Here is a 224,384-nt window from a genome sequence, read left to right on the forward strand (position 1 = left end):
CTCAATTGAAGCATAAATATTACTTAGATTCACAGAGAGAATGTTAATGAGCCTACAATAACTTTAATCGATGATACAAGGAGGAGTCTCACAGGGAGTAATTTTGGGACCACTTGTGGGTGGAACACTATTCAATAGAACCTTAATTGTACCGATGAATGATCGCTTTATGAATTGTGGTTTGCGTTTAACTTTCGTAGATAATGTCTGAAAATAATTCAATTAATTAGGTGAGCTGATTAGATAAAGCGCTTATATCATCAAGATTATCAAATAAACGACAATTTGCGAACCATTTTTCGATATGATACCAGTTACAGCTCGTCTTCAGTCTGCTTACATCAAAATTCCTAAACATTTCGCATTACAATTTACATAGAAAATTAAACGTTAAGAGATGCAGTTATTTTCCACTGCTATTTTTTAACAACTCCTACTTTTAAACTAAGCCATACTAAACCTAGGTAGTTCCACTAATGTAAAAGCCTACCTATGTTTAGCACCTCCCCCGAATAGTCTGCAAAGGTCTGAGACGCATCTGTACCTCCACGTGTAGAGAAACTTCGAGAAGGTCGCACATATTTACTGAATACATCGTGATGGATTACTTGTATATTGCCTAAACTTATCCTCTCGTCATATCGCTGTAGTGAAGCGAAACTTAGGCTGTCATAACTATTACACGTACAGGTTAGTATCATAATCAGATAGTTGGAACAAGAAGGTAACTTTTTGTCTGAAGCTAAATTATGATACTAGAGGTATTATGGCAAAATCTGAGAGTTGGGTGATAAGTAATTAACTGGTAAAATTGTTTTATAATTAAACAATTACTGCATGGGGAGTATCCTAATCTTACAGTGTGACCTATATGACAATACCACTAACCAAATAGACTATTGAACCGTGTCAAAATATCCAACAAACACAATGTGATTAGGTGCAATGTCATACAAGCTTATATTTAGCATAGTAACAGTAACTACAACAAAAGATACTATTACATTTTTTTTCGTACTACAGCGTCTTTCATCGGAGCAGCCTTTCAATGTGTCCATTGGTACAGTCCATTGAGTATTATACTATCAGAAATCTGATCCATACGTAACTAGATTTGTATGATAATAATAACATAACACATGATTCCTTTTCCTTCACTTGTCGCATTGAAACCTTTCACTATTATCACCACTCAAGGAATATCGTGAGATGTATTACATTCGGGTAACACTAGCAAAAGGTCACGTTGACATTTCATCCGGTACAACCTTATTTGCTTTGTACAGCCTACGCGTAAGTATTTTGTTTCACATCTCACACAAAACCTTAATTATCAATTATTTTGTTATATCGGATTTAAGGCTAATAAACTCTTAATTAAAAGTATGTGTGGATTTTTGTGAGGAGGAAAATATTACAAATGAAGAAATTAAAATTTTAGGCGATCATGATAACGTCCAAAAGAATTGTATTGTTTGAATATTTTAGTTCGGCTTTAAACGTTTTGTTTGAAAATAGTCGAACATAGGGGTGAGCTATTTGATACTTTTCTATATGACTTCTTCTGCTCTAAAACTATTCGCTATTCACTAATAAAACCCAGATTAATGAAGATATAACTTAACCTCACACATTTTCCTTACTTAAAACTACTTGGTTCTCATTACTTTCACTTGGCTTTAACAGAATAAGATTTTCATTTTTCATCATAATTCCAGATATTTGTCTCACAGTCTTGCAACTATTTGTACAGGTTTTCATTGTGAGGGTCTCTTTTCTCAGATACCGGGCACGTTCAGCAATGCGTGCTTTGTTTATTTGTGTTGATAGTTAGCCTCCTTTGTAGCCTCAGGCCTCGTGTAGTGTTCTCAGACTCTCTAAAGGAAATTGGAAATCTATTGTTTGTCTTTACTCTGAAGAATACTATGGATTTGTTACAGTCTCAAGCTAAAAGATCACAGATTTTTAATTAACGTTCTGTAGTATTTTTATTCTTTAGTCCCAACTTAAATAAATATTGTCAACTTTTTCTCTTATTGCTTGAATTAGTCCGTAACATACTTAAAAGTTATTGGTTCATATCGTAAAAATAAATCTAATCAGACAGATGGATGATATTTTCTAATCAAAACCCAGAACATCGTGATTGGCTGTGTAAACTTCGCTCTGCAATTCAGGACGCGATGACGTCATACCTGTACGCGAGCGTGCGTATGTGTGTGTAAAAGAATTGGTTTGTTACACTTGCGAAGAACAGTTAGATACGAAGCTAGATCGGTTGTTACTTAGTGCCAATAACCTAAGTTTAATGAACGAAGTAAGTTTCGTTATCACAGTTTACGAGCTGTTTTACCACGACACGTGTTCACCATCTGTTCTATATTGGTTTTAGTGAATCTTTCACGTTATTTTCTTAGTTGAGTTCAGTTTATAGCTACGTTTACATTGTGACAATTAATATTTCGTCCCGGGGCTTGTTACAGGCATGACCTACAAATACGAAGCATTTTATAATCATATACCAAAAAGTATATGCGTGAATATCAAACCACCACGTAGCAACATCGATACATTAACCACCTTAACCACTGTGCAAATGACGACACAAAGAGTCGTAATTATAGTAGAGGTTTTATCTTTAAACAGCACAAAGAGCTCAAAATGTCTGATAAAGAATGTCTAATCAACATTAGCGTCGCAAGTAACATGGGTGATGATTGTGTCGCTCGTAGCGGTTCGTAGCACTATGTAGACGTTGCTACGTCTTATACGCTGCGTGAAATGCTACACTATAAAGTTCATGGATGTTTTCTCACCGAATCTAATCTCAAGCGTTATATGACGAGTTCTAAAATGAAAAGTAATTTAAGTTTATAAAATATAACAGATTTTTATAATATAAGAAGTAATATTTCTAATAGCTCAGTCTTAATATCCTAAAATATTAGTTTTAGACATAATTATCTTCCGAAAATTAATAGGTAGCCAAACCCGATTTACTAAATTACTTTTAGGTAAGTCTAGAAGTTTCGTAATAAAATTATATTTATATCTAAAGTGATACTCAATTTAATATTATACTACTCAAATAATTCTACTAAGGATCTCTGAAACCGTTAAAGTCTAAGACAGTTTATTGAAACAGTAATAAAGGAATCTATGCTCAATAATAAAGTCCCTTTAATAGTATTCAGTTGAACACTGCGTTTTAGTACCGTAGGTAATTAACATTTATTACTGGCCAAAGGTTCTGGTATTAAAGATATTTATAGTTTAATTTCATGTCCAGTAGATTTACCCTCTTAATCATAAACACACTATAAACCTATTTTAGTTAAAAAGCTGCTATAATAAGTTTTCTCTTTTTCATTTTCCTAAGGACAGAAAGAAACAAAACACTTAATAAGCCTTTCATAACGTCATATATTTTTATGAATAACAGGGTTAACGTATAAATTATTTTACTTACCAGCAACTTAGGTTCCAACAACTTTACAGAATGGGATTACGAAAAAAAAAACTTTGTATACTAGTTTCTGCATTGGGATTAAGTGAGTAGTTGAATAATTATACTGACATTTATTTTGATTAACTTTACTTGATTCTGAATATTGGTCAGACCTTACGAGCGAGAGCACACGGTTTTTTATCATAAACAATAAGTAAATGTTACATTACGTGCGTCTTACTCATTTTACATAAACTAATTCTAAAACAAACCAATCCTTAATTTGTCTTAATGACAATTTGTAACCTACATATGAAAATACAGAATTTGTATGGGATATATTATTTTGTCTACCTCCCATATAAACCTTTTATCTGCCACTCAAGTATCCAGTTCATTAAAGTTAAATCAAGGCAATAAAGAGTAAAATCTCGTTTCGATTGATACGCGTTACAAGGACGATTAATCGCATGTCGGGCTTCAAGCTAATAATTAGCACTCGATACCTCTGTTGTTATTGATAGGTCACGGCCGATGTGACTCGTGACGTCATTATTCTACATACGGAAACGTAGTACTGACGATTTATTTGTAGCGTGATTTTATACTGATGGTACTTACACGGGGGCATTTTTGCTAATTTTGGCTGTGTAAGCCTTAATTGGGCATATCAGCGCCAGCCTGATTAGAAGCTGAAGTGGTCGTCACAGACAAGACACAGGCATGACTGTATTGAATTGATTGTGATGATGATTTAATGCACTTACTACTACCGAGTAGTGAGCGTTTGTCAAGTACCTCCTTTGTAAAAAAAAATTATACTTAGAACACGCTGAAGGATGATCAAAGATTTCTACACAAAGTCACTGAAAGAGTTACTTGCAAACAGATTTATTAAATAACGGGCGGTTTAACATCAGTAAATTGGGTTGCACCCCAAAAATGCCCATGCCCCATATTTAAGACTTATAGTAATATAAGTATCATTTTAAATTGTATTGTTTATTGTTAGAGATCCATTATCATTAACAGATTTCAAAATGTTCTACTTTCTTCCAAAGAGAAAATAATGGATAGATATTGAAGTTTTCAACTTGCTCGAGGGAGTAAGTACACTAATAGTATCCCTGAAGAAACTAAAGTGCTCCGGCGAAGTAAGCAATAATTAAATATTTTTGAAAAACAATACTTTGAAAACTAGTTTTTTGTTTTTGCACAATGGGAAACCTTATTGCATACATACACACATACACATAAAATCACGCCTTTTCCCATAGGGGTAGGCAGAGACCAAATAATCTTAATATTATGACAAGCTCAAATGCATTGACAGTCTTAGTTTTCTTCTCAACGCGATGATAGAGATTGGATTGAAAACTATATTTTTACAATTACAAAAGGATAATAAAGGATTTCCAAATTATGTTTTGTTTTACCTTTAATTGTGTAGCTCTACACCATTATCTACAATAAACACTCATAAAATAAATAAAAACGAATTTTCGAAACCCCAAGGATCTACGCCCGAGGGTAAGAACTGTTCAAATAAGCGAGAAAATTCTAAATAACAATACATTATACTAAAACATTTTCCAGTCTAGATTTACTAGTACCGCTTTCTTCAAAGTTTATTCATGTTTCACGTACAAGAAAGAGTTTCAAAGGCTCAAGCTTACTTTTCCAGTAAACGCTTGGGATTCAAACGATGTTCTGTATGGTTTTATGTTTCATATTTTATTTGCGGATATAAAGCTCTGAGTTATTTTATTATTAGCTATGATATGGTTTGAAAGAGAGTGCATTCTGATATAACAGCTAATAGGGAATAGGAAAAGATAAAATACTGTGTACTATGGCTGTGTAAAGGCCAATGATTAGATATTTACGTATTAGCATCTAAAATGAGTACTTAAAGCTCTTTCTAAAAATCCTAGTAATTGCTAATTTGGTGCAGCCTTCAGCCAGAAATCTGTAGAATTGTTAGCAATCGACAACCATATTTATACACTACGGTAGTTTTGAAAAACTTTGAAACTTCATAGTTTAGTAATCCATATCTTTTATCTACCATAAGTGAATCGTGCTATATTTACTTTGATTTGCCTGACTTTTCGATCACATTGCATGTTATTAGTTATTACCAACCAAACTACTTATTCAATCGATACTAAAGTTCAATCAAAATAGAACACTAGTGCATATTAGTTCAGATCTTCAAGTATGTATTAATTATGCACATAACGTCTATATGAAGGACTTGTAGGCAGTAGTACGATGTACGTTCGTGTATTACTCCGTACCAAATTACATTCCTAGATAGTTTCCGACATCTCAACTTCACTGACACGGACGTTGCTCCGTAATACACTCTGTTCCTTGATTATTATACGTTAATAATAGACTAATAGACAGTACATGATTTGAGTATCTACATATTAGGTTTGGTATCAATGACTTTCATAAACAGAAATCTATTTTGATTAGACGTAGAATATGTCACATCATTAGATTTCTTTTTTATCTATTTACTAGGTTTTTTATAAATTCTCAGAAATTGAAACAAATACTAGGAATATCAAATAGTATTTTACTAGAGGAAACAAAATGGTTTGATATTTTATAAATCACAGTCCGAAATAAACTCGTATCAAAAAAAATGGTACGCGCGGTGAAATACTCTACATTTTTCTTCCATTTGTGGTAAGCGCGAAATTTTTAATTAAAGTTTTCACATAACCGCACGTAGAGCAACTTTTATACCGTGCCAATTCAATTTCGTAATATTTCGCATGTTTCCTGCGATAGAAACGACAGTGAGCCAACTGTTATCAGAGCCTAGTTTAATTCGGCACGTCACCATTCGTTACAGTTCAACTAAAAATGTTTCACGCCTCAACTAGTTCTAGCCTCGCTTTTGAATGAAACTTTTTGATGCATTAACAGCTAACAAGCAGAGTTGGCTGAACGGGGTTTACGCTTTTCAATTTTGTCATTCCACGGATGTTTGGATGTTATGTATATTGGGTAAGGCTGAACCTATGACAACATTTTCGGATTAAACCTTAACCGGAATAGGAGTTACGAAGCTCGACTTATGTTGCATTATTTGCGGTCCACTTTACGGTGTACCTAATAAGTTTTCTAGAAATAATTTTGCTTTTGCGTCCCACAAACAAATACCGGCAATCAAAAATATACATAAAATTATTTATAAATGTATTATATCCGAAACAATGATTCGAATTTGGGCTAATACGCGTCGCTGAACGGTACACTTTCCCAATTTGCATATCATTCTCATTTCGGCAACAGTAATTTGAATAATTGTTTAATACCGACCCGTTGTGGCGATGCATTCATTCGGCTATATTCTGATTTATTTGTTACGGTAACTACGGGGACCGTTTTTAAGCTTCGCTGTTAATCGCTGTTGAAAAGCCCTCGTGATATATTCTTGCCAACAAACTGCGTATTAGTTCAGCGAAATGGAAAAACTGCAATCTCGAGTACGCGAGAGGTGTGAGAATTAATGATAGAAGTTTTACGAACATATTAAACATGATAAAATAATAAAATGTGGTTTTAACTTTTAGGGAAATATACTCTTTTTTCTTTGAAAAGTTAAGTACAGGTAAATCTATATAAATACCAATTGTAACTCTACGTATATATATAATAACAACAATAGATTATTTGGCCCGTAAATCAGGTTTAGGTACTACCGAAGTCTAATCACAATTCAAAATATTTAATGTAGATGATGTAATCTTTGCTCACTGCTCATACAAGTTCATTGAAACATCTCAAGCACGGACAAACTAATATCACGTTTCTCAATGAGCCAACTTGTCTCGTCGAGTGCGTTTGCAACAAGTTTGAGAACCCATATCGAACTTATTGAATACTAGCTGACCCGCGCAACTTCGCTTGCGTCACATAAAGGAGAATGCGTCATAATTTTCCCCGTTTTTGTAACATTTCTCGTTGCTACTCCGCTCCTATTCGTCGTAGCGTGATGATATATAGCCTATAGCCTTCCTCGATAAATGGGCTATCTAATTCTGAAAGAATTTTTCAAATCGGACCAGTAGTTCCTGAAATTAGCGCGTTCAAACAAACAAACAAACAAACAAACTCTTCAGCTTTATAATATTAGTATAGATGTGAAGCAACGAACAGATGTTGCTGTCTTAACTTCTTAAGCTTATTTCATATCTAACACGAATTTACGACTTGAAGCTCAACATGGACAGTTTTCGTTGTAAGAACTTGGCTTGTATACAATCCGTGAAAGAGAAAACTTTGATTTATACATATTATTATGATCGTTTCTATTAAACTGTTAAAGCTTCCGAGTATTTTTAGTTCCAAGTGCTCAACCAATTGATAAATATCAACATAAAACATTATTGTTTTCAAAATGGGTTGTTAATGTACTACTAATGTTTAAAATATAATTCATCTGTCGAGTAAAATTGATCTGATATTTTATAAATTACAAATCACTATAGTAAAACTAACTTTCACAATACAATTTATATAATTAATAGGTATATAGCTACTAATAAATATCGAATAAGTGTAGAGTATTTAATACATTACAATACAAAATATCTCTATTTGCAACAACGGACCTTGCAAAAGACTCCGTGTATGAGAAAATTACATTAAGATGAAACTTGATAATTTGATTTAATCCACACCCGTTGTGTACGTTGAGATTTATGAGATAACATACAGTATTACAATTAACTTGAGCTTAATTAATATGGCTTCTGTCCACGACTTCGTATAAAACTTAAAATATTTTCATGGTTTTCTGCCTGAAGGCAAAAGTTAAGTTGAAGATAAATTTAATTTACAGTAACGGAAATTAGTTAGTAGATGTACAGATTTATTTTTTTTCAGCACAGAAGAAATCTTTTTTTAATAAAAATATGTGCACGTGAACATAGTTGACACAAATCATAACTCGAAATAGAGTAACTAAAAAATTGTAAGCGCTGTGATTCAATTTATTTATCGACGAACTATAAAATGATTTTTAATTACGTGAGACATTAAGAAAACTATTTAAAGCTACTAATTAACTACTACTACTAAGATATATTTGTGTCATGATATTCCACAACATTCTTCTAAGTTCTACAATCCGGACTCCAGACTAACATCATTCAATTCCCCAAGATGGCGGCACTATAAATCACGAAGCAATAACAATATTAATGATTGGTGTGATATTGCACGAACATTGATCAACAATACGATATCGATTCAAGACGGGACATTTATTAGTGACGCTACGATTAACTATCAATATTAATAACATTCTAGAAGGGTGTGTGTGTGTGTCTTTACAATAGATACGTAACGTACGAAACAAATGTTTCAGATATGTACTAGTCAATTCTGATTTTAAGCAGTAAAATGTGTTGCCTACTCATCTGAAAACCTAACTTTGTATAATAATGTAACCTAAAATATGGTTTGAAAAAAATATTTTATCAACTGCTTAGAATTTCATTTATAATCGTTCATACTAGATTAGCATCATTTCTTAGTAGCAAGCTCCATTATTAAATGGAAATTTCATTTTCTGTCAACAGTTCAGGCCATTAGGTCTATCGGTATAAATAAATATACAAGGGTCTACGTACATATGTATATACACTCTGTTAGATGATACAGCGAGAGGTTCTTTGTGTAGACGACAAGTCTGATAGGATTGTAAAGTTCAGACATTCGGCTGATTTCAATCAGGTGCAAGTCACGCAAATATAGCGACTTAGATCGAGATATCACTGCGTCAGTAGCAATTTTGTTATACTGAATCACTCTCCTACTCAATATATATAAATGTATATATGCCTTATATTTTTGTTAAATGGTCTATTTTTTAATGTTATTATATTGAAATATACACTTAAAAACACTGAAATCTACGCCATTCGATTCGTTCACATTTCAGCTTACATTCTACTCGTATTTCAGCGAATCCTTTACTGATCGTATATCAATGTACCGCTACAACAAACTATCAATTTCCTCCCCGCTTGAGTCTATCTATTAGACCAAGTCCACCGTATGCACAGAGTCGCCGTGAGCAAGTCTGGCTTAATTAAACTCGGCTCCGGCTAAGGTAATACAAGTGTAATTAGGCCTGGCTACTTAACATTTCAATTATACTGCTATTACTATCATGATTTTATATCAATATTGAACTTTGCATTGGCTGGACCGTTTTACTAATTGAAGAAGGATTTAAGATATGACTTTGTTCGATTGTGTGGTTTACATTGCTTTTTTCATGAAAGTATAGAGTCTGTTGATAAATACGTTCGTGACAGTGGTTACGCCTTATAATGCATAATTTACAACTAAAAAATTAACCCAATATCTAAAAACAACCCCTCTACTTCCATTTTAATTAAAATGTACTTTAGTTTTCAATATGTCAGGCCAACAAATGTTGATATGGTTTAATTATAACTAACAAACAAACTGGTGTAATTGTTTCCGCAACAGAGTATTATGTTAACTAGTTGAGAGTTCACCTGCTATGGAATATTGCCAAATTATTAATGAACTGTTTAATTTTGTTGGTTATTCAGGAATTCAATTATGCAGCTTATTAACTTGTGCCCTTTTGTTGAAGGTGTATCTTACTTTTTATATAAATATATACCACTATACTTATACATTAGTATTTCAAAATACATAGCAGTACTAGCTGACCCAGCGAACTTCGTACTGCCCAACAGTCGATCGCTTTTGCAATTTTATTTTTTTTCTCTCCGTAAGAACCATGCCTCTTTATTCTAAAAAGAATATACAAGTTCGTTGATCGGTCTTAACCCTAGAAAACGAAATGTGGCTGAAGTCGTAAACAAACAAAGTGCATGAGTATGATACACACCACGTTTTCAAGTTACATAAGTAGGTAAAAAACCAACTAATTACTTCAACTTTCAGACTTCTTTGTAACGTCCTCACGTTCAAAGGATTCCGGAAAAAAGTTTAATACCACAAACTTTAGGCCCCCAACACCTCTTTGGTAACAACTACGAACGTAGTTTGAATTAAATGAGACCAAACAGGAAGGTACATATATCCATCCAAACAAAAAAAAACAATTTTGAAAAATAACCTACAAAAATCCTATTAATGATAGTTAAATAATAAACGTGCAACGTGAATATTTTTTGGAAAACTGACTGATGTTTTGCAGTTACTTTATCTATCAGATAGACTATCTAACTCTTTTCCAGAAGTTGTGATATTTTCTTTCAAGTTATGAAACCAATAAAATTTTAAATTGTCTCTTATTTTAAAAGTTATGAAACCGATTAACCTCGTCCTTCTTTATCAAATCAGTTCACAAACTCAAAACAATAATTACCTACTGAACTACGAGTATAACTTGCCCTATAATTTGAGAGTTTAAAGTTCAAGTCTCGATAAACCCTAGGCTAAAGGAACAAAGGACCTGTTTTATCTCCCCTTTGTATGAACTATCTAGATGTAACGAAGCAAATTTTGAGAATCAGACTCTATGATATTATCTACAAAAGATATGGCACTTGAGATGAGTGCGAATATCTTGACATTAGAGGAGAGGTCAATTTTAATAACGTTTTGAATCCAAATGTGTAATATTTTTTTTAAATATTTGCGGTTGATTTTATAAGCATAATAATGGGACAATTAGGTATTAGGATTAACGCTCGATTTTTTTTCATTGCATTTGTCGGATAATTTCTACTATAGCATGCGCTAGCATATTATCGACCCAAAATTCATAATAATATCATTTTTTTGAAGGTGATGAAACCGAATTAAAACGTGCTCTTTACACTAAAATAATAAAAAAAAAAATATCTCAAAAAAATCTTAAAGTATTATCTACTTTCAATAAAAAATATTCATACATTTCTTTTCAAACTTTTGTAAACTTTAATAGTACAGTAACGATTAGAGAGTGTTATTCTCAATTCAAATATTTTATTTAAGCTATAACTTGAAAATTAATTATAAGCAATAACAAGTTGAACATAAATACAAGTCAAGTAAATAAAATTAGAACACTTCATTAAGTGCACTGAGATGCGTTCCAGTTTTAATTAAACTGAAGCATTCGCTTAATGTATTCACGTCTCAAACACAGCGTCTCGTTTTTCTGTAAATAGTTAACCATATTTTCTGTATTTATTTTACATTCTAAACAGAACTTAATTTATTTTGTAACCGTTTAATTTTATAAAATATTAATATGTAATAAATCATTTGTAAATTACATGTGTCAAATAAATGATTTCGTATAACATAACTTGGATTTCATTAAATATTAACAAGTTTACCAAGCATCGAAATCACTGCGATAGTAAAAATAGAAACTCGTTTGGGATTATTAGGTACTAACGCTAAATCGGGCAAGAATAGCGATATCATTATATAATGAAAAGCATGTATCTACTTATTTTGACAAAAGTTAGGGTATCTAAAAACGATGTCGAAAATGCCGCAAAAAGTAGAGAGAAAATATTAGGAAGGTCAACATCAATACCATCTGAAAGGAAAAATAAGTAATAGTTAAAGCTCACGGCGGAGGTAGCAAAGAAAGCTTAAACTCTTTGTCACTCTTTCATAAATAACCGACACATTTTCTCCAAACTGCCAAAAACACATTCTTCACAAGTTAACAAACCAGTATTACAATAATTAAAATTATGCAATTTCCGACCGCACTCCAATATCAATTAACAGAGTGGATCTCGTTGCAGTGTACAATAAAAGCCTTCTCTCCGGAGGGTAGCCCATTTAATGAGTTCTCTTAAATATAGGCATTTGTAATAAGCCGGGATAAGCCCCCGATGTTATTGGTAGTTAGGAAGATGGTTATGACTTAGGTTATAAAACTAACTTGCACGTACGGCTAGATGTAAATAAGTTTAGTGCTTTAGCGTAGTTAGGCGTTTATTGAAAATGTTATAACAGCTGTTTGGTAAATTGTGCGATAGTTTTTTCGTGTTATTTATTTATACTGTAGTGGTGTGTTTTGTTCATTGTTATGTTTTTAAATAGCGTTATATTTGTTTCTAGCACGCATTCAATGTTTGGTTTAGAAAAGTGGGGGTAAATGAGGAGGCCTAATACTTTAAGTTTTAGTTCATGTATCCTCATTTAAATATTGATTTGTTTTGTACCTTAATTATTACAAAGAGAACTAAAGTTTTTAAAATGATAGAAAAATTAAAAAAGTAACCATTTCGGTTGAATATTACTAATCATTTAACCTTTGAATAAAATAAATATAAGTAAAGTTTATTTGTCTTTTCTCTCAATAATATTATAATTCTTCGGTCAACCTTTCCGATACATTGAAATCCTTAGGTACAAACGTGTACCGAAATTACAAGGTTGTGAGGTCAATTGAAGCTGACCGAAACGTTTGACCTTTGGATGCTTACTTAGGGATCTCTTTATCAACAGTTTATAAATCATGTAGGTTACTAGTTATATGATAATATAAAGAAATTAATGATATTCTAATATTAAATGATAGAAAAGAAGAGTGTAATACAAGCCTTACTATCTAAAACTATAGCGGCAAAAAAACTTGATGATGAATGGATTCGAACTTAGCATCGTGGTCATAATAACTGGGTAAAACGATTCTCATTAATTTAATAGATGTAATAAAGGAGAAAAGATAATCACGATATATTACTTTCATCATAAAAATCTATCTAACGATCATCAATTACTATTTCATATATTATACGTCGCGTTTAAGAAAAACGTTATGTAACTTTTCAATTTAAAAAGGACTCTCAAAACCACTCAACAAAATTATATTTTCATAATCTTTTTTTCTTTCATAATCCTCAAGAATATATTAAAAAGTGGAAATATTTTTCGAAATAACCTCTCCCTTGGGACGGCTGCTGAATTGTAGTTTTCCGTCACGTCTCTTAGTCTCGTTTACGAACCAAAGTAACTGTACGTGCCCCTCAAATCCCTAAGTTAGGGTTTCTAACACATCTGGTCTTAGTACCTAATAAATAATGTATGATGTGATCCTTGATTTGTGTTTTGTGTAATTGCTGGTTCTAAGAGACACACTGAGTTGGGTGTATCTTGATATATGGACATAAATGGGTAGTCTTTGACAGACGACGTAAATAGCGGGTTTCCACTAGCGTTTAACCAGGTGGCATTTTTATAATATTTTTATTTTATTTAAAACAATTGCTTAAAAACATTCAAAGCTAATAAAGATATCTTCCATGTGTTTGCAGTAGAATAAACTGTGTTTCAGGATAAGGACTGATTTTAGAAAAAAGGGTTGAAATGATAAACAGTTCCTTTTTTATTTCGGTTAAAAATAAATGATTACGTTTCACACAGGTCTTCATAGGTATTTGCGTAGGTGTCAATGTAAATGTATTCGACTATTGAATAACTATAGTAGAAATTATAACATCAGACAGCAATCACTCCGGCTTATATTAATTGCTTGTTGACATTTAATAAAGTAATCTGTGGCATTTTCAATCTGGCGTTTGTAATAATTTTAATTGATCATTTTAATCTAGTTGTCGTTCGTTATTATAGCGTATGTGTTCGTTTCGCGTTTTATCGAAATTACTATAACTCGCAATACCATTTAAAACAATAGAAGGTGCCAAATACAGAAAGTATTTCGCATATTATAACTAAGACAAAGTCCGTGTCGCGATTTGCTTCTACTCTAAGTTCTACCGACTATCTAATGTTTGACATTTAGACCATGTCCAGTAGCTCAATTCTCTACTACTATCGACTACCGACAACCGACCTGTCATCGAGAAATTTTGTATGAAAATCTGATCAGCGCCTCTGACGGGTGTCGTAGAAAACATTTTGGCAGTACATTCTAAACGTCAACATTTCGATAGCAAGCCGGTTGTCGGTAGTCGATAGTGATAGAGAATCGAGGTACAGAAGGGGCGAATTTGCGATTCGCGCGTTATCGATATACTAGACGCCCATACATGGCGTCCACAAGCTTCGCGCGAGATCAAAATACGTGCGAAGCTCACGCTCCTTGAGGACGGAACGTTTACGCGAAAAAGGCGCGAAAGGATCGCGGTCAAATCGCCTCTTCTAGACAAGATCTTAAGGTTTAATTTTGCTCCTACGACATTCGCTAGAGGCGCTGATCTTGTTGTCGCAAACAATTTTCCGTAGCTACTCAAGCCTTTCTTGTACTAAACGTGCGATATGTAGTATGGGTACTCTAAGCAAGTCTCTTACCGAAACCAAAGGCTGATTTACGGTTGAATTGTTAACCCAAGTTAGACGTAGTTAGTACTTAGCGGTGTGATTTATGTACTGAGGCCTGGAGTCATCACGGCTGTTTAAACTTGTCTCCTAATTGAATTATTGTTTGAATTTACAGTACGCTAATAGATTAAGGCGTTTAGTTAAATTATTGAGCATTTGATGTTGAATTTTGATTAGTATGCTGTAATTGTGTGCTGGTATATCGTGATGTCGTTATACTGGAGGCTTCAAATAAATTAGGAGCATCAAATTTTCGGCTTAGAATAAACCTTAAAATGTGTATGTTTTTAGGGGAAAAAAATCTTTCTAATATTTGTAAAATCATCACTGAAAACACTTAAATAAAATGTAGCACAGAGTGCAGTTGATGCGTTCCAAAGTACGCGTGTTTTTTTATTTTATTTATAATAATATTATTATATTTATTAGCAAGAAAGCCAGTGAATAATTGCAATGATGGTTATGTATTCCATTATAAAGTTTTATGTTTATTTTATCACTTGTATCAAAATTATAAAGGTAAATTTACATATTGACTATTACCATTTACAGTTTACAGGTTTTATCAGACTTAAAGATCAAAATGCACATTGTCGTTTTACCAGACACCGATGAAATCCGACCACGATCTCCCCTGAGTATTACAACAACTGTTGAGTAAACTAGCTATGAGTATTGAAGTAATACTCGTAGATGCAAGAATAACTTGAACATCTTTGCATACTAGATAATTTTCTTGTTGAGACTAAACTGTTGAAACCTGTGAATATGTTCCAACGATTTTTAAACTTCTAATATAAAAAATTAAAAGTTGTTTCTTTAACAAAACAAAATGTTAAAATCGAACATTTTATTTATACTATAAAATATAATTAAACTTTACATCGCCATGATATCAGAGTTAATTTGCGTAGTGTGAATAATCAAACGTGAAGGTACGATAAAGACTCAGTCTTTGTAGGTATAGAATCAAGAAACATGTAAAATGTAATTTGCTTGTTATGTCATCTAGAATTACAGCTGCCCTCTTTGTAAAAAAGGGACAAATAAAAAATAGCTTTTGCAAATATACAGTTTAATTTCAGGCACCTAGCAACATATTCCAAAAATATATTGCAAAATGCATTTCAATTTAACTAAAACTAATTGCACATACTAAACCACGCTAAATTGTTTTAAATGTAGTACAATAAAGCCGACCATTGGTGGCTGTCTAAATACACGAACTAGTTAGCAATGGAAATTAATGGCAATATTAAAATTAGACAACAAATTGTTTCTGTTTTATTCATGTTTCGCGCTAAAGTCGATTTGTTATTTTTTGTTGTACCGCGTGAAAAAATGAGTACAATTTGAATACTGTGCGGTGAAATCACGCGACACGATTTTTAGACATCTTAAGTTCTAGTTGAGTTCTTGTTACGACAAAGTAAAAGCAGTATTTATTTATAGTCAAATTCTAAGTACCTTACCTACAACCTGTAAATAATAAACGTTTGTTAAATTTGCTACTTACCCTATAGTCTGTGTCGAACATATTATAACACAGTACCTACTCAAAAGTCACTAATAAATATTTTTTGTTGAATTTTAGTAAGCACTACGGTAAAACATATAACTGCCTATTAAAAAATGTATGCTAGGTATGGTTTTCAAACGCATTGAAACAGTGTATTTCAAGACTAAAAATTTTCTTCTCATTTTGTAGACCTCATCGATCTAGCTTACCCCATTTATTCTCTTTCCTCAAACAATAGTAGCAATCAGCCGCATCAGCTTAGGCTTCAAGCCGACCCAAAACGATTGGGAAAATGCAAGGGAAAATCTTAACCCTTGAAGAACCGTCCCATTATTACGCTTCGATGAAATCATTCGACAACGTATGCGATATTTTATTCTCGTCCAACCTTCGACGACGAAATGAAAATGGATTTTGTAAAACGAAATATGACAAAATACTTGGCAATATTTAGCGGGTTTGCCATATTATGGGTTAAGTTTTGGTGTTTAGAAAAAAAAAACATTTTGATTACATCACTTTAAATTTGGCCCAAGGTTACACTATCAGTATAACATACTATAAGTGCATGCACTTAACTCATTGTAGTTTAAAACTACAACACTACTCGCCAAACAAAAAAGGCCTTTGGCAAATGCATGGACACATTATTGATTATTATCGTATGCCATGTCTACACAAAGACAACATTTATTCTCTAAACATCACAGTGGAACATCATTGTATAATACAAGCAAAATCTGCAAATTTTATACTGTTACTGTAATAAAGGGTTGCCCACACAACTGGCTTACACCACAGTTTCACTACACATGTATACCATGTCATGTATTGGAATTCAAAGCACGCGCTTGGTTCAGGTCGGTCACTTCACTAGTCTGGCATTTGCCACTCCGTGCGGCTGCGGCTTCCACCGACTGACAATCGGCTAGTGCGGGGACTAATGCCTTGCGTTACCAAGTGCCTGTTGTGTTGATGTGGGGAATGGACGGGAAATCAAAGAGCTGAGAATGTTAGGTAACATTTTGTGCTAATGTTGTTTAAGACTAAACTCGCAAATGTAATAAAATGTTACGTTCTGTAATCAAAAGGTAGTCTGATCTACAATGTTTATAAAAACGTTTTGATAAACACTTATGTTATTCTTTTCTCTAATCTAAGCTAATAAGTAAACAATTTTTCTAAACGCAACATCAGATTGCAGTATTGAAAGGAATAAACAGCTTTGTGTTTAAGTTTTTTTCTGTATTTTATTTATTCTTATTTAGTATTAGGATTCCCAGAATTGCAATCATAAAAAGAAGTAAAATCTATATACATAAAACCGAAAAGGGATGTATCTATTGAATTTTCTTTTCCTATACAAATCCTTCCCTCACGTATGGTGAGGTATATTTTTCATTCTTACAACACACAATATTATAACAAAACAATTTCCTTGTTACGTAACAGGAAATATTGACGTTATCTTGTATACAAAACTAACGTATTTTATCGCATACACTTCGCACGTGACGAGTAAATTATAGTAATTGTTTTTCTTCTGTATTGCGTACAGAGTGGAATGTCGTGTTGCCACTGTTGCAAACAAACACACACATATGTAGGCATATGTGTACACTTGAACATGTACAGTCAGCTCCAAAAGTCGCTCAACAACTTCATATTTTCAAAACCTCTGTGTTACGTAAATTTAATAAATAACTGATCAAAATCAGTAGAATGAGTTAGAATCAAACATTTCAATCAATGGCAAATGTTTTTTCCATGGAATAATGTGCACACTTTAGTATAAAGGGTTTTAAAAGATTGAGTATGATCAGCTACTTTTACAGCTGACTGTACAAAGTATGTACAACATATTTGTGATACGATGAAACGTTGACCCAGTTTTTGTTAAAGTTTACACGTGTTAACTTTCGTAGCGAATATATGAATATTTTATGGACTCTTATTAAAATACATACAAATAATCTTTGGGTACAACGTGCATAAGTAGGGACTCGATCAAGGTAGTGGTTCTAGAATAAATTGGAATTTTCTACTGTATTTTCTTTGTAGAGAAACCTTTGTAATGAAGGTTAGAGTATGAATAGTAAGTAGCAAAATGAACAGAAATTACTGATTTGTATAATAATATAATAGTATATTTAAACGTTGATACTCCATGAACATTATTCTGCAAAGTTAAAGCATAACTATTTGCTAAATATTTTATTTTCTACTTACGTTTACTATATTAGAAATACAACAGCATCCTTTAGATATACAAAATACCCCATTACGTGTGTCAATTAAACATTATAATCTAGACCGAAATGCTACTGAACATTCCTTTTCCAATGTTCACTATCTATACTAATCTACAGTGAGTATTCTTGCTCTTCCTTTACTTCACATTGCATACGCTAGCAGTGAATAATCCTAATAAGACATGTCCATACCACATCAAACGTAAACACTTAGACTAATCTAGACAAACATACGACTACACATTAGTCCTTTGTGGGCAAATCACACGAATCAACCTATAAACGACCATGGTTAAATCACAAGCTTGACAAATGACTGTCGCTTAACTGACCTAGTTCCTTGTGTCCAATATTGTCATTAGTTAAATGACGTCAAGGCGATCACGAGGTGAAACAGTAATCAGATGCACTACTTTGACGGTTACAAGCGAATAACATGCACGCTTTGTGCCGAGGTTCAAGAAGATTTGGGACTTGCGTCGCTATGTTAGGTTAAGTACCGGATAGTGATAGCAGATATGGTGATAAAAAGTGTTTATTCATACTGCGGAATTAAGTATTGTATCTTGATGTCGCAAAACTTTATGATATACGCCACAGTCCAAAGTTTTGTACAAATTAGGTAATGAGATTTATTTCATTTTAATTATGGTCAAAATCAATCTTGCCAGCTAAATTATTTGCAACTTATTTGCAATTAAAATGACTCCGCGCCTTGCTCGTTCCTGTAAGGATACAAGAATGTATCACTCTCCGAATTTCTATTAGTTTTAGGAGGGGCTACACCATGAATACTTATTAACTAAAGTATGGAGTTAACTCTTAACTAACATAGTTAATTAACCGCACCAACTTCGGGGCAATCCTTAGATAACTTTGAAACGGAAAACAAGAACAAGGAAATTTCCCTTGAATCACTACTCCGAAATTCAATTTTGAAATTACAATTTAAACTAGCACAACGACCCTTTATTAACGTACCAAAAACAAAGCCTCTGCAATATAATTCGATACTAAAAGTCTGTTTAATTTCTATTCGTATTTCGTCCTGAAATTCTGTAACGAATTCCAGCAAACAATTAGCGAAACCTTCCTCTAAAATACAACAAGCGTAACCAACATAATTAAAAAAAGAAAACACAGCGACCTCTAGTGACGCAATAGCTATTACACAAATAGCCAGCACCAGTGGATGATCCACTAACTATATGGAAAATTAGCGGCGGCGTCTCGCCCGCGGGGAATACAACATGCTCCGGTTACATTGCAGCTTTAATTAGTGTCTCACTTGTGCCCCACATAAATACGCCAGCAGTGTACCCGGAAATTAGATAATACCGCAATTTTACTGTAGATGTAGGCGGCTTATCTAAATAAAATATTGTGTGGGAGGATAATGCCGCTGTCTCGTATGTTTGGACTATTTGACAGAGTTGTAAATAATAAATATCTAATATTGATTCTGCGGCCTAAATACTGATTCAGGCTCTGATTGTATCAGATCAGCAATAATTTATTTGTGAAATACGGCAGCGACCCAATAACCGGATCTATTTCTGCAAAATCAATAAAAAAATACTTTCCGCTGACTTTAACTGGCCTCGCATACAGCTTGATAATGTAGACCAAACAAAATAATTTCGTATTTTAATAACACCGGACAATAAGTGGGTTTATCACTACTTAGTCTAGCTTTCAATAATTCACAGCGTTAAAATTGTGATGCATTTTATTAGATCGTACTAAAATTCAAAAAATATATTTCACTAAAACTTGTAAAGTCAAAAAGACACGATATTAAATTTTCCAGTAGAAACCGGCCATATAACGCATTCGTAGCATTACCACGTACAGTCAGCAAGAGAAAATAATTGGGCGCACTTCTGAGACAGCCCACCCTTAATGGGTTGGCGGTACCGTCGGTTAACTACGCTCATTATTGCTCGGAGCAGTACGGTCAGCAACGAAATTAAATTACTACTGGCTATGGAAGCCACGTTGAATATTGGCTGTTCGTGAGCTAGTAAGTTGGCAGCTTCTCAGCCTTTTAATTTTGTCACTGTAGGAAGAAAACATTTCTTACTTAGTAGACTACGAGGTAAAAATATTTTCAAGTTTTTATAAGGTATACGATTTGTAAAGGTGAAAGGTAAAGCATATGCTATTATTATGGATGTTTAAACAGAATGGAACTAAAGAAATCACATTAAAACCACAAAACACTATTTAATTCAGACATAGGAAAAAACTAAATTAAGTTCTTTGATAAATGAGATCATTTATCAAAGAGCTTTCAGCTACAGCAAATCTTGATCAAGAACAGTTAAATTGATATCGAAAACACAATCATTATCAGGATTAAAATTTTATTCTAACGAAAGTTGTACCTTTATTAGAATTGAATTCCTACAATATTTTCTTTTACTACGTTCAAGCAAAAATCATTCTTCAAAATAATATTTAATTACTTTCAATTAAAACAGACTATGCAAAGAACATTTTATTTTAATCCGTTAAATTGAAATACGTTGCCAACGGTATTATGATATGGTTTTATAAAAATATACGTGTATGTGGAACCAGGCTCTCTATTATTCAGTTTCATTATTTGTTTTAAGTCCACTCTTGCACTCTTCGTGTTTTACTTTTGTGGTATAAATGCGTATTATTAATTAAAATTACTGAGTGCGTTTTGATTTTTGAATATAGTTTGCGTTTTGACTATAGTATACTTGTTTACTACGATGATTACTTCTATGATCTAAGCGTTAGTTAAAACCACTTCGTATCATGAAATCCTGAGTTTAATTAACTAGTGAGAGAAAGTTATAATAAGCTTGCCTCCTATGATATGAGACTAGCAATATTAGGATGAGACGTATTTAAAATGTTTGCCATCCCCGCATATATGTACATAATTATGTCGACAAACTTAAGAAAGTCATCACCAGCCATCACCCATGTCTTGGTACAAATCTTGGAAACTCATGTAATAAGAAAAAATATAAATAAAATAATGCTTCCTAAAAATGGGCACGTAATGCGGGTTTCAAAACGAACATATTATAATCGTTGGAAAACTTAGTGCTTTAAGTTTAGTGCTTGTACTAATACAAGCACTAAAGGTTTCACCTAATTGAGTCATAAAATATCCAGTGTGACTCCAGAATTCTCTGGAAAAAGGATGAAAGCATTCTCGGGAGCACTTTTTCTTCTTAAGACTAACATATATGGCTTTAAAGATGTCTTTCCTTAAACGAACTCGGATATCAGTTCGGAAAATCTTGTTTTAAATTGCAACTAGCCAGTGTAAGGCAGTATATTACTAGTTTCCTAGAAAGTGACTCGGTTTCTCTTTTGATTAAAGTAGAACAATATTCAATTTTATGGGAGATAATATGGTGTCATGATTACAGGTCGATACTACACTGTTGCACCTGAAAATCACATAAAACAAATGTGATAGGTTCATGATTTTATGAGTAGCCAATGTAATGTTATAAAGTTTCTCGGAACACAATTCATCCATTTTAAGAACTCAAGCTAAGAATAAACTATTCCTAAAAAACATAAACTCTTCTATTATATTTTCGTCTAGAATCTAAAGGAATAGGAATGTCTATTTTATTCTAGAAAATCAATGGTTTTCTGCGTGATAACTACATGCAACAACGTAATATTCTTTCAGGAAACATTTGCACAAAAAATCCATTACTATTTTAATCCTTAGCACCATTCGCACCCGAATTCACATAGTACTATTAACTCCATATTGTTAACACTTGATTTTGTAGGTCCTCGGAACGACACTGCCAATTGTATTTCACGGCCAATTACTTGCAGAGCTTCCTGTCTTTCCTTATGTACAAGAATAAGTACCACCATTTACTAACACCCTTTGTAGTCTGAGGCAATTTGCGAAATAATAATGTGTTAGCTGAAAAAACTGTGTTTGTTACACAGCCTTGCGAATTATCTGAATGTCTGTGTATAATTTGTGCATTATGCTTCTTAATAGAAATTATGACTATAGCCTAGTTATCCAAATAATCTTTTTGTTAAATGAGAAAGCAATTTACTATTGACTAGAGTCTATTTGAATGCATTTCATTCAGTACCCATTTGCTCAATATTTTCAAAGTACATTATTATTGAATTCGAAGTTTATTCGCTGAAATTAATAAGAGTAATGTACAAGCAAAAGTATTATTAACAACAATCATTGCTTTTCGAATACTCTCAACTAGTTATTACCATTTCTAAACCAAACCAAAAATCCATGAATAATTTATACGAGACCTTTTCCCACTAAACTATTACACAATAAATCACGAGCTCTACGAAGCAAAAATCGTGTAACAAGGCTTTTAATACCAAAAAATATCCTTAAAACCCCATGTCGCACGGTCTCATTCCTGATTTACGAAAAGCTGTGTGTAGCCCGCACTGAGTAGTTAAATTAAAAAAATGCATGTAACAGCACGTACGGGGTTTGCAAATTTATAAGCCTAATTAACTAGCGGTTTTACTACCTAGTGATGATAAAATATTAGTAGTACAGAAAATTCATATTATCTATCCAAAATGGTTTAATAAAATAAGGTTTGCATACACCTTTAATCGCTATAGTACGCAGTTGTCACGAATATTAAGTTTTGCTGCAATTGAAAATTTAAATCGATAGTCTAATACAATCTAAGATTCATTTTCTAGCGTAATCTTTCTATTGCGTAAGTCAACAAAAAACGTTTGCCAATATTCGCAGATAGAAGCTAGACGCTGACATATTTTCTACAAGTACGAAACAACAGTTCTACTAAACATTGTGTACTTAGGTTTTAGTCCTTTGCAGGCCGCAAATTTCCTTTAAAAGACCGCCGGCTTACACATCCTTCGACCGACTTTTATGGCCCAGGCATTCCAATATCCTGGAATTTTTCTAATGGAGAGAGCATCCCAAGGATTTTACGACGTAGTGTAGGGTCGGTTCAATGCCGCGTATCGTTGTGGAGTAAACTGCCTTTTGGCTGTGGATAAGCAGCCTTAAATCCGATGTTAGGCGGGATTCGCGGTTAGCCGAGTACCAGCAACATGATCCTTTGGCACCGTGCCACTAGGCTACGATTTTCACACGTTTCATGTTACATTTCGTATTTGGTTTCTTCGTATTAGGTTTAACGAGCTTGCATTTGCTCGACATGCCGTATTTTGAAGTTCAACATGTACCCAATTTAACTCTGTATATTTTTGTACTTGATACAATATTTATGGCAGAATCTTTAATGTTTTTCAGAACAATGAAAGCCACAATAGGCGTTGCCTATATCGTGGTATCAATGAAATGATGTGATGTCAAGGACTTGAATGCTTCTCTGAGCCATACTATATAAAATCTACAATAGCATTTTGCCCGACCCGGGAATCGAACCCGAGACTTAATGATGACCAACCAACAGACGATTACACATCCGCGCCACAGTCTTTAATTAACATAAAATAATGGAAAAGTTTTTAAAATTCCACGGTTTGTATACATAATGCTAAATTGCTAAACTGGCCTAACTAACAATGTGTTGCACAAAAAAAACTAGCAAATCAAGTAACCAGAATCTCAATAATACTACTAGATTATCAAAGCAAGAGATACAAAGCCATAACTTGTGTACGAGTAGAGCAGCAACAAGGAAGCAACACATTTGTTTATAAATCACAGCGAAGACTGGAACGTAAACCTTCGTAGTTCGCTATAATTTGTTGTTGCACACTATGCGGAAGATTTACGCTCTATCCCGCAGTTTATTTTGTACGATATAATAGCTAAGCACGCCGCAAAACAAGCTTACACTTGTTTACACCTATGAGAAGTAATGGTGGACTTTTCAATGAAAAATAGACCAATTGTTATGAAAAAATGGCCTAAAAATGAATTAAATAAAAATGACATAAAAGTGATAATTATATTATTAAAGTCCGTTAACTAAGTAAAGAGCTTATATTTGGATTAATCAAAATTATAATTAACAATTATGGGTATTTAAAATAAAATTCTGTAATAAACTGGTTGCCGTAAGCTGTATTAGCCTCCAGTTCACTGATGTTCTCAATTTCTGACTTTTGTATACCTCACCCAGCCGCGTACCTTGCCTCCAAGGCTCTCTACTAAGTTGTTGAACTAAAGTATTTTTTTTATTTGAAGTAAATTCTTTAATATCAATTTTTTCTAGGCGTGTTGTTGTAAAAGTGCTTTTTTAAAAGCAAATGTATTGAAATGTTATCGAAACTATTTGGAAGATTTATTCACGTAATCTCGACGTTTTGAACATTTTTCTACGTTGATGGTCGTTGAGGGACCTTTACATTAAATAACACTACTAAGCTTTAAAAATATATACCATTTTTATCTACAAAATTCGCGTAAGCATTATAAAAAACACTAAAAGGCACTAAATCTATGTTTAAAAAACACTCAAATGTTTTTTCAAGAAAAAAATGCCTTACCCATCTATTGTATTATTTTTTATGAAACGTTGCGCTCTAGCCTCCAACTCAAAGTTTACTAGCAGAAACTCTACAAATATTGAGTATATACGCATAAAAATTTGGATGCAAAAAATTACTTAAATAATATATACCACGTTTTCTAAGTCATTAACATTGAAAATGTCTCTCCTAGCAATGAGAAACATTTTGCTCCGTCTCATTGCGAAAAACATCAAAAACGCTTTTTATCTCGCCATACGGATATCAAACATAACAAAATTCAGCACGGCCATTACACGTTGACATAATTATTGAAAACTACGCTCGACGGTAATCAGTAACTGCATAATTACAGTTTCATTAACTAACAGCACTGCCATTAACGAAAGTAATGTGACTAATCTTCTGTTCGCAGGTAATTGCTATTCACAGAGGGATATTGTTACATCATGCTGATTCGTTTAGGGTAAGTGTTATTAAACATTAAATATTTACGCTTCGAAGTCGAGGTAAATGTATGTTATAGCGTATTCATAAATTGCTGATCTTTAGTTGAAACCATGTATTTTGCGTTTTGGGGAATTCATGCTAATTTTTAACTGGCAGTTAAATAAACAGTTTTTGGCGAAATTCTAGAAATTAAAAAAAATAGACTTCGCATATTTTATATGCGTTTTTAATTAGTTTTCTGACGTAAAACAAAAGTATGATTTTTGGCTCACAACATGGCAGTTAACACGTTTTATAAAAATACACATAGTGTTACTAAAAATACTTAAAATGTATTTATTCACTAAAAATAGCTCTACTTCTATATTTTTCATGTGAGTTATCATTTCGTTCGCACCTACCCAACTAACATACTACCTACACACCTACTTCCCACTCGGTTATTACTTCCACAAACCATCACAAAGAATATACGAGGAGTGTTCTTTTACCCTCTTTGCTTCGTCACTATGTATTGTTGAACACCCAGAATAGAAGCAAAGGAAAGTGCAAATTATTTCAATAAGGAAGGAAGTCACTTAATTTACGTATAATGAAGGTTTCAGTTATTAATTTAGGGAAGTGTTTAATTGATACGTTGAATTATTTCAAAGAAACCTTTTGAATATAAAAAGTATAATTAAAGCACCTACTATCCAAATTTACATTTAGTTTGTGTCTCCGGTTTCGCCTGTATAACCATTACATAGAAACTTGAACGGATATATGGCAAATGCCACTGACTGACTTTCAAACTGTTTTCATCACACTAAAGCTAGTCTATCTAAGAGACTTAACTTCTTGTGAAAAAAATTATGTTACCTAATTGAATACTTTTGGCGATTATTAACAAGCCATAATTATCGTCATTCTAAGGAACTGCGTGCTAAGAACGTATAGTGGATAAAGTTTATCGAGGGCATTCGTCCATACAGAGAATTGCTGACCGCTTCTCACAACGTCTGCGTAGAATTTGCTAATGTAATTTATTAGGGTGCCAATAAAACTGTCTCCATTACAATTTATAACCATTGTCTCTAACCCGAAGTGAAGCGTTTACTTACTTTATATAGCTTTGTTCGGCCCGTGAAAACATTTATTAACTGCCACGATTATCTTCCAATTGAATTAGACATAACAAATGTATGGGTCGCAACTTTCCAGTTTATCAAAAAAAGGTCCCACGATAAACTTCAAAATGAAAAAATATATTCCTCAAACATTGATAAAGGTAATTAATATAGATTCGGCAAACATCAACTTTATTAAAGCGGTAAACATCAAACTTTGAACGAAAAAGGTTCGTCTGATATTTTAAGGCTCATCGCCCGGCCTAACGGACTTAGGAACAAGAAATTTTATAACCCACTTATACTGAAACAAGGTCTATAAAAACATATTTCTGCAAAAAATATTGGTGAAAATTTGTGAGAAATCTGAAGGGACTACGTATCCTTGGCGGATCTGAAGAGAGTTGATAAAATAAAAAAGTAGGTGCTAATTCGACTCGACGCCGGAATAGCTCTTAATAAGCTTATCTGCGTTTGCAGCGTAGCATTTCGACACCTCGAATAAGTGGATTTTCGGGACCACCGCCTCGCGTTCAGCGCTGCGTCGTTACTGCTTAAACAAAAGCGAGCAACTTAGTTAATGGGGACGTTTTAAAGCCATTTACTATAAATTCAGTAACTATTTATTTCAGTAAGATGTATTAAAGTACAAAATATATTCTTGTTAGTTGTAATTATTATAGTTAAAAAGTTAATTAAAGTTATTTCTATCTGCACTGATTTTATTTCCTAAAATGATTCCTCTATTTTACATTATACAGCTTACTTAGTTGAATTGCGTACGAAAATAATAAATGCATAACAAACTTCCAACGGATTTCATTATAAGATACGTATTTCAGTAATAAAACAAAACACATTTTAATTTGCAGTTACATAGCAAAGTTAATTTTACTCTTTAAGTAGGCATTTCGACCAACCTTTAGGGAGAGGCAAATGAATTGATGAAGCGAACCCTGAATTCATATGGGTGAGACCTAAAACGATTTGTCTTATCGAGAATTTACTATAGAAAAAGTTCTTCTAACAAACGATACCTAGGTCCCAGTAATAGTTAACGGTTAGGTCTCAACCTTTCATTTCAGATGAAAGCACATTACGTTACATAAAAGTTGTTTGAACGTATAAGTATGTATTTTCATATTACTTTTCTCGAAATAACGTCATCAAGTCTTTAGTCTTTTTTTTTTCTTTTTACATACATAAAACGCATTTTCCCCATAGGGGCAGGCAGAGACTATAGAACACCGCTTGGCACCATCCTTAAAAATTACCTTTACTTCATTCACAGCCATAGGTATATCTTGAAATAAGTTGTCAAAAAATTAAATGGTCAATGAAATGCCAACCAAACAAATTCATGTGCGTAAAATAATCAAGTTAAACAAAGCTATTACTGTTAAGCCTACGTATTTCTATTTTTACAATATTTCACAGATCACCATTGTACTAAAAACAAAACATCAACCGACAAACAAAACTCACAAATTGTACACAGGATGCAATCAATAACTCCGATACAGTATGACATACAAGCTACCTGTTCGGAAAAGGGAAGGGAAAAACATTTTGCCATTGAAGCGCGATATTGTATGCGCGAAACGTGGAACTCCATCGTACCAAATGTCCTTCATCACACGACATGGGTCCTCCGATAAGACTTGACTTTTGCTTCGAACTTTCAAATAAATCTTTTACGGTTCTAGAGAGCAGAGGCTCGCACGATTGGCCGATATTAAATGATTGCCTACAACATAAATTGTAGGTCGTTCAGGTCCCTAGCAAAATTATATTCATAGAATAAATGATCACGTCTGAACAGTCTGTCGGATAAGAATTGATCGTCCCTAGAGTTGATAGAGCCTTCATTTCTGAAGAAAGTAAAGGTAAAAAGTCCCTCAACGTTCATAATCCTTGAATATATTTAAAATATAGCCGAGTGTACTTTATTACAAGGTCGCTTGGTCCATAATATTTGAAATGTGATACATCTCAAAGGACGGAAATCTATTTTCGTGTTATCGGTTCCTGTAACTCCTTTACAATGTTGAAATTGCATTATGTCAAAGTAAAGCCAGCTTTGAGTATCGTAACAGTATTAATTTCGAAGGACAAAGCGAGGAAGCTAAGTTACGTCACATTTTGGGTATTACTAAAAGGAAGTAAGTATTTATTGTGTAGAATAATGAAGTTAAATTTAATAATATTTAATGGATTTAGTCTAAAATACGATGTAGATAATGAAGATTAATATCTACTGGGATCATTATTATTGCTATGGATTACTATTGGCAATATTATCAGAGCTCAATATTATTTATGGCCGTCTGATAATGGTAGTTGAAGCAAATAAGTTATCTATCAAAATCGTCACCAACCCAAAACAATCTGCTTTAAAACAGTTGAAATCTTAAGTACGTAAATTTTGCCTACTGTCTTCAAGTTTCCGTGGTGTAGCGGTTATCACATCTGCCTAACACGCAGAAGGCCCCCGGTTCGATCCCGGGTGGAAACATATCTTTTTGTGATTTCTTTTTTCGCTTCGTTACCCACTTTCGACAAAAATAACCATTTACATATGTGGGCCCATATACATGGTTTGCATTTTTGATATCGTATTATTTCTAAACAAAGTATAACGTATCAATTAAAAACCTATTTTTTGCAACATCATGTATTATACAGAAGAGGGTCATTTTCTATTTTTTCTTAAAAAAATCTATCACTACAATTTTTATAACTACTTATAAGTAAGTTGTTATAAAAATTGTAGTACAAAGCAATAATGCTTTATATGCTTATAGAAAAATACATATTATTATCTCTGGGTAAAGAAATAAAAAAACACTGTTTTTACATAATCCTCAAACGATAGACTTTGTCTTTGGATATAATAAATTAAACAGTTATTTATATACCATTTTAGCTACCAAAATATCATTGTCAGAAGTTCACAAATCTATTACACACAAAAGTATCACATAAGAAAGTTGTTTATTTAAGTGGTAAAGTTTTAATGTGCTTACTGAGAGCCTTTCAATCTTTTTACAAAGTTTACACACTACATACCTATGTAAAGTATCCTCGAGTTGGAATCAAGTAACTGTCTCTTGGGACGCTCATGTAGAACCTGTGCTTATGTAAAAGTTAAGTTTTTGTATTTATGAACTGTACGTTTCATGTTTGAATACATTTTAAAGGAAAATTAATATATGAAGGTATATAATCAAGACCACTATGCATGCCTAAAATTTGTTTAAAACATATATTAAGGGCATGGAAAGTCCCCCATCCGCACTTGGCCAGCGTGCAGCGTGCAGGGTAAGGATCTCCTTCTAAACTAGGAAGGGGTTAGGTCTTGAGTCTGCCACGCTGACACTCAAGACTTAACCCCTTCCTAGTTTAGAAGGAGATCCTTACCCGGCAGTGTGATAGCAATGGGTTAAAAAAAAATCAAGATCTCTTAGACCTAGTTTTAGCTGATAACCCGTGCACAGCAATAGGGCATTAAATATGTAAAACTTTAATTTTTTTATAATTGTAGAAAAGTGTAAACTCCATATAAAAAAAATACTTAAAATAATATAATATTTAAATTTAATGTAAAAGTCTTTGCTAACAAAACAAAGTTAACCAATTTTGCAATTCCACAGATAATCTGGTTTAGCTCACCAAATTACAGAATGGACGGAATACGAAATACAAACAAACCTAAGTAAAATACTATCCAAAATGTTAGTAAGTCGTGGCCAATCCAATACCTATATAAACAAACCGCAAGCGCCGTAACGGATTACGTTTTCAACAAATTTACATTCAGCCTCGAGGAGGCGAGTGTTAGAAAAAATACCGTTTACATAATCTAAAGGGGAATTCTGTTTGATGTTAGATTTTAGGGTGAAAATGGCCGAAAGTGTAAATGGGAGATACGGAAAGGTTTTCTGATTTAAAGACTTCGATGTTTAAATAATAGATCCCGGGGTTTGAGTGATTATAAGCATCCATTGGAGGCGATATTTGTTAAGGTAAATGTAACTTCGGTATTTTCAACTCAAATATACGAACAGAGGAACATAAAAAATATTATTTTTTTGGTCTCTGCCTTTCTCTATAGGTAAAAGGCGTGATTAAGGCTACTTAGCCTTCATATGGCCGAGCGAAGCCGCGCGGTACAAGATCGGAGTAAACAGCTAGTATTGTCTACATCAATCAATACAATTGTATGTATGTACTCGTATGTACATAATATAAACATAAAAAGTAACGTTTACCTACTACCTCGACATAGTCAAGTCTCAATATCCATCAGATTACCTTCTCAATAATAACTTTGACTATTTGACATCATATCGTCCGGAAAATATCATCATTATCACTCATTTTAACCGTTAAGGAAAATATCGCAAGAAAATTATTTGTGTAACATTATTCAATCGACACACGACTATATCCTTAATACACATTCGTTATTTCATCGTTTGTAAGCATAATAAATAGTCTTGACCGAGAATTTGTAAACTGGACATTATGATCAATATACATACATATTATATGGCAGGCGAATGGTGAAGATAATTATTTAATTGAACAATTAATACAATTCTACAGCTTTACGTGCTCCTAAAGTTAAACAGATCTGAGATCTTGACTTCCAAGCCCTAGATCAATTTCCAAGATCTTGACTGACAGAAAAACTAAAGAGCAACTCTTTAGTCCGACCCAGCATTCGAACTGGAGACCTCTGCAATAAAGTAACATTCTATACCTATACACCAGATGAACGTTTAGACCTAATATGCGCTTATCGATCTAAATTAAATAGATTCGAAAGTTAGTGTACCAGTAAGTAGGTATAATACAATCAAAATAATCACGAAAAATACACCCCTTTACAATTCAGTAAAATCTCGATAATACATAAATATTAAGTGCTTAATTAAAGCAGGCTTTCATCAACTGACCCGAAACTGATATAAAAGTCTTGTATTATTGTATGAGGAACACAATAGCACGGAATTAACTCCTACATTCATATTAACAGCGTGACCTCGATACCATGTGAATGACTCGTAAATATGATGTATGCATGTGTTTGTGACATGGGTTTGTATGTATGAGTATGTGTTCTTGTAGGGTTGAAATTATGATGAGTATAGGCCGGGATTCTTTGTATTATCAGGAATATAATGAAAAGTTTCATGAAATATATCATCCTCTCGTAGCAGATAAACAGTAAGCTGTAGCGCGATTCTATACAGTCGGTACTGCCATGTATCGAAAGTTTGACATTTAAAATGTACCGCTAAAATAGTTTCTACGACGCCCGTTAGAGGCGCTGATCAGATTTGCTTAGCTAGTTGGTTGTCGATAGTCGATAGTAGTAGAGAATCGAACGACCGATATACCTTTTAACATTAAACACCATATTATTCACGTTTCCTTTCCACATTAATCTTCTCATATTTTTAAATATGATACGAAGATATTAATTTTCTATCATCTCAAATGAACCTATTTTAGACAGAACGGTAGTCATACTTTTTTATTATTCATAGTTTAAGCTCAATACGTATCGTAAAAGCTGAAAAGTGTTGAAACGTCGTCGGATAATATAAAAGGTATAATAAACTGCGATGAAGGCTATAAAACTAGTTTTATTTCACTAATAACTCTAAGTTATTACCGCTCCTACTATCATGAACGTATAAAATAAAGATAGACATAGGATAGCGGGATAGACTACGTCCAATGCAAATTACTTATCTCGTATTCACAGCACTATTAAAAAACTTTAATACATGAAGTTTGAAGAAAAATAATAGCACTTGTATTGCATCCTACAAAAGTGGTCGAAGGTTCGAAAGCAAAACGATCATACTTTTCGAAGCTATGTGTGTATTACAATAATTATCACTTGGACTAACGGTGAAGGAAAAACATCGGGATTTAAACTTATTATAATATATCTGTATTACCTATACCTATGCCTCAGGGTGTTTCACATAGATCTTAAAGAAATGCAAAGCCTTCATCCCGTACTTACCCAGTGCAGAAGACTCATCGCTAACCCTTTCCTTATTCCGTAAAAGACCCTCGCAATAGAGCAGAAATGGGTTAAGTATATCTAAGATGTTTCTAGATGTATATTTTACATTAAAGATGCAAAGTAAAACTTATATATGAACTTCACAAATTTCACAATTTATACAGGAAATCAGAATAAGGATATTTCCTGCCCTATTTACAATTAACACGTCCAACAAAAACTTGTCAAAGACAACTATTTGTTGAAGCAACTAACAGAAACACTCAATTAAACAGCGATGAGGAAAACGAGTTCAAAAAACGACCTGTAATGGGCTTTTCTGGTTGCTCTTTGGTAACAATGACCTGACACAAAGTGCTACAACGAATGAACAGGGAACACTAATTGCTCGTTTCATGATGATTCTATAAACATAGCCGTACTCGCTGCTGAGCAAAGGCCAGCGATGTAGAACAAAACTATTGTTTTACGTTCGTATTGACTGAATCTTATTTTAAAGAATATTTATAACAGAATAGATGCTATTACATAGAGTGTCGTCTAAAGTTTATCGTCTCCAAAACATCGAATACTAATCGTATTACATTATTTTACAATACATAATTTTGAGCGTAGTAAGAAAAAATGTATGTGATCCTTACTAATTTGATACATAACTGTATTTATATCAAACAGCCAGCTACCGTGACGAGATTAAGATAATGTAAACTTAAAAATACTTTGATCACAACGATTTAATTAATGAATTTTCGAGTTGGTATAGCATCCAGGTTCGCATAAATGTCACACAAAAAGTCAAAACTGTCTCAAAATAAGGGAAACCACTTAAATTAATATAAAGGAGCTAATTTTTTACCTTTTAAATGAACCAAGCACGAGCACAATTAGGAAGTTTTAACGAATTTCGTGATCCTTTATGCAACAACAAGAGTGATTAGTGCAGAGTGCAGTATTAAAGTAGTTACAATGAAAGCTGAACAAAATGACGGATAATGTGATGAACAACTTTGGCGGCACTGTTCTTCATACATATTCTTCTATGTAAAATGCTAATGAGATACTTCAAAAGTTATTTGTGCATCACTATATGAAGTTTAAAAAGAAACAGTGATCATTGTTTAGTAAAAATGTTTTTTACTAAAGCCTTAATAATTATTGATTAATAAATAATTATAGTAAAATATTTGCCAAAGTTGACACACGTGGAAACAGTAGACTCACAGATATTTTTAAATCCATACATATATGTGATTGCATTAAAAACATACAAGGAACTTCTCAAAATTTCGATACACTTACGTTACAAAAGATCTCTTGACAATATTATCAAAGCATTATAAAACAGAATATAAGTTTACAAAGTTTTCCATATCCCATGTCTAACGTGAACTAACGCACACAATCGTTAAAACTTTCCATACATCGAGGCCCAACTTCCCTCAACTTTACCTATGTAATTCACTCTAGTAGGTACTACTTATAAAATGAATCGCAACTTTTTCTTCTCCGCACAAGTTTTAGAATTAGTTTCACAACTATTACTTTCGAGTTAGATAGCCTTCTTAATAGACTTGTAATGGAGCCTAGCTATAAAAAGACAGTATAATATTCTAAACGGTTTTTAAAAGGATTAAGAAAGGTACTAAGTTGCTGAGAACTATTCTCGGTTCGGAATGTGAAGATAGTCTTGATAATTGGATTGCGAGTAGTTCATGTTGAATAAAAGTATTACTGAATAAGTTTTATTTTAACGCTTGTATACTTTTACGGTCAAAATTGCTCGATTGTTTTTTTAAATATTCATCCGTTTTCTCCAAAATTGACACGATAATGTTCCTATATTTACTTACGTTATTAATTGCAGCTACTTTGAAAGTAATTGCCATATACAATAAATCGATGTAAACTACATAGGTTTTTCACAATAGAATTGTAGCAACACTTCAGAAAACTGCGACCAATTCCGGTTGGCAAAATGTACACAGTTTTCGTTTTGAAATACCTCGCCACAAAATAGTAAGGTGAAGATTTCCCAGGACAAATATTAAAACGTAGCACTAACAAAACCTTAAATAGAACTTGCTTATTACAAATTTTGCCAGACAACAAACTGCTACGGCGCTACGACGGTCCTACGAAGCGAATATTATTCGTAGCAGTACTACGAGAGCTACGGTGTTGACTTTTAATAACGTCTCCCACGCCGTGACCTATCGCTAAGGTCAATATCTTACTAATTTATTGCGAATTCATTTTGTAATCACTTTGGAATATTATTGAAGATTAATAAGAAACCTGTATTTCTTGGCTTTTTATCAGTCTAACCTGTCGTATACCAGCTTTGAACAATAACAAATATTTTTAAAAATGATCACGTATTTTTAAGTATAAAATGATCTCAAATTATATTTATATTTGAGCTCGTTCAAAAAGTAATTACGGTTATTAAGTAAACAAAAATTATAAATCATGTTTGGCGAGCTATTATTTCTAAGTCTGACTAAGTCCTTTAAAAATTTACTTGTACTTTTACAGACTACCAACTTAACTGGTATATCTTATAAAGTTTGTTGATAAATAAACGCTGACAGCTATCATTGGTTAAGTACCAAGTACTTGCCAACTTTACCTCTCCCAAGTAAAACATGTAACACGTGTGACCTCTAGACAAATTGAACCATTCAATTTTATATTATTATAATTTCACGCCTCCAATTACTCTACCGCCACGTTTAATAATAACCCATTAAAACAAAAACGAAACATTATTTCGATTACACGCTCGTGATTTCGTGACAAAGTAATCCATATTGATATTAATGATGTGAAAGTCTGTCTGCCTGACAGCCTGCCTTCCTGTCAGTCTATCTGCCTGTCAGTCTGTCTGCCGGTCAGTCTGTTTGCCTGTCAGTCTGTCTGCCGGTCAGTGTGTCTATCTGTCTATCTGACTATCTGACTAATTGTCTGACTGTTGAATACACAAACATAGATTTTTTTTAGTTCTAATTTCAGCGTTTTTAAGGCTGTATTGGGAGATGAAAGTTAGTTCATTGGCAGAGCCACAGGCATAAGCTTCTCATATAATAATTTATTCTATACGGCTCTAGTTTCAATGGTAGACGGTCACAAATCTGACTTATTAAGTTTGTATTAAATTGAGGCGCTCGGGAAAAGCAAGAGGCTTGCGTTGAAGAAATATAAACTTCCAAGTAACTTATTAAGAAGGCTCACTTCCTAAAGGCTGTGTTTGCTTAATTAGTTTTCAGTTGCTTCATGAATATATCACTGGAGTAAAGTTTCACAGATAAAAAGGAAGATCCTTTAAAAAAGGCAAATGAATATAAATTCTTACAGTTTGTTTATCTAGAAATATATATAGATACTAGGAGTGATTTACAATTTCAGTAAATAATACTTTGTATGAGGCCGAACTACCATGAAAACAATTTGTTCACTTTTGCAGTAGTATAGGATAACAGAAACGATGTATCGAAGGTAGTTATCATAGACTGTTTAACATATTAGCGGACTACTTTATACCAAGTATTTTGCTTACAATTTTCTTCATCATAAAAAATGTAATCCACATATTGCTTAGTCATAAAAAGTACATTACCTCACCTCTTCACAACTTAGTTTTACTAAAGTCATCGACTCAACATAAGCAGACTAAGTTTCATATTCAAACAATAAAAATAACTTTCGAAGCTATAAAATTTGCATACGTATTGACGATATCGGTATTATACTACTGTTTGATGTGCCATGAAAATAAAAATATATGTTGCTATAAAATTGCGAGGGTGGATCTTACAGTTTGTATGGATAAACGTGGTTTAAGGTGCTTTCAGTTCAATTGCATAATAACTTGGTGAGACATTAAGAGGTGTATTATTCTTAACTAGCTGACCCGCGCAACTTCGCTTGCGTCACATAAGAGAGAATGAATGAAATTTATCCCCGTTTTTGTAACATTTCGTACTCGTACTCTATATCCTTCCTCGCTCCTCCTTCCTCCTGGCCTATAGCCTTCCTCGATAAATGGGCTATCTAACACTGAAATAATTTTTAAAATCAGACCAGTAGTTCCCGAGATTAGCGCGTTCAAACAAACAAACAAACTCTTCAGCTTTATAATATTAGTATAGATATTAGTATAGATTAGTATAGATTTATAATTGATGATGTTCTCTTAAAGAAATCTTTTTGTCATAGAGTGCTATAAAATAAATAAAACTATCCTGAATTACTCTTTTTATTCGTTCTTCAAATCTGAGAAAATTAAGAACAAAGAAAATTAACCTGTTTTGCTATTTTATTCGACAAATCATTAATCATGTTGTACATATTGACATCGTTACATTATTAACTCGATAAAACTACTACAAAGTATAACCAATAATGGATTCCTAGAACTACAATTTTACCATTAAGGGAACAAAAGGCGAATCATATCAAAAACAAATTCCAGTACTAATACAAGTCCTTTACAATGCAGAACATATTTCAGCGAAACTGACAATCGTTTTCAAAACCGCTTGTCATTGTGGACAATAGTAAATTGAGGTGCGCAAATGACCTGACAAAAGTTTGAAGTGACACACGCCCAGTACTGACATTCAATATAGTTGTTGCATGTATTTACTTTAATAATATACTCGTATTAGACTTGATGTGTTTGATACGTCACCAGTATCGTACGACGTATAGAATTATCCAACCGATTTAATCATTAGATCTAACTTGTGACTCAATCCTATAAGATTTGTGTCTTCCATATATTTTGTGTGGAAATTGTATCCGATGTTAGAGAACTAACTTGAGGTTAAAAATAAATATATGACTGACATTTAGAAGACATAATGACATATTTTTTTAGTCAGAGGCTACATGTACCTAACCTCACTTTGTAAGGTTTGTCTACTTTTATTATCATTTTATAAATCAAGTTCCATCCAATCTATTCTCAGTTGTAGGTCACTGACCTTGTTAGTGTTATTAAAGGCACGATGATGCTTTGTCAATGAATGGTGTTTAAAGTCCCATAGGTTTGCATGTTTGCAAAATATAGGATATAGCACATAATAAACTTATTAGTTTCGCTTTACTTACCTTTATTGAAAAATAACGACGTGTAGAGTTTTGTAAGTAGGTATATATCTACTTATAGGTAAAAAAATATTTTTAGTAACTATCTGAAATATTGATACCATATGTGGTATATTATGTATGTCTAATGGTGAGTACAGAATAGTGTCAAGCTTGACATGTTACACAACTATATTTAAAAGCATGTTATCATACAAAGAAATGTTAATTATTATGGTGTATAGGAGACAAGGATAGTCAATTAGTAACCAAACTCCTTTACAAGTTAATATAAATAGCGTGACTATATCAAATAACTTCTGGTGTAAAGGTATTTTCTTTCAAAACAAAGCACGCGACAATTCTACAACATGACATATCACTCAACGCCTCATTAGTCAAAACAAACAGTATTTTTAACCAAAAGATTAAGTATTGTACGCCAGTTTACAAACTGGATTGTGTGAAAATAAATGGTATGAAAGTCACGCATGCCGATGTCGGTAGCACCGACATGTTTACGCAATGCGTAAGGGGCATAAAATATCTTAGTATTCTAAACAAATGACAATGATATTTGTATAATAATAGGTTAAACAAAGTTGGAAAACAGTCTAAAGGTGTTGGAGTAATCGATGAATATAAATAAAAAAAAACAACGACCATGACACCTTCTTGGTTCTCCTTTTTGAAGTTGGTAAAAAGTAAATAATACTATGTGTATAAAGTTACATCCCAGATTTTATTTATACTACAGAACTCCTCCGCATTGAGAATCTTAAGGGAAAAAAATATACAGATAACTAGACCAGTTACAAACACACACGAAAAACAGGAACAAATATAATATTTTGTTTCGTTTGAAAATTGATCCCAAGACACCGGTTGCATTGCTGATTGCGGTGACTGTAATCCTCACATACGTGTAGTTTTTGATAGTAAACTGTAACCTTATAAACCCGTCAGCTCAGAGTTTATAGTTTATTATTTTCATTCCATAACTTGTACAAATCTGACAAATGGGGTGCTAAGTTATTTGTCATGTTGTTCCCCGTATTTTATATTGTTGCGTGCTTAGTTTTATAAATACTAAGATTTATTTGTACAGCAAACTTATTCTTACTCAACCATGCACTGTAAAGGCATAACATATGCTGATACTAAAAATATTTCCTTTATCTTTATAGCAGACTGCTAATAACCGATAAGGGTTACACGGATTTCGGACAAAGGCGGTCAGACTTCAACAATATAGTCTAGCCTGGCGACTGACATCAGAGATATTTATTCCATCCATGCCTTTTGTTACTGCCCTACCTTTATAAGCGGGCGTGGCGTTATTTAATACAGGCTTAAATGAAAGTTCCATCACTCGGCTGTCGCCTATTGAATTTCAAAGGGACATAAAAGGCGAATTACACTGACCGCTACCATGACTCGTGAGGGGTGGCAGTTTGACAAGATAGTGAACGATAAAGTGAGTAGGCGTGTTGACTTGATCGATGTCAAACTACTAAAAAAATGCCTATTATACAGCTATAAGCTCGCACTTAGTCGCCCTACTTTTGTATATGTAACAAAATAGCGTTCCGTTTATAAAGATTGGATATACGGCTATGGTAGTAAGGTAATGAACTATTGCTGTCTTGAAACTATTAACAGCTGCTCATCACCTAATTAGTTTATTGCTTAGATATAATGGAATAAAAATTCAATAAATGTTGTCCTCGAAATTACACAAATTACGAAACGTGCCCAAATGATATGAATTATCGTATGTAAACATAATTTGAGCACTAGACCTGAATAATACATTTATACCAGTAAAGACAAAAATAAACATGAATTTTCAAAAACTGCTACAAAAACCCTCTATGGTTGTTGTTGGACTTGTTACAAACCGCTACGAGTTACTATCGATAATAAAATTTTCGATAGAAATATGCTCAACTCTTAATATTTTAGACCGTCTGCTTGTAGACATTTTTAGTGCGAGCGACGCCTTCATATTTGATGACAGCTAATGTAATAACTAAATTGTAGGCTTCATACAAATGTTACGCAAAAGGTCAAGTAGAAAACTCACTCGACCTTTACGTAAGAAAGTTATAATAAAATATAATATTTATTGCATTTTTTTCTGGAGTGCATATATTTATTTCTATAACTGCTTTTTATTGCGAGGGTTATATGACCAGTTACAATGGAATATGTATAAGTGTAATTAAATTAGAAACTAGTGGACATTTGCTATCTTAAATAAAATCTATTAAAAAACCCCTATTACATAACACATACAAAATTAAATCATGTTTTACATATGGGTATGCCTTGTTTATTAAATCAAGTATTCGTTTCTTGCCAGGTCGTATTATAAAACATGCTACGGTAACATTAAAAAAGGAACAAACAAATTGCATAAACGTGTTAACATTTAATTTGTTTTAAACTTGAAAAACAACAGCCTCTATATCGGTAAGCAGTCTCTACATATAATTAGCGTACCGTGACCGTGTAGGATTTAATATACAATTTCTCATGCAACATGCAAAACTGAAGCCTTACTACTGTGAACCTATTATGCTAAGTCGAGGACATTGACATAAATAGAAACATATTATTATTTTTATTTCCTACTAAGTGCTCTCTTTAATAAGTGAGGTAAAGTAATCCTATAGCGATATAACTTTTTTCTTATTTCTTATCAAGAGCGCCTGTTAACGCTAAGTAAAAGTTTAAAATAATTCCATCTAAGTATTATAAATAAGTTTTGCTTAATTGCTGTCATAATTTGATTATTTTTTCTCCTCTGCCTTTCATTTCGTATCTAACATATAAAGCACAAACAAGGTAACATAACAAGGTACATAACAAGGGCGGTGTTACTAAGTTAAATATTGTCGCATTTACCTTTAAGAATGTTAAAAATCTTTTATCTATATATAATTACGTTTATATTTTCTACTTACAAACCTTAAGTCAAGAAACTTATTTGAATAAACCGCGCGCAGACTTTGTAACTTCGAGACGTTATCTAGTTTTCGTAGAACAAAGCGAGCGATACGTCCCAACAAAGTTATTCAGGGACGCATAAATTAAAACTCTTTATTACTCTATACAGGCTTGGTACAAATTAACGAATGAAATAAACCTTTCCGCAGTCCTTTTTAAGGCATACATGCGTAGTAAGTCATCTCCATGAACACGATTGCCTTCTATTTAATTTTTTACAACTTCCCCATTTTATGTGAAATTTTACGTTCTAACCCTTTAAATTAGGTTAATTACAGCAAGCTAGGGTTAAATGATAAATGTTGCTCTTTAGAAAATACGTCGTGCGAAAGGAATTAAAGGCCGTTAGTGTCACACGGAAGGAAAAAATGTCGTGTCTACGAGATAGGGCCGGGAGTAGCGGGGAACGAACGACGAGCGAAAATGAGTAATGGAATGTTCATACGCTCAAATAAGTTTATTTAAATTCCGAGAAAAATGCAAATAAAAATGTATTGTTATTGGAAGCGAGTATGGGTTCTTTATAATACCTTCTCTGTTGAAATAATATTTTATTCTCGGAAAGATGTATGAAACGTAAATATATATTTTTCGTGATTCATATTGAATACATTCTGAATTCATATTTAATTTTATGTTTCTGATTATTAATTACATTTACTTAAGCTGCACTTGTGCAAGTAAAATAAAAATATATGTATGTTCTGCAATCGCTTTTCATACCAGTTGATGCCTCTTTATAAAACAATTTTATTGAGTTAATTAGCCAGTTTTCTCAATCAGACTAAAACAATACTAAACATATTTTATACCTATGTGCGTCATTGTGACGAGATGAAATATTGACGCGGCGCGATGTCGTCGAATATTTCATTAGCGCTCGTTACAGCGAGATCTGCTTGTATTAGTGAATGTGTGCATAGGTATGGCAAACAATTGATTTTAAACTGTTTTTATATGTTTAGTTGTATGACGTATGTGGCGAAGAACAATAGTATTTATTTGTGTATCTTATTGTCATCTTAATCATCTGCAAAATATGTAAGCCAATGAATTATAATGATTCGATCATATATATGTGATAAATTCGGAATGGCAGCAACCTTTACGTATCATATCTTTACAGCATGAAAGGTCAATGACCTTTACCCAAAGTGTGTTCAATTAAGGCATTCCCAAAATATCTGCTAGAATAATTGACGTTATCAATTCCAAGAGTGATTCAGCCCAATAAAAGCCAGTAATTTAATTTCCTGAAAACTGCTAGCAATTTGCAACCAACCCGACCGTGAATAATGACACCACCAATTTGAAACTAATGCACATAAAACAAAGGCTTTATTCGAACGTTCAAAGTACATAAACAATAATTCCGAGTGAAAATAAAATTAACAACCAGTCACTGGCAACTTCAAGTCCAAATGACCAAACGAGCCTACATAGAACCTTACTTAACATTTGGCCGACCACAAAAGAAACCATAAAATTTAAGACTGCAGTAAAAAGCGACTTTATAAGTACTTATTCACCCCTACTACTGTTCTATAAAAACAAATTTGGGGTAAGGGTAATAAAAACAGATAAAAGGATACTAACGAATATATTGAAAAAGTTAGTTTGGGGCGGTTCGTTTTGATCGAGATTCACATCACGTGCCGCCGTAGATTCTCTTAGATGGCAAATGAAGGCAGCACCTTAGTAATCTTCAATCGATGCCGATGGTGTGAAATGACTGCGAGTTTGGTATCCATTGAAAACGTAATCTCGACTTGAGCAAATTTCAATTTCGTTTGAACTGCTTATGGTGTTTTTGATGTCGGTTACTGAAAAAGAAAATTTCTGAACCAATTTTAAATTGTAATATTTTGTACAATCAAACTACAAGAACATTTACTGATAAATATAATTAAAATGTTATAATTCTTATAGTTGCAGAAATACATAAATATAGAATTGATAGCATGTTCAGAAGAAACATTTAATTTTTATTTAGGTATTCATAATACGGATACGAATGCGTCAGCTGTTTGGTACTTTGAAACTTTTTATGTATAAAAACTTGAAGGCACTCAAAAACATTTCCAAACTTTTTTATAATGATCATCACAGGACGATAAACGTTTAATATTATCGTCCAACAAAAGTTTGTACCATGATAACGGAAAATGGTGAGTAAATAATAATTGAAGGCATTTTTTATTTTGCAGTAGGTATGTATTTGTGTTTTTTCATAGATGGATGTCCGTACAAAATTGGCACATAAATGAAAGGTAAAGGTAAAATGCGTGTTCACGTTAATTTCCGTATTCTATTATACATTAAACATGCAACGCGAGAGTTTAAAAGTTATGATAAATGAATACTTCTAAAAGGACGTATATCTAATACGTGAAATGTGAGATATGCCCTTTTCGATATTGGATATTCAATTACATCGGTGTACTGGTGTGTATCGCAACGTTCTATTTCCAGCCCATCGAGGTGGTCTTATCCATACGCGAATGATAAATAGATTACGTATCGAGATGATTGCTCAGTGCGCACTAATTGGTCGGCTACAGACAATGAACTAATGAATTTAATCGATCTTGTTTATGAATTATACGATACAGAATAATTATATGTGTTTCGATATTCCCCTCATCTAATAAATAATGCTTGTAATGTCATACGTGTTTTGTAATTCACAATCACAAAACACGTACGACGCAGTGGTTAACATCGTCACCTCGTATCACCGCCTGTGGTTGGTTCGAATCCCACCAAATAATAGTGTGATGTGCACGAGTATTTGTTCTGAGCCCGGTTGTGACTTATCTATGTATCTATCTATTCAGAAGTATATAATCATGTTTATTAATTATTTGGTTACCATTGCACAATTTCTGCTTAATTTGAAATCAAATATCCATGTGTGAGTTCTCCAATTGTATCTATTTCTTTTATAAAAATTCTCACAGATTCACAATATATTTGATGTTGTAAACAAAATAGTTGTTTTAGTTACCTACTAAAGTCATACATGGATAAGCTTAATACAATGTTTCATCATTAAAAACCAATTAACATACCAATTGATACGCAGCAAAACTATCATCATTGCAATATTGGCATTCATATTTATGACCAACATTAATTACAGGTTTAAAATTTTCACTTGTATCCGAATATCACAAATTCGTACAAAATGTGCTTATTTAAAATACCTCGGGAACAAAGGATATAATAAATCCGCTTGGAGCGTGTTTTTAAAAGCGACCCCAATGTAAATCGGACTTAATTAAGAACAGACATGGCTTCGTTTCGTAAACACAAGACATTAAAAATACTGAAAAAAGCGTGTGACAACCTTGTCCACAGGGCTGTCACACAAATATTTTTTTTGATATAAAAGACAGTATAGACAAATACGAAAATATACGAAAATGATTCTTGCAATATTTCCGATTAGATTAGTCAGTACCAAATTTATGGCTATAGTAAGTTCAAGTTAGTTAGAACATGTAATTTATGCAAGCTTTGTTAATGGTGACAACCCTGTTATTTAATTAAGGTTGTCACTTAGCAATCACGGACTCGATACGGAATTTATAGGCGATTTTATTGATGTTTTATTAAATGCTTACACAGTCATGGAAGGCAGCCAAAATCTTGACTAAACATCAATCAGGGTGACGAATGTTTGTCGATCAGTGCCAGTTAGAGCGATGTATCAGATAACACAAAGTAACGCCTGTCGCAAAATTCACATTTAATTTAACACGTGGAAATCTCTAAAGCTCTTTATAAAATTAGATGTTTCTTTTGGTAGTAACTGTTTTTCTTTCATTATTTTCCTATATTATTTGCTTTATCGATAACCTGCTCTCTACTATCTACTTTTCGGATTTATTGATTGAAAATGAAAGCGATAAGAATGGATTTAGGAATAATTATTTTATTATTTCTTATACGCAATTTTCAAGTATTAGTAAGTTTAGTTTCCAATACTAGCAAATGAAACGAATTAGGTACATATACATTAAGTCAAGTAGTTAATAGTAGTACAAGACACGTAGTTATTATAAATATTGGTTTACACATGTAGAAATAAATAAAATCGAATTGAAAAAAGCAATCACTGATTGCAAGTAAACACGGGAGCCGCCTATAAATACAACAGTTTATACCTCTATATTGTATGATTGCTGTTTTACTAATACCTTCAACGCAGTGATTGTCACGTTAGACTTAAAGCTCCCGTTCGTGCAATTATTGAATGCAATTTAAAATGTCGATGTTTGATGGAAAGTAATGTGTTTCAATTTGTATTGCGATTTTCCGATTATGGAAGAGATAGGATACTTTTTACTGCGTTGAGAATGTTTATACAGAGTCATTATTATCATTATACTGTGACGTTACCAAACCCCAGGCTACGATTGAAAATGTTCTCATATACATATATTATAAACTAACAATAGCACTTTGCCCGACTAAGGAATCAGACCCAAGGTGTCATGAACAACAGTCGATTACAACTCCGACCGCGCCTAAGAGACAGTCATATGATTAAACTAGCTGACCCGCGCAACTTCGTTTGCGTCACATAAGAGAGATGTCAAAATTTTCCCCGTTTCTGTAACATTTTTCACTCGTACTCTGCTCCTATTGGTAGTAGCGTAATGATATATAGCCTATAACCTTCCTCGATAAATGGACTATCTAACACTGAAAGAATTTTTTAAATCGGTACCAGTAGTTCCTGAGATTAGCGCGTTCAAACAAACAAACAAACTCTTCAGCTTTATAATATTAGTATAGATAGTATAGATAATAAAATCTTTACGATTTTGTTCTATAAGACGTTCCATCTTTTCATTCATTTTCTAAATACGAAAATAAGTTGTCCTAAAAAATTGCCGACATAAGTTTTGCTCCGAAAAATAACCTTAAAGATTATGAAATGAGGAAAGATTCACTTAGCTCAGTGAAATGAATCGGCTGATTAATTTAAATTTTGTTAGTCTAATTAACTTTCGGAAGCGTCCTAATTGGCGCCTCAAACTGAAAGTATTCAAGTGTCTTTCAAGTTAATTTTTCAACTTAAGAAATAAAGTTCTTTAATTTGAATAACTTATTAACGACAGTTCAACATTCTTTGCAAATGAAATCTTTTTATTCCGATTTCATCAAAAAATATATTTTTTTGCCACAAAAAATTTTTAGATGTATCCAGTAAATAAAATATCCAAGAAATCGATTCAACGTAACAAATCAGTAATGATTTTAATTTACTTATAAAACAGTGAAACGTTTTACCATACAAAAGGTTTTCAGGAATTTCTGTACATAAAATATGTAATGCACAATGAAAACATAATTTACCCTATTCATCGGATAAATATACGTCCAAATTATAGTATCCGAATACAGCACGTAATACCTGGAACCCGTAATAATATAGTACCTGTATTACCTACCTATAGTGCTGTGCTGTGGTTCACCATTACAATGAAACACAAAGGCCAAATATTAATTACGAAATGAAAATTCACGTGTAATTTTAACCACTTAAGTGAATGCTTTTACCAAATAAAATTGTGTATAATTTTGTAAAGGCACTTTTAATTAAAATATTATTATAATCAATCGGTTAAAGTGACCACAGCTGTACAGTGTTAATAAATTTAATGGACTCTCGCAATATAATAACGTATTTTACTGATTTTGTGCATTGGATATGTGGTTACACAAAAATCATGTTAGGTGCGAAAATGGTGTCAAAAGTTTGTTAAATATTCAGACCGGTAATTGAGGTCACATGATGTATTCTAGCGAAATAAAATAAATTCCAATTGCACAATTAGTCACAGTCTATACTCGCATTATCTAGTCGTTTAATTTTTTATGGAGTTATTGCCTTCGTTAACCATTATAACAATTCCTTCAGCCTCTAAATTCAGTTATCCTTAAAAAAGAAACTGTAAAAACTGTACCTCTTTTTCAAAGCATTTTTCTGTATGCGTAACTTTCAATTCAGGGTTGTAGTAAAACTTATGCAATTCAGTATGTGTCATACGCATGGTATTATTATCTAGGACGTATTCAAATTCTATTCTTTTGAATTTAAAATTCTATAGTTGGTTTTCCTGTACCGGAGGTTCAACTTCAAACTTTTAGTTCTGCTAAAGCTTCGACCTAAATAGAAAATCAAAAGAAAACAGAGCAGAAAATAAAATTGGTTTAAATGCTTGACTTATCTAGTAATAAATAGATAAAAAACTTTTCTCCATTTAACTACAATTAAATTTTAATATTCCATTTATTTATTTTTTCAGTTATTTGGTTGTATTAACAAGCTCTGCTTAGTTTGGAATCCAATGACCGTGCGTGAGTTGTCCAGTGATATTTATTTATTTATTTTGCAATCTTTATGAATAGGCACTATGTTATACAATATTATACTTGTGACAGTACTAGAGAAGTCAATAAATTACGTCTGAGTTCGTATGCACTGCAAGCAATCAAACATACATCAATGATCCGTCTTCTTGACAAACACACGCCAAAGCACACACGTCAAATATAGATTCAGTTCTAGATCTTTACCTAGACTGGCGACTTACAAACAAAATTGTGTATGGCTTAAAACGCGATCTGTAGCACGATTCTCTATCACTTTCAACTACCGGCAACCCCGGCAAGCTATCGAAAAATGTTGTATGACAATCAGTTCAGCGCCACTAGCGGGCGACGTAGACATTATTTTTGCAGGACATTTTAATGTCAAACTATCAATACTCGAAAGTACCGACTGTACAGAATTGCGCTACTGATACCTAACAAAAATATAAAAACTAATACTGTTTGCAAACAGCATTACAAGTTCAAGAACTGTTCAACCGTTTCAAAGTCTCGCCTTTTAATATATTGGTCTGCTTTTCACCCGCGAATAAACAAAATCATTCAAACATTTTTCAAATCTACATTTAACATAACTCTATACTATTTTCCTCGAATTCCTCGTCAGTTTTTCTTTGTCTTCCAAACCAAATAAATAATTCATAACACGACGTAAAGAAAATTCACCGCTAAAGCCTCAAAGAGACAATTGGTAGTTGTACATTTAGTTGGGAACTCGGCTAATCCTTTAATACAAAGTTCGATATCGCTTGATCCGCGGTACGCTGTGCCGATAAGTCACGGATTACAATTCTTTGTTCCATTTGAGCTGATATTAATTTATTGCTACTAGACTATTGGTGTAAGCTTTTCAATTTCTAAAGAAATATGAAGAGGATACAATGTGACTAGGTTTTTTATAAACTGATGGGTGATTTTCTACTTCCTTTTTAGCTCAGTTTCCTTGAATTGTTCATTTAATAAGAATCCGTTATTAATGAATTTCCGATATTTCATATGAAATACTATGTAGCTTTAAAGATAAATGAAAATATGATTTATTGTCTAGTCTATACAGAAACAAATAAAACAATCTCATAAAACGATCGGAACACTGTAGTTTCAAAGCAACAAAACACCAGAAACGTTATTTTATGATTAAACTGTGTGTGTATCACTTTTAGAACAACCGCAGCGAATGTCATAGCTCACACACACATGTAAAACGTATACGCACACATTCACAATATTTACTACTAGCCGCAGTTCCAAACGTAATAAACAAACGGAAGCGATATATCTCGATACATCTCGATTTTTATTCCGATTCTTCGTCCGTCGCGCTCATCAGTTCAAACAGTATCGATCTTCTATTCGGTTCAGCATTAAGAACATTTTGTTTGACAATCGAGTTGTAGTGTTTGCGTGTTTTATCGATTTCGGTATGTATGAGTTAATATTAAGTGCCCTTAAAAGTGTGTTGAAAATAGATTTGAGTGTTGAGTAGAATTTAAGCGATCAGCTGTTCTCGGAAACAAAGGGAATTGTTGCCATTTATATTTTCATAGAACGATATTGTTGAACATATTTTATATCGATACAGTTATCTTTAGTGTATACCAAGTGAATACAAGAATGAGAATATAAGCTGAGTTTTCCAAATATTATCATTTCACTCGTCTCAAAACTTTTTTCAATATATAATGGCGTATTTTTTGTAAACAATTTGTTGCCTTTCAGTTCAATAGTTCGCTATCAATAATGTTGTCAATATTTGTTAGACGATAAAATACAAAAGCGCCGTAAAAGTTGTTATACAGTTTACTTTCGATTTATTCAAAATAGCTGTGTACCAATCCATTTCTTAGACGCGATGGGTTGGAACTCGTAAATATAAAATATCTTCGTAATACTGCAGTTTTATAGACTTCGGAACAATGCATGTAATGTTGAGAATCGTGTTCAACGAATTCATTTAATGTTTTGTTAAATGTTACTTAGGCATGAAGGAATTCAGTTATCCAGATAGATATTTACTGTCTTACCCATAAACGTCGTGTGAACTCTGATCACTTATAATGTTTTTTGTCTTTTTCACTCATATGCAATCATATAGTTGATAAAAAGTGGCAAAACACTGTGTGATTGATCAGAACTTACACAAGGTTTATTAGTAAGACAGTTACTGTTTGTGCAAAATGAAATGTCCCGTATCATAAAGTCTTTAAAAAAAACGGTTAAGCCACCAATACAGAGCGAAATAAAGCGTTTTTATCCCACAATACGTTACTAGAAAAGCTTTTTTCTTTCAAAACTTAAATACTAAAAGACTAGGTAGAGTTTCAATACGGCTAAGACCTCTCATTTAATGAAAGTTCGATAGCCTTACTCAGAAAAACGTAGCAATAAATTCCCATCAGTCGATAGTAGCAGCTGCAGCGGCTTAGACTAGAAAAGTAATCCAATACGAATGCTATCGGGGTCGGCTCCCATTCAATAGGAGGTAGAAACCTAAGATGATAGGCAAAAGGAGTAAAGCAATCTCTAAGTAATCCTCGAGATGTTCTCAACGTATTACATTTTACCAAGTTAACGTGATCTGAGCAATTATATTGTATGGCTTATGCTAATGTTGAGAGCGCTGTATTGGATGTGTAATTTGACTGTCTGATTTAATAGGATATTGCAATTGATTTAATAGTGAGGTAGACTAGTTATGGTAGTATAATTACTACTAGGATTTCGTGCCGAAACATCAAATATTCTTAGAAATAGAGCGGTTATGACCATTCAATACCTACTTTTTTTATTTTGAGACTTGCGGGATGGAATAAAATTATATATTATACTGGTCGTTTATAATATCAACTCGATTTGCAACTTCATTCCATATGAAAATAAATGCTGTTGTTTATACCTCTCAAAAAGTCTTGTTTTTGAGGATTGCACACCTTTTTAAAGCATATATGTAGCAATACATTTTACTGATAAAATACGTAATACGTTCTTTCTATTAAAATTATCATTAAATACTTTACAAAATGAAAGCATGTTTCATCGACGTCATCTGTTGTCCGCCATTGTTTGTGTCGTCGAGAAAAGAAGGAGATGAGAGGACTTATCTCGGAAAGGGTTTCGTGTGAAGATTGATCGCGTTTCGTGTAAGCGATGTCCGTACGGTCAAGTATTGAATGAGTGCCCACTGTTTACTCAACGACCACAAACAGATGCTTTAAAAGATATTTTACCATTATTTAGGGCGTTTTCGTGACGTATTAACTAGTAGTAACTGATTTCTCACTAAATATTTTGACTTCGCTTCTCATGACATATAAAATATACTTATGACTTTTAGCGTTATACCTACGTTAATACGTGATAAGGTGGCTTAAAACTTAAACAAAAGTTGACAATGCTGCACATTAATTTCTGCGATGTCAAATAACAATTATATCACGCTATGACATGGATTCTTATTTTAGTTTATTGTTATGTTTAGTGACCTTTAAATATATCTGCAGAGAAATGCTATCGACTTTCATATCTAGCTTACCTACTTTTCGAAATAAATGTTAGAGTAACCAAGAAAGAATTCAAAGAATAATGTTTTAGATTTCCCTACACTCCGAGTAGTTTCCGATGCTCATATTCACGAAGGCCAAGGTCTTAATCTTCTAAAAGTATAATATATTTTACCTTCACATTGTACAAAAATACAAGACTTTTCCGCGTGTCAAAAATATCCACGGAACTTCATTATGAAGATAATTTGAGAATATTTTTGTTCAGCAAACGATAAAAACGTCACTTCTAACGAATCCAAATAGTTCACTCGTTCAAATACTGGTTAAATCGATCGGTTTCTCATTGTAAATACAATGTAATGTAATCAAAATTATACTGTGAGGATGGCTCAATTTACATGCATACAGCTGGTTAGATTGACAGATCATAAATTAACCCTGTTCAGGCTATGATCATTCCATTGTGTTATAAAATACCTCTCGAAATTTCAATAAAATTGTGTCACCCACCAAAATCCGTTCATTAAAAAATCAAAAACAAATAAATTCCAGAGTTAAAACGCGTAAAATTCTCTTAAAAAACGATCTCAACAAATTTTTATTCGACAATTTTTTATGTATTCAACATCAATCTAACCCTGTCAAAGCGGGTGTCCTTTAAAATGAACCCCTGGTGTTTTATGTGTAAAATTTTGTCACACAAGTTTCGTTTTGAAAGCTTTTCATATTTCGTGTGACAAGTGACAGTTAATTTGAGCCCAAGGTTATGCAGCGACATCAATCAACCGGCGGTGCGATGCGGTCCAGATTACCGCTTTGTAACTTTACTCGAAATACTCTAGTGTGTTATTTTGTGGCTTAAATTTAGGCATGTGTGTGACTAACATCATAGTTCGTACTATTTCACGGATTTAGTCCATTTTTTGCATTTTCCTTAGGTTACAAACGAATATTCTTTATCATATTTATGCATTGATATATTCAACATGCCATTAGCATACAGTAAAATTAATCTCCTAGCCGCATTAAATCAATACGAAAAATATTTACACTGTAAAGAACAATTGAAGCGCAATTTCAATCAACCCTTCACCAAATCCACATTGGTAAGGAAATATTTGTCTATATCTACAGTAGGGCACCGCAAAGCACTTAACATTATTATAGGATCGATACGAAGCGGGTGTTGTATCGACAATGGGCATGCGGTCGCATCTTGGCTTGACATTCCGGTCCATTGTACCGTCCCATATCAACTGCTGATGATAATTTATCCGCAATAATGAAGGGGTAATCAGGACCCCTCGATCAGATTTCATATTAACTGTATTGAGGTTACGCATTGATCGGGTTGGGATTCAAATTGCCTGTATATTTGCTAATGGTATTAGGGCGATCGTCGAAATGGAAATTATCCAATAACTTTATATTTGTTACTGTTTCGAAGGGCCTGTTTTTTGTTTCGTTCAGTAAAACACTTTTTGTATCAGCATAACGTTGAGACATTTATTTGTATAATTTTTTGCTTTGCCCTAAAACTTTTAACCTAAAAATAACCTCCAGACGGAGACAGCCTTGGCAGTAAATTAATCGTCAAGTCGGACATTCAAGGGTTAATAAACGATAAGTAATTACGGTCAGGTTATCATTAGAGCTCGCGATAAATTCCCGGTTGAGATTTGACCCACATAAAGAAGGTTGGGCGAGGCCGCGAAAATATTACGGGTATCTTTTATAGACCTAAGTTATGGAACCGTATGAGGTGATTCGTATCTCTTGATAAATTAATGGAAAATTTTGGTTAATTTATTAAAGGGAGAATAAGGTTATTTTAAGATTACATTAAACGATATGATTCCCAAAATTTGTAATTATTCATATCTATTTTGTAAATGGTTTACAAGAAAGAGAACGGCTTATAATTTTATTTCCTTAGTTGAAACATTAATAAAATATGAATTGAACATTGAACATACATAATTTGTAAAAAGTTGTTTCATAAAACGTATGAAAGCCTTTATATGACATTTCCACTATTTATACACATGCATTTCCTCTATCAAAATCGTAATCCGTAAACCGGTATTTTTCACATTTTTCAACGGGATTTATCGGTCGTCAGTCAATACGAAGCTTGGCACTCTATATTTACGTCGACCACATTTAATGTCCAACGTTATAAGTTACCCTAGCTAGTGGAAAATTCACTAGAAGCTTATTTTTCCACTTTTTAATCGGCAAAGTAGTGGCATGTTCGTGATATTTTATATGAGAAAAGCGGTATCGGTTCTATTGAAAATCGGTTTCTATCAGAATATTATTTTATATATTGATACTTTGAGAGCTTATTAATTAGAGTAAAGCAATTTACGTTATTGAAGTTAAAGTTTATAGTCTCACATTCCATACTTATGGTTAAAATTAGTTGAGTAGGTACAACATTATACAGCTTATAAAAGTGATAGGATAAAATTACATTACGAGGTCATTTTGGTAATTCGTAAGCTTTATGAGAAAAGTCTTATGTGTATAAGCTGAAGTAGGTACAATACCTAATAATATAAAGGGCGTATACCTACACAATGTGCACGTGCAAAGCAGTACACAACAAAACAAAACTATAACCAATTTCAAAAACAAGTCCAAACTACTCGCCTTATATTTCGATATTCCGAACCATACCGTAAACATATACCCATCAAGCCTACCTTAATTGAGCCTTTGCAACTGACGTACATTTCGTGAAAGCGGTCATTTGCAGCCAGTTACACGTTTCTATTAGATAGCGCAGTTCAACCGACTCCTTTCATTCGCTTTGTGTGATCAACTCGGTTGCACCAACCTTACACAAAGGCTGTCGAGTGGAAGCTATAAATAAACCTTAATTAAAACTATTGTTATAGTGAAAGGAAACTTCTGGAGATTTTGTTGGGAGTTAAGTAGACGGGTATTATCGCGGTGTAATGTTAAATAGGAAGCAGAATTTCAAGTTGAGCTACACGCTAAAATCTAGCAGTTCATTCCTTTAATGTTAATAAAACAATGTAACTAGAAATTGTATGAATATCTTATTAAAATTTTACATAAAGACTTGTTGCTATTTCAAAACCATAGCGTTAATGCAACAATGCACCTTAACTTCATAGTCATAAAGTTGCAAATGACTTGTAGCTACCTTAATACTTAAGCTCTATAGATACTAAACGTGTTTTACCATGATGACAATATGTTGTAGTGATTATGTACATGTAGTGAAGTGCACGGGCACATTGTGTCGTTGTCTGCAATCGCGAGTGATAACTGCGCCCATTGTGTTAGGTCAATTCGCTATTGTTAGCCGGCCTCTATCTCCACGGCTAACGAACCTATGGAACTGTTGTGTGAAACTGAACTCGTAACTTGGTTGTTGGAACAATGTTTTAGTAAACGATGTGAGTGATGATGATTATTATATAGTTTATAGAACTAGCTTAGGTCTAATTAAGCTTTAATATAACTTAAGGCGAGATTTAAAATAGTAACAAATAATTTTAAACTAGTCTTCAACATTACAGGGTATTTTTGCTCTACCATAAAACTTGGAAAATCCTTCTTTTTTGTCCATGTATTGAGTTATGTCGGAACTCGTATATCAAAAATTGTTGTTTATGATGTTAGTGATACAGCTCTGCGAGGTTTATGGTGTTTTAGAAATAACCCTTAACCCGCGAGCACACGCGCTATGAGCATTTCCCTCACGGTGAATTTAAAATTTCCGCAATTTATTGATTTATTTATCTACGGTTGTCATTTGCCCAATAGCTGAGTTTTATACTTCCCCTGTCCCGTACATAACGGTTTTTTTATGTTAGTGTGCATCAATCGCTTAGTAGAGGTGGTTTGTTTCGGCGAGTCTCGTCGCGCGGCATTTTGCTCATCGCGCGACTAACAGCGTAAGTATTATTTTTTATTGCTATTTTTTTTTCTTACAGTATTATACCTTATTTAAAGTCTTTATTTTTATTTTATAGTAGATTACTGGTGCAATATGAGTTTATTAAGCAGTTTACATACAAATATAATAGTTTTTTTACAGATGGATAGACAAAAACAACAAATTTATTGAAAATGATGGAGAGAGTGAGCTCAGCGACCACAACACTTATACTGAGCAGTCATCTTTCTCATCCTCTTCAACAAATTATCAAAAGATTCACAAATGAACCTGGCTTTTCAGAGGATGTGAAACCTGACGGTGTGCGATCTGCGCGATCTGTCCAAGGCGTAAAAATAGCAAGACGAAAAAGACATGTATTACATGAAAAAAAAAATTATGCACTGAACATGCTTTTACTTTGTGTGACATATGTAAAGCTCGTGCATTTGATGAAGATTAATGATTTGTTGTTAACTCCTTAATTTTTTTGATAAAAGTTATTTTTTTTAGTTTATACCAAAAGTGCATTTAAGAAATGCCAATTTAGTTCCTGTTTTTGTAATTCAAATATTATAGCATAACGAATGTTAAATATAAAAAATAAATATTTGATTTGATTTATCACTTACTTTTTATTATAATTAAGCAGTAAAATATATAAAAATACTATAAATTGTGTACTTTTTGGTTATTTGTAAAACGTGAGCAAAATGCTCTATACGCGAGTGGTCGTGTAAGTTTTAAAGGCGCGTGTGCTCCCGGGTTAATACAGCAAGAAAACCACAGCAAAAAAATCGACAACAAGTCTCAAAAAAGCTGTAAATAAAAAAAAAACATCAAGGCAATACATTAGACTTACAAAGTAAAAACTTCTCTTAAAAGTAATTATGTAATATTTAAGCATCATACTTTGTCTATAATAATCTTTTATTCTCTCTACAACATTTCAACAACGCTACCTAATAATTCATGATTTCTGGAAACCATTTAGGAACTTTCACGAACGCGCCAAAAGTTATTATGTATTAGGCTTATAAGATCGCGAAGTCTAAAACAAATTTGAAACAAACATGATACTTTAAGATAGGTATTAGGAACCGCATAAATATGCGTAACGAAAAAACTGGCGTAGTACCAGCGGGACTCGCGCAAAAAGAGTTCCGTACTATAATTTTAAAAAATGACAAAAATATCAGATTTGTTGTATGGGAGCCCCCTTAAATATGTATTTTGTTCTATTTAGTAGTTGTTTTTGTTGATATAGCGGCAACATAAATGTATAATCTGTAAAAATGTCTACTGTCTAACTCTCATGGTTCGTGAGTGTACAGCCTGGTGACAGTCAATCAGCGAAATCTCAGTAAAAGGGTCCCGTTTTGACCCCCTGAGTAAGGAACCCTAAAAACCACGAAATATAAGAAAAAAGTTTTTCTGAATAATAAAATTTATTTTCTTTTTATACTGGCCAGTTTTATAACAACAACACCTGGCGTTTTTATTCGTTCAGGAATTATAATCGTGACCTAAGTACCGTTCGGAAAAGTTCGGTACCTCGAAGGTTTTATAACTTATTCACAAGTTTTATGGTTTCACGTTACTTGTCTATTCTCGCCTTAATTTTATTTCATGCAAATTGCTGTATAATATAAAATGATTACGTAAATTATCTTTGAAACAAGATATTTAGGAATTTGAGACCTTAATCCTTAATAGAAATATAAATAGAATTGGTATGAAAATACGAAAATCTGTGATTCTTATAGCCACAATCTTGTTCTGTAAACATTATTATAGATAGGTAAGGTACGTCTGTTACTCTTTTACATATATACTACTAAATGGTTTTGAGAATAATTAGGCATATTTTTTGACGCGAGCGTCTAGGCTGTTGTAGGCTGACACTAATTTATTTAGGCAAATGTTGCACTAATTGGTCTTGAATGTCAAACTATTTATCTTCTGAAATTATTTTTATTATTGCAGAAGAGTCCCAGAGGTATCATAATTCTCCTCCAAATAAGAGGAAATTACTTAGAACATCGCAAAAACATAATTAAGTTAGTAACAATTTCCTCTTGCAACACAAGCTGCGTGAGGGACTCTGAGCTTCCCACACTTCATAATGTCTGACATCTTCATTAAATTGGGATCATATCTACTTTCAATTAGCCCTGTAAGAAATACGAAGCCGCGAGATGAAAAGGGAAAATATCATAACATTTTTTGGATATAATTATTTTTTGCGTAATTATTATTTATAGCTACGGTTTTACCACTTTATGCCCCAAATGTAGGCTGAGCTGTTTAAAAATACTTTTCGCTATTCGTAATTTTGATTTTATATATTTCAAAATTTTCCTGTAAAAGTTAATTATTATTATGAAGTTAGAATACACTTATTTTCAAATCATGCTTTATGAAACAGACGTATATAATATGGCACATTTTACGCTCCATATACCAGCAAAAAAAGTAAAAAACACCCACATTTTACCAGCACATTTTTGGTACACTCAACGCAATTAAAATCCTATAAAAATATCCGTCTTTTTCGGGTACACTCGCGTTCCCCACTTACAATATTCACATGCGACCTTCGTCTCGTGTTAAGCATCAGGGTGACCGTAAGAGCCTCCCAAAGGTCCTGCGAGTGTGAAACGGTGAATATTTTATTCATGAACACCTGAAATTCTTCAAACAACGCCGACAAAGAAGAAGGGCTTACGCTGATCTCGGTATGAACTTTTGTTGATACAAAACTTTTATCCTCGAAGTGGGTTACAGTCAATCTTTTGTATAAGGCTATGTATAAGATATTACTACTTTGAATTTTATTCACACCTAATATGGCCTTTTGCCACACAAAAAGGCAGGTTAGCAAACTAAGGCTGCTGGAAATATTCTAGCGAAAATTGAACACGAAATCATAAAATCGGGATCGAAGCTGAAACTTTTTTTTTATCAATCTACAATCTACAGTTCCCAACACAAAATCAGTGACCACACTAATTGACCTTTACAATTATTACATAAATATTTTGACTAACTGCCTCTGTGGCGCGGTCGGTAGTATATGCGACTGCGGTGCGAGAGGTCTCGGGTTCGAATCCTGGGTCGGGCCAAAAAGTCTTTTCTGAGATTTTCTGTTAAGAATTTCTTAGAGATTGCCCGGAGCTAGGAAGTTGAGGTCGAAGACCTCCGTGCCTCGGAGAGCACGTAAAGCCGTCGGTCCTGCGCCTGACCTCTCACTGGTCGTGTCGGTTATCCGTCCCACCAAACTATGAGAGTGATGGAATAGAGAGTGTACCTGTGTATTGTGCACACACTTGGACACTATAAACAAAGTCCTGCACAGATGGCCAGGTTCAATGAAACTGACCGTCGTAGCCGTATATCGGCTAGGAGGACATTATTATTTTTAACTTTGAATATATCATGCTACGTTGTTGCTTGTTAGTTGTTTAACAAAATAATAATGAAAATCATTTTAGAATAAAATATTTATTGCGCTCGCCGTCAAAGAGAAACACACGTGCAAAGTTTAATTCCAATTAAAACTACTGCTACAGTGGACTTTACCTATATGTGAACTACAGGATAAATTGAAAAACTCCGTGTACAATAAGTCAAAGGACTGGAGCAATTAGCTCGCATGAAAGAATAATATATTGAAATGAAGCTTGAAACATGCAGATATTATTTATTGAACAATACGTGTAATTCCTTATTATTTGTAAGAGAGCTAATTAGAGTTAAAAGTGACGCAATGGTGAATTAAAAAACTGAATATTATTTGCATTGTAACTTGAAATACAGACGACTGTAACATCGTCTTTTGTCATAGGTAGCTTATATAGTATTAGATAAAATATCCGACAGTAAAAATAAATTATAATAATTACCCCTTTTTCTAACATCCATCAATCGATAGTTGTGATAATACCTTAAGATACACGATACACTACAAAATAAAACCGGTAAAATCATTTTAGTTTAGTTTCGACATTCGTTAAAAATTGTTAGGGATTTTTATCCGCAAACGTACATTTAAAACTTTGTTTGTTTACATTTGTCGTTTGGGTTTTATGTGCGCGGTGGAACATTTACTTTCGGTGACGTGTGTACCAATGCTGCACGCAGTTGATCGACCGTGACGAGCAATTTTTGAGTGGGAAATGTAAATTTTGAATTTATCCATTCAATTTGTGAATGGGATCCTTGGCTCCATAGCCAAGCAGATTTCCATGGAATCAAGATCATAATTTTTCAAAGCTGTCATAGATAACTCCTGCATCTCTACGTTCATTTTATTGTTACCTTTATTCTATAAAGTTGCGCCCTCATTATCTTCACAGTTTTATCCCAAACTACTTCATCTCAATCTATGTATTTTAGCTGTAACCTCAGTTATCAAGAAGTTGCTTTTAACTGCAACACATAATTTTCTCATGCACTAAGGCAGCGGTAACGATACGATCACGCAATTTTAGTCTAGAAAGAAGTACTTGGATTTCCATAGATATTCTTCACCTACAAAATTTTACCTGAAGTCCGAACCATGTATGAGTAGGTCACACACTTTCCTTTTCTATAGGGGTGTTCTTCTATTGAATAGAAAATTATTCGGGCCAGGTGAGGTGTGATGCCTGGGGCCAGCACTCGCCATATTCTGGGAACATAAAAACCTCTTTATATCGCCTTATATCTTTCGGGCATACTTATAAGATGTATTCATGCGGCAATGTTTACATAAAATGCGTAACACGCTTCCTTGATATTAATTGTTATTTTTATTGAGACTGACGTACCTACGTACTTAAGTGATTAATTGCTTGAATGATTGTACCAAGAATACACGCTGCAATTCTTGACAAAAAAAAACAATCTGTCGTTTACTATAATTAAAATTTACTATACCTTTGAATACAAGCCATTACTTGATATTTGGTAGTACTAATGTTGTACCACACAAGTTGCAACAAAGAATCATAAGGAAACCATGATTGCTTGTTTAAAAAGTTTGTATTAAATTAGCATACTACAAGAACCTTTCGGTTGTTACTACTCCAAAACCTCTAATAAAATATATTTATAAACAAAGACGTCACGTCATTCGATTACTACATAAAAACATAATCGATGGCAAATAGATAGAACGATTGATAACTGAAAACAACTCCATATAGCGGTAATTTGTTCGAAAATCGAGTAAGGTTCAATCGATATCTAATTACTGACACACGCGACTCACTGGCTGACTATAGACTATAGTGTAGTCGTTATTCCTGTTCATAGAGGCGGAAACTCTTCGTGGTAATGGTGGGATTTTATTCAATACAACGTGTAAAGGCACTGTAAAGCCGTCTTCGGTTTATGGTACATAAAACCTTTCTAGGCACAGATAGTGCTTATCTAGCAAGAACATCCTTCAATGTGAGATTTTATTGTTCTTGTTTTTTTGTATGTGTTTATTTCTGGCTGATATGCTTGTCTGTTTATTAGTATTGTTATTTTATGTACGATTCATGCATATATTCTCTGTATCTAAATTCATACGACGAGTAACATCGACATAAACTGTCTTAAATGAAACTTTGTTGAGAAAAGGATATATTCGGGATTCACTATCTCACACTCATAACAAATTAAGTTGACTGGTGCACTAACTATACTAGTAATAATAATATGATCTATCTGTACTCTCCAAAATGCACCACTCAATAAAGATCACTGTCATAAGAAGCCATGAACAATTGAATATGAAGGTATAGTTTTTCGAAAATGTGTATTCTTAACTAACGTACTAAGAATATGTACAGAGCAATACCAATAATTTCTATCATGCAATATCAAAAAGTTCATCTGTTTATTTGTACAATACTCTTCGTATCTCTATTTCAAAGATATTTGAGAGATTTATTATTCATTAACTCTATGAGAGTAACGGCGCGATCATAATAAGCTTAATCTCATGCATTTTCATCCGGCATTTAATCTGTGCATCTGGTCTATTACCTGTTTACAAGATTAGGTATTAACGGATAATTGTCGGCAGAAAATGTCTTAGCATTTATAGCTTTACAAATTAGTATGGATTTGGACACTTACGGATAAATTATCCGATGGATAACATGACTGAACATGTATTAAAACCTTTGTTATAATCTTAAGCAAGTAAAGTAATACTTATTGCTTTGATTGAGGTTAGCCGCAAATGTTTTTTTTTTTTCTGTAGAGCAATTCTCTTCCTCTATCGATTATGGACACCCGGCTAGCTATCCAGTAATTTCGTATAAAAATCTCATGAGTGCCTGCGGCGGGCGCCACATTATTAACAGTAACATAGTACAGTGAAAGTGCCGATTTTAAATGTCGAAGTCTCGATACTAGCCATACTTTGGATTAGTTCATGTTGATAATTTAATAAAACATCAAAATAAACTTAAATTGAGTACTCTTTCACAATAACCAGAACAAATTACTCCCCTTAAGGTGAGCTTAAGGTGACACGAAATTTAATAAAAAAACATTTTCCTTATACCTTTTTCTAATATTTTACCTCGTACTCCTAATTTCAAAACCTCACAATATATATCATTTTTGTCCACGTGGAAAGCCAGATAAGTGTTATTGACGCACTTAACCTTGTCCCGTTTCGAACGCACTTAATGTCGAAATCACTCGAACTCCCTCACACTTAAAAGAAAACGTGAGAGAAAACCAATAAAAACAATCTTTGTTTTTAACAATTTCACTATCTGGAAACCATTTAGGAAGAGAAATACGTATACATCCTGACAGCAATAAAGTACCAACAACTTTGGAATCTGTTCTAGATTTAAGCGTGCGTGAATATTTCGTTATATATTTGCCAGAACGGTGTAAAGACTGAAAAGTGTTTATATAAGACAACGATATATAATTTCAAACGATATACAATTTCAATTTTTAGTAGCTTCTAAATTTTACTTAGTTCCTACTTAACAGTGACCTTATTCTGATTAATTACTTTCTTTAAAACACGTATACATTTATGAATTCACAAATCCTGAATTTTTAGTTCGTTGCCATTAACGAGCATTTCATTTTATTTTTTACAATTTAAACCTGCCTTCATATAATTGGTACGGACATTTTCATTACCAGGAACCCGAGCGTGGATACAAAAATTGTGATTGAATTCTGAAAATACGATACAAACATACATACATAATAACAACGTGATTATTTCATATATGTAACACTCGTCACGCAAGCTTTGACGGCCAGCCAACCGGAATCGTTGCCAATGAGTCCTTTGTCGCTCCTCAATGTATTCAAAAAACAATTTTTACGATACGGTACAACACGTACGGTTATTTTCTTTTGTAAAAAATCTGGCAGGCTTCGGTAGCAGGCGGATCGGTTATTGGAACTTCATAATAATGTAGGATTCAGTACCGATTTTACCATTATGGAAATAAACTTTTTTCACTTAACAAAGAAGCATTAAATCACAATCTATCAGTACCGCGATTCATTACTACTATCGACTATCGTCAACCAGCAAGCTATCGATAAATTTTGTATGATATCGGGCTACATGTTCGAATTTTCTTTGTTAAGTGATAAGTCATAGGAAACCCAATTTTATAAATAAAATAAACCAAACAATTGTTTGTCTGAACGATCTTAAGTCTATAAACAATAACTATAACTATAACTATTCTACAACATTGCATTCAGCAACATGCCTTTTCTCCTTACTCAAACATTATCAAAGCTCGTAGCTTCACTAGAATACGCCTCAACAGTATTTTCAACCCGATATAATGTTCAGTTCAGAGTGCTGTAATAGACTGCAAGAGAGCACTCATGTGCTTATGCGAGTGTGTTTCCCTTTACGTTAAACGTTAGGACCGCTTAAAGTAAAGCACTGCGAGCACTTCTACTTCAGTATCTTATTTCTATGGTAATCAGCTACGAAATTGACTCGAGCGTATCTTGACTGTCAAAGATGTAGTAATAAATAGTTATGTGCTCCGTGATTTATTTAATGTTAGGTAATCGTTGTCGTTTACCGGGAATTTCTGATTAGAAGACGATATTTCGTTTTGTCACGAGTTTATTGTCGAAATATCTCATTTGTACTTACGCAATTACGTATCACGTTTATTATAATGTGAAATTGTATATTTGACTTCCTTATTTGTTTTCATATTGCACGTTTCCTAAAGCCGTTTTTCACTCCAAGGAAAGTGGCGTATCAGAAGTATTTCCCGTGTAAAATGTTTTGTTCATAAAATATCGTACGAGTTTTCTTAGCAACTTTTATTTATCTAAAGGCTCATTCTTCATAGTAGTGTAGACGTACGTTCCCGGACAGTTAGTTAAGGACGAACACATCCATTTTAGTTTCATTGAAATACCAACACCTGAGACAAAAGAATATCGCTATTTTCCAAAACAAAAACAAAAGTGTCAGTTCCTATTCACAGTTTCCTCAGCGAAACAATGAATAATAGTACAAAGGAAACGTTTCAAGGCAGTTATCTCTAAAAGCTCGTCAAATACTCTTAAAATATATCTATTGTGACGGGTTGAGTGTAATTTTTCAGGGGATACTGAACTCTAAGCCTTAAATAATAAGATACATAATGGATTGGTTAACAGACACTTGCATTCAGATGATGGGGACAGCAAAGCACTAGCTAGAAGCATAATGTTATTACATCTAGTAAATATAGTTTTGCTTTGCGTCTACGTTGGATATAATTCATTTTAAGACCGCAAACTTTCTAGATTGCTTTGAAACAGGAAATTTCAAATTACTTTAGAAGAATGAGTCCGACTTCGTTTGTGAAGGCGGAGTTAAATACTTGAGAAGACATGACCCGTTAATGGCGCTATTATTCTACGAGTCTGCGCTCTAATAGAAGCTAAGAAATGTTACAATTTGAAACGCAACAGTTAGGTGAATGGTGGAAAGTATTAATTAATTGCTTAATAAAAGCGAATAGGTTTACTATTACAATCGATAGTTATAAATCATACACACAAAAGTAATGGTCATATATGAACTAAATTAAGAAAAAATACGCTTTAAGATAATTTCTATAGTCTCTTAGTTTACATCTTCAAACATGGCTTCGTCAAAGGAATACACCGCTGACCACTGAACTACATCTGTTATGTTCAGTTGAATGCACACTGAACGGACCAACCATTCGAGTAATAACGTCTTTATTTGTATATACAATCATACATACACAATATCACGCTTGTTATACTGGAGTAGTATATGAAATATACCCACGTTTAGCCATCAAAAATCTTAGTCCCATATATAGAGAAATATCTCAGAAATATTCTAATATATCTAAGAAAATACTAATACTACTTAACTCGATCAGGGAATCGAACCCGAGACCTCACGACCAGCAGCTGGATATACTACTGACCGGCAGAGGCAAAAAATCTATGTTTTTACATATTTTATGTTTTTACCTACTATTTCTATACTAGTTACAAAACTCTAAAGAGCAAGTGGGGCTTGATCTTTACTATTCTTTATTCAGTAGTTAAGAAGGTGACCATTTTTCCTAGCGCAACCTTAAAATTAATGAGAAATTAAATAAAAAGAGCTTATTACAAAAAAGTGTCACTTTGACCTTTTTATTACCTAAATTAACATGGTTCCAATAAATGTTTAAACAATATGTTTTGGCTTTGATATAGGCATATTATATTTCAATCCTTAATTACCATAACTCCGTATCTAATTTCATTAAAAACGCTGAGCCAAAAAATATAATTATGTCACAGAATAACAAAAAGACAAACAGCACATACTCAACAAAAATTATGACTGCCATTACTAAAATGAATGAGTCGCGTATATTTTTGCAATTTTGCTATCATTGTCACGTAAAAAATATAAATTATCACTATAGTATGTGAAATTTATTACTCCCGCGTGGAGTTATTTGAGCTCTATACAATAAACTTGATGTATATCTAATTTATTGCGATTGAAAAAAGTAATTTTCGAACGTCAGAATAAGTAACTAAAGCTATTGTTTACTGGTACTAAGTTTTTTTAATAAAGTTTGAGGCAAAGGCAGCTTAAAATTAGAAAAAGAATATTGATGATTGCTTCTGCTTAATGAATAAAAAAAACACGAAATAGTTATTGAGTGATCGTGTTCGTAATTAAATCGTAATTCAAAATAATAAATGGAATGAAATACAAAATGCTATAGTTTTATTTAAAGTCCTCCTGACCGATATTCCACGACGGCCAGTTTTACTGAAACTAGAGACTTGTGCAAGACTTTGTGTAGGCGATAAGGGCATGCACAATACACAGGTACAGTGTCTAATCCCTGACTCTCATAGCCCGGTGTGGCAGCTAGAATGACATGACCAGTGAAAGCTCAGGCGCAGGACTGACAGCTTTACGTGCTCTCCGATGCACAGAGATCTACAATCTCAACTTTATAACTCCGAGGAAACTCTGAGAAATTCTTAACAGAAAAACTCGAAACGTCTATTGGCCAGACCCAAAAAATAAAACATAAACAAAAATTATATAAACGACTAAATAATCCTTGCACTCGACTATTAAGAGAGGGAAAATCCACAACATTTTATTTACATACGAAGATGTTCATTACAACCCGCATATGAAATGTACGGATATATTTTACCGTATTAAAATGCTAAAAGGGTCGTAACCACTGAGAGTTCAATTTTCCATGCGTATGACGTCATCAACATTACGAACCGAAATTATTTTTGAGAATGTTTTTTTGCTAATGTCTATAAAATATATTTTTTATAATATTATCTTTGTGACCAAATTTTTTGCGCAACAGATTTTTTGGTTTCAAATCGTGAAAACATCATGCAGAAATTAATGTGATATATTTTTCTTAAAAAATATTTGCACATTATCTGTTTTTTTTTCAGAAGCATTTATAGTGATGCTATGGTAAATCTACGACATTCCATACATACGTACATATACACAGTTATTTTCTAGCTAGCTTATAAACATGACCCACGCGTAACCTCCCTAAAAAACCACCATGACATAAATAAACCACTAAAACGCAACCCAAGAAAAGCCTTATAATATACGAAACAATAAATTATCTTCCTTCATAATAAGTATTCATACTCCAAGCACGTTTCCTCTGCAACTAACCGAGTTGCTTTTCCCGTTGCATTACCATCGTTTGATTGACGATGTTTTAAGCACCATGAGATCGTTACCGTCTTGAGACAGTCACGCTTGTAATTTGTTCAGACAATATAAGGGGAAAGGTAATTTAATTTTCATACGACAAAGATGATGATTTAATTTCGAGTCCGTGATGGAATGAGACGTTGATTTTCGGTTAAATGTATTTGACTTAACTTTTAATTCACTCCTAAAGTCAGGTTGTTTTGTGATGATTTTTTATTACAATGATATTTATGCTTTCTTTCTTTATTATTTTCTTATTGCATCTCTAGCCATGTTAGATAATGACGCGATTTTTCAGTTCTTTCCAAAATTTAATTAAATTATAATAAGTCCCTGAACTTCTATAATTCTTTTAATATTAAAATATACAAATTGGAATACACAAATTGATTTCTATAAAAAAAAAAAACAATTTACTCACATGTTAAACTGTGCCATTGTGCCAAGTCTATTGGACTCATATTAAACTTTTTTAATATAACTGTGATGGCAAACAGTTTAACCTATAAGTTCCACGTCTACTAAACTAAATAACAAACTAGTCGAAAATTCATTGTCAACAAAGTAGATCACTTCGAGCTCCCCACATATTCAAATCTCCTCGAACGAAACTCACTCGAAGTGAATTTGCCAAGTTAAATTGATAGTGAGCGTTCGAACCGGCCGATTGATGAGTGGGCTACTCCAGTTTTCACTACTCACTTCTACACGTCCGCGTTGCCTCTTTAGCTTAGTTACGACCCTATTGGCACATATTTCGGATAGAGATTTTCTCGATTTAGGTTAGCGGTGAAATGATTGCGGATTTTCGGAGTTGGATTATATTATGTCAGTTTGAATTTCGATTTGTTTTCTTCTTTTGTGGAGGTATAGTATATAGACTGATAAGATGAAGGGAGAAGAATTTCTGGACAATCATATGAAATTTTCTCATTTATTGTGGATAAAGAAAAACTTATAATCATTTCGTAGAAACGTTTTTTGAAATATTGTACTTAGAAAGTTTTAAAGAAAATACTAGACCCAAAGTCAAATAATTTATAAATTTAACCCATTAATGTCCCGTAATGAGGGGTTAGGCCTTGAGTCCACCACGCTTGCCAATCGCGGGTTGACTAGGTGTTATTCCTGAATATTTTTTTTTCTTAATAATACTAGCAGAAAACAAGTAGAAACATTTTATCAAACTTCAAATAACACTCTACATAATTCACTTCAAACCTTATCAAAACAACGTTAGCCTTCCGTACTTCACACGACACTAAGATACACAAAATGCGACGAATTTTAATGAAAATATATGTATGCGCTACGAAGCCTCATTTTGCATATAAATTACGTTTGTTGGTGAATATAAATTTTTATGCAACTAAAGCTGCGGACTAACTGCTCGGATAAGATAAAATTTTCCTTTACATGTATTTATTGTTTACAAATTGCTATGTACTAAGAAAATAACACCTACTAATGAGTTTTAAAGGTTTAAAATAAATTTTATTTACGTAAATTATATTGATTATTCTTTTTTTATTTTTATTGAGTATCGTATTATAACCCAGGTAACTGGGTTTGGAGGTCCAATAAGCAGTCGCTCCATGTAAAATACTGATATTCAGCTGCATCCGGTGAGACTGGAAGCCGACTCTAACATAGTTGAGAAGAAAGGCTAGGCTCAAATATTGCTATTAAGCCTTTAAAAACATGGTAAGGGTTATTTTACTGAATGTACATAAATTAATAACAGATGAAAAACGGGGCTATAAAGCTCAGCTATTTTCTATAAGTAAATTTTCTATAAGTAATATAAATCGTTAATAAATTGCGGTTGTTTCTGCCTGCGTTTATATCTCCTTATTTGTTCTCAGTAGCTAGTTATTCTTAGCTATTTTTCACACAAGCCTTGAAGGTTTTTAAACCAATTTTAAGTTTCTATCTTATTTTACTTTTAGAACTCCGTAAATTTAGTTTACCAGTTTTAAATGTATTTACAAGTTGAATAAAGTTGAACTTTCTTTTATAATTTAATGATGAAATATAGCAGAGGACTTGGTAAAACTTTTACTGTACGAATACAAATTATAATTTGCTAGCAGACGCTACGCTTGATTTTATTTGCGAGAAGAGATTTTCCGTAAATAGAACTACTTTGGTGATCTCAATACCTTATATCGATTTAAATCTTTATGTTAAACATTTGACTGTATCAATCGATTTATTTACTCAGTGATAAAGCAAAAAAAATCGATCGATATTGATTTATACTACCTATTTGTACCGTCGATCGATGATCGGTTGATTAGCTTAACACACAAAGGCTAATTAGAAAAAAAATCGTTTAGAAATAACTTGAATGAGGCAAATTACTAGCCTTTATAAAATCTTTATTAAAAATCTTGATTCAGATTTTCTTGAAGACTCGCAACAAACATTTGTAGAGTGTACGTAAATATTTGTTCAGAGCGCGGTTCGTACGAGGAACAAAAGACAGGTGCTCTGTCATTGCCTTTAGAATAAAACCTTCGCAAGATCCAATATGTTGGAGATTTCATGTTTTTCTTGAATGCTATGCGTGTTTGTTGACTTTATCTCGGTCGAAGAAGATATTTGTGGATCTGTCTGGACAGATTTGGAGCTTTCATGTAGCAAGTCTTTTTAAGTCTTTATACATGATAGTTACCTGAAAAATTTAATAAATAAGTTTAATACAGATTTAATTGTTAACTTAGTTGGAAAAAATATGTCAATTATAAAAATATAAGTCTATAGACTAGTTTAAGGAAATTATTACATTTCTTAAATAGCAAATTTAAAACTCAGGCATACCATTACTGACGAATCTAATCAAGGGTTAATAGGTGTACAATATCTACACTTATCTGGTTGAAAAAAAATAGCCAAATAGATGTAAAAAAGTAGCTATATTATTCGAAATTAAACAACAGAACCACCATTATTAAAAACACAAATTTAAAAACACTTGATAAAATCAATCTATCCCACGATCTCAACAAAATTCAATTTCACATCGCGTTTCAAGCAGGCTTTCAAGACAGTAACTATTGTGAAGTGAAGAGAGATTTTAATGAAGCTATCTGGTATTTTGGTGGAGTGTTGTAAGCGAGTCGCGCTAACAAGACGTCGAGTTGCACCGTCACTCCGCTGTTTGAAGTTTCTTTGTGCGACATCTGTCTACCTACAACTATGTAGAATAACGACATATTGTACACTTTAGAGTGTATATTTTATTTAGTATATGGGAGAACTGCATAAAATATGAGAAAAAAATACTGGTTTATATACAAATATGATGAAAACTGATTGGAAGAACGACGCGTATATTGCAATGATACTCAGGACGCTGATAATATTTCATTTCAGTTTTCGTAGGTATATTGAATTACTCATAAAATTAAATTGAAGAATCAATTATTATGTTCAGTACACAAATGCTAATCCAGTGTTTTCTCCTTAGTAACGTTTTAAACTAAGTTTAGTGTAAAATACCTTATGTCTTCAGCTATTAATAAGAGAACGCTTTGCAAACAAATTTTATTTGTACTACTATTTTATCTTTTAACTTCGATACTTTTATACTAAAATACGCTAATTTTCCTTCAAATATCCTCGCAATAACTTCATAAACCAGACTTCATAATAACAAAACATTCCCTAATTCCCAATCGCGTCACAAACATAACTCGCGCAAGTAATTACGTCGAACAAATACGCAGTACTAACTAACATGAAGTCATGGCTTCATTACCAATCTGAATTTATGCAACAACAGCCTATCAGTTGACCCGCTCTCGTACATCTCAGCCGGTAATGAGCATTAGAAAATTAATCAATTTGGAATGCCTACTAGTGAATCTGTTTAAATGAAGGCGTGAAATAGCGTATATACCTTTACTTACTTTAAGAAATACAACTTAAGCAAATACATGATTTGTTGATGGCAAAGTATTAGTCTCTTCTCAGGAAATTGTGTCTGGATTACTTTTCTCTTAAATATTTTTGTCGGCACTTTAAGTCATAGTTAATACTTAATCAATAATATAAACTACTGTAAATTGTCTAAAACCACGGTTTCAGGAAAACCAAAATTCGTCGAACCGATAAACTAGATGCGTTCTACTTTTTAAGTCATCGTCAAAACTTAATTCATGATGTTATTCTTTCTATTGTTATTTATGTAATTATAATTGTAATACGACTGTATTCAACCTTTGTCACAGTCAATTAAAATGTACAAGTAACCCCAAAGTCTTTAGCCTAATGACTGCTGGACTAATGGTACTGACCTTTTTAAGGGCGACATTTTCATGCTTTTGGTAGCAAAATGTCAAGTCTAGTTTTCATATACCAAACTCTAATTTATCATCAAACAAATTTGGATAATACCTACCTTAAACAGCAAAAGATTTTATAAATTTTTGAAAATATTAATTATTTTCTAAACGAACATTCCGACGACTTTATTTTTTCTTTAACTCTAACCCTTCACACCTTTTTAAATCTCCTTCCTTTCTTGACAAACAGTAATTTCAATAAGAATACTACAATTTCCTGCACTTTTAGATCTCTCTTTCTTTATAAACACTTACTCCAATTAGAATACTACAATTTTCAACGGTACATTTAACCAATCAAAATGATAACTAAGATCAAAATAGCCTCTTCATTACATCTCCAGTAATTCAGTTCATCTCAGCACAGGTAGAATACGTTGAATAACAAAGCATCTCTAATTTCAGTCCGGGATACCAATTAGCCGTTAATAAATGGGCTCACGAGTGCTCTGCCTGGAATTAGCCTCCATCGGACGGAGTAATTATAATGCATGGAATCTTGATGCCTTGTATACTGTACATCGATACTACCTACTGCGAAGATTCTTGTGATAAATATGCTATCTACTTCTTTGGTTAGAATATTTTACTGTATATAATACACAGTAAAATGTTAGGTTTGTGATATATTGTATATATTATATCTTTAACTTGTAATACTTGCACATATACAAAGTTTCTATTTTGTAACGGTTTTCGAAGAATCTGAATTTGAATGAAAAATATTGTGACGAGAAAAGAAATTCGCTGTTACACTATTTCAGTACCGGTACCAGTACCAGCGTGTAGATGTTATAAGGCATATTTTTCTGTTTTCCTAAAATACATTTTTCTATCGACGCAACTAAGCCCGGCGTAATTTTCCAGGCTTCAATTTTAAAATGAATATCGAGCCGGAATATTTCAACCCGTTACAGTAACTATGATGGAGTATTTTGCATTATAGCGACAGGTTGCGCGGCTCACTACATCCATCATTGCTTACAAAATAATATCTTAAAATATTTTGTTGGTAGTTGCCATTTTGCTAAAGTTCCATTTTAAATTCGCCCGGGAAGTTTTTAACGCGATCCCGGAATAAGTCGAAGCTGAAAGAACAAAAGATTGTCTTCCTCTACATTGTCTTCAAGTTCGGCGTTCTTCTTTTGTTCAAAGAAAGATTGTTTACGCTGTAATTTTTGCTGTTCTACAACAAATGTAATATCCATTTAACCATTTATGATTAGTTGATATCATTTGTTTCTCGTCGTCAAGTATTTTTTAGTTTTATTTGGCCGGTTATATTTACTGCCTTGGTTATTTTTGTATACTGTTGTTTCATTTTATATTATTAGTTATAGCATTACTCCGAGTAAACTCATATTTATAATTAATCTAAGCTTTTTTATTCCACTTAAGTACATTTGAAAATATCGAAAAGAAACGCGACAGCTGCATAAAAATCACAAAATTCTGAAAAAAGGAAAATATTTTTATTTGTCACGTATTTCAGCAACACTCGTTGCAAGTTAAAATTGAACACAAAACTTTCACATATATTGAAATATTGTCCTGAAAACTATGAGGTGAGAATTTTGTATCACTTTAAAATTGAAATAGTTTTCAGTCAACATCTGACCTGCATCTTCAAGTTCAATATCTTGAAAGAATCTGAAAATGATAGATGCGAAATATTTTTCCAATCTAGTTTTTATTGTATTAAACATGACGTGTGTTTTATTTTATTATGCAGGCTTAAATTCGATGGTTTCTTTTTTATTTAATATGTAATTTTGCGTAACTAAGTAACTAGCTAACTCTCAAAAATAAAATGAATATAGAATAAATAATTAAGCTTACGTCTCAAACAACAGGTTAATACTTCTGTAAAAAATCTATTATCGTCATATGCACAAAACATCGAGTTTAAATATCTTCATTGTAAAATTCTTTATTCATACAGTCGGCAAATAAATTGTAAAGTCCAATTATACCTTACAAAACGTGCAGACGACTGTTCACTGCTAACAAAGTTGGAACATAAGCTGTTCTAAAGTTCTCATACGCGTTGCATATGACACGCAATTTAAACGTCGTCGCGTAATATTCTTCAAATAAATAAAATGGAGAATATGAGATTTTCATTTTGCTTTTGTCATACATACGGTGTAATATGAGCTTTGTTGCAAAGAGCTCAGAGACTTAAAACGAAGCTATAAAAAATAAAATCATACGGCGGTTTCTCTTTGTGCTTTCTATCTTAGTATTGCTTTTTAATATTTATAATTGATATTGGGTTTATTTGATTGGGATAATGGAATAGAGTTATTATTGTTGATGTTGTTCGTTGTACCTACAATGTTGCATCATGCATCATTTGTATATTAATGAAATAGAAAATTACAGTAAATTAATGTTGAAGCACGACAATGTTAAACATGTATTACTATAATTAATATTAAATTTAATGAATATTAATATTCTTATTATTCCTCTGTCTGACAATGCAATAGATGGACACAGGCCAATGACTTTACTTGAATGTAATTTATAACAAAACATTACGTATGAAATAAAGTCACTGATTTTAGGTCCAATTCCTATACAAACAAATCCAGCTATTAGAACCGTCCATCAATCACCAAAACACTCCCGTTCAAGAGTCTCATGTGAGAATAAATAGCGAGTATTTTGCATACATACTCGCAAGAGACGGGATGAAGTTTAAAGGCGATTTGATCGAGTTCCCTCCATTCTAGCCATTTTGTACCGTGTCAACGGCTGAAATCGCTTTGCCAATTTTAAATTGTAAAAGCTTTACTTTCGAGAGATTGTCGCCGCTCGGAGTTTCCTTTGAGGAAATGTGTAGTGAAATACTCCGTTTCAAAGTGTTAGATTGTGTTCGTGATGTTTAATACCTTAACGTTTGACAGTTTCAAGTTATTCGATAAATATTCAGTTGGAATATTAAGAAATACTTTTGCAGGTAAAATATTGAAGAGAGGACTGATACAAAATAGTAGCCTATTAGTTGGCAAATGAGGTCAAGTATTTTCGAAAGGAACGATCTTAGATATTAAAGCTGCCTTCTGTGTCGCAGGTCAGTTACGATCTGTGCGATTTTTAGATACGAATTCATTATTTCATGTGAATGTGTTCTTCCTATTATTTCTGCAAAGGACTTACAAACTTGTTATGAAGATAAAATAAAGAAAAAACACCTGTATCTCGAAGAGAAAATGTTAGGCAAAGTATATCAGAATACAAATAATTATATTATCAAAAAATCGTCATTGGACGCAGTTGCTGTAAAATTATTAAAAAATAAATGTCGAGTCATGTTCTTATTAGCTGCCAGTTTCTTGTCTTATACGTTTAATGCATTAGATATGATATTTATTTTCAGTTACAAAGCGACCAAAGACATTCATACAGTATCTAGGACACTAAGTGCATTGCTAGTACGAACTATGAATAATACATAGACGCTGAGAGATTGCGAGCTCATCGGACAAACACCGCGGTGACCGACGGTTAACTTCTACTGAATAGAATATATACGATAGTGTAATCTGTGTTAGATTTACGTCGAGATTTTGATGATTGAATGCGTTTCGATTGATAAAGCAATAGGTTTGTTTTGTAAGCGCTGTATAACAATGTCAGGACTTAATGAGGACCTTTGTAGACAATCTGACAGAAGAACCATATTTTTAAATCATATCATATTTTTATCGGTCGTCTTTAGAAATAATGTGACTTGTGAGAATTACTTATGTGTACATTTTGCTATCACATTGTAAACATGAATTATAGTAGGTAGTTATAATGAACAGTGGTAAAGGAAAAGGTTGGCTTGATCTTATACAATGTTTGCAATCGACGTTCATAGCAGTAAACTTTTTTATCATAAAACATAAATAAACTTATATTTTTACCTTCAAAAATACCCAGACGCCATTATCTCATACATTTGAGGTAAGAATGTAGCGAGATCTGTGTCAAGCAACTCCAAGCTCTCAAGCGGTGGGCCGGCCAATTACACAGACACAGGGAGAGTTCGCGAATCGACGCGAAAACTCCCTACTTTTAGTCAAACAACACCGTAACTTTTAATAATATGATTAAACAAGTTTTATGGGATGATATGTTTGGATCTGTTTCGAGTTTGTTTGGTTAGTGGTGTTTTGTAAAGAAAGACGTAAAGTATGGTTTATCTTCTTCAAACTTTGTGGGCCAGTGGAGAACCTTTTTCTTTCAAGGGGTGACAAGTGGTTAACCTTCTGTCGAAGTCGTTCAAACATCTTGCTAGTTCCCTGCATCCTTACTGGATGTCAAGTATATACAATATTTAACTTGCTTCACTCATTTTGCACAAGCGTTTGATTGGAAAAGTTAAAGTTTCTGTTCATTCATTCTATGGTATTTAAAGTCAAAGATTGATGTCTTTACTCAACAGAAACCAAAACTGCTTTTTTTTGTATTTTTTAAAAAGACAACTCCCGCACTAAAAATTGCTCTTGTGTCGCGGGGAGTTTTTCAAACATACAAACAACGGGCACAAAGTACAACCAGACCCGAAACATTTATATACAAATAATTGTTCTGTGTGATTCGAACCCACGACCTCCCGACGCAATGATAGCGGCGTCAGAAATGTGACTTTACTTTATTTAGATACCTAAACAACCAAACCAATAACTAAATCCATATGAAGAATTGAAAATCCTTCAACTATTATCATCCAAATAACATTACAAAAGTTCTCTACAAGAAAATCCTATATCATCTATACACTTTATTCATACCAAAATAGGCCTCTTAATCTTCGTCAGTACAAAGGTACAATCACCAACAATAAACGATGGCTGAATACGCAAAATAAAAGTCCGCGATAAAGGACCTCTTACTTATCTCCGATTTGCGGAAGATGCTTTTATACGCATTATATTTTTAGACTTGTGGTCAATGTATTTCTTGTGGAGATATTATTTGGGTATGAAAGGGAATTCGTCAACTAAGAATATCTTTACAAACCATAGTTTGTTTAGGTTTTGATGATGTTTACAATATAGGGACGAACTACTATGTGTTTCGAGATTTGCATTTCAAGTATGTAAGCGGTATTTAGTTAGTAGTTTTATATAAATCACCAAAATTACAGTTATGGAGCGTGATAGAAGTATTTTCATATAAAAATAAACATCTTTTTTTCTTTTTTTTCTACTTTAAATATTATTTATCAAAAATATATAAAATAATGAGCCAAAAGATATGTCTGTTTACTTTTATCAAGATAAAAAGCTCTCATGATCTCCCCTCACTACATTACTCGTACCGCAACTAAAACCCGCATCAACAAAGGAGTGACGTCACAAAAGGAAAAACTCGTAAATCCACATTTATATTAACGTGTTCCCGTAATTAAAATCACAACGTTACTCTCATCGGCACGTGACGACCATACTGTTTAATGGCGGCAACACACGGATGTTTATGTCGATCTTTTATTATTTTTACTAAAATTAAAACAACAATGGACAGGAATTTCGAATTTATTGAGGTTTCTGATGTAATGGGTTACGTGTTGCCAATTTATAATAAAGCAGAGTTAGATCAGATCGCTTGTTTTATGGTTGTGATGCTTTACGCAACGTTCTGTAATTGCAAATACTTAACTCGCTACACTGAGATGAAATTATCATGTGAGTGTTTGCATAGAGGAATTTACATAGAAGCAAGTACTAACAACAATCGTAGAATGACAATTCAGTTACGAAAATAGAGATTTTATAGGAGACATTAATTTTCAATTAGATTCTGGTTGCAATTGAGTCATTAGAGGTTTTCTATCATTGATTTCCACAAACACTCCTTCATTTAGATTTCCAAATGACTCTATTAAATTCAACACAAACATAATTGAAGCAAAAAAGCAATAAACGTGCACAAATCTATTTATAAACACTTCACCTGTCAAATAACACGACAAAAGGCTTTATTGCAATTTCGTTCCCTATAGCTGCGAAAAAAATCGTTTATTTTTTAACAAGCCCCGCATGCGATACAAACATTACTTTCACCATTTCCATGAAGACTACAAGCTATATTAGAATAAACTGCTTTAAAATAGTCGGGAAATAATGACTTTATTAAGTTAAAAACGACATACAAAACTTGATTATATTAAACGTTGAAATGTTGTAATCTAATTTGCAACAATTAACTAGTCGAGTCGTGAGTGCTTGGACACTCAACTGCGCATGTTGAAGTGCTGGTTATGTATTTGATATAAATTGTCACTTGCTTTGTGTATACGAGTACGAAGTCATAGCTTGGTTAGTTACAGAGGTAAGTGCGGTCATAGTAAAGCTTACTAGCAGCACGGAAACCAAACAAACGAAAGTTTGAGTAGTCACAGTCACACATGCATCGTAACGAACTTGCACCTGTCAGCATTTGAGATAACTCTTGGAAATGCGTGTATAAAATACTTTAGAATAGTCTTAGTGTATAATATGATTTATGTATGTATATGCAATCTTATTTAGCAGTGTAGAAGTGACGTTCAATTTCGTTATTGCGTTTTTATCATTTATTCATATAATATACAATATACAAACCACAGACAATATTATTGCATACAACGTCTTATAGTCTGACTAGGAGTGGCTTATAAGTTGCCAGGATAATAGTGAGACAAAATCTTGGAAGTACAATTTAATAGGACTTCAACAGTAAAGAAGTAAATACTATTTTCGATGACTGTACAAACTGATTTAAGGAATACTGCAATCACTACCATGGTATATAATACTGGTAATGTGCATCTACTTATGTATTTTATTAAGGAATTTAAAATCCATTATATTTTATATGGAAACGATTTCAAATACGCCAAGCTTCATAGAAAGATTATAATTTGTAGGATCTCCGACATATTTTCAACACCTCGTTGATATAATCTGCATGAATCTGAAGTGTGCCCAAGGGTGCCGTTAACTTTCGCAGGGCCTAATGTTACGTGAGGTCATTAAAATCAAATATGACGGACGATAACGGCATATCAAATAAGTTGTTATTAATATTTGCATAGTTTCAGTTTCAAAATATTTTACTAAGTACAAATCAGTACCTTCTAAAAGTTTATATTTAATGTTTTTAACTTTAGTTAGTATTACAAAGAAAAAAGTAGTTTTATGCTGATATGCCTATACGACCATACGACACGACACGGTTTAACCAATGAAAATTAAATCAGGCATACATACTAGTTACGAATATTTTCATGACTTATAACTCAAAAAGTATTAAATTCAAAGATCAAAAGATCTTAACAAAAATAAAGGCAAGGAAGCTAAGGACCTTCAATCTCCTTGAACGGTGACCTATCAAAAGATTCACTGATCCCGAAATAGCTGAACATAAGTTCCACGTCGTTGGATCACACTGAACAGAGAGCAATAAGGCAATAACCGCAAAGGTTATATGCAATAACGAGCGTTGAATCGACCGCCGAGAATTGCCGAAGTGGCCCGAATCCGCTTGACACCGATACCGGTTTCATCTGGTTTCAACTGCTTTCGAAGTAAAAACGTCTGTATTGATGAGTTTGCAGGGTTTTGTTTGAAAGAGGTTAATTTTCCGTAAAGCTTTCTTGACACAAAGTCTCTTAAGTCTTTTTAACATACAATAAATAATAATAATAATAAATATTATGGGACAACTCACACACGGTCATTTGATTCCAAACTAAGCAGAGCTTGTACTATGGTAACCAAATAACTGATAAACATACTTATATACTTCTAAATACATACTTATATAGATACATTAACATCCAGGCTCAGAACAAATACTCGTGCTCATCACACAAAGATTTGTCCCGGGTGGGATTCGAACCCACCACACGCGGCGCTACGGTTGTTGCGGCGAGGTGACCGCTTAAACCACTGCGCCAAACGTGCAGTAAAAAAAATCTGAATGTGGTTGACTCTGCAGTAATAAAAAACATCTTAGCCTCGTCTCTAAATGTACTGTAATTACTATTTTCCACTAGAACCATAATTTTTAAAATGTTTTTTTTTCTATTTCAGGCATAAGAAGCACAAATGAGTCACTGCTACCTAGATTGTGAGTACAAAAACTTTTTCATTTTCTTTCAGTAGTTAGACAAATAGTTCCTTTGAACGACAGAAAAAAACTTTAAATACTTCTTCCTTAGAAGTTTGTCGCACTGGTCTGAGAAGTTGTGACAAGTTCGCCATTCCGTTTTATGTTGTTCTAAATTTAAATTGAACGTTTTTTTAAATTGAATTCTTTGTTCAAACGACTTGCTGACTTTCAAATGACAGTTCAAATAGCTCGCCAGTTACTTATTTAAAATATTATAATCTATTCTGAAAAAGTCTAACTTGTGTCATTCTACAGAGCATTAAATAAAAAATGTTTTTAATATTTTTTTAGTATTTATTAGGTGTATTACTATTTTATAATTAAATATTTTTAAGAACGAAAAATAATATATTTTCATGGTGGCAAACTAAACATTTAAATAAACTTGAAGTGTGATGCCATCTGCTCATCTCATACATAATGTATAGAGAATATTTAAATAGTTTTATTCATGATGCTGAAACTTTAATAAAGAATAAAATAACGTAAAAGCTTCTGTTCGAACTTTAACTGACAGCTTTAAGTTGAAATATTCAATGAAGCTTTTATTAAAAAATCAATATTTATATCAATGTTAATAAATTATCAATTTTATTAATGGTCTGATACCTCTCTTTATTTAAAGGCCTACATCATCACACGGCATTCGACACATTAAAAATGCACTTTCAAAAACTAAAACTGCTTATCCTATCTTGGTCATTTAAAACTTTAAATAGGTTTAGTTGATTATGCTAATGTATAATTTCCATACTATAGGTACAATAGCTAAAAAAGTGTATGTTGTTAAATCTTTTCAGAGCAGTTTTTGCATAAATAAATAACTTTACGACTGCACTATTTTTTGGTTACAATGGGGTTCTTTATTTATGTGAAGAGCCTTCTTGCTATTCATGTATCATAAATAGGCCATTCTTAGAAAAAGTGAAAATATACGCAGATAATGTTATACCTTATTCTCAAAGAAGTCTTGTAAGAATATAAAAAGGTGCACCCAATTTAAACGCTGTGATGTGGAACTATTAACATACCCTCGATAGAATCGCTCCAATGACACTTTGCCCTATATTCTAGCGAAGACTCTATAAAGGTAAACAAAGGAAACTTAGTAACACTTTACACTTTTTTAATCTGCACCTTATAAAGGACGTTAACCATAAATTGAGCGGTAACAAGGGTTTACACTGTGTACCAAACCATTGTGCTACAGATCGTAATTAAGCCAGTAACATTTGGTGTGCTCGTACCTTATATTAATTTTAATTAAAAGTCCTAAAACGTTTTGTCTTCGAGTAAAGAATGGGATTGGGACATTACTAGGGTACTACGCAGGATTATATTTTTAGAAAGTCAATTAGTAAGCGTATTTACCTCGTTCTAAAAAGAATCACGAACAAACTTCGGGTATTCATTACGAAGGAAATTTTGTAGAATTATGTTCCAAGAATGGCTTTCGCTAACTTTTTGCATGTAATTAAAAGCAATCGTTACCCTTGAGCGGTGAACGGAAAGTGGGCTTTGTCAAAGACTTTCTGAAGAATAAGTGTAACTATATTTAGTGACTTTTGTTGCAGCATGGTTGCTTAGCAGTCGAAATAATGCGAATTCGAACGAAGTCGAAATGAAATTATTTTTAGCTTTTTGGCAGAATCCGGCGTAAAGCAAGGATCGCTATCATACTAAACAAGTAAATAATTTAACTGTGGATAGAAAAAGCTGTGAACTGGTTTGATGAACATTTAATGACATCAGGCCAAAGTAAAATAATATAGACTTATTATTCTGGATTGCTCAGTCTACCATAACGCATGTTTGTTTTTAAAATACCTACCTCTAAAAAGTACTTCAAGACTTGTTTGAAATTCGTTCAGAATCGAAACAAACTTTTCCATAACAGTCTGGAACATTTTACAGTCAAACATATTTATACCGAACCAAACTTCAACGTTGTGAAAATCACTTCTAATACCTGAATAATTGAATTGAAATTCTCTTTATACCAGAAGGTTGAGATAGGTAATGAAATCAAATAACTTTAGTTGGATCTTTCGGTCCCAAGAGCAACCTTTATCTTTACATAGTGGACTATTTTCCATAATTTCTACAATTCACTATCTTTTGCAAAAGATTTATGGCGTTCTATTTTTTTCCATCCTTATCTTTGAGGGAATAAAAATGGTGGCTGTCTGTACGTCTGTAAATGTCTGTATAATATAAAGCAGGTATCATTCTTCAGTGTTGCATAATGCAGACAATACGAGTGTTTCTTTATTTTCTTGTTGAGCTGGGAATTCAAGAATGGCGTGCGTGAGCTTTATGTGATCCTCGGGGCTACTGTAATGCAAAATTGGCGCGCGTATTGAAGTGCCACAAAGCCTAGTCACTAACCTTGGGAGAAAGAGCGCTTTTTCATTTCTTTGGCACAACCATGAGGTGTCACTATACGGCATTGTGTATAAGCGAGAAAAAAAGTATTTTGAATTGTGCATAAAATATTAATCATCTTTATTTGTTATGGCAGTCTTTTTTGTATACATTGTAGTAGTCATAAACTATTGTATAAATAATACAATAAGGTAACCTCCTCACTCAGACTCGTAACGTCTGAAATCAATCCTACAATGTTGTACATTCCACAATAATACTGCATTAACCACTTATCGGCCATACAGATGCAAGTAGTCAATTTGTATCAAAGTTATCGAATTATTCAGAAATTCATACACGAAAACCGGAGCATTTAAAACAATTTTATATATTTTGCATTTCAAAAGAGTTAAGCTCTGTCACGATGAAGCGAACGCAATTTATCTCATGTTGTATAAAAATATTAATTAAACCTTTGTTAAAGCATTTCCCTTTGTTACTTCACATTTTTGTACTGAAAATGTTTTATTTAATTAACAGTATAAGATCTCACTATTATGAAATACAAGGCCTTTTTTCAGAGACTAATAATCACAAAGGATAAACAGTTTTTGCTTCAAATCCTACCTGTCGTCATCAATCAAGTCTGATCTATTATTAGTGTTATTATAAAGCTTTAGTGTTATAGTTAGGTTGTTATAAAATTATGTACTTTAAGTCTTTGTATCTTTATTTAAGACAACCAGGCGGCTGTAAAAATTTGGTAGTATAAAAGTAAAACAGCTAGTTTTAAATTGGTTTTATTTTAAGTACTTACATTTCATTATGATCCGTAGCAGTCCAGCCGAAAACCTATCCACAGATTTTTCTTCAATAAATTTGACAAACCCAAACAACCAAGTAACAGCTTGCATTAGTTACTTACTTGGTACTAACGACTTGAAACATTGTAGACGGCAGTAGATACATACTGCCTGTAGCCAAATTTTCAACTAAAGCCGTCTGTGTATGTTCTTCCTACATAAAACCCTAAAGCATATTCCTAGGTATACAATCCTTGATGTGTCTTATGTCTCAGTTTATGTAGGTCGTAATTCTCAGACGCCAATTGTTTCTCGCGTCGAATTGTCACATTAACATACAAAGCAGCAAAGTTTCCTACACCGAGGTACACCCACGACTTCTTATTTACGTTCTCATTCAAACTCTAGAATAAACTTGTGAAGATGGAGAATTGCAATAGAAATGGGTGGAGTTTTATAACATTCGTACTACAATTGCTGAATAACACAACTCCAAACTCTTTCGTAGTTCATTTTTGCATGTGCGTTAAGTATAACGCAATCGCCGTCGCCGTCTACAATGTTTAGGTTACGAGTACGTAACCTCGTCCTGTATGACAATATGTATGTATGTGAAGGATGCAAAAGAAGTTTCTAGGGATTGTACCAAGTGACATGAATGCGTCTCTAGTCTCTGCGTACCCCTATGAGCGTGATGTGTGTAGCCTACGTTTGATCCCGAGGTTTCAACTATCTTCTTACTTATTTTCATAAACGACGGTTCAAAGTTTTAGCCGTGAAGACGTAAACAGACAGATTTTACATATCTAATATTAGTGTAGTTATACATTAATTCTAAGACGGAGGTTCCCGAGGCGGAGTGGCTTAACTTGCGTCCCTAACACGATAATTGTGTTAGGTCCCATGTAAACTTGTTAGACACACGCCATCGCTCTAAGGTCAGCGAGAGTTACCTATGTGTACTGTATACTTTATCTATAAACGTAGCGTATGTTTGTAATAGACACATAGAACAATGATTCACAAGGCGTTTGTAGCTAGTTGCACTCACCGGTCGGTAAAAAAACAGTGGGTTAAGCTGGTTTACCACTGCTTTTGCTATTGCGGACATTCTGTGAAAGTATCGCTGCTTAGTACTCCTATACGCATAGAACACTTAAAAAGTATGTCCCATATCTTAATAATCCATATCTTAACTCTTCTTTGCTTTTTCAAACAATAGGTTGAGAACTAACGATACGATGAACGAAAAATTAACTATATTTTTATTTTAAATTAAACTTTCAACTCTACCCGAGTCAGTGCAATGTCTGTAGGTAAAACAAACTTCTTCGAAACTCTCATTTACCGAAGCCAGCATCTTTTACAAAAACATAACCATTCCATTAATCCGACACTAAGAACATGTTGAAGTGATTAAACAAAATTATAACGCGTTTAAATGATCAGAGAAACACGCAGTTATCTTACAATACATTTGTTTTACGAGCACTTTCATTTAATTTTATTACAGAACAAATACAAAGTACTTAGGCGGTTATATCGCAAGACTTTCAGTTTATTGTCCCTTTGATTCTGAGAACAAACGCTTTGCTTTAATACAGTTTTATTGAGTCTGTTTTGAGTTTGGTCGCGGTTATGAACAAAGAAAACAGATGAAATTGACACAAAACCACTCTCGTAAATAATTATTTTGTTTTGAAATCGAAAATTGATGTCGTTACTTGCCAACGAACGAACTTTCTTGATTACAATAATGTATTAATGAAATTTATATAAACGGCACAAAAACCAATAATAATGAATTTGCAAGATAATTTAAAAGAAAAGTTTAATTCAGTAGAAGTAATTTCAGAACAGACTTTTCTTACGAAGAATATAAATAAACCTAGGACAAGAACAACAACTCAATTATTCCCAAGTTTCCAAACACAATGAACCCTATGCATTAATCAAGCAAGTTTAATTACAAACGATTTGGCAAAGCACGCAATTATTCGGGCGACTTAGAGCCTCCATAGTCTGCCGGCAAGTGGTCATCAAATGTTCATTTCACAGGTTATTACGAGCCATCCTTTCGTTTGCCGCCGCTCCTTGACAGTGACGCATGGTCTAATTTATACACTAACAACATTTATTTTGCACTTCAAAACAACCTTGTGTAGTGAGAATAGAGTCGGAAATTGCCTGCTGTGATAGGTGGAAATGAAACACTGAAGTTTGTATGGAGCTCTCGCCGAGCCCATTGTCCCTGTAGATATAAAAGTGCGACAGCCTGCTAGTCGAGTGAGTTCTTCACACCGTGATTTATATTAAGCCACACGTGTGGATAATTTCATTTTTTGGCCACTGGTCGCATAAAACGCACGCTCATACATATATCTTCCACGTGGACAAAAAACATAGTTTGGAAAATGCAAATTTTTCGACAAAATATTAACTATTATATCAACAATGAATTTGATGTTATTCATATTTGGCTATTGAAATAGTATAATTCTGTAAATTGTTAAAAGCTATCCAAAAATTGAAACGTAAGCAATGTCAAGTATTCTACGGCGTAGACGATTTGTAGCAGGATTTCGTAGCAGCGTAGCAGTTTATATAATTTCTGCGATTTGTCAAATTTCAAATCTGAATAATTGACTTCTGTATTGCTATTAACCATAAAATGATTTACAAAATGTATTAATTTCTATTTCTAAAGTATCCATGATATGGCCATGTGGCAAAAAAAAAACAATTACGTAGTAAGCCAACTTTGGCGTTGTGCCAGAAATCTGATAAAAGCTCTTTATGATGGAGACGTTGTAACGTATTCATACACCTGCAGCCTTTTATAGCCAAATTGTATTAAGGTCTTTCACCAAACAAGGCTTAATCAACTAGTTTAGTCTCAACATAATCTATATAAATAAAAATGAAACACCGAAATGTATGTACGCGCATAACGTTAGAATAACTAAACTAAATAGGTTAATTATTTTATTTTTATATGTTTTTAACTGCCGGGACAAGGTTTGTATAGGATCGATGGGATCAATATCCCATGGGAATAGAATCAATGGGATAAAATGTACTATAGCCGGACGAAGACGGGCCAGTCAGCTAGTTTAGAATAAAACCTACGTGTGCTATCGATCATCTAAATTGAGAAATTAGGTTGAAAGCTTATTTAGCGGCTACTTAAATTATTAATTTAGGTCAAAAGGTAACTTCTGTCGGAATTATTCGGGTGCCTGCACAATTTTCGTAATTGGTATATTTTCATCAAGTCGACACTGCAGTGGGGCATTTTACGCGGCTTTTATTTTACGACTGTCAATCTGATGATACTTAGCCCTGCTCCAGTCGTTATTTTTTATTATTTTGGTGCTCAATGCTCGGGATTTTTACAATTTTACCTCGTGAATAGTCAATATCGTTTTTCTGGTTCGCCACGTAGCTGACAGAATGGTAATCACAAATTGTTTTTAAAAAAATCCGGAATAACAATACCAAAATAGTCTAAAAGGAGTAAAACATTTCACTATTTATATTCACTTTGATGTCAAAAATGGATTATATTTTTCTATCCATAAAAACTCAGAAAAATTACATGTAATTTTCACTCTGTTGACATTAGAACTAAGACAAATAAATTGCTTACACTAATACATATCCAAAGTAAATACGCAACATACACGTGCCTTCATTCCCTACAAGTAACTACAGCCAAATTAAACTCCCTCAAGTTTGTATACAAGTTTTCACTTCACCCTTTGTGTAGGATTAAAGTTTCAAGTAGCTAGCAAGTCAGACCCCTAATAAGGATCGTGGTATGACATCGCACGAAATTGATTCAGACACTAAACTCTTAGATATTAGTGAGTGATAAAGTATATTATATAAAGCCTTGTAGATTAAAAGGATCATGTCAAATAGTTATTGAAGTAAATCGAGACTTGTCTCCGAGATTCTAATGATTGAGATCTAGTTGTCTCGTGTGGGTGTCGCGCGTTGTCATCCAAATAAATGTTCAACGATTTTGTACGTGATGAAGTTCAGAATGAGTTTTTGTTTATTTTACTATAGTACCAATACTAAGAGTCTTGTCTAGGGTTGTTTTTATTATATTTGCATGTGCTACATTAACTTTAGGGCATACGAATCAGAATCTAAATCAAAGGTCGGCAATACAACACCACGTAAGTGGATCTCATTTTAGTTTTGCAAAACATCATGAGTGTTATAAAAGCTGTTCGAACGAGACGAATGGATTAGGGGTAACACAAAGAGATTCCATAGAATCGATACATAAGCCTTACACCATACAAAAAGCCGACCCAAGAAAACCGATACGATAAATGTAAATAGAAAAGGTCGATCCTGAGATTCACGATTTTTCCCCGATTTCTTTATTGGAGCGAAATGTTGCTAAAGCCCGTAAATAATGAAACAGCGACAGCACTGAGCTCTCCTAACAAGAACTAATTTGCACGTCACCGCCCACTAACAGGACTAACAATTGTTGTTTCTTTGTTCACAGATTGCCTGCTGCTTCCTTCTTAACGCTACAACTGAACTAACAAATAGACAATAACTACATTGAAAACTGCTACTAATTGCTCTTGATTCTCTTCATAGTGAGTTCTGTGCTTAATAGTCGATGAAATTCCAAAGTTCTAACTCTAAAGATTAACGTAAACAGTCTCTGAAGTCGAGTTTGCTAGACACTTAACATTCGACCGCTCGTTACGGATGCCCTCTGAATTATTAAAACAGTCGAAATATCCAGTGGAATAGCCCTCCGTCACCGCCGCCGACGGAATAACATTAGTGCTCGTCATTTCGTACTAACCTTAGGTTTCACTTAATGGAGTTTTTTTGACCGTTTAAATAAATAATAATAAGAAAGTGAAATAGCACGACAGTGCATCAAGTGTTTGTGTTGTGTGCAATGCATGTGTGTGTACGGATTTTGTGCGTGGTAAGGGTGCGGTTTCACTAGCGGAGCGCGAGCGTTTCGTGTAAAGCTGGGTGCGAAGCGCAACGGCGTCGTCGGTGGAGGGTCGAGGGGGTGCGGGCGGGGTGGCAGAGCCCGCGCCCTCGCCCGCGCCCGACGCGGAGGCGCCTGTTCGCCGCCGCCGCCATCGCCCACTCTACCGTCGCCTCTTCCACTATGTGCGCACCGCGTGGACTGGCGTCAAGTTTGCACTAGGTAACTTTCGCAAATTTAATACATTACTTACTTAAACTTTCTTTACATAGGCACTAAGTTACTAATAACTCAGCATCTAGGTTGCTTCACTCAATAATATTATGAAAACTTCATGCAATTTCTTCACCACACCGTACTTCATACTCTCAACTTACATGAAAACTCATTCATTTCCGTGAAAAGTTTCTTGTAAAACTATATTAATGAATATATTTTAAAAGTTAGCGCTCTTTATAAGAGTCGGGCGTTGAGTCGTCTGCTCATAATTACAAACTCCGAACAAACACAAGGCATACGTTAAGTTCAACGTGAAATTAAGGCTGTCGTACTTTAGAGTTATTTGAAACATAATTTAATAAAATATTGTATGAGTAAGTATGTCATCTAGATGTGAGCAAAATAATATTTTTTAATAAACATCTATAAAATATCTTACTAACTACGATGTTTAGTAATGTTCAATATGAGAAAGAGAAGACCTTATGTTAGACAACTAGTCATTCTTTTTTGTTCAATCACTTTGTTAGTCAGTCATCAATTTGTACCGGACAAAGGCGTACACTTTTTTATATTTTACATATAAGCATAGCTCTACAGCTGTCGAACAAAACTTATTCAAGCCTTCACAGAAACAAAGCTGAGTATTTTCCCGAATTTCTCCAAATGAATTTTCAAATTTACACTCGGATGGATATTACTCGTATTTTGTAAGGTCGAGGCGAACATAAACGAAAGGAAGGCTTGGAGCCTTTGATGTGCCGCACGTTTTCTCTGCACTACCTTGAAAAACATGTTAAAAACGACTTTGGCAACAAATAACTGAATAATTTTTGTCTTAAGTTTAATCATGCAAAACGTGCAGTTTATTAATATAATATGGAAGTAATTTATATTTTCGATAGCCCGTATCATTCCTTAATAGGCACAGGACTCTGATCGGCTTTTCAGTTTAACTTTTATCAGTGGTTCCCAACCAGTGATCCGCGGACCACCAGTGGTCCGTGGAAGACAAAATATGGTCCACGTGTGACATTAAAATTTAAAATTTTCATTATGATTGTCACATTTTATTTTTAGTATACCTACTTACATAGTGGTAACAAGAATAAAATAAAAGTGGTCCCAGACTAAGAAAAGGTTGGCAACCCCTGATCTAGATAAATAAAACTACTAACTATTAAGAATTAGATTCAAAAATGTACTCTGTTTATTACAAGCAAATGTTTTTACAAAAAAATAAAACAGGATAACATAATACTTTACTGAATGTTCAGAATGTATATCACGTACTAACACATTGCTTAATGCTCTAGAACAGAGATAGTGCTCTCAAATATCACGAGAGAACTGACTGTGAATACATTTCCAATACTTGACAATGTTATTACTATGTTATTTCTACTTCGGAAATCCGATTTTCTATGCTATGAAGATTAAGATTTAGTGTTATATATCTCAATATGGAAGTCTCGGTAGAATATTAAATTTGGTGATCGTAAATAATTGAAGAAGTGTCAATACTGTAAACTTGGTTTATAAGGTGTTTATTACAAGATTTGTCTTTGAACTTGATATTATATGTTTATGATAAACAAGTGAACAAGTAAACCAAACTTAATTTATATTTAACACACTAAAATAGAAATGAAAACCAACGGTAGTTGAAATACGATACTTTCATGAGAGTACGGGGATTACGTTCATACCAATATCAAAGTTAAAATAAAACAAAGTAATATCAGATTCTATTGTAAGATGTCAATAACATAAACCTCATAAAATCACATCAGGCATACATAAGAAATTAAAGGAGCCGACTCGACTTCCCGATACACATTTATGCGTTTGATAAAACTAAGATATTGCTCTCTGTTACTTACGATTGGGTCCCTTGTTATCGGGACCAGACCCTTTATTATACACAGACACAATAAGAAGGGTACAGATACGTTTTTGCAAGAAATAAAGCCGCTAAAATATGGGCTCGTATAAAAATGTAAGACCGCAAATGTATAAAGAATATAAACATTTTTCCTGGTTATGAAGTGTAGTGTATTGCGTAGGTGCGTGCGGTATTAGGAACGACGGTATCGCCACCTGTTACGTGGCACGTGAACTATGGACGTTAGGGCGTAGCCACATCGAATGCCAAGCGTTTAGCCTGGTAACTGTTATTGCCAAACCTAGTCGTAACGCGTTATTGGTGTACGTGGTCTCGTATAAGGTCCTTCGTCTTAGCTCGTGTAGTTCGGTTATATTATATACATTTCGGGGCTAAGTAAACGGAAAATCATTTACTGTGAATGTTTGAGAGTTTGTTCGCTTTCGATATTAAATAACGTTTATGAAAATTACTGACAAAGTTTTAAGTCGCTTCGATCCGTTTTGAAATACCTTTTCGTAAGGATTAGCTTGATGTTGGTTAAATTAATGCAGAGTACGAAGTTGTACCGTTTCGCAGGCTCTAAAAATACTTCAACATTTTAGATTAGGGACTAAGATATTTTGCCTATCGAGACCTTCATTACTATAAATAACTTTACAGAAATGTTCGACGAAAATTATACTACAAAAATAAAATACGAAAATTTACTTCAAATATTCGCGCAAATGAAAACATAGCACACGTCGAATATTTCACGCAAGCGATTTTCTTTATGCGTACTTACTAGTGTTCACATAAAAGGAATAGACGGCTTACTGAGTATCGGCGTAAAGTGAAGTATTAAAATAACCCTATATATTCGGGCACCGTAGGACGCTTTCATCATTGTTACATTAGCCCGTCATAATCGTAAAAAGTCGAGGTGCCGAGAAATAGTAAACTCTGTAGGCTTACTAGCTCGTAATTTTCAATGTTATTGGCTATTATATTAATAATAATATACTTTGTAACCCTGAAGTTAATCAAGCCAGGATTTTCGACGTGAATTAAGGTTCGTGTTATGAAAAGACTGTACTTACTTTACACGTGATATGCAGTACTTATTAGGCCCGTAGATTCGCCCACATTGTTTTATTTTTATAATCATGATAGTAATTTATGTTTTTCCCCAGGATATAATCATTCACAATTACAAATTATATCCGAATTAATTAAGCTATTTTGATGTTTAATAAGGAGTAGGGGTAGGAAGTAGATAGGAACGAAAAAAGTACATAGTATTTTTCATTTTAATCTTTCCCGTATAATGGACAGTCTGCTATATCCAATCACAAATTTCCCTACAGCGTAATAAATAAAATGTGTGAGCGATAAATTGATACAATAGAGTAATAAAAGTCAATAATTGGCTTACTTTACAATCAAATTCAAAATAAAATATGGCTACAATCGTAATTACACGTTGACCTTCCAATCTTCAATAATAAATAATTTTGTAATACAAATTAAAAAACTTTTTTGTAAGCATTAAATTTTAATATTAATACCATACTTGTTTGTTCTAAGCCGTATTTTGTAGCTAGATTAATGTAAAACAATTTGTGTATTGAATTTCTGTCCTTCCTGTGTCTGATATTAGGCTAAACGTTTGTTTATTTAAGCTTTTAATAACAAAACAGATGTAAAAAACAGAAAATTCTTATGGAATAGGTTCAAAACTTGTGGTTACTACACTAGTTGTCAACTGAAATGCGTCATAGCACTCCCGCTGCCCGATTCAACTAAAAAATGTAAACCAAAAAAATGCCCATAATTTTCCGTAAATAGTAAAAATACTAAATAGAAATGTGATAAACAAGTGGTATACTAATTAAAATAAGTGATATATAAATCGAAAACGAACTACCTATATATAACCACTACAAAATCAAATAAGTATGATAAACGGCAAAAATATGGAAACGGTTCCACATACAAGTTTAAGTGTTCGATAAAATGTTGAGCTATAAATTTTTGCCCGGTATTCGTATGACAAATGCCGATGACGCTGTTACGAACATTACAAAGTGGTGCACGATTGCAAAACGATACACTATGTCACAGTTTTGCTGTGTAATTTGTTTCTGTACGATGCATTGGGAAAAAAAATATTATAGTCACAGGAATTTTGTAAAAAATTACGCGTTTGGTGAAATGTAATGTGGTACTCGATTAATTGCATGTTAATTCTTATTTTTAGTAAGTTTGCTTCGAATTATATTCTTGAAAAGGTTATTGGGAATTTTTCACACCACCGTTATAATAAAAAAAACTTGTCTCATTAAGATACATTACACATACATACATATAATCACAATATTTTAGTCGTATTTGCATAAATTCTATGAACTTGTAGAATACCTACAGTTCAAATATTTATGCAAAAGTCGTGCAGACAGTAATGTTGCTAAACAACTTATTAACTATCTATATACGTTTTCTGAATGAAAATACGAAATTAGATACTCAAAAGATCACGAAATCTCGATAAAAAGATAAAACGTTATTTGCCATCTGTTCTCGCTACTTGCCAAGTATAGTCTTAATTTACCAACTTTATTACACAGAGCGTCTTTGAAAACTTTCCCTCAAGTTTCGGTCAGTGATAAATTACTTTCATATAGTACCAATATTGTCATTGTCCCGTAATTTACATTCAAAGTGTCTACATAGTTACTAAATTGAATAAGGATTCTTGCTAAGCTGTGACACTAAAATCATACCCTACACTGGCACAACTTTAATTGAATTACGCTCAATCTTCTACATAAAAGTATACACTGAAATGGAGGAAAATTTTGTTATTCAGACTCATAGGCCCACCGAAGCATTCAGTTATAAAATAAAAAATAATTATTTTCTTCTCTTTCTTGGTCTTAGCACTAGCTTTAAAAGCCACAGCCTCGTTAAGAAAGTTGAAAAAACTGTCTGGCCTTTGTACAATTTAACAATATCTGCCTGAAACACTTTTATTCACTATTATAAAAGTTATTTTCCTTTGAGTAATAATTTCAGCCATTAACTTGAAAATGCTAAAACATTTCATCCTGTAGTTAGTGGATCCAGAAACGTCGACGGATCGTTAGGAATCAGTTAATTTTACGAAGAGAGCTTCCTAGAATGTTCGGCGGTAGCTACGTAAAATTGTTCATTTGCGAATTCCGTGTCGTTCCCTTTCAATTGGTAAAAGATTTCCTTGAAAAAGTGCCTTTATCGCAACTGTGAATCTTCCGAGAAACGAAAGTTATTAACACCGCATTTTTTTACCGATTCTGTCAATTTGTCGAATTTCTCTCTCGACCATTCGTTCGCGCTTAATTGGTTTTTTTATCACGACAACTCATTAGGTTTCCATTAATATTTTTTCATTAGTCATCGTATGAATAATCAATGAGCCGTTACATATCGAAAGCAATCGAAACGGTGCGTAATGTAAATCGTTCGCAAACATGACGGTGTCCCTTTGAGTTCATAACAAACGCGCTTCTATTATGTTTGTACATTCACAAATGTTTGAGTGTTTACCAAATATTGTATTGCATTGTACGCTTGTCCATTGAACACGCTTTAATTATGTATTTATGCACGCTATTCATGCATATAGAATGCGAATAGTATGCCACCATTATCTACATCATGAAGCAAAATTTTAACAAAGGCTTAGTTGCTACATTTTTAAATGTTTTTATAATATGCATAATTGCATAAAAAATGATAAAAATACTAAATCAATTTTGAAATAAGTAAAATAACATATAATTACGTACATAAATACTTTATTTAAATCAAACTATTCGACAAAGCCACGTAACACTTCCGTTGTAAGTGCGACGGAAATGTTGATAATAATAGAACATCGTTGATATAATGTCAATCTATTTCACACAATAATCAAATTCGCTTAAATTAGTATAGACAGCTGGAAGTTAATTATCGTCACTAATTTAGAACTGTCATTATAACAAAGATGACAGATGCCAATCTTGCTTTATATGCGCTATATCTATTTCTATAGACATAATTAAATACGTTGCATGTCAATTCAGTCTGGGTATAATTGGATCGCATCTGAATTGTCTGTTAATAAAAGCTGGCATTTAACCAAAACTACATTAGTCTCACCTGATTCTTATATCTGTCGATAGGATCGTCAAAAATACGTGACAAATTGTAGGAACTATAAGTCATTTAACTTATAATTCATTTATCACGTTCCAGAATGATATGCCTCAAGTATTACGTGCATACGGGATATTCTAATGGTTTCATAGTCGCAAATTGAAACAAAGCCAAGTGTCGCATAGACGCGTCGTTTGAAATCATTCGCGTCATAACTATAAGTACCCTCAGTAGCACATTGTGTGTCGCGTAAACAATACTCACATAGTAGGTATTCGTCGCGCTTAATAAAACACAAATACGGAGTTGAAAGAGTGGCACAGGAGGAGCGATGTGAGCGCGCGACCGCTGAACATCGAACCTCAGATAGTTAAAAATGTAGCCGGCAGCGATCTAGATAAACACACGAGCGCGGGTGTCAGTGTTGTGGTCCCAAATGAAGTGAAAATTATGAAACCGAGCTTAGTGAAAAATAAAAGGTCGGGGAGATCGAGGAAGTGCGGCAAGAAAAGGGTTAGGTTTACAGACAGCGACCCGTCTCCGGAGGGAGGGCTCACCCTGTGTGAGCGTTTTGTACGATTTTTTCATTTCCTTTGGAAGTACACGAGGAGTTCAGTGAGAAATGTTCTAAGTAAGTTTCGCTTTATTGTTTAACGCCCTACCTTTTATGATATTCTGTTTTTTGCGGCTCTTTCTTTCGTTTGTTTTTCTTTGTAAACAACTGTTTTGTTTCGTTGTTTTCTGTTTATACTTGATGTTAATGGGTAATTGTACTAAGAAGTCGAAATATATATTTTGAAATTATTTTTGCCAGAATTGCGAAGTAATTATAAAAATAGACATTTGTGCGCTATGAATTGCTCATCCATTACTTACATTGTAAAACAACGTGAGCTGATAGTTCGTATAAATATGTTGTAATCCGTGGCTTATGACAACACGAGCCCATACAAATAAGGTTTCATAATGCAATACATTGAATGTCTTCAGCGGATTTCAATTGACGCAAAATGTTGACTCTTCTTATATATTTACTAGCTGACCCGCGCCACTTCGCTTGCGTCACATAAGAGAGAATGGTGAAATTTTTCCCCGTTTTTGTAACATTTTTTACTCGTACTATGCTCCTATTGGTCGTAGCGTGATGATATATAGCCTATAACCTTCCTCGATAAATGGGCTATCTAACACTGAAAGAATTTTTCAAATCTGATCAGTAGTTCCTGAGATTAGCGCGTTCAAACAAACAAACAATCAAACAAACTCTTCAGCTTTATAATATTAGTATAGATGAAATAAGATATAAAATAAAATCTATCTTTATTTAAATTGAGGGTCCTAAAACATTTAGTCTAGATGTAAGTTAGTAAACTTTACTTCGAAGTTTCATATTTGTGTCACCTGATTTGTTTCAAAATATTGCAAATATTCGCAGTTAATTGATACACAAAGATCTGCAATCAACGCAATTCTATCTACAACGGATACTACAATACGAATTTAATTTGAACGGAACATCCGTGCTATTGGTCTAACATATACCGGTATCGAGTTGATCAACAATTTGGTTCTGGGAACTCATGCCTACGACCAAGTTCGGGAGCAAGTTTCACTCTTCGCGCATTAATGAAATTCCCGATGCGAATCCATGACGTCAGTTTTCAAGTAATAAATATTACTATCAACTCGATTTTGCCTTGAAGATGCCTTGAGTTATTTAGTAATGAACCAGTATTTTATTTAATGGGCCAATGCCGAAACGACAAGCAAAACAAGGTAAATATAAAAGAGCGCGGTAATCCCCGAGTAATAAAAGATAATGTATAATATTTCTTTACTAACAAAATCCTTGGTCATAGAATCAATTCTACTATTTGGCGTTAGGTTGATACACATTATTATGTAACAAAGCATTGTTATTAGCTAAAATTATAACAAATTGATTATGTACGCTAATACTTTTTAATGTATAGTTAAGTAGAATTACGCTATGGCCGCTAAAAATGGTTGATGTTAAAACTAAAATTCAAGCACCACATCTTAATACAGTTACCAACAATAACTACAGCTAAAGAGTTACTCAATACGTTTCATATCTGAACTATTACAGATACTCGATACGGCTAAAGTTCAAGGTAGATAAATATATGAGCTCATATTTATTTGTCCAATATTCATGCGAGCGAATATGATACCCCGTACGTCTGCTAATACAATCAATTCTTGTCGTCTGTTCCATAACGTTATTGTAATACCTATACTTTAGATGTCTTTATTCATATCTTTGTGGATTACATATATTTATACGTGGCATTTTGTATTGGATATTTTGTTACTAGAGTTTCTGAGCAGTTATGCTTGTGTTTTCGGCTTATGACACTGTGAAAAATTGAGAGATTGAAACTGCTTGTTTAATATCAGACGACTGTGTGATAAGAAAGTAAAAAATATTGTTTTAATAGACCAATGCCAACGAATGGATCAGTTTGTCGCAACTAAATTAAAACAGTAAAACAACAATTCAAAGTATGTTAAGAGAACCAATTTCATGTTTCTAGGAGCGAGATATCTAGAATAACAAAATAAGACTGTAAGAAATAAGAATAAGAAATATTAAGAACGATTGAAATGAGAGAACTGCAAACTTCACTATGGTAACTTATAATAAAATTATCATACATCGGTATAAAGATTACCCCAATAAAAATTTTATATACTGATTTTGATGACGATGATCTTAGAAATTCAGCACTGAAATTAAAATTGTATGGCTTGGATATGAACCACAACAAATAAATGAATACTTTCTCATCCTGTCCATCACATTTCTTTCAAGCGTAATTATATTTTACGAAAAGCATATCATAATATTTTTAGCTAATTACGAAGAGATGAATGTGGAGGGAACGGAATGAGTTTGTAAAACATTTCTGTTTCTTTTTCAACCTTATTAAAACAGAGCAATGGTTTTGCAATTTTAAAAGCGGTGGGAAGGAAACTCGAGTTTTGAAATGGCCCTACGACTTAATGATCATTTGCATTGATGTTATTAAAAGATTAATCTCTAGGGAAATTACAATTTTAGAACACTTTTAACGTATATTTTTATAATAATATACGTATCGGTTTTATAATATCGATAGACTAACTAATTATTCTTCTACATATTGCTCTGTAACTAGTCACCGCAAAATAGAACAACAATATATTAAACATACATGTAACATAATGAATAACCTAGTAGGTACTTAATTCTTTGTAGATCTGAAATGTTAAGTTTCGGGTTAATTTAAAAAACCTTCTTCTTAACTTTGTATTCACATAACTACGAGACTAAGACTAAAACTGTTCATATAGCTGATTTATCTTTTTACAATTTTTCGCATAAACTTCCGTGCCCTCCATATCTTCAATGAAGTTGAACATCACCCTAAAAGAGGGCTCTACACCTTTCTTATGTGCGTACATAATTTATTACATACGTATCCGAATTTCAGCAGTTCGCATTATACGACTACCCGTCTCATTTTTCACGTTCAAATTGAGTCGTTTCAATTCCCCAAGGTCGTGTTTTCTAAGTAAATTACCATCGACTTCATCGGTTTTCTTCTATACATATATTAAGAAGGTCAAAATGTTATGTATGCGCTAAGGAGGTAAGCAGTTTGGTGGTCATACATTTCTTCGTTTAAAAGCCATTAACGAAGTTAACTGCTATCTTAAACGTTGGGGAAACACATTATTTAGTTTTGTTCTGTTAGTTACTTTAATATGTTAAACGGGGGATATCTACCAAGCACATGACTCACCCCCAGTTTCTGAGGACATTTAGTGGTAGTTTATCTATTCAATGGCCATTTTTTTGTATGAGTTTTAACGCTATTGAATAGATAAACTACCGTTAAATGTACCTCAGAAACCGGAGGTTAGACCATTTCTGTCTCTCTGTTGGATGATGGTCTTTAGCTGTCATATTGTAAAAGTATTTGTAATTATCGAGCTCCACGCCTCCACTTTGATATCATAGGAAATTGACCACTTTATTATACACATAATTTTCATCTGACACCAAATAACTCATCGATTCGAGGTTCCAAAACCAACTACCAAAGTATTTTACGGTAGAAAATGTCCTTAACTTATATATTATCAAAGCGAAAAAGTAATATAGAGAGCAGGTTAAAATAATTTAGTACGATTCTGGTCAAATCGACGCCATTGTCAAGAAGTCACGTGTGAATGACCGGTCAACGTAATCTTTGGCTCCGGTGACCGTAAACGTCTCTCTAGAAAGGTTACGACTGTATTGAATGTTATATGGCAAGTTACCGGACGCTTGTGCCGATTTACTACATAAATTCTTATACCAAACATTAGTATGTTTCATTGAATTTCTTAGAAGATGAAGAATATTTTCTCTTTTTGTGATTGGTTAGTAATGGTTGCGTATAGCGTGAATTATAAATGTACGAGTCACTTGCGGAGATATAGTGCGGTAGTTAAGACAGTCCACACTAATGTACCTCGATTCTCTACCACTATCGACTACCGACGACAACCGGCTAGCTATCGAAATTTTGACATTTAGAATGTACTGCCAAAATGTTTCCTACGACACCCGTCAGAGGCGCTGATCACATTTTCATACAAAATTTCTCGATGACAGTTCGGTTGTCGGTAGTCGATAGTAGTAGAGAATCAAGGCACTGGTGGTGTTATTGCGCAAGGAGGTCTTATGTTTGGTTCCTATAAAACTAAATTGGTTTAAACCACTATGAGTGTAATAAAAAAGTACTAATTAGGTTCTAATTTATGTTGTAACACAGGACAAAGAATAGTACTAGGCACTTTATGTTTGCTCTACAGTAAAATTACAATGTCGTTTTTCGCCTAAGGCTCCCTTTAGTACCATTACCGTAATCTGTAAAACTTAGAAAACGTTAAAAGTAAGTAATATTGTATACATACTTAAAAGTTATCACGTACACGAAAGCTCCCTTGACAACTTAAAAAGTGTAGACAGCCGCTTTTCATGTTTTTATCGTTATGTGACAGTTAAGAAACGTACATCGACAAGCTTGAAGACCGTATTTTAAAACGACGTTAACGATACTATAAACCGTAAAAAAATGAATAAAATGAATCGTTAAGACGGCGATAAATGCGTAGTGGCTACAGGTGTTAACCCTTGCACTTAATTCGCCGAAGTCATGATCAGTAGCGCGATTCTGTACAATCGGTACTGTCGAGTATCGAAATTTTGACATTTAGAATATATTGCCAAAACATTTTCTACGACACCCGTCAGAGGCGCTGATCAGATTTTCATACAAAATTTCTAGATGACAGGTCGGTTGTCGTTACTCGTTAGCAGTAGAGAATCGACCTACAGCAGTTGCGTACACTACCGCTTAATTATTAATTACTGAAAAAGGGTAATAGAAACTGTGTATTACTCTTACAAACAATGGTGTTAGACAGTAGGTAACACAAAGGTCCGGTACCTGTTATAACAAATACAACAGCGACTATTGCTCTAACATTAAAACTGCACCTACAATTACAAAGTCCCTTTATAAGCTTACAAAATGAAGTCTTCCAATGTAACAGGCACGTAACACGTAACTACTGACGGACGTACACATAATACGGAGGAAATTGCCTGGCTACAAATTGTTCACTGCGCCAATGTTACCAGCCTTCACAAAGCTCAAATGCACATAGTGTTTCTTTATGAAGTTAGGTGAAATGTCAAGCTGTTTTTGATAAGAAGATGTCACTTGCTTTTATAAATATTTTATTTCAAAATTATACAGATTAGCAACCTTATAGAAACAGTGCACTTTTATACTACCTCTTAAAAACCTGTATAAAAAGATCAATTTGTCCGTATTTAATAACGTTGGAATCTAGAAAAATCTTTTTTAATAACATAAACACAAAAGCAGAAAGTAGATGTACCTACGAAAGAAAGCAATTCTCAGAAATATACCTAAATACTTTGTAAAAATGCTTGCCTAAATAAAGGATATTATAAGACTACGTCCTAAACAAAACTTCATTTATCATAATAATATTTACCCCTTCACTAATTCTTATTACCGTCAGAACTCCTTCACTTCACCAAAGTCAAGGCTACAATTCTTCAAACTTGAACCCTAAAAACAAACAAATTAATAAATTACCCGTAAATTACACCCCGACTATACAATTTCCTAATATTTTCCCAACAAACTCGACGGCGCAGGCGAGGTGTTAATTTATCGTACAATACTTCTAAATTAGCGGAGCATAATGTTCGTATTAAATCATTTTTACATCGCTTTGCGAATTAAACATAATTTATTGTTACGAGTGTCTGCTTCTACCGTTAGAATTAAGGGAAATTATAACTGCTACGTAATTATTGTTTAATGTGTTGGAAAAGAAATAGTGTAGTTACAGCTTTACATTATTATTTCTCGTTCCTCGTGGTTTTAACATGTGATACCTAAGTTGAGTTAGGTATTGGAATAGGCTGGAAAACCGCGCATTTTTTATTGGAGTAATTGTTATAAGAGTGCTAAATCGTTGCAAATCATTCACGCGATCATGGATTCATGGCTTCCGTATTAGATTCTGAAGTTAAAGACCTGAATATCATTGTACCATTTACGGGAGTCATGTTTAGGCCTTTGACTAGTTTTACTTCTCCAAGAAAGTCATTAAAGATCACAAATTATACCGAAATAACATGAAAAACGTTACTCATAAGCAAATTAGATATTTACAACCATTGAATTCACAGACATCTCTAATCATTGCACCCGAGTTGAGCTTACTAAATTGCAATCAGGAATACAAGGTACTCCCGATCTACACGCATCGTCGATTCATACAATCCACGTACACAAACCAATGCAAATGTAATTGCCGTGGCGTCCACTTTCGTTATGCAAATCTGAAGCTCAATATACCGCAATATTGTAATCAAAACAGTGTACAATTTCTTTACTTCCCTTTGCGAAATTTGCTCTCGTAATTTGTGTGAAATAAAACCACCTCTTTTGAAAATGTAGCTTTAATACACTTTGAATCTTTATCTATGTATGTCCATACTTACTTTCTTGAAATCGGTTCAGCGGTTTTGATGAAAATTTAACAGCAGGCAGACAGAATTTTCATTTATAATATGGGTTTTGACAACCCGTCAATGCGTGAAGGTACCTACTGTTCGTAAAGTGCTGACAAATGGCATACGCTTGTGTAATATGCCTATATTATTTGATTTGGGGCAATAGCAAGGTCACTCATAATTTTAACGCTTATAGAATCCGGAAAAGAGTTGAATTCGATATGAAAATGAAATGCGCATAAATGGACAACCTAAGTCATAATTGAGTACTGTCCACAACCTGTACTTATATGCCTGAGTTATCAAACGATATTTTTTCCTCATTCTTATATTTTTGTACTGACAAACTTTTCTCGTTTAATTCCTCATGAAACTAATCCGTTGTAACGCCGCTATCAGATATCACAAACACTAATTTGCTATGTACACATCAGTAATCAAAGTCTAGTGCTCCATACATCACGGCCTCAAGTACACTGTCAGATCGCGCGGGATTATTCGCATCGTGTGTAATTACACTAAGCCTAATCACTGCTTGATACGTACTGATGGTTGTTTCGATTCAATATTGTAATTTGAACGCATCTTGAACTAACAGCGGCTCTCCGAAAAACATAAAAAAATTTGAGAGTTCATGATTTTGGGAGAGTCTCACTTTTTTGAATGTGGCAGATAATATATCTGCTTATTAAAGTAGCAGGAAACATACTGTGGTATCCATAAAATCTCTGATATCTAATGGATTTTTGGAAGTGGTAAACACTAACATTGGACGTAGACATTATTGTCAATTTTTTTTCATACAATACAATGAGCAAGTAGATGCTATGAAAGTATTTTATAAGGTCAAGAGTCTTTTACTTAAAACTTAGCGAGCTCAAGAATAAATAAATAATGATTATTACGTTTATACATACAAAACTAAGCTCGGGACTTAATGGACTATTAATAACGAGATTTCTTTATTAAAAACTTATCAGTAGATTTAAGGTAAGTAAGCTAAAGAATATCTTATTAATAAATGCCCAACTAACAAAAGTATTTATAAATAGTTACGGAGACCTACAAAAACAATATAGAGCTTAAATTTAGATGTACATATTTCTGGTTCATGTTATATCTCTTGGGTCCTAATGTTAATTTGCATAGGGACCACAGACTCGGGTGTTATCACAGACCCACGTTAATCGGATAAGAACATTTCATATTTACTGCTCACATATTCGATGTGAGACTTTATTCCTCGTATCAAATTAGAACCTTTATCTGAAACAGGTACAAAATCCCTTTTTGTTTGAAAATTATGAATCTTAAATGTTAATGGACTGTCGTAACAAGTAATTTAACAAGTATGAAGAAACTGGTTTTATACTTTACTTAACTTTAAAAATGCTTTTATAACGTTTAATATTTGAAAATCAAATATCCTTTAGTTAAACTTTTTAATTAAAACAAGGCACACGTTACATCATTTTCATAACATACTCTACATCAAAATACATAATCGAAACGTGTAAAAAAAAACATACAGTCGAATTGAAAACCTCCTCCTTTTTTTAAAGTCGGTTATAAAAAACTTTCTTTTTACCGGATCATACAATAACTACGTATAACCATGAGGCGTCATCTTTCATTAAAGAAGGGTATAACCTCATAATTACAGTTATTTTTATAACGCGGAAGCACTTAATTTTCACGTAGCAACCCGAAATTGTAAATACCTATTATAATCACGTTACGGAAGGCAAATCGAGCCTCCCAATTTCCCCTCTTTGATATCATAGGAAATCGAAATACCGACGTTTTATGATTGCGCTTCCATTTACACTGTTCGTGCGAAAATCAAGACAGACAATGGTGATTGCAATGTTTGACAAAACAATGTAAAAGATAATGATATTATCTTATAAACAAATTTTCAATTTAGACAACTTATACATATATGCTTCTCAACAGGACGTAGGACAATGGATAAACAGCTAGGCTCATTAAATTTAGTACATCAAAACATACAAGGTTTATCCAGCAAGGAATTAGAAGTAGAATTGTTTTTACAAAAACATAATGTAGGTATTTTCTGTGTGACTGAGCATTGGCTACACACTGAACAAATAGCAATAAACAATGAGTTTTATACAATTATTAGTGCGTATATTAGGAACAAAGCTAGACATGGTGGTTCACTGATTATGGTAGCTAACAGTATTAAATGTAAAGAACGTAGGGACATAGTTAATTTGTCCATAGAACGCACAGCTGAGGTTTCCTGTGTCGAGTTAGAGCGACACATAGTAGTTTGTATATATAGACCACCAAATAGTGAGTTTACTTTATTTGAGTCGATAATGGAGGACATATTAAAGCGTTTAAGTATAAGCAACAAGTATGTAGTAGTGTGTGGTGATTTTAATGTAAATTTACTTGAGCAATCTTCGACTAGTACGAGACTTAAGTCATTATTTAAATCATTTAATTTAGTTTTTTTATTTAATGAGCCCACTAGAATCACTGCACATTCTGCTACATGCTTGGACAATATATTCTGCAACTGCGAATGCTTAGGTAGGGAAATCTTAAGTGAATTAACATCGGACCATTGTGGACAGAAGGCTATATTTCCTGTTAGGGTAGATAATAGGTTAAAGAAAATTACTTGTAGGCCTATTACTAGGGATCGTTTAGTATTATTTAATAGTGAGATAGCTAGTGCTATGACGAAGTTAGACGACACCGAAGAACACCCGGATAACCTTTACACATCGTTATTCAACGTTATTGAATCCAAGTTCAAAACTATCTTCAAAGAGAAAACCATACTAGATAACAATAGAAAACTCAAATTTTGCGATTGGGCGACAGCAGGTATTTATAAAAGTAGAGCTAGGTTGTATGAGCTTTATTCCATGAAACAGTTCAATTTTAATCCTAAATTTCTTGAATACGTTAGGAACTATTCAAAAATTTTTAAGAGAACTTGTGTTGCTGCTAAATCCTTACACTTAAGCAACAAAATTAAAAGCTCAGACAATACGATCAAAACCACATGGAATATCATTAACAACGAAACAGGTCGTGCTATCCAGCGCGAAAATAATTTTGAACTGAAAGTAAATGACACGGTTATCACCAACAACTTAGAGGTTGCTCAGACGTTCAATACTTTCTTCGCTGATATTCCCACAGCTACAACTAGCTCCTTGAATTCCTGTCCTGCCAAGGCAGAATGTTTACTTCGAAATAGTGTAGAAGAGTGTGGTAGTGTTTTTTTCTTCAAACATATCAACTCTAATGATGTAGTTAAGGCTTTTAGGTCGCTCAACTCCAAAAAAACACCTGACCTCTGGGGCATCTCTGTTAAATTAGTAGAAAGTATCATCCTGGAAATAGCCCCCCATTTGGCTTTAATATTTAATAGGTGCGTAGATGCTGGTGTGTTTCCGGACTTAATGAAACACAGTAAAGTAGTACCACTCTTTAAGAAGGGATCTAAGAGTGAGCCCAGCAATTTCAGGCCCATTTCCATCTTGCCTGCGGTTAGCAAAATCTTCGAAAAGGTCATATTAGAGCAGCTCGAAAGTCACTTTAACTCGAATCAGCTATTTCATGGTAAACAGTATGGTTTCACAAAGGGTAGGTCAACGATCGATGCAGGTATTTCGCTCGTCAAGCTTATCTATGATGCTTGGGAGACATCCCAGGATGCCATTGGGGTGTTCTGCGATCTCTCCAAAGCATTTGACTGTGTCCAACATAATACGCTCCTTAGGAAACTAAACCACTACGGAATTAGGGATACAGCGCTCGATTTACTTGCGTCATATTTGAGTAATAGGATTCAACGAGTAGATATCAATGGTGTAAGGTCTTCAGGTTCAGCAGTTTCTCTCGGCGTGCCTCAGGGTTCGATACTCGGTCCGTTTCTTTTTCTCGTATATATAAACGATCTCCCCTTTCAGGTGCAGGACTTATGTGATATTATATTATTTGCAGATGACACTTCACTCATTTTTAAAGTAGATCGTTCGAAGTCTTGTTTTATTGATATCAATAGTATTCTTGAACAGGTCCACAACTGGTTCACTTGTAATAATCTGTTATTAAATTCTAACAAAACTAAGTGCATTAGGTTCACTATGCCCAACGCGAGGAATTTAGGTACTAACATAGTCGTAAATGGGCAAACTATCGATTTGGTAGATTCGGCAACTTTTTTAGGTATCAGTCTGGATAGCAAGCTCCAATGGGGCACTCAAATAGCGCATCTCTCGGGGAGACTCAGCTCCGCCGCGTACGCAATCAGAAAAGTAAGACAGTTTGCTGGTGTGGATGCGGCAAGACTGGTTTACTTTAGTTATTTTCACAGCGTCATGTCCTACGGTATATTACTGTGGGGTGGGGTAGGCTGCTGATATAGATGTTATTTTTGTCCTTCAAAAAAGAGCTATCCGTGCAATTTATAGTTTAGGAGCGCGAGACTCCTTGAGAGAGCTTTTTGGGCAGATAGGGATACTGACGGTGTCATCACAGTATGTGCTTGCAAACTTGTTGTATATAAAACAAAATTTAGGGACTTTCGCAACAAATAGCGATAGACACAATTACAACACTAGAAACAGACACAAATTAGTAGGTCCCCATCATCGTTTACACAAGGTGCACAATTCGTTTGTAGGTCTCGGCATTCGTTTCTTCAACAAGCTTCCAAAGCACATCATGGATTTACCCCTGCCAAAATTCAAAGTTGCTGTTAAGGAACATCTCGTTAGGAAAGCTTATTACAGAATTGATGAGTATCTAAACGACAATAGCTCTTGGGATTAGTCGCTCGCTTGATTAGGATTCTTTGAAATTAGGGAACTTTGCCATAAATTGTATAAACTCAGTAGCAGTAGGTCTAAATATTGTAAAATATGGGCAATTAATGATGCAAATAGGTGATGTTACGTACAATTTGATGTTATTCATAAAACTGTCACTTTCTTCTTTTATAATGTTCACAACCAGTGTGCTCACTTGCTGCCCATATTCTTATTATCACATGCTAGTAGGTGCTCCCAACATACGGTATGATCAGAGACTAATAAATAACCTAGCTATGTTCATTTAACTTAATTGACGTTTAGTCTATATCGCTGATTGTTGGCAGCTCCTCGCATGATCAATTATTGTATCAACCACATTGTAAAACTTTTGGCGATTGAAAAGAGTGGCCGTGAGTTTCTCGCTAGCTCTTCTCATAAGGCTCTACCCCCTTTCCGAGCTAGTGGTAGATTCAGTAATTGTAACGACTATCATAAGTGTCAATATTTGACCTAAATGAATAAATGATTTGATTTTGATTTTGATTTTGAACATTACGACACTATATTATATACTATACGAAGATCAAAACTAAGTAACTACAACAATAACTGTTGTCTTACTACTGGCTTACTACTGGAGCGTGGTCACTATCAGCTATCGAAAACAGCCTAGCTATCAGGAAATTATGTAAAAAAATCTAATCAACGAATGTAGGAGGCGCCATAGAAACAATTTTTGCTCAACATTTTAAATCTAAAATCTCGACACTTGATAGTACCGACTGTAGAATCGCGCTTCTAGTAAAAGTAACTTGATATGAACGCATCTTATACATGCTGGAATATATCGATAATACTGACATTTAAGCGTACTTAGTTTCTGATCTACGACCCCGCCAGGCCAAAGTTAAGACGAAGTGATAGATACGAGTATACGCCGTTTGTTGTTACAGAATAACGGAATATGAACTGGCTTAGTAGAGCAGAACACTAAAGACGGCTCTTGATTAAAACAATAGAACGTCTAATAAGATAAGAACAAATAGGCGCCATTTTGAAAATGGGATTTTTGACAACACTCTACATGACTGCAATTCAATATTGGGGTCAGGTGGTCGATTGGCTACACTTTTATAAGCGTAGTAATATATGTACCGATCAATGGATATAAAAAAAACACCTTTCGATCTCAGAAATAAAACTTAATATTTTTCATCATATTTATGGAATCACACAAGACAACGTTAATACGCATTAGTACAGCTAGATTTATTATATCAAATAACACTTTAAAACACAAACAAAATGCTATTTCAATACAATTACAACCCGACCTTTCCCCACACGTTATTACCAAAGCGAACATTAGCCATTAACAAAACAGCCGGTCTCGAAATAGAAACAAACCATTAAACCCTAAATCTGTCCATTATGCCTACATTGGATTCCCATCGAAAATTCGGTTAGAATTAGCCGGAGCCAGTTAAAACCCGCGTAGAGTATTTGACAACGTTAAGCCGACATTATGGATGCTATTGGTGATGAAGGTTTGGGTTCCATTTGTTAGGAGGAGAGAGGATTAGTTGATTATAATAAGTAAGTTTTGTTTCCGGGTATGTACGGTTTAACAAAATTTACTTTTGTAAATTAGCAAAATTCTACCTTTATGCGCATTAAAATAGTGTATTTTAAATCAATACATAATAAAACATAATACATGCTCATAGACGATATTCTCGAGTTGTCTATTTAAAACTGAACGCTCGATCAGTATTATGAGGAATAATCCTACTCACATCTTCTTTGTGTCCAAATTTTCAACAGCTACTTTTTCTGTTCAAGAGACTGGTAAATCCATATTTTATGATTGACTGTAATAATATGTCTAAATTAAGAGTAAATTTCGTGAGGAGATTTAATGCCGCCGTATACGTAATCAAGGAAGTACAGTTTGCTAATTTGGATCCGACAAGACTGGATACAAAAATCAATTATAACATTTCACCCGTACAAAGTTCGTTGAACCATTCCGAGCATCCCCTAGCAACGGCGACGTACCATTTAATTTCACCAAAATGTTCAATTTAAATGCAAGCTAATATACGATCGCTAAAACATTCTCGCTTTGAAACATGTGCTGAAAGCAGACATGAACGGAAATCCGCCATGACAATGATATTATGTGCGTATTTCACTAACGTACGATCAACACTTTAGTTCATTTCATCTGTAACATGATTGAGGGAATGATAGGTAAGTAAATTAGTTTTGTTTCTTGACTAAGACATACATAAATTAATTGTAAATCCAACTCGATTGAATCAAAAAAATATTCAGAGACTAAAGAATAAAACCTATAGTTTAGATTTATTATACTTTAGTTCGGAAACTCAACTCTACTAACACAAACACACACTTCTATTTAATCAAAAAAATGTTCGTTATAAAAGATACAACACATATGAAAAATGAAGGCAAAAGTAAAAAGTCAGAAAGCCGGAGTGCATAAGCTTCGGTGGCGATTCATCATATTCCGTAATACACTTTTGACAAATGCGATTCTGTTCGATTTATTCCAGAATATTTCAGTACCGACATAAAGTTGTTTTGTTTGAAAACGTACTGAATTTGCGAAATGGAATTGTTTGTGAATGTAAAGATTGAAAAATATTGAAAACCAATATTTTTACTAGAACTAGGAGTAATATAACTGTTAAGATTTCATAGTATCTAATTGATGCATAACATTTTGTAATTGCAAAAAAAATGCAGCGAGCAGTATATTTTCTTCACACGTATTTTTTCTAAAAAATCGCAATGTTAACTTTAATTTGGATGAAAAAATGTATCTTGTTTAAGCTTTATACTTTGTTGGTATCGTAAATACCAAAAAACAGACAACTGAATATCAAAATTTCACTCCAGCGAATAATGAATCAAAAAGTTAATACGCAAATAGATTTACAGCCCATTAACATACAGTTTAATTTATACTTCACTACATACAGAACCACTCATCAATCATTTTTGTAATTGCACAATCAAAATTGAACCTAAACATTAAGAAGATAAAACAGCATTTCAAAATTTTGAAGCGTTTACGTCTAAACATCATGCAATCCGCGCAAATTTCGTATTAGCTCATTGTGACACAAAATACTCATTATTCATGCAGATTTGGGACCAAGGTAGACGTTTAAGCGATTCTGCTAATGTTTTATAGCGTAAATAAAATATATTTAGATTTAAGTACATAGTAATCCACGCTTTTAAGTAAATATTATTAGTTTATGAGGCCACACAGCGAATAGCTACCGTAGAAATAATCAAAATACGTGGAAAACGTGTTATAAATTCCTGTACGACCTGCAGAATATTTTATTATAGGTCTTAAAATAGATTTAAAAACACAAAACAGTTAACAAATAAAGAATAAACATGGCAAAAGACTGAGATGTTTGACATAATTGTATTAATATATTTTTTGAGCTTTAGCATAAATTGAAACTTGTAATGTATAGGTATTTTCAAGCAGCCATTATCAAAACTTCTATTGATTCTAAATAATTATCTTCTCAAAACAAAATACAGACTTCTATAACATTTAAATGTTAAGTACACACTTTAGTTTTAAGAGGCAACAAAATTCTAAAGAAGCATTTGATTGTATCATTAAAGATGATGATCAAGAGAATAACAGTGGACACGTAGCAGAAAAGTAAATTGAACAAAGCAAAATCGGCGACAATTACAACGGATATAAAACATTTGAAAAGAAAATAAAGAAAGCCAAACAATGGCTTGATGAAATGAACGAAATGAAAAACAGAAATCTTAGATATAATGCAAACATTTGGCAAGGGCAGAACAGTTTTTTGCTACATACTGACGGTATATATACGCACATGACAGAATAGATTTATATGGCAAATCTATATACATACAATCTCATAATATATTCTCGTCTAATAAATTATGTAATAATAATACAAGTCTTCTCACAACTGATTTAAGCTAAGATTTAATAAGACTACGAATCTCCGATAATGGGATTTTTGGCTCTAATGAAACGATTTACATAAGATTTATAGCGCATGAATTTAAATTCCACGATATTTCAAAACGGAAAGGTATTATCACAAATACTAGTGTTATCTAAACAAGAATCGTATAATGCGTTAAATCATAAAACCTCATTCGCATTGTTCACGTCGATGCGGGTCTCGTAAAGTCGTCGTTTGTTAATGAACCTGATGTATACCGGCTGTCTGCTACAAGAATAGAACATGTTTACCGCACGCTCGATACTGTATACAATCTGCATCACACTCATCCCGCGGGAAATTGGTCTTAAATTTATCAGGTGCTAATATGCTTATGAATCGGGAAGGTCTGGAGCAGAATATTGTTGATTATAAAGCTTGTACGTTGAAAAATTGTATTAGAAGCAATAAAATGAATGGCGTAGTGGTTCGACTGTTTGAAGGAAGTAATGTTTGGATGTAAGTTATTGTATTAGTAGTCGTAGTTAGAAGATATTTTGTTTTGCCTTACTTTAATAGCCATTGGAAGCACTGAATTTATTTAGCTCTTATGCTAAAATTAACATTTTGATTATATAAAAATCTTATCTACTACAGATAAGGGTTCTTGTTCTACATCCACAGTATTAAGTTCATTTGTAGCACTTTTATACTCGCAGAAATACCGCGTTCTAGTAAAAGGTGTGTGTTCTTATTAACAATTCCGAATATGACATCATCAAGACACGTACTAAGTTTAACGACAATAAACAATACGGCGCGACTTTGGCATGGGAACGACATAATCTTAATTATAGTACCGATTATTGCCTCCGCCATTATTTCCTCTCCATACATTGCGCTGTTCGTTATAAAGTCTTCAGAATCCGCGGCTCGACTGACTGTTACTGATATGCATTTACGCGCAGTATATTCCGAGCTTCCGAAACAAAAGGTGTTCAGTGTGTGCTGTGTACTGTGTAAATGTAAAATAGTATCTATTTAGAAGTGAATAAAGTATAAATCAAAATGTCAGTGAATATCGATATGGAGAACTTCTCGAGGAAGAAGAATCTGCGACGAAGAACACTGAACACTATCAAATCTGCTGTGACAGCGTTGAAACAAATTGCTAGTAAGTGTTTTCCGATTGTTTTATCTGAAAACGATCGTCTTTGCTCATTTAAGCGATCTTTATATTGCTTTAGATAGGTCAGTTACATTTATATTGTTTTGAATCAGGCATTAAATTATTCTTTACCAGTTAAAATCGATTGTAACTGCCAAATAAAATAGATAACCGTCGCAAGTTTTAAGTGTCTTGAGAAAATCGAGTTTAATACATGTATTTTACAAAAAATAATCAGTGGAAATGTGTTTATACAGTAACACTGTAACTCTCTCAAGCTTCACATCAAACGCACAGCTGTTTCGTGAATGCCAAAGATTAATTATTCAATACTCCCATAAGTATTTACTTTATTCAGAGCAACTGGATACGGAACCCATAAATTTTTCCTTAACATTATATTCTTACTCGAATTCCAATAACGTAAACTCAATATTTACATATCTCTGGTAACCTTGGTTTTGTCGAGGGTGAAAACAAACTGCGGAGACCATTAGGCTTACTTTTCATAACACTCGAGAAGTGGGCGCGGTAACAATTCGTCGAGTATTTGAGAAACGTCAGCGTCTATAATGAAGGTGTCATTCAGGGGCTTAGAAAAGCCATTGTGTTCGTCACCTCGAGTCCAAACAGGCTCGTCACTCTCCCGAGAAACTCTCCAGCACGTTGTTTGTCACTAGCAGCGATCGTTTGTGCAGAGCTAAGGGAAACACTTCACAAATTCGTTACGTTTTATCTCTCAATCTTTTGTTACACCTGCGTTTTGGTAACTAGGCCAAATCTCGACGTTAATAAATGAACACTGACGGCTCACCATTGTCTCTTCACAATCATTTGACGTTACAACAGTCCGTTGCCAGATGAATTATTGAATGAATTTGCATAAATAAACCTTGTTTGCTAAAAGCTTCCAGCAAATGCTGTTGCATAATTAAAACAGGGACCTTATCCTTATTGATATAGCCATTTCTCCGTGTCATTCAAATTTTACATAAAGGAAATTGGACGGTATGAATGGTTCGACAAAAAACCAATAATGTAGGGACTTGTGAATTGAGTTTTAAGTAATCACAAGAATGTAAACCGAGTTGTGATTTAGCTACCCGCAAACTTCGGTCGACAAATACTGGCACCCACCGTGGGACTGCAAGCGATTGAATTATAAACACGCTTACGAGTTGAAATTACATAAATATTCATGTGTTTCCGTGACTTTGCTTCATATGTTTCACGTAAGACCGAACAATACGTTTCTAATTTTAGAGTCATTAAAATTATCCAGTACGAGTTTGTACACAACATAGCCCAATTACAGAAACATACAAACCAATGAACAGTTACTCTGAAATAATTTCAAAACCATTAATTACTGTTAATATCGTCATTCATCGCAATATATTGCTTTTATATATCGAATTAAACTTATCGGAAATGTAATTCACTCAGCTGTCAATACCTGAAATAACGTAACCGTAAATACGCCAGAATTAATGTATTTAAACGCTTCTGATGTATTTTGCGTGAAATTCTAGGTTTGATACAGAATAGTTTCATTCATTTTCAGAATTCAAACAAAGTTTATTATATTTTAAACATACTACGTATTGATTACTTTTTTATCATAGATATGTTGCAAAATGTTTACAAAGTTTTCAAACGGCTGCTGGCCTTTACTTTCCTAGATTGAAATGAAATGATTGAAAAAAATAATCAATTAATGACATTGGAACAATATTTTGTGAATAATATCACAAAACCAAGATTTTCTTGTTAATTAAAAGTGCGCAGAAAGAGCCTGGCATAGAAAACACAAAACTTAAATATTTACAGCAAAAATTCTAAAAAGATTTCTTACAACGTCAACTTAACCTCAAACCTCTTAAAACTAACACGCTTTTTCAACTCAATATAATCGTTGGGGGTCATAAATAGGCGAAGTTTCCCCCATTTCCCGCCAATACGGGCCCAAGGAGGCCGTTATTTGGGCACGTTTCCTGACCGCGATCTTTTCAATGTGGAGGTCAAATACCTCGATCGATCACTCTATAGTCTATTATACTCTGTGATTTACGATTCAAACTGAGTCAAAAGTTAAATGAAGAATAAACTTCGATTCCACGGAATGGAAGAAAAGAGTTTTTAAATGATATTAATGGCTTATTTTTTCTTTGATCTTTGTAGTTTTTTATATAAATGCGTATTTTGTTCGACAGTGGGTGGGGTTTTCCTGTTTACGTATAGGTAAATAGTGTTCGCGGGATTCTTTATGACGTATTTTGTAATTGTTAAACAATTATAGCTTTGGCTAACTATAAATTTTTCTATACTTTACTATGAAGACAACAATGATACATTATTTACAAACATTCGTCATCCTACCAAAAGTCTTACATCTCACACTTTTTCTCCAAAGAAACCAGCAACATTCCACCGCTAATCATCTTAAAAATAATTTGGTAAGAATTAATTTAAATCATCCCAAATCTTTTTACTTAACCTAATTCTCTCTTCACAAACACTTCCAGCTTTAAAATAATAAGTGTCGCTGCCTCAATACATCCAATTTGTAAGCAACGCAAAAATCCGCCAGAATACCTACCGAATTTAAATGACAGACGGCGCGCTTCAACGGATTACAGTACTCTATAAAAGGAACAACTTTTGTACTGCAAGCTCCGGCTTCGCGAAAAGTATTCGACTTTCACAATCCTTAATGCGATCCTAAAATATTTTCATTTACACTGAATAACGTTTTATTTCCATACTTTGTTTATTCCGTTTTTCTTGTGGAATAGTGATTACATTGTTTAAGCTTAAGTCCGACTTAGTGCTCTATAAACCCCGTTAGGAAAAGTTGCAGTAGTATTTTCACTAGTATTTTTTTAAGAAATCTGCAGCTTGTTTTCATAATAATAATACCTACACTGACTAAATTAGATTGCCAGATGTCGCTTACCTCGTTATTCATCAAAACGTGTGTATATGAATTATGAAATTAAATAACTTTATGTTCTATGAAGAATTACAGTACAGTAGAGTATAAAGCAAGGCTAGGTCTGACTAAGGTCAACCTTGTTGGAATAATTGACTCAGTTTATTGCTTCGTGTAAACGACTCTGTCAGCGGTGTACTGTCTAGCATGAAAGTTGTTTCACGACTTGCAATGTCTTACCATTCTATTGTTTTTATGTGTCCCTGAGATGTCGAGATACTAATACTCGTACATCTTTCCCCACAAACCTTCAGGGAATATAAAAGTTGAATTACTTGTTTTTTGCGGAGTACGTTGCCTCCCAGTAATTGGGTGTCGTATATAATTGGACATGTGGTTTATTTTATGTCATATTTTACGAATTCCTTAGTGTATTGCCCCTTTACTATATTGGTGCTTAACCTTTCTTTCTTCTGCGCTTATACAGAATTAAAAACATCTTAATAAAAACGTACCAAAAAATCTTCTACTCATAACCCGCTACGTTTACTTTGAGCCAACAAAAAGTGTTAAAAATAAAGGCTTCTTTCTTTTTATCGCACTAACGAGCGACTAAAATCGTAACCTTCGCTGACTGCATCGTGTAAACCTCTTTTTGCTGAAAATATATTTGTTAAGCCGTAACTTTGGGCGTGCACGAGCAAAATTAAAATTCACAAAAGCTCGCTTACATTCTCGGTGGTGTCTTCGTTTTTTCCTAGTTTTTTAATCTAACATCGAGTTTGCAACACGAGTGAAAAACTGGGAAACTCGTCATGGGTTTTATCAGCGAACTTGTAGCAAACCAATTAAAAACCAGGCGAGCCCCACGAAGGACACTCGGGGCCAATTTTCGGACGCCTCGCACTTATTTTTCGCTTTACACGCTAGCATGGACAGCCATTTCAATTACGGATGAGTGAAACTTGACGTTAGGAATTTTAAGCTATTTTCGGCTTGACCGCTTTAAAAAACCTTTAACGAGCCACTGACGCGGTATATTAAGTGCGGCGCGCCCTAGACAGATCGATTTTGATTTGAACAGTTTCTATTGAACCAAAAACGAGGGGACGGCTAAGTAAATAATTCTATTACTTGTTTCATGTCTCATTGGGTTCAAATCGAAGCAATCTAATCTTTCAAAATTAGTTTAAGCGTAAACTTAACAGAGACCAGTTAGATATTTATATATTTAACAGAAGAATACTTACAATTTCAATCAAATAGTATTTACGAATCCTTTCAAAACTAGTTTACAAATTCTTAAATAGAAACATAACCTAACAATGCATGGATTATTTAATTATAAAGATCCAGTAGATTAATTCGTTTGCCTTTATTTACGTTGAAGGATTAGTATTTATCGCGTGTTAAGAAATAACAAATCAGACGCACCTTTACACCTTACGAATACGGGAGGGAAGAAGGGCTTCCATTAATTTTCATCCGCTTTACTTAAATCACCCTGAATTAGGGATTATTTAGGCGTGTATTGCGCGGAACGTATCTCGTGTGAAAATTCTTCCCGTGTTTCTTATTTGCTGAATTTTCCCGACTTTAGCTGTGTATATTTTATTTAAGGATGAACGCAAATAATTTTACTATTAAAATTTGGTTTATTTTAGAATCTTTATATAATGTTCTTTGAAGAACAAGTGCCATATCAAATAGTTTCATTATGTTTTTTGAAAATATACTATTTTTTCCATAAACTGATTGATAGCGAATTATTAAGAAAAGTGAATTCAAAAATTTTACAACACATGAAATAGTTACCAGTCCCTATCAAACTGATGAAATTGACTTGTGACCTGATTGATCAACCGTTATTACCTATTACGGCAAGCCGATGAAAAGGTTAAGGGAATAAAGAATTCTTTTTACAGTGCACGGCCGAAAAAACTCTTTTGATCTAACGTTCTGCATGTTATAACAAATGGAACTCCAAAGAGGGATCACTGAACCGAGGGGACTTTTATTTTCCTCAAAATCTACGTCAAAATTTCTCCTTTTGTCGTTTGCCGTTGTTTTAAGGAAAACGTTTCTAATTTATTTGTCACAGATTCGTCATTTTGGTTGACTGCGGATTCTTAGACTGTGGTATTTGGGTTAATTCTCCAAATCTTCTTTGTGAGAGTTCGCGTGGATGATAACTGACGCGAAATGTAATCTGTCGACAATCGTAATGAGTATGAGTGGAATATACGAAAACAGGATATTGTCACGAATTCATTTTTTATATAATGTATGTACTTTGTTCCAAATCCCAATTTTAACATTTTGATTTTATGATGATGATTTGTTACCAAATATACATATAAAATCTGCAACATGTAAAATGGAACACAATATCCTCAACGCCAATATTAACTACAGCCGAAAAAAATATTGAGGTTTTCACACAAATTTAAATGGGAAAACCACAGTCATCGACCGCGAACAGTCAATAACAATCAAACAGCACAATATCGGCTGAATTCCATTGTGCATAACCAAAGGAGATAGGAATGTACGATGGAATATATCAGAGCCGATGACATTGCATTTTACGAGTGCCGACATAGATGACGTCAGTGTGGATAAAATACGAGCCTGTTGAATTTATTATATTAAGAACTGGAGAACAAGTAATAACGGTTCAAATAAAGGATATATTTTATTAGGGTTTTTAATTATAATTTTCATGATATGTTTTCAATCTAGCCAGTCTAGGCATTGGTTGATTCTATCCTAAATCATTTACATTACGGTAGGGAAAACTGGAAAAACAAGAAAAAAGAGTATTTTTCTTTAGTACTATTAACGTAATTACAACGTAAATTGTTTATTTAGTTGTGAAAAAACATTATTTAATTTCCAAGCAGAAATCAAACAACAGATTCAGTATTCCATAACATATCGATATAACAGTAGTTAACTCAAATAGAATTCAATACTGCGACAACTTCAAACTAGTGAACAGAATTTGGCACATAATCATTTGTAATCGGATAGCAGACGTAGTTTACAAAACAGTGCATTGGAAATCTGTCGGTCATCCAATTATACCGATCCCAGTATAAAGACATGTTGACAGGTAGCAGCCGTGCTGCGTATCATACAACTAGCTGACCCGCGCAACTTCGCTTGCGTCACATAAAAGAGAATGGGTCAAAATTTTCCCCGTTTTTGTAACATTTTTTATTGCTACTCTGCTCCTTTTGGTCGTAGCGTGATGATACATAGCCTATAGCCTTGACTAGCAATGAGCTATCTAACACTAACTAGACTAGACTAGAATTTTTCAAATCGGACCAGAAGTTCCTGAGATTAGCGCGTTCAAACAAACAAACAAACTCTTCAGCTTTATAATATTAGTATAGATATGGACACAGACAAGCCCCGCGGCGTTGTTTGTTTCTCTCTATCCGTAATCTCTTATAGTATTGAACGGGTTTCATTTCGGTTTCCACGTGTAAAGTTTTAAGGTTCGCGTTCGTTTACGGATTTAAAATGGAAGGGCTCCGGTGCTAGCCATTGGTAGGTATAGTCAGTGTTAGTAAAAGTATAAATACATTATGTCATACTTTTATCGTATTTTTGATGAAAATTTCAATTATTGCTGTTGCTCAGCAAACAACATGCAGTGTTTGCAAAATGACTTAAAACTCAATATATACACTAGTAAATTCACTATTTTCGCTGATAAAAACGATTAAGAAAATGTGACAATGTATACTTGAGGCTAACCGTATTGATAAAAGCATATTGTACACTCTACATAATAAATAGAAAAGAAATACTTATTAATTTCACAGCACCTTAATATATTACTCGCAATAAAAATAAATACGCTTATTTTTTTATCACCAGTATTATTTTAGCAGTATTATTCATTCTATCTTATTACTCCCAAAAGCAAAACATACCAGTTTGATAGGAATTTTCTTTCATTTTCTTTTTTACCCCGTTTTTCATGGGTAATTACCCCCGTGAGCGCAATGACGTCACAAGTGATTGATAACGTCCCCTGATTAATATTTCATGTAATCTAATAAAAAGTAATCTTATACATGGTGTACCTTTTACGTCACGCTTTTATAGAACCATCAAGGCTTTCAGGAAATTGATTCTATTTTTGTGAGAAGATCCTTAATAAAGAAGCTAAGTTATTTGACTAAAAGACTTTATGATCTTTTATTTAATATCTTCTCACGGTTAAATCAGGCAGCTATTTAATTTTTTATCGAAGGTCATTCAGTATTTCCTAATTTTACCACGGATAACAGATCTTTTAATAGGCGTCTGTTTTACTAGAGTTCCTTCTTGTGCAACAAAGGTCTGCTTTCTAACGTCCACTAATACTTTGTATAAAAGGTTTACGAGCAAAATTATATTACGTACTGCTGATAATATGATAGTACCTTTACGTAATATACAAAGTAATACCCCTGAATATAATCATCTACCGTTAAAGTACCTACAAACAAAGCTATCAAACTAGGGCATCAAAAGGATCAACTCTCCCACTATCGACGAACTACAAACAATGTTAAAACTATGTTATCGAAGCGTCTAAAATTGAACCTCCGAGAGACAGCGCCATATGCATACTGTGACGTCATAATTTACATTGTTATTAATTGAATATTCCTTTTCGAAAAGAGCACAAGTTTTACTTCAGGATAATGAACGATATGCCTTTTTGGAATTGAATAAATTGAATATTTTATACAACTGTAACGCTTTTGTTTTGTTGCCGATCATTAGTCTTGTTGTTAATTTTAAATAGAACCCAAACTATATCGTTTCGAAGGATTTAGCAGAGTTTAAGAACTTCATAAAAATTTCATCGAATGGTATATAGTTGTATCTTAAAAAACTGACGAAGTAAAAGGTTACGGTGCGTTAAATATCACGCATTGTCTGTATCCGGTCATAATATTAATCCTACCCAGATTCCGTAAATCAGTACAACGTTTAGTATTATAAAATCGTTAACCATTACCTCTTATATTAAGATGCAAGAATCTAATACATTAACGATCAGTAATGTACGATGTTCCAATATACTAAGCGAGATCAAAGCGTCTTCGGGAAGCAGTATGAGACGATCGAGTGCGGTAGATTGATGAATAAATTATTTCATCGGCCCAATTCCCCTTTTGAAATTAAACGGTGTTCATGCAAAGTGAATGTATTTTTAAATGAAGCGTTTTGAGTTGAATTAATTTGATGCACCGGGTGAAATAACAGTTTCGGTTTACATTCAATGTATTATGTTTTCGCGAAATGATATTTTATGAACAAGTTTTGTTTCGTAATATTCGATAGCGAGCTTTGCTTTTTTATGTTGAACGAGAAGGTTTACTGTTTTTATATTTCAGTTTTTTTGTAATAAAATCTTGGTACTCTATAGATTTTTATAAATATATTTTTCTGTAATAATATTTATTCATATGAAGAAAAGAGTGATCTATAACTTTGATAATTTTTATAGCCTTGTTACAATCTGCAACGTGAAACCCATTTTGCAAATGGTATCTAATGCTTCAACATCTTGTATCTTCGCCTTAATCCAAAACAGCGCTGGGCTCATTTTCAAAATACTCCAAAATAGGTTAGTATAAATAACTTCTGATTAAAATAAAGTATTAAATGTGTAAGTATCTCATAGGTTAATTATCAAGGTAACTACATATTTTAGGACGATCGTTGTCGGTTACATAAAAGAGGACTTGCAGTTTCGTTGTTCTAATGGCAACACTCGTACGGTTACGATGGGGTCGTAGTAAAGTTAATGTTAAGGTTTGACGAATGGAGGTTAAGAAATCACTATAAACTGACAAGTAGGTGTTAGCTCGATCGATATCTATTAGATGAAGATAGTAATTAAATGAAGTAACGAAATTGTCATGAACCTCCATACATATGTTCATTACATCACGCCTGTTATACACGTAGGCGCAGGCAGAGGAGTTTGTCAAAACAAACACCCACGTTTCGGCCTTTACATTATTAGTTCCATGCTATATGCGTGCCATATACTGGGCATGGTACCATACATGTAAGAGACGTCGCCATTAAGATACGTTACAAGCTTGAGAAGGTGCAAACTGCGACCGCAAGCCACGCTGCGCTCAGAATCAATTCATAAAAACCATGCAATGATGCCGTATGTAATTTGAGGTTTACAGGACATCTCAGACTTGTAGTTTTAACCTTCTCGTATAAATCTCAACATCGGAGTCCAAGTCCCTAAATCAATAGTTCCAGTGCCATATACATATAAGTACAAGATACATGCGTAACAAACAGTAGCCTAACGTAGGCAAGTTAGTGTTTCATTAGAGTCCGTAGTGGGCTCATATTGCCTGCAAGTGCAGTAGTGTTAATAGAGCAAAACGTTGTCGCAGCTTTGTAATTACCACGTTCAGTGTGTGCTCAGTGGCACAAGCCCCAAGGAATTAGTGGTAGCCGTAATTCCTTTGGACAGGCTAGTATGTTTCCTGTCCAAAGACTGGTGATGGCTATAGAGGTAAATTTTACTGTTGCTATTACACTGCAGCCATAACTGTTGTCCATTGATTCACGACGCCTGAAAGTCATATATTAGTACTTGGATAAAATTCCCACGCGCTTGTTAGTTTTGTTGTATTTGATTTCCATGTGTCTTTCATAAGTCCACAGAAAAGATGATATTTCTTATACCGCGATCTTAGTCGAATAATATGCATACAATCGATATAGATAAGAGGATTATTAACAATCAATTAAAAGCTTTAAAAATATTTTTTAATACTTTTTAAGTTTTTATAAGTCTAGAGAATCTCGTTTCTTTGCTCCAATGGGTCAAGTTGCACGTATTTAATACCAAAAACATTTCATCCGAAAAACAATGCAGACACTTATGCAACTCACAAAGTAATGGAATACCAAGCATGCAACCAAACGCTTTAAATAAAATAACAATAACCGTGTACTTCATTTAATTAATGTTCATTTTAATTAGTTCTCCAGCGTACGTAATAACTAACTGGCTTTATAAACTAACGATGAAATAATATACGAAGGCAATACAAGTACGTTATGAAACATGAACATTGTGCTAATATACTGGGAATACCTGACTCCGCGGTTCTAAGTCACATAGGAATAGAAATATAGAGTAACATTTTGCAGTATACCGAACTGTTGACAGTGTGTAATATTAGTAAAAGCTTATGCTATGTTAGAAGGAGACTTATGAGAAATTTTAGTTTATGTTTTTAACCTTGTCGAAGATCTCTTACACGAAACCTAAGTGCTTGGAACAATTCCTAAAAGCATTACCTTTCGTAAAACAAATCTAGCCAGTTACTATAATAGTAATTGAAATTCAACTAACATTACCATAAGCATACATTCGTCGTCTAACGGTTGATTTTACTCTATATTCTAGCTTAAACATACAACCCATAGGCTTGTGTGTTTTAGGCGATACTTAATTATACATGCAAATACATTACTGGCGCTAAGCAAATATCTACATTACATACTGAGGCAATAACGCAATGGAACGAACATTTCGTATTTTGGTTTTGTAGAGCAGATTACGAATACTAGATTCAAATATGGAAAACCTGTCGAACACTAGCATTTGAATATTTAAAAATGTAAAACCTTAGGGATTTGTGGAATCTTCAGCTGTTGTATAAGATAAGTTGTTCTGTAGCGCGATTCTTTACAAATGGTACTGTCGAGTATCGAAAGTTTGACATTTAAAATGAACTGCCAAAATAGTTCCTATGACGCCCGTTAGAGGCGCTGATCGGTTGGCGATAGTCGATGGTGGTAAAAAATTGAGCTGTTCTCGTGTAAGGTTTACCATAAACACAATTGTTTATCAATTCGTCAACTAAATTATTTACAAGTGCTTATGCTTAATATCTTATTTACACGTAGTTTTATATATTCTTTAGTTTATTTGGTACTAGCTTCTGTCCGCGACTTTATCTGCTTGAAATGGTTTCATAGGGTAAAAACTAAATTTCATCAAAATCTGATGAGTAATTTTCACGTGATAGAGTAAAAAAATCCATTCACACATCAAATTCTCAAATTTATTTTATAATAACAGTAGATAGGTATATAACTATGCGGAACGTTTAATATTTGGAGTTAACACCTAAAAGATTCACTATGACGATAATAATTCTTACAAAATAACCGGCAGTAATCTTCCTATATTTTCTAATACGTGAATCTAAGTAAAAGCTATTGTTATCGATAGTGCAGTATGCTCAAGTAAATGCTGGGATGCACCGGGACCGGCTTACAGGCGCTTTGCAGAGGCAATACAGAGAGCGCCTTAAATGTATTGCCTGCCCACAACCATGTATTCAATTAAGCTTTGTTGTATTGAATATTATATCTATATGTTAATATCGTTTGATATTATTTTGTGGAATCAAAAATATTTGTTTCGTGCTTCCGACATACGTGATAGCGTGTTATGTCTTCTTATTATACTTGTTCAACTTCTAGGGTAATGAGGTACTATTTAAAAGAACAAAACCTGTCCAAATAAGAACAAACACTGTCCTGTCTAATCGTGATACTTCAACATTTATATAATATGTTGAAACGAATGTGATTTAAAGCTATCTCCACGTTGTCTGTCGATAAAAATTACTCTAATCTATGAAATAGAAAAATGGACGTCTCGACTTAACTCGAGCATAAACGTAGCAGTTCAAATTTTCTCAAATACGCGTAATAAAGCGAAACACTCCTAGCGAAGCAAGAATATTGCCACGTCAACAAAAATACCTGGCGGAAATATTTTATAATTTTCTCCTCCCATGCTGCTTTCTCGAGTAAATTCAAAGAAGGAATAGAGTTTTTTTTTATATATTCCTTTTCTTTCTGCAAAATAGCGTTTAAAACATATTCTTAAAGAAAAGAAAATAGCTAGAAACGAAACAAAACATTTCGAATTAAAAATAAATTTGTCTAAACTAAAACCGACTCAGTACTTTCAAATTTTATTACTGTTCATTAGAACCACGTCATTAATTCCACGGATAAAGGGATAAAATAAATTAAAGTAAAAATAAAGTTTATGGACTTAAAAGTTTACGAAGCATCGTCTAGAAAACGTCCTTTGGGAAACTTGGTAAGTCTATAACTTCTTAGTGCTCTTACCAATCCAATTAAGTAAATTTAAATAAAAAACTTTATTTCTTACAGCCTCAAAAGATAATAAATTAATGACAGCGGCACAAAATTATGAAAATGTTACATAAAACTGATATTTTTCTTTATTTTATTATTCAAACTCGCAAATATTGAGTGTGAAAAACATAAATTGAAAAATTGTTCGATTATCATCAAAACATGTGTTTTCATTTTAAAAAGTGGTTGAAAAACCATCGCATTTACCACATCGTTTTTTAATCTCCATCCATCTCATGTCGATGGTTAGTTTTTTTTTATTTGGCCACTGAGTTATTGGCACAGGCAATAAAGTTGGCAGACAGGCAGGTGAAAGATTGTCCCAACCCTCGGCAACGCCATCCTGAATATTTTAAAGTAAATTTACCAGCGGAAAATAAAATAACTAATTTATTTTTCAATTTGCAATACTGCAATGCATGTGAATCTATTACACTGCATCATCAATTAAATTATTGAAACAATTAGATCGCCCAACAAACTAGGCGCGCCACACTAGTAATAATGAAATATGCAATCGAAACCACGCTAATTGTTTAGCAAATACATTTATTATTTGGTAATATTTGGATAATCAAGGCACAAATTTCTGGCTCAAAAAAAGATAGATAGAAAATCGATGTAGGCTTACTATTACCAAGAAAATTTCCTTTGAACTCACAAAAATCTCACGAAAGATACAATCGGGTACGAACTGTGGTTATCCCCGAACATTATACAAAAGCTTGAGAGATTCTCATCCCATTCGCGACATTTAAATGAACCCCCGATGGCTCTATCAGCTTTTTACACGTCATCAGTTTTAGAGTGGAGCACCCTTCATTTTCCCTTGAATGGAGATTTTTCCAAAGCGCACATTGGCTCCTCCCCCCAGTCTATATCTGTCGACAAAGCGTTTCGTTTCACTAAAATTGTGCTGCGATTTAAAATGGCGTTGACGTTTCGGTAATGAACTAATTAAAATCACGTCGAGTGTTTTGGAAAGTGTAAAATGGAATTTAGTATTAGGATAAGGTAATTGGGAATTATAGCTGTGAAATTTAGCTTTGAAGTAGTTGCCGTTTGCACGCAACAACAAATATTGTTTCGGAAATTAAAAGCTGTTCTTTTATGTTAAAGTAACACTTATTTTCCGTTTACGATCTAAAAGATTGCTTATTGTTATAATCAATTTCTTATATGAAAAAACAACAGAGAACAAAAGTTTACTACTTCGTTATATTACAATCAGTACTGTTCGCAGTAATGTAGGTTAATATAATATAAATGAAAGCTCAAACAGCACACACGAATATACACATACAACTCTCTCATACTTCTCCCAATGTTTCCACGCCAAGCTCGGTGAAATTTATTCAAACTTCCCGCGAATTCAATATTGCTCCTTTAAGCCTAATGAGTAACTGTGGGAGTTTGCAAATTGTACGGTTTTATTTGCTTCACGTAAGTTTAATTAAACTACTGTAATACCGTTCATCAGTGCGTTCGATAGCTCACGAGCAAACGGGCTTGTGGGACTTGAGTTATTTTAAAGGAAAATAATTGGGTTAAGTGACAAATAAATTTAAAAGTCAGCCTTACTTAAGTTTTATGATTCAAAGAGAATGTTGATTCATTTCTTTTACTTCAGTGTGAAAAGTTATTGGTTAGCGTCTTAGTATTCTACTATCGTAGCAGATTAGTTCATGCGCATATCTTAGTCAGAAAAATGTCTTTATTGTTAGTAACCTTAGATGCGTAGAACCAGTAAGATCTTACGATCAATTTATTCCAATTACGATAAGTGAAAACACCATACAAGAAAACGAAATAGGTAGCTAGCCACAAATAAAAATAAATTAAAGAAAAGAAAGAAAACTGTTAGCCAGACGTTTGTGTAAACAAGCTGACGTCTAGTTATTTGTAAAAAATAAGTCGTAGAAACAAGTGTTTGCATTCCACTGTGCAAGTAACGGGCAACGGGAGCGGAGTTACATTCCGTTTGCGGTCATAAAAACTTATAAAAATAAACCTGGTTTATAAATATATTATTCGTAAACACATAGTAGTATTATTAACGTATCTTTATCTTGTTTTTATTGGTATTTACGAGTACTCGTGCTATAGTATATCTCTTGCTACCATACCTCCATATTTTTTTAAGTTGATATTTTTTTTAAATTGATACTGTTTGGATGTGAATCACGCAAGGGAAGTCTGTTAAGATCGTACTTAGTAGCGTTCTTTGGCCTTTGCCTACTCCTAAGGAAAAAGGCGTGATATTGTGTATGTATTAGTACTTGCAATTGGGAGACATATATAACAATACTAGCGGACCCGACAGACGTTGTCCTGTCTACACGTCAAAAAAACATTGTCCTGCGGACAAAATTGTGAATCTAAACCATTCTCTGATCTCCTTGAACACACACAAAAATTTTCATCAAAATTGGTCCCGTCGTTTAAGAGAAGTTCAGTGACATACACACTTACAGAAGAATTATATATACAAAGATGTATATATGTATGTAAGTATGGATAAAGTAAAACAAGTTGGTAGGTATACAGAAACGTATGTAGGTATTTAGGCTCCCCAACCCTCATTAAAAAGGTGCAATATTTTACAGGTATCTACAGTCTGGCAAAAATACGACACCTATGGCCACTAATGTATTGCTTGGGGTGCGAGAACTTTTTATTCTAAAAACCAATTTCGTTAAAACGTGTTTGCTAAAAGGTGGCACGTTCGTTCTTCAAATGACACGAACGTGTTGCACTTTGACAATACTCTAGCGAGGTTAAATAAAATATGCAAGTAACAAATAAAATATAGGTACATAAAATATATTGAAATCTACGACTTAAAAGTGCCTTGGCAGTAAATGAAATGAAGTTTGTGCTGTCAAATCGATAGCAATAAGATTTTTTTACAATAAGCTATGTTAGTTGGAAAATTACATGACACAGACTCCAATTACTCTTTATAACATGTAATTCATAAGAATATCCATAGCAATTTTATAAATGCCAGTCTGACTACATGTATGTTTGTTTGTTACGCTTTCAAATGTACAGTGCTAGTTACGAAATACTCTCTTTTCTTTATTCTCTTTAATAATACTAAAGTATCCATACGAGTATCTAGTACTCTTCTAATGGGTCCTATTTTTTCACTCTATTAGAACAAGCTCTATTAACAAACCACCTAGTATTTCGTAGCTCAAAGTGCTCAAACTAACCGTATTTGTTCTGCAGCATTTACTTAGAGGCAATACCAGTAATTGCACGAAAAAACCAAGCATTGTTCCAGTTGTACGTCGTTCGTAGCTCGTAATTGAACAAAGCGAGATAAGGCCGCGGAACATTTGTTCCTCGATCCCTTTATCTTCAGTCCTCCAGTCTTGTTCCAGTTAGGCGTATTTTATACGGCTGACTGTATGCTAAGCCTGTAATATAAAGTTTTTGAGTTTAACTGAGACAGAAACTGAAAATTATGGAACTAAACCACGAATTGTTGATAGAAATATAAACTGTGAATTATTATTTATCTTAAAATTTATGTTTGTACTTTCCAACCTACAACTTTAATGGGGAATATATTCTACTATTAATCAGTAAGCAAAGTATAAGCTTTGCAATTGGTACTTTATTTTATTTTGACTACAGCCCTGCTTGTTTTATTTATCTTTATCTTACGCTTAGTGACATTTTAAAGGATCTTTCCTCAGATTGTGAATTGCACTTTGTAGTTTGTCATTATATTGGTCGGTTATTCTTCCTATCCAATCTAAGGAATAGGTTTCGAAATATTCAGCAAATCATAACTTAAATTGTTAGCTTAACGTTCACAAACCCTTAGTACTTTTCCAATCCCTCTATTTTCTTGTAACAATGTTTTTCGAGTGCACTGAAGGGTTATTTTTATTCGGATAACACGAGGATGTTCTTACATATGGACGCTTTATCTGTGGAGCAAATATATTGAGTGTTGATAGTTTTACTAATGGCAGAGGTAAATAAACTTCTGTTCCGATGAGCAGGTATTCGTTATTTGCGCCGTGGGAAACGTGGAGTAATTTAATAGGTTTGGCTTTTTATTTTCTGAAGATTTTTGAAGAAACACCTAGATGTAAAAATACATGAATAAAATCACGTCTTTTTTGCAAAGGGTAAGCAGAGACCAAAGAACGCTTCGTCGACGTCACGTCAACGTCTGGCCAAGATCCCTTCTCCCTTCAAATATAATATATAATTTTATCTTTACTTTTTTTTCGTAAGCAAGTACAGCTTGTCATAAGTATATAAATAATATTTACATGTTTCAATACTTAAGTTAACATTTTACACACGAATAGCTAACTGAATATATTTTTACTCAAAACTTTGAATCCACAGAGAAATAAAAACATACATGTGAAAAAACTATAACATAAAATACAACGAAAGATAAAACTGTGAAAATAAATAAAAGTTTTAATATTTGTTCTTTTTAGCTACAAGTTACGATAAAATCGAACATTAACATAAACAAAGCATCAGTCTTGGTGCATCGTGCTAACGACTTACAAAACTTTATCAATGCTAAGTTCGTCGCGTGATAACAATCAACTTAATGTCATACTTTCAGGTTTTCTAGGACAAAGCTTAAGGTTCTTATGCACTGAAAGATTAAATTCGTTTTCCACCACTGGTGACCGCCTTATTTGTTAGTTGCTCGACATTTTTTCGTGTTAAACAAAGAAAATGTAAAAAGTATACAAACCGCTCTTGGTCAGCTTGGTCGATTCAGGCCTAAGCACTGACTACTGACTAGAGAGCAAATACGGTACAAACCAATAAAACTAATAATTTAAATTATTTCTACATATATTTTAAATCTAAAATCATGCATAATATTAATTAACTTTTAACTGAATTTGTGAGAGTAAAACCTTAAAAAGATTTCAGCCACAAAATACAACCCAAAGGTTACTCTGTAAGAAATTACAGTCGCATTTCGGACTTAAAACTAACATGTAGCACACGTAAAACAACAAGAGAGACGGCCACAACATGTTAATGTTTCATACATTTTGTTGCGAAAATATTGCCTGCAAATTGTGGAATGTTCTGCATACTTGGTGTACAAACATACCCTAGTGTGAGGGGAGCTTTAGTATAAAATACATGGTTGCATGCAATGCAGTCATCTACTATGTTGTAGCTATTGTCAGTTCGTCGCCTCACTCGTATAACCTTAACGATCTGTTATATAATATCTTTATGGATTGTTTGCCTTGATTTGAGATTGTTTAGTCAACTTTGTTTTGTGAGGGTTATATCTGTAAATACATTCTACTAGCTACATTGTTTTAGAAAACAGTTGGCTTATAAGGCAATAGTTATTTCAAAATTGGGACTCTTACACCGGCCTAACAAATGTTGTAGCTAACAATAATAATTTACATGATACGTTAATGAGATACAACACTTTTGCCCCGCAGTCACGCTTTACAGAGAAACATAGTACACCACAACAGTTACTAAGCCAAAAATGCTCAGTCAAAACACCAAAATATAAAACAAAACATTTCAACAGAATCTCATAATGACATCACCAAGACAAAGGTAACGAAGCATATTACCGCTATATGTTTCACTGATCCCGGGATTGCTACAAAAACAATTATTTGAATTTAATTGAGGAAATTGCGAAATTATTATTACGGTTCCGGACATCCCAATTTTCCGTGCCCACCGGCGTTCCTTCCTTTGATAATTTCTTTCATAATTAATATTTAGAAAAGAGGATTTTTTCAGCTACATCGGCGTTAGTTAACGAGTCATTTTGGATTATGTATCTTACCCTTTTCGTTCCGGGATCCTTTTGTCGCAAACTTGGAGATTTTTCGGTAGACTGACCGAAAACAGAAAATTAAAATGTTGTCGTAATTTGACAAACAAGATATAAAATTGTTTGCTAAGCTTTCTAAATTATGGCCGCTTTGACCTCTTCGTAAGATTAAAAAACGTTCTTATAAGGATGGCGAGGGACAGCGCCCGTAGTCTTAGTCCTTCAGCCAACTGAGAAACACTGAGGAAGGCTAAGTAATTAAAAGATTCTAGGCAAAAAGATTCCCTGTGCATGTTACACTTAGCATTAATGATCATCCAAGTTTATAATCTGCAAAGTTATTCATCACCTATCCACTTTCGTCTTGTATACTATCAATAAACTCCAGAGGGTATGTCACAATCACTATTGACCTACAGTAAACCCGTTTCTATATTAACATGTAAAACTTCCCAACACAGTAATAAACCGACAAGTTTACAACAACAGTAGACTCTCCTACAGCCATTGTCCTAACACGTACAGCTATCGACTAAATTGACTATTTAAACTTGTGCCCAATATTAAGGCAGCTGATACCAAAGGCTTCGCAAATTGTTTTCATTTAATTCCAGATCAGTAGCTCGATTCTCTACTATTATCGACTACCGCCAACTGATGAGTATTCGAGAAATTTTGTATGAAAATTTGATCAGCGCCTCTAGCGGGTGTCATTAGAACTATTTTGGCAGTACATTTTAAATGTCAAACTTTCGATGCTCGACAGTACCGACTGTAGATAATCGCGCTAAAACTATTGACTAAATTGACTATTTAAACTTGTGCCCAGTATTAAGGCAGCTGATACCGGAGGCTCCGCAAATTGTTTTCATTTAATTCCAGATCAGTAGCTCGATTCTCTACTACTATCGACTACCGACAACATACATTTTGTACGAAAATCTGATCAGCGCCTCTTACGGGTGTCGTAGGAAGTATTTTGTCAGTTCATTTTAAATGTCAAACTTTCGATGCTTGTCAGTACCGACTGTAGAGAATCGCCCTAAAACTATCGACTAAATTGACTATTTAAACTTGTGCTCAGTATTAAGGCAGCTGATACCGGAGGCTCCGCAAATTGTTTTCATTTAATTCCAGATCAGTAGGTTTCGTTCAAACTAAGAAGCTAAAAATGAACGAATCGATAACGGATTTATCTTGAAGAGTTTCTAGATGATTAAACTAGACTTTGTTAGAAAATATTATATTTTTATATCTTATTGTTTTGTCTGGCATTTTATTTTCTTTTTGAAATTGATTTTTATTGCATGGTCCAATGATGCTTATATGAATCATGTTAAACAGTTAAATAATGAAACAGAATATTTCTTATTTATATCAGATAATTGATACGTAACTACAATACACTTTATCGAATACAATAAAATTACCGAGAGTACCAAGTAACAGTGTGGTCTCTACCTACCCCTATGAGAATAAGGCGTGATTTTATATAATATATATAAAATATGCAACTATGGTTCACTCATTGAAACCACTATAAACATATAGTTCAAAGGGATATCGCGTATAACTTAAGATATAACAGTCACGGAAACTATAATCCTCAAAACAGATGTCCTTTAGAATCCATTAAAGTTATACTTCAAAAATACCCACCCGCCGTTTCTCAAGCCAGCAGTTATCACCCACTTGACTGAACTTTATCTTACACCGTATATTAACTGCGATACGAAACGCCTTTGTTACTATCAGACGTATATTCAAAGGTATATTTAGATCGTTACAAAGTTCTCGTATAAATTGTCGTTGGATTTTATATAGTTTCAGTAAGTTTAAAGGTATAGTTTACCTTTATATTCTTCGCGTAGTGTTTTACTATGCAATTTTTTTGAGTTCGTTGTGGGAAATTAACAAAGACATAATTATATAGAAAACTCTGGAAAAGTACTGTGGTAGAAATCATTGACGCGATTACATGGGTTACAACCTAACTTAACACTGGATGCATCATCTTAATGAAAAGTTATGAAAATTCTCCATTTATCGTAGAATGTCCTTAATAAACTCTTTTCTAAAAGAAATTGAATGTAACAAAAAGGTACTCCATATTTTAATTTAAAAGTTAGCTCTGTAATCGTAAACGAACTCGTAAGCGTTTTATTGGAACACATTTATTTTCTCGATTTGTATACGCAAAGTTACCTGCGAAGAAAACATTATCGAATCCATTCGTTTACTTGATACCTTTTTATGTGTGGAAATACCGAAAACAACTTAGACTTTTGGCTATAAGCGTTTATTTTATTCTAAACAGCCGTGCAACCGCCTTATAACCGCCGCGCGATTATCTACAGACAGTACTAATAAGTATGTAATGTTTGAAATTTAAAATGTACAACAGTAGTTTCTATGGCACCCGCTATAAGACGCTGATCAGATTTCCATAGACAATTTCTCTATAGATAGCCAGTTGTTGATAGTCGAAGTCGTAGAGAATTGCGCCTCTACAGATCTAGCCTTTTTTCGACAGAACCAGATGAAAAAGCTAAAACTGGAACGACTTCAACTACATAATTCTTAAGAGTCACACGCAATACGCAAACTAGTTGAATTACACTGAGTTTTATGTCTTGTACTCGCCTTTTCACCACACTATATTATGAAGTATTAACTTATTAGACATTTACATTCAGCACATTAAGCAAAGACTCCTCTATTTAAAACTGCCAGTTACTTCAGACATAAAAACTTAAGAAACTTAATGAGATGTAATTTATCTATGACCCTTGGCTACTCTTAATAGATATTACGTTCCTTTCAAAGACCCAAATATTCAGACAGGGCAAAAGTCCATAAGACTATGTCCAACAAAACAATTAGGTGTTAATGTTTATTGCTTTCACTACAAAATGTATGTAGGTTATGTTCAGGGTCCTTAATAATTACATTTCTGAGTATATACAACCTTAAGTTACAATACCAAATGTACGTATTTCGAATAGCTAGGTAATTGTTGGAAAATGGGGTGCAGAGTAATTGTAAATACGGGGAAACGACTTAAAATTGTACGGTACTGGGAAATATCTCGTATATGAGAATAGTAATGTTTAATAGTAACAAGTATGAACGAGGTTGTAGTTTGCTATTAAATCCGCTTTACGTTTCCATGGAAAAGCTAATTTTCAACGTTATTACGTTGTGGAGCAAAATTATGGTTTTATACTAACAAAACAGTTTATTTTGAGGCGTTATGTTGGCATTGACTTTCATAGGTGAGTATAAAACAATCAAATAGTTCACTGATTAGTCGTTATTGAAACTTTATTGATGACGAAGTTTTCCTTCTGAGTTATTTTTGCAACGTTTCAAAATATCTAAACACACACACACACACACACACACACACTTACTTACAGTGCCTTTAGTACGATACAAAAAAGGTAATAAATACTTGTACAAAGTTCTAAAACTACGTACTACCCTACTGTCTCTAAAAAAGGTCGTTGCACTCTCTCTCTAAAGGCTATTACTTCCAATGACATCGTTTTATCTCCATCATCTCCAAACACCTAACTAATATCAGTTTCAAAAAACTAAACTATCTTCGGTCCGCACATCACCGCAAGCCTGACAATGATGGGCGCAGGTGAAATATTTGCGCGTTAGTACTAACCGAACGCGTCAATTGTGGCTCGCCGCGCGGCCAAATGTATGCGACATTCATTCCTGTCAGCGGCAGACTACTCGCCGCTCTGCGATAAAATGTGAACTGGTCTTTAGAACATTTATCATTGTTTTCAGGGGAGACTTGCATTAATTTTGTGGTTTTTTAGTGATATTTCTATGTCTTATCCACACTTATCGATTTATTTAGTTTGGTGTTCTCTATTTTGCAATGCCTGCATCTATCGTTGGCATCTGATAGCGACCATTTATTGAATAAATAGATTTTCATGTCCGTTTTAGTATTTCTGTGCACTAAAAAAATATAGGTCTTGAAAGCAACTTAACCCTTGTTATTTCTTTCTCTTTTCTATCGTCTTAGGCGCTTTAAACAACATAGCTGGGTACTACATATTCTAATAAATATTATTTTAGGTGGCTTCCTAGTTCATATAGATGCAAGTAAATAACGAAAAATGTCATTGGAAATTCTGCTCACGCCGCGCGGCAAAAAAAGGGACAAAACACACACGAGCGCTTTCAACATTTTTCCCCGAATATTTTTATACGTTGCTTTATAGAAAAACTATAAATATTCTATTAAAGGTTCACTCGTAAATGGTATACAAAAAGGGAAACACGTTTAAAGGGAGGGTAGAATGTGATAAGTCACGTTGAGCCACAAAGGGCTCGCCTACACGTACAGATGGGAACTTTTGACATATTACCGTAATGTTTTATACGCGGTCAGTCAAGTTTATTTATACGATGAGATGTGAAGATACCTTTATGAATTATTGTGGTTATCTGATACACCTAGTGTTAAATTATGGAATATTTTCCGAGGAAAGTTCTGTGATTGTGAATTGATATAAGACTTTCTGTTATCGTTGATCTACAGTGATTACGAACGCAACAAGTTGGCAATCCAAACTGTTACAGTCGTAATACTAAAGCTATTTAACGCTACTACTTTTATTAGGGATTTACCTAATTTTTGTGTTTCATTTCGTTTTATCTTACGGCAACTTATGTATGTAGATTTATTTTAAGATAGTTTTATTCTGATATAAAGATACCAAGGCAAGGAAAAACACGTCCTGAATTTTGCTCTCAAACTTTATGAAATCCTTTAGTCTAGTGGATGTACTAGAGCTTGTTTGGAACGGATAATCCGGGATGAATGAACATAGATTTTCCAGGCTCCTTTTGCGAACGAAGAATAATGTAGTATACGAAAATAATATAAAAAATCCAGGAATTTACCTTAACAAAGCAAAGTAGTACCTACTACTACGACCATTTTTATCGAAAGAAAGATACTCTGTCGAGTAAAATACGGTTTCTATTTTGCATTTCATTTTTATCATTTCCCTTGTATTGTACGCGATATGAAATCATAACGGAGGCAATAAAAGTAATATATTGTAAGAAAACTCCTTTCTCACGACTCACGGCCATCAATAAAATGGAAATCTAAAATTCAATTCTTCGACGTGCCAATCACTTTGAACAAATTCAATAAGCAAACTGCTTCACTTGCTGTAAAAATATTTCATTATAGGTAGCTCCTAGAATTCTTGCTGCGTTTCAGTACTGGGAAATACTTCAATTTCTTTCCAATTACCCTACTTCAATGCTTCGCTGCTATTTATTTATTTTTTCTTGTAAATTACTCTTTCGCTTTCAAGGCAGGTGTTAAAGACACTTATAAAATTCGCATAGATATATATTACTTATGATAATACAAAATCATTGATTAAATTGTGACTCATTATTTACCAATAGCACAATTTAATGTCGAAAATGTTGCATGTTAAATATTTAACGACAATGCAAGTTCTAAAAGTACACAAACGCGTTAAAATAGTACACACTGACATCACGTAACCAAACAATTCAACAATGCACGACAACGGATCGTTTTTAATTACCTTCGAAAAAGCTTTGTCTGTCTACTCGACGGTACGGGTTCCGCTGATGCAATCAATATGTTTGAGGTACACGTCTCCATTTTACGTCCAATTAATCGGACGACAGGATATCAATTACTGACTCTGCTGTATGTATAAGACATGGAAATATGTTGTTGCTGGCTTTTATTTACTGAGTGAAAAATACACTATTTTTCAATAGTTATATTACAATAGTCACAAAATTATGGCTGAAACTTTCACTAGTTAAGTTACATCTAAATTATTTCTTCAACGTCAATTTAGTCTAGAAATTGACATATTTACTAACACGACTACGATACGACGAATCATATTTACTAACACGGCTTTAAGTGTTGTAGACAATTTGAAAATAGACAAAGACTGTCAATTAAACTCTTATAAAGGTACATATCAAAGTGTATATCTTTTTTATTATTAAAGTGAATGTATGTGTGTGTACCTACTACCGGCGATAAGTTTTAAAAAGATTGTTTATAATAACTACCTGCAAATACCGGAATCAAAAGTGCCCTGTAAAGTTCACGTTTTACTGCTTTCACGACATGAATTACGTGAGCTACGAACAACGAAGTTTTTATTACCTTTAATGTGTGGATATACGTTATGACCTTAGTCTTGCCACGACCACGCGCGAGCTTTCTAGATTTTATCTGAGCACTAGTTTTTAGGTTCTGTAGTAGAAGCTAGACAAATAGCAAAAAGTAAACGTCTGTGGTTTCCGAAAACTTTGTTTCTTAGTAGTTTGTTTGTACTGTTTTTTGATACTGTTTCTTTCTTACTTATATTACTTTATACAATATGGCGAGCGAAATATTTACCTAAAATTGTTTGATTTTTGTGAATAAATGTTGGTAGGGACTGTGAGTCAGACGTTTTAAAATGGTATTTATTTTGTTCATATTTCAAATACCGAATATTTTTCGATGAAACTCGACGAATTTGTTTTTTGCAAATTGTCAGAAATATTTGCAGTCCTGTGTAACAGGGGCCGTACCACGTGCCGATTTAAAAATGAACTTGTTGGTTTTTTTCATGATATAACGTTATACCCAAAGTAGTAAGCACGTGTGTATGAAATACACTCACATTTGGCCATATTACAATGTAAGTCTCATATATTAAAGAGCAAAATTGACATAGCCGCTACAATCTAGAATATATGTAACTCAAATTCCAAAAAAAAACTGTTTCAGTGGCACTTTAATTGACCCGGAATCCCACTTGAATCCTCATCATCAGTCGCATATACCACAGCTCAGACCAAATAATAATCCAATGAAACAAAATACCCCATAATGCAACCCTCGAGAGCCCTTCATTCACCGTGTCAATAACTTGGTCATTTCAAACACATGATTAATGATCACAGATCACAAACATTTGATCTATTGATTCAGTAAAGGGCGGCAATGATTGATCGTGCGTGTACAGGTATGGACAAAATTAATTGGCCAGTATTTTTCGCGGCAGTCAATTGAGAAATGTGTAATTGGCCTGCTGTTTAACATAAATCATTTAGCTTGTAATAATAATAATTTATGGTAAAAATAATAAAATATTATAATTTTTGCGAAAATCTTTGAAGAAACTCACATGAACAAACTAGCGCAATTCTCTACAGTCGGTACAGTCGAGTATCGAAAGTTTGATCTTTAAAATGTACTGCCAAAATAGTTTCTACGGAGCCCGATAGAGGCATTAAACAGATTTTCGTATAAAATTGCTCGATGTCGGTAGTCCATAGTTTTAGAGAATCGAGCTACATATCGTAAGTTTACTAAGGACTCTCATACACATGATCTTATCTCATAAGTCAATATAGACGTGTTCTGTTGCCGTGACAAAGGTCTACAATAAGGGAGTCATTAACCCTATAATAACCAAGATTAAAGTCATTAGGTCTTTCATGTCAATTTTCTGTGGTAACTGAAGTACTTTTTATACTGACAAAAAAAAGCCATACAAAACCACAATCATGATTTTGCATTGTGTATTGATATTGATGAACAGATTTCTCTCGTACTGTAGTGCTGCGGCTCACCACATGACAATGTGCATTGACTGATGTCGATGCGGCTGTTGTTTAAAATATTGAGTATTTCGATTCTGTTTTAGTTTTTCTATTTCAACCATTGAAGGTCCGACGGGAAAAGGTACTATATTAATGATCTTTTTCTTTATAATAAACTCTTCAATTAAATAGAGCTAAGAATGTTTTTCCGAAAGTAGTGGTGAAATTAAAAGCCGGAGGATCCATCAAGTTTTTTTCAGATACTACATTTTCTATTTGACTTATAAGTTGTGCTAGAATAAACAACTACACTATATAAGTAAAAACCTATACATACATTATACCTACATACGTATGTCTATTGTATGTACTATTTATATTCCCGTATGCTCACAAATAAACTGTAATAATCCTGCTAATACTCATACTTGTATGACAATAACCTTCCACATGCCAAATGCCCAGTTGATCCAGAAAACATATTGCTATAGAATAAAAAAGAACTAAACTATTTAGTGGCCAACATTACCACAGCCAGCGGAATGTTCAAACGACTCTGTATAACTGGAGCGCTGGACTGGATTATAAATCCATGCCAGTGCTAATTCACCCACTGGATTAATGTAAATCAGTTCCCTAGTCTAACATGTAGCCTCTCCTTTCAATACTAACGCATTACTATATTTCCCAGGTCTCACAGCGCAGTCAGAAAGTAAGCTCCAGAATCCAAACTAAGCATGTACTCGTAGATATCGAACCATTCACACAAACGATTCATTTGTCTCGAAAACAGAGCATGCGCCATTTTATTTTGTATCTCGAGCTTTGCGAAATAATACTGTTTTGAATAAAATCTATTTTTAACATTGATAATAGAGAAATGTTCTGTTTTTAATATTTCAGACACGCTGGGATGCGTATAAAATATGATGGAAAAAATTGTTTTATAAAATTGAGTTTCTCATTTTGCACATGCTCGCTTAAAACCAAAATGGCGTCCAACTAGTCACAAAGACAAACGAATCACATAGTACTTCACACCGAACATTTCTGAGTCCATTATTTAGTAATCTATCACCGTCACACCTACCTTAATTGTAGTTTTAATAGACGACAGACAGTAGAACACATTACCCCAAATTACTATTTCTAATACACTTACTTGCAAATCGATACACATAAAAACTGTGCCATTATTTTGGCACCATGTGTACTATCTGTTATTACGGTCATAAAGTATTTTATAGGTGACTGTACATCGATATGCAAGTAGTGAACATTTTCGGATTTTTTCTTTAATATTTTGATACATTTATCTTTGAATCCACTACTCGCATGACGTTGTATGACCTACACGATAATACATTTCATTTAATTTTATACTCTATTTAGTATCATTGATACTTATGCATAATTTGTTGTCATATTATTAGTTTTAATCTCTCTGTGCTTTTTATTCTAAGGCCATTTGGAAAATTTGAAATTATACGACTTATGTTGTGCTCTAATTTGATTACTTAATGTTTGTTGTAATTTTGCTACTTTGTTAACTTAAACCAGTAATTTTTTTGTAAAAGAATTTAGTTCAGCTGCTTTATTTTGTTTATCATTTAAATATGTAGAGTGACAGAATCTATAGTAATGGAAATTAACTTTTTTTTTCCTATTCCTATGGCCTTGGTAAAACAGTTGTGATTAAAATATGTTTTATTAATAAAATTCAAGACAACTAGTCGTGTTTGTGAAATATTGTGATTTGTATTAGCGGTAGTGTTTTACAGCTCAATGAACGAGATATTCAAATGAGAGTGTTGTATGGTGGTAAGTATATTTAATTAATACGATGCCGGGATAGTAATCAGGGTAATGTTTTTGAATAAATTGAAAACCAGAATTTGTTTAACATGATTAAATAGAACCGCTTCCGAACTCCTGTAAGTTCGGAGTACTGGCTTGTTATAACATTTAGTTAGCGCAGTTCGTATTATTAAATTTGTAGTAATTTTAATTATGAACCTAAATGTTCGTCAAATTAAAAGTTATTATTTTTTAAAACACTTTTCGTAGTAAATTTCGTCTCTTAAAAGGAAACTCGCGGCAACCGAGCAGAAAATGTCTCTACCTTTCACGAAATAAATTTTACCAAGATTTTTTACCTAGCTGAGTAAATTGTTATATCAAAATCCTCGTCTTATTCCCCTTTAAGGTCAAGAAGTTTGTAAGTACAGTTCCAAGTAACGATCACGAATTCCGTCGTGGACAAATTAAACTTGGGCAAGTTCCATTGAATTACATTGTGTAGAAACGGTCGGCCGTTTCCTCAAATGATAGCACGATTTGCTCAAATTTTATGACTGGAACTGATGGCCGAATTAAATTAACTGTCCTTTATGTACAAACATCCTTCAGGCTCCATTTGTCTGATCCCTGAACAAAACAAATAAACTGAAACCATATATCAGAAACTCCGAGCAATGTTTGAAGTTGTGAAATTCAATTTAATGTCCCGCCAATTCTTTTTATTTTTATTGAAAAGTTCATTTACATTAAACAAGTAAACTTGTCACATAAACAACGAAGGAAGTCTAAGATCATTCCTAGAAACTGAAATAAGGAAATGAAGACCAACGATCTCATATCTCTTTAACGCAATTTTGAGATCTCTCTGAACTTTGCTATTTGTGAAAAAGCGAATTGTTCGCCGTCCTTTGTTGTCGAAGAAGAAAATATCAAATAGAGTGCTTTCCACATCTTCATTAGATTCTCTGGGCACCGGAGCGTTGACGAGAATGTACATACCGACAACAGTTTATTAAGCAAATTTTCTTCGCTTCTCACGACGCGTAACAAAAGTAACATAATCCCGAAAACTTTATGAAATATTCACATTTTTCTTCAGGAGTTTGTTTAAGCGGCGTTCTCCTTTCCTACTCGTTCTTTGTTTAAAATATTTTTGAAACTTTCCATACTTACCCAACAATTCAAGCTACAAAAACGTATTTACAAAAAAGCTTGTTTCATCATAAGGAAATTTGCTCATTGTGCAAAAATGAAATGAGATGGAGAGCAAAAGTTAAAAGTCACGAGAAAGAAGACTGTATTCGGCCGACATTTTTGTTCATTTAGAATTATAACTGTCTTGTTAAATATATTTCTTTAGAATAAGACTAGACATTTGTCTGCAGAGCACTAAATAAAATTCTCTTTACTTTTTTATGCTACTCGACGTTATCTTAATGTAAAAAAGATTTTAAGAAAAGAGGATGAAAAATAGTCTAGCACTGAGATGAATATTTATGAAAAGTATAAACAGAGTAATATTTAATTACTTTGTTTTTATCGGACTTATAATAAATCATTTACCTGTCCGTACAATATAAAGAAGAATATAAAAATACCGGTACTAATTACACGTAATAAAAATCAATTTACTCGTTAATATTGCGCCGTAAGCCTGGAAAATTATGACGTACATTCCCCATTCTTCATGACGTCATAATCATGTCTGTGTCACGTATTATATTAGTCTGGCAAAGTCTCTGGGGAGCAAAATGGTGGCCACTCGGGGGTACGGAGAGAAAATGTCAACGGTATGAGGACATGAGTGAGGATTAAGCTTTTAGACTGGCCAGTGTTTACGATGCGCAGGCTGGCTGTGATTAGACACATATTCAGAGGCTTACCACGGCCGTACGCGGCTAAAACGTTGCTATTGTAGTGGATATATACGAGTCTTATAGAATTATGTATTAGGTACAAACGCTGTTTTGTTGCTCTAGGTGACAAATTGCCGTTTGAAAAAGGATTTGTCTCGGTTTAAAATAGTCCTTTTTATTTGTAATAATATTTATAATAGCTAAGTTTAGGTAGTAATGCAGCAAGCTATATTTTTAGGACTGAATTTTTTGAAGTAATACTTGTCAAGGTTTGTAAATACAAACATTATAGACTTGCACTAAACATATGCATTTGTTTTTCCTCTGACTATAGAAAAATTGATTTAGTATTTAAAAACATTAACATTTCCCGTATTTAGAAGCATATTTTTTATCACTGTCATAGTACAGCATCTGTCAATCTAGTAAAGATAGTCTGTTTCGTTTGTTATACAAAGTCATTATCACAATCAATAGATTATTGTCATACGTGATTTGACCAAAAATGGATCGCAATAAAAGCTGTTAAACTCATGTTTGAATAATTTCACATTCATGAGATGATAATGACGCTATCGTCCGTCCCCAATAATTGTCCCATTGATTTTCTATTACTGTGTGTCCTGTATATGAGGACAATTATTTAACCCGTGTCAGGTAATAAAATATTATAATTTTTTTATATTTTAAGATTAAAATTGGTGTTATGTGCTTGAGTTGCTTGCTCCCATTAGCGCCAGCTATATCTCTATGTTACAGTCGTTATGAGTACATGTATTAAAATAGCCTTCTTTTTTCATTTATAATCTTAATTGTACTTCGAATCCCAACAATATGGCCCGGGCCCTCTAGGTCACTGTTATATGTTCCCTGCGAGTGTGCATTACTGCACTATATTTTACCAAACAATTCTTGTAAAGTAAGTAAAAGTATCTTCCGGAGTTTATATTCTCTTAATTAAAATCTCAACCGCAATAGTTGAAAAAATACATCGCGTTCATTGTAAAAATGTGACGACACTATTTAAATAACCCTCAAACAAGCTCGCGTGAATTACCCAACGCTACAGAGGTAAAATGTTAAAAACCCGCTCATAGCCGTGGAAATTCCAAAACGTCTGCCAAAAATATGAGTCGCTAAGCATGGTAAATTAAGTTTGAAGTACCATCGTGCCGGCTATGTAAGCATTTCTACTGTCCGCCATGGCGAAAGGGCTCTCCCTATCAAGGGCGCTTCGCTACGTACGTACATGCCTTTGGGAGCATTTTTTACAGCTAATGATGGAAAACTGGCATATTTTGTAAGATTTTTCATGGTGGAATAAGTTTTAGACTAAAAAGTAAAATAAAAGCAAGTCACTACTAGCTGTTTTTATGATGAGTATATTGTATTAGTGATACAAAAAATTACTCATGTTACACCGAAAGGTTTAAGTTGTGGTGTTTGGAATACATACTTTGCCGTTTACAATGTTAGTCCTATTGTTATAGGGTAAACGAGAATAATTCTGCTATAAAATCACAGTCCCTCTCATTTTTTAGGCAACTATATTGAAAATAAAGTTTCACTGAAACACTGGCGAGCAATTTTAATAACTCGCTATTTTCTACCTTATCTCTTTCCTCGAGTCCCATCATATAAAAGGTACTAAAATAAAACAAGCACATGAAAATATAGAAAACCTTTACAATGACAGGGCTCCAGTTTTATTATTTCAACTCATTTTAAAACCAAACAGTATGTTCTAATTTAAAATAACAAAGCAGTTTTCATATTTTCAGCGTCCATTTTGTTTAGACGCTCTCTCACTGGCAGCTTATTTTAAAAAGAGAATTAAAGTTTTAATGAGACATTATCTGTTGAGAACTCGGTGCCACGACGGAGCATTTAAAAAAATATAACTTGTTGAATGTTTTTTTTTATGTTTATAAAAATAATTTAGATTTTTTCTGAATTCTGTTACGGTGAAAGGGTATAGAGAAGTCTAATTAGGTATAAGGGATAGTTACCACAATTACTGAAATAATGGTTAGTTTGCTTGTGGCCCGTTTCTTTTTACATTCACTTTACGATATTTTTCAAAGAAGAAAAATTTTTTTTTTAAGAATATTTATACTTGCCATTAAACTACTTTTCGGTCACAGTTATTTATTGACAGACTCTTAATTTATGACTAGATTATAGTCTATTATGTAGGTACCTATTATAAGTAAATATCTCGTGAATATACCTACACAATCATAACAGATATTTTTACACATAAAAAGCCGTCTCATTGATTGAAACTTAAATATTCATACGAAGCTTTTGTAAACTAAATGCGTATATGAAAATATTTTCATATATATTTTTAATTTACCACTGTATATGCAGAAATTAAAGTGAAACAGAAAAGCAACCAGGTTTTACTGGAAACTTTTGTAATAATGTCACTTTTATAAATAAAGGAAAGATAAAATCGGTCGTTTTTCGAATGAAATTTTTATCGTACCTGTAATTGGCTTTTCTTTACCATAAATATCTTGTTTCCATCGAGTATTGGTACTTTTTGACTTAATTATAGCAGTGATTATCTGTTTTTTAAGAGAAATTTTATAAAATCCTGGTGTTATATGCCACAAAATGACGCTTTTCACTACCGTTTTTCAAATAGTTTCAGTTAATATGTACGTTTACTATTTTAATACAACTTTCGATCAAAGCAATGTTAGCCGCGGGCAACAACTGTCAACAACGTTTAACCAAATTCGAAACATCCAGTTGCGTAATAATATTTTAACTAAAATATGTACTATTTTCTATCAATAACAAAATGTACACCGTTTTAAATGCGACCTTAAAATTCTATTATCAATAAAACATGGAAGAGAAACAAAATAGTTGATTAAATGGTTATTGAACCAATTCAAAATCACTAATACACACTGGATAAGCCGCCTTGCTACCATTGAAGGAAGATACGAGTAAATGTAAGCAACAAAAAGATAATCAAATATAGTCCTAGGTTGCTAGTAAGTACTATTAACTAATTTAACAATAATGTTGCAACTATTTCCTGAACAACAATTTTCTTTTCTTAAAGTATTTTCGAGATAATATAATCCTAACATCGGCCATTTAGAATCGTTCGGAATAATAGAACAATCGTTGGCATGATGACAACAGATTTTATATTTCCCGAAGATTGAACTCACTGAATGAAGGTAATTTCAGATAGAATTTTCTTTTCTTGGAAAATGTCAAGATTAACATACAATGTACGTGAATTGTTATTTTAAATTGCGCTTTTATTTTTCAGTCTAATACAATTTTCTTAGACCTAATTCCGTATTATTTAAGAATATCAAAAGGATCTATGATAAAATATAGAGTACATTTTCACATAATTGTTTTAGTTTATTCAATTAATTCCATTTGTACACTAAAAAGCAGCCAATAAATAATTTCGCAAAGATGAGTAAACAGCTTCAATTTATTCCGTATCTACCAAGAAAGAAATTAAATAAAATTACTTTTATAATAAAAAACACAGGCTAACGAAAAACCAAACAAGTTTTATAAGCTCCTTAAAATATTCGGGAACCTGTTCACGTACGAGGGTACTATGTATAAATCACAAAGGATTTTCAGACCTAGGGACATATAATACAGTACTACTATATATAGCTATACACAACAATTGTATTTACTTGTTATAGTATCGGAATAAACTTAACTGTTATGAGCTCTGTCGTAAAAGCGTTTGTTTAAACCAACGTTTCTCAACATTTTTAGTATAATGACCCCTCAGGCCAAAAGTTAGTCTGAATCGCTCTCGGGTCCTTTCCTAATGATAATCGGATTATCAGGCATGTAAGCGTCCCTTTCCTCTTCAGATTAATGCTCTCTGAGGACCTTTGCGTGTTGGATTCTTGTATTCGTGCTTGTCAAACGTTCGTGTCTTGTGAAATTTCAATCATTGAAGAAGATCACACATTAGTGTCTTAACCATAAATTCTCTTCGGTATTTTATCGAGTCCCTAACTTACAAGAGACTACAACCACAATATGGTACTTCGTAAATTAGCTACAAGTTAGAGAGAGTAAAAGTAAAGGATTTAGTTGTGACAAGTTTTATAACTACTGCTGGCTTCGTGGCTTAGTTATAATTGTATAATTCATTCTCCAGCTAAGAATAACCTTTATATCTCTATTCAATTCCATACCAACCTTTCTACTAGTGACACCGTGCAGTTAGCTCATAGCTCTGATTTGGTTTCATCTACTATATAAAAATAAGTCGGGTTTTCCTTCCTGACGCTATAACTCCAGAACGCACGAACCGATTTCCACGGTTTTGGATTCGTTGGAAAGGTCTCGAGCTCCGCGAGGTTTATAGCAAAGAAAATTCAGGAAAAAATTCAACAGAAAGGCGAAAAAACAGAGAAAATCATTTTTCTCATACAGCGCCATCTCTGATACATAGCATGTACTACATACCAATATTTGTATCGTATTTCTTTTAATATTTTTATTTGACAGCTACTCATTGTAGATGGTGCCGGTGCGTGATATATTGTTTGACAGAGAATTTCATGTGAAAAAACGGTATTGTGTTCAAAAAAGTAAAAAATATAAGTTATTCGTTTCCTAACATTTTAATTGGAAACCAACAAATCAATTACGTGTATTGTGCAGATTTTTATTCGATTTCAACAGCAGGCATTTTGTCTTTAAGGTGGTAAGTTAAACTGTGTAAATTATGTGGATCGTGCATTTGAGGTTAAATTCACTACTCTGTCCATAGTCCAAAATGCCTAGAGGACGACGTGCGAACATCGGCCGCCGCACAAGACATGCAAGCCAGCAACAAGTGTATTCACAGAACTTAAGCGAAGTAAGACAAAATATAATAAGAGAAAATGCCCGATTAAGACAGCGCGTGAGCACACGAAGATCATTGGCATCATACAATCGCTTGGCATTCCAATATGATCCCACTGCGAACTACAGTAATGATGAAAATTTAGATATTGGACCAATGACGACTGTATGCCGATATTGTAATGCGTTAAAGTTTAAAAGAGAAACGGCTGGATTGTGTTGCGCAAGTGGAAAAGTCAAACTGGATCCATTACTTACACCACCACAGCCACTGAAACAATTGTTCGATGGAAGTGATCACGATTCCTACCATTTTCTTCAACACATCCTTGAATACAATAACTGCTTTCGCATGACTTCCTTTGGAGCTAATATCATTCGAGAAGGCGGCTTTATGCCGACTTGCAAGGTAAAAGATACAACACACAGAACCAATCACTCACACTAACAAAATGAATTGCAACAATAAAAACTACATATACACCAAACACTACACCATCACACGATCAGAAGTTACACCGTATTCTTCAACAAATGATTGTTTGCAATTACAGATACAAGGACAAATATATCATTTGCATGGTTCAATGGTGCCATCACCGGATGAGCCGCATCAATTTCTGCAAATATATTTTATTTCGTCGATGGTGGATCAGCTGAATGTGCGTTGCAATATACAGGGAACACAACAGTTAAAGAGACGAATTATAGAACAGTTGCAAGCATTTTTTCACGCTAATAACGCTGTGGTTAATATGTTCAAAACAGCATTGGAACAAATGCCATCGGATACGCACAAATTTGTCATAAGAGCGGATTGTACCCCAACAGGTGAACACGTGCGAAGATTCAATGCACCCACCGTTAATGATGTTGCTGCAATTATTGTTGGCGATCCAACTAAATCGCGAGACATTGTCGTTCAGCGAAGAAGCAATATCATGCATCGTGTAAACGAGACACATCGTTTGTACGATGCGTTACAATATCCAATCATTTATTGGCAAGGGCAAGACGGATACGACATCACGTTGAAGATGGTCGATCCAATTACAGGTAAAATATTCACACACTAATTATATTGCTATTATTGGTTTCTATTAACAATTCATTTAATTTTGCATTTTCAGGTGTATCAACGAATAAAAATCTAAGCGCAATGAATTACTATGCGTATCGTTTGATGATTCGTACACATGAGGAGAATGTCATTCTGAAGTGCCGTCGGCTATTCCAGCAATTCGCTGTCGACATGTATGTCAAAGTCGAGACCGAACGTTTAGCGTTCATCCGATACAATCAGGCAAAGCTACGATCTGAGGACTATATACACTTGCGTGATGCTATTCATTCAGATGGCGATGTTCAGAATGTTGGACGTCTGACGATTCTTCCATCATCATATATCGGAAGCCCACGCCACATGCACGAATACGCTCAAGACGCTATGACGTACGTGCGAAATTATGGAACTCCGGATTTGTTTATTACGTTCACTTGCAATCCGAAGTGGATGGAAATTGAACGTGAGATGGAACCGGGACAAAAACCGCAAGATCGCCATGACATAATCGCCAGAGTATTTCAGCAAAAACTCAAGGTTATGATGGATGTGCTTACTAAGTATCGAGTTTTTGGTGACACACGTTGTTATATGTACTCGGTGGAATGGCAGAAGCGTGGACTACCGCATGCTCATATCCTAATTTGGTTGCTGAACAAATTACATTCAAATGAAGTGGATGACATCATATCAGCTGAAATTCCTGATCCAGTCACTGATCCCCATCTACACGACATTGTGACGACGCAGATGGTGCATGGACCGTGCGGTGCTTTGAATCCATTATCGCCTTGCATGGCTGATGGAAAGTGCACAAAACGATATCCGCGACCGTTAGTTGCTGAAACAGTCACAGGGCACGATGGATATCCAGTTTATCGTCGGCGTTCAAAAGAAGATAATGGTCGAACTATTAAAGTCAAAGTTCAAAATCAAGAGATTGAGATCGGAAATGAATTCATTGTACCATATTGCCCGCTGCTATCACGAATTTTCGAAACACATGCAAACGTTGAGAGTTGTCATTCGGCCAAATCAATCAAATATTTGTGCAAGTACGTCACAAAAGGCAGCGACATGGCTGTGTTTGGTATTGCGTCGGAAAATGCGAATGACGAAATCAGCAACTTCCAAATGGGCAGATACGTCAGTACTAATGAAGCACTGTGGCGATTATTGTCATTTCAAATTCATGAAAGATATCCCACAGTTTGTACATTTAGCAGTGCATTTGGAAAATGGCCAAAGAGTTTACTTCACTGAGGCTAATGCCGCACAACGAGCTGAGAGACCACCATCGACAACATTGACTAGCTTCTTTTCAATGTGTGAAACAGATCCATTCGCAGCGACGCTGATGTACGTTGAAATGCCCAAGTATTACACTTGGAATCAATCAACAAAGAAATTCCAACGTCGCAAACAAGGCACCCCAGTTCCAGATTGGCCACAGGTGTTTTCCTCTGATGCACTAGGTCGTATGTATACTGTTCATCCTAGAAATGATGAATGTTTTTATTTGCGACTGCTGTTGGTAAATGTACGTGGACCAAAATCATTTGCGCATTTGAAAACTGTGAATGGCCACCAATGCCAAACATATCGAGAAGCATGTCAACTATTGGGTTTGCTGGAGAACGATTCTCATTGGGATTTAACACTTGCCGATTCAGTTGTTTCATCAAATGCGTACCAAATACGAACGCTGTTCGCAATTATCATCACCACATGTTTTCCTTCACAACCAATGCAGTTATGGAACAAATACAAAGACGACATATGTGAAGATATCTTGCATCGTTTGCGCATTCAAACGAATAATCCTGACATGCAAATAACCGATGAAATCTACAATGAAGGATTGATTCTGATTGAGGATCAATGCTTGACTATTGCAAACAAGCTACTGATTGAAGTAGGAATGATTGCGCCAAATCGATCGATGCACGATGCATTCAACCAAGAATTAAATCGAGAGCTGCAATACAATGTTGATACATTTCAGGAATTTGTTCAAAATAATGTGCCGTTACTGAATGAACAGCAAAAACAAGTATACGAAACATTAATACAAGCGGTGGACAATAATACTGGTGGTCTATTCTTCCTGGACGCACCTGGAGGGACAGGGAAAACATTTGTCATTTCATTGATTTTGGCCACTATTCGATCAAGATGTGACATAGCTTTGGCGTTAGCATCATCTGGAATTGCGGCGACTCTTCTAGATGGCGGTCGTACTGCACATTCTGCGCTTAAGTTGCCACTCAATTTAAACACAATTGATACTCCAACATGCAATATTTCCCGATCCAGTGCAATGGCAAAATTGTTGATGCAATGCAAGCTCATTGTTTGGGATGAGTGCACAATGGCACATAAGAAATCACTTGAAGCACTTAACTTGACACTGAAGGATCTTCGGCGAAATAACAACATCTTTGGCGGCTTGATGATATTGTTGGCAGGCGATTTCAGGCAGACTTTGCCAGTAATTCCCCGTGGAACGCCTGCAGATGAATTGAATGCTTGCCTGAAGGCATCACCTTTATGGAATAACGTAAAAACATTATCGCTAACCATTAATATGAGAGTTCAACTTCAAAATGATCAAAGTGCTGCACAATTTTCCAAACAATTGTTAGCTGTTGGAAATGGAAAAGTCCCAGTTGATGCGACATCTGGATTAATTACTCTTACCAACGACTTTTGTCAATTTGTAGACTCTCAATTAGCTCTTATTGAAAATGTTTTTCCAAACATTAGTGAGAATTATCAGAATTATGCTTGGTTAAGTGAACGAGCAATTCTTGCCGCAAAGAATAATGATGTACACGCACTGAATTTCACCATTCAATCAAAAATAGCAGGCGATTTGGTGACATACAAATCCGTTGATTCTATAACAAATCTCGATGAAGTAGTAAATTATCCGACGGAGTTATTGAACTCTCTGGAGTTACCAGGATTTCCACCACATAACTTGCAACTCAAAGTTGGTACAGTTATTATGATATTGCGTAATTTGAATCCACCGCGACTTTGCAACGGTACTCGACTTGCGGTAAAAAGACTTATGTCGAATTTGATTGAGGCAACCATCATTAACGGAAAGTACGCAGGTGAAAATGTATGTATTCCTCGAATACCAATGATTCCGACCGATCTTCCGTTTGACTTCAAACGATTACAATTTCCAGTTCGCCTTGCGTTCGCAATGACAATTAACAAGTCGCAAGGCCAATCGCTTAGTGTTTGCGGGATAAATTTAGAGAATCATTGTTTTTCACATGGACAGTTATACGTTGCGTGTTCACGAGTTGGTAAACCATCCGCTTTGTTTGTGTTAACGTCAGACCAAAAAACAAAAAATGTGGTTTACCAAAGAGCACTTCAATGAATCTTCGAATAATTTGCGGACACGTATAACGCTTCGATTCAGTATTTACTTTGGATTCACTTTCATATACTTAGAGAAGTTCAACTAAATGACACTTCATTTTTGTATTCAAAATGAATTCATTACTGTTGTGAAATGCAATATTTTTTTCCTTTTCAAATATAAAACATAAAAAAATGTTTCTTCATCTCTTAATCACAAAACGAAATGTTACATAAAACGAAGCCATTTGGTGGCGAAACGGAGTTCGCCGGGTTTGCTAGTACATACATAAATAAAATTAGGCTTTTTCTACCATAGGTGCCCGCAGAACGCCACTCGGTGCGATTCTTATAAACTTCCCTCGCCAATTCACATCCATACATCTTGCCATACAGGACCGCCGGTTACGAGTACTATTTCCAGTCATACGTGCTTTAAACAACTTGTAGAATGCTACAGTCAATTTTAAATGAGGGGTAAACAAAATACTTCTCAATGTTTAGAACCACCGACACAAACCGTCGAACAACACAGTGGGGGTTAATTTACTGACGGCGCCGACAATCTCGATCGTTGTCTGTTGCATCGACTTTACAATTCAGATATTTTCCTGCAACTTTTCAACTGACTCCTTGCGATTCTTTTGCACAGTTTTTGGGTCAGTACTCTACGATTTTACGATTGAACAACTAGGTTTATTTGGTACTTGTTTTTAAGTTAATAATTATTCTTAAAACCAGTAATAAACTGTGAAAAAAGAACTTACTGGTATGGTATATAGTTTTTAGGTAGAGTATAATAAATAAATACACAAATTGTCCCCTCAACCCGTCTTCATGCCTCGTTTGTGCTGTTCAGATGGCCGTAATATTCGTTAGTCAATTCCACTCAACCATAAAGGAGAACTCGAGGACTAATTGGTCGAGTTGTTGCACCGTAAACTGGACAGGTCACAAGGCTTGAAACAGACTAAGGTTTCATAACTTAGCCTGGAGTTCTAGGTGATAAATAATACTGTTTCTAGAACTTTCCGCCATTCGTCTTCCTGGACGAAGTTCCCAGTAATTGTCGACTAATGATCTGAGCCAACTTCAGTGTTCATTCTTTATATTCAGTTTGCTCGTAAACTTTCACAACTAAACTTGGACTTGGAGAACGTTATCTTAAATTTAATTGAAGTATACTGTACCTTAAGATATAAACTTTATAAAAAAAAATTAAATCAAAACTGCCTTAACTATTACAGATTTCATCATTTGTTTATGGTTTTTTTTTACTTACATAATCGAAGTTTATATTTTTAATCCATCAATACATCAAACTTTTACTAAGATTGATATAATAGTGTAAAAGAAATTCAATAACACCGATATATTTATTCATAGTAAGAGTTGGTAGAACTATTAAACGTAAGTTGTCATTCGGCTGCGTAGATTTACGGCCTATTTTCCCGTCCCCATAGTTTCTTATCGCTACGGGAAGTGGCGTAGATTTATTGATAACAAACTTGCAACAGGATTTGTGTTCGTCGAAGACATAAATAAATGTCAGTATTCGAACTATTGTAGATCTTGTTTACATGCCCTAGATGTTATATACGTGAGATACACATTGCTTTTGTATGAAAATTATATAAGCGCCTCTAGCGGGCACCGCAGCAACTATTTTTGCGGTTACCTAAATGTCATACTTTCGGTGCTAGATAGTACGGCTCTATGATCGCGGTTTTGAATTAATACCAAGTAAATCTTTAATTAATTATTGTTAAAAGCTATTCTATTCAATAGAGCACCGATTTTTCCGTCGTTTTAACTCTTTGAGGAACATTTTTGATTATTTCTAACAAATTTGCTAATTATATTATTATCTGTCAAAAAAGAGAATATATAAGTATTTATAATTTTTGATTTAAATTAAAATTTTCATTACAATAAACAAAGTGAAACTTCAGGTCATCATTTCTATCACTACCTATAGGATAAAATATTGTGAAATTGGTGAGATTCCAGCTGATATCCAAGACATACCGAAGGTCCTTTGACAAGGATCGCAGGGCACAGAGGCGTTTTCATCTATTTTTATTATCCCCGCAATATTTATGATGGCGGAAAACACGATGTCTGTATGACAGCCAGACTCTTTTTCTGTTGTATTTTTGACCCGTGAAATAATTTATTGTTTGAAGAAAATAGGATCCGTGTCTATTGATATCTTGACAAGTCAAGGAGTTCTGTTAATGTAAGGTACTGTTTAATTCTGATATTTTTGGTCCAATAATCATAACATTTTCTCCGGTAAAATTTAAAATTTGTTGTATAGTTAAACCGTAGTTTGCTCAAATTGTCTAGTAATAAAACTTAGGTATTTATACACCGGATCAGTGACATACAAATATTATTATATGTTGCCTGTTCAAATGTCGGTTATTAAAATAATATAATGTAGCTCACCCTGTAGTGTAATTATATTAAGTTAATTAAGTTGAAAGTTTTCGCCGTCATTCACCTTTTACTTAATGGATATGAAGTACAACAACATACGCTGAGCATGTACACATTTACTTTTAATTAATTACTGGACAGCATTTCGAAATAATATTTGAGGAAATTTATTAATTAAAGTTACCAAAGGAAAATAATTAAAATAATTGCTTCAAATAAAGCTCTACTGAATGTATTTTTTCATAAAAAGGAAATTGCACTACAAAAAAACAATGTTCAAAATAATATCTCATTGGAACATAAATTCGATTTAATTCGAAAAAAGAATTTATTTACAAACATTCTCAATTCAAACACATTTCACAACAGGTGCGCATTACAATGGCCATTTATAAAACGTAAAGTAATAAGTATCCTAAAGCATACCGTAGCGTTATCTCATTAAAAGGCTTTCCCATCTTAAGCGCTTACCATAAGCGTTTGCCAAGAATAATTTTCATTTAAAACAGGGCTTCTAAAAAACAAATGACCTGGACAAATGTTCGTGGTCTGTTGGTTGGCAGTTCCGTCGCTAAGATTGCGGTTTCGCAATTTACCATTTGAATCTGCGAACTGGCACACGAGAAAATTTATAAGGTCAGTGTGAATATTCTAGTTCTGTTTTTAAATATTGTTTTTCTAATAACTTGGAATGGAATACTTTTAAAATTTTTATAGTTTTGATTTGAAAAAAGTACTAAAATATTTGTTTTCTAGCTCATTAAGTTCCATTTATTAAAATTGATTTAGTTCGACGCTAAGTATAATCACCAGTTATTTATATAGTGCAGCGTACTGCATTAAAAAGAAAATTTTAACTCATTAAAAGCCTCAAATAATCACTTTAGCGGAACTTACATACGCCTGAACTAAAACGCTCTCAAAAGTTACAATTTGCGTTCATAGTTGCATACATGAAAAATAGAAAACTAAACCACACTCTGCAGTGCATTTTGCTTTGAAAAGTCAGTGAAATTAATTCAAATTACGTGGCAACAAAGCGAAATCACACGCTAGTCCGTACGCCACGTCTAAATTATATCGCGGCGGTTATCGCCTCACAAAAGCCTCGCCGCATTGTTCAACTTCCTCGCTCCGTTCCGCTTCCGATCGACTCGTCCGCACTTCGAATACTTTTGTCCTTTTCTGTCACACTACTTTATGATATACCTTTTTCAGTCACACGTCAGCGGTTTTGATCGTTATTGCTTCACATGTCGTGCGGTTGAACGGTTAAATGATGCAGTACTTTGATATATTTTAAACTTGCTTTCTGCGAGTTGGTTCACAATGGGTTATAGATACTGTACTTAGGTTGACATAATGGGCTTTATTGTTTAGTTTTATTACAGTCTAATTGGTAATTAAATAGATATTTAGTGAATGTAAAAACAAAATATTTTTGGAACTCGGATTAACTCACGACACAGTATAAATCTGTAAGCATTACCGATACAACACACACGGCAAGAGGAACAAACTTTAGTTTAAAACAGATTTCCGAGTAAAAGCCTACAAACATAACGGCGACTTGACTTTAACATTTCCGTCGTACAACGCTGAAAACACTCAACCTTGTAGTATGTTTTATTCAGCAGCTGAGGACTGGAAGCCGGCGCGGCAAAGCCGACAAGTCGAGGGTTTATTCCCCGGGCAAATGTGCGGGACACGGGACGTTGCCTTATCGTAGCCATCGGTACATGTCGGAAACACCCCCGAATTGACGTACGTGTTCCAAATTTGAAATATCGTCTTAATGGAAAAATAAGCCATCTGAAAATACCGGCTGAATATTGACAGAAAGATTGTACAGATAAAAAAACAACAGAATGTAATTGGGTCGGGATTCTCGATTTATTTCAAATATATTCCTGTACGAGATTTTTGAAAGAGAAAATTATGCTTCCAGAAGAAGGTTTTTTTAGTGATGGCTTCTAGTTTAAGCGGCATATTTTGCAAGAAAATTCTAAGCCTTTTTTCAGTAAATTTAAACTTTCTACAATAGGACCAAAAAGCTGTCACGTCGTTGAAAAGCTGCCTGTGGTTTGCGGTGTGTTCACGTATTTTTTATCTTTACCGCTGGTGAACACTGCAATTAATTATATATAGCTGAATATTGAACTACAGTTTTAAAACGGACTTCTTTATGTGGGTCTATCGGTTTAAGTACCAAAGTATAATAAACTCACTAATAAATGGAGCACACAAATTACAGCTGATTTTTAAATTGGTTCTAATTAACTAATTTGACATGGTATAAAGCAAAACATTATTGTTGATGAATAATTTAAAGTTATTTTTGTTTAAAAAACTTCTACTCAGAAAGCACAAAGCCGAGATGATATTTTTTACACACCTATTTTGGTTAACAACATTACTTTTTCTACAAAGTGTCGTTAGTCTTATATTATCAACATTAAGGGCCGTCTCAAGAAAGCCAGAGACTAGGCTCACTGACTTGTTCCAAGTCCTATAAAAAAATAACACTCACCTCTATAGCCGGCTTTTTATTTTTATGTTGGCAACGAAAACTTGAGACTTATTCTTTATGGAGTTACATTTTGAATTCAGAACATTAGTAGCATCGTTACTTTTTTATTTCGTTTGAGTAAATAAATTACTCGGTTTCATCTTTCAGAAAATATCTTAAATTTTATATTTATTCTTTTGGAAGCCGTCGATGTTTTTTTAGAAATACAAATGGGCTAATATTGGTTATTGTTTGTGTTGCCTAATATCAAGTTACGACAGTGTTTTATTTGAAACGTGAACTTAAACATTTTAGCGAATTATTATATTTGCTCTCTTTCACTCATTATTAACAAAACGTGAGAAAACACTCTCTCTTTTCTTTCTACAAGATACATGAAAGGAATTTGTGCCTTAATAGAATAAAAAATACGCGTTTTTAATTACATAAATGATCACCACATAAGGAAGAGACAGTTTACATAGGCACATTATGTGAATTTACCCAATCAACATCCGATAACTGAACAAACCGGCCGAGTCCCGGCGCTCGCAAAATTAAGCCATACAGAAAATTCTGGACAAAAGGTCCCCCAGGAAATAAAGTCCTTACAGCAAATTACGAACATCGTATTGCGCGTCATCAGATGGGTTAAATGTTTTATTCAGTCCAGTAAAGAGAGGCCGGAAAGCTCAGTTACAGGCCAGATAAGAAAGGATTTGCGACCAAGTCTGCAGCCAAGTATTATATAGAAATTCTCTTAGGACCCGCGCAGTGCATACCGTGGAAATGGAAAATTATTTTCTTTAGGATTTTTTATTTTTTAATCAAACTGTAGAGGTAGGGTTGTTGGAGTAAGGGAATTGCGGGCTCTCAAATGTAAAATAAATATTTGTTTAGCGTAGGTACTTGCCTCAGTTTTACTATTAGTTTAAAAAGTTGTTTTAGTTTTTAAACGCATTTTTTGTCTTAAACAACAGCTAAATTAATAATGTCCACACCAATTACTTTCAGAAAACGAAAATCAATTTATTATTTCGAATTTATTCATTACTCAAGTAAATGAAAAATCTGTCTATTCATTTGCTTTGATAAATTGCAGCGAATGTTGGCGACTTTTATTGGAAACGAGGAAAAGGGATTTGGGGCTTCCAAAATAGAGACAGCGGTGGTTCGTCAAATATTTGCTCGACATGTATTGGGAGTTTTCTATATCGTGGTCTTGGAGTTTATGCATACAACCCTGATATTAGAACTGGCATCAATGACAGTATCTGGTTTCAATATTCCAAGTTTGAATTTTTGACGTTCGAATTCGTTTGAATGTTTACTGTTCCATCGCGCCCACGTCGTCCTCGTTACTGGTTGGTTTCATAAGTTTGTGTACCAAAACCTACTTTCAATATACTTTTTCGAAATTCTCTCTGCTTTTTTCGCGGCAGCCATTCGGAATGCTACATGAATTTGTACAGCCGTTTTTCTATACATATAATAAATCTATAAAAAGGGTCGTGTCGTACAGTGATTTATTTTTAAGAAACCATTTTCAGAAGGTCGTGTAACGAATGGAGATGGTGAATTTATTTCAAATCTGCTCCAAAAAAAATGTTTGAGTCAAAAAATAATACAATGTTTCTTTATTTGTCTCACATAAACTGGTACCTGATTTCATAAAAACTGCGACTTTCAACGCCAAATAACATTTCTCGAAAATCATTTGACGTTTTAAGATATATTTAATTTAAATAATCTGTTGTGACAAAAATATACCTAATCAAATAGATTAAAACATTTTCAGGTAGATAAACTTTAATAACTCCTTTCCATTTTGTATATAATTCAAAACACGACAATTTTATTTTATCCTTTGGAACACGTAACTCATTAAACGTAAAAAGTATTCATAATTTATTAATACATAAGTATATTAACCGGCAAAAAAATGAGTAGCCATTTTTCTCTATCGTCGAAATCAAAGATGCACAAGCGGCTTACATTCAAGCAAATATTAGATTTTGATCGTAATATCAGGAATACAGAGCAGAACGTATGGTACCGCACCCTTTCTCATATTATTGAATTTACCCATCACAGTCTATCTACAATTTTATGTTACTATCTCAATATTTTTATATATTTCTTACTACAAAGATATGAAGAAGTAAACAATAGCGTTGCTTTATCTTGTTTTTGCGAGTCAGCATATTGCGGTTTACGCTTCAATAGATAAGAAAAAGAATAACTTAAATAAAAACTATAAAGATTATATTTTAAGTTTTAGAGAAATAATTATATCAAACTCTCTCGAGTAGACTGTAGAGGATCGAGCTACAGAACAGCTTTTTAATCGTCAAAGATATTTATAATAAGAACGTATCATAGTAAAGTTTTAAATTATAATTTACGTATTAGTTTGTATCAATTGCTTATTTAAAACCAACACAGGCGAGCCTAATTTAGATTTCCAAATCGAATGCTCACTAATGATATAGAATGAAGTTAAGCTAAAATGATCTGGCTGGAATAGCAACGCTCCAACGTGCGGACACCGGGTGCAATTCATTCCATAATTGCTTGCTACATAAATTATAGGTTTCATAATTCCAACCCAAATACGTTGCGTTTCGTTTCGCTAATAACTACATTTGGTACCGCATTAACAAGTTGTACTTTTCGCTGTTTACTTCGGGTGTCATAAACTTTAAATGATTGGTATAATTAACATAATAAACCGTTTTCGTGCTGTGCCTTTCTTTTACTACTCCAATTTAATAGTTACAATTCGATTAAATCTCAAACGTAAAATATAATGTTAAAACCACTTACATCTTGCCTATGCCTTGCTAGCAAGCAAGCATAGTTGTTGAAATTACAAATAACACGTAAAACCCACTAGCTGAAAAAAACGTATTTTATTTTAGAACTGGAGAGTTCTAAAAAAACGTGTTCGCGTTAATTCAAGTATCCATAGTACTCTTCAGTTATTTGGCCTTATGGAGAAGCCTCGTTTATTGGTAAACAAATCAATCCTTTAAAAAAAACAGCTTACGAGCCTTTACCAATTTATCTTCATCGTTGTATTTTAAAATCACGATTTAAACGCCTCTCCACAGCTCTTTCAGCAAAACATTACCTTTCATTACATCCCACATCAAATAACGAATAAAATCACTGAATGGGCATCGAATAAAAAAGTGCATAAAACGCTCGCTCTTTCACATGAGTGCTGCCGATGCAATCCGATGCACCGTTCCATTCTGCATCCGTCGAGCGGGCAGTCGTGAAATAAATTGATACAGCCACATGCAAATGTAATAGCAAAGTATGATGGCATTATTTTGATGTAGCGTGGACATTTTGGAATGGAATTCTGTTCGGCTGTTTTGTTGACTTTGGAATAAAATTGGTTCTTTTAAAATGGTTTTTCGAAAAGCTTGTTGTGATTTTGTTTAATGGTCTTCGACTAAAGTTGCAAATTAATGAAACTTTAGATATGAACAGAAAATGGCGATTTATTTTCTTCAATAATAATTTTGGGTGATATCGTTAGTATGTGTTAACATGTTAAAAATTAGTAACAAATGGGTTTTTTACAATAAATTTGGTATGCACTAATTATGAATAATCACATATCACTCCAAACCGTATTTAATTAAATAATTAACCGAAAACTTTTAACACGGAATTCACTGAAACATTATTCACACAATACAGATAAAACAAAATATATTTCCACAACACAGCTCGTAATTTCAATAAAGTAAATCCAACGACGCCCTATAGGAAAACAACGTTTAATATTATTAGAAAACACACATAAAACGATAAACAATGGCGCTATAATGTTTAACGCTAACACCGCTGCGTGCGTCTGTACGCAATATGTACGATAACGTAACGCTCGTTATAACAGCGTTATATAACGGGAAATTATTTTATAATAATGTGTATAGAAATATTATTAGGGTTTGTTTTGGGAAATTATTTTAAATTTTGGCTTTCGATCATATGAATTCAGTGTTTAGTAAATAGCTACCTACTTACATATTTTTCTTAAAGGAACCACTTTTGATTTTAGAAACATTTTGTCTGACTACTATAATTGGTGAATCGTTTTATAATCAGCTTTCAGATGGGCTGGACTTGTTGTCTATAAGATTGTTATAACTCTTTGCTACGAAAATCCATACAATATTATATCATTGAGTTAGTAAACACACAATTTCAAACCTCTTCAATAAAATTTTGAAACACGTGTCATTACACTTGTAGTCAATAAACATCAAAACAAAAAAAACCACATTCCAATTTCCAATTCCAATTCACAGTCCAATGCGCCATCACAATAAAACGAAACGAAACCTTCAACGTAAACATGAAATGTACGAGACAAATTCCTGATGCAGAGAGGCCGAACAAACGTAGCGAAACGTGGAGATGCATTCAAATTATCAAATATAGGGTGTATCTTGTGGGACTAAATCACGGACATGTTTAGACCACAAACATGGGGGAACAAAGCTTCAACTCGTAAAGCAATTGAGATTCGGGAGATCAGAGATGCCTCCTATTTGTATGCTGAGTTGGATTTAGGTGTTTCTAGCTTGCACTTCAGTTGGATTTGTAGTTGTTGTGAAGTGAGAATTGTGCTGTAGTTTGTAATGAGGATAGGCTACAATTTCTGCTTAGTGATGCATATGACTGTTATTTTGATATAACATCTGGTATCGTGCGGAAAGTGAAACGTATAAAAATAATTTTGAATTTGGTTGTAGTAACCGCGACTATATCAAAACTATGTTTAAAATCCACTGTTTTCACGTGAGAAGTACAATCATGAACTATGCTAACTAAACCAAATTTTTAATCAGCCTTATATTTGTCTTTATGGGGGCGCTTAAATAAATACCACTAAGCGCAATAAAACCATGAATACGTTGTCTTACCAATCATGACATATTCGCCTACTGTGCCGTACCATATCTACCTTAACGTAGGCAGTTGTCAGTAAAAGATTTTACAAAGCATAAAAATACCTCGTTAAATACTACTTAGAGCTCACGTTAACTACACTGCAATTACTACTATGACCTGTAAAGGTCCTCCCTAACTCCACCTCAAAGCTGGTTCTAATGACAAAGGTCTGTGTCCACTAGATCGCCAAAGCAATTAGCTTAACAGCCGTTGGTAAAACTTCGCCTCACTAAGTTGTTCGAGTTTGCAGAATAACGGACAGCAAGCTTAATTATGATGAAGTCTGCTATTAAAATATATTTAGTTAATGGATTAACTAGTTTTTGTAGAGATACAACGCTATTCATTAACGCGGACTACATTAGGTACATTTTATTTTAAAATCTAGATGTTATGTTACAATGTTTTTAATTTCAATTTGGTAAAAGCATGAATTGTAACGTGACTTCAGCCAAATAAAGAATGAAGATTAGATATCAATGTGAACAAAGATTAGTGAAAAGACATAAGTGAAACTGTGAATTGAGAATTATAAATATTTGATTAATGTGACACTCATTTTCCGGAACAAAATATTTCTTCTGTTGTTTCTTTTTTATTAACACATTTTTCCATAAAAACAATAAACTAACAAGAGTTTACTTTTATTTCCTACTGCAATCCACCAACTATTGTTGATCTTCATTTCCTTAAAAAAAACTATATAAAAAAACAGTTCATGCAATAAAGTATCGACTTCATAGTATCTTTGTTTATTCGTAACAAACAAGGCGAAATGAATAAAAATGTATAAAAGATATTTCTCGACAACTTGAACTGCATTCATTGTATTGATACCGGCAGTTTTATTCATACCTTGCACTCCGATACTTGATACTTTCAGCGTTCAATCGACCGGCGAAGTAATCACTTTCGAAAGCACCTCGACTTTTCTCCGCAACGATTGTTACGAAACAAACAAAAGTTCCGATATCCTGTGTTTTTAACTCGCGCGCTAAGAATTTATCTTGCGCCTTGTCTTTTGTAAAGATAACAACGGGTACAAATTACAACTACATAGATGGGTGAGTTTCTGCCACTAATCGAAAAGTTCTGTTTGAAGAACTGTAGCACGATTCTATCTATACAGTCGGTACTAACATGTATCTATATGCGCCCACTGAGGCTCTGACCAGATTTTCATATAAAATTTTTCGATAGCTAGCATGTTGTCGATCGTTCTGATCAGCATCCCTACTGTTTTCCAGCGGAACTTTCAACTGTAATTTTCTACACTTGCCACTAACGCCTTATTCATGATATAGACCTGAAATAACTAGGTATTTTTGGATCACAATATACGTTTATTATAGGTTTCTTAGTGTGGTGACCGCCACAGTCAATAATACGCAACAATACACGAACTAAGTTTATTCCGCTACAATACATCGACTTACGTTTGAGGCATAAGGCTTCATATAAAACTACGGACAAGAAAGCCCGCATTGTAAAACTTAGTGCTTTGTATAACTTGGACCGTGTCGTGATAACTAGTAGGTACAGTACTAGCAGCAAAGTAAAGCGTACTGTTAATAAGTACTGGGGATATTGATTTTACTTTGAAAGTACTAGAATAAATGTGTTTACCCGTGTAATGTCTGTCTCGTCCGCTTTACTGAAAGGATTTTAAAGAAACTTTAGCGATTTTAAGTAAATTCATATTGTTATGGGTAAAAGAGATGTTATTCGAGAACGTTCGAAGATGATTGCGCGTTTGTTTTGGAAAATAGTCGAGCGCACCGCATTCTATATTTTTTTTTAAAGCAATTTCAAATGAGTTTTAAAGGACTACATAACTAAAGTTACTCTTGAATCTACTCTGTGTAACTGAAAATGCTAAAAAAAACAATTTTTAATACTATATTTTGTCGCTTTTAACAAAGGAAATTAACTAATATGCTCGTTAAAACCAACTGAGCTGTACTACCTGTCCTGTATCATAATTATAATCGTGAAAACTTCCATATTTACAACGTACTAAAGGAAAATATGCGAAGAAAGTCGCATAATATTTTTCTCCTTGAGGCGAGTGCGGTTTGACAGATTTACAAGTCCTCGTAATTCACTCTGCTGTTGGAAATGCACTGCTCGTTTTACGACACCGTACATAGCAAATATGTACACGTTTTACATACATTATATACGCATATTTATACTTGTTATGTACTATCACGAAACAAATTAGTTCCACGCATTTTTATACCTTGAATTCATGAGATATAAGCACTATCATAAAAGTGCGGACTGTTTCTGCCCGATCATTGTTAGGTACTAACCTTAAAAGAAGGTATACGCAAAGATATGCTCCGAATTTTAACACAAAATCATTACGATACAAAATTCATCTCATTCTACGTAACAAGCAAACAAGGATATGCGCTAGAATATGGCAATGCACATTCCAACAATCGTACCACTTCAAACATACTTAACAATATCCAAACAAAATTTCAAACCAGAAGCCACGTAAGTAAACACCAGTCAACATTTAAATGCCAAATATTAAATACAATAACCGTATGTGTTGGTAACTAAGCACGCGGTACCAACAGCCATGTTAATTAAAATCTCTGCGTGAAATAAAGTAAGTAAGAATACAGAGGGTTTAGAATATACATACCTCCTACATACGTACATAAAATCACGCCTTTTTCCATAGGGGTTAACAGAGACTAGAGAAGATGAATATCACAAAGGCATATCTACTACCAAGTCTACTACCAAAACCCACCAAGTCTACTACCAAGAACGAACTATAGCAGTTCAAATAGTCATGCCTGTTTTTTAAAGTACGTCAGGAATCAGAGCCATAACAAAAGAACCAATATTTGCAAGTCACTCTTCAGAAATATGATAGTTTCTCAGAAAATTAATTAAGCACGTATTTCAGGTTTCCTTTACAGCACTTTGAATGAGAAAATAGTTTCTCAGTCTCACGCTTTGTTTAATATTTAGCATAGCGTAATTATGTAGTTGAGAGGAAACCTCGAAAGCAGAAAAGCGAAGGTTTCGTTCGCTCTGCTGCCTCTACGGAGGTAATTATAATTACATACACAAGCCTTCTGTTCTACTTATTTTGTCGTAATAATGTGCCGAGACGCAAGAAATAATTATTGTTATATAATTGCCAAGGTATGTGCAAGGCTTTACGTCGAAGCTTTATTTAAGTAAGGGTAAGTACACACTGACAATAGGAATTAAAACAATGACATATTCAGTCTTTTCCCTTTGCTTGACTGTCTGTCGTCGTTTATTTATTCTCTATGAAGACGCTAGCTTAGTTATGTGCTTACTTTCGAGATATAAATAATTTGAAGAAAATAAGACTTTCTTTTTTGCTTCTCTACAAACTTAAAATCATGTACATTTTTGACTTAATATTAGAGAAAACATTTGTACTTACTATTTTACTGGTGTTGGATACTTTCAAACTATGACTAAACTCGAAAGAGGTCTATTACTAGTCGGTTAGCTTATAACCTTCTACACGGATTTTATAATTTTTTCATAAATTAGTGCCTATTTTAGCTAATTTATTAACGCTAACCCAACTCTAATTTTCACCATAGATTAACTTAACTCTCAGAATCTGAGCAAATAATAACATAGCATTAGTGGGACCTTTTTTCGTTTAATCCGAGCCTCAGTTGTCAGTCCCATACGTTCTGTAATGACTGTCGCAGATGTTCCCGTGACCAAGGGCGCCATGGCTTAATGGATTATGGTGTTTTCTGACACATGGAATATGGTACAGACGCAGTAAAGATGTACGTAATAAGGATTATTTCTAATGGCGTTTCTTTGCTTTACCAGACTGCAGAAGTTATTTCAAATATTACAATACGGCAACAATATTTTGAAAGTAATTTGGCTTTTTAAAAAGCGGCAATTTTACTCTGTCAAATTATGGGCCTTTAAAGAAGAAGACCACACTTTTGAAGCTTAACAAGAATTTCAAGTATAAATATATATATAATAAAGTCTTTCGGCATTATAGGGATATTATCTCAAGAAAAAATATTATTTACCCTACAATGTATTTTCTTTCCATAACTAATACTCTTTAATAACTTGCAAACACTACATAACATACGCACCAAAATAATTTGTTTATCTTAAACTCCCTTCACCAGTGCCACATGCCCTACGCAGAACCTAATAAACTGTTCTAAACCGTTAATTCTAAATGTCAGTCGAATATTGTATTAATACAGCCTTCCTTTAATAAACGTTTAATTAAAGAATGGGTTTACGGCTCACGGCTCGTTCGTTTTCATTCTTTGATATTTAATATAATGTGTAATTATAGGAACGGAGCTTGTTGTCTTTTATTATTATGGCAGCCATTATTATGATAATTAAGACGTTATCTCCAAGTGATAGGAAAATCTGGTAGCTTTAGTACTTTGATTATAGTTAGCTGGTGGTTAGTGAACTTTACCAAGTATTTTTTTGTAATTCTAACACTTATTGTGTGATTGAGCGAACGAAAGGCCAATACTCAACAATGGGTAGAATTGACTGAATAGATAAAATAGATAGATTCATTAATCGTAAGCTGTCTATCTAATGTCAAAGTTGTTGTAGCCACCCGAAGGTCTTTAACATGGTTTAACGACTGCTAACCTAATTAACAAAATTACGACCGAGTTTTTACACCTTTCGAACCATGGAGAAGGTAAGTTCAAATACCAATATGTGGCAACCCATCTACAGAATGTCCGCGCTAGGATTGCTTAACCCACTGGTCGTTTATCGACCTGTGAGTTACACTATGAGCCTTTTTTGGTGAAATACTGGATATTTCACATCGTATATTGCAAGTGCAATAAGGTTTAATCGTTCTCAATGGAATGTTGAGTGCTGTTGCAGACTTTACATCAATGCATGGAGTTTAATTAAAACCGAATATATTTTACATTGTCCTCGTTCATTTTCTTGCTTTTTAAATCATTTATAAAATGTATGTATCTATTAAAACAAATATTTATTTGTTCATATAAATTCCATTAATCGCTTATGAGGTTTTGTTTAGCCTTACAATAGTTAAAACCCCTTTTCAAAATGTTTCGAAAGGTGCTCAATTCAATCTATTTACCTCCATCGATAACAATAATTTCAACAATCAAACTCGAACAAAATAATCCAGTTTTGATTTCTAAAAGGTCATTTGTCACAACAATACGCCACCCAAGTTAATAGGTCTGTAAACAATGAACAAAACGTTTTGTGAAACAAAGCCTCTGAGGTGAACGACCTTCGCTACAGTAACTTTGAATCACGAGCTTATATCTGCTATTATATCGCAAAGGACTCTCACAATGCCTTTAACTAACTCTTAGTACTTCGCTAAGATTTGTAGAAATTTCTAGACACTCAATATGGCGGCTTTTGAATTGTTATTACAGTTGTTACTGCTGATAATGATGTCTGGTGCTACTTAAAATGTTATTTCTGATTTAATAAGAAGATAAGTTGTTTGTCTAGATATTAAAGGGCGTGACTTTATAATGGCAAAGTTGAGATTCGTTTTCTAGCTCATTGCTTCAAAGTGTTCTTAATAGGAGTATTTTTTGCCAAAATAGTTGCTGATTTTGAAAACTAAACTGGCAACACTTGCAACCTTTTACTTTACCGCTCTAAGCGTTTAGATTAAAATTGATTTGCATGCATTTGATAGCCACTTTATAATGCGTTGCTACTTTGAAGTAACTAACGTAATGAACTACATATTTTTTTGCGAAATGACACTGACCAGGGGCTATCAACTGACATTCATAATAGCCCCCAGATCTGGCCTTCTAAGAATCAGTACTTGAATAACATAACCAAAAAAATAACAACAGCTTCTCAAAATATATGAAGGTGCACCATGCCAGTCACATTTTTCCATCAAACCTAATGACGGTCGTACCAACATAAAAAACAAACCCGAACGTGTCCATGCCATGTATTAACCGAGGGATTTTAATAAAACCGAACCAATAACTTGTGTAAATTTATTATGCACTTCATACGGCGTGTGTACTGTACGAGCACCTAAGCGGAGGCAACAAGGACTTGGTAGAACCTCAAATTGGTTAAAGTTAGGACTACACGTCAAGAATTTTACACTCATTGACCGAAAAATGAGGTAAATTGAAGCAAAAACTGGGAAAAGATGATCATTGCAAGTAATAGAGCGCTGTTTCCATTAAGATTACTAAATATTTCAAATTTATGAAAAAAGGACGAAATCTGATCACGATAACTTATCAACTGCACGTTGTCTTGTAAAAAACAATTTAAACAATCATATTTTCACTATTTTCTATTACAGGCTGTCACAGTAATATGTTTCAATATAAATCATTTTGCAAAACTGACAGCTCTTATTGCAATACACACAAATCTTTATATTTTCTTGCACGACCCCGCACACTTAGGAACGTGAACAAAATGCAGGATATTAGTTTGAACCGATTTATTTTGAAATACACAAGCGTTTCTTTGACACAGCATTTGCAGTATACCGGGATATGAATATAAGCCAACAAGATGGGAAAACAGCTTAAGTTATATAGAGATATTTTCGTTGCTTTCACAATATTCCGCTACATTTCCAATATAAACTTCTAAAGAATTTATATGGATGCATCACGCCAAAACTTTGCGAACAATTTTGCTAGGTTTCTCTTAACCAAAGTTCAGGAGTCCATGTGGAGGTAAAATGACGTGTTTGTGCACGACACTGTGTGTGGAAATTTTCCATAACTTCCCGTTTGTATTTCTCTCAATACTCAAGAGTTAGAAAGAAGTTCTTCGATATCCTGATTTTTATTCGAGAGCTTATACGAGTACCTACCGTCTTATGTAACTGAAGGTAAGACTTGACTTGATTTGCGACCTTTTAAAAACTAGCTCATAATTATTTAAATTGTTGCATTAAATAATTTTGAGCTAGTTTAGCAAATAGAGCAGGCAAATTATTTTGTTCTCACAAGACCCATAATCTAAATACTTATAGTATTGGTTATATTTAACACTTAGCCTCTCTTCCTTCCTTCCACCCAAAAAATTACTTACTTCGAAAAAAATGTACGTACAGTTTTCATCACATCATTTGTTTCTGTACAAACATTAAAATATCATATCAAAGTTAGGCAAAACGTCTGCGGCTCCTCGTAACACATGCTTTAATAGAGGCATTACACTTGAAAACGGTACGTTTAGCCACTTCATTTATTATCCACGACGTAACACGTCCGAAACCTCGTTTTAAATATGTATCACTTAGTCACTTTGTGTATTTACTGTTATAGTTATGTCTTCTCGTATTTTTGGAAGGTCGTAATGACATTTTTATTTTAGTACTAGTATACTTAGGACTGAGTATTTTTGCAAATTTCTAGATCATTTATACTGGGTTAAGGAGGTTTGCATATGTAAGCAAGAAGGAGAGAACTATCGATACATTGGTTCCGAGTAGCGTCCTAAAAAGTAGGTACATAGATTTTAAAAGCTTTTGGACCATTCTAATCTTCTGCTAGAATAGCAAACAATAGCTTTTCTTCTTCAAATACAAACCTATACATAGTGGTAGATCGTAGTAGGTACATTATGGTAAGTAGAACTTTTTCACACATTCGACCTTTGGCATTTCAAGCGGAAACAACGAGAAAGCCACGAAAACCTCTACAAACAACCTAAATTCTTATACATTATTCGCATTTTTCTCTTGAAATCGAATTTTTCCTTCAAAATCTGGTAACAAAGGATTTTGAATATATTATGAAGACCGGGCGAGAGGTATAAAAGGTGTACTTAACCCATCGTCGCCTCTTAATCACGTTTATGCTACACGGTCATAATTTCATGCCTGAAAGCACTGTAAACAAGGGAATTACTTTATCATAGTAAAGGAATAGCGTGCTCTACGTTGTATGCTGTTTTTAATTAAAAGGATTTTGAGAGCTTGGAAAGTTCATTTACTTTATGATACAAACTATAACAGGTATAAAATACTATGTATATATTTTTTTAAAGTAGTTTCGTTTTTTACCAGCGCATTTATTAGCAAGTTAGTATTTAAGAAAAAGTATGACGCCCTAATCCAGAGAGAAGGCAATCCATCAAGTTTAATTCAAATCAGGGAATAAGTGATTAAGAACGATCTAAGAACTTTTAAAATATTTATTCAATATTCACATCAAATGCGAAATTACGAAAGTCTTTCAAAATGTATAATAAAAGCAGACCTCAACATCGGTTATAAAAACTAGGTTTTTTATATTTATTTTTGGAGATAGACTCTCATTATCTGTCAAAAATACTCAGATATGACTTGATTTAGTTATCTGACGATAAAAAATATTCTTAGGTAGGTAAGGCCCTAAATTTTTTCACAAACTAGAATCAAAATACGCTGGTCCTAGCGGTCGAACGAAACACAAATTGTATTCCTAACAGGTGGTCATTACGTTCGGCTGTGAACCGCTCGGCTTCGTAGTGTTTGAAAACCGATACGGTTATAACTCGGGTTACCAGCGCCGCTACGGTCACTGTGGCTGGTACAAAAAGGCTTGCGTTAAATTCTATATTGTTTTTCTATACGTATGTGCGGTTGAAATATTGTCGAGTTTGTTCCTTTTGTGAGTAGTATTTTTGACTCTAATAGTTTCAAAATCAAAATCAAGACATTTATTTAGTCAAATGCTGACACTTATGAAAGTCAATAATACAGAGAATGAATTTACCGCCAGTTCGGAAGGTAGGATCAATGAGAAGGGCTGGCAAGAAACTCCTGGCCACTCTTTTTAAAAGTAAGTTTAAAAGTAAGAAAACAAAGTGAAACGTAATCATATTATTTTATGACGACGTTCTCCTGTGTCGCAAACAATTATCGTTAGTCTGGTTCTATTTTTAAGTTCTAAAACACCGGAATAATTTCGCGTAGGTGTCGCAAACAGTCAATAATCTGACCTAATTCTCACCAACCAATCCTATACTCTAAAAACGGCCCAACAACAGTCCTTTGTTCACCTTTATGAGTCCAAACAAACAATATCTCAGCGGAACTTTCAACTTTCTCATAAAAGACAGAAATTGTTCGGAAAATTTAATTATAGTATTCGTAAATCGAGTGTATAGTCCAATCAGGTTCACTCATTATCTTTATTAATCCGATCATCCCGAGGCACTGGGCCTTCCGATCGATATTATCAATTTCCATAAATATAAAACGTATCCTGACTTAATTTTGTCTTTGTTTACCGAACACGGCGGACATTTTTATTTAAAGATGAAAATACGCTCCGATAAAGTAGTTAAGCTCGTTATTTATGTTCATGTTTTTAACATAAGTAATACGTGTTTCATTTTATAACAGGGGATGATAATAATAATAAACACGAGTTAAAAGTTCAAGGTTTTATAACATTTTACGCAATATTAGTGCAAACATGAAAATAGAAAACAGCAGTACAAACTAGTCACGTAGACGGGTCATATTAGTCTGTCATTATGGGATATACTGATAAACTAGTGTAAATATACATGTACCCTGATATTTATTTGAGTGTTGTCTCCTACTAAGTAAAAATATAATTAAAAATTCCACTACTCTTGATTTAGTATTAATTTAAACATTAATGAAAAATATTTTACGATTCAACCCACGATAACGCAAACTATAAGTATTACCCACGCAAAATATGAGTTTTAGGAATACTACTACTGGCAAAAAATTTCCTAAAACATTCAACAATGTGAAACCATTAAGTTGTCGTCGTTTCAATTTAGATACACGCTTTACAACATCCAAAAACATAATAAATGTCACACATAAAATCTCTTCAATTTACTTCAACAAAGATGAATGATTCGAAACTAAGTATGACGTCTTAAAAGCATCTTTATAAATATAGGCTCTACTTAAAAAATCTAACACGACTAAAATAAATTGCTGTAAAGGCCTGTAACAAACAAAACCTTTTATATTAAGTGATCCATCTTAAATGGGTTTCATTATAGTAGGAGTATTATAGTTCAACTACTTAGAGACTTGTATGCAAGGTTCGTGGGTAGCTGAGGTAAAAAACATCAAAATTTAGAACATCGGTGATTCGTTCCTTTATTTAAAAAATACACTGGACTATCGAATAAAACGACTGCCTCCATGACGCAATGGTTTAGGACGCCACGCTTCTGCCATTGCCTTCGGAGGTCGTGAGTTCGAGTGACGTGACATGAGTCGTTGTTTGTATGTTTGTAAAAGTTCCCGCTACACAAGAGCAATTCTTAGTGTGGGAGTTGTCTTTTTTAAAAGAAAAAAACATCGGGCACGTCAAGGCTCTCTACTAAGTTTTTGGATAAGCGATCCATCTTAAATGGCTTTCATTACGCTAGAAATACTATTTTGGGTGTTAATAAAAAATCGGTGAGTAATAATCGAGAGTGATTGAATAGCAAGGACGAAGGAATTGAGACCCTCGTCACAATGACGTCACGGAAACTTGGCCTCTCGCGGTTTTCCACTATTTAATTTAATTTAAGTAATGATCAATTTGTTAATGTCAGTGTGTTATAAATTACAGTTTTTGGGTAGTACAGTAGTCGTGTGAATTAATTTTGGTTAACTTTGCGACATTGCAATTAATAAAAGTTTTATTCCTATTTTATACCCACAAAAGTTTATCAGGCTACCCTGTGTAGTGTATAGTCTGGAATTATAGTTAAAGAACTAGGCTCTTGTAAATTAAGTCGTTGCTTCAGTTTTATCAACGTTAGTGAATCTATTTAGGCAAGAAAATTAAATACTTCAAAAAATAACAAACTTAAACAGTTAGATAAAACTTCAACAAAATTATAATAGTAGGTAACTAAAGTAATTTCGTGTTTTATTTAATAACGACATTAACTGAAGGAAAAGCTAAAGCTTACATTTGACATTCATCCAAATTCATTGCAAACTGCTGGTTTTAAATTCTATTTAATGGAGTAGAGTGAACCCCATTTATATTCTCAACTCGTACAAGTTGTAAAAAGTAAATAAAGCAATTACAAACTTATGTAAAACAGAAACAAAGATTGTATCTATTAACTGACATCGTTTGTCCTACTAATATTATAAATGCGAAAGTTTGTGAGGTTGGATAATTATATGTATATATGTTTGTTACTTTTTCATGAAAAAACTACTGGACAAATTTTAATGAAATTTAGTCCACTGATAGCTTATAATCTGGATTAACACACAGGATACTTTTTACCCCGAGAAATCTTTTCACACGGACAAAGTTGCGGTCAGAAGCTAGTTGGCTATAATCTTAATACATTCTGGGAATTTCACTGTTATCGCGACATGGAAAAGTTACTAGTTCCTAGAAATACGGTTGTGGCTTATCGGTACAACCTATGCAGGAAAATTGTTGTTCTCTGTTTCAAAAACAGATCAATACCCTATTTTCTGTACTTATTTTTACATTCTTTTATCACAATAACAATCACTTAATATTTGACCTGATTAATCATGAGTTCTCGGGTTCGATTCCTGGGTCGGGCAACATGTATTGTTCTTTTTTATTTTATATTAAAATGTTGCTCAATAGTAGCCCGGAGTAAGTTAATGTGCCCTCTAAATACTGGACTCTCTTACATATGTATAATGGCGAAATTTCTTACACCTCTGCCTGAATCTTCCGCTACTACAGGTGTGATTATGTACTCATGTAAGTTTTTGTACTCAATACAAGTGAATACTTATAACGTACTCATTCGCACGCCATATTGATTCTACCCGTATTCAACTAACTGCGGTTCTATTATTGAATACGCTCGTAAAAAACACATGAAAAATATACGCGAGCTTGTTACAACGCATTCTTTTGTTTTATCTCTTCCGAGTTCCAGAAAACGTTACAATGAAGGACGTTGTGAAAACTACAAGAAACAGAAACATCATTCTTTCATAATTCTTTATTTTCATAAAATTCCTTATCTTTAAAAATAAATCGCAAAATATGATGTTAAGCTCAAAACTCCTAGACAACCCGACCAGTTAAAGATTACGACCTAATTTGTTGTTACATGTCCTCTTTAAAGCACGGGAAAGTTTGTCTTTTAGAGAAAATAAAAAATGGTAGATTTTTTTAAATTATAATTTAATAAATAAACAACATCGAACATGAGAACTATCTCTGTGTCATTTAAATTGTAAGTTCTCATCTATATTAAAAGACATTCAAATATGATGATGAGGATTTTCTAACTAAAGTTGAGTACTCATTTCCGTATAAATAGATATTTCAATATTTAAACGAACTTGTCAACTTTATCTTGTACCATTAATATTAAGAAGGCATCTATTTATAAGCACTAAGAACTACTTTGCCTGACTTGACAGTTTAATTTCTGTAGAACTAAAAGGAAGCAACAACTTTATGTGAAATATCAAAAACATTTTACGCTTAAAATGTATCAGACATTTGATAAAAATGATTACGGTGATGGCATACAATAATTGAATTTTTACTGATTATACTACTACTAATAAACGCCGCATAAAAAGTGTTATATACCTACTGTACAGTGTTTTGTCTTAATCAGTCATAAACCGTTTCAAATTTGATTGAAAGTGACAAAACACTGTACATGACAAATCAGAACTCACAGGACGTTTATTAGTAAGACGATTATATTGTGAATGCATGAATGCTTGGATGGATGTTTGTTTTTCAATCACTCTAAAATTATTGAACAGGTTTCGATGAAATTTGGTGAACAAATAGTTTAATATCTGTATGTTAAAAAATATGCGTTAGAATATTACTTTTATTGTTTACTCCATTAAATCTTTTCACGCGGACGACGCGAGCAGAAGCTACACATTTATAAACGTAGCGCGAACATAATTTCTTCTCTCGGGTGTCACATGACGTTAATCCTATTAGCTAAAGGGGAACATTCTTCTCACGTAGCACACATTTTGGTTATACGTGACCCTCAAACGAGACCTATATGCAATGTGGTCGGATTGTAATTGATATTGGCGTTTCGATCAAAGCTCTACATTGGAACAAATACGTAGGATCCATGTAATCGGTTGAGTACGTGCGCTCGCAAACGTGGCTGTATTGTATTCAAATACGAGTTTAAATGACTAATTTGAAGTCTGGTATTGTTGGCAATACGTATGTAGGAAAATATAACCCGCGATCTTTTAGACACGCTTTTCGGAATTTCGTTAATTATGATACAACAAAATTTCGTAAGTTCCTTTAAACAATTTCTTTTCTTTTTAGTACTGATGCATTAAAAGAAGAAGTACGTTGGATAAAATAAAAATATTGTAAGATAAGCCCACATGAAGTTATAAAACCATCTGTTTTTGCCCGAGGATCAGAGAAAGGTCACAGACGACCGTGAAACGTGGGCGAAAGCTAAATTTGTACTACACCTAAATCTAAAACGGTTACGCGATTAGCCATTATAAATTGCTACCTTTCAACAGAAATTAATTGAGTTTTCTACATGTTTGAAGTTTATTTTAAACTGGTTGTAATAAAATGAATAATGGTTTGAAATGCTTGAGCATTATTGCTAAAAATATCAACTGTGACGTCAATGTACATCTTTACTTTCAACTATACCTACTTAAGAAACTCTTTAAATAAAAATGACAAAGCCAAGAGCACCAGCTTTGGCAAGCAACGCTGTAGTTTCTTTTAAAACTACCTACTTTGTAAATTTACAGTAAATTATGCGAAACGGAAAAAGGCATTCACGATTTTTTTTGTCTTTCAGTAGTAGTATTTTTCGTTCATCAGTAAAGTCAGTGTTCAAACTATAATCACTTAGATACAACACAGTCACCCTACAAAATTAATAAAATATCAAATCCATACTGAATTTAAACTACTAGTACATAGTTTAAACACTATATCAGGTAGTACATTACATTAGTGTAACGTAAAGCGCCACATATAATGATTTACAAAGAGAATTTTCTCTCTCACTCCGAAAAACGTTCGAGTCTTCACGTCACTCAAATAGGCGGCAATGTTGCTCAATTTTCGGCTATTCAGCGGCAACATCTTAATGAGCATTTGTAATTCCCTCGCTACCTCTTATATGTCCTATGGTTTAGCTTAACCAAGGAAGTTTCAGAATATGTCATACAAGGAAAACTGTAGTCTTTTTGTTAATTAAAAACGTTCCCCTTGTTTACATTCTTTAAACTAGGGTAAGTTTGATAAAAGTTACAATTACTTGGAAAGTTTTGTGAATTCCCCTGGCTGTTGAAGTTGAACAGATTGTCAAAGTTCCTGCGATGCACGGTAAACTTAAAAAATATCATTTGGTCTTTTTAATTCCACGATAATAAAAAAAGGGAACGATCTGTGTCGACTAATAAATAGCAAAAGCTGTAACTGTTTTACTCAGACTGAAATAAAAACAAAAAAATATAAAAAGCATGTTTCCTAGGAAAAATGTTTCCGTTCAAAGCATGAGAAAAGTGAGCAATTTAATATTTTTCTACTTCAACGATATTTCTTACTGTAAAAGATCAAAGGCTCTCTGCGTTGCATTAAATTTTAATTATTTTTTAAATATTCTTTGCTAAGAGAAGCAAACTGGAAATTATAACTTAGTATAAAAATGGAATGAGCAAACGAATACACTTATTACAGCGACATTATTCTATGTTTTTTTCATAAATGTTGTAATTAAGAAATGCCAGCATTAAGCATAAGGAATAAATTCCTAGGAATTTATTTATATATGTCTTATTTCATAATAGTCGTAACCTAAATCGACGACAACTCTATCATGTTATGAATAAACATGCAATACATACACGTCAGTAAATTTAACCACGACGTTGCACGGATCCAATCAAAATGCTGAATGTTCTAATGTGCGACATTTCAGTCTGAATCCTTCAATCTACGCCGTAAGTCTTCCGTCTCCATTCAACCATGCATGCATGCATGCATGAGTGTTATGCATGCGTGGCTTCAATCTGTCGTCTACATCCGCTCATTCATGGAAGTCTCGGTACTCACTTTGAATAATCTGGTTACGAAACTAACCTGTGAAAATTTAATTAAATTTTGAAATCGTTTTATGATTCCCACGCTTATTTTAACGTGAATGTTTGTTTTTTGATCTCGGGATAAATTACGTTATTTAATTTTACATGAACTACTTAGTTACTACACCGAGGAGTAGGTAGTATAATATAGAAAACTGAGATTATCTTTTAATCAAGGACAAATAAAACAAAAATGTTGTAAATTGATATCTACTATGATTTTTACTCAAAGCGAATGCGGGGTGCTATTTTTGCTCGAAAAATCGTTATATTATACCTCTAGAAATGTCAGAAAACCTAGTCTTTGCTAGTAGTATTTGTAGAGAGCCTTCAAAGGTACCTCCATCGAATACGAACATACATCACTGAATATAAGTCTCTCTGTATAACTGATATATTCGTCGCTACATTTTGAGTGCACCTTTGATGAATGGGACCGAAAGTAACGTGTTCCACGTGAACCAAGATTAATGTGATTTGATGACGGTTCTTTTAGACTTATGTACCTTGGGAACATTTCCGTAATTGCGCCACAATTAGTACCTCCTTCTAATATTTCCGTGTAATTATTTACCATAGCTACCTAGAAAGCCAATTATAGCACTATCAAAGTGCGTTTTGCATTGTATCGATAAAAAATCTTATAAGTTTCGCATTTATCACAGATCTAATAAAAAACTTACCAATTAAAGTCGACCAGTTACATAGTTCAGGTAATGTAAAATAGGTTTCTCATCGTTAACAATGAAGTCGGAAATATCGATACTACTGAAAAGCTACTCCTGGAAGCTGACATTCATGTCAGATACCCAAAATCCTTGGAAAATAAAATTTACATAAGATATTGAAGTAAAGAAAAAAGAAAACCCAAAGTAACATTCTCAAGAAATATCAGAGAATTCTAGTGAAGCGTCAACGTGAAGACTAAACGTCTCACGGCTAGTTCCTATTTGTTTATTCAACACGAATCTGCACTCATCATTTCATGCCAGTGATTCTTTTACTGTGTTACTATCAGTTCTCGATGCTAACTCACTTTTGGCAGTACTTTTTGCGTTATATTATGTAAATTCTAGTAGCTTTTGCGTTGATAAGTCAGTCCGTCATTAAGTTATAATTACCTTTTGTAAAATATATTTGTCGAGTATAGCCGACCGTGGCGGTCAAAGGGTTAAAATATAGTTCGAAATGTGATTTCACAGAGGTAGTGTTCTAGCCACCAGCTTCAAACTAAAACTTATTAATTTATATTATTAATCAGAATACGACACACAAAATGCCAATAACCTCATATTTAATTAAATAATTATAAATTATAAATTTAACCCATTAATGTCCCACTGCTGGGCAAGGGTCTCCTCCCGTAGTGAGGGAGGGGTTAGGCCTTGAGTCCACCACGCTGGCCAAGTGCGGGTTGGGGACTTTGCATGCCCTCAATAAATGTATTAAACAAATTTTAGGCATGCAAGGTTTCCTCACGATGTTTTCCTTCACCGTTGGAGCATGTGATAATTATTTCTAATTCACACATAACTTCGAAAAGTCATTGGTGTGTTGCCTCGGGTTCGAACCTGCAACCACTTGCGTGGGAGGTACCAACTTATACCACTCGGCTATCAACGCTCATATAAAAAAAATAAGTACATATTAAAAAAAAAGCCCTTCAGTTTCTCTACATTCTATATCGCGTATTCTCATAAATTCTGGTGCACGAATACACGTATTCATAACTAGCTACCACACAACAAACATACAAGGAAGTTCACAAACAAACAAAATCGAAAACACGTCGTACCCTGCGGCACATCGTCGGCAAGCATTCTGACTTTGCTTCAATATTCATTTGCATTCAACATTCGAGCGCTTTCTCGATGTAAGACAATGGGACGTGCCTCCTGCGACACTAACTTATAAATTACCTATATGTTATGATCGTTACCTTACTATAACTACGACTCTCTTGTCTCTTTGTTCCTCAATGCATACACTAACAGTAATTAACTGCTGGTAAGTTAGGAAATGTGCTGATAGAATAAATACCAAATAATTAAAACCTTACCTTTTTTTGGCATAGGATCTCCAATTTTGTTTATCAAATATAATTATTGTTAATTTAAAAAAACTTTGACGATAATGAAGCGATTCCAGAAATTATGCTATCAAGTTCACTGGTTTATGTTCGTTATGTGACATAAGAATTATTTTAAAAATTTTCAAATAATAAAAAATGTCATGGAATGCTTTACACATTTTTCATTACTACTGTGGATACCAACAGTACACTTTTACTAACATTGCTTACGAATATACCGCAAGAAAGTAATCAAACCCTTAATTTAATATCAAATTTAATCCTAGTTCAAAATAATATAATATTAATACTTTAATATTTTTACTTTAAAAAAAATAATTTCAAAAGTACGTTGCTAGCAAAAGTGAAACCGCAGTGGTACAGCAAACTGAGTAAATGAGTTATTCCTGAGTTTAATTAGTTAATTAAGGTGCTGTTCCGAGAGAGATGAAAGCAGTAAGCTTCTTACACCAGTCATGTGCATCCGTAATCCTTTAGTTCAAACTCGTATGTAGTACCTAGCAAATTTTGCTGTAGGTAGCTAGGTAAATTAGTTCCATTGGTTTTTATAACAATGAGCTAGTGCTTCTTTTGTACAATATATTATGTAATTAAATTACGTTGATTAGATCGGCGATTTTTTTTAAATTTCTTTATACAAATAGGTGACTTTCTTTGTATGAATTCTGTAAACCGATATTATTTAGAATCTGTTCGATTACCGATTCTAAAAATCATTCATATTTTTAAAACAATATTTTTCTTTTTTGTAAATCAGTAAATAGAAAACCTGTGATGAGAAATAGGCTGTACGACATTCTTTCAAGACGTTTAAGTGTTGGAGTCGTTCGCGTGAAGTTATGGATTCATAATAATTCACAGCACTTGGAAATAAGTTAACATTCTTTATATAAAAAAATTATCAACGGAATCAGACCGGTTATTCCTGTGGTAACAGTAATTAAACAAATAATCTCAGCAGCTTTATAACATAAATACGTATTTACGAATCTCAACATATGAAATTACTTATCATCCTTATAACATTACGGTATAATGTTTGAAACATTACCTGGTGATTCTGGGAAATATATTTAATATGTAAACAACAGGAAAGCACATATGAGACTCACTTCCCGGGGAAACTCCTTGGAGTGTTACCTCAACAAAGATCGTCTTACATTTCGAAGAAAACTATAGTGCGCACTGCGTATATCATTTTGCATTTCTTTTGAGACTTTATGACTTAGCTTCTGTGCTTTAGGGACTTATATCTGTACAATTATAGCGTTGGTTTCTAATATCAAAATAACGGCTTTTTACAAAATACGTATTTAAATTTTTCTGTCAACTATTTAGGCAGTATACAAGTTATTATAACAACATTATAGGTATTGCTTGAGTAACCGTTTCGGTAAATTGGCACGTCGATATTAACTAAATAAAAAGTAGCGATATACAGACGCATTAATTTGGGCCTACGATCAAATCAATTTTTCGAATTTTGTTAAACTGCATACTATGTGAGTTCTAAGATTTTTTATAAAATATTGTTTACTCTCACATCTGTAAATCAGGCAGTAGAGATTTTTAATCTATATCTGTCCCACTACTGGAAAAAGATCACCATGCGAACTAGGAATATGTTAGGCCCTGAGTCCACCACAATGGCCAATGGGTGGACATTGTGGGCTTTGCATGCTCTCAAGAAATGTGTAAAATAACTTTTAGGCAAAGAATATAAACACAGCAAATAACCATGTTTACCATTCCTAAACTATTCCCTTAACTTCACTACTTTTCTTACTCATTTCAAACGACCACTTGCAAAACCAAATAATAAAATAAAAACAAATGTCGTAGGCCTGCTACACACTTGTTGCCTACAATTGTGATCCCTACGATAAAACGCCTTTATATTGCGTAGATTTTATTTACTTCAGTTTATTTGCGAAGGCTTAGGTCTCATTACGTCAACTTATGTCAAGTCTACACTTTGTTCAAATGTAGACAAATCCGCTATAAGCTTTGAAATATTTCTAAGTAAGCGTGAAAATGATTTTAGTGTGATTTAATTTTCTAGGAAATTTCTGGAATGAGAAAACTGGCTGAGATTTTTTAATTTTAGAAATACTTTTTTTAGGAGTATTTACAAATATTTATAGTTTAGAAATAATAAAAATGGTGAGTTTATATACAATACAAGCTAACTATAAGTCATCTATCTTTATGAGATGTAACATATAGCTCATCTTCTTCTTATCGTATGGTTAGTGGTCAACCTAGTATCACAGTTGTTCAAGCTACCTGAAGGCCTTTGACGTGGCTTAATAAAGTTCATAAAGATGATACATAAATATGCAAAACCACGTCTTTTTCCCGTAGGGGCAGGCAGAGACCAAAGAACGCCATTTGCTACAATCTGTACATACTATGCTATAGTCAGTATAAAATATATAAAAACCAACCATCGTTTAGGCTCGGTACACACTTGTTGCCTACAAATAATTGATCCCTACATTATACCTCATTTACATCGGGTTGTTCGCTATAAAGCCGAATCGTTTGCATAATAGACGCTTTAGCATATTAACGGCTGATTGCGGATTATTGAATACAACTGACGTATTCGAGATTATATAACGAGCGATGCGATACCAAGGGGTTTAAGTCATTCGCGTTTTATGTTCAATAGAAATGAGTGTTATGTGGAATATAATTTGCATGGAACGTGTAACGGTCCATTGCAGACAAGAAAGAGATAACTACGCTATCATAACAACCGTTCAAATGAAAACTGTGAGAAGAAATATTTTAATAAAGATTTTTTCAGTAAAACAAGGCATAAACAAAGTAATAATTAGCTAAAAATGTTAAATATTTTTAAAATTCATAAGTATAACATGAAGAGGCAAATGTCATTGCCATTGTTTGATTGACGCTGCTGATATTCGAATTGGTAAGAGTTCATTAACAGATCGGGACCAGCAATAAAGAATGTAAAGCTTAAAGATGGTAAAAACGCTATATTATAATTGTCAGTTCATAAAGAAGTACTAAATATATACTCTAAGATACTTCAGCCTACTGTAGTTGTTCAAGTTTTCTTTATCTTTAGCTTTCTGTGGCGTATAAGCTTTTCTATTCATAGGCCACTTTGCCTCGCCTTGTGCTAATCCCGTCTGAGTATGAACTACTTGGACAATCTCTCTCCTACAGTCGACTTTAATAGCTACATTATACAATCAAAAACCTTTTAACATTATTTTAGAAATTTAAAATGTTACTAAGTATTAAGTTATTAAATAGCAATTACAATTAATTCAAACACCAGCTATGTTTTTTTTATGCGCTTGGTATGTAAACTTTCTTCGTAGTATGAGGATGCAGAAGCTGTATTCGCTCAATATCAATATGCCTTTATATGCGCCTGTTTAAGAAAAAACAGCAGCACTAGCCATCTTGAAACAGAAAATAAAACCAAAAAATTTCAAACAGAGAACAGAGTGTTCCATTTTCGTTTTAAACAAAAAAAAAACAAACACGTTAAGAACTCTGGCTCCAAAACAAAAGAGGTTTGTACATTCAGCACATGAAGCCACGTTACTTAAGATTGGTCCCAAAAGAGGCGAGATGGAGAAAAGTCGCGAACTTCCGGACTCGACGCCAACTTGAGTGCCATTCGCTCAACAGTTCAGTACAACCTCTGTTTTAATAAAACCTCTTGTAAGTGTTGTAACCCATTTTTATTTCAACTTTAACAAAAGATTTATTAGTGAGAAATTGTTTAAAGCAAAATACGTTGCACTGCGAGCTGTAATTCGTCCGGGTTTTTCGAAATGCACAATGTAGCAGGCATGTATGGTAATGGTAGGCAGGTATGGCGTATTCCACAACAACCATATAAGGAAAAAACCGCACTAAGAAGTAATAAATAAAAATCACTGATTTAGATAATATTCAAAACAATGAATTAGCGAGTCGACTGACCTGGAAATCTAGCATGAGATTAATGAGGCGACTAAATTGTGAATGTTTTTTTTAATCTGACTGATGTGGGCGTTGCATAACTGGGATATATTTTAAAAGCGCTTTTTCTAAAGAAAATGCTTAACTACGTATATTTACTATAACGTTAAAATGCTATATCGCGAAATGGAGTTAACCACGATACAAAGGCAATCACAAATATAATATGTAAGAGTCCAATAAATAACATAGAATTACATTTATTTGACTTGCTGACACATCAGTGAGCAAAAAGACTAACTGTTATTGGCACACGTGAAAATTGAACAAAGCATAAACAAAGGCATGTGAGAATTAAAAAGTAAGCAAACACAATAAGTTGGTTGACAACGAGCGTATCAACGAGAATGTAAATCCGCTGCGCGTGGCTATGAATATTTGCGCCATTTTGAACCAGAGAGCCGCGGGCATAATTTTATTAGAAACGCTGATAGCTGAGGTATCTGCTGAAAACAGAGTTGAGAGTTGTGATAATGAGAGATCTTGACATGCACAATGTGAAAAGAAGGAATCACCCTCCAAATTTACATAACTTGATATTTTAAAAAAATGCGTTATTTTCAGTGATATTGTACTTTACATAAATAAGCAAAACATGTCTCCTACATCCGTAAAGCTAAAAAATATTATAGTATGTTTTTGTTATTTATATTGGAGCCTCGTCTACCTACAACCCGATAAGATTTCCTAGAAAACATTTATTTAGCTGAATGGAAGACAAATACTTACCTATTTCAGGTCGAGGCTACAGTCGGGAGCTATTTACAGTTTACCTTGGTACCGCAATATCCGTTATGGGCATATTTTAGCTTGTCTCCTATTTTTTCCTTACAATGTTTATTTTGACATACATTGTAGCTGAAGAAAGTTAAAAATATTATCTGTTACGTTTTTGAATTCATTATTAAATACTTATATGTATTTTTTGTATGCATAATGTGTGCTACAATCATTCACAAAACGTTACACGCAAACGCCGTTACAAACGTGGGAACTACGTCATAATCAAAAGAATTAAATAAATATGACTAAGTGTAAGTGCGAGCGAGACACTTCGATAAAATTACATGACTTAGTTCGCACGTTTAAAATGGCTTGAGTATAGCCTATTACAAGTTTCGTATAGAAACCAAACATGTAAGCATTAAATTCTAACAAAAAACTCAATTTCAAACGCCTATTCTATTCCGTTAAAAGAAATAAGTATGAAATAGCACATCGCACGTCAATAAAATCCATCACACTAGATTTCAACGCATATAGAAAATAAATATTGAATGATGCTAGTCACGCAGGCATTGGTCAAACAGGATGGAGCAGTAAAGCCTTTTATGACTTTGTCTCACTTCTCTCTGGAGCTTTGGGACTATAAAATAAATGTCAATGGCCCCGACCGATACCTCTGAATTTTACATTTGATGTGTGTCTATCAATGACAGCTCTTTAGGTTAAGCAAATTCTATTGTAGTGTGTGATTTCATTTTATTCTCTATATCTAGTCAGATATTTAGTAGACTCAAATATTAAGGGATTTGTTTTCTTTTACTGGCCAATACGCGCAATGGAAAAAGCAAAGCCTAGAATACCTAAACCTAATTACTAGTATGAATACAACTAAATATGTTGCTCTTATTTAAAAGCGTTTAGTGAATTTCTGCAACGAAATCACACTTTAATTTGGCGACAAATGATAGGCTCAAAGTTGAGTAAAGAATTTGTTAAGACAATGAAATTCCACAAAGTTGGCGGACACGGTCAAAATGCAAAAAAGCTTCTTGATATATTTTCAAAGTATTAAACAAATTTCACAAAGTTATGACTCTTTTCGGAATACTTGTTAATTTTATCATTAATTACTTTTTTATCATTCTTTTAAACATTTTTTTGAAACAAAATTTTATTTATCTTTACATTCTGTTTAAGTTTTAAAACAGGCACACAATGAAATTACGACTTATATCAAAACTTAGTAGATATTTGTGCTACCGACAAAATGCCTACATCCTTAGATTTTTCGCCAACACAATTTAACTTTGAAGCACCTTAAGCGTTCAAATTAGTGAAATCCCACTGAACATGTAATTTCCTCCGCCAAATTCCACACTGACACCTACATCACCTACATTACTTAGACTCAAACGCCTAAAATCTGGCTTCCATTCCACATTAGGACGGTTTAATCAAAGGTTTTAATTTCCCGAGCGGTTGTCGTCACGCCAAGAGACAGACAGACAGGTGGCGACGGGTTGACATCTCGTTGAGACCGGCCTGCGAAATGGGACAAGGGGACGCGAATGAATATTGTGGTAGCCAAAAGTAGCTTTATAGGAAATGTTATACCTGTGCTGCAAAAACAACGTTCATATTAAAATGTTAGAAATATGTACTGTGTGTAAATACTGTAGTTCTATAGTTCCATGTGCGCTTTGTGTCAAGGACTAAACCCGTTCGACGAAGTTGTCACGTTCTCACGGAATCCGGATTCGACGTACCTGATTGACACTTCGACGCATACTGAAGCCGTCACAATCCCTTTTTGTTCCGTTCTAGGAAACGAAATAAACGTAGCAGATAATAGGATCCTTATCACGCTGTCGTTTTGGTATTTTGGCAAAAGTCCTATGTAGTGGAGCTCTTGAAATCCATTTTACATTTTCATATGTATTTGTAACAGTACACACTCCAGACCTCAACAATCCCTGTGTTTTCCAGTTAGATATTCAGTACACTAATTGGGCTGCGTCGAAAGTACCAGGTATTCTCGCTTGTTTTTCTATCAGCTGCAATTTGCTTTTGCTGTATACATTTGAGGATACGGACTCCATTTTCACAGCGTATTCGAAGCAAATTCCGTGAATTTCAAGCATACATATTTCGGAGTAAATTTTGAATCAGAATATTCAACATGGCTGCTACTTCAATAATAACAACTGTATGTTATGGAGAGATATGAATATAAGTGTAGGTCATATTAATTAATAGATCCATGAAATTAATTCTCTAAGTTTCAATTAAATCAAATTAAAATGAACTCTTTCATAACTTTGCAATAAATTATATGTTTTATTCGTATAGTAAACGGTACGCATTTTATGGGGCTATTAGTTCTATCGCATTTTTATACCATCATTACTTTTACGCTGATCTTTGCAGCAGACAGAGAAGAGATCCTATTTTATTATCTACCTGCTTTAAAACGTGTCTTGATCTACATAGCTTTAATAAGAAAAGCTATATTAAATACATTAACTATTTCGTCCGTTGTATGTATAAGTATCAGATAACCTATCTGCTAGATACGGTGACAGCCAATGTATTGTAGCCGACCCAATTTTAGATGTAAATAAATGAGTGTATGACTTTTCTTGCCCAGCCTCTAAAAATCTGGTCAAAATTGGACAAATATTCTATAAAACCGGGATTTTTAAAACATTTTTTTTAAATATCGCGGTAACAATACAAATTTAAAGGAAAACGAGTAAATATCTCTTTAAAAAGAAGGCCCGGTCATCCCGGCCATTGGCGGCTACACTACACCAACTAAACTACAAAGGGGTAAAGCCACAAGTGGTTTACAGTGTGGTCACAACATCAACATCTTCAACCTCTGTGTTGGATAGTGAAACCGTAAGGTCATTTAGAAAATTAAATTAGCCTATTTTTATGGCAACTCCAATATCTATTGTTGATTGTAAGAAACGAATATCATCGATCTCGTTCTTTGTAGTACAAATAAGGCTCTACTAACTACATGTTTTTTTAGATAACACCTCCAACCAGATAAATATACGCTGGGACTTTTACAAACATACAAAAGAACACACAAATGAATGGTAACCTTTACTACTTATTTAGTGACGTCTTTGATAATATGACACGATTAACTAAGCTAACTAAGTTTTATGAGAGCATGAGGCACACCTTCGGTTAATATCTGCTTAACACTTAATCACACATTATGGATGACAAAGGTTAATGTACCTTATATAATGTATTCCACATTTCACGACCGTATTTTTCCGGACACGTAAACTGGAATGCCAAGTTTCATCGTCCCCTGTCGCCATTCAAAATGTCCAGTTTTATTCACATTTTATTGTCACCCTGATGACCGACCTATTGACCTTTTTAGACCTTTTATTGATGCCTATGACCCTCGAATAATAATGGACGTCTCGTTAAATCGATTATGAAAGAAGAAAATTCTGATAATCGAGTTTACTTTTAGTTTTTTGCGACTATTATAGATTAGATCCAGTCTAACAATTACCGTAGTTTGTGTCAAGTTATGTACATTTTTTTTTTATTAAAAATCTATATTGCAAAAAATATTCATCCATCAAAATGTTATTAAATATTCTATTTACTATTCAAACCCAATTACCAAACCGATGTAACATTTTTACACGAAAATCAGTTTATTTCAATGAAAATGAACTACTCAAATTATTAGCAGTAGGTACAAGTTGATATAAAAGGCGTCCATTTAGGCTTTCAGAGCAATTTTCAATACAAATTCGTTTCTTTTTCAGATGATTGAGTGAATTTTCTTTTTGAGAAAAATGGAGCTAGTTTTGTAATCATTAAGGGATAATTGACAGTACGGTTGGGAGTGTTAACGGCCAGTGACAATGCCGAAAGAAATTTCTGGGAGACTGTCGACGAAAGCAATTACTTTCTTTGTTATTAAAAACGGGTCTCTGGTTAAAGTGTCGTCTTGCTTACCAAGAGACATTCGTCCGTACAAAGTTAACGTAGTTAATGAAAAACTGGTCGTATTTATTTTTTTCCGAGTACAATTTTAATCAACTTGGTAACTGCTTACATAGTATTTTGTTCTAGTCCTCCCTATTCCTTTAAAAATGTTAAGTTATAGGCTGAAAGCTTTTAATTAAAATTTTGATACTATTTGATTTTTGCTTTCTATTTAAAAATAAAGTCATAAAATACAGAGCGTCGTATTATTTTGATTCACGATCCCATTTCGATTTCGGTTCTGTAAATTAATAAATTTTACTGTTTGGACGTGAGTAATAAAACCCTTTCTGGACAAAATACAAAACAAACATCATAAGTTTGTACAGTCAAAATAGAGTGAAAACTATGTGCGGCAACATAAGACATTTTATAGTAGTCATGAAACAACCCGGTTTCAAAAGTTGTCGTAAATTCGACCGTTTACGATCGAACCGAATGGCGAATTAGATATATGAGCGACATAAACCTGGCGAAGAAATCTAGCTGAGAATTAATACTTACTTATTATAGTTCCGTTTACATTGTTGACAAAACACACATGTTGGGAAGCGCGCGAAAACTACAGAATGTGAGTGCAATTTGAAATACGAATTTCCGAACGCGCCGCTTCTAATTTTGTATGGCATGTTCGGAATGCAATTTGCTCGTTGCTGCAAAAGAGAATTGTCATTCACAGGCAATTTTCGCTTTTTCGAAACACGATTTTTCAGCATTAATGTCGTTACACTAAAAATAAAATTTCTGCTATAATTTCCAAAACAAATATACTTAGATTCGTTATACACATGTATTAATTTTAATCGAATTAAATAACATTCATCCATATGTATCTAACTTAGTTTTATCTGCGTAACATAAGTCATAAACCAATGAACAGTAACAATCGGAATGTAAATTACCACAAATAAAGCGAAGGAATTCACCACATAAATTTCGGAACATATTATTACATCAAGAGCCTCAAATAACATATGTACCCCAATAAAACAAGTAAAGTACTGAAAACAAGTTACATAGCAGGATCTATGTAATTTTGGCAACACAGTAAACTTTCTCTATCGTCTATGAAAGCTACCCGTGGCTGTACGCAATAAATGCCTTCGCCTTTTCAACTCAAGACCCGCCAACATTAGGCTTTTTATTTACGATATTTTGCATGAAATGGAACGAAATAAAGATATAAAAAGATGTCAAAATGAAATTGAGTGCGGTAATACAAGTTTTTCAGGCACGTTATTCAAGTTCCTTGTTTTTGTTTTTTAAATTAACGTAAGAGATCGATGTTATTAAATATTTTGGATATTTATTTTAAACCATATAATCGACTAAGTTTTATTTAACAAAATAATTAAATTTGGCCTTTTTTATAGGTTAGTATTAAATGTAATGTTTGTCTCCTAAATAAGACAGGCATATAAACAAAACCTACATTCTATTTTCAAACGAAGAATATTTTAGTCATTCTTTTATGCGGCCATTATTTTTCTGGGACAACAAGGTCTCATATTTGCGAGAAATATAAAACGGGTGCGACAATTATTTTCTTCGGCCTTACTTTGGCCGTGTAGTTAAAATGTGGAATATTTTTAAAGGCCTTGTAGCCGTAACTTACAAGTTGTGCTATTAAAAAAATATGCCACGCTTTTGCCAAATTTATTTCTACACTCTACAAGGTACCTAACTAAAATTAACATCTTACACCTTCTTCATTCAAGATATACAAAACTCAATATGAAATTATACAGCTAAAAATGAAACCAATTGAAAACGTGATCAGAAATATCTATAAATATCAAATTCAGCAATTCTATTCAGTGTCGATCGTTCGAAAGCCGAATGTCAATTAACTAAATCGAGTTCCTGACACGTAATCCTATCGACATAAATATAAACCAATGAAAGAGAGACAACAATCCCCACTGTAATTAGTATGTAAGTTAGACACAACTTTCCAAGGGACTAGTTTAATTACTCACTTTGATTGCTTCAAATTATCACCGAGTAAATACACCCAAAGTACTTCCTTATCAAACGAGAAGGGGAGGATTTTATGGACGGAAAATACGTTCAATAAACACATTGACGTCATTTCTACTCATTAATAGTCATCAAAGAAAATATTCTTAACAAAAGCCAAAAATATTCCACGAATATATTGAGACTGGAAATTACTTACTGTGATAATTCTCACAAAATCTTCCACATATTACCCTTTTTATGCAGCTAAAACGAATAAAGTACGAATTTCATCCACTTGGCAGCCATCACACACGATACCGAGCTCTGTTTAATGACTGGAAAACGCTAAGCCGTAACTTACAGTCTTTATCGCTTAATTAGATGTAGACAGATACACATTGACCTAGACATAAACTAACTCGTTGGTACAAAATTCGACATACTTGGCAACTGTAATCAGTATCGTTTGGAGTACAATGTCAAGGGCCGGCGTCGCACGCGATCGCGTGATCCTTGTGCTAACTTTATCGCGGCGCCTACGTCTTGTTGCCGTCGTCGAAGTTCGAATAAACTTGTTCAAATTTCGAAACCGCAACGGCATGGCGGCATTTTGAATAGGTTTTGTCAGCTTTGAAGTTGCTGGCTGAACAGTGTTGTTGAAACTTTTTTTGGTTATGATACCGAAAAACACGAAGTTTGTTATGAATAAATAATATTTATTTTTGATTGTATTTAAGGTTGTTGCTTCACTTTGTTTAATACGCAACAATATTTTCTTAAAAAAATCAAACAATATACATATTTGATCTAAAGAAGCTATAAGATTGCAAAGTTAATATAATAATAAGGTACATCATTAAAATCTCTATCTTAAACTAAATATTCTAGACTTTCCCTAAATAACCGAGATATTCTTAACCTCTAGATAAGGCTGGTAACTAAAATAACTTGCACAGTAAATATCAAATTTTAGTAGTTATATCTTGAACGTAGGCGGTTACTTAGTGAGCAAACAGTTACCGCACTTTACGTGCTTGACTGTCGGCCAACACACTAGCTTTTACTAATAATAAAGATAATATGAAAATTGCCTCTTAGTTAGACCTAGGCATTTTATGGACTGTATCGTGCTATAAAACTTGTAACCGCTAGGTGCTTCATTTCTTCTATATATTTCAGCATTTGTGCTATTTTAGCGGAGATAAAAAATAAAAAAAAAAAAAAAAATAAAATTGATTTATTTCAGGCACAAACCCATATTTCAAAATCCCATGAGTTACAATATAATAAATTACAATTACAATACATTCATTCATAGATAACATTACAAAATAATTAAATAATTAGTCATTGTATGTTAAATCATGATTACAAGACATTTTCATTATTTATAGCAGATAATATTGGTATAGATTACAGTTTACATAATATGTTAAATTTACAGCATTCGTACACAGCCCTGACAATTCCGTTTTTTGTATTTCTTATTCGTTCCATAAAGGAAGCGGCCCTTTTTCTCATAACGGCATAAAAGTCGTCAACCCTATTCTCGGCAAACATTGCCGACGCACTAGACCGCCACGGCAGATTCAGCATAGCTCTAAAGGCGTTGTTGTACTGCACGCGTAGTGCGTGGTAAGTTCGCTGTTTGTAGTTGTTCCATAGGTAGCAGGTGTAGAACGACTGACAGTATGCCGCGAATAGGGTGACCTTCACAGTTTTGCTGCAGCGAGAGAAACGGCGCGCTAACATATTACTTTTTGCAGAAATTGACCTTTTTTGCCTTTCCATATCATCGTCATCCTTAAGATTATCTTTTATCACATGACCTAGATACTTGAAACTTGATACGATATTTAGTTGCGCGCCCGCAAAGGATATTACTGGAGTAAAGCAATCGGTTTTGTTATGCCTAAATATCATCACTTCTGTCTTTTTAACATTATAGGTTAGTTCATGGCTAGTAGCATATTTTTCACATATGGATAACAGTGTGCGTAGGCCCTCGACCGAGGGGCTCAGCAGGACCATGTCGTCGGCGTAACTTAAGTTATTTACCGGTTCATTACACATATGGCAGCCAACGCCTGACCCGCTGAGCTCCTCGATCAGCCCATTGACATACAAGTTAAATAAGATCGGGGATGTTAGGCCACCCTGTCTTACACCACACTTTAGCGTGTATTCTTCGGAAAATCCGATATTGCCCCATTTTACAACATTAGTCTGTGTTCCGTACCAGTATCTCAACAAGCCCCGTATATCACAAGGTATGCCTGCCTCCTCCATCTTTGTCCACAACAGATCATAATTTAAAGTGTCGAATGCGCGACTGAGGTCGAGGTAGCAGGAGTAGACGGAAGTATTCCTTGCGTTGTAATATTTTACAGTGTTTTTTAGAGCAAATATAGCCATGTCCGTTGAGAGACCCGCACGGAACCCAAACTGTGCATTATGTAAGTTTATGTACTTAAGAAGTTCGGGGTGCAGTAACCGCTCGAAGATTTTAGAGAAAACTGTTGCAAGAGATATAGGCCGATAACTGTTTAGGTCGGAAGCATTGGAAGCATTGGAAGACCCGTTTTTAAACAGAGGGACAACCACAGTCCGCATAAAGTTGTTTGGTAAATAACTGTGCGATAAACATAAGTTATAAAACTTAGATAGCATCTCGTACAACAGTTCACCGCCGTACAGTACGTGCTCCACGCTCAGATCATCGTGCCCAGGTGACTTTCCTTTTTTCATATTTTTTACGCATTCAAATACAATGTAAGGGGTTATCGAAACACTTGTATTAGTCATTGACTCTCTGGCTCGGTGATCCGCGTGCGATGATACACGCGCCGGCGGACTGCGCTCCGTACCACCATACGCTTGGAATTGTTGTGCAAACAATTCAGCGATTTCCTGAGGGTTTTGACAACCATTAACTGTGACAGGTATGGAAGGCTTAAATGATAGTTTATTTGTTGACCTCCAAAAATTACCAAAGTCATTATTAGATCTATATTTTGCAATGATATCCATTTGGATCTGATTTTCATTATTTTGACACCACTTTATCTTGTTTTTAAATTTTTTCCTAGTAATACACATGGTGTCGTATACTGCACCTTGCTGCGGCCTACCGTGCAGCACCCACAGTTGGAATGCAAGACGCGCTTGCGCATGTAAATCTTTAATATGATAATTCCAACCTATGACGCGCTTCTTTTTACTATATTTTCTGGTCACGCTAGAATGAGATAGACTTGCTGCCTTACTTAGGTAATACGTAATATCCGAGTACAACGAATCTATTATTTTAAAGTGTTCTTGACAGCTACATGGGACGCCGCAGCAATTTACGTTATACCGGTCATAATCTATTTTTGAGAAATATTCGTTACAGAGGGCTGTGTACAAAGCGATTTGATCATTATTTCTTTGCCCCCACACAACTTTATTACAAACATACTCATTGCGTAAGACAATTTTTGGTACAATTACCGAAACATCACATTCTATTACCAACGGACAATGGTCCGACCATGAAACATCAGTGATTACACTTACGTTGTTAATGATTTTAAAGGCTGCAGACGTCATCACACAGTGGTCAAGCCAGCTACATGTGCCATGAGCCTCACTGAGAAATGTAAATGTATTGGAAGACTCACCTAGAATGTTGACGTCTGCACAAACCCACTCCTGATCCATACAATAATATGACAGCTCTTTACCAAACATACTGCCTACATCGGCATTATAATCACCTAGCATCACTGCATACTCAGTCCCACTATCCTCTATGATTGAACTCGCAACACCAAGACACTCCGTAAATTCCGGTAAGTTGTCCGCACACTCAGTAGGCATGTACACAGACATCACAAGTAAACAACGATCCAGAAGGTTCACTTTAACCGCGACGATGCGTTTTGAAGCAGTCGTTATCGGTAAAACACTAGTAAACAATGACTTCCTCCAGAGCAGAGCTACACCGCCATATGGTCTTCCTTTTAACGTACCAGCTGAAGTATCAACCGGTGAAACAGCATGATATTCAAAATCGTGATGTATTTTACCGAGGAATCCAAGGTCACTTGGTAGTAGCCAAAGTTCTTGTAGGGCAACTATATCGTAATCTTCACAAAGTGATGTAACGTACGGAATTGACCTTCTTATCGATTTACAGTTGAAGCTGACCATTCTCACAGTCCTGTTCATATTTAGTTTTCTTAAACACGTAGATATTTACTTGTTTACACAGGCAATAGATTTAGATAGATGGTAAGTAGTAGTTAAGATAGGTAGTTGTAAGCTGTAAGATAAATGATATTATTATTTATTAACAATACATAGTCCTTGAAGGTATGCAAAGTCTCCAACCCGCACCTGGCCAGAGTGGTAGAAGTTAAATTAGGAACCTTAAATAGAACCAAATTAATCTTAGCAGAGTACTGAAATTCTTATAAAATGATAAAGTTTTACAGTCTAGTCATAAAGTATTATCTCTTAAAATATGTAAATAGCGGCAGATCTTTTAGAAATTACAACAATCAGCATTATTTTAATTTATTTTAGAGACTAATAAAACAATATCTTACTCTATTTGTGTTTGACTTAAGCCAAACTTATCATATTTTCAGATAACTTGATAAGAAAAATAAATATGACGGCTTTACAGAAATAAATATTCGCAGAATAGAGTTATTATTTTGAAGTAGAGCGTGTGAAAAAATGAGTCCGTAATATTTTGTTTGGAACGGTTTTATTTAATCAATAACATATTATGTTCATTAAAAAAATATAAATAAAAAGAAAATATTTCATTCCAATTTCGCGGCAAAAGTCATAAAGTAAAAAAAAAACAAAACTATAAAAAGACCCATGTCCAAATATGATAAACAAATCTCACACCAATCTTCACAATCATGCTCGGTTAATCTAACACGAATTGTTCGGGACACAAGCGAAAGTTATTGTGATGATTTTTCCATTATCTTTGCCAACATAAACATTTTCCTTATGAGCGGGAAGTGGATAAGAAAACTCGAAGGAGGTGCAAAAGCGCGGGAAGCCAGTCGTTCACACAAATCATGGATGTTCACTTACGGTGCCCCTACCATGTGTCCGCTTTACGATAATGATTTGGTAACGAGTTATGGATATTGAGAAGGGATTATCCGATCGTATTAGTATTATAGCTTTCCTATAAGCGTTACGAGAGGCTTCGCAACGATATTATTATATCTTAGGGTTTCTTTGAAGGTACATAATAGGTTTTGATCGCAGGTAAACTGATCGAGTAAATAGGGTTCTCAATGGTAGCTGTCCTTGTTACGGTTTGCAATAGATAGTTAGTCATCTCGTTTATATCGATACAATGATTATGAAGGTTTCTAAAGATGTCATATACCCGTTCTGTTAAAGGTTCAATAAATTTCAGTAAGGTATTGAATTGAGATAGCTACGGACACTTAAATAATAAGTATTTTAGGCTTTTACCCTCGCGCGACTCCCGAAAATATGTTGCCCAAGTAGTAAAAACGTACTTACAGTATTATATAAGTGGATAATAAAAGAAAAATAAATTACGTAAATAAACAAAAAATACAGCTCTTTTAGTTGTTAGCAAATGTTTTATTCGCGTGTATGTGGATCGCTCCAGGGGTTTATTCTAACATATTTATTACTACGGTACCTTAGTAATGGCGTCAAAAAGTTATATACATAAATAATAAGTAAGAAAAACAAACGTAAATAGAGGAAGGTAAATAATGAGAGGAATAGCTGTTGAGGGAATTACCTCGTTGTTGCAAATCAAGATAAATTGATTTTCTTGCTTACGTTCACCTATCTTTTACTTATATATACATGTCGGAAGCCTATTTCGCTCCTAATTGAAGAAGAAATACAGGCTAAAAGGTTCAGGTTAATCATGTTACTTTGTTTTTCTTGGAGAACTTCAGTTTGGTGAGTAATGTCAGTTCCTACAGGGCAGCCAATTTTCATGGTTATATCACGTAAGCTTTGTTGATTCAATTTAAGTTACAAATAATTATAATAACTTGTTGTCACTGTTACTTTTGCGTCTGTAGCGATATATATAACTTTAAGCGTCACTTATAATTGCGCGTTGTTGGAATATGCAGTTTTTTGTCTAAAATCTAGCTACTTTTTTGAATAAATATAGTGAAAGCCTGCCAATTCACGACCGTTTATCCTCAGGCCAGCAAAAAAGCTCTCAATTGTTTATATTCGTACCTAAATCTCTTGACAAAAGCTAACAGAATTCGGCAAATAGCGGGCATAATTCTAAACCAACCGATTTAATCCACGTGCGCTTTGCCTGATCCTGGCTTTGGTCCAAAAGAATTGTCGATTGAACAAATGCCCCAGAGGTTAAGCAAAATATGTTTGAGATAAGTTTTATAGAGATATTTGGTCTCGTATTATCATAATAAGTATATCCTCTCGGTACTTACGTGACTTCCGCGCAGAGGTCTTGAGTTCGAATCCTGGTTCGGGCTACAAAAACTGTTCTGAGTATTTCTGTTAAGGGATTGCCTGGAGGTAGAAAGGTCAGGTCATAGACTTTCGTGCCGTGTTTCGTTGTTCTTGTGCCTTACCTCTTACTGGTCGTGCCGCTTTAGCCGTTTTTTTGGGATATGAGAGTGAAGGAATAAAGAGTGTACCTGTGAATTATGCACAGCCCTAAGCACTATAAACAAAGTCTGACACAGTTGGCTGCTTTCAACACAACTGGCTGCCCTATCCGAATATTGAACGTAGATAGTAATACATTATCGTAATAAGTACTCATTTTTATTGGAAGATATTTCGCGGACTACAGAATAACAGAACTGTAAGGTTTACTTTTATCCGACAAGAAAAATCTGACAAATGTGTGGCAACTTGACGTGAATTGTCTATCGTTCTTAGATGGCATTGACCTCTCAGAAAAACTTGTTCAACCAAAAGAACTACCAGTAGTTTAATCTCGAATATTCTAAGAGATATAATATTATATTGTTAGTCATCTGGGGTATAATCCGCAGTGTGTTGCAAGCTCTTGAAGTCGATTTACTTGCACCGCGTGTGGTCGGCTATTGCTCTCAGCCCGTTCTCACTCTGAATAAATGATTGAGTTTAATTAGTATACCTCAAGTTTTATGCTTCTTAGTAGTTTCTTTGTCCCCAGTTCCTTTTGTAAAAGATAACAGGTTGAATTTACTATAACTATAACTGAATTGCAAAGAACAACAATTCCGAGATACTGTCAGAATTATCCTAATACCAGGAGGCTATCAGATATCTCATTGACAATTTTTCGAAGACCAAGCTGTACAGTGTTTCCTCCCTTAGATTCTATAGATTAGGACGGCACGTCAATGCAGCTATGTATTGCATAGTGACTATCAATTTGACGTACTCTAGTTACTAACTGAAATACATGATAAGCTCGCAAGAAAGAAATGAAGATGTTTTTTAAATAATAAACTTCTACCTACGTATTTTAGGTTAAACACTGCATCAGATAAACTATACATACGGATATAGTGCCTCTATCATGCATGACGTAACAGCATTCAATATGACTACCACAATAGGAAACAATAGTGCCTCTAGAGACCACAGATACTATTGTTAAATTCCACAAAATCTAGTATTCACCTAGTTCCAATACCTTCAACCACAAATCTGAAACACTAAGTTAATCTAACCTCGAGTTAATGTAAAACCTTAGTATACAATTATAAGTTCTTACTAAAGACTCGAGATTTGGGGGAAGTTTATTCCCAAATCTATCGAGTTGGTAGTCGAAAAGCTTCGGGTTGACTGTAGAAGTCCCCAAACTGGATTGATCGCGAAAGACTGCGTCGAAATTGAATTTCGTCCAAATCTCAATATCGGATAATCGGCTCAGGCAAACGTGTCGACGTGAATGCAATCTCCAAGCCATCTCGATTAGATTTGCTACTTCACATACTATCTTCCTGCATACGTAAGATTTATGTGTGTTCCTCTAAATTTAAAAGTTTGTGGCGAGTTAAAAAGTCCACACGTTTTTTTAGTATCTCTAGAAGTATTCTAATTTATTTTATACGTCTGTGTTAAATAAAAATATTTAAACTTTGTTTTTGAGGTAACAATTCAATAGATAGTAATCTAAATCCATTATTTTAGGATAGCAGGGTCTTTTAAAACTGTTTATCGTGTAATTTAAACACTCTTTAAAATACTTTTTTCTGTGATAAAACATATTATCACGTCGTCAAGTTATTCATATTCAAATAATATTACTTAACCGCTAACGTCACATTACACCAAACTCCACGTTTTCACGAGAGCTTTATTAACCGAATATCACAATAGAATAGGCAGCTGGCCAACTTGAGTAAAATGATAAATGGAACTCCTCGTAACGATGTATGAAAACCTCGTGACATATTTCTATAGTTCGCAACGAGACTGGCTAGCGGCCACACGCGCCCACTCGGCAAAATTTCCGTTCCACGCTCAGCAAAAGCAATTTCCTTACTACTGTTTATTCCTCGTATATCTATCACGTTTCTTGCAACAATGTGGTGACAAAGTCGCTTTTGTTTTCGATGTTTAACGTAACAACTGGCCGTAAATCAGTTCAGACAGGCCACCGTAAAAACATTGCAAAAACTCCGCTGCAATTTCACTGGCAATTTGGTAAAACGTACAAAATTTACAAAGTGAATTCTGTTCACCGCTTTTGGTAAACAAAAATAAATATTAGACTTTGCAAATTTAAGGCATTACATTTTATTGAGAGTCCTGCTTAGTTTTCAAACTTTTGAATGAAAATTTGATGGCATTGTCAAACTCACAACTCAATTAACAAACATGAACAGGACGAAATAAAACGTCCCTTAAATATACCTACGGAAATCTCCAAACTCGTCGTAAAACATAAAAACTTTGGAGAGCTTATCCTCCCCCGAGGTTACAGCCACATAACAAAATCCAACCTCGAAATCATTAAAATAAAAATCCACTTTAACAAAGCCGCTATAAATCTAGTTGCAAATGACGTATTAACTCATTCGTTTGATAAAAGCGGGAGAAATCTTGGAAAAACCCTTGAGAAATGGCTGGGAAAGTTTGCACAATGCAAGCGTCGTGGAGATCAAACCGGGGACATAATTCACTGCGATATAAGACGTCAAGATGAATTTCTCGCTGACGACGACTCGTTAATTATTCGCCCTAGTAGTGGTGCGGATCATAGAACATTTGCATACTTAATCAAGTGATAAACTAATTATACGTTACTATGATTCGCTGATAATGTAGTCTGTAAATAGATAAGATATATTAAGTACGTATAACGAGCGAAATGTTTGTTGAAATTCTGTATAATTCGAACTTACCCATCCGCAGTGAGGCAAGAACACCGACCTCATTAATACGGTGAGCATTACTGGCCTCCTGACAGTAATACCATGCACTTAATCCCCGAAGGAACATTCGTTGTCTAAACTGACCCATTTCATTTCAACCATTCCTTTCCGATAGACTAAATTCGTAGGGTTTAATCGCGACATTTATATACTCAGCGACAGTCAAGCAGCTATTAAAGCTCTTTGCTGTTCTAAGGTCAATTCGGGACTTGTACTGAATTGCATAAAGAACCTGAACAAGGTAGGTCGTACAAACAACGTTAGGCTAGTTTGGGTACCAGGCCACGCGGGCATAGATGGGAATGAGAAAGCTGATGAACTTGCACGGAAAGGATCAGAATCACTCCCAATAGGTCCAGAACCAATAATTGGACTACCTGATGCGACAGTCAAACTGGCAATAACCAACTTCACCAGGGACCAGCATCTGAAAGAATGGAAAGCCATATCTGGACTAACCCATTCGAAACTGTTCATAAATAACGTCAACAAAAGCTGGAGTAATAACCTAATAAACCTCAGCAAAGACAGCATCAAGAAAATACTTGGTGCTTTCACAGGACACTACGGCACGAACTACATGTTAAATAAAATAGGAGCCATAGATGACCCCAAATGCAGGCACTGCAATGAAGAAGCAGAAACCATGAAACACATACTGTGCGAGTGTGATGCTTTAGGAAGGAAAAGAATGGATCTTCTAGGATGCGGTTACCCTAAACCAGAAGACTACAGGCTGCTTCCGGTGGGGTGCATAGCAAAACTGATAAGTTTTGCCCTGCCCCCCAACGTCTAGAGTAGCAAAGGAGGGGGTGACACAAAGGATCAGGAATGGTCGAAGTGTCAGCCAGGCATTAACTGGCACCCCCACCCCTAAGATAAGATAAGAGATAAGGGTTGGGCCGACAGATATTTATGGGATCTCCAATTGATCTATATCTGGCTCTGTTATCATTTAATCTAAGAAACTTACCCTTCTGCGTCCAAAATTGGCGTAATGAAATTTTCAGACAGTAATTCAGTTCGGTTTGATTAACTTGTTTAACTTTCGCCTACGCCTCAAATTCTAGCTTGAAATGTAGCTTATTTTCAATATAAACAATGGAGACTTTACCTACGTATTATAACTTGAAGGTTTTAATAACCCCTGTCTAAAATAATAATGTTAAAATATTAAATATGTATTTGATAAGTAACTACTTTGTAATTCTACTTTAGAGAAAGTCGACTGAAAGTCACAGGAACTTGTTCTTAAAGCTTTTACAGTCACATTTAATATACGACAGCGTGCCAAAACATTGATAGGGCTAAGCTTGGTGTCGATAGCATATACCTGACTTGTGCCAACTCCGCCGTTTGTTCCCACAAACTGTTCTTTTCGAGTATTCAAATGGCCGCCCTCAATAATGAGACGCAATGCGGTAGAAGTGACTGGATACGGGCTGGGCAATGGAGCTCAGTATTCGAAAAATCCGCTCTGACGAAACAAAAACTCAGGTACCTACACAGTTTCGCAATCGATGCAAAATTCCTCTCTCTCTCTGTTCCGAAACGATATGGAAAAATTCGGAATTCCATCCAACTAGCTGCGAAAGTTCGGTGCTTCATAACTTTTGATTGGCTTATTCGATGACGTTAAAGCAAATGAGCTAATTGGCATAAGCCTGCGATAGGTATTTAAAACAAATCCATTTTTTTTTCAACTATCATGAAAAAATGTACGTGACAGTGTAATAAAAGAATCAGACAAAGATAATTCATTTCAATCTTACTTGTAATTTAGATAAACAAAGATTCAACAATACAAAACATCTAGGCATTTTATTTTATTTGGTGTAGCTCAATTTCTTCATACACCGTCTTACTCTCAATACATAAAGTTTATAGTAACTTCATAATTTAGGAAGTGTGGTGCGAGCGCTCGCGGCTCGAGTACTTGGGACCTACGCGACGGGTAGTACGCAAGTCATTTACGAGCATTTTCACAGCTTCTGAAGTGTCAAACACACGCACTTGATATTCATGGCAGCGGTTGGCACGCATCGCACGTCCTCACGACATAATCCTGACTCGCAGACTGTGCCCCGATAATATCGACGTATATCTGAGCCCACAGATTGCTCGCCTTCAATTTTGTCATGTTCCTTACACATATTTTTTACGATTCCGCGGAACTATTCCGTCGAATCATCGAGATATATGACTCAGTTTGCGAGATTTATGCGGTAACTTGATAAAGTGGGATGTGCGCATGGTTTCTATGCAGATACACGTATCTTTACGTTTCAGAGCTTACGAGCTGCGGAAAATATAAAATATATCGTGCATTTTATGTGTAAATAAAACGGTATACGGTTCCATCGTCGATGACATTTATGTGTCGATCGTACTAGCCGATAGTTACGTCAGCTGCTCAGGTAGACCCTTATAACATTCAAGCAATATTAATTTAAAATCATACCACTTAGCAACCATCAGAAATACTATATTTACATCTACCAGTATACCATATAACTTATTTGCCGACGACAATTTTGAAGTGGACCGCCTCGCATACAATTACTCAGATAAATGTGTACCAATTGCCCATTTACCTTTCGAAAAATTGATAACCTGACAAAGTTGACTTGTTCTGACATCCTAAACAAATATTAATGATATTTGAATTCAAGTTTGTTGTCAGCGAAGATAGGCGGACAACAAACAAAGGATACGTTTGAGAACAATTTTTTTTGAACACAAATGTTAGATGATGAATTTGCAGCGGTATAAATATTGCAAAAATATGCAAACACAATCTAAAAATACTTGATAAGCCTAAATTTTATATTGCATCATAATCGGATGTTGGAATTTGGGATCGTACCTTTAATAGAAATGGGTATAAAATTAAATTTCGTTACCGGTAGGATCTGGCGTGTCGCTACCGACCGTGGCCCGTGGAAAATTACCTAATTTTAGATTCCACCTGTCCTGTTTACCTAATTTTATATTCTAATCACAATGTTAATGTGCGGTGCTACTGCTGTTTGTATTTGAACAAGGAGCGGTTATTATGATTGCAATGACCAGCCACCGTGTTCCGTGTACAATAATTGTGGAATTAAGTTGTTACATTTTAATACAGGGTCGTTATGTTCTTGGGAAATGTAAAAGCACCTTTTAAATTTTGTAAATGGAGCGTAATATCAGTTTTTACTTGCCATTACTGTTGGCTGTATTTTTCTAGAAAGAAAACACCATTAATCTAGCTTTTATCTGAATCTATTCAGCTTTTAGGTCGTGATTGAGTACTTGCAAATATCTATCTATTGAATTAAAAGGCTTTTACGATTTATTCATGCAATTTGTCGCGACTTTTTCGACACTTTTACTGCCTTTAGTAACGCCTAAATTAATCATGATGAAGTTTACATACATTTTCGTAGAATAAATTATACCATGAAACGAATTCGTACAGTTAATTATATAGAAGCGTTTACAAGCATTGATGTATGAAACAAAGCCTTAGGGGATCGCCAACGAATTCTCTTACTTGGTTGGGATTTTTCCTTGTGGAATAATTTGGTGTTTATTGCCCGATTACACAGAAAGGGTACGGATGCCTATACCCACGTGTGCAAGTGTGTTCACATTTCCCTCGTTTCCTTAAAATGACTGGCCTTATTGAACAAATTAGGTGTCTATTCACTGTCCTTATTGGAGTCAGTTCCTTATTGGTCACATTCTTGTGTTATTTTATTCCAAATTGTGGTTCCATTTGGTAAATCGACGGTCCCATGTAGGGTTGTAATATGTTGATGCCTCTCTTCATAATTATCTCCGTGATGGCGGTCCTTAACCCACTTTGTCAAAATAATTATTTTCCGAGTGTAGTTATACTTACTAATAATTAATTACCATTATTGAACGCACAATTTATTTTATCTAAAGTAATTTGAACGCTGCAAATAGTCCTAAATTGTGGTTTCGTAGCACCTGCTACGAACGGCTACGAAATCGTTCTGCCATTCCGTTACGATAAACGAAAAGCCCGCTTAATGTCTTTCAAATTCAATATAATTATGTTTAAATTAACACACGGTTATTTATGTATGTAAGATACTTTAATATAACATGTATTCAAGGGAAATCGAGAGTTTATTAGTTTGTACGCGCTGATTGCGAAGTACTGTAGCCCGATTCTCTATTGTCGGTACAATCCACTATCACAAGATTGACATTAAAAATTCCTAAAAAAATAGTTCGTACGGGCCCCGCTAGAGGTGCTGATCACCTTTTCATACAAAAGTAGATAGTCAGCCGTTTTTCGGTAGTTGATAGTGGTCGAAAATCGCACTAATGCACTATGGATAGTTTGGAAAATTCGGTAACTAATAAATAGGCCTTATTATTAAGTGCAACTAGTTAATTTTTATCCAATTTTTTTGCCTTCTAATCTGAAATTGAAGTAAATGTTGGTCTTTGTTTAAATCTAAAAGCGATTTGTTTCTCCCATTAACGGACTACGGGATGTTTATTTAGGATTAGACTTTGAGCTTGAACAAATATTTATACGTATTTAGATAACATGTTTGTATTATTCTGGGTAGGTGTTTGAAATTATACTACGTTTAACTTTTGATCTCTCATTGCTGGGCAAGGGTCACCTCCTGAACGAAGGAAGGACCAAGCCTTGAGACCACCACGCTGGCCTAAGGCGGGTTGGGGACTTGGTCGTTAGGTCTTTAGAACCTATAAAGTATTATTAACAGAATAATCTTGTTACATATACCATTCCATTAAACCAATTTAATTGTAGTGCCCAACTGCACTTTTCGCCGATTAATGAACAGGCACATAATTAAAAAAGCTTAAATCAACCGCAGCACATACTCTGGGGAACGCGGTTCGCAATAAATTACGCGTTATCAGTCCTAATTGCAAGGGAAATGGAATGTGAATTCCGGCCGAATTCGGGACTCGGCAATTAGTCTTAAGACACACCAATTTCTGACAATTTGCCGTTGACGAGCGAATTTCATTATACGTGATGGTAAGGCACAGATGTTAAAATGTGCACCCAATTAGCTTTTAATCTCCAATTGGCAGTTTGAAAAGATTTTCTGCGATGTTCCAAGTTTAAATTGAATAGACGATGTCGTTTGTTTGAAGGATTAGGACTGGCTAGTATACACACTTTTTAGAGGTCATATTATTCTACTTTTAGCAACACTGGCACAATAGGCATGAGACGTATTCTATAAAAAGACAAAAGTTACTGGGTCATAACGGCGGCAATTTTTTTGAGAATTGAATATTATTTATTGTAAATTTAATTTTCCAAGTAATTTTCATAATAAAAATAAAAAAATCCGCAGAGAGCCCATTGGTTTGGTTGGCATTTATTGGACAAGCAAATACTCATCATCCATCCATCGTTAATCGGCTAGAAACGCGGACCTACATATCGCTGAATCACATTTAAACCCACTATATTCACGCTCAACCTAATTTCAATCAAATTGGTATATAATTCAGCTTCCCCGTTGACCGTATTTTTCATCAACCATTTGTTAAAAGAGTCATTGAAATTGTAAATGTATGTTCATTGAGAATAATTAATTTTCAGTATGAATTACATTATAATGTTTGCAATCAGCTGTAATTACAGAGTCGTTAGTGCTGAAAATGGAAACTTTAGTGAAAATCGCGCTTGTTTTAAACTGTGTCGTCACTCGTCTGTAATTACTGGAATGCGAGTAGTTTACATGTAGGTTCTAAACGAGGCATAAGGAGCGTAGAACCTTGAAAGAACTAATTAGGAGGCAAGTACTTGCCGTACTTGACAAGTAAAGTGAGACTTTCAGTACAGATATTTCAACGTCACTGGCACGTGGCACGTGAGAAATGCTTAAGACTGGGCAAGGGTACGAACGCATTAATTTGAAAAGTAATCTAGAGTTCCTTGCTTAAAGCAAAAAATATTTCAAAAGCTCTTGAAATTGTATGTTCTAATAAACTACGTTTATTTATTTTTGTGTTCTTTGAACAAGCATTCAAATATGAGTCATCTAAGCCATTTAATGTGATAAGAACAGTAAAAATCCTCGTACACTATGCAGCTCCTACTCTCGATGTTTTAACTAAAACATAACTGAAAATGTGTAAAATTTTAGTCAGCGTATGCACGGAGAAGTGTGGCTGAAAATTTAATTATATGCGCGAAAACTTTCACCAGCAATGTAGGCACCTGCATCAAATATGATCATGATTGTTATAGTAAAAAAGAAGGCATCATAAAAGACGCCAAGAAGCCTGTTGATACCAATTTGAATTGAACCATATTGTCAATAGCAATTAGATACAATTTCCAATTGAAAGTTTGGCAAGATTCGATGTACTGTTTGCTAATCCCAAAGTCACAAAGCAGTCAAATAGACACTCGAACAATTCGCTAAGTTCCTAAGAAAGATCTAACACAAAGGGAACAGTGCCAAACTGTTTAAATACGGCAATCCGTTGCTATTCAGACGACGTCTATAGGCACAATATTACTAAGGGCTAGTTCTATATCAGGCAAACTATTTGTGGCTAAGTATTTCAATTTAAATAATATAAGACGCTGAAGCTTACATATATGCTCGTCACAACATTATACTTGTCAGTACATGAGACTAATAGGTAGTTGTTGTACTACAACTGTAGGTTTTGTAAATATCAAATTCAAATAGGTCAGAAACCCAAATCTTATTTGAAAAAATCTTGACCGTATTTATTGTTTTACTAGCAATCATTAAGTATATGATATTTAGTTGTTGTAGATAGGACAATCTTACAAGATAACTTGTTCACGTGAACGATCTTAGTAGAATAGAGGGAAGTCATGCAGTGTAATCATTCAATAATAGTTCGCAAACTCTTTGCCAAATGCAAGCTCAGCCTTACGCATTCAGACTGCGAGTTATACGGTCGCGGCAAGTTTGCCACAGATTAACACATTAGACTTGCATATTAGTTGGCAGTAGTTTATTTCTCAATGTTTGCTTCGCTCCCCCATTATTAATTTACTCACTGTTGCGTACATTCTGCTGTATGCGATTTCTGTTAACGTCTCGAATAGTTTTAGTTTAGTTACCTTGTTTAAAAGCATTGAAGTCTTCTTTAACCTGTCTACTTAACACCCGGTTTCTGAGTACATTTAGCGGTAGTTTATCTATTCAATAGCGTTTTAATATATGAGTTTAAGCGCTATTGAATAGATAAACTACCGCTAAATGTACTCAGAAACCGGGGGGAGGTAAATTACGAGTTCGTTTGCAAGAATTAGTTTAAGATTTGTATAATTGAAGCGTGTATAAGTGTCAATAATTAAAATCAATGTATGGTAACTGAAGATTTGTAGCATTTTTTTTATGGAATTAGTTCTTGTTGCACTACAGCCGCTGATTAGTTTTAATCAAAATTTTGTTGATAATGGTAGGAAATCACTTCAATCGCATTTTTAGAAGTAAAGCCTTATAAAAAAAAAACAAGAAACGGCAAAGGTTTAATTAAAAGTTTCTGTTATGTTAAAGCAGTTATGTACGAATAGCTCCTTAGCGTATTAGGCATCTTTGTTTTTAATTCAGGCGTATTTTTTAAGCTAAAATTCCACCTTCTTTTCTGAACGTGAGTGTCATACAAAAGAACTGAAGCACTAATAAAAACAGCTATTCACGTTTCTTAAAGCTGAAATATAAAATTTTACTCCAGAATTGAAACGAAAACATTTTAGTTCGTATTATTCCCTTTTATTAAAAGAAATTCCAAAATCCGTAGCAAAAATAAGCACTTCAGGCTAAAATGTGTATTCACAAAATGTCAAGAAAGCATGTTCTGTTTATTTTGGGCCTTTTTATGAACTACTTACTACCTAGTAAAAATCCATACTAATATTATAAATGCGAAAGTAACTCTGTCTGTCTGTCTGTCTGTCTGTCTGTCTGTCTGCTACTCAATCACGTCTAAACTACTGAACCAATTTGCATGAAATTTGGTATGGAGATATTTTGATACCCGAGAAAGGACATAGGCTACTTTTTACCCCGGGAAAATGACGCATTTCCCGGGAAAATTCAGAAAATTCAACGAAGTCGCGAAAAATCAATATTATAATGACATTGAATTAACAAAATTCCGTTGCCATGGCAACTGTTTTAATGGCGGATATGCCTTAGCGCGACTTCGTTATATTAAGAGATATAAATAATTTTGAGAATATTTTTCGTGAAAAAAAAGCATATTTTATATCATCACGCTACGACCAATAAGAGCAGAGTAGGTAACAGTAAAAAGTGTTACAAAAACGTGGAAAATTCTGACCCATTCTCTCTTATGTGACGCAAGCGAAGTTGCGCGGGTCAGCTAGTCTTTAATAAGTAAAGAAATTGAACTACGGAACAAAATATTTTTTATACGAATATTTATTTATACATACTTTTGTATAATCCCTCATATTATCCCACAAATACTTTTCAGTAAGACTTAAACTATATAAAGCAAAATTTATGTCGTCTTCCGAGTATACAACTGCACTGAAGAATATTGTTCGACAAAAGTACACTAAACCCGAACAAATAAGAATTGAGTAATATAGTCAACCTGAGTGTTATTGCCTAAAACATTATCTTCTACTATTCAATACTAACAACCTAACAGATAACCAAACGCTTTAACATTCCCAAAATTCAATTCCTTAGTCTTGCAGTGACACCATGATACCCGATAAATGATAGATGATGTACAATATGAAATATAGTACCGTCATTGTTTGAAGTTCATTGTAAAGGCAGGCCTTTGTCAAAGGATAGGGATACAAAAACCACTTCGGACATGGGTCTTAATAAACCTCCCGATATAGCTTTATGTACGGCGCTTTTAATTTATCATGACTATGATTTTATTAACTTTGTGAAATTGTTCGTCGCTGGTATAAATTGGAATTCGCAGAATTGAATGTTCAGTATTTTTCTTTTAGTGGTTTTTTATCAAGTCCGTTTTTCGTTTTAAATTCTTTTTAATGTGGTAGGTAGGTGGTTTAACGTATCAAATCAAAAGCGAACATCTTTCTACGTAACCTAACGCATTGTTAGCAAACTCTCCGTCTTATTTGCTAGGAAATTACATAAGCCTCACACCAATTTCCTACACCTAGTTCTAATACAGACAGACAGCAAACCCCAAGTTTGATTGGTTACGTCATAACGTTACATGCTTCTGTGAAAATCTCATCAGACTGCCTAGTAGTCTAGCTACTCTTTAATTAGAGCCAACCGACACGCCGCTTTTATCGTTATGCAGCATTTTCGGGGAGTCCGATGAAAATTGATGTAATTTCGCACTCCGAAGTGCTTAAAAGCCAGGACACGGACCAACAACATCTAAAAATATTACTGCAAAAAAAACGGAATAAATAAAAAGGCGTACCTGAAATATAATTTAGAGTTATTATCGAGGGTTGTGTTAAGGTCAATTAGACCCGTAACATCGAGCCCTTGTGACAAAAATAACACGCCCAAAACATTTATAAAGATTTTTTAGGCGTTCCAAATTAAACGACCAATTTCTATTCCAGCAACATGTTTTGAACTTAAGCGTGGAAGAGTTTTTTTATTATGGTGCTTTCATGGATAGCCGCCCAAAAACTGTTTTAACCTCATTTATAATGTCTCTTTACTTATTCTGTAATAGCCTCGCCCCCTTATTACATGGCAATACATGGGACTAACATTGTTCATAGCGAAACGTGGGTGTATCTATTTTAAACATCTCTGCCTAAACTTTCGACTATAACAGGCGTGTTATAATGTATGTAATAGTATGTATGTATGTATTTGTTCAAGTACGAAATGAACATCTATGAAATAGAATCTAATCATTTCTTATCTCTTTCTTTCCAGATTCGGAACTCGAGGAGTTGGGTGAGCAGCTGCCGAGGTACCGACCGGACTCAATAGCGGCCCTGCGCCGCGCGACCCGCTTCACGGAACCCGAGCTCAAACGATTGTACAGAGGCTTCAAGGCAGAGTGTCCTACTGGCGTCGTTAGAGAAGATACCTTCAAGCTTATATACTCACAGTTCTTCCCACAAGGAGGTAAGATACGCTTTCTTTTCGAGAACAACTGTATCAGTTTTCTTCAAGGTAAGTTGATAGCAAAACAAATTGCGATATTGCAGCTACAGATGCTAGAAAATACAAAGTCAAAACATTCATTCTGATTTATTTTTCAAATTTTGAAAAATAAATGCTATAATCAATTTAAATTATTGTAGGCTTTTAATAAAAGTTTATGTTTAAAGTAAAAGTAAAATCTCACAGAATAACTTTCCTTAAAACATGAAATGTATTTTAAAAACGCCATTTATTTCTCTTACTGGCTTTGAAAAAATAAAAGAATCGCGACATACTTTCGAACTTTTATAAAGGAAAGCTACAAATAAAAGTCTGTCAAGTAAATCTTCGCAAAGGTAAGTGGCACACATATTATTATATCTTTGTAGCTATACCAATGAAATAAGGCCAACCAGGTTCAATAAACAATACGAAGAGTGTTCGTTTTATTTACCCTCACCTCTCCCTGACATGAACGTATAACCCTTACTTGTGTCTCGACTCTGATCTATACAAAATCGGTAGACTATATTTCAGGTAGTATCGATTTTTTAAAAATTTGGGCAATAAAATATCAGACTTGACATAAATAATTAAGTATTAGTCCATGAATACGTAAGTTTCGTCTACATTTATCTCCAATAACTTGACTAACACTGTAGAGTATACTGTAATAGGTTCACTAAGAGTGAATTCATAATAGTAGTAAACCAAAAACTGCGTTGAATTTCAAACAAAATAATTTATTTAGTACTTTATCTGACCCTTTCGATGGATCTCCCCAACATGCTCATTCTATTCATTGATGCCCTTACTGTAACAATAGTTACTAAAACTAGATTCTGTACCCGATCGTATATCAAAATCGAGACGTGAGTAGGGGTTCCTAGGTACACATTTGGAGTCCTTGATACGTGAAGAAGAAATAATCATCGGAAATCCATCTGGAGACAGGTAAGTGTTTGTCCAACGGTAACGCTTTTAGCTAGAATAAGATAAATGTCGAATAAAAATGACGGAGGCAAGGATCTTTTTGTTCCTTCGTTTCGTAATAGAAGTTCTAGAAAGAAATCTATGAATTCCGTGTGACTGCGGATTTTTTGAGTCAAAGCGGTGACACTCTTTACTTCACTAACAAAATATGAATAATAATTTATCATTTCACTATAAGATTACGATTTTTAGAAAAAAAACGAAGAATTAAGAATTACGTAGATTACTAAATAAAAAATTGCGTGGGAAGGTTCTTCATAAAGTATGAAGATATTCAAGCATATTACACACTTTATAACAATATGACTTGATCACACGCAAACTGCCATTACAAAGTCATAGCCGACCCAACGCGAGCCGCAAAAACCTTTAATAAAGTACCCCTCTACTCCGTAGTAAGGGAATAAAATGAGGACATGAAAAACGCATCACATAATCATATAATCCCATCAAGTTGAGTGGTCTGCTTGCGGGTACTGCTTTACATCCACCAAATTGTCCAGGAGGCCGTAAGTTCACGAACTTCAGCGTATCGACGAACGAAAATAGATTTTAATGCCATTAGTTTAAAGGGGAATTTCGATTGATGACTATGTTTTAGGTGATGTAATATAAAAATATGATCTCGGTTGTAATTACCTGGAATATAGAAGTCTCCTATATAATTGTGTTTGGCAAGCTAATGCAGAAGTACGTTGGAAATTTTTAAAATAAATAAAAGTTTACCAATAAATCGAATCACAAAAATTCCATTCAGAATTACCGGTTCCCGTTAGTAGTATTTCGCGGAAATATATTTGAAAATTGCTTTTCAAACGAGTATTTTGTTCAGTGTTCTGTAATTGCACTCGCTATTGCATGACTGGACCGTTATGAATAAAACTATATACGGAAAACGTTTCGAATACTTATTTTAAAACTTTGAGCTTTTTAATATTATCGATATTATTTTTCATAAATAACATAAACTTTCAGTTCAGTGACTGTAATGTCAGGAGGTTTATATCAAGATTTTACTCATTTTAGTATTTCACTACGCAATTCAACCGCTTCATGGAAATGGGCATTTTTAACACGAAAGCATTATTATTATGTGCAGCCTCTATTTTTCTCGCATTTAAAACCCGTTTCTCATTGTGAAATTGACAAGTCGCAAAAGTTTAAAAACGTTTAAGGAGGTATTTTTCTTTCAGCGTCTATTTCCTTTAGTTTATGGTGCTGTAACCGTAGGCACCTGTACCTCGATTCTCTACCACTATCGACTACAGACAACCGGCTAGCTATCGAAATTTTGACATTTAGAATGTACTGCCAAAACATTTCCTACGACGCCCGTCAGAGGCGCTGATCAGATTTTCATACAAAATTTCTCGATGACAGTTCGGTTGTCGGTTGTCGATAGTAGTAGAGAATCGAGCTACTGCTGTACAAGTTGGCACTAAAAGAAGTATACTCTTAAACATAAACAACTAATGGCAAAATGTGACAGAACTAAAAGGAATCTACTCAAACATTTACCTGTCTTTTTTATAAGATTACTTTCATTCCTAGCAATAAAGAATTAATAAAATATCGCTAATAACTGCTCAGTTAAACCTGGAAGAGAGCCAATGAAGTTGGTAATAACAAAAAAGTAACACTTCAATAATTTTCTCCAAATCGTCGATAACAACCAATGGGACATCTAACAGACCGTTAAGAAACAATTCAATCGAAAGTTGGCTGAACAAATCTTATCTAAGAGTCGCACAATCAACTGCAAATTGGCTCCGAATAAAATTGAATGTCTAGAAGGCAATTTGAATTGGATGCAAAGAGGACGGTTAACGAAGGCGCAAAAAAATCACCACGCGAACGGTTATTGACGACAGATTCTAATGACATGCTGGGATTTGACTAAGTCTGTGTTAAAGGTATATACAGATTCATGAAATAAAGCGTGTAAGTAGGTACCTAGCTATTAAACAATGGTCTATTATTATTGGTAGTTCTAGTCTGGTTGGTCATGACTCGCTAAACGTAAGATTTTTCGGTATGTATTAATAATAAACACGATTTATTTGCAACTTTTAGCGAGAAAATTGTAAATTCTGATATTTTTGTAGCTTACAACATATTGATACAAACTCAAAAATAATTGCAGTTGGTTCGAAATTGTCTTAGCCTTGGAAACAGTCTTAAATATGTGTACACATTTAAACCAAACGCATATCATTATGATGTAATGTTGAAAGCAAAAGTGCTGTAGCTACGAGCAAGCACTACGAGCAACTCTGTGAGTGCTTTCAGTGCAGTTAACAAGTACGCTTACTGCACTCCAATGGCGGAGCGAGCAACAACAATCGCCTTTTGTACCGGCGCGGGGAGAATGGCGAAGCAATTTACATTATTCTACCTTTTTACCGGCTTTTTATGAATTCTTATTACCGAATGTACAGGAACGGATTTTAAGTTATGTTTGTACTAATTTTTATGAACATTTTTTGTCACACTAAAATACAAAAGATTCAGGTATCTTACCTGCATTGAATTACCTAAAAGTGCCGAAAATAACACTAATACTTTAATAAATCAAATCTAAACTTATTACTCAAAGGTGACTGACTGGCATAGTGATCTATCAACGCACAGCCCAAACCACTGGAGGGATCAGGCTGAAATTTAGCCTGCAGGTAGATGTTATTACGTAGGCATCCGCTTAGAGAGGATTTTGTCCAATTTTACCCCCAAGGTGATAAAATAGGGGATTAAAGTTTGTCACAAACCACGCGGACGAAGTCGCGGGCAAAAGCTAGTCTAAAATATGCCTTGTGACATAAAATGTTTAAATATGAAGTCTCTTTTTCTAAGGCAGTCGTACCCGTACCTAATGAATTGAAGGAAAATTCCACTCTAATTTCGTCTTAAACGGGCGGCCTAATTCAGCGCCTGTTTTTATATTCGTGTGTTTCGTAATCGAAAAATAATCCTTATGATGAAATACGAGCGAACTTAAAACGAGAAAACATGTAGAAATCTTTGTAAACATTCAAACAATGCTGTGGGCGTATCTTATGTGTAGGCGTAAATTATTTAGATTTTAAATGTCCTATTGTCCACCTACGCGACATATTTGTGAAAAGTCTCAGTTTACGGACACCCACGTCCACGGTATATTGTCAGGTATATACAGTTGAAACTGTGTAGTCAAAGTGCCAGGCTAAGTTCCTACCTGCTAACAAGTTATGAACGCTATGGTAACTCTATCTAGAGTCCGCGTACCAGGAAATTCTCTGTCGTAAGAAAATTAAATTTTAAAAGACATTAATTTATGATACATGTGATGGCTACACATATTTATTTAACTCTACGAGAAGAAGTAAAGCCAAAAAAGCTCATTTTTTATTATTCGCAACTTATTTTTATCGACACTTTTATATTTGCGCACATGACACAAATACGTTATTTTGTAAATTAACATTCCATTGCCATTACTTAAAATTGTTTTTAGGTAATTCAAACCTACAAAATTTAAGCACGCTTTCACTCGTACGATTTTTATTTAAATGAAGCCACGTAGCAAATTTAATTCCGGCAAAAACAGAGGCCCGGCGGCAATTATTCCCAACTGCCTCTGAGGTTGTTATCTGTGTGAGGCAACACCCACAAATCCGCGATTTCACGACACATACGTTACGCCAAACGCTGCGGAAACAACAATCATCGCCCATAAAATACACTTGCTGAAACAAAAAAGGATTTATAACTGTAGCGTAGGATTTGTATCTGTTGTTTAAAATTGTTGTGAAAGCTGTTACTATTACGTAACTTAAAACTTAATTCAAAGCTCAAAATGCCAAGCTATTTTTTTTATAAGTGGCACATCTTTGTTGCCAAATTGTTTAACCCGCTTAAAAAAGGAATGAGCGATTACCTGTGTCAAGCAGAGTAGAGACTCTGCTTGACACAGGTAATCGCTCATTCCTTTTTTTATTGAGTGTCCCGCCAGACCGACACACTCACACAAGCAAAGGAAGCCCCTATGCAGCTGGTATAAGATATTATACTTATGCCCGAATGTTTCTCAAAATTATTTTCATCGCCAAATATGTTTGTGTCTAACATGTAAAGAATCATAAAGATAACACTTTTGTTCACATGAAAAAGAATAAATACTTATTTACAATATTTTTTTATTACTGTTAATCGTTAATTGACTTAAAGTTAATAACAATTTACATTTAGGACCCCTTAAAATAATCCTGTCTTTACTTTATCTAAAAAAGACATGCCAATTCATATGGCAGTGACGAAAATGCTACCTACGTTTGATGTGAGTGTCTTGGCTACCGTCACCGATTAACTGCCAAGAAATCAACTGCTACGATTTGGACATGTTAGAAGAAAGCACATGAAAAGATACGATATTAAAATCAGTAGGTAGGTATATAAATTGCGTTGAAAAAGCAAAAATTTATAGTTTTTCATTTTTTTGTAGTAGAATGAATCTGTTATTGGAATGTCTCGTTTATGGGACCGCGAAAGAAATATATTATTGTTTGTGGATAGCTGGCCAGCGCACATTTCTCTGCAAATCCTTTTAAAAAAGTTGTTTTTACACATTTTATGGCAATTAACGTTCCGTTTTCCAGAGCTGTTTCTATAGCGCTCTGAGTGTCCGATGTTAACCGTCAATAGACCGGCTACGTTCATAAGTGGAAGCAGCGTTTTAAATCATCTAAATTAAGTCATACACCAAATCGTTACGCCTTTTCGATATAAGAATCGCATACATTTATTCTAGGTTTAAACAAAGCGTTGTGATTGCCTCTCACAACGCTTTGTTTAAACCTCGTCTCTTTTTCCGTGAAACGAAACGTTTTTATCGACCCGCTACATCACTAGATACGGACAGAGTACAACACTAGCAGCGGAAATGGCTTTCTGCAGTTGGTAGTACAATCGAAGGATATTGATTTTCTATTTTTATGCATTCGCAAAAAAAGTGGAAGTATGTTATAATTTATGCATGAAATATTAATATTTAAATTATTTACTCAGTTTAAAATACCATACTATTAGTCTATGGCAAAAATAAAGTAAATGTTATGGGAATCCTCGATAACTAGTGGCAAACATAATTAATATTTTTAACGGAAATATACGAATGCTGTTAGGTCTAGATAATGCGTTTCTCATTGAATAAAAAAATATCTTCATTTTTATAATTTTGTCGAACATTACTACTGCGCAGAAGCCCGCCATTTCATCGTTGAGACTGCGCATGTGTTGGCCAACCTGCTCTGTTTCCTCCAAGCCACGACCGGACGCCATTACCACGCCATCGGACCTCGAAACTGTCACTAGTGCGTTTTCGTTTGATAATCTTAGGATTTTCGACGGTGTTTCTGCTTTGTATTAACAGTACTTTTTAAAAAACCAATTTCACAATGTCTGACGAGAAAAAGGTGCGTATAATACTATAATATCAGTGTTCTTAACAAAACAGTGCTTCACCGACATGGCGTTATTAGTAAAATGTGGTTACTTGCTTCTAAGTGAAGTGTTTTACAGTATTGTGATTATTCAGATGATATTCCATCGTATTTTTATTTGTATTTCAGGGAGAAAGCGAACATATCAACCTTAAAGTATTAGGTCAAGATAATGCCATTGTGCAGTTCAAAATCAAAAAACACACACCACTGAGGAAACTGATGAATGCTTATTGTGATAGAGCGGTAAGTGCATTCTATTTGCTATGCGGCCTTTGACCTTTGTGATGTAAAATTTCAGTATTATGATAGTTCGACCCTGTTGAACATCATTCGCAAGTCTAGAACAATGAAAACTTGTCTTAAAAACTGCTTGACTTATTTTTCAGAACATGACTAGCGATTTAGTTCAATTACTTTGATTTCCCAGCCTATTACATGATATTAGTACGTGGCTATGTTGATTCTAAAAGAATAATATATTTCTTGGTGTTTAATCTGCATCCTACAAGATGCTATTTACTTGATCATTGTTCCACTGTATTGTAAGCTCTTGTGGTATTAATGTGGTATGGAAAATCTTCCTATAACAATTGTATATTATTGTTATTGTTTTCTAACAACACTCACAGTGCTATCAACATCTCTCAAAATTGTTTCCGAGTTGACTGCCAACTTTATCTTGCTCAACTTTTCAAATAATTCGGTGATAAACCGCAACCGATAGTTTTACCACAAGTAGAACATCTTACAATCACTATAATGTGAATAATTGGCTGTTTAATACCCATGCAGGTGCAGTTTTCAGAGCTCGCTACATGGTCACTACCTAGTTACACGTCGGGTACACCCTGAAAGCAATTTATTAGCCAATATAGCACATAGCAACATAGTTTCAATTAAGAATTCTTAACATTAATGTGGCATTGTTTATATGATTTCATTTCATCCTTTCAGGGTCTATCAATGCAAGTGGTGCGATTCAGATTTGACGGACAACCTATTAATGAAAATGATACACCAACATCATTGGAGATGGAAGAAGGAGACACAATAGAGGTTTACCAGCAGCAGACCGGCGGTGCCAAGCCAAATAAATAATTTCTTTTTTAAAAAACTTAACTTAAGGAACTGTCCAATTTCCGAGGATGATGTGGTGTACCTTTATTATAATATCTCTTTAACATTAAGTTAATTTTAAAATAAAAATGCAAAACAATGTAATTTTTGAGATACACAATTGGGTAGCCAAGCTTTGTATAACTTAGCAATGTGTATCTTAAAATAGTAGTACTGTATACTTGTATTTAATTAAGGAGAAAATTTTGAGGTCAACCAAATGGTCTAGGTAACTTCAATCATTATTCCAATGTGATAATTTTTTTTAGTTGACACTTAACAGATCAGCTCCTGTTTATTAAGTGTGAAAAAAAGTTAATTACACTTTCAAACTATGTGGTAATAATTTATTGGACTTGTGTCCATACCATAATGTCAGTATGTAACCACTGATGTAATAAAAATCTGAAATAAATTAAATTTAAAATACCAAAGCTGTTTATTTTGTTTATTTCTATACTTGTCTATCTACTCTATCATATTTATTATCTATTGCACCATAATTTTTTTATCCTTGCCTTTACGGTTTTAGTGCGACGACGTCTTCACATGGAAAATATGCTCTTCTTAAGACTATCAACTTACTTTACTTAATTAAGATAATTGAAGTTAATTACTATTAATTAGTGAGTAATTCAATTTTGACTTGATATGAAACACGAAAGATTTTGATTCAAAGTTCATGCCCCTCTAACAAATTTAATATCCTGAATATGTCAGTGCACAAAGCCGTTGAACTGTAATATTACTAAAGCTGGTTATAAACAACAGTTAAAACTTACCGGGTATATATAACATACCTAAGGATTTACAAGTGATGACTCATATGTCTAGAATGACTCATCAGTATATGATTTCATAATATAAGATACAAATTACAATAGAGATAACATTTCGACATTGTACGTATCTATAAATTAATGTCAAATCAAACACGACAGAAACCTATCTAGTTTCCAATAAATACAATCATATTGTTCCAAATAAACGGCTCGGCTTACAAGTTAGTATGCATACTCCATATGCCTCAACGTTTATTAGAAAAAGTACCTGCCACGTAAGCACATGACCAAAATTAGTTACAAATACTAAAATATTGAACCGGAAATACCCCATAGTATCCTTAAGTACAGCGGTTTATCATAGTTAGCAACTTTAGGTAGATACCTAACTATAATGAAAATGTGCCTATGCCTATTGCTAACACAACTGTATGTATTTCAGCTAACACAGCGCAGTATGCTCATTACGTATTCAACACCTTGGACCAAGATAGAAGTGGCTTGTTAAGTTTTGAGGTAAGTCATATAATATAGAAAACGCCTGAAATATACACAATTCACATATTGCTCTTACTAATTGAACTGGCTTAAAATAGCTAGCATTGATCGTGCAATTCCGTAGGTGTATTTCGACTAAAGGTGGAACGCCCACGATAAAACAATTTTAGATTATTATCTCTGAAATAATAGTCCAGAAAGCGTCTATCTGAACGGTGGTTTTAGCCCACGACAACGATCACATTTTCTATTTCTGCATCATAAAATTCAGTTGAAAAGGATCATACGGTACAGTTATTTTATCTGCTCAATTATAAGAAATCTCAATTGTTTTCATCACAGGAATTCGTAACTGGGCTATCTGTATTGTCAAGAGGAACATTAGAAGAGAAGCTGCGTTGGACGTTCTCACTGTACGATATAAACGGCGACGGGTGCATTACAAAAGAAGAAATGACGGAAATAGTCACCGCTATCTACGATCTCATGGGGAAGATTGTGGAGCCCCTTATTGATGACGATGCTGTGCGGGAAAAAGTAGAAAGACTGTTTCAGGTATTTTTTATGATTTACTTGACTTTTGACTTACCTTCTGATAAAAATATTTTGAGAGTGAGTCTGATTGTAGTTGTCATGAGGTAGATAAATCATTTATTATTTTAAAGAAACTGTTCCGTAAATCACCCTTAAGTACTTCCTATGAAGAAATTCATAGTAACATTAAACTCGAGAATCGAACCCACGATCCTCTGTGCCAGTGGAAGACACTTGGCCAATATGAACGCAACTTGCATACTTACAGTAATTTCGTAATATTTCAGAAAATGGACCTTAACCGCGACGGTGTGCTGACTCTAGACGAATTCTTGGACTGCTGTTCACGTGATGAAGATATCTCGAGGTCGATGGGGGTATTTGATAGCAATTTCTGACGTCCTGCTAGCGGCGCGCGGGCACCACCGCGCACCGCTCCCTGACATTACGACTTGGCGACTACGTCATATTGTACTTAAGAGATTCTTCCAAATGTCTCTCTTCTGCAACTGCAACTAACTAAGACCATGCAAGATAATAACGAAAGTAGTTAGCTAACTAATTGCAAATGTTGCCAGTACAGACGTATGTTTCGCCAATTTATAATTTTAATTCATAGTTTTTTCGTAAGAATTACCTTTTTAAAACCTAATAACTGGTTATTCGCCCCTATAGTTATAACCAGACCAATTTTTAGGAATTGACGTGAAAGGTGTGTTATAAGAACATAATACGTGACTATGTGTCATCTTTCAATCGTTTGATTACGATAATATATGTAAGAAATGCCTTATTTATAAGTGAAGCTTTAGCAAAGAAAATGTTCATGGAAAAAGGTTTTTATAATTCACACAATATGCTTCATGATATGGAGGGAAAGTACTTTGTATGTAAGGTGTCAACAATGGAATGACGTAAAGCTTATTTTGTATTAATTAAATTATTAGGAATTTTAATAAAATAGAAATAATATATTTAAGTGTCCATTTAAGAACTTGATATGATTCCACATATAGTTTTATAGTGAATTCTAGAGATTTCCGAATGAGTCTTGATAGACCCTTGCAAGTATTACTTAGCTCTGGCTTTTGAACACAACATTCCCAATCTATGCAATGTTATAGATCAGACATACTTACATATTTTATACTTTAAGGAGATAATAACACCTTTACCTAATACATTCACGTCTTTAAGATGTTGTGTAGGGAGCCTGTAATGTCCTATTTACTCATCGAAGATAATATCTATCTATACATCTATATCTGTACATTTTTATTTTGTAACTAGATGTACCTATACATAAAACTATCTTTAACATTTTAAAATTTCTAGTTTGATGAATTCTACTAGATGAAATTCTAAGATATCTATCAAAAATATAGTCTTGTATCTAAACTTTCTGTATTTCCAAATGGTAGATTTATCTGAATATCACTGATAATAATTAATTCTAAAAATACATATTTTAAAACTGTTTAACTAGATATAGTATTTCTTCTTATATATCTTAATCGAAAGATCCGTACAACTTGTTATAATAAATTAAAAACATTATTTTTCAAACACGTAGATACGCTCGTAGGAACTTAAACATATATGTATTTTGGAGACTCCTAACAGGCTGTCTATAGTTAAAAATAAAAAGCCACATGTTATAAATACCCTAACTTTTGAGACCTTCTACATTACTTCTCTACATCTCAAAAACTTGTTTTTCTTCATTTCAAATCGTTCCGGCCATTTTTCATAGTATTTAGTAATAAATATTATTTTTAAAGATATTTTATAGTATGCCTACCAATAAGTAGTCGAACTATGATATATTATCACTGATTGCTAGACTAATAAACGTTTACTTTCATAACTAAAAAAATAAATGCTTAGATCCTAATTACCCAGTAACTGGAGCATTCTCCAAAGAGAGAAGGCCTAAGCGACGCTACAGCTAGTCTTAACTAATTTTAATTTAAAAGTTAAATAACAAAGGGTCATAAAAACACTGCCATAAAATAATTTCTTCATTATCCTACACGTTTATTATTTTCTTTAAATGGACAATAATTTGAAATATCCTACTACTATATTTGAAAACTCAAACTAATTTGTCAAAAAGTTAGTATTTTTTATAAAAACACCCAAATTATTTACACTATTAGGTACCACTTCTCATAATTTTCTTATACTGTGGAAACTAATAATCCATAAAATATTTTCTAAAACGTTGTCATGTGTAAATATACCTTGTAAATACTAATAATATAGATTTAAATGTGTATATTTTCATAGTGAATGTTAAATGGAACCAAATAACTAGATGGCATTAATAACATCGTATTAATACTGAAATAATAACGTGCGAAATAACAACACTATTATGTATTTATTAATTAACGTATGTAATGTGATTAAAAAGTGATGAAATAATGATCTAAATGATGTTAAGGTACTTTACGTTTGATATTTATAAATAGATATTACATTATATAAAGCTTAGAACGTTTTAGCTACCCGCCATACCCAAATTATATGAGTACACTTATTTACCATATTAAGTATACATTTTTAGGTAAATGAAATCTTACAAAATACTAGTTACCAACCGGAAATAAATTGAGGTCATAATCGTTACACTTCGGGCACCAGTGTCCCACTACGCTTATACCTCGTTTAATTGGTCGAGCTTACATACCTAGATATTTATGTGTCTTCCCAATTTTAACCGTTACGTTCAAACTATCGTATGACTCCAGTTGTATTGTATACCTCTCAAGTGTATTAAATACTTATTGTAAACCCAAAGAATATGTATTTTTAAGTTTAAAAAATGCTAAATATATACATTTAGGATAAAAACACAATCTTATGATGAAATTTAGGTAAAGTTGTTAGATAAAAAATTAAACTATGTGCGATCTTAGGTTTATCTCGTGTAATCTTGAGTTTTGATTGATTTAAAATTAATCTAATGTCTTCTAAAGTATGTAACACAATTGTAAATCTTAGTGCCAAAAATGACCCTTAAAAGGAGTGCAGCCTTTTTGTAAGCGAAATTGATCATCGTTTGAAAGTTAGTAACGTTACTTGTGTTTCTCTAAAAGGTTGCACCAGTTAAATATTCAGAGCGTTTATAATAGGCCTATTAGGATGATAAATTAATGAATATCGATTTTGTCTTAAGGTCCATGTACTAGTCTAAAATCTACAGGTACTTGATGTTAGTTATTTTAGTATAGATGCTGTTTTGTCCCATAGGACTTAAATGTTACATTGCATGCGATGTCATATCTTCAGCTTATTTTATTTACATAATTCACTTTTCAAACTCCTTTTCCGATTAGTTCTGCCAATAATTCGCAGAAATGAAGTACATATCAGTCATTTGTAGATTTGAACAATGTCCATAAACCTAGACACATTTTTTAGTATTTAATCAATGATATTTGTTTGATGTTGTAATAATTGTTGCATATTAAACCTACATCCATGTAATAGTACATTATAGCGTGGACGTAATGAATACGTTTAGGAACGAATCTGTAAATTAGATATTTGAATATTGAATTGTTTATTTACAAATTGTATGTGTATTTTATAGAAAAATAAATAAATGGAATTAATGATTGGTTTAATTACTAACACCTACAGAACTATAATAAGCAGTTGTGTGCAAGTTGAATGGTAATATAATTAACGCAAGAGTATTTGTAAAATAAAACAACATTCAGGTACACTTTGTACAAAATATTTATTTGAAAATTCTGTGTGACAATTACTAAAATCTAAAAGTGAACTCATTATGAAAACACTCCCAACGCCAAAATTGTAAAAACTAATTTATATTCTCAAATTCATTCGTAATCCAAACATTAATTTTGTTCTAATATGGCAAGTTACAACTAGATAAAATTGATCCGAAAAGGCGGAATAATTTCCATTATAAGTATTTGATACGTTATATTAATGCGCAAGCTTTGAGCAACATGTCTACAAAATTATGTAAAAGCACAATTTATTTCAATTCACCTAAATCCCAACTACATTATGAAAATTCTAATTCAACTAACCCGCAGTTACTGCGTAGGCACAATGTTAGACAGCGTAACTACAGACAAAAAACGTCTTACACAAGCATATTGCAAAACCTCGCGTTTTGAAAATATCGATTTAATTTCACATTCAGTACTACAACTTCACAAATTTACATTTGTCATTTTTATTCCTAAAACCATTTATAAAAAAATAATATAACCTAATTTAGTCTTACAAATTTAGAATTTAGACGGTTCTGTACCTTGACATTATTCTAATTTTTTAATTACAATTTAAATTATTGTACCACTTATCCAATTAACAGTCACAAAAATATATTGCGAGTAAATAAGATTCACACATGCAGGTAAAAATACAGCTAAATACCATAATAAATTCATTTCGTAATCTATAAAATGTTCCTAAATTATTAAAAGAAGGCGTTACTTATTTGTTCACGCGAAAAATATATAAACTACACTACCAAATTGTCCAAATCAATATCATTCGAAAAAATATCCAAAAATTATAAAATAATAAAGAGAGCAAATTAAGTATTTGAATTTTGTACGGTGGTTTTTTGATAGGCAGCATTTAATCTCAATTTCTAACTACCAACTTAGTCAATAATAAATTGTCATTAAATTCAACTAAAAATTAAAATTGGCATGCAGAGATCGAACATATAAATAATAATTATCTCAATTGTATATTGTGTTGTGATACATACATTGCGGCAAATAATATAATATTTACACATTATTGTATAGATAAAATCTTCTTCTACATAAAACTCTTAAATATGTATTTAAATATAAATCAAATCTACATTACTATACGTAATGTGTTCTTAATTGCTATGATCTTTTAGAATGAAGTAAATGCTTGTTTCACACAAGTCAGACTGACAACATAAAGTTATTTTTTCACATAAAAACAAAAGCCGAAACAAAAATCCGTAAGACAGTGAAACAAACAACAAACTTATTGATTGTATGTCGGAAGATCATTACTATAGAACTTTTGGTATAATTACTGAGGGTACTCTCTTGCAGTATCTTTGCCAAGCAGCTCCATAGCGTCGCTGGCACCTGGCATGGTCTCGCCATGCGCGGTGCAATAACATCAGGATGGTCAAAAGAGCGGGCGCCGCGGCCACATACTGACCCGATAAGATCCCTGGCAATGCAAACGCGATATGTATCAGGATATCGCCAGTGTAATTTGGATGACGTAGTATGCCCCACATATTTGACACCAGTAACTTCTTTCCATGGAAAGTTGGCATTGCATCTAGGTCTGAAATAAGATAAAAAAAATATGACTGTAGAACATTATACCATGACAAAACAGTGGGGTCATTAAGTGTTGAATGAAGATAATGAATTACTTGTATAAATAATCTAGTTGTTATGACATAAAAGGCTCTTACAATTGCCCATCAACCAAGCATCTTAAATAGTAATAAGCATCAGAACACTCATATCTGTATTACACATTTTCTGCACTTGTAAAGATTTACTGTGTACACACTTATGTCTATTTTTAGTCTATTATCATCTATCACAATGAGAATATTGCGATTGCTGTCTTATTACCCTTAAGGCACCAAGTCAAACAGAATGAGCAGAAGGTGTGTATATGCATACAATAAATTTCTAAATATAATTTTGTTACTTACTTGCCAAGCTATGTTGTAGTGGATTTTTCCTGAACTCATATTTAATATTGTTACTAATAAGCATTGTTAAAAATCCCAGCAGAAAGAGTACGGAAGCAGAGATTAGAGTGTTAGTCGACAAGACTATTGCACTATCTGCCACATATTTAGATATTGTGGTGAAATAGAATGGGTAGAGGGCGCTTGATACAATCTGTAGGTACCCTACACCCTCACACTGCCAGAAAAATGTCGTAGTTATCTTATACTCCTTCATAATAAAGTTTAGTACATATATTATTTGCATTATAGAGAATAAAATAATTGTTGGCTTCAACTGTACATTTTCCAGTAATTGCTTCAAGTTTTCGAGTGTTAAATTTCTTGCTTCCAATGCCAAATCGGTTTTTTCATTAACTTTGATATGAAGACCTTGGGTGAAGATCAGAGATAATAAGATAAGCTGAAACAAAATATACAGCATTATACATCAAGTAGAAGTATTAGAATTTTATGTTCACATACATGAATGTTAATTAGCAGTTCTGGTATTCGTATTTATTAGCATTCATTAAGATGTTGATAAGGCTGAACTATTTGCATTTATAACTGGTCATATTTTCTGATTTAATACTACTCTTTTACTTAGATATCCCTAAATTTGATACTTTATGGTCACACTTTACATCATAAAGTGTCTTGTCTGGACAGACAATAAGCCCAAGTCCAGTCCTAGATTTTTTTAATTAGCTTTTTTTACAAGTATGTATTTTACATTATTTAATCTCACTGATTGTGTCCAGCCCTCATTCAGTTATAAGGAAATATTGTGAGTTAAAAATATGTGTGTGTAAAAACTATGGCAAACAGGATATGAAACTGTGATAAATATTTGAATGGTGTTAGGTATTTAAATCTGTCTATAACATTCTACAACAATACTCATGAATTGATATGCAAAATATCACATAATGCCAGCAAAAAGATTAAATCTTTGTGTGAGAGTTTATGCTAAATAAAGGTAAATAATGTACAAAATATGTTGTTGAGCCCACATATGCAATGTAATGACATGTGGTAATCTTGCAATGCAAACAAGTTTAAAAATAGACATTCTGTGACAATTGACATAGTTTTTAAATAGAGCAGGGAAACATAATAATTTTATTTCATTACATTTGAGTTGCTCAAAGATACAATTAGACACATACATACTTAAAGTCCCACCTTTTTTTCAAAGGTGTAGGCAGAGACCATTGAATGCCCCTTGCCTTATAAACTTTCCTTGCTTTAATCAAATCCATAGATCTCATCTTGTAGATTAGATTTTAAATGAATTATAAGTATTAAGCAATTATACTCACAGTGTTAATATTAGAGATTCTTGATATCCATAGTTTCACATCCAACTTCTTTATGAATGGATGGATCTCTCTTCCCATAAAGAAATCATACAAAGTGTATCCTGTATTTCCATACTGGTTCAATTCTTCTGAATCCGTTTTACGACTTTTGAGATACACAACAATACTCAGAAGTATAGCAAAAATGTATGATATGACCGCTAGCCTCAAGTATTCATTCAATAAACTATCTTTGTTGACAACTTGGAAAAAGTCCATAGTAAACAGTACAGTTATAGTAAAAAGAGAAGAAAAAAATGCATTGAAACAGTGCTTTGTGCCAGTGTCATCCATACGGTCAGATCTAGGTCCTAATACAGGCACTACTACAAATATAGCTTGTATAACAAACTGTACAAATATAAAACTTAAGGCTTGTAAACTAAAGAAGACTTGAAGAGATTTATAAGCAGACAGATCTAATAGTGAATTAAAAGAACAAGATTTTTTACAAGAGATTACTATAGAGAATACTGTCAACGGTATGAGCAGTAGCAAACAGGCTGAACCTATTCTTCCACCAAATTCCCATTTACTTGCAACTTCAGTCAGACTACTTAGGCTTCTTCTAAGCGGAGTTGCCAATTTCCTAGTTATCAATTTAGATTTCTCTCTTTGGAACTCCACTTCTGAATTCTCTTCATCTGAATATGCATCTATTGATTTACTAACAGACTTGCTCACAGATTTACTCTGGCTGAGTGATTTACTCATGCTGCGTCTAATGTCTGGCACATTGTCTATAAACTCCCGCAGCCTACTAGATCTCCGTGGCGCGACCTCCTCGACAGATCTCCTGTTCCGCAGACCATAAACCTCGTTAGCATCCAATCCATTCACTTTATCCAATGAGAATTCACTCTCCTTGATGTTTGAGGTCAAATCTTTGATAGAATACTCGAAGCGTTTAGAGCGAGTACTACGATATGAGGATAGTTTGGTAGTTAAGTCATCAAGTTTAACCGCCACATCACTGTCAATTGGAGGTCGCTTTGACGGAGATTTAGGAACCGGAGCTTCAGGTTCTGTTATCAACGTGTCTTTTTCTTTGGTTGTTCTTGAAGGCGACTTACGCGCGGGAAACTTGGATGCTGGTTTTCGGCTAGGTGATTTTCTAGCAGGAGATTTTCGGCCGGGTGATCTCGAGGCGGGTGGTGGAGTTTTCCTCGCCGGCGGAGAACTTTTCCGCGTTCTGGCGGGAGAACGCGTCGGCGATACTCCTTTCCGTGTCCTGGATGGACTCACATCTATGTTGCTGGCTCTTATTCTACCGCTTCTAGTAGACATTCTGCAATAAAATATCGCAACGTGTTATAATTCTAAGCACTTTTTTTGTATCTAAAATTATCTCAAAAACCACACGCAAAGATAATTACTTGTCACAATAATGCAGTCTTCATCAGTTCCGAAACTTATGACTCTTATTTATATTTTGTTACGTTTTCTTCTTGTTTACACTCGCACCACACTAGAAAGCGATTTATTTCTAAACAAAATCCAACAAGCGAATCGAAAAGTACGCAACATCAACACGATGAATGAACGCGCAACAAGCCAAGCGCCAACGAACGGCGACGCTAGAATGAATTTAAAAACGCGGCCTATGATTGGCTAAAAATAGTTGATGCCATGCGCTACTATTGTTTGTTTCGCGTTTTCTTCGGTGTAAAAACGAGATAGCGTGTAACAGGCTAACAGGGGAGGCAACCTAACTTTCTACAATGAGAAGACCGTAAAATTCCGTTATCATAGTGATGCGCTCTGTCAATATTGGTCTATAACGATTCGGAATTTAAACTTGTTAGTTTTTTAGTTAGGTAGGTACCTACCTATTTCTAGAGCGTAGAGTTGTGGTAGGTACTCTCTATCAATGATTTTACCTATTTTGGGTCCCATTGAATTCAATAGTTTGTGAAACAAACATTTTGTAGGTACGTAAGTCAAAGAGAAAAAATAATGTTAGGAAGCTATATTATTATGAAAATATCGAGGCATAGTCATCCTTTCGATTATTATTTTATTGTGCGTTACAAAGTTTGCAAAAACCAGGTGAATTCAAAAGTAAATAATAACTTTTGCGTACTTACGTTATATTACGACTGTTATACCAGGTGTTGGCAAAGGTGGATGAAATACGC

General features: G+C 33.9%; 4 protein-coding genes and 1 non-coding gene across 5 annotated transcripts; 4 read left to right on the plus strand and 1 right to left on the minus strand.

Annotated features, from left to right (window-relative positions):
• The first annotated feature begins 29,025 nt into the window (after positions 1-29,025).
• TRNAV-AAC (transfer RNA valine (anticodon AAC)) lies at positions 29,026-29,098 on the plus strand. The gene has a single exon. It is a non-coding gene; the product is annotated as a tRNA-Val (tRNA).
• Positions 29,099-71,692: 42,594 nt separating this feature from the next.
• LOC142976301 (Kv channel-interacting protein 4-like) lies at positions 71,693-218,771 on the plus strand. Its single transcript, XM_076119589.1, has 7 exons — positions 71,693-71,697; positions 86,472-86,656; positions 136,071-136,091; positions 205,539-205,733; positions 214,562-214,635; positions 214,960-215,172; positions 215,439-218,771. The coding sequence occupies exons 1-7, from the start codon at positions 71,693-71,695 to the stop codon at positions 215,547-215,549; spliced, it is 804 nt and encodes a 267-aa protein (XP_075975704.1). The 3' UTR covers positions 215,550-218,771.
• LOC142976260 (uncharacterized) lies at positions 143,167-144,974 on the plus strand. Its single transcript, XM_076119549.1, has 2 exons — positions 143,167-144,307; positions 144,453-144,974. The coding sequence occupies exons 1-2, from the start codon at positions 143,828-143,830 to the stop codon at positions 144,972-144,974; spliced, it is 1,002 nt and encodes a 333-aa protein (XP_075975664.1). The 5' UTR covers positions 143,167-143,827.
• Positions 212,024-213,771, plus strand: Sumo (Small ubiquitin like modifier). Its single transcript, XM_076119602.1, has 3 exons — positions 212,024-212,191; positions 212,348-212,464; positions 213,176-213,771. Exons 1-3 carry the CDS (start codon positions 212,174-212,176, stop codon positions 213,317-213,319), a joined length of 279 nt encoding a protein of 92 aa, XP_075975717.1. The 5' UTR covers positions 212,024-212,173; the 3' UTR covers positions 213,320-213,771.
• Positions 218,772-218,880: 109 nt separating the features above from the next.
• On the minus strand, positions 218,881-223,836 carry LBR (lamin B receptor). The gene is made up of 4 exons (XM_076119146.1): positions 223,623-223,836; positions 222,208-223,534; positions 220,865-221,306; positions 218,881-220,482 (listed from the first exon to the last, which is right to left on the minus strand). Exons 2-4 carry the CDS (start codon positions 223,531-223,533, stop codon positions 220,196-220,198), a joined length of 2,055 nt encoding a protein of 684 aa, XP_075975261.1. The 5' UTR covers position 223,534; positions 223,623-223,836; the 3' UTR covers positions 218,881-220,195.
• Positions 223,837-224,384: the final 548 nt, after the last annotated feature.

Source organism: Anticarsia gemmatalis, chromosome 10, assembly GCF_050436995.1.
Source record: "Anticarsia gemmatalis isolate Benzon Research Colony breed Stoneville strain chromosome 10, ilAntGemm2 primary, whole genome shotgun sequence".
Lineage (NCBI taxonomy): Eukaryota > Metazoa > Arthropoda > Insecta > Lepidoptera > Erebidae > Anticarsia > Anticarsia gemmatalis.

Bases quoted from the DNA above. Each gene is read 5' to 3' on its own strand.
- Sumo (XM_076119602.1), top strand. The intron at 212,465-213,175 runs GTAAGTGCATTC...TCATCCTTTCAG, and splicing joins ATGCTTATTGTGATAGAGCG to GGTCTATCAATGCAAGTGGT.
- LOC142976260 (XM_076119549.1), top strand. From the start codon at position 143,828: ATGCCTAGAGGACGACGTGCGAACATCGGCCGCCGCACAAGACATGCA. The intron at 144,308-144,452 runs GTAAAAGATACA...TTGCAATTACAG, and splicing joins GCTTTATGCCGACTTGCAAG to ATACAAGGACAAATATATCA.
- LBR (XM_076119146.1), bottom strand. From the start codon at position 223,533: ATGTCTACTAGAAGCGGTAGAATAAGAGCCAGCAACATAGATGTGAGT. The intron at 221,307-222,207 runs GTGAGTATAATT...ATTTTGTTTCAG, and splicing joins GAATCTCTAATATTAACACT to CTTATCTTATTATCTCTGAT. The intron at 220,483-220,864 runs GTAAGTAACAAA...ATCTTATTTCAG, and splicing joins ACTACAACATAGCTTGGCAA to ACCTAGATGCAATGCCAACT.
- LOC142976301 (XM_076119589.1), top strand. The intron at 86,657-136,070 runs GTAACTTTCGCA...TATATTTCCCAG, and splicing joins TGGCGTCAAGTTTGCACTAG to GTCTCACAGCGCAGTCAGAA. The intron at 214,636-214,959 runs GTAAGTCATATA...TTTTCATCACAG, and splicing joins GTGGCTTGTTAAGTTTTGAG to GAATTCGTAACTGGGCTATC.